The 244173-nt window shown below is 40.3% G+C and overlaps 5 protein-coding genes and 2 long non-coding RNA genes across 14 annotated transcripts; 3 read left to right on the top strand and 4 right to left on the bottom strand.

Moving 5' to 3' along the window:
• Window positions 1-18438: 18438 nt before the first annotated feature.
• On the bottom strand, window positions 18439-33056 carry LBR (lamin B receptor). Its single transcript, XM_065742492.1, has 14 exons — window positions 32924-33056; window positions 30022-30201; window positions 28751-28939; window positions 28138-28221; window positions 27537-27714; window positions 27012-27208; window positions 26376-26430; window positions 24778-24972; window positions 23432-23535; window positions 22951-23076; window positions 22675-22843; window positions 22134-22214; window positions 21910-22032; window positions 18439-20860 (listed from the first exon to the last, which is right to left on the bottom strand). The coding sequence occupies exons 2-14, from the start codon at window positions 30184-30186 to the stop codon at window positions 20700-20702; spliced, it is 1827 nt and encodes a 608-aa protein (XP_065598564.1). The 5' UTR covers window positions 30187-30201; window positions 32924-33056; the 3' UTR covers window positions 18439-20699.
• Window positions 33057-53992: 20936 nt separating this feature from the next.
• On the bottom strand, window positions 53993-148295 carry ENAH (ENAH actin regulator). Of its 7 annotated transcripts, none has more exons than XM_065735578.1 (15): window positions 148228-148295; window positions 97490-97655; window positions 96140-96317; window positions 87079-87163; window positions 75277-75596; window positions 73276-74076; window positions 71212-71519; window positions 70839-70972; window positions 70385-70439; window positions 70042-70090; window positions 66412-66478; window positions 64577-64636; window positions 60664-60742; window positions 58348-58405; window positions 53993-57001 (listed from the first exon to the last, which is right to left on the bottom strand). In XM_065735578.1, the coding sequence occupies exons 1-15, from the start codon at window positions 148278-148280 to the stop codon at window positions 56964-56966; spliced, it is 2451 nt and encodes an 816-aa protein (XP_065591650.1). In that variant the 5' UTR covers window positions 148281-148295; the 3' UTR covers window positions 53993-56963. The 7 variants fall into 7 exon arrangements, with proteins under 7 accessions (XP_065591650.1, XP_065591874.1, XP_065591721.1 ...); XM_065735802.1 differs by having other exon boundaries at window positions 73276-73386; XM_065735649.1 differs by lacking the exon at window positions 148228-148295 and adding an exon at window positions 146710-146925.
• LOC136049579 (uncharacterized) lies at window positions 145561-162447 on the top strand. Its single transcript, XR_010622314.1, has 3 exons — window positions 145561-145841; window positions 150798-150872; window positions 161797-162447. It is a non-coding gene; the product is annotated as an uncharacterized LOC136049579 (long non-coding RNA).
• A 14852-nt stretch (window positions 162448-177299) lies between these two features.
• Window positions 177300-180814, top strand: SRP9 (signal recognition particle 9). Its single transcript, XM_065736126.1, has 3 exons — window positions 177300-177420; window positions 179280-179348; window positions 180652-180814. The coding sequence occupies exons 1-3, from the start codon at window positions 177349-177351 to the stop codon at window positions 180769-180771; spliced, it is 261 nt and encodes an 86-aa protein (XP_065592198.1). The 5' UTR covers window positions 177300-177348; the 3' UTR covers window positions 180772-180814.
• Window positions 180815-190855: 10041 nt separating this feature from the next.
• Window positions 190856-208630, bottom strand: LOC136049536 (uncharacterized). Its single transcript, XR_010622312.1, has 5 exons — window positions 208197-208630; window positions 205068-205166; window positions 201537-201687; window positions 192633-192784; window positions 190856-192116 (listed from the first exon to the last, which is right to left on the bottom strand). It is a non-coding gene; the product is annotated as an uncharacterized LOC136049536 (long non-coding RNA).
• EPHX1 (epoxide hydrolase 1) lies at window positions 195912-206471 on the top strand. Its single transcript, XM_065737256.1, is given in 11 exon segments — window positions 195912-196011; window positions 196013-196109; window positions 197886-198024; window positions 198027-198065; window positions 199729-199911; window positions 199914-199955; window positions 200586-200712; window positions 201482-201693; window positions 204066-204174; window positions 205076-205201; window positions 206246-206471. Coding segments are annotated over 11 exon segments (1374 nt in total). The 5' UTR covers window positions 195912-195937.
• Window positions 208631-215832: 7202 nt separating the features above from the next.
• TMEM63A (transmembrane protein 63A) lies at window positions 215833-243136 on the bottom strand. Of its 2 annotated transcripts, none has more exons than XM_065736160.1 (22): window positions 242936-243136; window positions 240709-240788; window positions 239129-239192; window positions 238071-238108; window positions 236896-237038; window positions 235719-235770; window positions 234494-234602; window positions 234044-234114; window positions 233542-233622; window positions 232763-232886; window positions 232279-232412; window positions 230072-230209; window positions 228619-228772; window positions 227713-227819; window positions 226069-226155; window positions 225415-225477; window positions 224242-224404; window positions 223033-223138; window positions 221053-221220; window positions 217951-218066; window positions 217491-217550; window positions 215833-216926 (listed from the first exon to the last, which is right to left on the bottom strand). In XM_065736160.1, the coding sequence occupies exons 1-22, from the start codon at window positions 243119-243121 to the stop codon at window positions 216762-216764; spliced, it is 2409 nt and encodes an 802-aa protein (XP_065592232.1). In that variant the 5' UTR covers window positions 243122-243136; the 3' UTR covers window positions 215833-216761. The 2 variants fall into 2 exon arrangements, with proteins under 2 accessions (XP_065592232.1, XP_065592304.1); XM_065736232.1 differs by lacking the exon at window positions 242936-243136 and adding an exon at window positions 241831-242098.
• Window positions 243137-244173: the final 1037 nt, after the last annotated feature.

Genomic DNA, 244173 nt, shown 5'->3' with positions numbered 1-244173 from the left:
TTTGTGGTGCTTTATTTATTTCATGGATTTGCCACATCTGCATTCTTCATCTGTAATATTTCACTTTTCCCTCTTCCTTTTTCTTGTCTCCATTAATTTACAGTCCAACCATGGCTTGACCTTCTTCCCTATTGGGAAGTTCAAGGAAGTCATTGAAAATCTTATGAAAAATAATAATATCTCTCACATCTATATAAATACACAAGTTTACGTCTATGTAAGCACACAGGTTTACAACTGCTAGCTTAAATCAGTTGACAGCTTGAATGTTGATACTGGGGCTGGACAAGCCAATGAGCAGCCAAACTCTAGCCAGCCAGGGACAGCCGTTGGCACTCCAGGCCCCAACGGTCCTCCAACAGCTGGAGAAGGAACAGCAGAGGGGTGAGGACTGCCACCACCACTTGCAGCCCTGCAGACTCTTCCCATCCCACCCAGGTGCCCTCAGTCAAACATCACAGCCATGGAGATGGTAAGCAGGGCTAGGGATCCCAATGACTGTGCACTTTCTTTGAGTTTCTGTTGGTAGAACTGACCAGCCTGACCCAGTCTGGGTAGCCTGCTTCACTCAGTCTTTGCTATGCTAAAATATGCTCATGATCCACTGCCATGCTGTACTTCATTAAGGTACAGTAACTGCTTTACGTGTATGGATCTTTAAGGCTTCAGCTTCCTGACACAAGATTTCTTTTGCACTTCTCTTATACTAGACTTCCTTTTGCTTCTGCAAAGAGGCAAGTGTATCACGTGTGGGCTGGCTGACAGCAGGAGGAAGGACAGCAGCAAACTGGTGAGAATGGGCATATTTGCAATAATATTAATATTGAATTATTGTTTACACAACCAACTTTTTTTTTTTCTGATCCACTTTGAGGGCATATGGGGGTGTTTGTTAGAGAAAAAAGTGAAATCTTCTTGATTTGTTCGTAATTTGCTACCCTCTGTCTTTGCAAAGCAGAGTTAGTGGATAGCTTCACATTACTAAATTACTCTTACCAAACATGCTACAGAATTAATCATTCAGTCACCTTCTCACAGCAGTAAACTGTAGCTGTCAAATCAGAAGCAGAGGCATTGCATGATGTCTTATTTTATCCTTGATTTGTTTTAATACAATCCAAAGTGTTTATTCAAGTTTATTCTTATAACGAAGCAAAGTTCCATTGCACAAGGGTGAAGTCAATATGCAAACAGAAGTCAGTCCTCTATTGGACTGACTATAGTTGGAATCCTACTCCATCTGTAATGCCATGTAAATTAATCTAATTCCCATGATTAATGGAAATCTGTTCACTGAGTGTTTGGCACAAGTTTCCTGCAAAACTATGGTTTCTTGTTCTAAATTCAGATTTTTTTTCCCAAAGATTTGTAACTTTTTCAGGCTTAGGTTGATGGAAAAAGAAGTATTGAAGTGTCACTATGCATAAAAATACTAGACACTAATTTTAGTGCTTTGCACACAGTTATTTTTAAGTCATTTTTCTGGATTCTTTTTTATAAGTAACTTTTATGCACATAAAATGCTGTACATTTTGAGTTAGAAGAATTCTTTAATGAAAGCTGAGGTAAGGTATCTGTTAACTGTTGCAAATGTTGTCCATAATTTTTAGATACATTTATTCTTTGGTATTTTTGGGAGTGTAACATATGATCACTCACTCAATAGTTAGTACATTAATGTTCTTTGTTCCCAGCCATCTTCAGTAGAGAAGTACTCCATTCTTCATACAGCGGTTTATAGAGCAAGAACAGATACTAAGCACAAAGCAGAAATAAACCAAGAAGGCGATGTGTGTTTTAGTAAAGTGTATGTAAACTCATATTTCTTTATGATGTTTATGTTCTCCACTAGTTAAAACTTTAAACAGCAATGGACTGACTTATGTGACTGATTCCCTATGAATTCTGTGAAGGCTGGATTAACACTCCTGCATAACTGCTCTAATTTTGATTGATTGTAATAGAGACCTATTTTGTTTATGCCCATGAAAATCTGGAGAAGAGAAGGCAAAACGTTACAAAAGATACAGAGCTTAGTTGCATTGTATTTTTGATTCTGGGAAAATGGGGAAATGATATAGTATATAAGAATAGTTTTTGTAGTATGTTACTTTCACCTGTCTATGTAAAAGAACACAGAGGGGTATACATCAGATTTAATGCTAGCGTCCATGAATATTGGATTCAGGATGTTTGGGGCTGCAGCTCTGCTGTGTATGAGTTAAGCTGATGGAGAGCAGGTTCGATGTTTCCACCCTTTGTGAACTTCCTAGTGCTGTCCTCCCCAACAGCTACACGTAGCAGAAAGCTCTAGAAGCCTGTAATTCCCTGTCCTCTGGCACGGATTGTCTTTTAGTCTCCTTTTCCTTTTTGTACAGGTAGTAAGAAAGGAAAGTAGTTTTCCATGGTGGAAGAAACAAGAATGCCTTCTTACATGCAAACCTCCATTCCTGAATTTTGTGGATCGGATTAAAGCCACACTTGGGTTATTTTCATCCTTGGGTAATTTTATTTGTATTGGTTTCTTCATAGTGGATTTGGAACAAATTGATCTCTTCCCTCTAATCTCTCATGGGAGATGTAGAGATCTGGAGAACTTCTTTAATTTGGATGTCTCTCCCCACCCCTACTGTATATTTTGTAACAATAAATGTGTAAATATATGTACCAAAGGACAGCTGCACTTCAATCATAAATGTACAAATAACAGTTTAATTGATTTTTCTATTTTACTATATGACCAGACCTTCAGGTTTTTTCTTTCTTACATTTGTTTGAATTTTAGACTCTCAAAAAAACCACAAAGGTGAAGAAGAGTCTGTTTGTCAGCAAACAGGAGGGTATGACCATGAGGCAATGGAGCTGAAAAGGAGCGCAACAGAATTGGCACCCACAACCTCAGAGGACAATAACGGCACATCACCTTCTCCAACTCTGTACAGTAAAGTACCTAAAATGACAGAAATGTGGAGTAATAGAAAACGTGACTTTATTTTCTTGTCACTGTGAACACGAAAAAACACTCTTGCAAAAGTTGGAATCTTTAAAAAAAAAAAAAGGAAGAAGGGGGTAGTGAAGGAGGAACACTGACTTCACCTCAGTATGCCAACTGCAAAGTGCATGAGTGTGTGTTATTGTGTTTTTAAACAATTACAGTTATCCGTGCTTCTTTTCTGTCTATATCAACGTATTCCAAGTTTATTTAAGTGAGAAAACCATGTAACGGATCTTGAATGTTTTTTTTCCCCTGGATGATCTGTTTCTCCTTTCTTCCTGCAATCACACCAGGTTTTCTTGAATCATTATGAGAAGTAGATTGTGTTTTTGCCATGAAAATTTCTAGTATTTCTGTATGTAGAATAGAATAAATTGCCGAACAGAGTAAAGTTGAGACTGGGGCATTCCGACCTAGGTAAAATTGGCATGGACTAGGTAAGGTAATTATGTAGGTAGTTCTTGACTTAGAGCATTTCTAACAGTCATGAAGTGAGATCAACTCTCTAAAACACAAAATCATAATTGATGGAAGTTGTGTGTATGGGGAAATGGAACTATATGCAAAGACTTGCTCTTCAAATGTCATTGCAAGTTTCAAACTGACTGCAGCTGACCAAAGGGATCATTGGAGGCTGTCTGGTCCTGCCCCTGCTCATGCAAGAACTCCAGATGGATTTATATGGATACAGTTTCAGAATGGATAAAAAGGTTTTGTAATAATAAACAGAGCCAAAACTCTTCCCATCTAGCATGTGATGAAAGTGAATGTTATTATCTCACCTCATGGAATACAGTTAATTCCTCTGTGTTACATTTCTTATCCAACCATACTGAAGTACTTGATGCCAATTTATGATATTTTGTATAATTTTTAATGTATTTTCAACAAGAAAAAAAAACAGTATCTTTCATGTGTTTGTGTGTGTATGTCCCTGTAAAATAATGTTAAGTCCTTCTTGTATTTTGAGAAGAAGAAACTACAGAAATGTAAATTTGTAGCAAGCATAACTTGAATTAAAAAATGATTGTGCAAAGCTTTCAGTGCTTAACGTTTCTTTTTTAATGTGTTCATTGCAGATAGTAGGACTGAAATACAGAAGTCTGTTTTGGAACCAAGTTGCCTTAAAAAGGTCTGTGCGCAGCCAAATGTTGAAAGTTCTCTGAAGAAGCCTGTGAGGGCAAAAGTTTATTCATATGATGAAACAGGTACACAGGTCATAGCTGGATGGGGAAGACTGTGCTCATAGTTATGCATCTATTTTTGTCAGATTTCCATAAAGAATGTAATCAACTGCTACTCTATTTCCTCATCCTTCTCCTGCCCTTAGAGTAAGCATACATGTTCCATATTCACATTTTTCATACCTGATGTCACACTGAAAGCTGTATCCATACAGTATTTTAATACTAATTTTAAAGTAGTTTATGATTGATAGTTATCTACTTATTATTATTAAATAAAAGATTCTCAAAGAGTAGTAGGTGTGTTTTCTTGCTTATCTTCCAAGATTGTTGTGGGGAGAAAACAGATTCTGATCATTACTTCTCTGTTAATAATCTTTGTTGCTGATTCTGAGAACTGGAAGGACTGATACCACTACTGGATTCTAATTTTTTTCTTCTTTTTTCACTAACGTTCTTTTTCCGTAAACTTGAGTAAAACCTTTGGGCTATAAGTCAGATTTTTTTTTCTAGTGAGTACTTTGAATTTTGAGGTGTAAAATACACCAAATGTTAGTGTAAAATCACTGGAAAATGAAATTACTTTGAAGTCAATTGAACCACCGTTCTTCTATTACTGCAAAATACATTTGGAATATATAATGTCTTGTTATTTTTTTGAGATAGACTTTCTGAGATGTGTTTTCAGCATCTTTCAACTTAGTTTGAATGTCATTACACCAATCCTCCATACATCTTATATGCAATGAATCAAAAGGGTTTATATTTAAGGGAAAAAAAAATACTGTTTTTCTTTGCTTTTCTTGATGTACCAGAGCCAACCGATGCCAACGTTCTAATGCACATTTTGAGACTTAGAGGCAAACTTGGCTGGCAAACAAAGTTACCATCCTGTGAGCATTTAGCTAGAGAGGTTGATGGTTACAGGCTTCAGAAGTTCGCACTTACAGTGAGTTTAACTTTCCCCTTTCCACATCCTATGCAATTGCACATTCCAGAAATGACATTGGTTATATATCTAAAATACTCCTGGAAGTTTTTACAGAAAAGCTTCATTGAGTTTAGATTTAAAAAGTTATATAGGGTAATAGGGTCACATGAGACTGTTTTCTCAACAAGAAAAAGTAATATTTAACTTGCTTTTGGAAGGACTGAGAAACAATTACTTTAAGTAGAAATAATAGAATTCACAAAGTGATAGTAGAACAGATTTCTGGTCAGTTCTGTGTTGTTACTTATTAAGTTTATTATTTCAAGAATTTAGTACTTTTTATCTTTCTTCTCATGGTATGATCTAGAGACATACATCTTGTAATCATAAAAAATAAATTGTATATTGCTTATAAATATTTTCATCTTTTGACAGAGACCTTTATTGACAAGAGATAGTGGTGAATATACATATTGTCTTCAGAAATACAGAAACAACCTTAAGGTTCCCAACAACCCATAAAGTTTACAGCCTGTCTCTACAAATACAGCTATGCACAGCAAAGAATATTGGACTATTACAGCATCATTTGTGTCTAAGGTAGTGTACTGTACAAAAAACACAGCTGGAGATTTCCATAGAAATAATGTTTTGCTTTTCATATATTACCACATCCCAATTATTTTGCCTTCTTCACTGAATAGCTTACTGGTCCCTCCTAAAGATGACTCTTCTGCTGTCTTTGGGCTTAACACTGCTCATCCTTTTGCTTGTCCTTTTGTTTTTTGTGTTGTAAATAGTCAAGTTCTCTGTGACTTACTGATTAGCCTTTCTTTAGTCTTGTCAACATTTCCAAAAGTAACCAACTAACCATAACCACCAAAACAAAGAAACAAAATACTGATGTATATTGTCAGCACAGAATGAGCTGTCATGGCTGGTTTAAACCCATGTAAGCCTTCAGATGTCCTGGTTTTAAGCTACCCTCCCCATTGCACTGACATTGTTGATTTCTTGGTGACTGCATTGGATAATCTCAAATTGCTTAGATGAAAATGAAGTAAAATACTTCTTGTGTATTTATTTTGTTTACCATATGAATTTTCAGTCAGATCAGAGAGCTAATTCATCTCAGCAGGAGCACAGGCTACTGATATGCATAAAAGAAATGCTAGAAATAATACCCTTTAAGAATATGAGCACTACATTGCATGAGGATACATCAGATTTGAAACATCTTTGCAAAGAGGCAAACTGGATTTCTTCCTCTGTTTTCAATCCCTTGTTCTGCTTAGCATGAGTAAAGTTTAGAATGAGTATGACACCAACCTTGCATGGAATAAGTGATAATAACATCATTAGCATAATGTACATAATTGGATTGTTGCTGGCTGCTAAAGTTAAACTTTTAGATGATACATTATTTGAATGTCAGAAAACTACAGGCATAGCTTAGAAACTGATCCAATTAATGGAGTCAAAGTGGGGAAGATGTATTTGCTACCAATGGAGGTACTGAGCTTTTGTAAAACTGATTTGGAAGAAGGGCGTAAATGTTGGCAACTGTCTGGGAAAACAAACTTCTTTCTTTGCCTGCAGTATTACATAAATTTGAAATATGATGTTGATTTAAATGCAAAGTGACTTGTTCCAGAAAGTCTTGTAATAAAAGATCTATTGCTTGCTTGGCTAAACCAGAGAATGATTTATTCAAAACAATTATTTAGTGCTTAGTAGCCAATTTTCCCTTTCTTATCCTCCTAAAATGAAGATATATACTCAATAATGATGATAATGAAAATTCCTATATAAGGGCATCTGTCTATTGCCAGTATACTTCATTTGTGCCAACCAGATTCCAGTCCAAAATGGAAAAAAAATAAGCTAATTTACAAATTTGAAATTTTATATCCCTTCATACAGGAGTGAACATTCTCTCTGGGGAATGAAAATTTGATTGCTTAGTGTGTTATTACTTTAAGATGCTGTTTTCCTTCCGGAAAGATATGGAAAAGGTTAAAGAAATTTTTGGGGGTGGTGTATGGTGCCAAATGGTGACATGTTGAGCATCCTTCAGGTGAATGCAGCTGCCCACACTGTATTGGAAATATTTCCAAAGGACTTTTATTTTCTTTTTGTCTTATTCAGTATTATTTTGCCACTGCCAAGGCCATCAGTACTTCTGTCATATGTACTTGATAACAAAGATTCAGAAAACATGAAATTATTTTACCAAGCAGCTGTGTAATGTTACTTTTTCTCTTTCCATGCTAGCCACATGTAAACCAGAAATTAGGAGAAATGGAAACCACACCCACACCACAATGGCTGTGTGAAAGACATCTGTATTACAGGTTACTCAACTTGAATTTGTTTTCCAATTTCTGCTAAGAGAATAAGGAAAGAATAATTGACATTAACTAGTTACGTTAATAATGTTATTTATTAAGCTGGTGCTTTATCATGCAAAGGTAATGTGTTAAGTTCTGAACTGGCATTTTCCATAATTAAAAGAGTACTCAAAATATGGAATGAACCAAAAATTCTCTTACTTTTTGTTATTTTTTGTTCCTTTTTCTTACTTATTTAACCTTTGAAAAAGTAAGAATATCTCTCATATTATCTATATATGTGCTAAATTTTAGGAGGCAGGTTAATTCTTTCATTCCCTACTTTTTGTGTTACATAGAATATATGAGATAGCAGGACCATTCACCTTGTATAGAATGTATTCAGGCAGAGCATATAGTGTAATTAATAGTTTATAGTTTATTTATAGTGTCTTAATTGTTCATTTCAATTGTTCAATTGTTTCCCTGTCCATACAGGGAAGCCGAAACCATAGTGAACACGTTCTTCCTCTTCTGCCACCACCATATCAGACACAGTTAACTTAAATGTTCTGTCTCACTACTGGCAATGGTAGAATTATATTATGGTGTACAAAATTACCTTTGCAGTTATGGCGTATTAATACTCAGGTTAATATGAGCTAACAGTAATGTCTACTTAGTGCACTTTGCCTTTTGCAGAGACAACAGGCTTTAGCTACACATTTCATGTCTCCTTCAAGGTATTTGGAGAGGTGAGGAGATAATCTTTAGAAGGCAGAAATTGTCTGCCTATGTTTGCATCTGTCTTCCAACAGTGTTAAGTGCCATTAATTAGCTGTTGTGGCAGCAGTTGTGACGGTCTGCAAACTTTGCATGCATAAATAATTATTTCCGTTGCTTCTAGAATGAAGAAATTCCTTCTGCACTGGAAAATCAATGTTGGAAGAAGCAAGGCAAACAAGAGCAAATCAGTCTGAATGTAGGTGGATGTGCATGTGAAAGGAATTAAAGAATCCTCTGATGCACACTTTATCAGTGTATATCTTCTTCTCCTTAAATGCCTGTTGAAGCAGAAAAGAAGAACATAAACACGCTAGAGTACCTGCTGATAAGAGCATTGAAGACTTGCTCTAGTACTTTTTTTAATTAAATTTTTATGCTGTGGAGGAGCATGGCATTTTAATCTAGAGAAAAATGAGCTTTAACGTGATGTTTTTCTAGTACCTTGTAGCATTCTGAACCATGATTTTCAGCTATAGATGGGGTGAAAATAATTACTGGGTTACTCTCTTGTAAAATGAGAGTGGTTGCACCAAATCTATGCTGAATATGGAGTGAATGATGGAATTCAGTCCATATATTAAAGTGAGTAAACAAAATCCTGTCGTGCTACACCTTTTCTCCACTACTGGTATGTAAATATTTGTATTGTGTCTGATGATGAAAAAGACATTATCAATTCTTCACAAGATATTTCTTTTCTCCACTTCTCATGAAAATATATCCTCTTGTTAGGATTATTCTCGTAGCTTTTTAAGTAGTCTTTGTCTTGTGAAGAGACTTTTTTCTGGAGTTATATCAGTGTGGTAAACTTTGTGCTGAGTGCACGTGGATTCAGTCTTTCACTCATACCCCAAGCAGGGACCTGGGAAGAGCTGATCTTTTCTCTTCCATTAGAATTGCCAAGTGGGAAAGACATAGACCATCAAGTAGTACTTTGACTAATTTTTTCAGTTATTGAGATGGGAAAGGTACTGGAATAAATAGGGGATATAAAGACGTAGTACCTGAAAGCTGCTGTTTATAGAATGAATCATTAAAAACAACATATGATGAGTTGGCTTCTGAAAAAAGTCATGTTTTCTCTTTGCTTTGCATTAGTCAGAGACTTGTTTGTTAATTCATACATTAATACGGAAAAGTAGCACATTCTCTGAAAGCAGAGTATTTTTAGGTGGAAATTCGTCAACGTTCAACTGGTGCACTTTAAATGACTTAACTGTGGAATATTCTTAGTATGTTTTGTCAATATCAGTTTTGTCCAATTCAAAGGAGATATCTTTTGAAATGTTTTTATACTGTGAGATCATACAACCTTAAACAATGACCTTTTGGAAACCCAGAAAGTGGTCAAAGCTCTCCAAATTTCAGTATTTGAATAAATTTGTGAGCTAAATGTTTCCATAAATAAAAGATGGTGAAAGAGAATGCAGTCCCTACAGAGCCCATAAATCTGTTGTGTTGAGTTTTTAATTTTGTTTGCATTCCTTGGTATGGTGCTGCTTATACGAAGGTGTTCATTGATCCTCATGCAGGTAGCCTTGAGCAGAAGACTTTTTCAAAAGGAAATCACAGCGCAATTTCTATCTTGGTTTCTCAGCTTGTTTATACACTGGGTTGTTCCTCTTCAAGGGTTCTGTTGGTTTAGATCCCTACATGTTAAGAAAAGCAATTTAAAAGTTATTCTGATGGATTTGTTCTGATTCTTAGTATTTCTTAAATGTAATGTCAAGGCAAAGCTCGTTGAAGACTGCTCAATAAGTAACTTTGGTTATGTTATTCAGTATATCAGAGTCATTAGAAGTTGAGCTCCAAATGAGGATGTTGAAACACAAATTCACTTGAGCCACACATTGGCTGTTGGCTCTCCTTTCTGATTTCTACAGAAAGGTGTAAACATTACTTCATACATTAAAAAAATTCTGTTTTGAGACTATATAATGGCTTTATTATCAAAAATAAGAGGCTTTGGTCGTAGGCCAATCATATAGGAATTCTACCCATTACAGTACTCCTTTTTGGGTGCATATTCCCCCACAGACCTTGAGCGTAAAATCTTATTCTTAGGGGCATTTATTGGAGACACTCTGCCTTGGAATACCTCAATGCTTTCATCCAAAAGCACAGAAATCACTGGTCCTTCCTGGGACTCAGTGCAAAGTACTTTAACGGTGTCACTATGAAGCAGTTATCCATTAATTTAAGGCACATTTTGTATCATTCTGTTGTGTCTATATCCTCAGGTTTTGGATTACTCAGTGTGTCTTTGGAGGTGTTCAAAACCATATGGATGTGGCACTGAGGGCCATGGTTTAGTGGACAGTACTGGTGGGGATGGGTTAGGGTTGGACAGGATGGTCTTGGAGCTGTTTTCTATCTTTATTGATTCTATGATTCATGCAATTTGTTTTGTTTGTTTATCTATATATTTAAATATGTACGCTCATCTTCAAAGTTTTTAGTAATTCTTTTCCAGGTTAGATTACTGACTGATGTCAATATTGCTGAAATGGTATATCTCCTTATCCTTGACACAAAGTAGCATAGTATTCTGGAAGAGATGATGAGCTAGAAGAAAAACTGTCTAAAATCACAATCCTCCATTGGGAAATACTTCTGGGAATAGACTGTGCGTGTGTCGCAAGACTAAGAGATGTGACTTAAGTGGCAGCTCTAGAAGAACAATTTCAGCAAGTCTATATTTAAGCCCCAGAGGTATGTGCACAGTTAGCTATATAAAACAAAGCAGTGTCTGTCCTGATAAGTTAACGCTGAAATAACAGAACACTGATGGGGAACTTGAGGGGTAAAGTAACACTGAATATGTTTTGTTTAAGCGGGCTTTAAAATATTTTTAAATGATTGTGCAGTATAACATGTTGAACTTACTTATGTAAGAAAATACAATTTTGTGCTCTTTGCAGCAGTGTCTTTTTGATAATGCTGTTTTTCAGAGCTGCAGCAATTTAGAGCATTTAAGTAATTGCCTGAAATTGAGCTGCTTGTTCCATCTCATCTTACGTATGACTGAGCATGCTTCAAGAACACTGCAATTGCCAAGTGTGTTAAGGTAATCTTTATCCCATCAAAATCCTAACGTCTTTTAGTTGGCATTTGGTTGCTGTTATAATTTAGGCGTTTTCATTGTTCAGAATAGAAGTTGCAGTTTTTGCTCTTGCAATGTTGAATCTGCAGATGGTGAGTCTTCTGTCTCTTAGTAGCTCAATGTCCCAAGTGTAATCCTGCAGCAGACAGTTTGTATTATTATTTTAGAATGACTGATAATATTTAAGTTGCAAACATAAAAATCAACAGTAAAAAAAAGAAACCTCTTTGTAAGATTTCAAGACCATTCTAGGGAAATATGCAAATGAAATGAAATAAGTTGTAGGCACAACTACTACGAAATACACCATATGATCAAAGATATAAACTTGAACTATTAGGAAGATTGCCTTCTGTGTTTTGAAGACTTGATTAATATGACACATTGTCTATGAATAATGAAGATGATAATGCACATATATTAGAATTCAGCACATTTGTGGCTGGTAAGACATAAACACTGATGGAGGTAAATGAGAATATCCCACATGATTGTATTCCGTGTTTAAAGTTGTGGTACTTTGGAATCACACGCTTCTTTTTGATAATGATGCCAATATTTATAATCAAATGTTTTGCATGAGCCCAGGTGGATGACATAACTAGCTCTTCCTTTATACACTAATGCAATAATTTTGTCATAGAAGGCCACCAAATTTGTCAGGAACAATTTGTCCTTAGTGAATTCATGCTGGCTGTCACCAATCACCTCTCAGTCTTCCATGTACCTTAGATTAGTTAGCTCCATGATCTTGGCACCGAGATGAGACTGACTGACCTGTAGTTCTCCAGGTCTTCCTGTTTTCCCTTTACAGAAATGGGAATAATATATTCCCTTTTCCAGTCGGAGGAACTTCACTAAACTGTCACAACTGCTCAGACATGATGGATAGTGCTTTACCAAGCTTGATCCACTGGTTCCCTCAGGACCTTCAGATTCATCTCATCAGATCTCATGGACTTGAGCACCTTCAGGTTCCTCTGATGCTGACTGTGAGTAGTTCTTCATTCCCCCAGACCCTGCCTTTGCCTTCTGAGACTTGGGCAGTGTGGATGGAGCACACACTGCTGGAGGCTGAGGCAAAAAAAAAAGTCACTGACTACTTCAGCCTCCTTCATGCCTTGGGTAAACAGGTCTCCCATTTCTTTCTGGAGAGGACCTGCATTTTCCCTAGTCTCCCTTCTATCCCTTTTATCACTGATAGCTTTCCTAACTGATACCTGACTGCTCAGACATCTCTCTATTTCTCCCAGGATACCCATCCTTATTTCCACCCTCTGTAGGATTCTTTTTTGTGTCCAAAAAGGACACAAAAGGACGTGGTGGGACAGCTTGCATGACTGGAATGTTGTCATGAAGGGCTATGTGCTTTTTAGGAAAGATTGGCTGGCAAGGCGAGGTGGTGGAGTTGCTCTTCATGTGAGAGAGCAGCTATTGAACTCCATTTGGGGGAGAGTTTCATAGCAGTGGAGAGCTTGTGGGTGAGAATCAAGGGGCAGGCTGGTAAGGGTGACACTGTTGTGGGTGCGTACTACAGGCCAGATAAATGAAAGCGTTTATAACCAGACAATATAAATTTCTCATTGCAAAGGCATTAAAACTTCTAAAATATATGGTGAGAAACAATCAGACACTAGCTATTATTCTCACTGCAAAACTCAGCTTTACAATAAATGCTATAAAGGGATAATATAATAGCCTGCTGCAGTGAAGAAAGAACAAGGTCGTCAAAGTTATTAGTGCTGCTTTTCAAATCTGCTGTTTGAAATGGCTGTCACTTCATGTAGAATTTTTAATGAAATGCAAGCAAAACATCATGTGTTACTCGACATTTTTAGGTATGTTTTGAAATATCCTTATGGTATTAACCACATCTATCTTGTTGATATGCAGGACAGCAAAGAGAGCAGCTATTGCTGCTGGTAGTTGACCATGCAGGAGGCAAGGTAAGCAAGTTTCACAATCAAATGTCATGTTGTCCATGTCAGCTCAATAACTTGTTATATTCTTAGCTGTGCTTCCTTGGAAGTACAACCTGGGGTTAGTGAAGAGCTATGGGTAGTCTCAGATTTCAGCAGCAGTCCAACAGAATTCAACACACCTTAACAAGAAGACTTATAGAAGCACAGCTTATTTCTGGAATCATTATTTTCTCCTTATATTTTGGCCAGTGTTATGACAATAATAATAACAACCAAGTCAAAGGAGGTGGCAGCTGTATTTTGTCAGTTTGGGCACCAGAGGCACCTCTTGAGCTACTGCTACAACCCACAGCTCTTTTTCAGGCATATAAGAAACCTTACTTACAGAGAATATTTATCAGACATTAAGATATTTTTGCAATCCCAGGTAGAAACACTTCTACCTGTAGATACTAAGGTATCTTAATGCCCCTTCTACCTATGCAAGTTTTGAGAATGGCTGCTTCCTTTCTGACAGTAAAGATAGAGTCAAAATCAGACTTAACTGGTTTGGTGGTTCAACAGCTCTGTTTCATCCTTTTCTTCCAGATTCACTGAGACACTGTGTCCAAAATTTAAAAAGTTTGCCAAAAAATGTGTTGTAAAACTTACACTTCTGCTACTAGTAAAAATAATAAGGTTAGAATGAAGCATCTATAGAAGCAAACATGGCCATAGGCCTTGTCTGAATCCAGTAAGAAAGCTTTTACTGACAAGAGGGGACACGTGTGTCACACAATGTGGATTCTCTTCTCAAGCAGGAAACCCAGCAGAAGGGTTTTGTTTGCTTTTTAAAAGCTTTTTTTTCCTGATAAGTTTATTTGTAAATCAAAATCCTTAAACTGTTGGAATGCTGGTTGTTTTTTTTTCATGGAGACAAATAGAGCATTATCTTTGTTTTCTGACACATCTCTCAGGGTAATTATTAATTTTCAATTAGAAACAGCATGGCAAAAACATGCTTTTCTGTGAAGGCAGGTTCTTTACAAGCAGTATTATCGATGCATGTTTTTCTGTATATTTTTCAGCTATTAAATAGGTGGTTGTTGTAATAGAAATGTTTAGTGACTGACAGGGAATCTGAAACTTGCAGTACCTAAAGGAGTGCTTCCAGATTCTGCTGCTCGAATTCTTTGTGTCTATCATGTACGTATGTGATATATGTATGCATGTTGTGTATGCATGTGTATGTGCATGCGTGCACACATCTGCACACAGTATGGCAGTAGGTCACTGCAGGGAACTGGTAGGTTGGCTGCAGAAATGGCTGTAAATTCAAAGTGAATAGCCCACATGCATTGGGCAGTGGATTGCCTTCAGTGAGATATTTGGAAGCTTAGTTTCAAGTGGAACAAATCCTGACTGACTGTGGCTAATCTTGTTCCAGTTGATGCAACACACGGAGAAGACTTAAGAGCTGTAGTAGACGATGCCCATGGCCAGCGATAGAGGGTAATCTCCATCAGGGGTCAGAACGGTGACTGAAGTGCATGGTCTTCTCACAGCAGCCATCTCACTGCCAGTGGGTGTGCAGTCAGTTTTCTGGTAAGAATTTAAGCTTTTCTTGTTTTATTTAGTATTTTGAAGGGAAATATCTAAAGCAGAGAGACAGTAAATGATAATTTCAGGTAAATTTCTGACTTAATGCAATGTTCAGGTTGTTTGTGCTTTGTCTGCTAATACGTATGTGTACTATTCTACTCTGACCTACTCGTGAGTGTAGCACCTGTTTAATTTAATCCTCTCCTTTGCCACCACAACTGTGCACTCAGTGTTAACTTTGCTGGGTTGGGCACAACTATCACCAAAGTCACAACCATGAGTGGTGAATGGAATCAACTCAGAAATGCCACTGGGCAGTGCACTGATTGAAATACATTGTGCTGTGTTGCATATCCTGCCCAACTTTTCGTTTACTGTGTTGCAGTGCAGTTATTTCACTTCTTTTACCCATACAAAAAAATCAATCTACTGTGCCCTAAGGGACAGTTAAATGTCGTAGCAAAGGGGTGCCATGATTAAAGCTAGCTATCTGCCAATTTCTTCTTCCAATTACTCTTTGAAAATAAGGTGTAAATATTAATGCAGTGACTTTAAATAACTAAAGTTTAAACGCTTACTTGTGTTTGTTCATGGTCCTTTTGGAATCTCCAATGAGAAACATTAACTTCAAAGGGAACTAAGACTAGAGTTGATTAATACATACACATACACACACACACACACACACACATATATACATGTACATATAGATATAGATGGATATATGTATATATAGGTATAGATATTGACTGAAAATGTTTTTGAAGTAGTCATAAAAAATAAATGGTTGTCTTCCCTAACAGAACAAAAAATAAAGGAGGATGGCAGTGTTACATAAAGACATGTCCAGAATAATTACATAGAAAGATGTTATATCTTTGAGAGACTGTTTCAAAGAAGTTTGGTGAAGGACTCATTTTTGTAGAAATGCAAAAGAGTCAGTCCTGAATGTATCTTCTCATTAATTAAATCTTCATGGGGGAGGACACAGTCTCACCTATATTTCAAATGTGAGTAGCTGTGCTGCAGATTTACTCTCTTCCTCTTAATAGCGATGCAATGTTTTAGATGTATTACAAAGCTATCACGTGTGTCAATTTATGGCAGACAAATATCTGAAATAGTTAACAGCCTGCTTAAGCTGTTGATCTGTTTTCTTCTGTTTTGTTCATTTCAGAGAAAAGAAAAAATTAAACAAGAATTTCTGGAAAAGTATCCTGACTAGTTGCAGTTGCTAGTAGGAGCTCACTATTTATTTGTGTTTGCCTGGGCAACTGGAGGTGTTTTGAGAGATGAGGAAGGTTTGCTGACTGGCACCAGCAGGCTCTGTGAGACTGGTAAAAACCTGAGTAACATCTAGTTTCAATAGCATCGTGTATGATTCATTTGCAGGAGAACCACCCCTTGCTAATTCCATATTTGAAATATGTGACATGTCATTCATCAGTACTCTTTGGTTTCTGCTATGTCATTTCATTGTTTTTTCAAGACCCAAACCCTTAATTAATATGCATGACTGGTTTTTAAAAGCCTTCTATTTGAGTGTGATCCTGTACGGTTCAGAAGGAAATCCAATGAGTAATTCTTTTTTCTGATCTTGGAAAAAGTGCCAGATCATCCCGTGTCTGTCATTGTGAGGATTACACACAGTCATGATGTTCAAATTAATAGGATGTTAAAGAAAAGGTAGAGCATTAGGATAGATCAGCCTTCGTTTCTGCTTGGGATGATATTTTCAGTGCCCTGATGAAGAACCCTCATAAGGCAGTGTGGGTCAGCATGTGGGACAGCACCAGGGCTTGGCACTCAGCTGCCAGCATGAGGAAACTGCTAAGAAAACCTTATTCCATGGAAGTGGTGGTTTCAGTTACACCCAGGTTGTATTCAGTACCTGTGGCACCCCCTCCTGACAGCACCAGGTCCCTGGCAGGTTGCTAAGGGTCATCGTGCCCGTTCTGCTTCCCCTGTGGCAGATTTCTGAGCCACTTTGATCCTGTTAACCCCATCCACCAGTGGCACCAGTTTTATGGGAATTCCTATTTACTCCTTAGTAGGACCGGTGCTTAATTCTGTGGGAAGGCTCTCCCATCTTCATTTGTTTTTCTGGTAGAAAATTTGCTGGAGCAGCCCTCTGCTGCTCACTGTTAGGAAGTAAGAAGTATTAGGGAAATGCAGTTACTTGCACAGGCGAGCACAGGAATTCTTGCTCTATACAATAAATAGACACAGTGTGATTATTAGTGTGCACTCTAATAGGAGAATATCTGTCCTAATGCTATTCATGCACTTAAGTCTCAATCTAACAGTGATGTCTTGAGCACTGCTCTCTTAGATTGCCCATTCTACAGTGCCTTAAAATGGCAACTTCAGTTACACGGATGGATTCAGATGATGTATATACCTGTAAATATCAGAAGAGGGAACAGAGAGAATGGGACCAGGCTCTTTTCAGTGTCCCAGGCAGGCCAAGAGGCAGCAGGTGCAACCTGGAACACAGGTGGGTCTGTGTAAGCACTCACACATGCTGCCCAGAGGCTCTGGGATCCCCTTGCATTACTTCAAAGCCACCTCTGGATGTAGAGAGAATAGGATATTGAATTCCTTGACATTCTCTCTGTACCACAGAGTCTAACTCAGGCTCTGAACTTCTCTTCCCAGTCTCTGTTCTGTAGTACGTTTTAAAAGGTAAGAACTGTTAATATCTGAGCAGAGCAGATTTCCTATTGTGTGTGCAATATTAACCCAATATTAAATGAGGAATGTCCTTAGCAGAACTCAGTTCTCACCAGAAATGTAATGTTCAACAACAGATCTCCATTCTGTGGTACATCACAGAGCAAGCCATGTTTTCTGAAGCTGACTGTGAAGGTTTTCTCATACATAGAACTGAGTTTTTTTAATTCTGGACTAACGAAAAAAAAAACCAACTCAGAATCATGGGTACTATTTATCTACTTTGGTATTATCTGTGCCTAGAATACATTTATTATATTTCTTAGTAGGTAAGTAACAGCTTCAAATCTGTCACCTGCTATCTTGCTTACTTTCCAAGATGGAACTAGAACAAAATCTAGAGGCAGGTATTTCTTTTATAAGTGAGAAAGCAAAGCTGATATATTTTCTTTCTACAGAAAGTAGGTTCCGGTACTACTTCACTTGCAGCCATTGTCTGCACCTGCTGTCACTGTGGAGGAGCTCAGGTCACACACCTGCTCACATTTCCAGTGGCCATTTCAGAGTGATGTGAGGTGTACACACAGAGGTACAGACTGCACTGTGAGAATCCTACTGCCAAATGAAATTCAAATCTGATGATGACAACACACTGTGTTAAGCTTTACTACAGCTGAAAGGATTCCCTGTTCTTATATACATAGACTTAGCTACAGTATTTATAAATCATGCAATGCTGCTTAGTTGCACTACATGATGAGTACATCCACCACACTTTCATGGTAAGCTCTGAACTAATTTAAGAAAGATCTGATCAAGCAACTCTGGCAAACTTAATAAAGTGAATCAATTTTTTTACTTAATAAAGTGAATCAATGTGAAAACTTACCAGACAACACCTTAAACCAGCAAAAAAAAAAAACACTACGTAAACTTTAAGCAAGAGCTTTATTTTAGCTTATATGCTTGTTCATATTAAAAACAATTACTTCAAAATCAAATTCACATCAAATTCAGGATGTATGTAAAACTGAAGTTATCAGTCGAGACCCATTTCTGAAAGGAAAGGGTCGGAGTTACTGTTTAATAATCTTGTGTGGGAAACAGATAAAACTGGGATGGCAGTAGCAACTCAGAGCTTAAGGGCTGAGGAGTTAAACTATCCTCAGTTTCAGTACATTTTAAAACACCAGCTGCAAGCCAGTGCAATTGAATGACTGTTATTTCTACTAATCCAATGAGCAATCATTTAAAAAAACAAAAACATATTAAAAAAGCCCAGTTTAATCTGCTGCTTCACACAAGTGAATGCTCTTCAGTGTTGTTACAGGCACTGCTATTTGTCCCAGAAATCAGAATACTTGTCCTAACACATGTTCCTTACAAGACCAAAATACATTTTCTGAGGACACTCACAATCAAGCTCAGCAAGCTACATTATATACACTTTACATGTACAATTATCATTAAAAATGCATGTGTACAAAATAGAGGGTTTTTTAATTAAAAACAAAAACCCCACCACATGCAGATTGCAATTACATCGATATTTAGAAAGAACTGAAGATAGTTAACCAATGGCAACGCTCTCATTTGTTAGTAATCTTCCTGCAAGCAACTGCAGACGTACTTGCAATTCCCCCCCTGCTACATTTAAGACTCTAATAAGCTTTAGGGAGAATTTGTGCTATAAACCTCACACAGGAAGTATGTGAAAAGTTAACCCTTGTGAAGATGGAATTAAAATGCTAGCTCTAGTTAGTTAATGCAAAATTATTTCAGTAAAATATAGAATCACTCTACTTACGAAGCAAAATACTTAAGGGCATCTGATTTACAGCCTGTTAGACAAAGAATACAACTAACTCCTACAACACATTTGTTAGTTAGAAATTCATATATATACAAAAATATATTAGAACGTGGCTGAGTTTCACCACAGGCTCATGTAAAAAATGTTGGTTTAAATAGCAGTAGCAAAAAAATAGCCATTATCTCTATCTTCTGCAACAGTACAAAAGGCAAAACCTACATATGAGGTAGCAATGCCAAATTGGAAAAAAAAAAAAAACAACACTAAAAAAACCCACTTTGGACAGAGGAGCACTTACCACATTTTCACAGCATATCTTTCAGTACAAATATTTAAATGAACACTTCAATTGTTTTGAGAATTAATACATTAATTTACAAAACTCTTTATTAAACGAACATTTTAAAAAAAATTACTGGAAATGGATTTAGTTAAAAATTTCTCCTTGTTCCTAAAAAAGTTAGCGCGTTTTCAAATCCAAACACTGTACAGCAAAAAAACTTGGAAGCTTTATTATACACACTCAGGAAACGCTATGGTACATTAAGACATATTTTACAATGATCACAATAAGCCAACTGTGGTCATTTTATTCTTTCCTGTCCAATATGCACACACTGCACCTTTTGCTATCCCTGTGCTCACTGTTAAAATGCCTGCAGCTGTGAGAAGCCTTTGTATCACCTACCTTCAGGGGTCTGAGCCCTGCAGAGGGTCTGGGGCACTGTCAAGGCAGCTCGAGCATCCCTCTTGCCTCAGGAATTGGAAGGTAGGATGGAAGGGATGTTTGTGCCCTCCTTATCACCCCCATTCATCCATCCCTCCAACAGGCACAGGTCAGGAGGGTCCACTCAGAGCCCTCCTGACCAAAAATCCCACTGTCCAGAGTCAGGGGCCACAAGGCAACAGCACAAAGAGCGTGTGCCCTCCTGGGGGCTGAATCCTCTGCTCGCAGCTCTGCTGCCCGCAGCCTCTGCTCTCTGCATTCAGACAGGTCAGTCAGATGTCTGAAGTTAGGTGGTACAAGTAACACCGCAAAAATTAACTGGATGGAACATCTGCGTTTACTGTATTAAGAAAATAATATACTTTACATCACAGTGCTTAATTAATGTGATTAAAATAAAAATGTAAACTCAGAATTCTAGATAAAATTTAACTTGAAAAATTAGGGCTCCGAGACTTATATAAAAAAAAAATTGAATTTTAATAATTAAGTCATAAACAGTCAGTTCACATAACTCATAAGTATTACTTGTAAATACTTGCTGAAGCACTCCGTCGTTTGGTCACATTTAATTTTTAAAGCCTGGCTAACAAGTAGACCAAGTGCAAAGGTAAGAGGTATATTTCAATTTGCAAATGGAGTATCTGGAGTGCTCTAGTAGATGTAAGGAAATATGCGGTACGGTACACGTTGACAATACCTTTCCCATGCCAAACCATACTTTTTCTTACAATGATGTTCATCACGAGCTTCTCGATGAACAAGCAAGCAGATGAAATAAATCACATAGAAATATGGCAAAACGTGATTAAAACCTGTAAAATAAAGTGTGAAAAATCAATTCTAATACATGAAAAAATCCCGAAAATTTTAGCAGTTAACATGTGGTGACAAACTTGGTCAGAGACTGAAGCCCCTTTTGCTCCTAATAAAGCATCAAATATTCAACAGGACTGTGTGCGTATTACATGACATGTTTATGTGTCAATGGGAACACCCCTTTATCCTCCCCAAAAGGGCCCTATATTCAGTCTCAAAACCCACCAGCTTCACCCTCTGTATACAAACCTGGCACTTGTTTAAGCTCTTTGGCTATCAAACTACAGAAATAGTCTCCACAGCTCTGAGCTGCCCCACAAACTACACAGGCATTTCTGTTTCGGCTGTGGATAGCAATTACCTTTGCTTGAATCCTTCAGAGAATTCAAGTTCCTCATTTTTATGCAGAAATCATCATCCAAGATAGTGTCTTATAAGTGTTTTTGCTAACCCGTACTGTCTACTTAGTTTTAATTTAAAATCCAAAATCCTTGGATATATGCTTCAATTCCTTGTCTCTGCTGATACTCAGAGCCTCAAGCGCTTGGTCAAAGACCTGCTCTGCCACAATTCCCTATGTGCCACAGCCTGCAGAAGCCAAACTGTACCATGGGGTTGAGTAGCTCTGCCTCAGAACATTTGTCATGTTCATTTGCGTGCCTGTATCAAAGGGAAACTCCTTCTGGCAAGAGAGGAACCTAAAGCCATTTTTCTAAAATTGCATGAATTCTCCAACTTTATAGGAACAGCCTCTGAAAACACTACAGCACCAGCAGTGGCCTTAAAATGAAAAAGGAAGGAAGAACTTGTTAGCAAACAAGTCCCATTATTGAATGATAAAGCATTAGAAGTAAATACCGTCTGTATTAAGATACAAAGGATAAGATTTAAGAGAAAATACGTGTCACATCAAGCTTGCAAATCAGAAATCTGCCATTAATTTAACGGAACCTTTTATCACTTATCACTTCACATTTCAAACTCAGTCAGATGCCCAAATGTACAACCGTTTCAGACAGAACCTCCTCTTGGTTCAGGAACTTACCGCAGGGTAAAGACCAGGCAAGTGCCATGATGATATCACCAAGGTAATTGGGGTGACGAACAAATCCCCACCAACCTGTGACAAGAAGCCCTTTTCCAGTTGCAGTAGGTATAACTTTCAGATCTGTGAATGGAGCATTGCAGTCAGTACAACAGAAATGTGCATGCTACAAGTCCAAGAGACACAGCAAAGCAATTATTAAATAAATTTAAAAATGCACTCACAGGACAATTTGGGATCTGCTGGATTCCTTCGGAAATTATTTTTCTGAGAATTTGCACTACGGAATATGTAATATCCAATACCTGAAAATAAATCATATTTATTCAGCATTTTCAGTATTTTCAACTGCTTTGCGTCTTTCCACAAAAGCTCTCACACGCTCCTTGTCACTCTTATCACACTGAAACCAGTTGTTTCCAAGGAAAAGACATTCTCCAGTTCCCAGAGCTCTAACAAGCCAGAGATGCTACTAGAGAAGCTGTACTTTCACATCTAACTTTACATCTGTAACTGACATAGCTTATTTACGTAGCACTGAGTTTGAAATCCAAGTTAAGCTATGGGTTAACAGCTGATAGCTCTACCAGCAGCCCTGTACTTCCAGGTGCCTGTTCTACAGACCCAGCGCCCACTGCATAAACAGACTGACTCAGTGCAAGGACACAACATTAAATGGACCCATCTGTTTGTAGAATTCCCAGAACTCAAATTAACAAAGAGACGACTATACAGTTGCTATCAGTAACATTTACAGTAACTTACAGTTCAGTATAGTAATTGCAGCTGCAACAGGCCAAGAAATTGCAATAGGGTGTCCAACTAAGTAGTAGGCCTGCAGACTGTAGACAAATGGAACCCACACCAGATCTCCAAATGCTAGCATGAATCCAAATCCATCGTGGGTAATATCCATTGTAGTCAAAACAGCTTCCTAGAAACAGGGAAGGAATTCAAAATTTACAACGTTTCATTATTTAAACCCAATCAGAATAGTTGGAATAGTTTCAGGTTAATACAGGACTGAAGACTGTATTGTACCTCATTCCAAAGAGCATCCACCACATATAGAAGCTGAAAGCTGTTCACGAGTATCATTGACAGTGATGGCATACTTTGATTATGTATCTTCATCTCAGCCAAGAGCATTGCCAAGTTTATAACAACCTAGTTAAAAAAAATGTTGAAAAAGAAATTTTCCTTGAACAAGTATTTATTTTCTATTATGCTACAGAATGTTTGAACACAGATGGTTCTGACTGATATCCGAGTTAAAAAAAAATTAATAAATCCTTTTTCATAAATAAGTTTGTACTAACTACTTTTCCAAAGCTTTCAGAGGGGTTTTCATTCCCCACAAAGCAAACAACCTACAATGCAGTTGTCCTAAGGTATATAAAAAAATGATCATTAAAAAATTATCAGCATACAACTGTATTTTCTTCTCTGTTTTTAAATACTTACTGTATCCTTAGCACCAATCACGGAAGAAAAGGTAAAGTAGCTCAGCTCATTGACTCACCCAGCCCATTAATCCTGGACGTAACTCACAGAAGTATTTGAGGTCAAAACTTCCAATACGAGGGTTTAATTCGTGTCCAGTAAAGAAGTCATAAACAAGATATCCTGCACGATGAGACATGTTCCTTGTCAGTACTATTATTCCTTTCATCCATCACTACATTCCCTATAAGGCACTCGCTACTCCCTGTTAAAGTTCTCTCATTACAAATGAGAAAGAATTAAGTTTGGGGGTGGGAGGGGTAGCAAAAACATATGCAGAATATGAAGCAAAAGCTAAATGGTTTCTATTTTAAGAGGTCCAGATATGTAAGCTACTATAAGGACTAAATACTGCAGAAGTTACTGTAGTTTTATCTTTTACTTTGTTCCTTGTTTTCAGCTCTATCCCAAAGCTCTCATCGTGGCTTCCCTGAACACAATGGTCTCATACTAAGTAATTCCACTTCTCCTCCTACTCCTTTACTCTTCTCAGTAAGAATTCCTTTAGCAATGATAACAACCCAACTACCAAAGGAGATTGACAAAAACGAAACAACTTGATATTTAGATAGCCTGTGCTGAGTTAGCAAATAAAAAACACTGTGCAGAACAGCTGCAGAATGTTACTGTGCCACTTTAAGACTAGAACTGCATTAAAAAAAGAAATATTTATCATCACTATATTATTTCTCTTCACGTGCATACATGTTGCACTGACAAAAGAACTACGGCCATCTGAACACCTCATTTCAACACACTAAATGTTCTGTCTGTAAACTCCCTAAGTTACTCTATGACCCTTTTATAAGCACACTGTTCAGTGTTCAGTGCTAACTGACTTCTTGTCAGTATTCATTGTCCTACAAAGACATATGCATATAACTGACAATTTCCAGATTTGCAGTTCGACGACTGAATCAAAACTGCCTTTTAAAAACTCAACTAACCAGATATACAAGCGTGCAGTAAAAGAAAAGCTACCTCTGAAATTCTGGTTTCTCTTTTATTTTATCTTGTTTTTCTTTTCCTCTTAAAAGTTAACTGCCTTTATCTCAACCCATGAGTTTTCTTCCAATTTTCTCTCCCATCCTACTGGAGGAATACAACCCTACTGGCCATGTGGCACTTAGCTGCCTACTGGGGTTTAACCTATGCAAGATAACCCAAAGAGAACGTTAAGCATTTTTACAGTATCTCTGTGTTAACAAAAAAAATGCCATCCAACTTGCAACATTACTTTTACATTTGGAGAAAGTAAAAGTCAAGGTATTTTAACAAACTGCCTTAAATCTAACCTAATTCATAAACATGGAACTGTAGCAAACAGCCATAAATAAACTGATATCAAAAATAATTAGAACTCACCAGAATTTCCACCTGGTGCCAGGTCTTCTTCAGGTGCCTTCAAGGACCGAATGTACAAATAAATGCTCAATGCCATAGAGAAAGCTGCAGCTGACACTGCAAACTGCACAAAGTGATCATACAAATACTGAAGTTCAAACTGAAAATACAGTAAGGTTCCAATAGCTGCAGCAGTCAAAACAAAAGCATAAAACCCTAAAAGACGTAGAAGAAAAATATATTAGCTAAAACAAGAATTATCTTAGAACCTACAAAATCACAGGCAGTAGAGAGATGCACAAATAAAAGGAGGCAGCTGCATACAGATATTCCACAAGCGTTTTCTATGAACACTTTCAGAGAACTGCAGACTGGGTGAGGATAGCAGGGACCTCTAGAGGACAACTTGTGTAGCCCACCTGCTCAGCAGGACCACAGAGATGTTGCCCAGGAGCACAGCCAGATAGTTAACTTTTGAAGATTTCTGAAGGTGGAAACTCCTCCAACCCTCTGGCAACATGTGTCATTGCTCAGTCATTCCCACAATAAAGAAGTGTTTCCTGATATTCAGACAAAACCTCCTGTCTTTCAGTGCCCTCTGTGTGTTGCCCTGTAACTAGTCATCTTCCTTTTCTCCAAGAGGTTTTGAAAGTTGCTTTGAGGATTACCCTTCAAAGCATCAAGAAAAAGGCTTTTTGGAGCCATCCAAATCATGTGGCTCCTTTCCTTCCTTTTCAGAAGACAGAAAAATAAATGCAGGACTATGCCACTACTACAGACAAATTTTCAGGCAGCATAAATATGATCCACTGCTTCTGCAGCACATAATTCATTCTGCTTCTGTGGTTTGCAGCTCTATTCCATCTTAAAATGTGACTCAAAATGGTGCATCTTCCAAGACTATGACAAATCTCCCCCTCGTTCTGTCCACATAATATCTGAATTCATTTTTCACCAGGCAGTGTCTAATCAATCACATAGGTAGTCCGGAATACTCGTGAGGCATCAAACTACACTTGTCTAAGCCTGGTAAAATAGGACTGCTGAAGTGTGTTAAGCCATATTCTAAAGTTAGATGAGAAAACTGCCATACTCACTGGAAGTGAAATGAGATCTGAATAGAAACTCAGAAATGCTCTTTGACAGGTGAAAAAAACAAATTAACTACTACAACACACTTTCTAGTGTTCTGTGAATCGGAGGCACACAAAAAGGTGACCTAGACTCATTAGACAGCATCTCTTCAGATTGATCCTGAACATCTCCTTTGGAGGAACAGACCTTGTTACGTGAGCATGACTAACGATTCTGATAGGCAACTGTCTATTTAGCAATTATTCAATGAATATCACAGGTGCCACCAATCACAAACGGATGACAGTCAAGGTGCCATATACTATTCTATTGTCTTCCTCTTAGGGCAGTTAGTTCCTGATAATTTTAAACCTTCTTGCTCCAAGAAAAAGAGCATCATGCTTTATGATAAATTTACAACAGACACCCAGTTTAACGAGAGTGCATCCATCCTTCTTCATTTGTTATCTTTAATTTGTGGTTCTGAGCACCACAAATCTGGTAGGTGTACTGAACTTCTGAATGAGCAACTGCAACACACTTACCATTGATCCGGTACTGCAGCTTCCTTCCATTTGAAAGAGGCAGGCCTTCCACTACCTAGGAAGGAGAAAGTACTAATGTTTCAGTGAAATACTCTTTAAGAGCACTAAAAGGGAAAGGAAAATCTGGTATGTCTCCAGCACAAAGTCATTCAACCAAGCTAACCAGCTGGACACATTGAAATCTGGACTCAAAAGCACACCTTGCGTAACAAAAGGAAAAGTCTAACAGTTTAAAACAAAAAACATTTTTAAAAGCCCTTCATTTCCTAACCAGCATCAATAAAACAAAATAGAAGCATCACTAATGTTAAACATGTAGGAATAGAACAGATTGATTAATTCTACTATTCTTTCAGAACCTGGCAGTATCCCCTAGGGCACAAAAAGAGTGTAACAGACCATTTACCTGATCAACATGGCTAGAATGAATAGCAGCAGCTTTTCCACTGACCGACTATGAAATGCACTGCCATTAAATTCTCAACAAATTGTGTTATTTTAAGCTTACAAAAATCAGCAATAACCAAAGGAATTCATTTTGAAAGTAAATAAAATCACTGTACTACATACTCCACCTTCCAGTCTAACCCACAAATCAATTGTCCACAAAGACCCAATTGCTACTAAGCAGCTTACCTTTCCAATTGGCAGTAAGTAAAACAGAGCTTGAAAGAAAAACCACAGAAGAAAGACACCAAACACTTTAGCTTCCCAAAGACTTTCAAGTGCTGGGAGAGGAGGAGGGAAGTTCATAAGGCTGGGGTCATCTTGTTTGCACATCAGCAGTAGGTACATTACAGTAGCAGGCAGGAAAAATATCAGCAGGAAAGTCCCTGTAAACAGTCATCATGAGGTATTACAAGAGAGATACAGAAAATAAAAAATTAATTTCACTATCACTAAAAATCTTTATCAGTAGGAAATAAGAGGTCATTATCTATCCCTGCAGCAAAACAGTGGCAGTCTCCCAGTCACATCATAGGATACAGAGACATTCCTCTCACTTCTATGGGGAGAATGAAGCAAACTGAAGGACTACATCTACTAAATCCCTTTAAAACTGACAAAAAAAAATGTGGAAAGAATACTTTAGTTTTGGTCAATAATTGAAATAGAAGTGAACTACTCATTTTCAACCATTACCAAAAGGTGCACACATACCAAATCTTCCACCAAATTCTAGCTCCTTTGTTTTTGGTGATAGTTTCTCAGTAGTTTTTATTGTCTCAAAAATCTTTTTCTCTGAATAGATCTCTTCCTTTTTCTTTTCTTCTCTTCTTGAACGCAAGCTGTACTGATCAAGCACACGCTCCACTTCCAGGTCTGGTTTCAATTTTTGCTGATAATGAAGAAAAAGCATTTAGGAAGAAAATACAAAATTCTAGTTTATTTTATTTTATTTTACTCTGACAGTTCGGGACATTATTCATGGTAAAAAAAAAATCAACAATATATGTGGTCTACTTCTACACAGCTCTTAGACACTTAAAGGGTCTCCAAAAGCCAGTAGAACACAAGTAATAAGTGAAGGTCTGATAGGAAAACAAACCAGAAAAATCTATGTCACACAGCTCTAGTCAGTTCTGTACCTTCTGACAACTTCCTCTCCTCTGAACTCAAGTCTGAACAGTAAATTAATCTTCTATGCTGCATTCTACCTTCTCCTTGATTAACGTATTGCCTGTTTCTAGTGATTTCAATGAAAGCTAAGGTAGAACACAACACAAACTAAGACATACAGCAGCGTCCTCTGTTGTCATACCTCCAAGAATTTGCTAGATGTGTCATTGCTGTCTGTACTGTCAGGCTCACCATTGTACCTTCTGGTGTTGTTCTCACTCAGCTTCTGGTTAAAAGAAACAGTCTTTCTTGAGAACAGTATCTCCATTAAGTGTAAGCATATAATGAATAACTAAAACTGCTAACAATCTATTTTATTGCAACTGCAGCTGCTCTGGCCTTCTCTGCATGAGAACATGTGGGTTGAAAAGCCAAAGAATGGAGAGCTTCAGCTTACAGAGAAGGGTGGAAAACACATTCTAAATAGGAAAAAGCAACTTCTTTTTAAACAGTGAACTTAAGAGCTAACATGGAAACTATTCTGTTTTTAACTCATCAGTAGGAAGTGCCAAGTACAAAGTACGTGCACGTTTAGTAATTCTATTTGTGAAAGCAGAAGAAATTTCGATGTCCTGTATATGACACTGCTCTGCAGGACTGTGATACGTTTTTTGCAGCTAATTACGCTGCTCAGGGAATAGCATAATTACACTTGGTTCTTCCAATAATAATCCCAGTATACATTACAAAAACAAACAAAACTTCTCCCAGAAACAGAACAAAAAGATGCAACCAAGAACGAACAAAATTAGTACCTGTAGAGCTGAAGTGGTTTCCTGAATAATTTTCTTCTTGTCATCTTTATGCTCCCTGCTATGGGAAGAAGAGCGACGTCTGCCTTTTGCTGGCCGTCCAGGAGATCTAGATCGAGATCTGCTTGTACTTCTTCTGGATGGAGAACTTGAAGAAGACTGGCTTTTCCTCTGCTTGAATGATGACTGTGACTAACAGACAAAGAAGAAAAAAACCCACCAACATCTTAGCTTCAACATTCAAAACAGCTTTAGAAAGTATGTTTCTTTGTCAGTGTCTCTTACACACAGTTTTATACAACTGCCCCCTATTTCTTTACTGATGCTGTACATTTGTTAACAAAGAGCAATTATAGAATACTCATTTTGCAAGTAACACCCAAATAATCCTGCCCCAGGTTCAAATGAAGACAATTCCTGCAAAGCTAAAGAAATCAGGAAGCTACCAGAGTGAGCACCAAGCTCATAAGCCTAACATCCTCTTTAAGCCGCTGCATAAGGCTTAAAAGAAAGCCTACCATTTCATTTACTTGGCTTTATCTGTACATCTGGCATGTCAAGGTGCAGTGGTCTGCACAAGGCAATACAGCTCATATCAACAACAACAAAAATGTCAGCTAAATCATTAAATTAGATGTGTAAACGGGCATCATAAAATTTCCCTGGAAGCATACGTGTTAATTTCTCTGTGAAGATTGCAATTCTAATCTTCCCATTCAAAATTTATACAACACAGCTTTTATAAGGCACAAATGCTTCACTGCAAAGGAAGGTAATTTTTCAGCTCGAGTTTGCTGACCTGCAGGCACAAAGTAAACAAGCCAGACTTAAAGCAATAAACAAATGTCTGTAGTTCAAGGTAGAAACATTTTGTCCCAAAAGAAAAAGCCAGTCGTGCACCACCATTAAAAAGTCAAGTACAGCTCCTAAAAATTAATATCAAACTTTCAATTACTAGTTTTATATGCTGCCCAAAAACAATTTTGTATGTACAATCATGCTGTAGAGCTTCTGAAACACTTTTTTTCCCTAAGCATACTGCTGCTTTTTCAACATGAAGAACACAATGAGGCAGGGCCTCTATACAGTCAGCGTGCTGAATGTTTTAGGAGATGTCACACAAGAAAGAGCTATTATTTAGCAAGACTCTTCAAAGAAAGATAATGAAAACTTGCAAAATGACTATCTATTTGTAAGATGCATCCCTACCTACATGACCAAATAAATATGGTCTCCTGCTAGAAATACGGATAATCACATGAAAGCATACTCACCCTTATATCACTTTCCTTCAAAGCAAGTTCAGTACCATCTTTGTACTTCACAGTATAAAGATGAGTAGCATCATCATAGCTAGTCACTTGCACTTCATAGTACAGCACACTTCCAGGCCAGCGACCCATCACCACCTCGCCATCAGCATACTTCCGGTTCGGCATTTTTCAAAGCAACACCTAGAAAATAAATTGATTAATAGATATGACAGCTAAACATTAGGCTCAGATTTTCCCTCCTCTCTTTCCATATCATTAAAGCCTCCCTGTTCCAGCGCCTGTCTGATCATTCACTCACATTCCCAGGCTGATCATTCACTCACCTCCTTCTGTTTTAGCACAGGGCACACAGTGCCTTTTGCAGAGTGGTGCAGGAGAAGCAATAGTCGAAGGTTTAATTTACTTGATATTTGTAGAGTATGGTTTAAGTGACTACCACCCTTGATCCAGGATACCGAGGCACTGAGAAAGTCCCAACTGCACCTTAAAGTTATGCTTTTAAATGTAAAGCCCCGCACAGCACTTTCAAAAGAGTCCAATATTAAGCCACTGCCATCTGAAAATAGGTAAGCATAGTATTATATATAACCATGTATATTCACATCACCTGAAGTTCTGACTCAAATCTCAACATATAGAGGAAGGGTATTTTAAAAGCCTAAGGTTAAATGCACATAAACTTATGAATATTGAAACTTGGAATAGGAAAAACAGGCAACTTTTGTTTCAAAGCATTTTAACTTGTTTGCTGTAAAGTGAAGCCACAATAAGGAGATTTAAACAAATATTTAACTAGGTACTTACACGTTACACATTAACTAATCTGCAGCAAAAATTGAGGATCTTTGGCAAAAAGAAAAAAACTACTGTTAATATGCAATCAGACTGCCTATCACAGTGAGGGACAGAGCCAGATCAGACTGTTCCACCAGCTTTAACTGGCATTTCCTAACACTGCTGCTGCTGTTGTTACATTTTACATGTGTAGTTCTCCAAGACAGAAAGAAAACAAAAATCTCAGCCAAACTGTCCTGTGTGGATTTTATTGCTAGTGTTGCAGCTTGCTTCAGATCAGAAGGATCTGGCCATTTCCTCTGCTGTATAATGTTTGAATGAGTGAAAAGCTTAATCATTCAATTTCACTGACACTTGCTAATTAGGAAAATGACCCCCTACACAATCTTAAGATCCACTCTTCCAGTTCATACAGCTTTTATCTACATTTTCCTGCCCCACACTCTTGCTACTTTTTATTCCTTATGAATTCCAACTCATTCAAGCCTATGTCCTTCTAGTTCAACCCCTCTCAAATTCACACTCCTGTTTCTTGTGACTCCATGAAATACTATTTCCACATGTTCATCCCAAATTCTTCTTCATTCTCCTTGCCCCCTACAATTCCCTAGGGACTTTCTGCCTGTTCTGCCCTTCCTCACTGAACTACTTCCAGTTCCTTCTTGCCACCTTTGGGCTTCAGGTCCAATCTCAGTGCCACATCAATCTCCTTGTTCAGCTTGCTCATCCAGAAATCAGCACAGTAAGAGATCCGTGTCAACTGTCCCCCAGACTCTTTCAGTTCCAGCTTCCTTCTCTTTGTCCAAACACAAAGCCCTAGACCTCAATTCCAAGCCCTGCCTCAGCTTTCTGCACAAGTCCTAACCTGATCTACGCCTTCTTTGCTTCTGTGACTCCTACACCTCAGCCTATTTTTCTTCTCTCCATCTGGAACATCTCAGGCATAATCTGTAAACTCAGAGCCTGATCAGGACACAGGTGCCAAAACCTAGAGCAAAGTTACAAAGAATGGAACCTTCAGTGCTTAGCTCCTTTATAAAAAAAGAGAAACACATTTTCACAGTACTCTTACCAAAGTCATGCAATTAATTTTCAAAAATGCAAACTAGTTCATACAAGGATATGATATCCGTACTGCACTGTACAGATACACAGGTATAAGCATCCTCAAATACTCCCGATGTGAAATTCATGGGATTTTGGAATTACGTATTTCTTTAACGAACTTGAGATTTAAGGAAATGTCTGAAAAGGACTCTTGTCTCCTACGCTAATGAAGAACTCCCCCAAATCTTAATGTTGGTGAAAGTGTCACCTTGACTGCAAACTAAACAATCTGAGAAATGCTGCAGACAAAGATATCATGGAATCACAGAACATCTTGTGTTGGAAGGGACCCACAGGGATCACCAAGTCCAACTCCGGGCTCCACACAGCACCACCCAAACACCACTCTCAAATGCAAGGGAATGATGTCCAAATGCTCCCTGAACTCACGCTGGGGCTGTGCCTACCGCCCTGGGCAGCCATATATCCATTTCTGCTCTTTCTTACTGACAATCTCACTAGGTATACGGAAAGATAACAAGCTCGAAAATAAGAAATGGTGTACAAAGTCGTACAAAAAAAAAAAAAAAAGCACAGGGGTAACGGGTCGCTTCCCTTGAGGAAGCGCATCACCGGAAAGAGCAAGACCTCAACGCGAGTACCCCGTGGGCGGCGGCAGAGCGGTTGACAGGAAGGGATCCGCTCGAGGGGCGGGGAGCCCGCACGCCCCGCCCTGCCGCTCTCCGGGCCCGCGCCTGGCGCGGTGCCCCCGCCGCAGGGGAAGGGAGGGGCCGCGGCGGAGGCGGGCCGCACCTCCAGGCGGCTCAGCCCCGGGGCACCGGACGGCCACGGCCTGAGCGCGGTGCTGGCCCAGCAGCAAAGCGAGCAGCGAAGCTTCCCAGGCCCAGCCGCGGCCTCCCGCCCAATGCTCAGCTACCATAACGAGGCCTCGGCGGGGCCGCGGCCCGCCGGCGGCGATTGGCCGGAGCGCTCCTCTCCGGGAAGGCGCGGAGGGGGTGTGTCCCGCTCGGTGCCGGCCCCAGGGCCGCCGATTCCTTACCTGGAGCCCACTCCCACCGGGCCGGGCAGGAGGCGCCTCCGCGGAGCGGCGGGTCCCGGCCCCAAGCGCAGTGCGCCTCAGCCGCTGCAACAACCGCCCTGAGCGACGGTTAGGGCCGCGCAACGGTCCGGCCTCCGGCCCCGCCCCTTCCCGGCGCCAAGCGCGCCGATTGGTCGGGAAGGGCGGTTTGAATCGCTGCTGGCCCCACCCCATTGGCTGGGGGGCGATGGCGCGGTCCTCGGGCCCGGCGCCGTGCCGCTGACGGGAAGCCCGCCCCCTGACGGCGGCCGATAACGGGCAGGAAGAGCGGCGATTGAGGGCGGTGTCCGCCATGGCAGCGCCGGGCCGCGTCAGTCCATCTGCGCCAAACGCGGCGGGAGCGCCTCGCTGAGGCGGGGATAGCGGCAGTGCTGCGGGCGTGGGCCTGAGGCGTGCCGAAATACACGCGGGATCCCTTTAAAAACGAAAATAAATAAAAAAGAAGCGAGCCGTGCGCGATTCCGCTGACCATTTGAGGCAGTCTTCCCTCAGAGGCCGTTCACGTCGGCGGCGTGTTTTGAAATAAGGAAACAGAAGCAATAGTTCAGAACACGGAACAAAAGGATTGTGAAAAAGTTGAAAAAGAGGAGGCGTGTGCCAAGTGTGAAATAACTGCCCTGCGCCCAGCGTTTGGGTCTGTGGAAAATAGCACGTCCTGTGTTCTTGAAGTGCAGGCTGTGTACTGACTTCAAAGGACGCTGTGTTGTGACACAGGCTGACATGACCTGTTCTGGCCTGAAAAAAAAAAAAAAAGGCAAAAATCCCCGCAAGACAAGACCACCATTTTGCTACATAGAGAGGTGGCAGCCCCACGCACGCACTGTGACAATCTCAGATTTAAAAGCATAAAATATTTCTTTTAAAACCTACACACTAATAAATAGGGCCTCTAGTAACCATGAATTGGTCTTAAATTGATATTTATTCTGCTTAATTTGGCCTCAACCTTTTCAATTTTTTTCAGCTTTTTTTTTTTTTAAATCCCTATTCAAAACAAAATAAAGTTGTGTCTTCTTACAAATACACAGAACCCAAAGTTCCTGAACAGAATCAAATTCATGTCATTTTTCATTGTAGAGGGAAACGAGAGGCATCTCAGTGAGGTTGAAGTCTCAGTAAGAACAAGCCAGGTTAAAGCACAGATCTAATGCAGTGCAGAAGTCAGAATATCTAATTTGCTCCTTAGCTGTGTGAAGGCAATCAGCTTTTATCTGGCAGATAAGTAAGAATTTGCCATAGGAAAGAATACAACTGAAGCTACATTTCTGGCTGCAAATAATGAATGGCTTTAGCTCCAGCTAACTTTTTGTTTGTTTACTATTGCTGAGTTTACAGTTACAACATTAAGAACTGTAAACATCTTAACTGCAGCAGCTAATACTTGGAGCGAGTCTGTTTCATTCCATTGAGAGAGGCCTACAATTAATATGCTTAAATATGGAGGTTTTCAGATGTGATCTCGTTTAGAGAACAAACATTCTCTCTGATTAATGTTTTCCTTTTGGAATTGTTTATTGAACCTGGATGAGAGAGCTGTTGGGACATTAAGAACTGTTTATTATCAACAGGTATGCTGGCAGAGCTTAAATATTATTTTGGATATATGGATTGGACCATCTCAGATCAACTGCTAAATGAAACAGATATGAAAGCAGTTGGACCATCGTCATCAAAATAATTTTTTTTTTATGATTTTTCTTTATTTGTACAAAGAACTCATAAGCAGATGAATTTGCCCATCAGCACAAATAGTCTTGATCTCACAACGTAGAACTGACTAAAGGGTTCTCCAGCTTTTCATCTTAACAATAAACATTAAGCACTGCGATATCACATCGACCTGAAAACACCAAGACAGCTCTGTTCCCCTCAGATTTTATTCTAACAAAATTCAACCTTTTTATTTCGCTAAGAAACACAGGAGGGACCTGAGAGGTTGTTGCTGCAGCTGGAGCGGATCCCTATGGAGGGTATCTGTCACCTTTCCTTCCCCTGAGTGTCATCCCTGAAATGCTTCTCACCTGGAGATGGGAAGAGGAATGGGGAATTTGAGATTATTTGCAGGAGTGAAATCTAAAATAACTGTGACTATCAGCCACAAAGGCCTCCATATACTATGCTTACTCACATGATTTTACTTACATCTGAAGTCCTGGAAAGTTAAGTCATGCTGACTGGTTTTGGTCAAAAAGGTTGACTCTAAAGGGCACCTCAATCCAAATAATGACTCTAAGACTAGAGACACTGAATGTAGGGTCTCAGCTATTGCTGCCTGTGATATTACAAATTGCTGATATTCCTGCATGTGCTAATAATTAAACTCAATACCTCTGGAAGCTCCTAAGTGTATCTATTCTACATGCCATATGAAAACTCAGGTCCCACAGTAGAGGCCCTCAACGAAGTCTGTGGAACTAATTTCAGGTAGTATCCAAACCTGTCTGCTTTAAGTAATGATCTGTAAACAAAGTTTTACTACAAATCCTTTGATCTTTATTTTTCATTGCTACATAGCAGTGTTTACATGAGCAACGCCTACCTTGCATTTTTTCATCTCACACCAAAAAAAGCGTGTGGCTTACAAAATAAATCCTACCTCCTGAGCATTCTTATCCAGGTTATAAGAGCAAAGAGTTGACAAAACTTTTAAAATATAGGTTCCAAAATACAGACCTTCTATCTTGTTGCCAGCCTGAGGAGGTTGAGAAACGTTATGATAAATGCCATCAGCAGAGGCTTCAGAAGTGGGTGGGGTAATTCACTTCTATTTCCTCTCTTGATTAGCTCGTTGCTTCTGTGGAAGAAAACACTCATAAGGCTCCTTGTATTATTAAAGAACCCACCTTACTATAAAAGCACACTTTATATAAATATATGTGCTACATGCGTATTTATGGTCATATATATACATACACACTATATATGTGCATATAGCAAGTATATGACTTCTATAGTCTATATAATATGTTTTCTCTCCTTCTCTAGTACTGTATATGAACAAAGCATCCTGGCTTGTCTTTTGGAAAGATCTCCACTGTTTGCAATAGAGGAAGAAATCTCCCAGATGGCTGCTGCCCTTACGATGTACATCTGAGTGTATGTATAAAAAAAGCCAGACTCCTTTCTGTGCATTGCCAAAAAAATAAACATATCTGCTCCTCAAACTGCTGTTGGCAAACTAAGGATGATCAATTTTTTAAAGCTTTTGTGAAGATTAAGGAATATGTATGCTCACAGGCTCTTTGGGATTTGTTTTGATCTGTTTATGTTGATTGCAGAAGTTTCTCATTATATATTAATTTATAGTATATCAAATTTGAACTTAAAGCCATACAAAGGAACTGCACACTAGCAAACAGTGTGGATTGGGATAAATTAAGCCGAGCATTTGCATCCTGGCAAGTTTTGCAAAATGTTTATCTTCAGAAACAGCTTTTAAAAAATGTATAAAACTATCAACAAGTGCTGTGCTCAGCAGTGAGGAGGGGGATACACATGCAAACCAACACCAGTTCTCGAAACAGGAGAAGCAGAGGAAAGTACATTGAAACTTTGATCTCACAAACTTCCTTTTGGTACTGGGTGAGTTTATAAATAAGGTTCGTTATTGAAGTTGACACAATTCTCAAAGCATAGAAGTTAAAATACTCTAGCAGAAGGACCTTGAAATGGTCCATATCTGAGGGATTAAAACAAATGAAAAACACATACTGCTGTATTTCCCAGTATTTGTAAGGCATGTCAGAGCTACGAGCACTGAAGTGTTGTAAATGTTTCAGCAGAACGCGGTTTCAATTCTAGGATAAGGAAGAAAACTTAGTTACTGAATAATATCATGTTCCAAGTCTCACAAGCAGATTCACAGAAGGCTTCTGTTTTTTTAATCCACACTCTGTAGTTTTCAGTAAAGCATCACTACTTGCAGAGAGCAACTAGGGTGTGAGCTAGTGGCCTCAAGCTGCATCAGGGGAGGTTCAGGTTGGATATTAGGAAAAATTTCTCCTCAGAAAGAGTGGTGAGGCAGTGGCACAAGCTGCCTGGGGAGGTGGTGGAGTCACTGTCCCTGGAGGCATTTAAGAACTGTGGATGTCGCACTGAGGAACATGGCTACTGGGCATGGGTTGGACTCAATGATCTTAGTGGTCTTTTCCAACCTTGATTATTTTGAGTTCAGCAGATGCTGAAGTGACAGAAATGACTTTCCTCTGGTTCTTGTGGGACAAGCTGCCCCAGAGGAAGGGAGAAATTTGGCTTCAGTCCCCAGTTAGAGATCTTAATCACGTTTCATCCCAAAATCATTAAGGCCCTGCTGGTACCAAGGTAACAAGTAATGTGAGTCTGCAAAGCCGCTTGTGCTGAGCCACGCAGGGATGGACACAGGGCTGCAGCCTGGGTCAGGCCAGGCAACAGGGACATTACACCCAATTACAATTCTCAGAGTCATGTCAAAAATAGGATTTTATGTTTTTAATTGAATTTAAAAAGAGAAAACCGCCTACATTAAACAACTGGTTCTATTAAACGTGGCGCTGATATTTGGTCTCTTTTCTGTGGTGCTCCTACTTTCCTCATGCCTCTCATCTTCTTATGCTAGAAGAACGGACAAACAAAATCCAATCACTGCAACACACAGGCCAAGCCAGAGGCAATAAACAAAGAAGTCAGCCTGGCATATCTCACAGAAGGTGAGCTCACACACCTTTTCTTTATGAGCTGCTATTGCTGCATATCTGCTCTCAATTACATTGACTTCTTTGATTTAAACCTGTTCAACTAGTCCTGTGTGTTACTTTTTAAAATACAGTAATTTAATCTTAATTAACTTTAAACTTCAACAGCTACGTTTCTACTAACATGTTAGCATATATACATGTATATAGGCTTTCCACTCTGTGTTTCATCAAGATGAAGTGTTTAAAGAGAAATGCTGGCAAGGAGCAAACAGAAGAAAATATATGGGAGACTCATTCAAACGTGGCCACCCAAACTGTTAACCCCACACATGACATCTGGGCTCAGTTCACATTGTTCTCGTGTTTGCCACTGACACTGCCCTATCAAGCTGGACAAAAACTGTTTGTACAAACCAAGCTAACACAGCATGCATAACATCACACAGCTGTAAGAAGCTATATTTCATAAATATTAGAGCAGAGCTCAACGCGTGTAGGTCATCCTTCCCGTACTCTTTCAGTGCTCAACTTCTCAGATTATTATGAAAATAACCACAGAAAGTTAGTTTCGTTAGGAACAACTTCAGTAAATGACTCAGAACCCCTCAGGGCTTGCCTACCCCTCCCTTCTTTCCATAAATCTTACATTCCTTCCCCACACTTTAAAGGCTGTATATCTGTCCTACCACCATCACTTTCTATGGGGACATTTATAACATAGAATTTGGATTTCCAAATTCTGGCTAAGTGAGTGGTGATTAGCTAACCCCTGGGACAGAAGTGATGAAATAACATGATAAGTTTCAGTGAAACTTGGAAATAGGTTTGAGATGATGATACTTGCAGACTTCACGGTCTTCTCTTTTTTCCTGTTTTCTTTTTTCTCCCTCCCCCTCCCCGTTCCTCCCCAGTTCTGCCACTTGCAAGGCAGCCTGAGCCAAGCCCAAATCCTGACCTACGGAGGCAGAGCTGCTGCCACACTTCTCATTTAAACAAAGGAGAAAGGGGAGTTAGGCTTCTCTCCAACCTGAACTGTGCTAAGCAGTGAATTCACAATTAACTCTGGCATTTTAGTCTGCTACTTTTCAGACACTTCTTTATGCTAAACGTTAAAAGCGGAACCATCCCTGGCTGTGAGTGCAGCACCCAGCACGGATGCGTATGTAACGTTCTTGTTTCCAAGAGCAGCCCCGGGCATTTCCAAGCCCTCCACCAGCCGAGATTCTGGAAGTGATTCAGGCATTAGAAAACAAAAAAAACAACAAAACAAAAAACAGAACAAGATTTCTGTTACTACCAAAACCCACACAGTGTTTACTTGTTTTGGGCTGCTTAACCGCATGCGCACAAAGGGAAACTACACTTTGTTCTCAAAGATAGCGCTGGCTCGGCGTCCTGGGGGCGGTTCAGCCCACAGATACTTCGCCCAGCCCTCACTGAACAGCAGTCCCGGAGAGCTTCGGTGAGGATAGAAAGGCCAGAAAGAAAAGCAAACAAATAGACGACAACAACATGGAGTTGAGCTGCGTGAAATACAGGCTCCTTTGCAGAAAGGACAGCCTCAGTGGTGGAGCATGGGCAGGAGCGAGCCAGCATAATTCTGGTCGCAAAGAGCACAGACCTGACCTGAAAGCACCCCCCTCTGCACGCACACAAAGCCGCTTCCTGCTCGGACATGCTTTGCATTGTTGCCAGCAGTCGATACGACTCCATTGGGTTTGATTTTCCTGTGGAAAAGGGAACCTGGCTAACCTGTCCTGCACAAGCACTGCCCATCCAGCACCTGCCTGGGCTGGAGGACCCACAGACATTTACAAGAACATTGCCTGGAGCACCTGTCCCCGAGTTACGACCCACATTGGATCATCCTCTCGGTGAAGTTGCATAACGGCAGCTTGGACTCTCCAAGCTCCCAGATGGAGTAGCAGAGCAGCAGCCCATGGGCAAAAAAAAAAAGCTATATAGTTGTCAGACCAGGCTGAGCAGACACCAAGGGATTATTACTGCATCCTTCAGCTTTGCTTCAGAGCCGGGGTTTTAAAGCATTTCTGTGTTTGAAGTCAGTGCCCTGACACAATAACACATCTTTAAACTAGCCGTGGTCACTTCACAGGAGCTTGGGGCAAGGGGTAGGATGCAGCTGCAGAAACTTTCCCCCTCAGGGTTTCCAGAAGCACAACATTCAGGGCACTGAAGCCAGTATTGAACCACCCTCATAGCAGTCTCACGTTTGTTCACCCTGCAGCCCTCATCTCACAAACATCTATTTTGTGTACGCACAGCACGTGGAGAGGCTTCTTGTATCACTTCACAAAGTAAACCTCCAAGAAACATCTCCCTCTCAGTGCTTTTTCTACATACCAACTTTTAAATAAGCAAACTGCATCAGTCACAAGCTGTAAGCTTGGCCAATCCACTGCTGATTTTGTTCTCATTTGAAATCAAGTTTTGCTTTCAAGTTCAAGACGAGTTGAATTTCTCTTCCTGCACACAGCTGCCAGCAACTTCATGACCTTTCTCAAGCGCTGCAAGTTTCCTGTGAGAATTTCCTCTTCTCAAACTACTGAGAGCCTCCCAGCATGCCTGACTTATCCCCCAGGTTTTCTATGTAGACTTTCAGAAGTTTAAGACAAAAAAAGAAAGCAAAATCATCATCTGTTTGGCCTCATTGTATGATGGGGAGCAGGAGTCCTGTTTCGGGTTTGCTTTCCTCATCAGTCCCAGTGCTGGGATGGGAATAAGCACAGACGATTTCCACTGACCGTGCTCTGCAAAATGAGAGCCCTCCTTGTCTCTGTGGATTTCAGCATACTTACCCTATTTCTTTTATGTGTTTTTAATATTAGCAGACATGTAAACCTGAGAGAGAAGAGCAGTAGCAAGGTGCATGAAAACAGAGAAGATAGCAACAGCTCTCAAAGGTCCAGAGGAATTGAGTCATAAATCATAGCAAAGTCCTATCTGGCTTGGTAGTTGCCAAATGATGCCAAGCAAATTAGTGATTTTGGCAGTAATTACTTATAAACATCTTGTGTTTCTAGACATGAAGACGTTGTGTACACAAGTACCCGAGTCATGTATAAATATAGATTTATATGTGCCACATATTGCACATCATTTGAATATATAGTTAGTATAGAATTTGTAAATGCATACAGGCATGCACAATTATCATATATTTACTCTATACTTAATGTATTTGTAATACATAAATACATTATATATGTAAGGTAAAGAAACAAATTTTAGAGTTAAATTGTACTTGGTAAAACTGGCTGAGCTTTCCCAGGATCTTTGAAAAGCAGCTTTTGCTTGCAATCTGCTCTCAGTAAACATATTATTTCCAGAGCTGGTCTCAAGGAAGCCTCTGACACCAACACTGTGCTGAGCTGCCTCTGGCCATCACTTCATTGTCTCAGGCACTGGGTTGCTGCAGGGTAACTAGGAAAAAAATGGGAGGAGGCAGACAGCAGAAGTCCTGCAGTGAATTATACATCTTTTAGACAACATTCAGCTTGTTTATTCTCAGCTGTAGTATCTTTACAGGCTGGCCCACACAACCACATCTAGGATGCATTTGCTTTCTGGTATATACAATATACCAGTTATATATTGCAGGGTGGTTAGGAACACAGCCCAGTGACTGCTGAATTAACCTGTTAGCTGAACCAGAATGAGATGACTGCATGATACAGTCCCTTTTTGAGCCCAGCGTCCAGCACTTTCCCAATACATCTATTTCCTTTTCGTGATCCTCGAGGGAGCCGTTTGGAAGTGATCTCAAGCACAACACACGTTTCACATAAGGACAGACACACGAGAGATGATGTTTAGCAAACCTATTCTTCCACAGTCTATGTGGAAATAAGGATTTGTCATGCACATCTGAGACGATGCCTACAGCAGTGGCTCGAGTTGGAAAGGATGCCCTGGGTCAGTGCTACTTTGGGATTATGTCCTAAAAGGCATTCCTCCATGTTAAAGGGGCCACACAGTTTGGACTTGAAAAACCCAAAGCACCACTCCTCCACAGCAACTTCAGACACAGAAACAAAGAGAACAACAGGCTCAGAACAAAAGGGACTATTTAGAGGTACCACTTTGTGCTGTGTATTTCTTCTGGTTTGAGGCCCCACCAGAGAAAAGCAACGCAATCAGTGTTAGGCTCTGCAGAACTGGGATGCATTTACTCATCACAGTCACACTGAAGGAGTTCAGGAGTTCTCAATCTACATGCAATGCACAAACCAAAAGCTACCAAGAAGATGCTCACTGTGCAAACACAGGAGACTCAGAGATCCCTCCTGGAGCACATGATTGGGATCACGATGCAAAACCCCCTACTCCATCAGTGCCTCCACGAAGGAAATGCTGAGAACACACTGACCCACATTGCTCCTGCCATCCGTGTGCTACCTTTAATTATGCTCTGTGGAAGTCAACACGCAGCCGTCGGCTCTCGCAGCAGCGGCAGTTGATGCAGCATCATTAGCAGTTCTGGCAGCCCACCCAGAAATAATTATGCACATAGTGGGGCAGCAACGGCAGTGACAGGCTCAGCACACAGCCGTGTAATCAAGTGAACGTATAGATAAGAACAATACCAGCATGCAGTAACTCAGAGGGAAATAACAAGTGCATTACTGACAGAGACTTCAAGGAGTAGGAAGATAAGTGGGATGAGAGGGGAACAAACTTCTGATTCAAGTTTGACATCAACTATAATCTATGCATATAGGGTTGGGTCCAAATCAAATCCCAGTGGACCTCCCACCCACCTGCACACACTTCATTTGCAGAACTGATTTAGTTCAGTTCAGACCTCAACTTCAGGAGAAATACTTTAAAATATAACATTCCATAACACTCAGAAAGCACTCTAAAGGGAATCTTTCTGGGACTGCTTGTGCACTGCAAAGCAAAACATGAGAGTGGTTCTGACTGAGGCTTATCCTCAAGTGCCAGGATGGTAATTCAAATCTTGTTCCCTCCCTCATGCCCCTAGTTGCCATGAGTCACTAAAACTGTATGAATTATGGAGCACTGAAATTTATGTTTTGTTGGAGGCTTCAGAAGTATTCACGTTCTTTGGAAAATGAAAGTTTCGAACACATCAGAAGTTCTGTATGAACAAACCAGTGTTGTCTCTTTAATTTTACACCTATTGCCTCATCGGCTGTGCTTGGTAGCACCATGTGCAAGTTTTGGTTTTATGCTAAAACCTGACAGTTCCCGTTTCATCCCATTTACAGTGGTCACTTGTAGATGAATGGCAAAACAGCATCAACTCTTGCAGCATTTTCCTTCCTTAGAGAAAAGGAATGGAAAATAGTTCTGACTTTTTGGGTCCAGGTACACCTGTAGTCCTCTGTAGAAAGATCCTGATTTACTGCTGCCTTTCCAACCCCCCTGCCTCCTCCCACCCAGAAAAGCAGCACTTCATTGTCACGTATCTGAATTTCTAAACATCTAACTTATGCAAAACAAATACCTCTGTCACCTTTGGAGACAGTCCTTGACAGAATTCTTCAGCTTCTTCATTATGCCTCTGTTGCCATACAGTGTTTTAGGAAAAGCCAGTTAGGTTCAATTTGCCTCTGGGAACGGCAAGATTCCAGTTCAGCAGGTCAGGTGAAATGCAGATCTTTCACTGTTGGCATATCTGGAAGCAGGAAGGTGTGCACAGGACACTTGGCACATCCCAGCCTGGCACACCCATCTCTGCACGTGGGCTTCAAGTCAGACTTGTGTCAGAGCTCTGTGCAGAGGTGTTTGTCTACTACTGAAAGCAGTGGGATGGTAACAAGGAGAACCATGACTTGGGTTCAACAAAAGTTCATAATAGAGCACAATTAGAATTTTCAGGTGGAGCCAGATGCAGTCCATGGTCAAGTCCTTCATAAGGCAATGGGTCTGTCTGGGTTCAAGCAGATGCACATGCTTATGACACGGTGTGAAGGTTTGCAGCAGTACTTCAACCCCATTCCATTCTTGCCATCAGAATGAGCCAAGTGCCTTCTGAAAGGTGGAGAGGAAGCGGCAGGGGGTTGCTCTGTTTTTCGTCTTTCTTTTGTTTTCCACTGTGACAAATGAAAGCCTGCAGCAGCACCCACAAATAGCTGTCCTAGCAGAGTGGTTTCTGTGCTTCAGATCATTTCCTGCTCTCCGCCTGAGCCTGTTAATTTCTCTGTGCTGTTGCTGAAGGGCTCACAACAAAGTGATGATTTGAATGGAAACCAAACGGAGCTCCTGTGAGCTGTCAGGAATTGAACACCCAGACAGTACAGCAAAACTTGTTTTCCAGTAATATACTGGACCATTCAGATCAGCATTAAGCTACATCAGGCCTTTTGTTGTTCTGTTCAAAAACAGATAACGCTGTATTATCCCTGGAGTGGAATACACTCTTATCACAGCATCAGTCCTATTGCGTTTCCCCCAAAACCTCAAACACCACTTAGGATCACATTACACTCAATTAAAATCGTCGCAGTTTTTCTGAGTCTGTGTTGTTGTAGCTCTGAAACGTAATACAGCCCTTCAGAAAGCAGCTTCATTTACGTGGCACCTAGACTAAGCACAGCAGCCTTCCAAAAGCTTTAACAGATCTTTGCTGTACCTAGTTTACTCATCGTTTCCTACTGTAGAGAGTAAGCTAGTCGTACATGTGGCTCCTGCAAATCTGCAGAAAAGAGTTAAACAGTACTTTCTACAGTTCTTATTTCACGACCCACCTGGACACCTACCTGTGCAACCTGGGCTAGGGAGCTGCTTTGGCAGGGGGCTGGACTCGATCTCTGGAGGTCCCTTCCAACCCCTACAGTTCTGTGATTCTTTCGATATGCCTTTGATCTATACACCAACAATATGCTTTCTTGACAAGTTACCACGTAGTGCAGGGGGAGGCCCACGTAGCTCGTTGAGTCTCTCACCACTATATCATCTGCATGTATAGGTGTGTATATAATGCCATCATAGATAAAAATATGTTTTAACTGAACATATCTTTTTGCGTTACCTTCAGAAGGCTTTTGAAAAAAAAAAAAACACAACATGTTGTGCACTTTCAGAAGAGTAAAACTGAGGAGATCTTTTCTGGTAGAGAGTCTTAGGAGGAAGAAATGACAGAACCAATTGCTTGTTTTCTTTATATCACTGAATGTTTGACTAAGAAGTAACTTTTTTAGCATTAAATTTAGATGAGACCCTCAGATCTGCTGAACCACTGCTGAACTGAAAATCAATTTTTGCATGAAATATAATTCCCCAACCTTGCATGATGCTTCACAGGTCTTCACAGCAACGTCAATTCGAAAGTATCTTGCACTGTGTCTGTTCTCTCCTCTCCACATCTGTATCAATGACATATGCTGATGTACAGGCTGCACACGTTGCATTGACGAGCCCCAGGGTGCTGCTTACAAACAGCCCACTGGCTGTTGTGGCTGATGTGCCATACCTCAGCAGGCCTCAGCTCCTTTCACTCCTCCCCACTTCCCGAGGCTCTTCCTCCTGCTTGCATTTCCCATCTGAGGACAAAATACGGTCTTTGATGGCATTAGTATGTAACACAAATATTACCCAGCCTAGGTAGGAAAGCACGTACACACAGGCACATTTTCCATCTGTGCTGAACTTTGAAAAATGATGATTTCAACAGGTCTGAGAGGTTATAGCCCAGACACCAACTCAGGGAAAGCAAATCCCCCAAATAAATAAATAAAGCGTAGCAAGCACGTCATATTGCATGATTTTTAAAGCAGGGGTTTGAACATATGTGTCACAGGATAATTCCAGCTGAGCAGAGCTGGGGAGCCCAGCCCAAGCAGCAGCTGACAGCACTGTGAGCTGTAAGGCCAGGCCTGCTCACTCCGAGCTTTAGATGTCCTTGCTATGGCATTTGAAATAGCTCAAAAAACCATTCCAGAATGCCTGTGCTAACACATGGATATCCCATCTGTTACCGCTGCAAACGCTGCAGTTGTGGGCCTTGCCAGCAGGTGCCACTGCCGTCGTTATAAAATACACAGCAGAGTCATTAATGAAGACCTCTTATTAATTAGCACATCTCACACCTGCAAAACTACCTGAATTGCCAATTGGTCATGGGAATAAAATCCCCCAAATCCTGCAGTACTGCCATTCCTCCCAGAGGGTGGAGTGTCCTCAAGGTCAGCACAGAAACAACAGCCCGGCACTGCGAAGAGCAAAAGGTATCACATGCCGCCAGCAGAAGGGCTGTGTGTGGCAGCTGCCCGGCACTTCCTCTCATCCGCCCTGGAGGATGCTCAGTAGACAGCACAGGGCACTGTAGAGCATCGGGAAGCAGGGACACTGACGGCATCCCATCACTTGTACTCTGTGGGTCATGGGCAGCCTACTGGCGCTGAGGCAGCCTGATGTGTCGCAGCATCTTCCCCTGCGGGGAAAGGGTGGAAGAACTGATCTCAGTGCCTTAGCCTATACTAGAGGCAGTTAGTGAGCGATAGAGGAAGCCCTGCTGCAACAATATGTTTGCCCACTGCCAGCTGAGCTCCTGAGGACTCTGATAAGGCCCAAAGCGTCTTGCTGAGGCCTGGCAGCTGTGGGCTGTGACTTATCCGAGGAGCAGCTCACCACAGCAGGGAGCCAGGCTTCACCACGCCCTGACCTCCTGCAGTAGCAGAGAGCCTCTACTTCGCTTTTTAGAAGAAAAACATTGTTTCAGAGGACGTGTAAAGACACCATGAGAGATGAGCTGCACATCCAGTGCTATAACGAGACAAATGATATGGAATTAGACCTCCAAGTCATAGAACACATCACCACTTCTGAACACAGTTCCACAGAGAAACATTTAAGGAGACTGCAGACTGCATCTGTGCCAAAAAGGGCTGATGCTGGTGCAGCAGATGCCTAGCACACACTGCTACTTAAGCAACTGGTGCATTAGGCCCAGTGTTCAGCTGTACAAATAGCACTGCTATAGGCTCCACTATGCTACAACCACCATTACTAACCCACAAAGCTTTTTGCCTTACCAGCACCCACTGGACTTGACCCAAGATGATGACACTTAACATCCTGACTCTAAATTGTATCTAAAATGCATTAGCAGCCTGGCACAATGCATTTTTTCTGTGCACTTAGAGTAAAAGTAGGTATACAGCAAAGGAACATGTTGCCTCATATCAGGAAATAATGTAAGCCACAGAACCAAGACATCCTTCTCTTTTTCTTTTTTTTTTCTCTTGCAGTTTTAGTAGCAGTTTTTTGGGTTCAGCTCTTAGGAATACAACATCAGGGTCAGGTTTCCAATTTTTTATAAACAGCTTATTGCATCTCATTTATTTCTTTTAGTAAAAGATACTGCTACCACAAGTAATGCTCTTGCTTTCCCTCTCAGCTCCTACTACACAGCACCCAAGGCTGATGAGGAGATGCATTAAAGACTTGCCTAGATCAGCACCAAGCATCCCCCTGGAGGATGTTATTCTTGCTTGAACACGATCAAAGGCTGAGATCAAAGAAAGAGCCATTAAGTCACTGGAGAAAAAGGAATTATTTTAAAAAGTCACAGAAGAATGAATGGAACCTGAGTAAAAATACAACTGAATTGTATGAAAAAACTCCTTTTAAAAAGTCTAAGGTGCAGACCTCATGCAGGTAAAGCTTCAGTTTTGGATGAGAACTGAGAGATTAGATCCTCTAATCAAAACCTCTTTATTGCCACAGGCTACTTTGTGATCCTGCATGGAATTTCTACAAGCAGAGTCTCCGTAAATGTAACAGAAACGTGGGTATGCACTGGAGCTCCAGGCATCATCCAGTCAAACCCCTCAGTGAGGCACCAACGTTGAGCCTCAGCCGACATCACTGAGATCCCTTAATAAAACCCTTCTGTGAAGAACACAAGAATTTTGTGAACCATTTCACTTGTAAACTGTAAAATCGTGTTCTTCTTTGCATTTCCCAAACCGGTTTGAGCCATTACTGTAACAGCAGTGAGCCCAAGACATCACTTGCCACTCCTGTGTGGTCTTGTGGGACGCTCTCAGAGCATCGTTAGAGCTGAGATGGAATCCTGATGCCTTCATCCTTATCAGCTGAGCAGATGACCTCATCCAAGGAGATGGTTTGGACAGGTTTGCTCCCTTCAAGTCTGTTTTAGCAATTGGTTCTGTTTTGAGCCAAATTACCTTATGGATGCTTATAATCACATTTTAATCATGTCAAGACCACAGGTCATAGAATATCCCGAGCTGGAAAAGACCCACAAGGATCCTCCAGCTCCTGGCTCCATTTGGCACCACTACAAATCAGCCCTGAGAGCATTGTCTAGACACTCCCTGAACTCTGGTACATCAGCTCAGGGGACAGAGCAGGCCTTGCCAATCCCTCTGCCCATCCCTGGGTCGCTGCAGCCATTTCTTTACTCTCTGAAGTTGCTGTCATTGTTGCCTCGTTCCTGTTCTGATTTCTCTCTCCACAGAGAGAGAACCTTCCTTGGTCTCTCTTTGCCAGTTACTTTTATCTTCTATATCCCACAGATCATCATCTCATGAATTCCATTACTGCCCACTGGAAATATCTTCCCTCCGCCCCATTTGAAACAAATTTTTACATACTTAAGAACAGGGAATCATACACATCTTCCCCCGATAGCCCCATTGTAGCTAGCAGAGTGCAACCCCTGCATTGTAAGCAATACCTCTGTTCCCACAGACCGCATTTTTCCTCTTCGTTGGCTCCAGCTACTTCACATGCTTCCCATGACACAGCACAATATTGGGCATTGTGTGTGCAGTGGAGCTGCCCCACCACTTGCTCGGGCTGCTGCCTTTTCTGGGTCACTGCACAGCAAACGGTTACTTGCTCATTTACACACAGCCCCACGGCTGAGGCTCCAGGCTGAGCCGAGCACTCTCTGGGGCAGTTTGTATGTTGGCATTTTTCAATACTGTTCTCCATATTGCAGTTAATGCTTGAGTATTTGTACCACTGCACCTTGAGGCTTGGCAGGCATCTTTTACTTGTTTAAAGCAAAGAGCATGATGTCACATTATGTTACACCAGCTCCCTTTTCCCCACATTCTCTACAACTGCAGAGAGACCATTCTTCCTTTAATTACAACACCGCTTTTGGTTGTTGTTAAGATATAACTGCAGGAATCTTGATATGGGGGAACTAAGCTACAGACACACCACACAAAGGAAATACTGTGCTACTAAAGAGCAATTAAGGCATTGGCAGGAAAGCACGGAACTCCATACGAAGTACAGAGGCACTGAATATCATTGGCAATTAGGCACCTAGGCACCACTGTGAACCTGGCTGTAAGCTCATTTACTATCTTTTCTTCTTTCTGAAAGCTCATAAAGCATCTTCAACATCCATGAAACCTACAGCCATCAGCCACCCGAGAGAAACCTCTTCACTAAACCTATTTCATCTCTTTTGTAACCACAACTTCACAAACCATGATTTGCAAAGCATAGATCTCCTGCAACACTCTTCCATAGTGCCATTCCAAAAGGTTTCTTAGATTACTTACCTTCGTGTCAATCATTTGAGCTCGGTCAAGTCATACTTCCTTTTGTCTCTCTCACGTTTCACCTTCAGGGTTGGTTATATTCCACAGAGCATTTCAATCATTCCCTTGGAAACCCTTAAAGCAATACTGATGCCCAATCAGAAACAAACCCAATAATCTCCCGGACCTTCCTCCTCACACTTCCCACCCAAAAAAGAATTCTACTGAAGCACTCTGTCACTCTTTGAAAGACCAAACATCAACCAGCAGATCCAGCAATCAAAAAAACCTGAAAACCTTAAAACGGTCAGCCACGTCTCTATTCTAAATCCATCCCTTAGTTTTGTAAAGCTGATTCTTGTCATCATTGAAGGCAGCAGGTACAGAAACCCACTGCAGGCGTGACGAAGCAGTCTGACCAGCGAAGGTGCTGCCTGCAGCACGTGGGACTGCCAGACAGCAATTGGGGAACACTCACCTGGCAGTAGAGGGAACTCCATAAAGGATTGTCCCGCTGGGACGGGAGCTGAGACACACATTTCACATCACTGTACTCAGCCTGAGAACCTCTGAAGTACGCAAACACCAATTAACTGAAATTGCCATCAAATGGCATCCTGCTGATGGAAAAAAATTATGCTTTTAGAAGCAATCCGTTATTGACTGGGGTGCAGCGGCACAAAGAGGAATCTCAGGGTTTTCTCCCTTGGCTCTGGTGCTGCTCAGTAATTTCGTTCATTCTTTAGAAGATTTATGTCTCTTTTCCTAAGATATGATCCGAAGCTATGGGGATGGTTTCCAGATCCAAAAGGAAAAGTTTGTAAAATCACTGCTCTTAAAGGATTTTCTGAGGGTGTTAAGGACAGTGACACAGCGAGAGCACTGAACAAAGGCACAGCAGCACTGGGATGAATGGCGTACACTGGATGGGGGGATGACCTCTGCCTGTCTCAAAAGCTGGCCCTGGAGAACACAAACCCTTGTTTTGGGTAAAGCTGAGCTGAAAGGGATGCTCCAGAAGCACGTCAGCCCCGACAGCACTAACACTCAGAAACGGGCCCACAATCAGTGCAAACACAGCCACGTTGCCATGAACAGAGGAGTTGCACATAGCGAAGAACAGGAAGCAATAACCAACTGAAACGTTCCTCAGGGCCTAAATTCCACAGTGCTGAGGAGCACTGCGCTGAGATCTTTAAGTTTTTGCATCTCAGTATTGAGTGCTGGGCTGGAAAGCTGGAGTTAGATCTCAGCTCTGCCTCCTCCATCGTCCTCCCCACCTGGCAATAAGCATTTGGAAAGCACACACATTCAGCACTACACACAAATGGAAACACGTTCCAATACTCCCATTTCAGGAGCACGGGCTTCATAAAAGCAAACAACAACAGCACAACCACCATGAAAAACGCTCCAAGTAATCCCAAACATCTTACCATGAACTACCTGCAAAAAGTACAGCGATAAAATAGGAAGCTCTAAGGGCACGGCAGTGGAATAAATTTGAGTAGGGCAGCGAATGGGACTCCCAGGCAAAACCCAATTGGGAAAGGGAACTTCAGCACTGCTTAGCTCGGCAGCCTGGAGACAGCGGAATTGTTTGCTGTTGGGTTCATAGAGCTAAGGAGTACTCCCAGGCAAGATCCAATAAAAATGAAACTTCAGCAGCTGCTTAGATCAGCAGCCTGGACTTCATTTAATTAATGACATTTCTGCAAACTTGAACAGCATTGACTTTGTTTTTTCTGCATCTCCAAAGATCAACAAAACCAGCAGCATCTTGACCTTACAAGGAACTCCAAAAAGTCCTCTGGGAACGTTCTGATGGCTGAGTAATGAAGCTGCATCACTTAGGGCAATTTCTGAGGTAATTTTACTGTTTTGCATAGAGACCTGACTTGAAAATTGCCAGCAAAATTGTATCCTCACAACATTAATGTCGCAAGGCAAAGAAATTAAAGGTCTCAAGTGGCAGATGACAGAACACATCTTGGTCACTGCAAGGCCAAGCCACTGCTGTCCCCATCAATCCATGTGTGTGCAGGTTATGTGGGATGGAAACACGGCTCCTTAGCCACAAAGGGAGAGACACTTCTCTCCAGGGAGCAGCAGGCTGTCAGTCTGTTTTTTAAGCTAAACATAGGTCTTAAAACAAAAACAGAGATTGCTAAACAGCCATCCTCTGCCTTTTCTGAAGCTATTTAAGACTAGAAACATCCACCAGGGAATGTGCCAGTGACACGTGGAACATACCTCATCTGAAGCTACGATGACTTCAGGCAAAGTTCTCAGCTTCCCTCACTGCATCTAAAACCTTTTAGTGAAAGGAAACCACCACACAGGAGACACTCTCCTGGTGTCTGCCCTGCCAGTTGTGGGGTGGGGGTGTGCGACGTGAACAGCCTTGCAATAGCACACACAAGAAACCAGCACAAGAGGGAAAAAAACCCATGTTCCCCCCGTGAGCATCACTGCACAATGACAGCACGTGGGATAAGGTGACAGACCTGCACACCTGGAGCATTCTCCCTCTCATTCGCTCTGAAGCAAACACTGCTTTCTCTGAATTATTAGTGAGGGACTTATCCATACAAAGTTTTATCTTCCTTACCACTGCCAAACTCTGTACTACTGAAACTCAGCAGCAGACAGAGCCCAAGGACTCGCAGCAGACGTGGAACCGCTGCCTTGTCCTGTAGCTCCTGCTCCAAGCTGCACCAGTCACAAACATTACCAAGCTCCTTATTCAAAAAGCATCTACTGCTTGTGAGGAATTGCTACGTATTTATTCAGTATCTGCATCTGAGTTCAATAGCAAATCAATTTTAGTTTAAGAAGTGCTGTCAAATAGCTTTTATTGGTTACTCACAGCTTACTACAGGTGCTACGTAGTGGTCGTATTAATAGCTTTTGAAGATATGGAATATCCATAACATGCAACACTGTACAGATGAGGCATGCAAGTCCAGAGCATAGAGACTTGAAGTAAGCAGTTGAAAATGACATGAACTGTTCTGTTGCCTGCTCTGGGTGTGAGGAGCAGGACTCCTACCCTCCAGTATAAAGAAAAAAGCTCCATCTCCTGCAATTCACATTGTGTTTTATTGCTTGCATTGTTTGGGGTTTTTTATGGATGCATAAAGAGGATGGACAGCATTTACCCGGCTGTGCAAATACAGGGCCACCAATATTCAAAGACAGAATTACATCTGATGCCTGGAAACATTTGAGACTCAAAACCAAACTGTGTTGTACAATGCACATCTACTTCAGAGAAGCTGAGGAGACTCAGGGCTTGAACACGCAGCATTTTATCTGGAAGCAACAGAATCAAGGTAGTTTAAAAAGGAAGATTAAAAAGAAAAAGGCAACGACTATTTCTTTCCTACTGATGGAATAAGATAATTGTATAATCGCAATGTATATTATACAATTATAAATTATATTTATATTATACAATTATAATTTGATAATTATCCAGCCTCATCCCTTTGCCTCCTACACCTCAGATAAATATCTGAGATAGAGATGTGGACAGATCCCTCAGTCTTTTTTCAAGGCTCATTTCAACATTCTTAGGTGATCATCCCTCAAAACTGAACAGTCAACTCAAAATCAGCCCATGTGAATGTGACAAAAGAAATGGTCTTTCAAATGTGTAAAAGCAGTAACACATGTTGTGGTGGCTGATTTAACAGACTTCTCTCCCTCCATTACGACCTTCTTAGTCAGCAGCTGATCTAGATTACTTAATCCTCAGCATCTCCATATGGCAAAGACACTCCTCAAGACACACAGTTTAAGTGTTTTAACCTGTTCAAGCAATATGCTCTGAGCCCAGTTTCACGGAAATCGCTGACTCCTTTTTCATCTGTTCATTATAAAAAACCCAACAGTGAGAATGTATGAGGACAGGAGAATACAGTCATCATCCCCCCAGAAATAGTTGAGCTGAGGTACAGAGACAGCTTTAGAAGCCTTTTCCTTGACCCTCAGCAGCTAATAGAAAAAGAGGGCACCTTCTCATCATTCTGCAAACTTGATATACAAGATTGTTGTTGAGATATCCTGGTACTGCCACTGAGGCAATATTCTCTTCTAAAAATGTTATAGCATCACAATCACCAGTATAAAATGTCATAATCAGTTTGATTCAGTGATCTTCAGACCACTTTTCTACTTCTGCAATGTGCAACTTTAAAGAACAGATATCACGCATCTCCAGTCACTGATGGACAGATTTCATCATTGCATTCAGAGATTTTTTTTTTTTTACAAAAACAACATAGAAAAAAACGACCAGCAAAAAACACCCCAACCCTTTTATGACTGTTACAGTCTGGCACTGGTACCAATGTTTGCCAAAGTTGAATTACCTCATTTCTTTATTAACTATCTTATCTTTCCTTATCTTATCTATCCTTGCTGCAACCAAAAACACTTATGTGCTCCACGACTTGTTTTACCAGTACTGCACTGACACGGCGTTTGACTCCAGCTCCTGGTGAACGAGGCCGACCTACAGCTAAGCTGAAGAACAGAATAATGAATAAAACAACCACAATGCATTTGTGAACACTCTGTGGATACAGAGACCAAACGGTGTGCCATGTTAGAACGTAAATAACATCCCATGGAAAATTTAAGTGCATCATTCGTGAACGTTACAGCCCCTGCAATGACACCCTTTGTAAGGTGTTTAGTTTTCTTTACCAAAGGACAACCAAAAATGAGCAGCAGAACCAAGGACTGCTGAATGAGCAACCATTAAGGTTTCCAAGAATTTGAGTAGTAAACGAAGGAGATTCTTCTACCAAGTTCCATAAATAAATGGTGGCAACACGTATATATTGCAATTTTATTTCATTCGCTCAAACAAAACATTAGCATGTAAGAAATTTAAAATGACACAACATGGTAAAAATAGCAGAGAATGAACTGAGAAACTAAAAAGAAGGTAAACCTAAATGCATGAAAATTCAACATTCATTAGTGATCGTCTTCAGGTTTTGATTGACACTCGATGCTTGATAACTTTTTAAAACAATGAACTGGAAATTATGACTGTCTGAAGAGATTTCAGCACCAGCACTAAGATTTTTACATTCAGTTTGTTTGTGGTTGACTTGTTAGCCACTTGTATATAGTACAGGTTTATCACAGATTAGATCACAGTGTTGAGGAAAGCAACGCTTTCCTGGAATCAGAAAGGATCCCCTAAACTGTCCTCAGTTTAAGACACCCATTATACAAAAGCACAGAACCACCACAATATGGTTATCAAAGAACTCAGTTACCAGTAGGCAAAATAATCTTAGCTTCTGTAGCTCATTTTCAATACTGAAATCTCTGGAAATGGTGCAACTGTCAGTATGACAGGAAATGTTTACAGTAATCTTTAATTCAATCAGGTTTTCTGGAAAGAACCAATTGGACAATTTGGGATTATAGAAAGTACGTATGTAGAAGCAGCACGAAAGAAGACATCTGTTCCTTTTTTCTTTTGAACAGAAATCATGTTAATTTTAGACCAAGGCACAAAACGTTTAGTGCATAAGCCAGTTCCTTGCACAACCTAGTCGCTTCTCGTTTAATTTTGGACCACTGATATCCATTCACACTATTCCACTATGCTACTCCTCAGCTCTCCTAAAAACAAATCCAACATGATTTCTGACAAGGGTAAACTTCCTTAATGCTGAAAACGTCCGTGTGAAACAAAGTTACAAGAACAAAGATGAAAATGCCTCCTCTTATTTTGAGAAAAACAGTACTTTACAAGGTTACTACGGATTTCTGTTAATGCCTCCAAGAAATGCATGCAGAAAAACAAGTTCTTTATCTTTAAAGAAATGATCTCACAAATTGAATTAGGCAGTACTTCCACTGTAGTCTTATCTTGGAATTCGAATCTCTAGAAACAAGAAACGTTTGGAGAAAAACATCCAACTTAAGCCTTTCTACACCAGTCAGTGCTGCTCGGCTTCGGTGTTCAGCACTTAGGACAGTACGTTATTTGTCCCCAGGATGGAGCTGCACGTACTTTTAAGCTGAAACATTATTCTCTCCAAAAGTTGCAAGTAAACCTTCGTTTCAGATCAGCACAGATCACAAAGCAAACATGGCACTGTACGGCTCGGAGAAACTGACAGTGCAAAGCAAAGGGGAAGATTTTGATCCACCTCATTTTTCCAACGCGCTACAGGTCCGATTCACAGGATTTCTACTCCACCATATTGCACCAAATCGAAACAATTTACAAACAAAATCTGAAAACCTGGGGAAACTGAAGGGTGGCATCTTCCCTGAAAAAGATTCTCAAATTATTGACTGAAACCAATGGCTCAGCACTGCTGTCTTTCAGTTCAGATTGCGTGGAGCAGCTACTTTTGGTGGTGGTGGTTTTAGAAAGGTTATTCTTCTTCTCTTTTGGAAGGAAGGTGGCAGGTAAATCAGAAGGGGAGATTTACTGTGACCTGATGCTCCATTGTTCTAACGTAACTTACTGCTGGCTCGTTTCATTAACCAAGCAAAAAAGGAGTCTCAGAAAACAGTGAAGCAGAGGGTCACGGTAAAAAGGTACAGAATATTGCACTTGTATGGGTGCATCCTCAGAAATTCAGATGTCTAAATGTTTGTTCTCTCATCAAAAAATGAGTTAGATTCTCATGGGAGTTTCAGAACCATTATGGAAGTGTTACTGAATTTCAAATATAAAACTGGCAAAAAAAAATACAAAAAAAAGGATTAAGTACCTGGTTCCACTAACATGGTTACTGATAAAGTCACATTTTCCTCATTACTACACATGCATGTAAGATGAAGAAAAGTGTAGAAAGTAATAAAAAAAAAAGTGTCACCTTCCCCCGCCCTCATCCCACATTTTTCTGGGCATAAATTAAGCCTTAAAAATGAAAAGGCTACTTAATATCTGTGACATGCAAATTTTTCTTTTAATTAAAAAGCTGTGTTGTGTTACATTACAAAAATGTCCACATGCATAAATCTAAAAAAAGCCCAAAAATCTACTGTAAATCTACAACATACTAATGATTTACATTTGACTGCTGATTCGCATTATGTAGAAGTCTTAGATTTGGTAAAGCATTGTAACAATGTAGGAAGGCATCTACATCTTTAAACTCTGGACTGCAATTGCTTTTTTTTTTTTCCTATAAAATTGCATGAAGGCTAACTAGAGAGGCTTCCTATCATAAAACTCCAAAATCTTGACATGTGATCACTGTCTAGGTCATTCACATACAAATATTGCCCTTTAAAAGTCCGTATTTCTAATTGTTCCATATTTTGTGAACTGAACTGAACACACATCCGATCTCTTAAATTATTCATGGAAACATCAGATATGATAGGAAGACAAACCTGAGATACATCTGAAGTACAACAGTATAACTTGCTAAATCCTTCATTAATAAAGAAAACCTCTCTGAAAAGCCTTCCCAAGCTTCTCCCTGTTCGCTTGTTTGTTTTTAACAACAAATTCTGAAACATGTGCAATTTTATTTTGACATGAGTATATTTCAAAGCACTGTGATCTTGTCTGAAAGGTGTAGGAATTTCTGCACAATCGTTACAGTAACCTTAAGACTCCTTTCCACCCTGCTGTAAAGGTCAGAAAAAAGCTGCAAACCAGGAGGGAAATAGCATATCACCAGAGTGATGAGTCTGAAGCTTTTCAGAATAAGTTGTTTCTCCCTCCTTCCAAGTCTCTGTTTCCATTTTCTTCTAACAGCTCACAAACGTAGTCAGTTTTATACCAAGTTAAAGAGTCACATCGGCTTAGTACTAGTCTTTCTATGCAGTATTCGACTTGCTCAGTTCCTGCCTGATAGCTGCAGAGAAAGAGAACAACAAACAAATCATACATTTTAAAAGAAGGAAGAAAGCCAGAATACGTAACTAGCCTCTTAAAGAAAGCTCAGCCTTCTAAAGCAGTCACAGAAAGTGAATGGTCATGTTATGTAGCTCCATGTGGTTAAAGACATGTCTGATTCTCAGCTAGGCTTTCCCCCCTCTGTAGTCTTCATTAACAATTTCTTTTTTGTTTTCTTTTTCTTCAGAGGCACGCTTGCTGGAGATCACAGAATCCTAGAATGGCCCGAGTTGAAAAGGACATCCAAGATGGTCTAGTTCCAACCCCCTGCTGTGAGCAGGGTTGCCAACAACTAGACCAGGCTGCCCAGAGCCACATCCAGCCTTGGAGCCATTCTTGTTGAGATGCTGAGAAACACACGTGTGGGCTTATTTGGTTTTAGTTTAAGAAGGGCCTCTGGGCTGCACATTATGTACATCCCATTGTCTGTTAGGCTGGAGTACGCAGCAGCCAAAATATTAACAGAGAAAAGAATCTTTTATTAAACAGTGACTGAAACATATGGGAAGGCACTGCATTACCTATACCCCCACATCAGTCAGCTCTGTCTACCACATCAGCTGATGACATTTGCTATTTTGTCACTTGCAAATGACCTTCTTCATCCTTAGTTTGGGTACATTCCACAAGGAAAAAGACATCTACGCTGAAGTGTTAAAAAACAAACACCACCATCACTCGCATACATTTCTTCTACTTCTTGATCCATGGATATGTGGAATATTCTAAGTTTCCCCATGACTACAGAAGACTACTTAATATCTTCTTTTCAAAATAAAGAAATGCAGAAATTCTTTTACTTGAATCTTATGTTAAAGACTGAGCATGAGAAGTGTAGAAGGTGGAAACACAGCCATTGCCTGCAAATAATCAGTTTTGAAATATGTACTCCAGCAGCTCTGGAGCATTTTAATTATTAACTTAGCAAATCTGTAACCACATTATATTAATGATAACTGCAAACGATTCAAAAACAGCACATATTCAAAAGACAACATCTGCTGTCAGCGTACTCTTTGCTTCTGCACAGCCTTTTCTTTTTTTTTTCCTTCTCTTTTAGTAAATAGCCTTATCTAAAACTGAGCTTCTTTCTTCCCATCATATTTCCTTTCCCTGTTTCTTTGAGATGGTGGAGCGAGAGCAGTGCTGTGGAGTTCAACTGACCTTCAGCATGAAAGCACCACAGGCACAACTGAAAGAATGCCAGCAGGTAACAACAAACCTACATTCATCAATACTTCATTCTCAGAATAGAAACAAATTAAGATTACATTTCTACTTGCTCTGAGACTCAATGATACTTACCATCAATGAGCTCTTCCTTTAATTTCGTTAACTCCTTTCTCATTTCATCTAAAATATCCTGTGACAGAAGAGTAATAGATTAACTTTATAACATTTAGTTTTCTACGAAGAGAAATCCAAATTCCAGCTCTCAGTAAGCCATTAAGCACTGTGAAACTTGTATTCCACAACCTTAAAAATTCATTTCCCAAACCTGAAACACGCCTACAACTTTCTTGCAGCAGGTACAATAAAAAAGTAGATATATGTGTAGAACTCCTATAAACTGATTCCAGTAGTGCTCACTAAAAAAGAGAAATTAGAATATTGCACTAGCATAACTTCTAAATAAAATCTTAAAAAAATGGAAAGAAAATATTCAAAGAAAAACAGGCAACTCAGTCCCAGTTGCAAAGTGCTATTTGACGTAATCAAAATGACTGCTAAATGACAACTATCATTCATTTTTCTACAGCCTTCTCTATAACTGATTTGGGAAATTCTTTTCTGAAGCTGCTTTAGAAACCAGAGTGGGAAGCACTGGCTGCTTCTGAGGAATACTTGAACACATCCTGGCCAAATCAGGAATCATCAGTTAACTCATCCAGAAGATTTCAGTCTCAATACTCAACAATCTTTTCAGCCTTCCACTGTGATTAGAACATGAATGTCCAATACTAGAGAGTCTCGAGGTATTCCTCAAACACACAGGCATGAACTCAGTCTCCAATTAACAGCAACAAGCGAAGCTTAGGAGGTACTCCCCCAATTTATGGAGTCCTAAACAAGGTGGGAACATCTGTAACCTTCCCACTGGAGAACAGACGTGCCAGCACGCTACCACAAAACACAGCAAACATGGAGGGGCAACGTGGCAACTAATTCACAGCATCTGACCATTTTGTCTCAGGAAAAAACAATCAAGCAGCTAGACTCAGACAGCTGGAAACCTGGTACATCTGAGGGCTTTATGAGATCTGTATAGACTTCAATTAAAAAAAAACAACACATACAATAATCAAATCATCCATCTGCAAGCTGCAGCGTGTGTCAAAAATCCTCCTGAGTACCTGTTGTACCTCTAGAACAGACACCACAATCCTAAATCTGTATGCAGCCAAAAAGCATTGTAAGATAAAAATGTCTCCTTTTAGGACAACAGCAAAGAAAATCAGATTTGCACGGAGACTGCACAGATCTTTTTTACTTTTTGCATGGAAGAATTATTAATAAAAAAAACAACTGCATTTCCTTACAAAAGGCTCAACAAAAATCTCAGGGGATTTTTTTGGTGCTAACATCAGCAATATATATATATTTTTTAACCTGGAAAGAATGAACTGAACACTCTAAATATCAGTAGAGGCTGTAGGAAGCAGGGCAGGAAAAAAAACAACAAAACAGCAGTTTTAACTTAAATGGAGAACAAAAAAATACATTATAGAAACGTTCTGGAACAACGTCATCCTAATGTCCCAGGTGTCAAATACTCTCAAAAGAGAACCTTGACTTAATCACCCAGAATTAGCAATGATGATCATATTAACTCAATGGCAATCTTAGTAGCTTAAAGACCAAAGATAAATAATATCCCGATGCTCACATGGAGGATTCTATTGGAGCTTCCTTGCTCTATCAAGGTATGTCTCAGTCAAAGTACCAGCAATGCTGTTAACTTGTACCTCCTTCCCTGACACAAGTGACACATTTGTTGATGCTTTTGTTGCACACAGTGTACTATACTCACAGAATATTAGTCATGTACAGGTAACTGTTACCAGAAGCTTTCCAAACCATCCTGTAGCATTTCAATAATGTTAGAAGAGGCCTCTTCTTCAAAAAAAGCTCTTCTTTACTGATAGACAATGTGTCTCCAGAAAAGGTGGCACCAGTGGATGCTGCTTTGCTGTCAAGCACCGGACAAGTGCTCAATTCCTTGAATTTAAGCTTAATTTGAATGAATTTGACTTTTTGAATTTAATGTGATTAAAAAAAAAAATTGGTGATACTTCTCCTGGAACCATCCAGTTGGCTTTGGTTTGTTTGAGAGAGAGAAGAAAAGATTTTCCAACCAAACTGTTTTTCCTGTGACCATTCATGGTTATCAACATCATTTTGTGCACTGCGAAATGCAAAAGCTGGAACAAGCATCTGGGAGAAAGTATTGGGGCTGCACAAGGAGACATTACAGAACTGCATCTCTTAAGAGTACTGAAATAATCTTGAGGTAAAGTAACTGCTACGTAATCACAGACACTTGAAAGTAGTTAGCAAGGCAGCACAGAACTGGTATTTGAGAAGTACAAGTCCTGACACCCAAGCTGTCTTTATGCATACCTGCTTCAATCTGTCATAATCTAGACCTTCTGACTGTACTCCATTGGCATTGGGTTGCCCCGTTGTTGTAGATTTTGGTCTGCAGTACAAAAAGAAATCAATGAATTACTTGGTCATTTATTATTAAGGCATATATAGTTCTTCATCGCTCACATATCAAAGCAATATTAGATAACCAGAATGAAAAAAGTGGGGAAAAAAAATCAGTTAGACCCAAAATACCACACAGAATGTGAATCAACAACTAGGAACATCTTCCACACACTGGAAATATTATTTGCCATAGAAATAGATTATTAGTTTAAAACAAGAACTATTCAAATAGCAGACATATTTCACTGTCAGTGGTTTCTGATTTCTTATGTGTATGAAAAACATATACCTCCTTATCAAATACTCATACTTTTCCCCTTTTAAACTACTTATTTCAGAAGAGGTTCTCTCAAAGAAGCATTCCATCTAACCACTACACACTGATGCTGCAAACTAAAAGCATGCTGTGTCCTGGAAGGACAAGACTAACCTCATCTAATCCCTTCTTGGAACAGGAGCCTGGCTTCCAAAGGTTCCTTCCAACCTACATGAGTACATGAATCATTTTCTAAAGATTATGAGAACAAGTATTTTACAGCAGCAGGTTTAATCATATAGTATTTGAAATGAAGTTCTCATTTTTTGGTCTATGGAATGTTTAGGTTATGTAACACTCTAAGACTTCTCAAATTTGCTTACAGAAACTTTCTGCATTGTTAAAACACAGAATTCCAGAATAAGATAATTCTCAGTCCTGTCATTTCTGTTTTCCTGATCTCTTCCATTTGCACAGCAGCTCTCAAACTCACGTACTTAATACTCAAAGGGCCCTGCATGTGCACAGCTAGGAGCAGAGGTGGAATCTAGATGCTAACTGCAGGAATACAGAAATAGTTGTCTAAAGCAGGGTTGAATCGATGGTGTGGCCAAGAGGGGGAAGAACGTTTTGCCATCCTGAATTACTTCTAACAACCTGCCTAGCTTTCTTTGTTAGCCTATATAGTGCTGAACGTAAAAGATGTTTAGAAAAACTGCTGGCAGTTAATTTCAAGATGCTTCCCCAACACTAGAATTCCAATACTATGTTATCTTTAAGGAAGGTTAAGGCATTAGTAGAATAAACTGGGTCCACTGCCCACGCGCATGGCGTCACTGAACAAAAAAGCCTGGTCTAAGCTCATTTTCTCATTTAGAAATTCTTATAAAGGAGGAATTCACCAAACACTGCCTTTTTCAAGAGTTGCTGCTTGGAGATGCAACCTTATTTGTTCAGGTGGAAGTTGATCAGGCACAGCAAAAAGATAAACCAGCAGTAAAGGTACTGTTCTGCAGCTTATTCTTTCACACACTTGAGGAACAGAAACAGCATATCCACTGCTTCAAAAATACCTAATCAAATGGAAACAATAATTTAACTAGCAGACAAGCCATGCTCTCAAGAAGAACAAGAACCTCTATATAGTTGTTTAAACAAAACCAATACTTTCAGGTGTCACTTGTCTTCCCCTACAACACAGCAGCTTACCCCTGATGAAAGTGCTAGAAAAAATGTGATTAAGACTAGCGGAATGTCTTGATGATGAAGCCTGACAGACTGTGTTCTTATTTACTAACTGGAGGAAAGCAATTCAGGCGTGACTCTCAGCTGTCGCACTAAACGACAGTAAATTGTCATTCTGATAATTGTAAAAACTTCCCCAGGTTTCTACTGTCCAACTTTTACCTCTTATTGGAAGACAGAGAGAAACAACATGGCACACAAAGGTTCCAAGATCTGGCACCATCCTAAAACAAATTCGTAACTATCGACTAATTCTGGAACCAAGATATTTCACATTTGTACATCTGAACACATTTACACTGTCTAAAAAAAAGGTAAGAACTCCAGTGCAGAACAGTGTTAGATACCTCTAAGTTTCTTCTGTGCCCTGAGAAGTTACTTATGTGCAGTATAGCAGCACCAATCCTTGTAAAAACTGCCAACAGTTAGCCAAACAAAACAGAGTCAGCAGAAGGAATGCTTAACTGTTCCTCCACTGCTGGACTTTGCATCAAAGCAGGCAGATGCAGGAACATCCCATGTTATTATATGAGTTCTTGTTCCTCAGATGGGATCAGATCAGAATAAACTTAAGTTGTATAATAGACACTGCTAATATAATTCGACTTGAAACACACTGAAATGAAATATATGATCCACTGATTATGATAGAAAATGAAATATTACATAATCGTACAGTAGAAGCAGCTGGAAAATAGATTTCACCTTGTAGCCACCAGAAGATCTAGTGTGTGCCAATGCTATGAAACCAAACCACAGATCGAAATCTTTTACAAAAGTATCTAGATGGTGACAGTGCTAAATTCCTTACAAAAGAATTCCTTGCTAAAAAAAAGATATACATATCTCTTTCTCAAGGTGGGAACTCTGTCAACTGATGCTTCCCATATCTGACTTTTGGAATGCTACTTTTGCAGTTAATACCTGACAGTCCAAACACCATCTGACTTGAAGCAGAACGGCATAAGCTTCTCAGATTCTTCATATGTTGTTTCTGATGATTAACTACCATGTTGTTCCCATATACCACAGTATTATACCATTTACTGACCTAGATTAAAAAGCCCATCACAATAAGAAAACAACAAAAAAAACCACCCAGCAATTCATTTCCTCCCAAATGCAACTCCTGACAAGCAATCAAGTAGCAAGGATCTACTATTCTGCTCCAGATCTCTACAATAAAAAGAAAGATCTACCAATTGTATGCTATCCACTCCTACAAGTGTCTGTCAAGAGGCTCAAAAGGCAAACACCTTTATAAACTCTGCTGTTCAGTTGTAGGAATGTATTCAACCTTTTCTGAGAAGTCTTGCAAGAAATTCCTCATCCAACCAACCAAAGACCGTAATTTGTAAACTGGTAATTACTTGTCAGTCAAATGCGCCTTCCCACTGCCCAAATTATCCTTTTTTTCCTTCTTCTGTTTGCTCAGGAGAGATAACTGCCATTAAGACAGACGGTAGCTATGAATATCAGCAAATAGAACATCGCAACCATTAGTTCTGAGATGGCTACAGAGCTCTCCCATGTGGTTTTTCATAGCATCGCCTAGCAGGACAGTGAAGCAATCTTCAAAGTCCCTAAAGCATCTTAAACCAAACATGCAAGATAAAGATTACATTCCGTGCCAACATGCAGAATATACCACCCAAGAGAAGTAGCTAGAAGTCAAACTTTTTGTACAAAAGATGAAGTAATCACCACACTGAGTGGTTTGATGAAAAACAAAGTTGGAATAAACTCCATAAGAAGTTTAACTGTGGGAAGCTCTTAAAACCCAAAGACTTTCAATGTCAATTACTGCTACAGAAACCAAAATTTACGGCTTAAAAATATACGATTTTTTAAAATGAGTGAATATTCTCCTGAAAGAAACTGTATTTTATATTTAATGAGTCCTTTATTCATTCATATGCTTAGGTCAGGTAATAATCTATTTGTTACTTTTACTTAAACCATGGCAAGCAGAAATGAAAAGTCACTGGAAAATTAACCTATGTTTTTTGCAAAGCTGCTTCTCAGAATACTGTAGAAGGTTCACCAAATCATGGCCTACCCAACAGAAATTCGTAACTTCATAGGTGATTACCAGAAATTCAGCATTTACTATGAATTCCAATTGGTTCTTAAATCACCTCAGTTTTCCTTTGGAACCATTTGCTTTTAATCATTCCAAAAGAGGGCTCAACTAGACAATCAAAATGTGAACAGGAACCTAATAATGTGGGTGGTGATTACCAATCGATGTAGAAAAAGTCCAACCCTGAATTGGTCAAAACAGTTATTACAAAGTCTCAAGTCCCAACAGGATGATACCTGTTTAATGAATCATAGAACCTGTTTTCAGAAACGAGGTTTTTCCATGGAGATTCCCGTCTATGAGGGGGGAGAAACACTACCTTAACAAGCTATAATAGAACTTAATTACATTCAGTTTTAAAACCTTGAATACAACGGAGTCTCGTTAATTATGTTCCAAGAGTTTTATTGTGAATATACCAAGAACTGTGGAAAGCACGTAGTTCAAGTCCTAAAAGTCTGCTCTAGAAAAAAAAGCACCTGCTTTTAAATAGGATAGTATCTATTTCAAAATATTTAGAACATTCTTTCTGAACCACAAATCCTTTATTGTCTTTTTGTTTGGAAGCTCTCAAAAGAAAACTCTGATTACTTGCCAGTAATCCCTGGCAAAGACCACATTCTCTCTGTTTAGTTCAGAAATAGGTCTCCTAGGCTAACAGGTGAAAGATATCCCCTTTCTGGGGAACACTGTATTCGTGTTTAAAGTAGCACCATCCTTCCACCAACTCAAGGAATTTTTAACAACCTGTCTCAAGTTAGATGTATAAACTGTAGAAAAAAAATGTAAAGATAATTCAGAGAGACTTCTATTAATACCTTTTCTTTCACAATCCATGAAGGAGCCGTCAGCTCGGCACGGTAAACTAAACACTGCCTAGAAAACTTTATCAGCAATTTTAAAATGTGTGCTATAGCACCTACTAGTAGTAACAGTGCTGGAAAGTAATAAGAATATTTGATAAACAAGGAATTCTTAGTTTTAAGCACTTATGGAGAATATATTTTCTAATTAGGCTGCATTCTATCAATATTTTCCATTGGGTGATAAAGACTAAAGCTTGGAGACATTTTCTTAATGTATCTGAAGAAGCCTCAAAATATCTGTAATGTTTCCTAGGTCAGAAAACCTTTTAAAATAGACTACAGCAACCTCTGCATTTAACCAACTAGAATAAAAAAATCAGAGAAATAGGTTGGATGCCATAGTTTAGAAGGAACTGTCGGTGTAAGGACAGGCCAAATAAAGAGAGGAAGACACTCTGGACTTCCCCAGAGCAATGTGATAAGGAAAGCAGCCCTATTTATTAATCACACTGCTTTCCCTTCAATTGTTTATACACAATGTACATCCAGAGGGTGAGACAGTCTCAAATAATATGTGAAATCTAAAACACTCTAGGATCCTTACACAAGTTTGTTTTGTTGCTTCCCCCCCCCACCCCGTGGTAAGTTTCTCCTCCACACAATGCATTTATACCTTTATGTCCTTGAAAAAAAGAGACCTCTGTTAAAGCATGCAAAAATCTACCAGGGTGGGGAGCAGCTAGAAGAAATCAAGTCAAGGCTTGTAAAGCAGTATAGCAGAGTGGACATCACCAAAGTTATCAGCTTCAAGCTCAGAGATACCGTAAGTTACTGGACTATAATATGCAGAGAAATAGAAAGGAGGAAAGCTATTCAGTAGACTTATTACTGAACATACAAATGACAGCACTGAACTTGGTTTCCATTGCAGAAAATTCCAGACTTAATTTAAAGAAATAGAAAGAATTAAAACATTTGTGAAGGCAAAGATAGACCACAACTACTGAAGTTACAACAGCAGCTGTTAAGTAATCTTTGGCCTTTTCACTTTTACTACCAAAATTTTACTTCCTCAAAAGCAGCCTTTTGTATTTAGTTAACATGGCCATCAGCAGTTTCATAGCAGCACTCTTAAACTCATAAATCTTGCTTTAATACCATGAAGATGATTTTTTTTCTTGCTACTTTAGCACAAGATCTTTAGCAGCATGAACAAGAACAGCAAATGTATCTTTCTAGGTAGCTACTGGTATGAAAAGAAGTACCTGGAAATAACAGGTGACTTGCTTCCATTTACTGTATTCGTTCTTTCCCAAGGCTTTCTTGTTAATTCTATTAAAAAGAAAAGATTAAACACCATTATCTTCCATTTATAGTATAAATATGTGAGGAAACTTAAGTACCAGGCAAAATGTCAATCTTCTGTTTAAAATTAACAATGCTTTAGTGCCTTCATGCTAAGCTACCTCATCTTAATTTAAACCTACTATCATTTATGTTGTGGTAGCACCTTTACTTCTCACTTCAGCTCTAGACACTGTAAATCCCATTTGAATCTTAAACCAGCTGGAAGACAGCCTGCCTTCCTTTATGTATTTTATTGCTTTAGATGTAAAACATGGAATTCTGGAACCATTACCAGTGAGCTCCAGACACTGGCTGAGTATGTTTTCCAACTAAGAGTTTTCCTAGCATGTTAACAAATTACATAAAATTCAGTGTCAGTTTCAATAAAGCAACACAACTTCACACAACTAGAATTTCTTCCAGCAGCAAGGTATTTATTTACCAGTCTTTTCCTAAAAAAGATGAATCATGAGTTCCAATGCATAAATTCCTCACTCAAAACAAGACAAAATTAACTCAACTTTAACTCCAAAAAAAAAAAACCACACAACCCCACATCTTATACTTGGATCCAGAAAGGTATTTGCTGACTTACCATAACTTGATACTGGACAAAGTTTCACTGAGCATCTCTGCTATTGCCTGGGCAGCTTATACAATGAAGGTCAAGTGTTCTGTTACACATTGCAAGTGAGGGCTTCTGGGCCTAGCCCACACATGGAATAATCTGTATTCAAGTTTAAAACGAACTCTCCATCTTTATATGAACTATGGATGGAGCCTGTTTTTAGTTTTGTACAGAATCCTCTCCAAGAAGCTTCGACCCACTCAGTGCTTTTATTACAGTGGTCTAAAGTAATGCATGAAAGTTTGCCTAACTGTGCAGCTTTGTTTGTTAACCCCGGACAGAAATAACAGCAGATAAAGGGCAAACAGTTCAGTTAAGTACTACTTATTGTGCATTACTGCTTGGTGAATGAGATTTTTGCCCTTCCACATGACAAAACTTGGTTTAATTTCTTATGGGTCAGGTTTTATTCCTTGTATTGTTCAACTCTATTTAAGATGGGCAAGTTGAAAGGCATAAATTTCTGTTCTGTATCTCATATAAACCAGTAAGATCTTTCTCCTCTCAGTATTTTGAGGAATGCAGATGAACTGCAGAATTCTACCTGAATAGTCTGTGGTCAGCCAATTACACGCTGCAAATGCTACTAGTAGGACTCAGGCATTATTGATTTGCTATCTCAGGCTTCAGGATACATCCAGCCTTGGGGCTGCTTCTGCTGTATTCACAAAAATATTTGAGGAAACTTTCACCATGGCCACAACCTGTTTAATTGTGAGAATGATTATCCAGCTGAAATAGCAGAACTATTTCAGTTTCACGTGTCTGTAGCCCACTGTATGGTTCTGAGCTTGTTTTTTTTTCCTATTTCTTAACATTTCTTTAACTTACAGTTGCATAAATAGAATTAAAATGTGCTTATTCTCCTGAAAGAAATATACCATTTGCAGAGATGAACTAACAAGTCTAATCATGCCATAAGTCTCCCTGTAAGCAACAGAGGAGAGAGAGTGTAAGTCCTTAACAGGGCTAAGATATACAAAAATAAAGCCAGAGATACAAGCTCAAGACAGCAGAAATCTCTCCCCTTTAAACATCACACTCCTGACAACAAATGTGGAACACTGGTAGCTCTACAGCACAACACATAGGAAAGGTAAGCCCAACATCTGAGTAAATATTAATAAGTCTGTACACAACAATTTAAACCACATTGTTCATGGTTAATTAGACATAATTACACAACTAGTCGGACAAGTACTGAACAGAGTAATTGCTTAATATTTTAGCATCCTGATCAAAATAACACTAGAAGCACTATCATGACAGATCCACTGTTCAGGCTGCTCAGGCAAATATCAGAAGCCTATCCATAAAGAAACACTATGTAGAGCCTCTAAAAATCCCCACAGTTCATAACTAGTCTTTCCTCATTCAAAGACACAATTCAAACATGAGCACCACTCTATAGCTCTACCAAACAGGGCTGGGAAAGGATTCATCTTCAAATTGGTACTTTTTTTATACATCAGTTTCACTCCACTTGGCAGCCCTGACATTTCCATCTCTGCTTCTCAAGCCTCTGGAAAGCCAAACAAACAAGGAGAACACTTTTCTTCCTTACACATATTAGTCTTAAATACACTTCTACCTGTTGGCAACAACGTGACTAGGTTCTTCCTTTCCTGCAATATCATCACTTCAGACAATTGGCTCCTCTGAAAGGTTAACTTAAACCGTCGTGCTAGCCACTGTGACATCCTCATTCCCTCACCAATCCCCACTACTGTAGGCTCAACCCTTTCTCCAAAGGCTCCTCTCTCAAGACTAGACTACTTTGGTGTCAAAACAAATTCCATGATGTGAGACAATGGGGACAGAGATGGCAATATCCCTGCATTTAAATTCATGACAGTAGCAATGAACCTATTGTTCTAAAAGGCAGATCTACTTCTTCCTAAAAATGTAGGATTCTCATTTCTAAGTATCCCACTGGAAGCTTCTGCATTTCATTCTTGTCTACTAACAGAACTTTCTTCAAACATGATTTGTACTACACTACACTGTTGCAATTATGTTTTTAAATTTCTGACCTCTGTTTAATACTTCAAATAATCCTCTTAAACCTTTAAAAAGCACATTCCAGTGATGATGCACGGAATTATCGGAACGTCTTATATCACCAGGAAATGAAGTGGAATCTGTCCTCTGGAATCAAAGAGTCATATGCCTGGATGCATTTGATATTTTAATAAAGTTTGGAGTGGCTTTTGATCACAACAACCAAACAAAGGAGCCACTTCACTTCCACTGTTCTTGATTTCCCTCTTTTTGCCCTATGTTATTAGAAATAGTGCCTGCAAGCTTTGTATGCACAGAGTGGGAGGTGGCCAGGGAAGCTAACGTTTAAGAAGGTACAACTGATGGACAGGAAAAAAAAATCTTAATTACAAAGTCTTGAGCGACATCCAAGTATTTACAGTATTCCTGCTGATAACACATACTGACATACAAGTTTTCCTTATAGACTGCAGTAGAAATAGGTAGACTACTCAGTTCCTAACTGCCACAGAACCGTGCTTAAAGAATTTCTGTACCAGGCTTCTAAACCTACAACAGACTTACCAGACTGAATCTTTACTGAACTGCTTACAAGTAGTAACTGTTACATCTGATCCTAAGAGTTTTCTATGTCTGACCTGAAAGAAACAAACTAGCGTCCCAGCCTGTGCTCTGCCATGACTGAAAGACAGCCTGCTTTCACATTCACTGCTAACTGTTCCCATGAAGCAGCCTCACAGGTTAGACACATGAGACAACTGTATTAAACACAGTGCTTCAGTAATGTCATTCTAGGGTAAAATGGCAGTTTGTGACTGTGAGGTTAAGTGTCAGACTCCAAAAAGGCAACATATTTGATTGAGATTCAACTTTAAATTAGTATTAAGAGTCACAGAGTTCACAAATCTATGTCACTTACCAGGTGTACTTGTGGAAGAAGCCTTAGAGGTTGAAGACTCTGATTCTTCCTGGTTAAATGGGAAAAGGATGAAGAAGGGAGGAAGGAATAAATGCCAGAGGAAAAAAAACAAACTTCTGACTTGCGAATTTAGCAAATGAATCTCAACTGTTCAAATACTTAAGTCCACTTTTATAGAGATTTAATGGTGCTGCTCAGTAATGTTATGTAGAAAATGAGCACGCAATATACAAGTCATGAAGCAGACAATGTATATTAATACAGCAAAATATAGATTATCTCATGTGCATTAGGACCTTTTTCAAATATCAAGAAACGAAGTAGATAAAATCTCTTAACTCACAGTTTTATCTTCTTTCTGCTCTGGTTCTGTTGATCCCTTTTCAGCAATTCTTCTCCTGTAAGTAGAGAAAAACATTACCAAGATCATCATGGCTTCAAGATGAAAGGCTGTTGTTCATTGTAATTAAATATATATACAGTTTGATATCCAGATAATATTAACGTTAAACAACTTTCAAAATGTTCTCAGGGACAAAGCCCTCTTGCCAAAGTGATTTTGCAATTCCTTATCCTTCTGAAGTTTGTAACCCCTACTACTGGACAAAGGCTTACAGAGAAGAAAAGCACTCACTCGTACTTGAGTAAAAACAGCTATTCACAAAACGTTCTCAACTTCACAACACAACCACATGAGCATGCAGATGTTTGTCTGATCTTTAGCCAGCTGAAAATAGACACCAAAAATCCTACCTTTCAGATGACTATGCAGCTCCAGCACAGAAACTGTTACTTACCTCCTGGCCAGCAGGGCACTCATCTCTTCCATCAAGCCACTACCTCCCAAGGGAAGAGGTCCATTTCCACGGCCACTGTCTGTTTTAGATGGAGCAGAGCTTCCTCCTCCACTTGAATTGGAGGAGTCTTCGCCCTTTGTAAAAGAAAATATGTGAAACTGGATTTGCAGCAGACATCGATATCAACTCAAATAAGCAAAGCTGGCATACTAGAAACAAACAGGTGCATAAGGAATACGTAGGGTGAGTTTTTAATAATGAATTAAGCCTATCCACAATGTATTTTATATCACTATTGATCTGATACGGCCAATTCAGCAACACAGAACTTAGGAATACAAGCCAGAAAAAGAAAAAAAATGGTTGCCTTTACCCGTGATACTTTCCTCAGCTTGGCTCCAGCAAGTGCGGCTGCTAGTCCAGTTAGAGGGCGATTCTCTTCAGACACAAATCCAGCTGAAAACCCCGAAGCAGGAAGGGGGGGAGCAGGAGGTGGGAGGGGAACACTGGGAGCTTGGCTGGGAAGCGGAGGAGGTGGTGGAGGTGGTGGTGGCCCTGATGGAGGGAGAGGTGGCGGTGGTGGCGGTGGGCCGGGAGGTGGCGGGGCTGCTACTGAGGCCTGGGCTGGGCCGGGGGGCAGCGGGGGTGGGGGAGGAGGTGCAGGTGGTCCTTGGACAACACCTAGGGTCAAAGAGAAAAAAAAACAGCCTACAGTAAGGACACTGAAAAGAATTCATTTGCCATACAGGTTCTCTGCATAAGCTAAGTTAATACCAGTAAGAATCTTTTTTTTATGAGCAAGAAAACACTAGAAGATTCAGCAGGGAAGGACATTCTTACCAACGCACTGGAATATACTATTACATAGTATGCTGTAAGAGACAAGACAGTTTCAGAGCCATTCAAAAACAATAACCCTGCGGTCAGGTTTTGTGCTGCAACCAAGAATCATCTAAAGGAAAACAGGCAAAGCTCTTATAAATAGCCTAGTGAAGCAAGAATACAATACCTCAGAAGAAACACAGTACTTTTCAGAATAGTGCTAAGCAGAAAATGACTTCTTATTTTATCAACATCATTTAACACACCACCCAAACATCTGAACCCTGGAAATGCACGAGTTCCAACATCAGTTTCTGAGCCTGGATAAGTCTTTTCTCTAAAAAGTACCTCAGGAATCAACTTTAAACACAAAAACTAATTAGTGAGTTAGAAGACTGACATATTTTAAGCTGACGAGGACAAACGCCTCCATTTTTTATTTATGATTCCTTTATTTATTTATGATTCCTTTAAATCTTTTGAATTCACATTGATACACAATACAAAATGTGTTTCTAAGAAAGGATATTCTGATTACTGCAATTACTGAAGCCTTTATACTATAGGAACAATTTCACAATCAGTGATTAAGAAAACAGCCCCACATATTCTTTCTGCTCCCTTGCCCAACAACAGAACCACAATCTCTAAAGGCAGAGATTTCACAAGCCAGACTCCCTGGCTTCCTAATAAGCCAACTCCTGTATAAATTTAAATGCGTTTTAAACTCTTTAGCAGTCACTCACCATCCAAGAACCTGCTTTTATCTCATAAAAAAACCAAAGCCACTCATCCCACTGCCAACTCAATCACAGAGCAGCTCACAACTTAATGCAAGACAATAGTGCATCAAGAGGATCTACTCTGCATGGTCTTTGTGTGCTGAAGTTACTTATTCCCCTGGATCCCCTCTGTCCAAACCCTCAGCTGATCTACTGCAAATTTCTGTCTATAAGACCTAAGTCTGTTAAATTAATACAAAACAGGATTCAAATTAACACAGACGTTTACTCCCTGTAAATTACATATATTGGTAGAGTGTCTTTGAACATTGTCATCTGCTTAATTTTTATTTTTTTTTAATAAAATCCCATCTTAGCTAAGCTGGCAGAACACCACAGGAAGACCTTAAGTGTGCACACAGCACAGTCAAAACAGAAGAAAAAGAAATACTGCAGTTGTTACACAGCACTTTCAAAAACATAAGCTATATTACAAGTATCAAAGTGGTTTAAATTATTCCCCACTTAAGGTCATTCACATGTCCAAAAAACACAAACGTTCTGCTTCGACTGCCATTAGGAAACCAACGATGCTGCCTACTAATACAATGCTTCCTATAATGTAAGAGTGCAAGATTTACCAAGCAAGCATTCAACAAGATCTGCTCTCAACAGATGAGAGCTTAAGAAACCCAAATTTTACTTATGACAGATCGCAGTACGCCGGCTCTTCTCCCTTACCAGTTTCCAAATGGTATTTCGTCGTGGTATTAAGATCACTGCAACTTTTGAAGCATTTCATTAATTCTTCGGGGCAGTTAAGGGCTTTGATACAAATCGGTTTGGACTGCAATCCTCATTAGTGAATTAGTAGCAATAACAGAAAGCCTTACCCTGCTGGGTCGTAGGTTCAATCGGCTGAGAGGCTGCCTGCAAGACTGGCTCAGAAGCAGAGGAGTCTCCCAGCACAGAGTTTAGAGAGTTCTCAACAGAGGCAGGGGTAGCTGCAGAGGGAGAAGGGAGAACACTAGGCTTGGATGAGGGAGTCGAGGCATTAGGGGAGTTTGGAGAAGGAGAAGCTTGAGGTCCAGACAGTGACAGAGGCGGAAAGGAAGGCAGTGGTGGGGGAGGAGGCGGCGGAGGTGGAGTTGGACCTGAGGTAGAAGGTGAAGGAACCGCATAAGTCACGTTTTCAGAAAGCCCATTAGGAGCTGTGGGAGATGCAGGCATTTGAGCCACTGGATTAGAAGCCGACACTGGGAGGACTGGTCGCGGACCGGTGGCTTTGCCTGGCGGACTGCTTATCATTACTGGAGGTGATGGGGGAAGTGGGGCAAAACTGGGCGCAGACCAGGCAACTGGCTTTGGGTTTGGAGGTAACGTCGCTGGGGCATTCACAGGAGAAGGGGGCCGAGAACTTTTGTTCAGCGGACGAGGAACCGTAGCATAATGGGGAAGAACTGGGTGGAAAGCTGAGCCTAAAGATGTAGCAAAACGTGATGCAGAGTGCCTTAGAGGCGGTGTAGGGGGAGTGGAAGTCGGTGGTGCAGAAGTCACTACAGCATACTCCGGTGTGGCCTCTGACATTGGTGCTGAGACTGCTTTTGCATATGATGGAGGAGGTGCTGAAGGAGGCTGGCAACTGGAGTATTCAGGAAGTGGAGTGCTATACGGGGAGTTGTCGAAAGATGGAGCTGGACAGAAGATGGAAAGCAGCAGCAAAGGCAGGATAAAAAAAAGGAGAAAGAGAAAAAGGGAGCTAATGAAGCAACAAAACCAGCATTCAAACAAAATGTATAAATGTAGTCTACAGTTAGTACCAGAGGATTAGGCACAAGTGAAAATACTGTTAGGAAAGTTTTACGTATCACAAACAGCTCCCTTTGAATTTTACCAAATATTTTTGTGCCAACAACTGAATTTACAAGTATGTTCTAGGATAAGTTTTCTCAAATCCCACCTGTGAGAAGGATTAGATACAGGGTTGAATAATCAAGTCTTAACGGCTTTCATCTTCTTGTTTTGTTGCAAATTGCAAGCAAGTGTAGTGATCTTAACTTTTTTCTTTTTTAAACAATTTCACTAATAAAAACTCATAGCATAGACTGCATGTAAACATTGCTTTTCTCTTCCCTTCAAAACACTCCATCACAAACTGCGAAGTACTTGAAATAAAGCTACCAATAAAATCCCTTTTCTAAAATGGCTAGCTTTTTGTATAATATATGGATTTTTACCATGCCCTGATCTCTTACGTAAAACTGAGTTTGCTGCTGAAGAACAACCAAGAAGCGCTTTACTAATGTTCCATTATATTACCAAAGTGAGAAAGCTTCCAATTATCACTTGATGCATTTCCACAGGCAGTGTATTATCTACAAATTCATATACTACTTTGCACTGAAATTTATATAATCATAATAAAGCAAGACTTCACACCCAAAGACATTTCTCACTCTATAACTTCACCTTTACCTAGGTACGCACTCTCTGCATTAACACACTCAACCTAATCCTCCCCTGCAAATTATGCGATGAGAATACATCTTGTTTAATAGAGCAAGCAACAAAATACTGAGAAATCTTAACTTATTGTACTTCAACCAATGCTGAAGATACCCAATACGACTGAAGTTCATCAGGCAATCAAGAAGTAAAGCAATGGAGTGAACGAACAATTGAAATAATTTATTTCAGGGTTAATGGAGAATTATGACAGGAAAGTCAAAGATCTCGGACTACTTCCCATAGGAAATGAAGCAATTCCAGCAATTCCAAGTCAAGCACTGGCTACTCATGAACAACTATACTCACTGCCCTTTGTTGTCTCTCACTCCAGCACCAAAAACATAACAAATGCAGTATTTGAACACACCCGGTTTTGAATTTCTTACCAGCATTTGAAATTCTTCTCTCTCTTTCCCATTCCAATTGTTCCCTTTCCAACTGTTCTTGCCGTTCTCTCTCTTGCCTTTCCCGTTCAAGTCGTTCAAGCCTTTCGCGGTCCTGCCTCTCCTTCTCCTGTCTCTCCCTTTCTAGGCGCTCTTGCCGCTCCCTTTCTTGCCGTTCTCTCTCCAGTTGTTCCTGCTCTAGGCGCTCTCTTTCAAGTCTTTCCCTTTCTAGCCTCTCTCTCTCCAGCCTCTCCCGTTCCATCCGTTCACGATCCAGCCTCTCCCGTTCCAGCTCCTTCTGCCTTTGTTGCTCTTGCAACTGCCTACAATCGTGAAAAAAAGGAAAAAGACTGAGCTACAAAATGAAAACCAGAAATACCAAGTAACTTTAGAGGGGAAAAAAAATGAAATAGCAAACAGTCTTTGCAACAGTGAGAACAAAACTGCAACATTTGCACCTATATAGAATTCTGAACTTCACATGCTGTTTTTCAAAGCTGAGTAGTAACAGGTGTTCTATGTTTACTGAAAAAAAAATAACCCTATAGCCAGTTTCTTCCTAACCAGTTTAGCATTCTGAGACAGCTTCCAAGAGGCAAGAACAGAAAACTACTGGTGATAATTTACTCGTTGTTAGAATCTTATGAGCTGAGGATATGGAGTTACATTTATTCTTTACATGGCATTTTATACTTGAAGTAGTGAATAAAGAACAGTGAAATAGCGACATCATAAAACCTTCAAAAAAAAACCAAACAAACAAACAATAGACTTCCATATAAACTAGTCACCTAGTACTTATCCAAATGTTACAGATGTGTCAAAGTGCATACTTCATGTGTCCTCCATTTGTATAATACACATATTTACAATGAATTACATCATCCAAACAAAAACACCTTTCAGGGGAAAATTGGACACAGTCCTAAGAAATCTATGGTGTAGGCACCAGGGAAGCTTAGAGCCATGTAAAACTAGCCTGAAAATGAAGAGAACTTTAGCTATTTCACTTCTATTCATGCTCAGAGTATACTTGTAGAAATGGAAAGCCCTGCCCATGTGCTGTAACTATTCAAGTCCATCTTATCTAAGAAGAATACTTCTCCTTAAAAAATATACATTAAAAAGCCACTAACACACTGACAGTTTGTTTATTGCAAGCAATTAAGTCCCAGTTGTGTACAGGAATAAAAAGAGACTTAATTACTGAACTTGTTACCCAACACTCTCAGAAGTTGCAAAACAGTTCTGCTCCTGCACTTCCATGCAAAAAAATTGTAATGGCAGTTAAAACAAAATTAAGGCTGCATGTCACCTTGTTAAATGCTTGGTTTTTAACCTCTCAAGTATACCAAAAACTATGTTAATTGACTAATATGTTTTTGGTACCAGCAGCAGGTTTCTATACAACGTCAAGAGAATACAATGCAGACCACAGAAATGCCATGCTTTGAAAATATTTTTGGCACTACATTCCTACCTGCTATGTTTTATACAAAACTAGTTTTCCTCTGTACTCTCCTTTGCCTGGATAAAATTCTATTATTAGAGGAAAATGGGATTTTCATCTTGGCTATCTTCAGCTCAGGCTTTTCTTATGCAAATGACAAGTAGACACATTATCCTATCTAAAAGGCAATCTAGAGCACGAATAAGTATTTACACACTAAAGCAGCTTCATTCATTTTGTTAACTCATTTCACCCTACATTAGCATAGTCTAAGAAGCTACACACTGTTGATCCCAAAACTGTAACACAGATAAGGTACTAAGTTAAACATGTCATATTATATTTAGTTTATGAAACTAGAAGGTATCATCAATTGATCAAGCTTAGTAACCTACCAGGCAACTGCAAGATATTTTAAGGGCTTTTATTTATTTATTTATTTTTACAAAAATAACCTTGATATAGGTCACTTCTCATATCAAAGCAATGTCACCAAGGCAGTTCTGTGCTAAGCCATACCAGTAGCTGTGCCATTTCATATTTCCATAAGTAACCTGAAAAAGATACAGTGAGGTGCTCCTGACCGAACTCTTTGATATCACGGTTCTTAGGATAGCAAGGACGATTGCTCGTGAAGAAATACAGATGTATCTTTTAATTCCAAGTAATCATGAAATAACACTAGCGAACAACTGTGACACAGCTGATGTAATGCAGGAGAGAAATCTGCTAAATTCACATAAAATGTCTGACTATGATTCAAGAGCTGTGAAAAAATTCTGTGCACTCATCCATTTGAGTGGTCTTCAAGATCATTAAGTACACTCTATGCATTCAGTAATGGCTATCTAACAGTACAGAAAAAGTTTAATCTGCATCTGTGTTCCTAATTCAGACGGTGGGAAAATCAGTAGAACTGTAAAGGTTCCAAGTGCTGCAATGTGATCATTAAATGTACCAGACAGTTTCTACACAACCAGTAACTAGATAAGCTGGAATTCCGCATTCTGGAGAAGAGAACTATAGGTATATAGAATCTTGAATAATGAGGACACCCTAATATAACATCTTAGATGAAAGATTCAACGCAACTAACAATAACAAGAAAAAAAAGGAGTATCACTGCACATCAGGCAGTTTATACATTGAACTCCTCAGAGCAATACAAGAAAGAATACCCAGAAGAAAAAAAAAATTAGCTATCTATGGAAAGGCTCATAGAAATTGAGTCAAGTAGAAGCTGTAGAACCAAAATTCCCAGCAAATGGTAGAGCAGCAGGGGGAAGTATTCTTGACATCTGCCCTGTCTGAGTCATTAAGTTAGACGGCCACTTGCTCTGGCCCAGTAGAGAGAACTTTGTAAACTTTATTTAAATTCATTTATTTTCTTTCTGACTATTAGAGAGGGGTGTGTGCATGTATGGAGGTATTTACACACAGACAAATAGAAAGAGACAAACAGTACAAACTACATAAATGTCTCCATACAGCAGATATTTGTAAATAATTTTAGCTTAAATGTAAGATGCCATTTCTAAATTAAAGTGTGTTAAGAGATTGATTTGTTCTCCTAATACATGTGAACATGTTCCTAAGCCTACCTGGGCTTTTGTCGTCTTCAGAGAGCTATAAATACACAGTGTTCACATGTAATAACAAAATGTACTTAAGCCTTTGAATGCTTTAACATTTATCTGATGCAAAAAAAAACAACTTAAGTCAGCAATAATCACATACCAAACCATACCACCTGCCAACCATGATCTAGAGGAAGGACAAAAAAAGGCCTACAAGATAACCGTTTTTATCTACCTACAACCTGAATAAAACAACTATCATCATTAAGCAGCAAGTGATTCAGCATTTAACATTTTACTTTTGTACAACAGTTTTCATTTTCCATTTACTCAGCAAACACAGGAATTAGATCAGAACCTTTCTAACTATGCCAATAAAATCTATGAACAAGTCACTAAATTTGCTTACAATCCAGATGTTCTACTGAGAGGGCAGCAAAATACTTGGCAAATATTTCCTACATTATCCAAAATTCCCATACAATAATATACGAAACCTTCCCTGACATTAATTTAAACTTATTCTATTTATCTCTGAAACCTCCCTTCCTCAACAAGGTGGAAGGAGAAAGAAAATAACCCGGGACTTAATTTCTACAGCCTTTTTCACAGCCTCAGTAAACCATTCAGATCTGAAGCCAAAAGTGGCACAGGACAAAAGAAAAGCATGGCAATAACACAATCATATTGCTTCAACACATTAACAACCAAGGATGAGTTCAGTAAAATAAAAAAGAACTGCAACATAATTTTAGAAGATTAAAAACTCATTTTGCTTATTAAAACAAGGATAAATGAAACATTTCTTTTATAGTTCATTTTGTTTAGATATCACTTCATAATTTAATTCTAAAATTCTCTTAAGGTAGCAAAACATGCAAAAGCACTAGGAGGTTAACACAAATCTTTATACATCAATTAAAGCATTTCTGAGATGTCAAGAATTTGGTAGATCTAAAACACAGGAACATTCATGATAATACGTGACAATTCCTCAGTCACAGAAAGCACACTACCTACCAACCAGGACAGCTTTTAATGGAGCTGAAGAGGCACTGAGAATGTCCCAGCATGCTTTCTGATAGTGAAATGATAAAGAAAATTGACTAATTATTTAAAAAAGGTAAATTACTATGTACTGACGTACATTGAACAACTGACACTGTGCTTTTGATGTTAGACAAAATGAGTCAAAAGCTCCATAGAAAGCATCTACTTTCTAGTGTACTTGGTTTTTTTCAAACCACACAGTAGAAAACAAGGAGCCAACACAAAGACTGCAGAAAAAAAGAATATACTGAGGACAGACTGAAGAGATGGCTGCCCTAAGAGAAGAGGTCAGCTGCACACAGCTAAAGCCTAGTTTTTGTCATCTTCATGAGCACATCAATTTCACACTGTTATTTTTTTTGCTGAGTAACTTTGAGTCAAAGGAGAGCATCAAGTCACTGAGGAAATATGAAGAGGAAAACCAACCCTGTTTTGTCTGCTTCAAACAGTGACAGTCACAGCAACCAAAATAAGAATAGGGCACAATCACTTTAAGAGAAGTATATTGAACAAAGACACCAAAAACACTTGACCCACTAAAACTTCAAATTAAACTTCATGGCCATTAAGTCAAAGCATATTTAACAATTCAAGAAGTTGTACTGCCATGACTAGCACTGTGAGAACAAAGGTCAGCAGCATTCCAGCCTGGCAGTCTGGGCATGCACACGTTTTTATGGCTCTGAGCTCTTATACTAGTTTCTTTAACCCTGCCTCAGTATATGGAGCAATGTACAAAAGACTGCAACATCTGGAGTTTTATTGTAAAGTGCTGAAAGCCCAAGCATGTGGACAAAGATACCGTTATCTCATCCAGCAGTCACTGCCTACCAGAATGCACCGTACATATCCTCGCCTCCTCTCACCACTGAGTCACTGAAACAAATAGAGCAGCTGGCTGCAAGCAGGCAATATGAGGCTTAGCTCCAGATGCAGGAGTGACTTCAGCTTTTCAATGATGCCTTTTGGAGTTTAACAAAGAGTGGCAAGCCAGTGTCTGGACATCAGTTTAACTAGGTACAGACAATCCAATTTTATCACCATTAAACTGTTTACAGAAAAACTGAACAGTGTTTTTAAAATGTTGATTATTTGGAATAGTTCACTAATTTAATCCTCTAATCTTCTCTTGCCCAGGTTCAGAAAGGGAAAAGGTGTGCCTTCTATGGCCCTTCAAATTTGCACAAACTTTTCTGAATAATAAAACCTGAACACCAACATTTAGACTGCTCTTTCATCTTCCATATGGAATATTCATCGTTCCATAATCTAGCGTTTGCCAGAGCTCACTCTCTCATGGGAAGACAAAATGAGCAGGAAACACACTTCAGAGACCTTCAATATCTGACTGTTCAACAAAGGTAGAGGTCTAAGGAGTTTAAGCATATGCTCTACCTTTAATTTCTAACAGTGGTGGACCACTAGTTCTTTAAACAGCAAAGAAAGCTGAGACTACTCGATGATTTTTATTTTTTTTTCCAAGTTCACAAAGAACACCTTACACTTTAACACCATTTAATGCAAAATTACACAGGAATTTTAATTGCATACCTTTAACATGATTACCTTTAACAAATCAAGTCTATCTGTCATCACAGTTATTTCCAATATTTAAGCAGCTTTCCCTTGATCACCACTAACTAAGATATCTGAAACACTAATATTTAATGTACAGGTGGTTTTTCCCTCCCTCTAAGTGTCCAAGAACAGGGCATCAGCTATGTATTATTTCTCATTCCACTTTGATCACCATCTGCAACATCATCCATTTCCTGCTTCTCTTCTTTGTATTCAAGTCCTCAACTCCCATCAGCAGCAGGATTTGTTTCCTCAGGAAAGCTAAATAAAATATGACTGGTCTCAATTTGATGCAGGAGGAACTGCTATTTCTCACACTTCCATTGCAGTCCACCCTTCCACATTAACTAGGAACTTCCCTTTCAGTGTCTGTCAAATGCTTTACACAAAAGAACACTGCATCAACTGCCTTTTGTCTTTCACAAAAAACAAACAAAAAAACCCCACCACTATTTGGCCATAGTTTACTGTTTTATCTGCTTATTCTTTCCTTAGAAGCAGTTTAAAGGCTTTTCACATTATCGTAGTCAAACTAATCAGCTTTCGTTTCCTTGATCAAAAGATATTTAAGGTCTAACAACGAGCTTTTATGTCATAAGCATTTCAAAACACATCAGATAAAAAAAGAGAAAGTAACTACTGTTGTAACTAGCCACCATAATAAAGACATGGAAGCGACTGCAAACCAAAGAATTATTAGGTACACGATTTCCAGCAGAGAAAGGAGTCCATTGCTGTACTTTGATCAGGCCTCAAACACAATTCTCTTCATTTTGGCCTTTTACGTTATCAAACAGAACAATTGAACATACCTGGCAGAAACAAGATTGAAAGAAGTCCTGTGTGTGCAACAAATCTTAATTGAGAATCTCAATAGTAAAAAAACCCACTTCCACGTGCAAACTTTCAATGGTATCCCCACGAGTATGACAAGGAGAGAACAAGTTTCATAAAATGGAAACACAGTAATTACAGTTCTGGAAAAAAATGTGAACTACTTTCTCACCCTGATTTCATATATTGCATTCAACAAAAATAAAACACATAGAACTGAAGATTTTGTGAAAAGAGTAAGATTTCAGAGACGTAGTCAAAAATTGTTAACTAACATGCTTTTCAGAACCATCCTTCAAGCAACATACATAGTCAATTACAGCAATTAAGGCAGTAATTTTGCCAATGTAGTCATAAGACTGCTTAATGGAAGAGAGCTTTTCTCAGTCTGCTGAATATGTCAGTGTTGCCTGACACCCATAGCTATTCACAGCTGGAACCAGCGGGCATCCATTACCTCTACATAAAATCAGTTATGTCTCTGTAAGTCAGACTTGACAGACCTAAGGAAAATTTTACTGTGAATGGAAATAAAATGAGGCACTGAAAAAAAAAGCGCCACTATCATAACAGAACGCTTTCCTTTCCAGAAACTTTGAGGACAAGAATTAATGGAACCTTCAGGGTGTGATAAACAATGCTGATCAGTCTTTATTTCTGACTTTCCTCTTTTCCTGCTATGCATTGCAGAGGTTGTTAGGATCCAAATTGCCTCGGGTTGTCCCAGGAAACTACCTCAACAAGCTCAACTTGAGAACTAAGCTATACTGCTACTTCATCTCCCTGGAACCCTTAGCATGTATGCTGCAAAAGTAAGAAAACAACACAAAACAAATTACAAGGACAACAGAAAAACATCTACCCTTTGACTCCATTTAGATAATGATTTTAGAAAGCAAACTTCATGCAGACTTTGTGAGACACACGGTAGTATTCCAGTGAACATTTGGAAACTTAAACCAGGAAGATAACTACTATATTTAATACACATGCTTATTTCAATTACAACTGTTTGCTTAGGTAAACAAACACCAATTTGTATGCCTTTAAAGAAATACTACTTCCCCAAAATAAGTTGTATATGTGGCTACTAACTAGGGAAAAATCATCGATTATGAGGGAAAAAAAAACAAACAAGCCAAGCAGAAATCAGACTATTAGGAGAGTAAGCAAAGGAATTTTTATCCATTCTTTACATTGTAAATACTAGATTTCTGCTTAATTGTAGGATGCAAGTGTACTTTTCTTTCAGTATTTCTGTGCCTTTTCTTAAAAATAGCTGAGGAATTTTATTCAAAATTATGAATTTACCAAAAATGCAAATTCTTTTATAAGGTGGCTATAAATTAAGATCACCAAAGCTTGCAAAAAAAAAACATTTAATCTGTAAAACAAAATGTATTCTTTTAAGCCTTTGAAAAAAAAACAACAACAAAAAAAAAAAACCCTGCTACTGCTGTCAGCCTGAATGTCTGCCATCTACTGCCACTTCCCCCAAAAGATGTTATGAAAACCACACCACATCAATACTCCCTTCCTAGCAGTCAGACACCAAGTTCTCTTAGCAGCAAGGCAATCCAAGATACAAATAAAAGCTGTAAGCAAACTTCACGTATTTAACAACTAACAAAAAAAACCCAAAAACACTAATATTCTGCCATCACATTTTGAGAACTTTTAATATTTCTTATTACTTACGACAAAAGTCTGTCAACTTTTGGTCCATTACGTCCCTGAAAGACAACAGGTGGCTTGTATACCTTCATTATCCTTTACAATCTATACACTTCCTCTGTTTCTGATGCTGTTGGTCTCTTTATTTATGAAGCAGTGATGATTTTCAAGTTATTTATAAACATTAACTCAATAAATTCCTCAGTGTCATTACCAGATACCAACTCAGTGAAATCATATTCCTGACAATATATTTAACATGGCTGGAAGAGAAGGTAAATTTATACTCACGAGTAGCACAGAGAGGCATGTCATGAACTCAACTTGTATTTTAAAATGTTAAGCAACTCTGAAGTTATTAGCAAGTACCTATGTCAACTGAGGTTGCTCATTACCAAATAACCAGTGGAATTTGTATATACTGCCTCTGACAAAATGACAAATAATGCTTAGGTCAAAAGAAAGCCTTCACTTTTGAGGATCAAACAGAAGCTTAAGTGTTTTAAAGCTTATTGTTGTTGTATTTAAATTAGTGCAAGTTCAGGAAGGTTAAAAGTTATCCTGAAATACTCCCTAGTTACTTTGACATGTAAAGCACATACCTGTGCTAAGGTTTCTCTTAAGAAAATAACAATTTAAAAACTTAGCAGGTGAAACTATTTCATTGATCACTTGATCTATAATCTTGGCCTTATAAAAACCTAGGTTATAAAATATGTGGTCCTAGTGACTTCATGGACTGTCATTCAACGCATAGTAACTAATGCATATATTCATTTAAAAGGCTCTTTAACAAAGTAAAATTATATTTTGAATAAAAGTACTAAAATAAGACAACTGAATGATTTCTAAGACAAAAAATCTTTGAACAAAAAGTAGACACCTGTGTTGACAAAGATTAAATTCAATTCTTCAGTTCCCAGTTTCATTAAGATTGGTGAACAACAGTTATGAAAGCAAAAGATAACATCGGATGAGTTGAAGATCTTCCTTTAATACGCCATTCTTCATTGGCTACTCCTGTGGCAAAGTATTTGTGAGGCAATACTTGTGTCTATTTGTGCCTAGGGAAATCCTGGAGTTACAAGTCACTGAAATTAGCCCTGCTTCAAGCAAGAGAATGGACTAGATGACCTTTACAAGGTCCTTTTCCAACTCTGATTTTTACAAAAGCAGATCTTTATCTGCTTTACCTAGAATCACCTAAAATGCATTTTCCTAAGCTTCTTTAATATGGAAGTTGTTCAAACACTACTGGATTGAGGTATTATTAAGGGAAGGGATATGAAAACAGCACTTAGAGGAGAATTATTATCAAGCCACACCTTAAACAGAAACTCTCATCCCAAGAGACATTTCACAAGCAACAGAGTCTGCAAAGATTGCATTGATGCATCTTAACTCCATATTCCTTCCCACACAGTGACATTCATTCCCTTCTCCTGCGCTCTTATGTCTTTCTGCTCTCAGCAGTACTCAATTCTGCCTACTGAGGCTAGAAATGTCATTCACAGACCTGTCAAAAGTAATACATACACAGGTGTCTTTCTTCCCAACTATTTACTATTCTCTACATTATCATAGTAAGGTTGTTGTTATTACAGTCTGAAAGTTGAAAGACACTTAGTGCATAAGATGTAGCTCAGAGTTGATTGGACTGTATTATGACTATACGCTTACAAGGACAAAAAACAAGAGACAGCAGAATAGCTGTGATATGTTTTGATAAAACTGTGTTTCTCTTACGCTTGATGACACAAAAGCAGTATTTTTCCACAAACAACTTGGCTATGGACATGAGTAAGTACTCATTCTTGATCCCTATCCTTTTTCACGAACAGAAAAAGGAAAATCAAGAACAGGACCAGACTTCAAAGAGGACACTATATAAGATGAAAACAAGTAGAGCACACAGACCAAATGAGAAGTGAAGCCATAGGAAAGCCACCTAACAATACAGCCTTTATGCATAAGAATTTTCAAGAGACTTTCAGAGCTCTTCATATGGGGCAGTACTTCATTTTGGTGACATCCATCTACAATACTTCTCTGCTAAGTATTTCAGAGAAATTTCAATTAAAAAAGCCTTCTAAAGGGACAGAAAGGGAAATAACAAAAAAACATTACAGTGGAACAAAAAAGATCTAAAGAGGACAGCTGTTTAAAAATAAAAAGGACAGCGACATAAAAAGAGATCTTTATCATGACAGCAGGTTTACACGTAAACACGTTAGATTTGTAATGAGCTTCTTGATATTCATTTTCAAACAAGGGAACTGTCAGGTAAAGCAATTCCTCCTCAGATTTAGAAGGAGTCATACACTGCTGGAAAGTATACCACTGTTGATGTTAATACTTTGTTCCACACGTGTAGTGAATTCATAATGTACTATATGGATTGTTTGCATATAAGCCATCTGTTTTTGCTAACCTCTACAAAAACAAACTAAGCAAGAAGTGTAAAAATAGAAAAATCTTCAGTACCAATGAGACCCCAGCACGTTAGCATTTTTCCAGTTAACACTGAAAACTATTATGTGCATTACACTGTCGATCTGGGCCATTTTTCTTTCATTCAAGGACCTCATTCGCTGCATCTGTACTCTATGTAACACAAATCACTCCCAGCATCCCTTCTGGAAGGGAACAGCTAATCTGCTGGGAGTGGTTTGATGGTAAAGTAATCCAGGACTGCTTCACAGGCAGTGAAGACAGCCCAAGGCCTTTGTTTTTCACTCTCAACCCAGTCTGATACCACTACCCTAGAAGACCCTGCCATTTCATATATCATTATCCTAGACACTCTACAAACAGCATTAGTCCATACTGACAGGAGATAAAAGCAGAACTATGACAGTTTGGAAGTTTGTTCCCAGAACATGGCCAGATTATTGTTTTAATGTTAGTATGTATCAAACTGGAAAATAGATCTCACATATTAAAAATTTTACAAGTCTGAAAAAGTGGACACGGGACAAAGCTCAGATGCTTCTCACTGAACAGAAAACTGCTTAGAGGATTTGCCACCTGGCCAGAGGAACAGAGACTTCTTCCAGTATTACTACAGCTGAAAGTTAAGCTACTAATGGTTCTCTGAATTCATACACTGGAAGCTGAAAATGAAGGTTGAAGGGTGTTTTGTTACTGTCTTTTGCTAACTAGGACAGTATAAGGGGAATGAGTTTTCTAGCTTTCCCGTGTAATATTTTGTTCTACTGCATCCATATCCAGTAGAAAAAAGCCATTCTCCTTGACAATTTAATTATCTGCTTCCAAAGGTTAAAGCTACTTTCTTTTTGCTTTCTTCTTTATAAGCATGTGTCAAAACCTGAAGCTACAACAGTCACTGGAAGAATCAGTCTTGCTGAAAATAATCTCTTTTAAGGTTTCCAACCTGAACATCAGCTCTTTCACAACAGGCCAATAGCACCAAGCTCTGCAACATCTGAATGGGTGGAGAACAAGAACAAGCGATCTAGCTATGAGGTTTCTACAAAGGAAAGCTGTGCTAGTGAAAATCACAAGCATATGCTGCTGTAGTGGAAGAGATTAATTGTAAGTCCTCGTCATTTAATTTCACGTTAGCAGCGAAGAGCTACTACAATCTTCAATTCAACAGCTTGTTCACTTACGGTACCATACCTTCTCTGGATGTCCAATTCTTCTTGTGATGGACCATTCTGTATTTGAGAGGGAAGCTGTGAATTCTGACGTGGCAATGTAGGACCTAAAAGTGAAGACAGATCATAAATCAACGGTTCGGACTTGTACTTTGTGGGGAAGGGCGGCGGGGAGGGGAGGGAGTGCAACAATCAAGGAACATGGACAGCCATCACATGACATAGAAGCTGCCTACTCCTGCTTTGTAAGCCAAACAAGCTCAACAACGTAATACAGCAAATAAAAGCTGCAACAAATGTTACCTGATCTGCAGAATGGATTTGTTTCACATGGATGAAAATTTCACAGAAATGCAAAACAAATTTTTATAGATGATGGGACTTAACAAAAGCTTTGGAAAGCACCCAAGTCTGTTGTTTTCTTAAAACAGTAAACATATTCTTGGAGGAATAGAAAAGGCTCAAAAACTATAGCACTCACCTAAATAGAACACTGGAAGTTAAAAAAGGAAAAAGTAAAAAAAGAAAAAAAAAAGAAAGAAGAGGAGAAAAAACATCAGAAGCTTATTACAATACTGAAAGAAGGAGAATAAACGATGTTTCTACAAATCACACCGAAATTCACTCAGATTTTAGCTTCTCAGATCAAAAACCTCCATTTTGGGGTAGGCAAGAACTGCGTCAGAAGAAAAAGGCACGTAACCATTGCAAGAGCTGCATGTTCTACTAAATACAAGAGATGTAAACAAGATGGTCATCACTCATCTGTGACTCTTCACTGATGGGAAATTCTAAAAGCAAAGAGGCTTTTCTACTTCGCTTGCGAATATTCGTACAATACAGAACTATTTAAAAATTAACAGAACTGAAGGACAGAAAATTGGAATTGTATACAGTACACAGTAAACATTTTTTTTCCTGCAAAAATGGTCAGTAAAACAGGAAGTCAATTAGATGACGGCTACATCTAAGATTACAGAACTTAGAATCAAAGAGAACTAGGACTAATAAAAATTGATCCATTTCCGAGGAGGTCCCAAAGCAAATCAGGAATTTCTTGCCAAGATTCCACCAAAGAAGTTGGGGGGGGGGGGGGGGGGGAGGGGTGTTGTAATGAGATCTCATCCATCTCAAATGTCAAAACGTAGAAGTTATTTGCCATCTGAACTTGTGAAAGTCATCCAAAACATGAAGAGACCCTGTTCAACACAATGAGACATCAAGGACAGTTAATCTGCCTCAGATTCAGCATACAAGTGCCCTGTTCAAAGGCAACAAACAAGGTTTGCATACTCAAAACGGCACTGTATTGTTTCCACTGTGGTCTTACAGACAATGAATCCTGAATATGATAAAATCTTTATCCTACAGTTAAAGTGTGATGTATATACTCATTTATAAAAGACAGAAGCAGAAAGCGTTTTACAGATGTTATCTTTCCTCTTTTCAGCAAGCATCAGGTCTTCATGTCTAAGTGCACAACAATGCCCTGGTGCACTACTTTAGCTTGGAGCACCGTTAAGAGCTATCAACAATATGCAAATCTACATCATTTTTAATGTGCAAGATCTATCTATAATGATAATTAATAATAAAGCTGTCAGTAAGCAAAAATATACTGCTCATCTGGAAAGTTTTTTCTGCTTTAAAACTTCTGAAATTACAGGTTTCTTCTCTCATCTCCCCTGCATGACAGATGCCAGGCTTTTATGCCCATTAAGCTGTGACTGAAGCTCCCAGGCAGCCCAGGAAGCAGCCTGGCTGTCTGCACCACACTGCAGCCTTTCATGGCCTTTTAGAATTAGACACTACCCAGGAGCAGCTGTATGGCTGCACAAAGGTGCTAGATGCCACTAAATGCCCGCTGTGTCTCATATACTCCTTTCCCTCAGATCTAAACCTACACCCATTTAAAGTGCTCATCGAAGACAGAAGGGAAAGGATGGAAATGAAGTAACAGACCATTTGCTTTGTCTTGCTTTTGTTACTCTACAAATAGAATTGATTCTTGAAATGATTATGCTCTACCATGGATCATAGCTTCATGTTAAACCTCATCGCCTCGAACTTCTTACTAGAATACTTGGTGCCAAAAGCTTGCAGAACCTAACCAACCCACCCCAGAAAGTTCTGGTACTTCTTTTGCATCTATACACACAAGAAGGCCAAACACAGACACCTGCTAACAATTAACACGGTTGGGTTTAGTACCTCATATTTTTGCCATGAGAAAATGCAATCTGAGAATAACAAAGGCTTTCAAGAAAGAAATGGTGAGCTGCAGAGCCATCTGGCCTGTCCGCCAACAAGTTTCTCTCTGCAAACACACTCAAAAAAACCCACAAAACCACCATTCTGATGGATGTAGGCAAGTTAAAAGGTGCATGCCAAGTAGCAAAGTGTATGTTTGATGCTATAAATTCATTTAATAAATGAATTTACTTAAAAGTCAAACCCACCATTTCCTTGCAACTGGGGACAAGATGCTATTAAAAAAAAATAAAAGAAAACATATAAGCAGGAGCTGGGTAATAAAAATTTTTATCAGAGGTTTCAGGATACATCAGCAGTGTCAAGCCCCCAGAGAAGCACAGACCCTGACTGGAAGAAGCCTGAAGCAGCTACAAGACTGCTCTAATCTTGAAACATCAGTATAAGCCAAGTACAACATGAGGCTGAACAGTCTATACATTTTGAGTTTCAAGGAAAATCTAGCATCCTTCCTTCTCTCAGGAATGTGCAGACAGCGCACTCTGGCATATTTTAAATGAGCAAATGATTTCATATTCATTTGTTGGCAGCTATCTCCATTTAAAGGCTTTCTGCTTTTCAGCCTGTTCTCACCTTTGCATACCCCTTCCTCTACAACAGTTTGGACAACAGGCTAATGAGACACGAACTGGAAATCCAGTGCGTTAGGAATCCCAAGGGGACAAGCCTGCCAAAGTTGCTTCCCCCAGCTAGGTCAGGATCTGTCCTGGTTCTTTCCACAGATGACTCTGTTGGCACTACTCAAACAAGGACATCAGGCTGCAGGCGGCTGCATGGGCCAAATTAAGCATCTGCAATATCACCTTTCTAAAATTGACTTCTTACCTCCATATGACCGTTCAAGAGCTGTATTTAATAATTCCAGTTGCACAACACTATGAAGGTACATTTAGCACAATTTTCTCAATGCCTTTCAGTCAGTTTTCCCCCACCCCCATCTCTGTAATTATGCTGCCTGCTTTGAAGTTCTACTTTCAACTCTCCACCCTGCTTCTTTTAACATCCCTTGTCTTACGTTACTAGCATTGACAAAGCACCTAAAGACACTGCAATCTTATAAGGCAGTAACCCTAAAAAAAAAAAACAGGGTATCTGTTATTCAGTATAGGAACAATCCATGAACTACATGCTATACAATGACCTATACTGCCCCTCTTCATTTTGGACAGGCTTGCTTCAGAGCTGGTCAATCAGGGTAGATCAAGTCGACAAGCATGCACAAAAATATGAGTGCAATAACAGAACTGTTCATAGTACAGCAGTAAAAGGCAGTCTTATGTTTTCAAATATCTAGTAACTTTAGAAAAATAGGACCAACTGTATCAAAGGAATTTTATTTTGAGGTGAAGATTTACAGAGAAACTGCTATAAAAACAACCAAGTAATTAAGAATTCCCATCGCTTAATTTCTCAGTGTATCAGTGCCAAAACTATGTAACATAACCATTATGTAGTCTGATACTCCAATCCAAGTAGGAATTACTTTTCAAGGACAAGGAATGAAAGCAGACAGCAAGTTAATTCGTACAGGCATACGCTATAAAGGTAAGTGTATTAAGAATAGTAATGAAAGCCTTTTCCAAAAGGTTATAAAGGACAACTTGAACAGATCTACTAGGCAAAGAACACACCTCAGACAAGAGTTCAAAATCAGAACAAAAACATACAGTTCTGCTGCAGAATGTAAGAATTTCTAGAATATGATAATAAAATAATGTACTTCAAAATAAATGCTTAACCTTTTTAAATGAACGTAAAGCTGACTTCTACTTTCTACTACCCATCCCTAACATAGGAAAAGTAACGACGGTGAAGTAACCTCATATTTGTCTCTACTTTTCCAGTTCAGAACCTGTCCTACTATAGCGCATCACAGAATAAAGCCTGGGGAGGGCTGTTATCTACTCCTCAGCAAAAGCAAAGTGGCACCACTCACTTAGACCTGGATTTGTATTGGGGATTTATAAATAAGACTACAATAGTGAAAAACCAGGGCATTTAACGAGTGAAAAAAAAACTACTCAAGCACTTCTGTTCAAGCTAATCGTCTTCCAGTTAAGACTTCTCAATCCTTCCAATATCTACTTTCTCATATGTGGCTCCCATTTTCTAAGTGCCTTAGGTTGAATTAATTGACTCATTTTGATTTATTTTAGCAGAAGGGTAATCAGGTTACTTTTCTTTTTTCCCCCTTTTTATATAGAAAGCCAATATTCATTTCACTTCACAGGTAATTTTAGTTGATCAAGGTAGTAAAAAGGGGCCCAATAATAACAAAGACCTTCAAAAATACATAAAAATACATTTGAATTCAAATAGAGATAAGCCTTCTATCGAAGCTAGCACAGCCTTCTTATCAGTGCCAGCAGAGCCCTGAAAATAAAACCGCTGGGTGTTACACTTGGCTTGGGAACAAGCTTGTTTCACGACCTTAAGCTTGTGGCTTCCCTTTCTACCACCAGACAAAAGCTTCTAGAATATAGTACTAAAGTCACTTCACGATATTTACAAAGTTCATCTTTAAAAAGAAGCAAAGTCAAAAGATAAATATACCCAATCTACTGCAAGGTATTTATTTACATTTTTCCCTATTTCTGCCAATTTCTTTAAATAGCTACCTTACAGACAAATAAGTGTTCATTTCTGTATAATGCTAAAGAAACTAACCTTTATAACAAAGCTGTAATTCCACAATTATGTTCATGATTGAATGACAATGCTATTTACATAAGGCTTCTGACTTAGTATAGCTACAACTTCTACTGGGAACATTTTCAAGACATACAACTCTCAAGAGAAAAATGGATCATCACCCAATGGTTATTAAACAGAATGTTATCCATAAATTAATATACTTCTACCTATGGTTGCTATGCAGTTAAGACCAACCATGAAACATTCATGAAATTCTTTGAGTTGCCAACCCAAATCTCAACATTTTCATTTGATACAACTCTTATCCTGAAGAGCCACATATTTCAGAAATATACTCATCTTTAAGTATTGCCTGTGTGATATCTCTGAAAACTAAGCAACTCCTCCTCCTCAATACCATGACAGAAGTTAATTTGGTTTTGATAATCTTACATGCAACTCAAATGGAAATATTTTGCAGTTAAACTTATTTTGTATCAATATTTTGGCATATAAATCAGAATTGGTTATTACAGAACCAAGTAGCTTAAAAAAAATCTCTCTTGAATCAATCCCACATATAAAACAAGAGGAAAAGCTTACTACCAAAAATAGAGATATTAGCTTGCTCTTGACAACACAGGTAATACCACATCACATTCCTATCGTTCTGACAGGGTGTGCTGACAGCCTGCTCCAGAGGGTTGCCAAGAGGACAGGTACAGAATAATTACCTTCACTGCAGCAGTCCTTTTCCTCTTGAAACAAGTTTTAGCACGATGAGAAACACAACAGTGTGAAGAGAAGCTCTCCTTCCCCCTACTTCCCATGTGTTTGTCATTTCAGCCTCCCATAACCTCTATATGTAATATCATGAGGCAACTCCAGCTTCCATCCCAGTTTGTATTTCCCAAACATACTAAATTATTCAGTCCATGATATGAGTAAGTGCATTCAAGGGTTCTATATTTGCCAAAAGAGAAAGGACCATGTGTAGGTGTAATTCCAAAGCTGTTGATAAAGCATGCATTTTTTCCCCTTTAAAGGTTTAATTATTTAATAACTAAACAATCTAACTCCCAGGGTTATTAATCATTTTAAAGAAACATGGCTTCCAGTCTGTTTTCACTGTTGGATCAGCAAAATAATTTTTTCTTCCTGATTTTCATATGAATTAACACTTCATGTAAGGCAAAAAAACCACTGGATCTTACATGTATATTATTATCCTAGAAAAAAACAGTATAGGCTTATTTACAGTTGTACAGTATTTTTCAATTATCCCTTTGCAGCTTTCATCTGCAAACTGTAGTTTGCTTCTTAAAGTTGTTAATACAAATCTCAGACTTGTTTGCTTCTTAGTGAGGTTTTCCTGGGACTAAAGACAAAGGTCCCACAAAATAAAACTACTTCCAAATACACCGCAAGGTAAATTTAGCAGTGAAACTGAATGATACCTGTCCCTTCTTCCTATCTCCCAACCTTCGATTCCCTTTTTTCACTCATCTGTTTCACTTCATTGCCACTCTTCTCTCGTTCCAGAGTCACTTAGTAATGCAATAGAAAACCTACAGAGCAAGCACTCATCTTTATTCAAGACAATTAAAACCAATTACTGAGTACCTGGAACACACAGCATGCAACCTGAAAGCCAGAAATCCTCTTCAAATGACCTCTTAAACTGATGACATATGCATCATTTGGATAAGGTGTAGTACCTCTCGACTGCCTGCAACAATTACTTAATGAAATTAAGTCTTTTGAAATTTTCCCCAAGTGAGAGCCAGAAACAAAGTTTGGTTTACTTTTAATACATCTCCTGAGCAACACAGGGCAGGAGTTCATAGCCTCAGTAGGCTACGGGCAAATCTCAGGATAAGGATCCATCCTGCATGCTGTCCTGTTCCGCTGCACAGGAGGCCCATGGTCTGCTCAGATGTAGAAACACAGGGGCTGCTCACACAGATAGCTACTGCAGCCATGCAAAGTTGAGTGAGAACAAGCTGAGTTTAGTATTTATTCCAATAACCAACATTCAAATGTAAGAGAAACTGCAATAATTACACGATCAGCACTCGAGATCAGAGAGAGAAAAACTAGCCATGCAGCATATTTCAGTTTCATTGACAAGGCAGCTTTAAGAATAAAACCAGTGTTTTTACTTTTAAATAAGAAAATAGTCAGCTGCAATCATGTTTCTCTTCAACTTCCAACGCTTTCACTCCACGTTCTAAGCTCATTCAAACAACAAAAAGCCTGTTCTGTTTTCAGTGCTGCATGCACCCTGTCCACTCCTGCAGATCCACTAGAGGGAGAGAGATGCTAAACTAAACTTCTAACGAGGCCACTAGGAACAGAAGATCAATGACATTTTTCAAACACATGCAAGAGAATGAGACTACATAATCTCAAAAAGAGAGACTGAGCTCTAACAGCTCCCTTGCAAACCAAAAGCACATCAACAAAATAATCTTTAATATTCCCCTGAAGTCATTTAGATTTCTGTGAACCTTAGCACAAAGTTTAAAACTCAGCTACAGCTTTATGAATTTCTTAACAGTGCACTAAGCTAGCATTAAAACTGATTTCCTACTACGAATAAAAATAACCAAACTAATGTAAGGAATTGCCAAAATGAGAAAACACAGCAGGAAACAAGAATACTGTAAGAATCAAACTTCAATCGTGAGCAATTTTGCAGAAGTGAGGTTATCCACACTGGATTTTACAATACAGATTTCAAATGCTGTTTTTAGATACACCGAGAAACACAGCAGTTTACTTTGTTTTACTTTAGATAAGAGAAATTCTTCTCTTTAGGAACAGATTTTTGAAGCAATGTCACTACAACAGCAAAGGCATGTAATACAAATTTTTACAAGTCCAGCAGGTAAATAAGAAGAAATAAAACCAACCAATATACAGTCTACTGACCTTCATGTACTAAAACAAACTATATGCATGCATGTGAATGTTTTTCAACCAGCTCTGCAAAACTAGGTGGTTTGATAATAAACACCTGCAGCACATGGAACATTTACAATCAAATAGTCTTCAGGGAAAAAACTCTAAGAGGAGAAAGCATCCTGCTGGGAGGCAGAACAGGATGCAGAACTGGATTACTTTAGGTGGCAAAAGACATCTTATAATTCTAGCTACCCTTTATTTTTTAGCCTAATATACAAGTAGTACTGAGTGCTCTCTCTTGGTGTAGACAGCTTAGATTCTAAAGGCAAGTTCTTGAAACAACTACCAGAATGAAAAGGAACTTAAAAGTCACTTTTTTTCTTTTTGCAGTAGTTGAGATAGTTGTAGTAAGGTTACCCACAGCATCTCTTCTACAAGAGAAAGAAACCTGGCACAGAAGTACTTTCTCTTGTTACAAGGGCAAACTTTAAAATTTAATGAGGACAAAAGAATTCTATTTGATTACATGAACACAGGTCCCTAGAAAGTCTTGTAAAACGAAAACTCCCTCTGTGTGCATCCCAGTGCTATACTGATCAATCCGCTGCAATGTCTATCTAGAATATATTATGGATACCACATGAAGACTGAAAGCCTCTAAATTCCCCACTACAAGTTTAAGTCTTCAACATAACCTATTCTCCTACTGAAAGACAGCAAATGAAATAACAGCTTTGTTGTCTAAATTGTACATGCACATCTTAATGTTACTCTTAGGATTCAAAGTCTTGAAGCTAAAAAACCGTATGGTAAGGACATTATCCCACATTTAAAGAGGACAATATCAAATGCAAACCTCAGTCAAAAAAAGCCTAAAATTTTCACAATAAGCTGTTACTCCTCAAGAAGGAAAAATACTAATACGTTTTAGAAACACTGAATAGTTCTAGAAATCCTGAAAAGCATCCTGATTACACATTTCTTGATCAAGTGTTTTTCTTTTCCCCAAAAAAGCAAAGTCATTAAGTTTCTACATATAGGAGAGAACACAAAAATAGATTCAGTTTTTACGAACTGCATCTACATGGACAGCATCAGGCTGAGAAACTGCTGCTGATTAGCAGTGATAAGTACACAAAACACCCAAATAATTAAATGGACTAGAGGCTTAATCACAGTTCGAAACAAGACCTACAGACTTTTCTGCATAAACATTTGAATGTTCTCATCCCTATTTGATCTATCTTCCAAAAAGAAGTAAAAAGACTTACCAGCTTCCTGTGAATTTAATACTTCTAAGGCATGCATCATGGCACTTGCAAAGACATTGGCATCTTCTTTGCTGCCAAAATTCAGACCATACACTTGTCTAGCATCACGCCACTGATGGAAGGTCTGCGTAGCCTGATTGTACTTGAGCCCTTTTGGGATGGCACAGTTTATTACCACCTGTAACAGTTAATAAATGAAATAAATAAAATCACTGTTCTGTTGCAAGTTGCATCCAGATTTTATGCAGCGATATAAACAGTTCTGACTTTTAGTAGCAGAGTAGTTGTAATGCAATCCAGATTTCAGAAACTGCCTTGCTTTTCCATTCACCTCAGAGTACTTGTTAGAGTACATATTTGTAAGGAAATTATCACCTTCCTCCCATGGATGCTGCATCCCTCAGCTTGCAGAGCTTCCAGCAGCAGTTTGCAGGGACTTCTACTATGCATCATAAGGCATAATTCTGCAAGACTGTCACAGCTCACACAAAAGGTGTGAAAATCTAGCCAGTACAACAACCATTTATTACCAGCCATTCACTAAGAAGATCTCATTGCGCTTGGATAGCTATATCCTCTCAGCTTTTTCCACTAACGAAAAAATACTGTCCTCAAATGAATATACAGGTATTATTTATTACTTGCAGTAAGTTTTTACTGACAAATCACACGAGGTATTTTCAGTCTATGCCTCAGGTACATGACAGAAGATCAACAGAAGAGAATCATTTCATGAAAAGCTGGGAAAAAGATGATATATAGAAATTTTCCTCAAACAAAAAAGATTACAACTCCACTCCAAGTTATCACAAAGCAGAGCAAACTTTACAACAGAGTGCCAGTCTGTTGTAATTTAATCTGCTATTTAATCAAGATTTATTATTATTATTAGATCGTCATCAAGGGATTACAATATAATCACTACTGCTTCCTTCTCAAGCTCTCAGGATAGTAGACTTTTTTTGAATAAATTGATCTGAGGAAATGAGTAACTATGAAGCTAACTGCACAGAACAGGGAAGAACATAAGTTCTCTTTAAGCCAAAGTTTGAGTCTAAGAATCAAATCCTACACTACTACTAATCTACACTACCATTCTTCCTCCCTACACTTCACATCTGCCTGCATGAAGGAGCGGTGAAGGGCACACGAGGAGAATCACTCGAAAGGCATAAAAGTGTTTAGCTTTATGAGGAAAAAGTCATAATAAAGTTTCATTATTTGAGTTAAAAATGAAAGTAAATTTATTATCTGTAGTTCCCAAATTACAGAAGATGTATTTCTTAGTGCTTAAAAGTATCAAAAAAATAGCTTGAAGTTCTTATTCTGAATGTTCAAAGATCCACTTACCTGATGATCTTGAATCTTCCTGCCCACGACTCTGAACGTGTTGTTGCCTGTGTGATGATATATGTGAACTCTGCTGAAACCAGTTGATCCACCAGCTGGTACCCATTTCTTATTGGCATCATCATAGACCATTACAGCAGCTCGTGCTTGGCAGATACTCTGTTCACTGTTAAAATAAAAGTATTTCAGATCAGAACAGAAAAATTACTTCAGGCAAATTCTTTTTACTGAGAAAGTTGAAGTATCACTCCTTGCAGCTTACTGAAACATTCAACTCCCATAAATTCAAAACTGCGAACACTTTGACATTTTGCTAACAGACGTTCATTCTGAACATGTGTAGCCAAGAAAAATACAGCATAACTACTAATGAAAAAAAGCATTTACTTCATTTGCACCTTTTCTTAGCAGTTTTCTTCACGTTTTCTTTTGTCCTCTTCATCAACTATGAGTTTTCTAATTAAACACTAAAGCTACACGCAACATTTTGGATCAACAGTGAAGAACAAAGAATATGGACCTGTACTAGGTTTCATTCAAGTTGTATTTTCCAAGGAGCAATTGCTTCGACAAGAAATTAAGATTGGAAGGCCCTGGCTCCTGTTAAGATGCGTGAGGAAGCAAACAAATACACATACGCACAAACAAGTACACGTACGCAGGGATAATGTGCAACACACAGAATTTTATCTACTTGTAAATGAAACACTTTTCAGTTTTGACATATTTTACATCAGTTAACACCTAGAATTTACACTTCCTCCCTAAGGAAAGGTTCTGTTGATTACTGAAAACTGCAATTTCCACATCTGGAGACTTTGATGTCCACGGCTAATCCTTATGACAGCAGTCATCGGGAAGCTAGGGTAAAGCCTAAAGTTAAAAGGAAAATATTGGGAATGGCATCACAGTAGAAATGAAATGAAGGAAAGCAGAACACACTGTAAACACATGATTTATTAGGAAGGGTGAGGACAGTACTACGAAAGTTGTCTTTGTAGGAAATGTCCAGATGCAGACGGGACATAAAAATAGAAAGGAATGATTTCTTATCAGTATGCCAAATTCTCTGAACATTGCAGTGGAGCAAACCCAGCATTACAGAAAACACATGAGATGCCTGGCTTGCAAGGAATGCTGTGTGCCATTTGGAGGATGGAAAAGAAGGCTGAGGAGACGTGCAATTTTTTTTATTATTTTTTCCATAAATAACAAAAGGATGGTAATGAAATATTTGCTCATAAAATATAAAGGTGGAGAAGACAACTCACTCTACCTCCCCTACTAAAAAAAAAAATAGAAGAATCAAGATAATTTCCCAATATCCCATCTCCACCTCCTGACACAAGAAAACACAGCAACATATCAGCTGTTTTGCTAGCTTTCAATAACAATGGTTTTGACAAAACACTGTACCAACTTCCATCACATTTCCCCCATGGCTCTCCAGCCAACAGAGTAGTGCTCAACACCAGAATGGTGAAGAGAGAATACAGAGATCATGCTTCAACAAGAGATTCAAGATCAGACAAAAAAAACACTCTCAATCCTAAAATGACATGTATTCTAGTCTCACAATCTAAGATCATAACAGAAGAACAATCTCTCATAGGGCCACCCTTTTTCCAGACAGAAATTCAGTAACTATAGGTGAAATTATAATGTATGAACTATACTGGGAAAGTAAGTGCCGTATATACATTTTGAAATGTACCACTTAGACCTAAAGGACCACATCTGATCCAAGGAGAAATGTTAGCTGCAAAGACTCTTGTACTCCGTAAATTAAATCAGCAGCAAATTTCAGGTGATTCACAAGTTGTATTAAAAAGCACAGCACAGGTAGATAAAGTTCCCTCATCTGAGAGAAGCACAATTCAAAAACACATTATATTTCCCTATTTTAATAGTTGCCAGTATGCTGACAACTATTTTACCAATGTTCAGATCCAGAAATACTCCACACTGATCACAAAGTACAAAATAAACATCAGTGGTTTTCTACAATACATAGTATTTTTTACAGAAAACTTAGACAATTGCTGAACCTAAAACAGTTTTGCTACATCTGAGTTTGAGTTCACCATACGCATGATAAGCCATAAGTGACAGGACCTAGATACTGATTTGGAAACAGAGACACGTGGTCTGCAGAGTTCCCATCAAAAAATAACTTCATCTCAAATTCACAATCACGTGGCACACAAAAAGAAGTCATTTTAGATCAATTAAAAATTGAGAAAATAAGCTAATACATTTTAATTCCAGCAGAGGTAGTACCAGAGATCGGTTCAGCAATGGTACAATGATCAGAAGACTTAATTAGTAGGACAGACCACCAAATTCAGACTCTCTTTTTCAGTCTTCTTATTCTCTGCCCTCACAGTCCTTCATGGGACTAAGCTTTGAAAAAAGATCTGTTTTTACAAGATTTTTTTTTTAAACATAAGAAAAAACACTACTTATTTTACAACTATTCAGAATTTAAATGGCACAATTTTAAGCACAAAGTGATTCTGAGTACTGCTTCCATCTTTTCTTTAACAACTGTTTTAACTATTTTTAGTTGCACTTTTCAGGCCATGCCTTATAACTGGAAATACCATACAAAAGTCTCGATCACTAATATTTCATGCTCCATTTAAAATAAAATAATTTTCTTAATAGCAGTAGGTTATTCTTACCCATATGAAGATACAGGATGATTCACATCCTTTAAAAAAGGCAAATACCAACAATTTCCAGTTGACCTACTTGATTATTACAAAATAAGCACTCTGCCTTCATTTCACACAAATCCTAAAACTAAAATTTTCACTTTCTACATCTATAATTTTCCTATCCAGGTACCAATTTGAAGGCAGCAAACTCCCCTCCTGCTAACAGCTCCCACCATCCATCACTTTGTTTACCAGGCTGCAGCATTTAAGATAGACAAATGAAACCATTGGTATCAGAAACAAATTAAACCATCACAGCGTGCTAGCCTTTTTCTGGCATTCAATGATTGTACTTTACTATACGTAGGGAAATCAATTTCTTTCTCTTAGTAAAAGTTCTACAATCTAAAATGACTGCTACTTATTTTGAAGAACAGTAGGAAGGCACAATCTAGCAAGTAAGGATTCTCAGGCCTTCTCTTTGATGATTATTTGACTACAGCAGCCAATGGACACCATAAACTAAATATTTAAGGCTTCCTTCCAAAGTTCCCATTTTTAAAACAAGAGCCATACCTGAGCTCCAAATAAACAGCCATGTGTGTACCTCATGACCTCTTCGTTGACAAGTCTAATAAAAAACAAGGCTTCATTTTCTTTCCTTGATTTACCTTCTCCTGGGAAGGCACAAAGTTTCACACGTGGACCATTACCAGCACCTCATCCATACTCTTTATATTCCTCTACTATTCACAAACTTCAGTTCAAAGGGGCAGCCAACTGAAACAGAAGAGTGCCTTTTATTCTACTCCTTGCTCATCAAGTTTATTCCAGTTCCCTGCTGTATTTCCAACAGGAGGTAAGTCTTTGCTCATCTCAGTATTTATACATGACTTCCTTATAGCCCACAGCAGCAACATGAATGCTTGTATTCCTTGGACTACAGGAATGGACCATGAGATGTCAGAGGATGACTTCCTTCACCATGTAAGAGCCACCTAGGTGTGATTACAGCGTGCATTATCAGACAGACTGGGAATGAGCACATACTCCACAGTAATGTTGCAGAGCAAAAGGAAAAGGGTCATCAGCTCTGTCATCCTTTGTTGACCCACATCTCTACAGTTTTTCCTTCTTCTAGTGTATTTACTGGTGTAACCATCCCTGGAGCCATTACATTCTGACTAGCCTGTACCTTCCCAACACAAGCCCTTGCAGGGGTATGCAGGAGGACAAGCAAGACTTCTCCCTCCAGCTCCAAAGGCTGCTGCCAAAACATGCATCTGTCTCCAGGAGCTGACTGCCAGCTCACTGGGACAGTGGGCTGCGGAACTAAAGTGACAATCTAAAACTTCACTCAATTAAATGAACCAATTATCTATTTCCAAGTAAACTCCCTGAACTAAGCACGTGAACCTATATCCACAGAAGGGAAGATTCAAGCAAAACAGCGCTTCCAACCCTAGGAAACAAAGCATTTGAGCCCCCTTCCCAAAATCCTAAGCTGGACAAATAGCTGGATAAATATACGTTAGCAACAGTTGTTCTATAGACAAAGATGTAAAGCTCTGATTGTTGAAGCCAACTATTTGGATAAATCCACCTACAGCAATATTATATAAAGCTGAAGACAGGGAGGTTGTTTTTTGGTGGGGGGGTGGGGGGGAAGTAAGGGGAGGTCTGGCACTCAAAAAGCTCACGCAGAAAAATATAGTAGTAATGAATCATAAGATTGTTCTTAAGGGAGAATATACTTTCCTCCTCCAGCGATGAGATCATATGGAAAGTTCAAAAACCACAGCAAACTGACCCCTAACAGACATGATTCCTTTGCCCAAATGGAATGTGCTCCTTCTTTCACATTCCAAGTTCTTAAGCTCAATGCACAGTGTCACCAGCAGTCTGCTGAGCTAAGCCTCCCCCAGCAAAGGGGATGCTTATTTTCCCTCCATTAAGGAACAAAGAAGGATGAAGTGTCGTCAGTGATCAAATGCATGCAGAAAACTGCAGGACTGCAGCAACCGAAATGATAATTCAAATTACCAACAAAAGCAAGGAGAAGTTAAGACTGCTCAGGTTCTCTTTAGTATCTTAGCAATACAACAACTAGGGTTGTCTTTGCTTTTTTTTTTCTTTCTTCTGAAGTCATATCCACTACTGCTTATTTTGGTGATTCAGTGGTTTTCAGCTGGTATGTTCCCAATTCATAGAAACAACATTCTCAAATGTGCAGTCTTTGTAGGTCAGAAAGGAATGGAAAGATGCTGATTCATCAAGTGCCTACTTAGGATTTTTCAAACTGCAACATGCAGCTAGAAAACCACAAACATTTATAATACTGGTGTCTTAAAAGAGTCCCACAAGCAGCACAATACAGTTTTGTATCTTGGTGGAGTGTTGTATGATGATTTTTCCTGGTTGTTCCTGAACCCCTACTGGTACAATACAATGAGAATGTGCGTTCTCCACTATGCTATTAAAAGAAATTACACCTGGTACTGCACCAGTACTTTCTATTCAACTCAAACAGATACTCCACAAACTTGGCATGCATTCTAAGTTGCTCACTTGGCTTAATTCAATACTTATTTGTTAGCATTTTAAAGTTAATCAGATGTTTCTAATGCCCTCAAGTAAGTTACTTTTCTCCCTAACTTACTAACTGAAAGGTAAGAACCTCCGTTTTTGTCCAGCACTGCAAAAACCTGGCTGAATATGCTGCACCGTGGAAGCACTAGGTACCTGGTACAGCAAAACAAGCCACATCAACTAGTTGCTTGCATCCAACTTCAAATAACATGGTTTAATACCCCAGAACTTCAGACAGTACAACACTTAACTCACTTTCTAAGCTTTAGAACAGCAGTTTGAGACCAGCTGATGTACTTAATGCCCATTTTTCATTCAGAATCTTTTCCTGACATTATGATCACCCTGAGGATGAGAGTGGCTATTGATCTCTTAGAGCAGGTCAAACTCACACACATTACCATTCAACTGGGAGGTGATAGCAACGGGAGCAGCTCCAGACTGCTTCACTAACAGCTCCTTTCTAACATGTTAGTTCTTGCGTTTGCTGAGAAAACCTTTTGATTGATAACAGAAAGACTCATTCATCTCTCCCACTTTTTCTTCTCATGAATTACTCAGAACACAGACTTCAGTATCAGAAACTAGACAGAAATCTGCTCTACTAGAAATAAAACCTACTACTGCTGAGGAGTAAAGGAAGCTGAACCTAACTGCTAGGATTGAAAGCTTGTAAAGGAACAAAGCTTCACTTTCGGCACGGTATTCTGCAATGCTATATTCCAAAATTTTATTGTTGTACAGCTTTCTTCTCCCAATAAATACCTTCAACAACGAAAATTGCTTTTCAATTTGTGTAGAAAATCATTTCACATTAAGAGCAGCCTGCTTTTATAGTAACTAATGACTTGTAATACATTTCTCATTTTGTTAAAGATCTGCTCTTTCACAGTTCTGCTGTTTTAGCAACAGACCATTCCCTGGCAACAGGTGGCTGCTGCAGAGGTTAAGAAAATCACTGCAGGAAGAAAGCATCATTTAAAACAACAGCTTCACCCCAAATGAAATTATTTTTCACATACAATTACTTACGTATAAGCCTATGAATCTTAAATTTTTAAATATTGTTGCTTATTACCATGTTAAAAATGAAAGAGTGGTCATGCAAGTCATTGAGTTGGCAACTGAGGACCATGTCTAGGTTTGTCATATGCTGATTCACGTAAAAATACAGCAAATATTTTCATTAGAAACCATTATAAGTTTGAAAACGCATGCTTGAGTCAGATAAATGCTCACAGTACAAAGTAATACTTCAGAAATATCAGTCTCAGGAAGATTTCTGTACAAATATTTTGGGGTTTTTTTGACTGATATAACAGAGAAAGTACATGCAAAAACAGTCTGGAATGAGCAGCTGAGAAACTGCTAACATGAATGTGATTCCAATGCAGACAGTACAGGGAGCGAAAAACATCAAGGAAACTGCATGAAGAAATAACATACACTGTAACTGTGCTGTACACAAAAGTAGCTTCTTGTCGCTTTTTTAAGCCAACAAATTATACAGCAAACAAAAGGAATGACAATTTGATGTCGTTTTTTAAAAAGAAGGAAAAAAATCCTTCATTTTGATCGTCAGTAGTACACATTGCATCCTCTAAAACTGGAGATGCTCAGAAGTATCAGCTAAAAATCAGGGCCCAACTCAACACACCGCCTCCATCGCTCTGCACAAGTTATCTGCTTCCCTCATTTTTTCATTTAGGTTAAAATACAATCCACATTTATCTGCTTTGGGGCTGTAAAGGAGAAACAGTTTTGCCACTAACTGCACTTCAGATTCAGTCTTCCTTATAAATAACTTGGATTGGAAAAAATGCAGCACTAGAATGTTACGCATTCAAAATGCACAGTCTTGATACAGACAATGCTTTCAAGAGGTGAAGTTTTAAATCTCAATGAAAAATTTGAACAATTAAACACCGTATGTTTGTCCAAGCCCATGACCAAAAGAAATAGCAGGCTTGTTTGGAATTGCAAGTTAGGAGATGAAGAAATAAGAGTTTATCCAAACTGGAACTTCATACACAAAATACGGTCTTCACCTCATATACAACTTTAGTGATAACTTCAAGGAAATATTTTATTAATAGCTCTTACTATTTAGCTTTGAGATTACATTTTTCAGTGAAGTACCCTCTAAGGAACAAAAGCAATCTTTTTCCCCCTTATTTTCCACATTCTTCATCCTATCAAGAATCATTAAAATGTTTTCATTAAGTATTCCCAACAGAAATTGCAAAAAATATCTGAACTATGCACTAGCTAGCTGTTTGACTACAAGGTATTTGTAGGAGGAACAAAATCTTTGTAGACACCCTTCTCATACTAGTAAAATCAAATCTTATGTTTAGACTCCAGAGAACCACAAATAGGCTAATTCAATTTACACTTCTGCCATGAGCTCATCCATATTATTGCTTTCTTTTATCTTCTTACATACGGTGCTCTCTTAAGTACATCATTTTTGGTAATTTATCCAGACTTTTTTCCTGAAAATATTCCACTCTTACAAGCAAATCTATTTTTCCCCACACTTCCTTCACACATTTCATGAGTTTACTGACACTAAAAGGTTATGCAGAATCTAAGTGGTAATTTAAATAGATTAAAATTCCTCAGTGTAGATTTGATGCAATGGCACTGCAAGCCAAAAGCTCTACCACAGCCTGGCAAGCATTATTTGGATGGCAGTCTCAGTGGTGGAACAGAAGCACAAGGTTGCTACCAATGATCTTCCATACAACTTGAGCCTTCTTTTTTTAAATCAAAAATATCTCTTATGTCATAACACTCTGAAAAATCAGATTCTCATAGCTTGTACACTTTTGGAGAATGAAAACAGATAACAAACTTCATGACACAATCTAGGGATGAACCAATTTGCAAGCACCAGACCCTGCTGTGACTGAGCAAAATTAACAGCTGTAAAATCAATACAGCCACTGAAAAGTAAGTATCATAGCTTTAAAATTTCAAGTCTCTTAACTTATGACCAGTGCCAATAGCTAGCCAGATGCATTACTTCCTTCCTATAAACAATCTTTTTTTGATAGTTTGTCATTTTCAGTGCTCCATGATTCTGAGCCCAGTTGTACTACAGGAAGCTTTTAAGAGGGCATGAAGAGTAACACCATCTTTAGCAAATAGATTGACAGTTGTTCATGATTTCCTGTGAAAAAACACTTAACACTCATTTCCCATCTTCTATACATATTTTAACAAAAATGACCTCATGCAATTTCTTAAAACTTTCAATCACAGCTTCCAGAGTCCAGGCTCCCAGTGCAATCAGAGTTCTTGAATGCACTCTGCAACACAATCCATCATTACATTACCACCACTGTGGATCATGTAACTCACTTTACTTCCAGATAAAGTATACTCTGTTCCTCCTGGAATAGTACGATAGTAGCATTTTTACATTACTTATTTAATATAATGGATGCTTCTGATGCAGAGAGCTGTGTAAAGGGGATGTGGCTGATCTTTGACTGAGCCATTACAGCCCTTGTGTTAATACACAGATCCACAATTCACAGCTCATTGCAAGGATTCTTGTAGGAAGTGCCTTTTTAAAACTTACTTCTACCTAAAAATATAGAACTGAAAAGCATACTTTGTGCTCTTGCTTTTAAATACTGTGTCGATATTAATATGAATTAGGGAGAATATGGATCCACTGCAGAAACGAGGAGGATCTGGCAGCAGACAGCACAGAAAAGGCTACAGACTGTTGGCCCCAATCCCTACCAACAAGTTGCCTTCCCAGGTCCACAAGATGGCAGTCTGAAGAAATGGAATATTCACTGCCTGTGTAAAGGGACATAAGTTGGGGCTTAATTTCAGCATAACGGATACAGAATTGTATTGAACTGAAGAGCATGCACTCAACAAGGGCAGAGGTTGAGAGGTGCGACATCATGAGGTCATGAACATGGTGATGAAGAGATCAAAAGAAATTCTGGGCAGCTGGAATTAGGCACATGTTGTGCCCTTCATAAAAAGTGGAAGCACAGAGACCCAGCGAGCCACAAATCAGCCTGGAATAGCCTGAGCTGGTGCAGGGCAGCCCTGCCCACAGCTGGGGTTTGGAGCTAGGTAGGTTTCAAGGTACCTTCCAACCCAAACCGTTTTATGATTCTATGATAGGGCAAATACCTAGAGGTCTTGGTGCAACAGACTGGATGCCAAGAAGGTGGCTGGTCACAGACAGCAAGGATACTCAATAGCAAATTGTACCCAATCCAGCCAACTGCCTTCTGTTGCGATTTGATGACAAAAGTCACATAACTTGACTTCAGCAAGGCCTTTGGCACCGTGTTCTGCAGTACCTGAAGTCCAACTAAACAGACAGGGACTGAATGCGTGGGCTACAAAGCAGATAAGAAAAGTTAGCTAGATGATTAGGCTCAAAGGGTTACAGTGAGCAGATTGAAATCTAACTGGTAAGCTGTTACTGACAAATGACTCAGGTCAAAAGCTGATACTGTTAAATGTCTTCATTGAAGACCAGGAAACAGCCTCAGCAAGACTGCAGATTTCTGTCTCAACCTGAGATGATACTCCGGACAGCAAAGAAATGCTAAAGGAGTCTGCACACTGCAGAAACCAGCTGAGAGAAACCCCAGGAGATTCAAAAGAGTGAAAAACTACACCTGGGATAAAGTAACTACCTGTCTGTAAGAAAGTGATTATTCCCCTCTTTTCAGAACTTGAGATCATATCTGGAGCATCCTGTCCTGTTTCGAGCTACTGAGTACAAGAAAGACTGACAAACTGGAGCAAGACAGAGAGAAAACCATTAAGGGGATTAGAGAAAAAGATGCACAAGGAGAGGCTGAGACAGCTGTGTGTGTTTAGACTCAGAAGAAGCTAAAAGGCAGGCAGCAATTGATATTCTCAACTACTCGGCAGCTCATTATAGAGAATACAGCCAGCTTCTTCTCAGAAGTGCACAGGGATGAGAGGTAACAGCCAAAGGTTACAGAAAAGGAGCTTTCAACCAGGTAAGAAAAAGTTGCACCAGGAGAGCAGTTAACGACTGGAACAAGCTGCTGGAGAAACTAGCAGAGGAATCCCCACCCTCAAAGACTTCAGAATTCATCCGGACAAGGCCATGAGCAACCCAACCAAAATTCAAGGACAGCCTGTACTGATCCCAGGACCACAGCTGATGAACTCCCAGGACTCCCATCATGACTAAATATGCTACAGTTCTAGAAGGAAAAAATACCCTTTGAGGAGGTCCTACTGATTGGCAGACACATCATCAGAAGTACCTTATTTATGACAATTACTGCCTTAACACCTCATTTTGCTGGAATGTTCTTCCCAAAAATAACACTGTGTATTTCATACTTGCAGTTCCAACCAACCTCTCCTGTAGCACACAAAAAAGACCTTAAACACTGGTAGCCCTGCTGCTCAGTGTCTAAAGCTAAGAGTTTAAATGAACTGTGCATTTGTATTACTGATCTGTTCTACAAAATAGATGTCTGTATATTTAAAACAGCATTTGACCAAGCTATTTTAGAATGTTATGATTAGCAGAGTAACTCACTGAGTCTGAAAGGGAAACAACATACTACAGTTTTCAACTATGGAAAAAACAAGCAAGAGCACACCAAAAAACCTGCAACTGAAGGACCTGGGAAGATCCAAGGGAAAGTAAACATCTCAATGCTTTTCTTTTTTAGATCAAACAAGCTAAGTTTTCAGTGTTCACCAATTTCTAGATCTTCCTGAACTTTCTGTAATTCTATTATTAAATACATATGAACTATAAGAGGTATAATGAAGTGAGACTGAAATGAGGGCATGTTGTTTCAAATGAAACACTTCTAATCAGGAATAAAGTGGAAGTGTTACACCAAATATCTTACATGCAATATTTACATCCTAAAGTGCTTCCTCTCCCCCGCTTTACTTTCTTTTTGGCAGTAGTACCCAGCAAACACACAGGGAACCAAATTGGTACTTCTACTCAAATAAGGAAGGAAAATTGAAATGTGGTTTTTAAAAGGCAGGTGAGCCACGGTACTGCAAATTCTGAAAAAGGAAGAAAGAAAAATTAGTTTTAGGAAGTTATAAAAAAAGAAGTTTAGTCAAGTATTAAAAGAAACCAGTAACAGCTGCAGTTATGCACCAGGACAGTTAACAAAGGAGTTGCTAGAATTCCCTTTCACATGAGATTCTTTTTTCGAAAAGATTAGAAAAATACCTGTCAAGGCTGATCACAGCAGTCTTCAACTCACTGCTCCAAGGAAAGTGATTACATCAGTCCTACCTTTCTGTATGCCAAAGCTCTTTGCAACCATTTTCTCTTACTCTTGTCCTCATCCAAACTTTCCCTATTTCATTTCCGCTGTGCTACACCTGCCACAACCAGCCCACTCTTTTACCTCCTCTCTCCCTCTAAATTGCATTTCATTGCTCCAGCAATTGCTCATACCTCATTCCCTCCACAAACATTAGTTAACATGACCTATTCCTACAACTTCCTATTCACAGACAGGTGCTATTCTTAGGTTTCCAGATGAGATACCTCTCCCTAGAACAAGTCCACAACTAATTCCTCTTCCTCACCAGTCACTGCTTCCACTTCTTGCTCATCTCATCGCACGTTATCCCTGGTATCAATTAACAGTAAGACACCACATCCTCTACTGCTATTCTGAACTGGCCTCAGGTCAAACCAAACAGATACAGCAGATTGCAACAGTAGAGACCACAAGAAAATGTACAGCTCATTCCTATGGAAAAATTGGCTCTCTAGAGAAATGCCTCTCCCCAGCTAACAAACAACAGACAAAGAAAGCCCCATTTCAAAATATGCTATTCTTTTCCCATAATGCTTCAAGCACACACCTGTCACATGCATTGCCAGAAACAAAACAAAAAAATCTGGCAATGAGCAGTCTGCATTTTCACACTGATACAGCTCAGAGGGCACAGTTTGTCTGTAAGTTCACAATAAACTCATGGAGAATTCAAATGAGAACATTCTTACAGCATAAGAATGGTAGTTTTGTTAGCACAGCAATCAGTATTTAGTGAACACTGCAGAATACGTGGCAGAATCTATGACACTGAGAAGTCCATTTTTTTTTAACAAAAAACCATGGCTTCCAGTTACTAACTGGAACATGTACTATTTACATTTTTATAGACAACTGCAAAAGTATGTAAGTATATCCACCGTGTTAGTAATCCTAATGTTCTGAAAAGGTATACCCTACACAGCACAATGGTATAGCACAGCAGTAACAAAGCAGCAAAGACAAAACAACACACCAGTTTTCTGAAGTCAATCTTGAAATACCCTCCCTTTCCTAAAACACAGGAACTGCTAGGAACTTGGCTTTGTTGTGTTCTAAAGGCAAGAAAAATCAGGTAGATTAAATATAGCATAAGAGTGTATGCTGAAGTGCACGTAACAGATAACTTTCTCTACTTCAAAAGCACAACATAAAGAACTTTCCTAACCTATGGTAACAGCAGGGTGAATTGCTGGAGCATTCAGCCGATTCATTCTTTCCCTGCCCCTCTCAAACACTTCTCAATACGTTCTTCATTGATTCAAATTATTTTCTGGCAAGTCCAATTCAACCTTACTTTGAGCAACTCCTATTTCTTCCCCACCCCTTTTTATCTGTCATCATCACTTTTTAAAAAGTTGATCGTTTCTCGCTTTTATTACTGATGTCCTCCTGGAAGTGGTTAATTCACGGCCATTTTTGAAGCACTTCAGTCAAGATTTCAGCCCCTAATTTCTAAGTCCTGCTTCAACTCCTTCCCAATTCCTCACTTCTTCCAGCAAACTTTTACCAATATACTTCAAAGTACTGAGTTTTGTCTTTTTGAAATCCAATCTTTTATATATAAATGGTTTTTTATACCCTATAGACATGCAACTTTAATCTCTTTTTTTTTCCTCTGAACTTCCTTCACATGGTGCTATTTAACAAATAGCCAAAATTTCAGCATCTCCTAAAATCTGACACCTGGCTTCAACAGTCAATGGTTTTGAAGACAAGGTAGAAAAGGTGATTTGATTTAAAAATTCTGCCACTGCTTTATGGTATTGGTGCTCAATTTAAAGAGTGACTCCTTTGTCATGAGCCATCCAAGGGACTCAGTTCTCTCCCCTGCAATACAGGTGCTACTGTAACTCCATCACAATAAGACAGGTTACCTCTACTAGGCAAAGAGCAGCATGAGCAGAAATATGGAAATCGATGCCACAACTCATTGTAAAAGTATTTTGAGTCTCTGTGACCCACTTTCAGCTTTGAACACCAAGAGACAATTGCAGTAACTAATTCAATTTAGTTAATAATTAACACTAACATTTGTGCATTCAATACATGTAATGTCTGTCCTAGAAATAGGTTTGAGCTAGCTGAAGCATGAGCCATTAAGGAGAAGCTGTTTGATTTTCTCAATGTCAGCTATTACACGTGTCCCTCAGAAGGAAGATGAAGTAGCTAGAGGGAAGCAGCAGGAGCTCTACAGCCCCCTCAACTAAAGCATGCCAGCGCTCTCAACACTTGTTTGAAGGATTTTTTTAATCTACACTGAGAACCCCATATAAACTGACATTGGAATTATCATCTGAGTAAGACAGGCTATTTTTCAATGCGTCTTGCCTCAAATAGGTCTATTATCAAAACTCAACAAAAGTCGGTTACCCTGTAGAAGAAAGAACAATTTTATCAGAGCATAGAGCATACATATGGAGCAGCTGAAATATGACACGTGCGCACTTTAGTTAAAAATGATCAACAGAATTTCTATAACTCGTCAACACCTTTGTGACATCAGTCCTTGTGATCAACTGCTTGTCCTCGCGATCAACTGCTTTGAAGTCGGCACAGCCGGAGCTGCAGTGGCTGATTGAGGTACAGGGTGGGTTTTCGGGAGGTTCCAGTCTCTCGGGAACCGAGTGAGAGCAGCTAGTCCCGGCAGACCCCGGCAGCTCTCTCTCGCGAGAGGCTGATGTGGCGTAGGCGTTGCCAGGGAAACGGCGGGGGATTTAAAACGATCAGAACCCGGAAGTACCGCTCAGTCCTCGTGATCAACTGCTTTGAAGTCGGCACAGCCGGAGCTGCAGTGGCTGATTGCGGTACAGGGTGGGTTTTCGGGAGGTTCCAGTCTCTCGGGAACCGAGTGAGAGCAGGCAGTCCCAACGGCTGTTCTCGCGAGAGGTTAACGAAGCGTTAACGAGGCATAGGCGTTAACGAGGCATAGGCGTTGCCAGGGTTTCAGCGCCCTCGCCCACACCCCTCAGCTGAATAGGGCTGAAGGGGTATATCCCTGAAGGGCTCAGGGAGGGCAGCGAAGTATCACATTACAATTCATATCTATATATATATTATTATAAACTATTATTTATTTATTTACTTCCAATTTTTTCATTTCTTTGTTTTTATTTTTTTTGTGCCATGGTCTCTACAAGACAGAGGGCTTGCCTTAAGAAGGCTGTGGCGACCCAGACAGAAGGTCTGCCTAGAAGTGTTGCTACACAGGTCTCTGGTTGCAAGGAGTGCCAGAGCCTGCTACTACTAGATGAGGGTGCTAAGCAGTTCTCCTGTGCAAGGTGTGAGCAGGTGGAAGATCTGCTTAACATGGTGGTTGAATTGAAGGAGGAGGTTGAGAGACTGAGGGCCATCAGGGACTGTGAGCGGGAGACTGACTGGTGGAGTAACTCCCTAAAGTGCCAGAGAGAAAGGCACCAGGGAGATCCCCCGCAGTTGGTGGTGGACTCCCTGACCTGTCCCCGTAGGGCAGAAGGGGGATATCTGAGGGATAGGGAGGGCTGGCAGAGAGTCCCTGCTCGGTACCGTGGGCAATCTCCCCCTCTGCCTCCCCAGTGTCCCCAGATACCCCTAAGCAATAGATTTGCAGCATTGGAAGTTGAAGAGGTGATAAGGGGTGAAGTGCAGGAAGATTCCCGCAGGAGGTCACCAATGGCAAGGCAGTCACCTCCGTGCATTGAGACTGCTGCTACTAAGAAAGAAAGGAAGGTGATCGTAGTGGGTGGCTCCCTTCTAAAGGGAATTGAGGGCCCCATTTGCAGACCAGACCCAAACCGCAGGGAAGTGTGCTGTCTCCCTGGGGCTCAGATCAGGGACATTACTAGAAGACTCCCGGACTTGATACGCCCCACCGACTACTACCCATTACTCGTAGTTCAGGCAGACTGCAATGAAATATCTCAGAGAAGTCTGCGAACTATGAAAAGAGATTTCAGGGGATTAGGGCGATTAGTTCAAGGGATGGGAGCATAAGTGGTGTTTGCTTCCATACCTTCTGGGGCGGTGAAGGACACAGAATGGGCTAGGAAAACACAGGTGATGAATAACTGGCTGAGAGGTTGGTGTAGAGATAGACACTTTGGGTTTTTTGACCATGGGACAGTTTACTCGGCTCCTGGCCTGTTATCTGTTGATGGGACGCACCTATCCCAAAGGGGGAAACGAATCCTAGCACAGGAGCTAGCTGGACTCATTGAGAGAGCTTTAAACTAGCTGTGACGGGGGAAGGGGATAAAACAGGGCTCACCAGTAAAGAGCCTAAGGAGGCTGTGCTGGAGAAAGGGGTAAGGCAGATATCTCAGCTAAAGTGCATCTATACCAATGCACGCAGCATGGGCAATAAACAAGAAGAGCTTGAAGCCATTGTGAGGCAGGCTAACTATGACCTTGTGGCTATTACAGAAACACGGTGGGACCTCTCCCATGACTGGAATACTGGGATTGATGGCTACAAGCTCTTCAGAAGGGATAGACAGGGAAGAAAGGGTGGTGGCATAGCTCTCTATATCAGAGAGTGTTTTGATGTTGAAGAGCTAGTGGTTGGAAATGACAAAGTAGAGTGTCTATGGATAAGGATCAGGGGGATAGTCTTTAGGAGTGACATCGTGGTGGGGGTCTGTTATAGACCACCTAGTCAGGATGAAGAAATAGACAAGGTGTTCTATAAACAACTTGTAGATGTTGTACGATGGCCAGCACTCGTTCTCATGGGGGACTTCAACTTCCCTGATATATGCTGGAAATATAATACTGCGCAGAGGAAGCAGTCCTTGAGATTTCTAGAATGTGTGGATGATTGCTTCCTGACACAGCTGGTGCAAGAGCCTACCAGGGGAGATGCCTTGCTAGACCTACTTTTCACTAACAGGGAAGGACTAGTAGGAGATGTGAAGGTTGGAGATTGTCTTGGCCAGAGTGACCATGAAATGGTGGAGTTTGCTATTCTGGGTGATGTCAAGAGGGTGACTAGCAAAACTATTACCTTGGACTTCCAGAGGGCAGACTTTGACCTGTTCAGGACACTTGTTGCAAGGGTCCCTTGGGACTTGCTCCTGAGGGGTAAAGGGGTCCAGGAAGCCTGGATGCTCCTCAAGATGGAAATCTTAAAGGCACAGGAGCAGGCAGTCCCGGAGTCCCGTAAGTCGAGCCGGAGGAGAAAAAGACCAGTGTGGATGAACTGGGATCTTTTGTTGAGACTCCGAGAGAAAAAGAGAGTCTATGTCCTCTGGAAGATGGGTCAGGCTACTTGGGGTGACTACAAAGAACTGGCCAAGATCTGCAGGCAGAAAATTAGAAATGCTAAAGCCCAGCTTGAACTTAGACTGGCTACTGCTGTAAAGGAGAACAGGAAACCCTTTTACAAATATATTAACAGCAGGAGAAAAACTAAGGAAAATTTCCCTCCTTTACTCAACGAGGCAGGCAATGTAACCACAGATGATAAGGAAAAGGCTGAGGTTCTCAATGCCTTCTTCACATCTGTCTTTAATAGACAGAGCAGTTGTCCACAGGGCCCTGACCTGGAAGTCCGGGACGGGGCGCATAATGCACCCCCTGTGATCCAAGCACAGTCGGTCAGAGATCTTCTCCTCCATCTGAACTGCCACAAGTCCATGTGGCCAGATGGGATCCACCCAAGGGTGCTGAGGGAGCTGGCAGAGGTGATTGCCAAGCCGCTTTCTGCCATCTATCAGCATTCCTGGTTATCTGGAGAGGTCCCACAAGATTGGAGGCTTGCCAATGTGACTCCCATCTACAAGAAAGGCCGTAAGGAAGACCCGGGGAACTACAGGCCTGTCAGCCTGACCTCGGTATCAGGGAAAGTTATGGAGCAGATGATCTTGAGGGAGATCACACGACACGTGCATGGCAATAAAGGGATCAGACCCAGCCAGCACGGGTTCACCAGGGGCAGGTCATGCTTGTCCAACCTCATCTCCTTCTATGACTGGGTGACCAGACAGGTAGATGAGGGAAAGGCTGTTGATGTAGTCTACCTGGACTTCAGCAAGGCCTTTGACACGGTCTCCCACAGTATTCTCCTAAGGAAACTGGCAGCCCGTGGTGTGGACAGGTTCACTCTTCTCTGGGTGGAGAACTGGCTGGAGGGCCATGCCCAGAGGGTAGTGGTTAATGGAGTTAAGTCCAGCTGGCGTTCTGTTATGAGTGGTGTCCCCCAAGGGTCAGTTTTGGGGCCCATCTTGTTTAATATCTTTATTGATGGCCTAGATGAGGGGATTGAGTGTACCCTCAGTAAGTCTGCAGATGACACCAAGTTGGGAGGATGTGTCAAACTGCCTGAGGGTAGGGAGGCCCTTCAGAGGGATTTGGATAGGCTGAACAGCTGGGCTGAGCTCAATGGGATGAGGTTCAATAAGACCAAGTGCTGGGTCCTGCACTTTGGCCACAATAACCCCATGCAATGCTATAGACTTGGGGCAGAATGGCTTGAAGAATGTAGAGAGGAAAAGGACCTGGGGGTGTTGGTTGATGCTCGGCTTAACATGAGCCGGCAGTGTGCCCAGGTGGCCAAGAAGGCCAACAGCATCCTGGCCTGTATTAGAAATAGTGTAGCTAGCAGGAGCAGGGAGGTGATCATCCCCCTGTACTCAGCTCTGGTGCGGCCGCACCTTGAGTACTGTGTTCAGTTTTGGGCCCCTCACTACAAGAAGGACATTGAGGCCCTGGAGCGTGTTCAGAGAAGGGCAACAAAACTGGTGAGGGGTCTGGAGCACAAGTCTTATGAGGAGCGGCTGAGGGAGCTGGGATTGTTTAGTCTGGAGAAGAGGAGGCTCAGAGGAGACCTTATTGCACTCTACCACTTCCTGAAGGGGGGTTGTGGTGAGGAGGAGGTGGGCCTCTTCTCCCTGATAAATAATGACAGGACGAGAGGGAATGGCCACAAGTTGCGCCGGGGAAGATTTAGATTAGACCTGAGGAAACTTTTTTTCTCTGAAAGAGTGGTCCGGCACTGGAATGGCCTGCCTAGGGAGGTGGTTGAGGCACCGTCCCTAGCGCTGTTCAAGAAGCGTTTAGATGAGGTGCTAAGGGATTTGATTTAGTAGTTGGGTAGGGATAGTGATACGAGGATGGTTGGACTAGATGATCTTATAGGTCCTTTCCAGCCTTATGAACTTATCACCCACAGCTTTTCCAGAAGTGGCTCTTCTACTATTTCAAACCACTTGACAATGTAATTATTTTCTAAGATAGCAATATTTCATTTTAGGAGGCTGGCTGTCTCCCTAGCAGGTCTCTCAGATTTGCCTTCAGACCAGAAAGGGCACTACCAAGTTAAACAATGAGAACCTGTTTGCTGCAGTCTCCTGCTCCCAGCTTGTAGGTGCTCAGCTGCCTCCCTGGCTGTCCTCTCTGCTTTTCACATTCATGTTTTGAGATGAAATCTGAACTTTAAGACCAGAAAGTTACATCCATTTCACAATGACATTAACCCTGCACAATGTTACCTGTTAAACAGCAAGACCTACAGCAATACAGAGGCATACTCCTGTTCACTTAAACATCACATCTACTGGTGATGTGATAGCAGCAAGAGCATAATATACTTCCTAACACCCCTTCCAATTCAAAACTTTCAGTCAGGCCAATTCATATCTTTGTTGAGTACATCTATATGCAGAAGCACAGATGATAATTCAGCAAATCCAGTTCTCTGCATGTAAGTTTCCAGGTGCATCTGGGCTTGAGATTCAGCTCCAGAATGGGTTATACATGCAGATAATATTACTCAAAAGACAAAACATTTTTATATTTTATATTATGTGCGTAACAATCTCAGAATCACAGAACTGTAGGGGTTGGAAGGGACTTCTGGAAATCACCTAGTCCAACCCCCTGCCAAAGCAGCTCCCTAGCCCAGGTTGCACAGGTAGGTATCCAGGTGGGTCTGGAATGTCTCCAGAGAAGGAGACCCCACCACCTCTCTGTGCAGCTGTGCCACTGCTCCGTCACTGCACTGTGAGCAAGTTCCCACACACATTTGTTCAGAACTTCCTATGCCTCAGTTTGTGGCCATTTTCCCTCATCCTATCACCACACACTGCAGATAGAAGTCCAGCCTCATCCTTTTGCCTCCTGCACCTTAGATATTTGTAGACGTGGATCAGATCCCCTCCAAGTCTTCTTTTTTCAAGGCTGAACAGACAGGTCTCTCAGCCTTTTTTCATAGGGGAGATGCTCCAGGCCCTCTATCGTCTTTGTAGGCCTCTGCTGGACTCCTTCCAGGAGATCCCTGTCTTTTTTGTACCAGGGAGCCCAGAACAGGACACAATACTCCAGGTGAGGCCTTACCAGAGCAGAGCAGAGCGGGAAGATCCCCTCCCTTGACCTGCTGACCATGCTCTTTTTAATGCACCCCAGGATCCCATTGGCCTTCTTTGCTACCAGGGCACACTGCTGGCTCATGGCCAGCCTGTCATCAACAAGGAGACCCAGGTCCCTTCCCTCAGAGCTCCTCTCCAGCAGGTCATCCCCCAACCTGTACCGGTGCATGTGTGTGGTTATTCCTCCCTACATGCAATACTCTACACTTGCTCTTGTTAAACCCCATCTGGTTCCTCTCTGCCCAGCTCTCCAGCCTGCCCAGGTCTCGCTGAATGGCGGCACAGCCTTTTTAAAATCTATTGTGCACAATGGTATTACTCATACTGCACAGGAAGTCCCCTAAAGTTCTGACAAAAGTATTTTTCCCTGTTAGGGCATGAAGAAAAGTAGTTGCCAGCTTCCTTCAGTAAAAAACAGGAAAATAAGGTTCTCAAAAACAGCAACGAGATCAAAAACAGGCCCAGAGAGGGGGTGATGTCATTATGCTACTGTCAGAACTAGAAGAGGTGTTAGACATTTTTTCTAATATTAAAGTTACAATCGAACACCAGTTATCTCCTCATATTTCGGGAGTGGAATTCACTATAACTTAAATCCTTAAATCCCATTGAGAGCAGCATGCCAACTCAAAGTACTGCACAGGGTAATAGTACTTCGCAATTTTACTTTTCCTGCAAACCTTTTCTTACTCTCATAAATTATTAAAAATAATACTTTTCATTAAATGTAAAGTATAAATTAAACCCGGAAAACATGACACAAACAGGTTGGCTAGTAGCAGGTTAAGGCTTTTATTCTGAGGTTATAATACTGAAAAAGCATTAAAAATACAGAAATACAAAAGCTGTAGGCCTGTGCTATTCACTACTCTCCAGCAACAAAATTAAACAGAACTCATTTATCAACTACAACTGCAAAAAGCATGTGTAAAGCCATAGTTACGTATTTACTCATTATTTGTGCTAATAAGGTATTCCGTGTTATAACTACAAAACAAAGGCAAGCTGAGGAACGAGTCTGCCAGAAAATTAAGGCTCCTTATCAATCCTTCATTGTTCAGGGTCATGCCAACTAAAGGGCCAAAAAGCTTCATCTGCATGGGGATTGCCACTGGTTCAGCTAATACAGCAGTAATTATTGGAAAGCACTGTCTTGCAATAAAAAGCAGCACAACCCAGCACGCATCCCACATGCCTTTTTCATCATACAAGATGGTTGTTATGGAGCAAGAAATTTCATGTGGTTTTCCTGATTGCAGATCAGACAAGCCACTGTATTACCTTTCCTCTGCAGCTCTAACCTCATTTTAGAAACCACCTTTTCCAGGCAGTCTTGCGTTGTTAATTTAAGATGTTCCTCTCTATAGTCATTTAAGTGCTAAGATATTTTAGATGCCATGCCACAGGACAAAGTTCTGACCTTTACAGCCTTTATTACTGGGCTGGGTTTTTCCAGTTATACCCTTCTAACTAAGTACAGTCAGAAGTTTAATCTTTAAACCACACAGGGAGTGTCTTGTATCTTCCCTCCTTAAAAAGCTTTGGGTCTCCTACCCTCCCCCCAGGGTGGCTCTAAAAGAGCTGCTGTGGTTCACACTGGCAATACCACTGGCATTGGCAGGTTCTACTTGCCTACTAAGTGCTGGGGGGTTTAGGGCTTTTTTGCTTGTTAGCTCTTTTTAAAACTCAGACTACAGTTACATACTGCTATGCTTGCTGAGAGAGGTAAGCAAGGTAGTAAAGCATTTATGTTCTGTTAGAAGAGTATCCCACCCTGAGATGGAAGGGACCCACAAAGATCACAAAGTCCAACTCCTGGCTCTACACAGGACCAGCCCTGAGGAGCCTGTTCCATGCCCACCACTCTCTGTTGAAGAACCTTTCCCTGATATCCTCCTACCTGACCATTCCCAGCCACAGCTTCGTGCTGATCCCCTAGGGTTCTATCACTGGCAATCAGATTATGTTTATATTATTTCATCAACTGCTACACTTAAGGTAAGCAAACAAAAGCAGGTGGACTCTCCCTCAGCACCAACCACATGAGCAGATACAGATACAACAAAGAACTCTACCAGTTTTATGCCATATGTAGGCATACACTACAAGCACAGCTCATTCAGCTGGTCCCCGATAGATTAAAATCCATCTTCCACGGATGTGTAAACCACTGTCTAAACACACTTTCTAAAAATCATGTGATGAAATGTAACAGTAAGATCTGGTTAATGTAGCATTAACCAAAGTTAACAAAATGGAGTTACGTGTCTGAATGCATAACACGAAACAGTAATGTTCCATAAAATGCTAGAAAAATTTATTATGCATTTTAGCAAATTATTTCCTTTAAACATTTTGCCCCCATTACGGTCCTCTCCAACATATACACATCAGCATATCAGTTTTTTTGTTTGGCTTTCTCTTGATGAAGTTTATCAGCATCTTTAAAAGAAGGTAAACCGATCACTCTCCCTATGCACAAAGAAAAGCATTCAATGCCTTTATGAAGAGAGTCATTTGTTTTGGAAAAAAGCTCCCAAAGACCATCTAGCAAGACTAGTGTGAGAAAGCCTTTCAAGACTTGAATCAGGGCTTCTCATCTGCATCTCAACTTGTCTCACCATACAGTGGCTAATCACATACGTCAGACTGCACACTTAAGAACCCATCCACCATAAGGCCAGTCAGGGGAACACAATCCAAGTTCTGAGCAGCACATGCTACATTAAAGCATCTCTTCAACTTCTCAAAGGTGCTCAAGTGCTATGTGACTTTCAACAAGAACTGAAATTTGGATACATTCATACATGAACAAGTGAGCTGGTGGAACTGAATGTTCTTCTTACCAGAAGGGAACCCACAAAGCAGAAACACAGCAAGGCTGGTTCACAGAGCAAAAAGAAGCCCCAGCTAACCAGCTAGCCATGTTGTCAGCAGAATCCACCGAATACTTCAGAGGAAAACTTCTGGTTTGGTTTAGGAACCAGTTACTTCAGTTTTCATTCCTGCCATCAAAGGCTGCCAGTGACCTACGCAGACTAATCCAATCCAGGCCTCATCAAAAACAGTAGCTTAAATGTCAGTAGCTGCTCTCCTTATGGCAGGCTCAGCAGCATCTGTGCTAAGAGAAGGGCACTGCGTGCACTGAAATCTAGATGTGGCAATGCAGCTCCATCTGAGAGTAGAGACATCAGACATACCAGAGTTCGGGTATGAAGATGAGTGTTTCCTTTAACACAACTTGTAAAGAACAGTCAAAGAAGCCCTCCCAGAGATGAAGCAACAGCTTGAACTGAACAGAAGAACTGGTGCACCGGGTAAAGGTGGTTAGTTAACGCAGCAGGCTGGTGAAAGCAACACAGCAGCACAAACCAACCGTAATACCCTCATACAAAATAAAAGAATTCAAACAGTACTTTAAAAAAACAAAACAAACAAACAAAAGAAAGAGATACATGATAGGAGTTTCTTCAACTCCTTTAAATAATCAGCATTTACATTGTAACGTCTAAAGATGTTACCACTGGCCTAGCCAAACCCATTCAAATAATATCATTGCTACCTAGTGACCAAGTATTTATTCATTACTCAGTGGCAAACCAACCCCAAAGTATGAAGGACACCCTTTTAAAAACCTCCAATCCACAAGTAACTGGGAATCTAAGATTTAGCACGGCCCATTTTCCATGACAAGCCAACTAATGAGTAGCTCGTCATGACAGAGTCACGTGGGAACTGTAATAATATAGCACACAGGAGAATATACACAAACAAATACCTTGCTTTAAGGACAGACAAGAGATCACATAGAGTAGATAAGGACAATCTTTTATCATTACCCAACTCGTACTGACAAAAGAAAACCATTAACTGTATGTTTGTGGCATCCAAAACAGTACCGTGGAAATAAATAGTAGAAGGGAGGAAGATAAAGGAAAAGGAAAAACTATCTGCCATTACCCTTCTAGAGAGTAGCTCTAGAGATTTCCTCTAGACAGAGGAATGATGTGCTGACAACAACTGTGAATACAGAAGTCCTTCAAGAAAAGGCATATATATAGTAACAAAAGAAAAAAGCAAACCATGTAATGCAGAGAAAAAACATACCATCATCCACAAACAAGAATGAGCAATAGGAAAATTCCCCTGCCAGTAACAGCAATGAAACATTAGAAAATACTATTTAGAAATTACTATTTAGAAATATTGTGAAATCCTCACAGAAGATCCTGAGAAAGTTAGGCATGTCAAGATAAATCTGACTCTTGCTCCTCAACTCTGTGGTTCAGGAGCGTCTCTGCACGTAGGCAGCCCTGGAGCAAACATCAAGAGTATTTTTGGTCAGGAGTTGCACGTACCCCTTTTTATCACATCTGCAGGAACAGGCAGAGCCCTTCCACGTGGAACATCATCCCTCCAGCCATTGATGCAAGTTAGCAACTTGAATCATTTACATACAACAACTTCAGTTATGTCACATCCAGGTAACAACCATATAGAACATAAATACGATAACTGCATCAGGGGGAATCGGGTGGGGATTAGGGAAAGGCTCAATAATAACTCAAATGAGTTTTGTGAAGTTGGCCCAGGTATTCCAAGACCAGGGCTCCACTCCAATGTCTGAACACCAAAGCTGGTGACCCCAAACAGCACACTGTGCCAGCTGAGCCTCCAAATCACATTCTTTGCCACAGCACCCCAATACTTACAGCAGTAAAACAAACAAACAACAAAAAACACACACCTCAACCACCACACCTCCATGACCAGAATATCCCAACATCCTTTAAGCAGCTGAGACACAGTGATAGAATGTAAGAAATCAACTGAGACAAGACCTAAACACTCACAGTAAACATTTTAGAATTGGAAAAAGAGTGTTTGCAAAATAATAATAACAAAAAAAACCCAACAAACAACCCCGCATCGAATTCAGAATATCTTGTCAACACAAGACAGCTTTATAACCTTAGAAGACTCTTTCTGTCACACTTCTCCAACTGATTTGATATTTGGTGTACCTACCCAGGATAAACAGTCCCTCAAACTCAATCATGCCTAGAAATGTATCTGGTAAATTACAAGTTGGCAACTGATTAATGCTGAGTCCCAGGATAATAAGTTATAAAATGAACTCTTTATGGTTAAGAAAGCAGAATGTGCTGCCTCCTTAGATATGTCTGCCAGAAAATACACTGAAGACTTTCAAGCATGCTGGCAAATCAAGCAGAAAAAAAAAAGGGGGGAAGGGGTATTATTTACAACCTAATGCTCCAGAGTATTTCCCATATGCTGACAAGGAGACTAAAACATGTATTTTGAAGGTCAAAAAAGTAGCAAGAAGCCCAAAAGACTTCAAACAAGCTATCAGAGGTAACTATTCTCATTTCAAGTTTCAAATACTACATGGTGTAATGCATGTAGAGGGGAGCTCCACTGTGGAAGAAGCAAATAAAAATCCCCTACCTTCAGAGGAGGCATCTGCATGACTAAGAACCTCACAATATTGTATTGCTATGGATGGCCCCCACAAATGAGGAAAGACTGGGAAAGGAGAAGAATGACAGGGAATCACCAGCATCAAGCCTTTGTTTCTAGAGCCCACCACCATTCAGGTAGAACTTGCCTTAAAATGAAACCACTGATCCATGGATGGTTTGAGAATGCATGCTTTGTTGCAGCTCCCAACATTCTTCAGTATAGTACTACGGGGAAATTTTTGCTTTCATTATTACTCTATTTACGTTTCAGTTGCTTCAGATTACAAAGATCTCCAGCAAAACTCATTCCTCTGTGGTCACTCAAATGATATTTGATTCAACGGATAAGAAAAATCAGGTTTTGCCTCAAAACTGTTTGGATTTTTATCTGCTTCTTTCAGAGCTTGGGAGTACAAAGAGTTCCAAAACTACTCAGCACACACAGCTTCTCTTCGCATTGAGTGCACTGGCAACAAGGCTACTAAAAATCTTCACAACACACTGTTGTATTTGAGTTGCCATACGAAACCAAAGACCTCAGATAGAATCAATATCCACAGGTGCATGGCAACTATGGCAATTCAGTATCTGTGCATCACACCAGCATAGCTGAAACATGGATTAACTACGGAGATACTGCAGTTCACACTGAAGTTACACTTGGAGTTATCACTAACTTCTGCTGATTGTCCTCAAGCTACTCCTATTGCCACAGCTATTACAATCAACAACAAATGGCTGAGCAATCAATGTGACCACATTCTCCATAAAATGGACATCAGTTATCTACTGAAATGCCACAGTACCTGGATAAATTGTGAACACCTTGTGTTGTTTAAATCTAATTATCAGGGTCATCACATCACTGGAGTTGAGTAACTATTAACTCGCTCTTCCCAGAAATTAAAAAAAAAAAAACACACAAGTCCCAGCAGGTTTTGTGTGTGGGATTTGGTGTTGATTCTGAAGTCTGCTTTCTGCTCTCAAAGGTTCCAGCCACCAAGAATTATGTGTTCCTAACATGCATCAAAGATGAAAAGGGAATGCAGCATCTCCTTGTGTAACAGGTTGGTCTGAATCTGTCTGCAAGAGAAGAAAACTGTGTAGGAAAGTTCACAAAGAAGCTCTTTGTCTCAGAATCTAGCAAGTACCATCCATGCTCTCCTTTTATATAAGACAATGTGATTAGAATATGTGATCTAAATGTGGACAAACTTGTAACCTGCATACGCATCAGCAATACTCCCTGACAGCAAGATATGTGAGGAAAAGTTAAGGCTTTGGACGTTTTGACTACAGCAAACACAGAGGGGTTACATTTTCAACAAATGGAATTTCTAAAAACCATCAGAAGGCACACAGAGCCTGGCTGCCTGCAGAATGCCTGCTCAAGATACCATTCTATGTTCCTGGAGTCAGATGATGTGCAATCTGAAAGGCAACAGGTCCTTGCTGTTAGCATACTGACTTCTACTTAGCGCTGGTACGTACACTGTCTGAGTTTGCATCACCACACCTGCCAAGAGAACTTTTAAAAGTACTTCAAATACTTTCTGGTACTGTGACTTTGCTTGCTATGCTGAAACAGTCTGCTGTGTTAAAAATTCTTAGAGCCTGGCAGAGGAAAGCCACACCACAAAGCCTTGAGGTGTTGATTTTGAGGTTATCTGGAATAACTTTGCAAAAAGTTAAACCTTTATAACTTTACCTCATGTACCTTCATGACTTGCACTCAGTTTCTAATGTCTCTGAATCATCTTCCATGTTTAGAACTCAGTAAGTCTGGACTTCGACCCTTTTACAATGCTTTCTACAGAGCTAAGAAGAGCCTTATTTAAGAAGTCTTACTTAAATCGTGCATTACCGAGGAATCCACTGAAACAGTTTTCAGCAGCCTGGCTGAGCAGCCAGGGTGTGGCAGGGCTGAAAGCTCCCTCCAGAGCCATTCTCCAGCTGATAACACATCTGCTAACAGCTAAGAACTCTTCCAAGGAAGAATTTCAATGCATCAGCACTTTCTCTGAAGAGAAAGCCATAGCATGAAGTTGCTATGTATGAATAGCACTGCTGTCTAGACTTAAGTTTACCTAAAGTCTCTAAGCTTACATCTATCTTACAACCTCACCAGTCTGATTTTTATTGGAAAAACAATTCCTCTTGGCTTTTAACAGTTTTGGTTCTATTTTTTTTTCTCTGTATCAACGTACAATTGCAACAGCCAAGACTGGAGCTCTCTGCAAGAATTATGAGGCACTGACAGCCACAATCACATCCAACCTCCTCCAATGCCCAATCTGGGGCACTCCAGTGATGACACACAGACCAAATGATTCAATTACGATAACAGGATTTCATTTCTTGTTTACAGTCACCACCATGTAAGTAGGATTTTTGACTTACTGCAATATTTCTATATTCTAATCTAGATGATGGCATTATGTATGCTGATGAAAACAATCAGAATATTTACAGCCTGTTCACTTCTAAAAAAAACCTAACAAAGAACACTTCAAGTCAAAAGTTGGACTCCCCAAGGCAAAAAATAAAAAATAAAAAACAACAACAAAAGAACATATAAATTAAATGTATAACTCCCAGTATAGTCTGACTTTTACAGCTAGCTGATTGAAAAAAAAACTGCAGAGGAAAATAATACCTAAATTTAAGTATCTTAAGTGGATCAGAGATAGTTCATTATTTCTATTATTTGCAACATATTTCAAATGAATAAAAAGTGGATATTTTTAAATGCATTAAATTCATCCTCCTTAAAATGGAGTTCCACTCAAATTCCTTATAAAGACAACCCATGGTGCTGAGCATATATTCCCATTATGCGCTACTTCCTCCTAATTCTAACATACAAGACAAGCAAAGCCTTTTCTGCATCATTCACTGCTCCACACCATCTAAAAGAACAGTGTTTGGCCTAAATTTAAATTATATAACCTCCGTTCCTTTCTATGGGAGCTTTACAAATGTAAATAAAGACAGCTTTTGGTCCTGACATGGAAACCTAATTTAATTTTGAATGAACTAGAACACAGCTACATTTTCTTACACACAACTACATTCACTTTTTACAGCTACCAACTGCCAGACAAAAATGAGAAATTTGTTGCAAGTTAGTACACCTTCTGTGTGCCCACAAGATATGAACTTCTTAAAACAACATTTATGATTCCCTAGAACAAAGCAGGAAGGGTTACTCATCACTTCCTTGCCTTCTGTGTTAGGCTGTTAACCTCTGTAATACTCACATTCCCACCTTCTATCACTGAAGTACTACTTTCACTCATGGTAAAGGAAGACACAGGAGATAAATTAATGAAGCTTTCAGGCTTGATGTCTCATTAAGACTTAAAACATACAGAAATTAATGATAAAATTCCCCAAAGTAATTCTTACATTGATACACAAACTATGCCAGCCCACAAATGCTGCAGTAAAAAAACAAGTAACAGCCACCAGACAACTTGCAAGAGGGGTGATCTCAAGCATTTCATTAGGTTTTGACTATGATACTATAAACCACATTTTAGTGTGTTCCCCCCCGACTCCAGGCAATAACACTTGCACTGAAAACCTCAAGTAAAACAATTATTCTACCAAAATCACAGCATCTTTAGTGCTGCCACTGTAACCATTTTCTGAGGTCACTGTTTTTTCCTCCAGGTTGGTTTTATAACCCTCATAAGGAGAGATAGAGGCAAGGTAGAAGAGTCAACTGACGCTACTACACCATAAAAACCTGTTTGTTTTTTTCCTGACAGGCAAGGAATCTGAATTTAAAGTTTAGAGAAGACTTTGTAATGTCCTCTCTGAATTACAGGTACTAACCTTGCGAATCCAACATTCCTCTATATCACAGGATTCCCACTTTTAGTTTTCTGTGTCTTGTTCTAAACACAGCTACCTAGTTACAGTTTAGAAAGAGGAAGAAAAAAAGCAAAGCTGTGTTGACCTATGAGACGAGTAAGGAATGTAATGTGGTACAGCAGCAGAACAGGGACCTGGAATAACAGCTACAAGGAAGCTCTGCTCTTGCACAGCATAAATCACACACAGGGCTGCACAAATTTGAACACTCAGGCTTTCCCTCCAGCCATACAAACTATGCAATACACAGTACCTCTGCTGCATACACAAAGAATACTTCCATATAAATGGTTTCAAGAAAACACTGCTAACTCCTCGAGCAATCACCTGTCAAAAAATTGTCAAAATGTTTAGAAAGATCTTCCTACTGCAGACCTGCATTTGCTCATAGGAATAAATGGGAAGGTGCTATCTGGATAGTCTCAACTCCTTAATCTGCATATCCACTTAATCTATGCTGAGGGAAGTTAATGCTCTTTTGGCCTTGAGGTATGACGAGCAACGGGATCGCTCTCCCTTTTCATTTCCGTAACAAAGAAATAGACGTGCTATTTTGTGCTACGTACCATGAAATAGAGTAAGAATGCATGAGGGGAAAAACAGAAGCTCATTACCAACTGGGAATTTTTGATTCGACTCAACATCAGTTCCTATTGTACTCAGTGAATTTGTAGCATCTGTTGTTACACAAAGTTTTGAAGGCAGATAGTATCAGCCTAACAAGATTCTGAAGAGGATGTGCAATCACAAAGGGCTGAAGCCTTTCCATTGCCTGGCCTGGTACGCCTGGCAACAGTCCTGTCTCCTCTGTGATGTTACTATGCTGCTGCAATCTCTGCTGCTTCACACAGAACCCCACTGTACACAGGCAGGGAATCCTAGAGCACTGACATTTGCATTGTTTGCATTATACATCCTGCTTGCTGTGCTTTGTTATCAAGGGAGCTGCATCTAAGATAGGAAGCAAAGTCCTTCAGATTAACAGTTGTTTTCTACTGCTTAAAATAGTCAGAAGGAAGTCACAGTTTAAACAAACAGTCACTGTATCGAGATCAACACTGGGCAAATCTTAGCAAGCTTTTTATTTTTCCTTCTACTACTAATTTCAGATATAACAGCTTTCAAGCCTATACGCATGATTTTAAAGGTAATACAGTGCTCCACTGCTTTTGGTATATTATTCTCTAACGTTTCATACCAAACCAATTAACCTAAACCAAGTCCCTAAAAGCACTGGTCTCTGTCAGGCAACATCAGAAAACCACCGCTTCATGCCCCTCTAATAGAACGTTATCTGATAGAATAAATTAAAAAAACAATGCAGAATGAGACTATTTTAGACAACTACCAGATCTGCACGCTCCACAATTAAATTCTGAGCTCAGTACTTCAACTGTAAATTCAGAAAGAAAAGAGAAGGTGATTTATTTCTGTTTCAGGCAACAGCAGTGAAACATTAATATCTGGTTTAACAACTGTTGTATTTACAGGCTGGATGGCAGCAATCTTGCCCTCAATCCTATGGCACACACACACATGCAGACAGTGTTTAATCTCAGCAGTGGGAATTAGCCAGGAAGAGCACTCAGACTTCCAAGAGATGCTACAATGAAGGAAGCTGAACACTGAACTTTACAGGCTTCTAACGATACACAGCCTGCAGTCCTCTTAAGAATTTAAAAGCCGAAACCAAATCTGTAAGTTATGGTCCCCACATCCCAGCTGCCCCGCAGCTACTGAAGCTGGGGCAGCACCTTCACCTACTCAAGCACTGCACAGCAGTGCAGCAGGCCTGGCTAGCTGATGTCAAAAGAGAAAAACAATCCTGCTCTCGCTTCAGCTGGAGAGCTAACAATAGATGCGGTGCATTCCACATCTCAAATAGAGCTGCAAATAATCCCAGCATTTTTCACCACAGTCACATGCAGTGCACAGGCCACGTCACTCAAGTCTTCCCAAAACTGCAGGAATATTCTTGTAGGGGCTTTCTGAAGATGAGTTCAAGCAAACAGATTCTGAAGTGTTGGCTGACAGATCCTTACTGTAGATATAAAACTAGAAAACAAAAGCACCCATTTTAGGACCTATTTTGCAAACAGGGCATATCAAGAAATTTTAAAATGCCAACTAACTTTAGGATTGATAGTTCAGCTGGCAATCATCCAGTCAATCACCCAAAACATCTTTGTGAAAACAGAACAGTATCTTTACAGTTGTAACTGCATTCCAAAATAATAATATTCAGTTGATCAAAAATGAGATTCAATTAACTCCAAAATTCAAGACAGTAACAGTAGAAAAATCAGATATGCAGCTTTAGACATAAATATTGATTCTGCTTCTAATCTCCAAAGACTGTAATAAGCACAGCTTTAGCAAGTGCTAGACATCCCTTATCATTACTTTCTGAAATTTACACAGCACGCATCAGATAATAAGATCAGAAAACAACATTTCTTTTGACTGAACGAACATAATGAAGTTCCAAACCCTAAAAGCTAAAATACAGAAGACAAGGAGAATGGCTGCACGCGCTAACAGATGTTTAGAATCCAGTAACAACAAAGCCCTCTTGATCCCACTGCATCTTTTGGTAGTACCTTCACGATGTCTGGACTACAAACCCTACCTATAGAGATTGACTGGCATGGACTGGAGGCCATCTACGATGAGAGGGAATGGCCTTACATTGCTCCAGAAGAAGTTCAGGTTGGATATTAGGAAACGTTCTTCTCACAGCCATGAGGCGCTGACACAGGCCATGCAGAGAGGGTGGTGGTGGAGTCACCGTCCCTGGAGGGGCTCAAGAACTGCGGAGATGTGGTTTAAAATCCAAGTGTCTTTCATATTTCCACATGTCTCCCTTTGCTGGCCCTAACGCAGGTGACAGCGAAAAAGCAACACGTGCCTGAATGGGAAGTCATGCTACTGGAAAAGACACACCACCACCACCACTACCTAGCTCACATCTCTGAATTTTACTCAGCACAGTCAGGCAAATTCTGTATAATTTTCACTACAGCTTGATGAAAAGAATGGACATCCATCCCACTCCCATTCTCTTTCTGATAGGTTCTTTGTTATCTATGAAGTTTTACGTTTAACATCTGATAGAAAGATAAGCAGAATTAAGTCACTCAAATACAGAGGTACTCAGCAGCGTAGGGCAGATTAAAGAAAGCCCAAGAAAAAAAAATACTACTACCATATTGCAGCAACACAAAATATAAGCAAAACTAAAAGGTTTCCATATTTTTCGACCATTCTGCAGCAAGTAGCTGCTACGCTGACAATTTTTAGTAAGAATTCAGCAAGTTTCAAGTAGCAGGTAATCCATGATAATCAGTTTCAGGTTTATCCTCCAAGTCTACCAACTAGCTATGCAGAACATTAAAGTTTGCTAACACAGTAGCAGTGTTTCCAACAGTTTCAACCTGCAATGAAATGCAAATAAGCCAGGTACAAAGAAGACAAGCTGCTCCTATCTTTTCAGGCAGTATTTCTGCTAGACACAGAAGCCGTGACTACTGCTAATTACAACTCAGTGAAATTAATTCTCGTGGTACAAAACAAAAGAGCTTCAATCAGAAAATTATTTTCAAGTAAAATATTTTGCTCTAAGAATAATTAGCTTAAACTATATGAGGAGAACATACTGACTGCAAGTCATACAATACTCTTCAATAAGCTAGGCTCCCTAGAAGGTTTTTAAGCCACATAGATTGCTACAAATTTACATCTCTTTCTAAGGAAACTTGAAGTTTCTCCTGAAATGATGTATTAGCTGCAGTACCCAACTCAACTGCAGTCCACCACAGCAAGTAACCCAGTACCATTCCCACTCATCTTTTCTCTGCAATGCCATCAATGGTGCTCACACGTTGCTCCACATGGTTTTTATAAAAAGTCACATTTTTCAAATATGTAAGAACTGACAAACTTCAAAACTACATCAGTGACAGATGACAATTTTGTTATGCTTCACATCTGAATATATATGATATTGTCTCCAATGAGAAAACCCCAAACGTGATAGCTGTGAGCAGATTATACTTGTCCAGTTCATGCTGAACAGATTATATTCCAACCAGAGTAGAGACTCAGCAAAACTTTACCCAAGTTTACACTACCACTGCGTTTTTAGCTGGTATTCAGAACCTCACTCAGACCATGGAGAAATGTCAGCAAGACTTGCAGATGTGTTAGATCCACCAGTGGTTACCTCTCTTGAGGTCATGGAGTATGTGAAGCACTGAACGGGGAAGTGGATTCAGCTGTAAAGTTTGGAAGGTTCCTGAATTTAACTAGAATCCCAAGAAAAACAGAAGCACAAACTACTGGTAAAAACCTGTTAACGTAACAAATAAATCTTCGAAGTTGCTTAAGAACTAATAATATCAAAGAAGCAATTTCCTCTTCTGGAGTCCTCCACTAATTACTGTAGAGAAGAAGCAGATGCCATAGTATGACTTGGTTCTTAATAGAATTTACATCTATATTTTATTTCTCATGAAAACATCCTGTGTGCAGAAATAACTGTAAGGAAAGCAGTTTTAGAATAAATTCAGATAGCAGTTACTGACAATACTTGGAAAAAATATATCAAGTGCCATTTTGTGAAGTCTGTGCTGCATCAGAACCACACAGAAATGGAACAGTATGCCTTCCTACCTTCGAAGAAGAGAGAAGCCAAGAAAAATACGTGAGCTTAAAGGAGGATGAAGTAAGAACTCTGAATGACACCAACATACTGAAAAATAACTCAGAGGAAAAAAGATCAGTTCTACACTCATCTATACCCCAGGGTACAGATGCAAGATAGCAATAGGACAAACCACGTGACAACGAGACTTGGCTTCAGAGGAGATGCAGACCCAGAAGAGAGTAGCAGAAGTGGCAGGAGGTCTTGGGGAAAAACAGCCCGCAGGGAAAGATAAATGAGACCAGCTATCTTCATCTTGAAAGGACTTAAGGAAAAACAATCCCTCATGTACGCTAGAGGTAGCTTCAAAGAGAATAAGCTGTTGTCTATGTCCACATTTAGCAAGTACAAAAAGAAGGTTTAATTTTACAGAAAGTGATTTAAGCCACACAGAAAAACTCCAAAAAATTCAGAGCAGGAGTAAGTTTCCTGATAAAGGTGATAGCATGTATTTAACTAAGGTGCCCAAACTACAGTCTACGTGCCAGACCAATTTTTCATGCGGACTCAGTCTGCATCATTTTTCCCCAGTCTCCCAAAATAAGGCCAAAGTTGTTTTGAAAACCCGTTCCTTCTTGCACTGAGACTACCACAACATCTCCCTTCCCTTAATAACCAGGTTTGCATCTGTCAGATAGCCAAAACACATGCAAAGCGACCCATTCCATCATTAATTATAGAGCAGTTGCAGCTCTAATTATCTAGGAGTCAGAGTGGACTGTTCCATTATATAAGACACACAAATGTTACATCTGTCTTTCAGTTACACAGCAAAGGAGTGATCAAGATAGCCAAATTCAAAGCCTCACCAGATAAAGCCACGTGGGCCTGACCCACACAAGCACTGGGAACAAGTGCCAAGGTTCTTCCCAGCCCTCTCATAAACACTGACAAGTAAATATTGATGTGTTTTATTTCAGTTTGAGTCAGTGGCTCCGATTATGCACAGCATGAACACAACACAGACTCCTTGTGTTTCAGTACTCCTCTCTGCTATTCGCGAACTGCTGCAATCACAATTTTCAACTTCCTACAAGCACATCATCTGAAAACGGAACAAGAACTATTAAGTGTTATACTGATTTCAGGTAGCACACAGGGGCATATATCAAGCCATTCCAAATCTCCTGCCAACCCACATGCTGCATGCTGGTTATTAACTCTATTTTTCAAGAGCCCAAGAAATCACACTAAGACAGTTTTTTGAAAAGTTGCTTCCAAAGTTAAAAAATTACAAGAAACAAGAACTACTGAAATTGAGGTTGCTTACATGTAAGAGGAAAGAGCGATTTACAGCTGTAAAATCACATACAGCCTTAGTTACATACTTATTCCTCTCGCCCTTCCCACCTCTTTTCACAGACTACCCCTCACTAAGGAGAAATGGACTGCTGAGTGAATGAACAGCAATGATTCTTCTCTTCATTTCTTCAATACATAGTGACTTTTTCTACATTAGTCAAACCTCTTTCTGAATACTAAATTCAGAATTTGTGGTTTATAAGCAGTGTCATCAAATATTGCATTCGAGGAACTCAAACTTGAAACCAGATATTTTACAAACGCTAGCAAAGGTTGGGAGACAAAGCTGTTTCCTGCACTGAAGAGTCTAAGGATGGTAAGTGGTGCACCAAATCTTCTGATCTCAATCAAGGATGCTCTTGGGCTCTGTCCCTTCAGCAGCTGTATAATGCTTTCTGTGCCATATCACGTTTTCTGTGCTTTGAAGGACTAAGGAATATGCTAAATTATTTAACATTTTGAAAGATTAGGCCCCACAGCCTCAAGTTAGTCGATAAGTAAAGAAGTCAGGACAGAACTAATGAGCATCCTGACAACTCTGAACAACTCAACCAACACCAAAGGACAGAATCTCTTTAATGCAGAAGCAGCAGTTGGTTCTCCCAGAAAATGCTGAGCAGAGGGCATGAAATCATCCTCTCTTCCAGCGTGCCCCTTTCATTACAGACCTTCCAACCTCTGCAACATAAAAAGGCAACCTTAAAAAAAAAAAGAAGGCAAAAAAAAGCAGCCTTCAAACCACAGCCTTTCTTTCTGCAAGAATCCAGTCCCTGTTGTGGAGAGGGCAGGGGGGAAATATTCATGTGCTTCAGCACTATTTTTACAGTTTTGTACATGCATACAGGTACTAATGAACAAGAGCTGGTAGGCTAATGTGACAGACCACAAATACGTAAAGAAACCATCTTTTTTTCAACAGCTGAACAAAATTTCAGATTATCTGTACCAAGTCTATCGACTTGTCTCAAGGTAATTTCACTTTTCAGAGAGAAGATGGATACAAAGGCAGACTGTTTTATAAGAGCCCTACTTAGAGCAGCACAGCACCTGAGCTGCAAGAAAATATCAAAATAGTATTCACCACCCATACACTGTTTTCATCTAGCAACCATTAGAACAAATAAATGTCTGAGTTGCATTACTGCCACATCTTCTTGTTCATTCAGATCCGATACTCCATTATACTATCAGGCATGACAAAACCCCTCAATGTAGAAAACAGAGGAAAAAAACTTTGGAGGGAACAGAAGGAAAAAAAATGATTTTAAACATTTGTTCCTGGCTGTTAATTTTTGCTCTTAATTGTTTGTCTCCCTTTCCCAAAGTTATCCTTGGAAAATTCATGTGGAATTTTTCTTTAGTGCTTGGGTCAGCAAAATCACAGATGTTACCAGACTTAGAGGAAAAAGGAGAGGGGTGCTACACAATGACAGGAATTTGAAGATCATTCACCCAGAGTAGTCTTAAAAGACCCATTTTCCACTTGGAGTTCCTCTAAGAGTTATCTAAATAACCTACCTTGTAACTCACATTTCCCAACCTCCCGCACATACAAGACCTTCTCCATCCTACACACTGAGATAATTTCATTAAAGTTACAGATCAAGTAGATCACAACTAAACTACTCCCCCCCACACACAAACACACTTGCATCCTCAAGAGGCAATTTTCACAGGTCCCTACAGTTTCTCACACCACTAAAAAAAGCCTGTATGATGATAAAAATCACAGGTAGTAATCCAACTTGTGTCAAATAGCTCTGGAACAGAAGCAAGGGTTTATCTTCATAAAAAAGGCCAACAAAAGTAAAAAAAAAGAATTAAGAGTCTCCCCTCACATCCTATCATTTCTTTATGAAAGGGCTGTTTTAACCTCACCAAATATAGATAGCCATGAGAGAGTTTTAGGTTGCATCATGTTCTCTTTTGCACACATAAGAAATGGTTTGGCCTGGGAACATGCATTAAGCATGAATTAAGCAGCAGTCTACAAGGAAGAAAATGGTATTATTAGAAGCATCTCCTCAGCAAAACGAGACAGAAAACAGCACTGCAATATACTTCTGATCTTTCCTAACTTCATTTTGACTCCTGCACTTATCAAGAAGCCACATACATAAGTTTGCAATAACTACATTAAAAAACAAGCATTGGCAAACCTGCTTCAGACTGACAGTTTGAACAGATGTTAGGTAATGGCATATTTCAATTCTAAGAGCAGAAAGGATACAATTATGACCAGCTTATTTTAATATTTAACAATTTCAACTGAGATTTTTATAAGCTGACTTTCAATATCTACAACAAAATTCACAGAACTGCTTGAAAGTAAGTCTTACTACTGTATAGGATAAATAAATGTCTTACCGTGTAATTTCATCTCTAAAAATCACAGTACTAAAAATTCTGCAGCTTTCAAATTCTGTATTTCTGTCATTTATACTGCACGTCATCCTCAGAAGCACAGGTAAAATTAACATCCTTCTAGCTCTCAAATATTATTTCTGACTTCTTTTCCAGTACAAAAGTCTTAATTTCATTATGAGACAGCTTACCAGCTGTTGTCATTTGTCCATTACTTAATTACTGCTTTCAGTCACAGAACATAATTTTCCCAAGCACATCTTAAACATTTATTCCAGAATCCATCTCGAGTGAATGCAGAGGCCGGATGCTGGGACTGGCTGGCCTTCAGTGCTGCAGATGGAACGGGGAGGGGAGAAGAAAGATGTGGCAGGGAAGGGAGGTATCAACATATTTAAATATCAAAGTTAATTCTAAGAAAAAAAAACAGTTAATTTTTAATGAAGAGTCATGTAGTGCCACCTGCATTAACTTTCTCTGTATCACATTTAAAGGTTTTTAGAATTCATAGCCTGAGGTTTTTCCATAGCAGAAATTTCTCCCTTTTGAAGTCTTAGCATGTTGCTTGGCAATATCATCCCACCCCCGGGAACATAACCATCACCCTTTTTGTCTGACTGCGTTGCACAGGTGCCCCATGCATCTAAAAACAAAGGCAGGCTATGCAAGCACGCTGACGTATCCACAGTTACAGCAAGCACCAGAATAGAAGCTCAAATATATGCCTCATACTACAGTCCTACAGGAAGTCAGAAACGTACCCTCCTGTTAAAGTATAAAAATGAGCGTTCGGAGATATGTGCAGGGAATACAAATTTAATATATCCTGCACTAAGTGACATTCTGTTTGTTGCATAGCAACAGGAATTCACTGCAGAAAAACAATATGGAACTTTTTTTTTTTCACTTGCCAAGCTACAATTAACCCCTGTCATTCTGAGAAACAGAAAATCCACAGCATAAACATAGCCCTTGCCACCAAGCTAACCAAGGAGACGAGGCTCAATATCGAGTCTCTCTTACATCAAAACAATTCAGTGTATTCAAACGCTTGCAATATACAGTGTTGCTGAAAGAAAACAGAGCGTGTGAAGCAAAGCAATATTTTAATTCTATAGTCGTGGCCACACAAAAGTTCTTCTACTTACATAAAACTTGTGAAAGCGTGGAACATCAGAACTTTGTCATATTTTTGCACTACTATATACAAACATAAAAGCTCTCAAGTTCTAGAAGAAAAGCCTATGGCTTCATTTACAAATAGTTTTGCATCAATGTGATCATGGGGCTTTTCTTTGTTGGGGGAGCAGTTATAAAAAAGAAGAAAATGAGCTCAAGACTAAGGCCTTTTTAAGGTATGCTATGAATTTTGAAGCAAAACTGTGTGCAGACCTCTGTAAACCATGCTCATCTTTCAAGTTTTGGATAAGATAGGAATTGCATAAAAATCTCTTCCCCCTCCCCTAAAAGTGGGAAAATCGTGATCACTGACCTGGCTGGGAAATAGATACCTCATAAGGAATATAAAAATACGGAAAATTATGGAATTATAGAATCGCTCAGGTTGAAAAAGAACTTCAAGTTCAGCAAGTCCAACCCCGACCTAACCATACTGCCCTAACTCTAACAACCCACTGCTAAATCACATCCCTGAGAAGGGAACCAATTTCCTCCAGTACTTTTTGGTGGTGGTTGGTTCTGTTTTCTTTAAAAAACCTTCCTCATTCCCAGGAAAGGTTGTGGTGTTCCCCTGAGTTACAAACTAAACTGCAGACATATGTGGAGCTCAGCTCAATGCTGAAGGAAAAAAAAATGCAAGATTTCAAATATACAGATGCTGACAAGATATAAATACATCATCCAAACTGAAAGGATTCCTAGAAGTTACGCTAACAGCACAGCCTTCATCCTACCATCACTAACAAAGTGCCTAGAAGTTCAGGAGAAATAAGACATCCAGACCTGGATAGCATAAAACATACCATTAACATGCAAGCTTGCACATCTTCCCCAGTTCGGAACATCTAAGGACCTCCCATACAGTGCTATCAACAAGGTAAAAATAAAATCCTACAATTGATCCACTTTTTACCTGCAACTTACAGATTTACCTACGTGCAGTCATACCAGTGGCCACCTTGCCATAGAAATAACAAAGATGGGCTCCTCAAACACAGCATGCTGAGCATCTCTTCTGGGACTTCCAGCAGTCAGACACTTCAGAGGAAAAAACACTCTAAAGAGGAACAGTCCTTTGTGACACATTTTCACTCTTCCATTTTTTGACATTTTACTCTGTATCTATCCATTTCCCTTATGCAGACATTATTTTGCAGAAAAACAGGAAAAAAATGACAGTTCAAATAGGGTCCTACAGATGTTTACTTGCTTTTTACATTCTCTAGCTAAGAACTCTACTAAATATCATTATTGGGTCTTACTTCAAAATTATGAGCTATTCATTAAACAGAAAAAAAAAAAAACAACAACCAAAGACCACTATAGTATCTACCTATATTTGCAATGTTCCTGCAACAACCCCTACAATACAAGATCTCTGCATGATGCCTCCAAAGAATTGAGCAACCTCCCCAAGAACTGAGTGCTAGAATGCCTGTGTCCCACTGCCTACCAACGTGGCAGTTGATCTAATAAAAGATACTGCCTCTCCTTATAAAACCTTTTGTCTTCTTTATATACTTAGAGCAACACAGCTACAGCAACAGTACTCAACCTGCAAAACAATCTTTGTGTTTATCTTACTGCCATCCATTTGTGAATGATCTATTGCTGGAAACAGTGGCAGCAGCAGAACTGTTTTTATCACTGAAAAACTGTTTACAGAGTACAAAATGTACAGGAATATCCAGCATTTTCAAAGCTGCCCTTAGAGAGCAACAAACCAAGAAGCCCAAGACACGCTTTTCTTCCAAGTTCAATAAAAGGAACAGTCTAAGATATTGGTAAAATAAGTAATGAAACCCCAAAACACGAGGAGAAATTTCCTCAACTTATAGCCCAGTTGTAACGTCAGATGTAAAGTCCAGCAGTAACAACTCTGCAAGTTATTCATATAGGAAGCAGTTAACTGAGTTGGTCACTAAACTAAAGGCTACTAGATTCATCACACTGCACTGTGGAAACCAGAAGGAACAACTGCACTGTCACAATCCCTCACAACATACCACAGGATCTTAAAATAGCAGAATGTAATATCCTTCTTTTATGTACTACGTGATTTTTCTTCTTCCTAAATCTTACATCAAAAGATCAAAATCTTCAGCTAAAACTCAACACTTTCCAGTCAGTAGGGAAAAATCCAACAAGGCCATTTAACGTGTCCTAAGACCTTCATCTCAAGTATTCTCCAAAATATATAACAATGAAGAAGCAGGTGAAATGCTGGATTCAACTTCTGCTTCATTTTATTAGCAACAACTTACACACGCTCTAGTCGTTCATCTGTTCTTCCTTCTACTCCTGCTTACACGTAGGTTCCCAGATATCCTTTCAAGGTTAACCTCCTAATATACTTCCTTGGCCTTCCATTGGCCAAAAGAGCAGTGAACTGGACAGGACTTTCATGTCCTCAGCAGTCCCTCAAGCAGGCTGCAGCCAACAGAAGAGCAGCGACTGCCTTACACAGTGCCTACTGCATTCATTCCTTCTTCATTTCAGACCAAATGGTTCATATCTGAGTAGTAAGGCAGGCCTGTCTTCAGAACACATTTCTTACACACACACACCAAATAGAAATGCAAAGTATCATCTGCTTCCCATTCCATTCTCACGTTCAGCTCACTTCAATGATTTGACTGAACGCATCAGTGCGCAACGCTAAATTAAAATGCGATGTAATAATCATTTCTAAAGATCTGACTATTATTCTGAATTTTCTATGTAAGCAGGAATATTCTGGGAGAAAAAAAAACCTCCAAACTTGATCGCCAATAACAAATCAGTATTTATACTAGAGAAGTAGACAGCCACAACCAAACTATTAATGTCCCAGGCTAAGTTTACTGATTGGAGCTGCAGGGGTCAGCAGTGATCACTTTCCTACTAGTGCTGCCATTCACTACTTTATTCTCTCTGCCATAACAAGGTTCACTTGGTTTCACTGTCTGTAAGTCCAGCCAGACCACTTACTTCAGACAATGGATAACAGTGTTTATTCTGAAATTGTAAAATTCATTTGTACTTAATCCACAGTAGTCAGTGCAGTTCCCTAAAAAAAAAAAAGCGCTTTGCAAATGCAATCTACAAGTTTCCTAGAAAGATGGAACACAGTGAAACTTTAAGTTCAAACTCAAGATGTTTAAAAGAAAAACAAACTGCCCCACTAACTTCAGCTGAGCATTTTTACAGAAGAGTCAGCACTGTTTAATGGGACTCTAGTCTGCCAAAGGATTGTATACTTACCTGCAGATATTTCAGGAGTTCAACACAGAAAACAAAAGATGTACACGTCACTTGCTCTGTTTATAAAGGATTCAGCTTTTAAGAGAACACAAAAAGGGGAAAGGCTTTTACAGAATAAGAAAATACACTATGAAAAGAAGTTTTCAGAACAAGCAACTGCATATTCTTTGTCATAACGTATCCCTGACATGAACATCACCAGTAGCTAGAGCAGAAATCCTTTCTAGCCTAGAGTTGGAAGCTCAGTGCCGTCAAAAGGCCTGCTCTTTCAAAACAGTCACTTCAAGAGTGAGTCATTTAAAGAAGCAACGCCACTACGTTGAAGGCCCTAATTCACTCCAAGCTCACACTGATTTGGATTTGCAAAGAGTCACCCAAAAAACTGAATGTAACCCAAAAATACCAAGCACCTCTTCCACCAACACCAGTAAAAAATACCACTCAAACACTACTGAAAGTTTGGTTGGAAATGCACAAAATACAACAGAAACTTCAACACTTTCCTGTGTAGTAATTGCATATTCACGGGCATACAATAAGAACCAGGAAACTTAAATGGAAGTCTCTACAAAATCCACAATACAAGCAGACAGAACCATATACAAAGGCATGCTGGTCTACAGAACTGAAATACAGAAGCATTTACCAGTAGCTTAAGTGTGATGAGAACACAATAAAACAATCCCATAACTACATCACCTTCAAAGCATTTGTTATAAACCTGCTGTCAGTGTACAGTAACCTGCAATAAAGTGACGACAGCAGTGCATGGTCTAAAGAAACCTAAGTATTAAACTATAGTTCAGGATATTGCTTGAAGAACAACATATACACAAAAATTGATTTTTTTAGAAAGAAAATAACTTAGCAGCTATAAAACCATAATTAAGGTATAAGAAAAGCTTTCTAGATAGTGATTATTCTTGTATTTACAGTATTCTATTAAATTCCAAGTTTTAAAACTACTACTTTTTCAAGTAGGTGGCTAGTACACTGAGAACACAGAGCTCACCTTTATGTAATTTGCAGTAAGTATAGACTACTTTGCAATCTGATTCCAGAAACTGAAAAGAGGTTCCTATTTGTGAAGACAGGAATGAGAGAATGTTTGCAACAAAATCCCTCCAATCTTGTTTGTGCTGCAAACTAGGAAGTGAGAGTTATTTCTGGCAGTACATCAGTCCAACAAAATAACATTTTTGTATCACGCTCCAGAGGACAATCAGTTTCCACTTCCCTCCCCCGTACTTCAATGGGTATCAGCACCTTTCTTTACCATCATTTGAAAAACAAAAACATGAACAAACAAAGCAAGATAACCAAAGCTGCAGCACCAATCCGCAAACTTAGCAGAGAAGCCTCCTAGTTTGGGACTGGACTGCGACAGTAAGCTTTGCCTGGACAATGCTCAGTACATGACACTGAGGGCAGACTTTTTTGGCTTGAATATTGATCGTACAGTTGGTTTGTTGTTGCTGTTGTTGGGTTATTTCGTTTGTTTGTTTCCCTAAAGTTAACCATGGCTGAAGATTACTCACGAAGGGCAACAGGACCTTACTTCAGCTCCTTGTGCTACCTCATGCGCTGATTCCCAAGACATACTTAAAACTAGCATCACAAGTCTGTGATTCTAGCAGTTCCACCAATTATCAGAATGATTAATTTCAAGTATCTGAAATAAAATAAGCATTTTCATCTAAAGCATGCACTGGCATAAAGCGTTTTAAAACGAGACAAAAACTGAGTCTGTTACTTAGATATACATTTTTATTCATTAAATTAGAAAATGTGATAGTTAAAATAAGGTGCTGCAGTCATTTCTATGAGGGGAAAAATAGATTCTCTACGCTATTGAACAAAGGCAGAGCTATACACAAAACTAGTGCTTTTCCAGATTGGTGAGAACACATGGGAAACGAAGGCAAGGAGAGACACCGGGGACCCAGCACCAGCTCTCATTCAGCAGCTCTAAGCACTGCCAGACAGAAAAGTGGCTGTGCTCCTGTGTTAGTCCCACAGGAGATGCCAACAGCCCAAGAACTCAACAGTGCTGTGCAATTCACACGGACTGGCAAGGAAAAGGAGGGGTGAGTGCATAAGCAAGGTAGGCATCACCAAAAATTACTTAAATACATCGAGGCTGCTCAACGAGGCTTGCATGACTTCTGCCTCTGCTACATTTAGTTTTAGTTACTGTGAAAAAAAATTTTTTCCTTCAACCCAATATAAAAAGATTGCATCTTTTGCATTCTCTCAGCACTAAAGCACTCTTAAAACCTAAACCTGTCTGGCTGCTCAGGGAGCTGGCACTCATATTTCTACCCCGCTGAGTGGAAGCAGGCACGAACTGTCAAGAGCGATTCCTGAAGAAAGGTCACAGTAAAGAAGAGAATAATATCTGTTTCAGAAAATACATTTGCTCTCTAATAATGAAAGCAAATGACTCTATCCAGCGGTTCAATAACCTGCTTCTACAATAGTTCCGCATGAATTGCGCTGGCATGGCAAGCACTCCTCATTACTAAGCATTTCCAATCACATGCCTAACGCAGGGCACAGATACGTCACTCCAGGCATAAGTGTGTTAGGAAGGCATTCACTGAAACAGGTGCTGAAACAGTAATAATTCTTCATATGGAAACATAAAAGAAAGGCTCCCATGCAACAGCAGCCTGAAGTAGGACACCAAGCGACCTGGTCTGCACTAAGATCCAAGATGAAGACCTGAACCAGTCGAGACAAGACTTGTGTCTGTTCCCTTCCAGAGAGCATTTCCTAGCTCTACGTACTGCCAAGACCATTCCTAATTTTCACAGGCTCACAACGTAATTGGTACGATGGTCATAAATAGCCTTTTTTGAAGGAAAAAAACCAACAAAAAACTGTATTCTGATTCATGCATCCTCCATTCATAAAGTAATCTTTTAAAGACTTACTCTTTTACTATTGAAGTAATTCAGTGAACTCAATTCATAGACCCTGAGGGCAAAACAACTGTCAGATCCCGCATCAGGTGGGCAGAAACAACCAGTCCAAAAATGACTTTCTATTGTCACCAATAAAGTGCTAGCTAACATCTGCACTTCTATCAGACAGATGACTCACTCCATCTGGTAGTTTACTTAAGAACAAGGAAAGGAATCTGAATTCTTGTACCCACCTGAAACAAACTGCCTACACCTCCAATTTTGCTCTTGAGACACGAGCAATTTTAGGACCTGTATCAGTTGCAGTTACACATACCCGCCTAAACAAACTGCCTGCTTGCACTTCCAACATTTCACCAAATATTTCTTAAGAAAATTAAGCTTTCTACTTCAAATATGCTATTTGTGCAAGTACAAAAACTAAAATAAAGGTAAACTTCCAAAGTATAACCCCACACTGTGATGTGTATGTTAACATTCAAGTTGATGGCTTCTTCTACTCTGTTATTTTAACTTAAGTAAGCAACAGCAGTTGCTGCAGAAGACTGAGCAACATACTAGTGTCACTACCAATGCTGTATTCCTGCATACTCACTTTTCTAGAAACCCTAAAAAACATGCATGGGATTCTTCAAGAATTCCCAGCTCTAATGGAGGTCCATGTTGTTACTTCCAGCACGTGCTCTCACTCACACATTAAAGATGCACAAAAACACTGAGTATGGCCTCAGACATCTCAGCACAACACTTAAAGCATAATGAAGGTTTACTAACCCAGGCACTAAATACACTGACTCTTAAATAACATTAATTATATCCTAGAGCAACATACTTGAGCAGAAAAGCTACTCGATGCAAGGAGAAATTTTAATATGAAAGCCCACAAATTTAACTTCTTATTTTGAAAACACAAGTGAGGATATGACACAATTTTCTAGAAAGAAAAAACAACTGCAGTAATTTAGCTGCTTGCCCGATCCAAACATAGAGTGAAGATTCACACATACAATACGAATAATACCCCATCGTAAACACAAATGAATATACTGAGGTCTGGAAATCCTCAAATTTAAAATTCTAAACAAAAATACTGTTTCTTTCCCAGTTCCTGAAACTTGGGTAACGAAACCAGATTAAGCAGTCTGTTTTCTGACTAGCACACTAATGAAAAACAATTCTTTCCCACACAAAGAAATGGATGTAGAAACCCCAAGAGAAAGCTGTACAGTTTGATTAAAAAAAGTCAGCATCTTGGAAAGCTCATTTATTTTTATTGGAGTTAGCATACAAAATGAGCTAGATACCAAACAACAAGAGAGCATTTTTAAAGCATTCAAGTTAACCTCCACTGCAGAATCCCAATTCTACACCATTTTGTTCATCAGCCTCCATAATACAGATTTCAACACATCTCTCAATGTCATCTTGTTTACAGATGAGCTTCTTGTATAAATATGATGGGAAGATATGCTATTATTAGAACCAGGGCACAAAATTCTGCTGTTATTTCTATTTTAACTACTTTTTTCCCCCCCACCACAACCCTGCTGGATAAAAAAATTGAAACCTCACCAAACATACCTATTCCTGGATATCTATTACAAGTGCATTCAGGAAACTATATTTAGGGCAGTACTCAGGCAGCTAACTACAATACAATAAGAGGAACAAGTGTTCATGAAAACCAACTCTTTACCCAAAGCTGGGGGGGGGCTGCTAGTCAAGCTGTGTCCTGAAGCAAGTCACTTCATACTAAGTTCTTCATCTGCTCACTGGAATGCTGATATTAAAAGTTTGTCAGCAACCAACAGCCCCAACAGATACTACCCAAAGAGCATTTAATTTTAAATCAGATATGGAACAGGCTCTCTCAGGAATTCCTCGGGTCAACTTGTGCTGATGATGTTTGCATCCTGCTGAATTGCTGGTTACTTTATCCTATGAAGATGCCCTCTGCAACCACATTTAGTTTTACCTAACACAAGGAAAACTAGTTTGCTCTTTGGTAACTGACCATCTGAGCAGCTCAGACAAGACGTGAGATCTGAATGTGAAATCATCATAATTATTTCAGGCTCAAGATGACTGAAGATTAGGCTCTCGTACATATAAGTGCCAAAGAATATAACATAAACAAAGGTTAATGGGGGAGGCTGCAGCTCCCCTCAGGATCACTTCTGGTATTCCTTTCTTTCTGTATCAACTGCATACTTACCTACAATGGTAGAACACAATTCATGCGTTTCAGGAAACCATCAACGTCATGCAAAAGTCTATTTTCAGCAATACCTACAAATATAGAAACTATATCTGAAGCACTCAGCGCTTTTCCTATTCACTTTCTCATTCTTCCCCATCAGGACTTACCTTGACCAGCAAATACCCATTGAAACACATTGCCCAAGCAGAGCAGGGTGTGCAGATATTGGTTTGAACATGTTTCAGAAATACAGCGTCAATCCTAGTCTAAACAAGTCCAAGAGGAGAGCATGCAGTGAAAGCCTGCCATTGTACTGGAGCTGGAGCAATTAAACAAAACCAAGACAATTTAATAGTGCCTCTATAGAGAGAAAACGCTGCTTTAACCACATCATTTTCTTAACTTGTGCAGTTTAATTGGTACAGCTCACTTCTTTTTTTTTCCAAAAGCCCTGCAATCGAGCCTTTGAAGTCGGATTTTTCCAAAATATCCACCGACAGCTCAGCGCACCCATTCAACTCCCAACCTTGTATTCCCTCTCACCAGCTTCACCTTCTGCACTCAGGAGCAGGCAGAAAGGATCAGGAACAAGAACGTCATTTGTCGACATTTACTAACTGCTTGAAGTCAACTGCTCAGACATCTAAATAAGCAACCTAAGGGTAGGTTCAACCTAGGCACTTCCCCGTTATGCCGGTTAGGAGAAATATTTGTGCTGCCTCTGAGCTGGCAGAGGTCCTGGGGCAGAGACACCAGCAGCAGCACAGCACTGGGGCAGCTTCCTTCAATCTGCACCAACCACAATTCACCAGTGTAGAAGCCAGACTTATATGGGGCCTTTCCAAAGGTTTAGGCCAACCTTGGTGGGACTCTGAGTTAAGGGCTGCCCCAGGAAGTTAGGAACACCCCCTGTTTGAAGGGTCTGGGTGTGAGCTCAAGTTGTAACTTCGTACTAGCAGGGCATCCCACTTCTACAGAGCGATGCAGATGGGAGAATATAAACCAGCACAGTGCAAAACAAGGGGTGAAAAGAGCACATAAATGCTTACAGCTAACAAAGAGAGCTAGAGGGAAACACAGGAATGCATTTTCCACGAGAACAGCAGGGACAAACCACGTCCCCCTGCCTCCAGCCGCAGGGCTACCGTCTGCACAGAAGGTAAAAGGGAAAAAAATAAAGAGGGGGGGGGGGGGGGAGGGGGGAAAAGCCCTACACAAACCTTATAGTTCATAACCCTAATTAGGATTTTACTCGAACGATAAAGAGCCGCAGCAGAGGCGTCGGCCCGTTCTCACCCTGCGGACCTCTCCGCACCCGGAGGGGCCCCCGGCCTCAGCAGCACAAAGCGGGTGGAAGCCCCTGGGGGCCGCGGGGCAGGGGCCTGCGCTGCACGCCGGCTGCTCCTCACACCGGTGCCGCCCCGATCCGGCGAGAGGACGATGGAAACGGGAGGAGGAACGGGGCGGGGGTGCGGCGGGGACAAATGAATGGGGCCGCACGAAGCCGGGTCCCGAGCGGGAGCGGGCAGCCTCCGCCCGCCGCTGTTTACATCGCGGATCCCCCGAGGGGGGATTCCCCCTCCCCGGCAGCCCGCACCGTATCGATCTCACAGGGAGCAGCCCAGCTGCTGCAATGCAACACGCGCCGGGAAGGGGGGCAGAGAAAAGAGGGTGGGGGGGGGGGGGGGGGGGGAAGAGAGGGGGAAGGAAAGAAGAAAAAAAAAAGAAAGAAAGAAAGAAAAAAGGAACGGAGAAAGAAAGGCGTGGGGCCGCCCCGCCGGGGCCGTGCGGGCACACCTCCGCCGCAGGAAGGGGCTCCCCAGCCCCGCCGCCGCCCCCGGGCCCCTCAACTTCGCCGCCGCGGGGGCCGGGGCCGCCCCTCCCCCCGCCGCTGCCGCCGCCGCTCTAACAATGGGCCCCTCCCCCGCGGGGCTCCCCTCGGCCCGCCGCCCTCCCCTCCGCCGCAGCACCGCGCCGGTCGCAGGGGAGGGGGCCCCGCCGCCCCCCGTCCGGCCCCGGCCCCTCACCTCATGGTGTCGCCCGGCGCCGGGAGCCGCTCCCGCTGCCTCGCTCGCTCCGCGCTCTTCCCCGCCCCTCCGCGCTCTGTCCGCTCCGCTCCGCTCGCCGCAGCTCCGCGGGTGCCGGCGCCTCAACGGACAGCGAGAGCTCCGGCTGCCGGCGCCTCGCGCCCGCCCGTCTCCGCCGCTCCCTCCGCCGCCGGGCCGGGCCAGACCACCGCGGGGCGCCGGGGGGTGGGAGGGGACGGAGAGGTGGGGGAAAGGGGCGGAGAGGAGCGAACCAACGCGCGGGAAGGGCGGGGGGAGGAGGGGAGGAGGGCGGGAGCGCGGGGGAGGCCGGAGACACCGGCGGGGCCGCGGGAGGGCGGGGCGAGGGCGGGCACGCCCACCCCGTGAGGGGCGCCGGCACTGGGGGCCGTGCGCCGCCTATCGCCGGGGAGCGCGCCCAGGTGAGGCGGTGGCGCCGGTGAGGGACGGCTGTCGTCCCGGGGCTGTCCGTGTGTCGCCCCGCGCCCGCTGCACGGAGGGGCCCAGCGGTGGCGCCGCGGCCTCACCTCCTGCCCTGGGTGCCACAGCTAAGGTACACGTCATTGTGTCCAGAAGAGGGCAACGAAGATGGGGAACGCGAAGCAGAGGAGCTGAGGGGAGGCCTCGCGGCGGCTGCAGCTCTCACAGGGAGCGGAGGGCAGCGCCGAGTTCTGCTCTCTGGGGACGGCGACAGGGCCCGAGGGGACGGCATGGTGTTGGGGGGTTAGAGATCGTTTCTTTACCAGAGGACAGTGGGCACGGCCCCAGGCTGCCGGAGTTCAAGTGTTGTCTCGACAATGCGCTCAGACATTGGGTTTGGATTTGGGGTGCTTCTCTATGGAGCCCGGGGTTGGTCTGTGAGCTCCCGGTGTACTGAGCACGTGGCACAGCCATTTCAAACCGGCTCTCCTGCAGCCCAGTTCTGTCCAGCATCAACTGACTGCTCTCTTTGATCTTAGTCAAAGGAAATGAGGAGCAAGGAACTCTCCAATTTCCAATGGCATAAAAGCAATTTAGTGCATTTGCATCACTGATTTCATCTTTCCTTCACAACTACCATTGTTTTCTAGGATTTAGTTATTAGAAATATACAGAATATAAGAAAGAAACATACATATACCTTCTTCATAAATTTCTAGATTGTTAGCAGTGAAAAGGTACAGAATTTTAGAAATTATACGAAATCATAGAATATACAGAGTTGGAAGGGACCCATAAAGATTACTGTGTCCAACCCCGAGCTCCACACAGCACCACCCAAAATCTCAACCCAAACTCTGAGAGCATTTTTCAAATGCTCCTTGAACTCCAGCACTGGGGCTGTGCCCGCCGCCCTCTGGGACAGACCCTATCCCTAACCCACACTGCCCTTCCCCTGATGCAGCTCCGTGCTGTCCCCTCGGGCCCTGTCGCCGTCACCAGAGAGAGCAGATCAGCACCTGCCTCTCCGCTCCCCTCCGAGGAAGCCGCTGCTGTAGGATCCACTGATTTGTTTCTTACCTCGAGTCTCGTTTATGTGGCAGCCTGCACACAACCTCTTTCTCGTTCGACATGGTAGCCAAAGCAGGGCCATCCACGGTCAAGAAGGGATTTCAGTAACACAGCAGCAGCAGTGCTAGTCAACTTAGGAGAAAAAAAAAAAAAAGTCAATCGTTAGAAATACTAACTCAGAAAAAAAGGGTGGGCTCTGAAATTCAAGCTGATGAATAGCAATTTTGTGAGGAAATTAACATGTTTTTACTGGCATACGGATGATGTCAATGAAAATGTATCTGTAGAGGTGAATCACAAAATGCTGATGAGTAATCATAAGAAAAGCAGCATCATACTCTTAAAAATTAAGTGGGTACTTTTGACAGTGTGTATGCAGTCTGAAATAGGGGCCTCAAACAAATCCTGCTAAATGCATTTCTACTAGTTGTTTCCATTAAATACTCGGGACACTCTTGAGTGGCTGAGGATCTTCAGAATCCTGAAGAGACAGGACTTTTCTAAGGTCTGTGGTTACTCTATCGCCAGAATGTCCTCCAAATAAAATGTTTCAAAAGTAAGCCATTCTGGAAGTGAACCATGACTTGAAGCAGGCAAATATAAATGTGAAGGTCTATATCCAACTGATATATCTAAGCATCTGTATAGATATATAACAGAGCTATATCCAGCTGGCTGTAGGAGATATATCAGTAGAAAGAACGGCAGAGATGTTGAGGAAAAAAAAAGAGGAGACTATTCTGAGATCCCAATTGTTCTACGCTAGAAGATATCAGGATGCTGATGCAGCTGTTCTGATGTGACTGTTTGGTCACAGTAGTCACATCTAGAGGAACTTTGGCTGTGTATAAAAAACACCAAAAGTGTGCCTCAGCAACAAGTCTGCCTGAGAGGGAATGAAAACAGCCAGAAGCTGTTACTCGTGGAAAAAATAAAAAAGACAGAAAACAACTATTAGCATTATTGCATTATCTGTGTTATATTGCTTGGTGTTCTTAGCCAAATCTGATATGGTCATAGCTTGATTTCTCAAGGCATGCGGTGTAGTACAACAGAATTTGTAAAAATGCCAGAAGAAACATTTTGTGTGCTGGTATCATGGATGTCACCAAGTGCAAAGTCATGCTGCATGCTAGCTTAGTCAAAAATCCCATTGAATTAATCTGTAACAAAGTATTAAATCTGCAGAAGCTCCTATTAGCAGTTATATGAGAATACTTATGGTTCTGAATTATGCATTGAGAGATCTGTAGTCTCTTGTAACTGGCCTGCATGTTCCCAAGCTGCCGTCGTTTGACGTGTCCAAGTCAATCTGGGCAATCCTTCCAGTCATCTTTCTCGCTAGTGGGATCCTCCAGTGGCAGAACATGGGTGTTTGTGCCCTTGACAGCACCTCCCACCTCCCTCCCTTATTGCAGTGACAAAAAGGATGTGGTAGAAAGCCTCAGTAGCTGGTGGTGTCATTACTAATAACGTAGGGCCACTGACGGCTTAAGAGGCAGTGGCATGTAATGGCTCTTAGGATTTGTGTCAGAGCAGTGTTTATACCTTCCTTCCTTGGGATCCAAGCAGATCAGAATACCCACACGCCACTTTTTGTCCTTCTCTCTTGCATTTTCTGCTGCTCAGCTGCAGGAATGGACTGGAATTCAGATGTGTCTGCTCAGGTTGGGCAGTATGGTGTGCCTCTGCTCCCAGCAGCTCAGCGGAGGCTTTCTGAATTTTGGAGAGGTGGCTCACCCAGGCATTAACCAGAAGAGAATGTGTTTCTGCTTAGCATCAGCCAGATGCAAGAGGTTTGGCAGGCTTCTCACGAGCAAACCCAGCTGAGGCTGGTCTCGTATAGTCAGCACGGATCACCCTCAATACAGCATGAGGAGGATGCGTGACTAATGTTCTGGAGACACTGGGGGAATTAAAAAGCTTCAAAGAGCAGAATAATCCATCCTCTTACTGTGAGGTTTCCCCATCATCTCTGAAACAGTCTTCCATTTTGCAGCCTTTGTTTCTCTGGAAAGTCTGTATTTAAGACAAAAAATGAGCTGAGATCTTCACATTTCACGACAGTCAGTATCCTAGGGCAGCAGAGATTACGCAAGATCACTTTGGTGTTCCTTAATGCTCTGAGAATAGCATAATGCAGGATGTACATCAGAGAGGTTTCTGGAGTGGGGGGAAGTGGGTTCCTTGGTGGCTTAGGGTTTTTTGAAGGTCATTGTTCCTTTTACTTAATGTGTCTATAGAGTTTGGGTTTTGAATATGTAGGAAAAGATTTTTTACTATGGTTGCTGGAATTATTTTCTGTAGAACTAATATAGAAAGAAAATGCAATTTACTGCATAATGGAAGTGAGAGAACTACAGAAACAAAGCACTTTCAGAGAAAAAGCCAATGCCTTCTCTGGTGGTAGTGACAGGATTTCCAAAAATAAATGGTGGGCTAAAAGAAAATGGCTGACAACGTGCTCCTGTTAACAATCCTGTTAAAATTATCAAAACAGAAGTGAACTAAATAATTTAACATATTATTCTCATCACTGATTATGTTAATCTAATTCAGAAATACATGTTTTACTCTAGACCAGACACAGAGCTGACGTCTGTACCAACTCCATGGGATCGAACAAGACGAGGACCAGATGGTTAGAAGGACAGGTAAAATATATTGACTGGTATAATTATCCCCATTCTCTTCTTTCTTCCCCTTAGCCCCAAGTCCTTTTCAGTCTCAGGTTGCCACAAGTCAGCTGGCTGCTGAAGTCTTGTTTAGTGCACCATTAAAGAAAAGCCTTTCAACTGAAAACTCTCTTCAGCTTTATTTTATTTATGAAATTGTGCAGTATTTCTCAGCCATCTTCTGGGGAAAGGGGAATAAACTATCTCTAAAATTCTTTGAGAATGCTAAAATAAACAATTACAGTTACTGGGATGACTCAGCAGATAAATGCAGCAGTAGTCAGCAAGGACTTTCCCTAATGGAATCATATTCTTGTTTTGTTGTTAAAAAAAAAAAAAAAAGGCAAAATAACATAATCAGAAAGGGAATAAAATCCTTCATTATCAGGCACAGTCCTCTGAATCCTGAATGTGAATTGCAGTCTTCCTGCCAACATACCCTGTTCCTTATTATACAAGTAAACAATTTATAGATCTTCCATCAAGCAGATCTGAAGAGGAACAAAAACAACAGCTGAAGCTTTCCACAGTGCCTTTCCACCACGGTTCCTAATAGTGTCCCTCATACTGTCAAAAAGCATCATCAAATCCAACCACAAACCTCTTTAGACATGAATCTGGAGTATGGTATGTGTCTTTCAGTCTGTTCCCAGTACACTCAGATATTTAAACCAAAATCCCTTGAATAAAAAGGGATTGCTTTTTCCCCCTAGTATTATCATTAAAAGATTTTATGTTGTGATGCAGGATATTCAGTGAGGGCTGAAGAGTTCTTTTGTGTAAGTACTATCAAATGTAAATCAATATGTTGTGTACTAAGCGTAAAAATGCTTTTCTGGCATTCAGATGATTTATGATTGTTGTTTTGACCCCTGTCTATCATTTGCCTCCACTCCACCATTGCCTTCTGTGGTTTGTGAGGTGACATGTTGATTTAGGACCACTGTGCTAGACCAATCTCATCTCTTACTTTCTGTCTAATTTTATACTTTTATCCCCTAATCGTCTTATTTCCTACCAGTCTGCATTCTTCTTATGCATTACCAATAAAATTTATTCATTATGTTCTCTGTTCTCCCTTGCTAATATCTTAGAACAAATTGTACTCTGCCACTTTATCTTATGCTGGAGGAAAGTCCAAAGCACAAAGCTGGCCCAGGGTTTGGTTAAGATGGTTTTGAGCCATCTTTTCTTACAACTCCGTATGAATTATGTTTTAAGTTCCTTAATTACAGCCAAGGATTTGAGCCATTATCAATTAGCTTTAATTAGCCATTATTAATTATTAACAATTGCTAGGTGCCTATAGTCCATTTGTAGCATGAAGAAAACAAAGATATGTCTCTTGCCTAAAAGAGCTGTTAAAAGTTGTGTCTACACTGCAGCCCCCATATCCATATAACATATAGTTCTAAAATACTTATGTCAGATAGCTGCTTATGTCAGATAGCTGTCAGTTACCTGCTACCTTCTAACTGAAACAGCACTGAGGTGTGCAAACAGCTGCTTACCTTGCTTCTTGGCCCCAGTGCTGGCCAGGATTTGACTTAGCAGGGCATTTTTGGCTCCACCATACCCCTTCCTTCCGTCAGTGTTTAAGTAGACAGATGCTAAAGGAGTGGGAAGCCTGTAACAAATTTCACCAGTTTTAAGCTACTTTGTAGTTTATCTGGACAGACAAACAAACAAAAGGAACATAAATACAATACACACTGTGACACAAGGGGAACATCCAACTCTGACTTCATTGTAAATGTGTTCCGTCGTTCAATTATCTTTCTCCTCTCTCCTCCCTTCTATTTTAGATGACTGACAACACACTTACTATTGCTGGTGAGTTTCCATTCACTGCAAAGTTGGAATAACTTACAGTAAAAGAACTGTCCCAGTTATAGATGAATGACAACACTTTTACTATAGCTTGCTAGTTTCCACTGACTGCAGAGTTGGAATAACTTGCTACAAAAATAATGTCCTGATTATAGTTAAATGACAACACTTTTGCTATTGTGAGTTAGCATCTGTCGACTACGAGGTTGGAAAAAGTTACATTAGAAATATTGTTCCAATAAAGGTAGACATTTAGTAAGATGATGATAACCTCTTTACTCCTTTCCAGCACTGCAGATTATGCTTTCTGGCAATAGCTAAAGCCAACTCCATAATTTGGAGTTCAAATTTAGTAAGTGATAAATCATGCATGAGACCCAAAATATACAAAGCAGCAGTTGCAAAGATATTCTTCTTCAGTATTTTAGAAAGAACATCACAAAAATGTTTGCCAAATGAATTAACATTTCTATAAAAAGACATGAAGAAATGAGCTCTTAAGAGATTACAACACTTAACACATGCCGTTATTATTACTATAACTAGTTAGTGATTTCAAAACTAAGATACGCTCTTATCTTAAAAACAGTGAGAAGGAATTCCTTACAACTGGCCCTAAGTCACCCTGTCAGGACTATGCACCAGTAACAGCAGCATTCACTGTCTCTGCTGTGTGTTTGTTCTCCACTTCCTCTGTTAGTTTAGCTCCCATGTTTCATAAGTACAATCACATAAACAGTGATGGATGTTTTCCTGCGTCCTCCAGCCCCAGACAGAACAGAACCATCTTATTCCCTATTTCCTAGTGTTTTTCTAAGCCGCTCATACTGATTATTTGCAGCCAACTGGCATGGCACAGTCAGGAATTTGGGTACTCACTGCTTTCTGAGCATACCAGTCACTAGAAAGTACTGGTGGACAGTCTAGATTCAAGAAACAATGGTTTTCATGGGCCACGGTCTTTGTCAAATACTTTCTGAATACTGGGGTTTCTAACTGACTATAAGAAAGCATTACTCTTCTTCTGGAGAACATCTAAGTAAATAAATAGTGGTAGGAGAAGACCAGTAAAGAAACCTTTCCCAACAGATTATTTCAAGAGTTTTGCTTAAAAACCAACCTTGCAGCATCTGTAGTGCATTCCACTGTCAGAAAGTTCTTCCTGGTCTAACTTTCTTCATTTCTCCCTTTCTGTTACACTTGGGTAAACGCAACCTTCCCTGTACTTCCATCCTCTTAATAGTTGTCAGCTTTTTGCTGGGCTTCTTCAGGCATCACCTGTTCCTAAAACATCAACCACTCCGTGTCACTAAATAAGATTTGTCAATGTTCCCATAGCTCAGCTTCTCAAAGGCCTCCACTATTATTTTGCAGCAATATTCAAAGCTCCCTCCCATGTTCCTGGTCCTGGGTGCAAAAACCCAGTCTCTTCATTCAGCATGCAGCCAGCTTCTCTTTGCTTCTGAATATGAAATCACATCTCTCTTGACCATTTCTATTAAGGTTGTTGCTATTCTGAAAAAATTCTGTGGATATATAATGAAAAGCAGGTAGCACCGACTGCGTGAGATGAAGAAAGGCTGATTTATACTGAAGCCCAAAGGGAGGCTCAGACAATCATTTTATTTAATTGTTATGATTGGCTGAACATTTCTAACCCTTTAATTGTGAATAGAGGTTGCCTTGTGCAGTGAAATGATTCTTATAACAATGAGCCATTCATTCTGCTGTGACTACACCAGTGGGTGGAGGGGAAGTGCCAGCTTCGTAATGTTTGAAATTATTATTATTAAAACAACACAGCAGCTAGGATATTGGCATACTTGCAAAGAGAGGACAAGCCTTCCCTCTCTTACCTGTTTGTGCTTTAGAACCACCCTGAGCTGGAAGCAACCATAACCATTAGCATGTAACGGCGATGACGTACTTATAAAATCATCAGTACTATGAGCTGATGTGATGTTGAAAGAACAAGCTCAAACAAAAGAAGAAAAAAAAAAAGAGAAGCTTCTCCTTTTCTCCTTTTTCACAAGAGGTGATTGATAGGGTAAGACGTGTTAAGAAATGAGACAAACTGATGCCTTGGATTCGTTACCTGTAACTTTTACAGAGGAGGAAGACATTTTACCCTAGTAAACATATTATTGGATGCATTCACGTGTTAACTAAGTAAGAGGTGCTCTTCCGTCCACTTACATATGGATCCCTGAGAAAAGCCCAAAGCAGCTGGTTTTTTTTTTCAGGAAGACCAAGCTGCTACATACTGCAGGAAGGTCTCAGATGTGAAAATTCTGCCTGAGTATCTGTACAATCCTATTCCATAAAGCTTCTCATATGTTGTACTTTCAGGTAAATTTTTGAATGGATCTGTGAAGGAAATTCTCCTCATTATCTGTACATGAGTTTTCTGAATGAGCCAGATCTTTAGCACACATAAATGAGACAGAGCTGACCCATATAAACACCCACCTTCCAGAGGGACATTTCTTTCTCCCTTTGGCTTCAAACATAGCAGAGTATATTTCCATTTACATGAAGATCTTTTACATCAATTACATCTGATTCTTATGCTATAATTAAGATCCCTTTGCACAGAAAAAGGTGGTTTGAAAATGCATTAATTAATTAAATTAAATAAGCACACAAGAGACTGCCTTGAAGTTTCTGTGCCTCCTCTAAAAAATTTGTGAAGTTAGCTGCAATTCACAAAATCGCTGAGCTTCATAAACATTTCTCCTTCACATTCTCTCACTTTCACCTTTTGCACGTCTTACTGGTTTCTGTGAGGGCTCACAAATAGCCATAAGTGTGTTTCTGTTCCCATATCCTACTATATATGTTTATTACCTCCTTTATGAGAGGTTTTCCTCAAAAGCTAAGAACTTTCTCTGACCTTGTTTTCACCTACCAAGTTCTGTGGGCATGCTCTCCTGAGATTCTGACCTCACTTGTTCAGTGATTTCTATCCAGCTACTGCATTCTCTTTACAGCAGCTATATGAATAACCAGTAAGAACCAAGAAGAGGCTGATGTCTGTGTTTTTAAAGGTCTTGAATGTAAGCACAGTTTTCTGGCATCTTTAGCACCCTGGAAATAAATGAAGAAGAGTCTCAAACATAGATCATTTGAGAAACTGACTGGGAATCTTTGTATCAGGAGGGGGAAGAGTTAGAAGCTGTGATTGCATGATATATCAGTAATAATCCATGTTTCGAATGCATGGCGACTGAGCTCACACAAAAGGTTGGAGGGATAGGTCTGATGATACTGTATGCTGTGTTCTCTCCCTGCACTGCCTGCTAGGCTGCTTGAGGCAGCAGGACAGATCTTGGCACTCGTCGGTTTCATGCCTGTCATTACCATGACACTACCATACGTTCCCTTCAGCAATGTATATGTCTTCCTTTACCTCTCAGCAGCAGCAACATCAGTTACTCAACAGGAAATATCTTGAAATAAGCCTTTCATCTGAGGAGTCTGCCAAAATTAAAACACTTTTAGAAAGAGACAACTGATCTCCTGAACAGAAATAAACCTAAAATTAACCGAAACCAAAATCACATGGCTCCCCTCTACGCCCCCACCCAGGTCTCTCAGCTTGGGGAATTTTAAGCTGCACTCCACTCTGAAACGAAATCAGACCAGCAGTCTGCAAAGGAACATCAGAGTGGAAGTTTGGTTGTGCGGGCTGAAATGGTACGTTCTATACTTAGATAGGAGCACAAAACTCCAGACTCATCTGTACTCAGAAGATGTTTCCTAGAAACAAAATCTTATGATTTCAGTTCAATTAGATTGTGTATTTTAATTAATTCTCTACTCTTTCTCTGGAAGCAACTCGTCAAATAGAAGGGGCATCTGCACTGCTCTAATTGACTTTAATGGAAATAATGAATGCACAACCTTCGGGTTGATCGGACACCTGGATTATTTCTCACTGAAAAAAATAATACATCTGTCCACAAACAAATTTTTGGAGGAGAGGAAGTGGTAATTTCATCAGCAGAACATTAGAAAAAATGTGGACTACAATTACACACATTTATTAGGTAGAGCCTCTACTCAATCCGTTGTTAGGGCTTCAGTTCAAAGTCTGAAATGAAAAAGCAACAGGTTGTTATTTTCAGGCATTTCTGTAATAACGGAGAAGATGATAGGATCTGTATCCAGCTGTAGACTTATCACTTCAGAAAAATAAAAGAAGATATAGAAGAAAAAACAGGAAGAACGGGGTTCACTTACTTTTTTCCTTCTGACTGAAACAATCCACCCCCCCCCAAAAAAAAATATATATATATATTATTGTTTTTCCCCTGAGAGAATGGGTTTATCTTTTCTTAAAAGGATAATACTATTGTTACATCTAGCAAGCAACAAGCCTTCCCAAAAAAAGTACCTTGAGCTAATTCTTACAGAATATAGACCATTTACTTTGCCAGATTTATCCCTTACACATGGAATTTCATGCACAAAACACAAACCTCATGAATGATTCCCATAAGGATCCATTTAATGGGCTTCATTATGTGGAAAGGGTATAAAGCAGCAGAAGACCTAAAATGGCTGCTCGGCTTTGCATTGTTCTGTGGCTGCTGGCGTGATTTACAACTATGCATTTTCCACTCTTGTTTTTTTAGCGTAGTGCTGAATTATAAATGAATGACTGGATCCTGGGATTCTTCTTCTAGTTAGATAATAAAATTTACCTGATCGTGGGACAGTTTTCTAATGCAGTAAGTTGATGAATTCTTTATAAGGAAATACGTTATTTGGGGAAAAGAGCCTAAGCCCTCAGAGCTTTCTGTTTTGCTCTTCAGCAAACAGTGAAGAATACAAGGTGCAAAAACAGTCCACACCCCTACAGAGAGGCTAGCTGGATACCGTGCTGGTAGTTGTATGGATACACAATTCACAGTGTGTTGCATGAACAAATATTTAAGCAACAAAAAAGCCGTCGAGTATGCTTTGGCTTGATTTCAGCAAACATGTGCAGTATGCTTGCCAACTGACACACGTATGGAACAGCACATGCAAGATGAGACATCACCTTCAGCCCTCCTCACTATATAGGTCTTTTTGTCTGCTTAACAACTGTAGTCCATGTCTGAGATTAAATAATGTACATGAACGCTGCAATCTCATCCCGGGAACAAATCATAAATAATTACTGAGCATTTTGTTTAACAGATGATGCAAGCTCTGTCTCAGGGGCTTGCAGTCTACTCAATAATGGGCTAAATTGATTGAAAATGTTACACGAGGCAGAAATTAGAAGGGATCTGGCACTGTTCAATAGTAAAGGCTTGAGAGAAGACATCTGTACAAAGAGAAATGGGAGACACGGTGTTGAAGTTCAAAGTCAAGAGGACACAAACATGAAAAAGCCGTCTCAGTTTTGCTTTCATACAGCACACAGCCCCAAGACCTACTGGAGGGAGAATGACCTCTGTGTGCATGACTGGAGGCACCTGGATTTTAGATCTGAACTGAGGCCCCACTTACCTAAGGAAATCCATTGTGCTTTGTGGTTGTAGGGAAGCATGGAGATGTACTGTGTTAAAGCAAATTTGCAGCCATGTGAGATGGAAGGGCCAGGCCTCAGAAGGCTGCATGGATCACCCCTTGCATTGTGTGATCTCCTGCACTTGTCCATGCTCATCTCTGCAACCAGTCCCATGGGTTAGGGCGGACAGAGTGTTTGTGCTGGCCCTGTTCCTCCTGTTTTACATCTCCATGCCTGCAGACCACAGCAACCAAAATAGCTCTCGGCCTTCAACCAAGGTCCTGCGCAATGGGGACAGTTCTTCAGCTCCTTCCTTGTATTATAGGCACGGGTTAGGTTGATTCAGCTTTTTTTTCTTTCATTTTTTAGGGTAAATAAGGCACCAGTATTTGCCAGAAACATTCCTCTCATTTTATCTGATCTCATAAGAATTATTTTTAGTAAGAACTAGTTTGCCCTGAGAAAAAGCTATTCTCTAAAAAAAGCTTTGTATACTTACGACATATGGGACAGAAGGAAGACTGCATCTTGCATTACATTTTTTTTCCAGTCACCAGAAAAACCCTGAAATTGCCCTTTTTACCAAACACAAAAGATAAATGGACTGGTTCTAAATCGAAAATAATAGATGTACCTTGTGCATTCTGATGTGCCTTGTGCCATTCTTGACGACCTTTTCTCATTAGCTCACAGAACAGGAGCACAGATCTTACCTTTTTTATAACAAAGTGACGCAGGTACAGCTCCACTGAAGTAACAGCTGCATAGCTGCAGTTGGAGGGGAGCTATTTCTACCACTTCTGTTATAAAAACTAATTGGAATGGTTTACAGCAGCAGCAACAGCAGCCATTCTCTTGTCTGACAAGCTTGCAGGCACTACAGATACTGCCTAGGGTCATCATACCCTGTATTTTAGTACACAGACTCAGTGAATGGAATGCATGATATGCTTACTAAGCTACTTTGGATAAACATGGAAAAAATCTAGTGGTGTTGTTGTCACAGACCAGAATGGTTGCATGTGCTGTGCAGTCTGAAAGGAGATTCCTATCCACTGTGTCACTTACCTTTTAGATGTTGCTGTTGCCTGGTATTTCACAACCCTTAATTCTTTAGATGCTCCACTGAGATTGTTACATACATATATGCATAAAAAAATGAGAGCTGTGCATTCTTGCATGACATCATATTGTAGCCCACAAACAGCGCTATTGGTCCTTACCATGTTTGGGAACAAAGGGCAAGGGATGCTGAGAACCGTTTCCTTTTCACACTTGGAAAACAGAGCTCCTCTCCTTTACATACGCTTTATGTACACATTCACAGCCTTGGGATGTCACAACAGTTGGAAAAAAAACCAAAACCACTCTTCTGTTTTGGACATAAATCAAAGACAGGCACAGTCCTGTGCTAAATGATAAGTCAGTTAGTGAGGTGAATCCAGCAAAAACTGCCATGAGTTAATTTTTAACTTAATCTTTTAAGCCACGATCCTCCAAGTCCTAAGGATCTCTGAGTAGGTTGGGCTCTGTCATGCATGAATTAATTGCTGGCATAAGTGATACAACAGTAAATGGAGTCCCGAGTCGTGAAAGCCTTTGGGAAAATAATTGTGTGCGTCTGCGCAATGTATATCACAGGGAGACCTTGCTGATGGCAGCATTCCCTGGCACAACTGGAATGTACACACTATACTTCAGTTCCTGCTAATTCATTAAACCAGCAGGGAGAGAATGATGGCATTAAGCATGAAACTGGCATCCAAGATACCACAGGGTCTGCTGCTCCCTCCCGCTTCCCATGTGGCATTCTGAATGCCTCCACCCACATCCCAAGCACTGCTGCTGTGTGCCTTGTGCTAACCTCGCTCTCCCAGGGAGGCTGAGAGAGGGCAAACGTGTTTAAGGTGAACTGTGGTCTTTGGCTGGAATTTACAAAGTAAGCGTACATTGTGACATTATGGATCACAAACATTAGGTATCCTGTAGCTGAGGTTTTTAGTTTTCCACATTTGCAACTGTTTTCAGCTACTTAAACACTGGCAGGTAATAATTGCAATACTACTGTAGTTTGGGATATCAGCCTCGTTTCAGTATTTTTGGAAAATTCTAGCCAAAGTAACCCACTCAAGAGAAAAAGGTACCATTTTGCCTTGAGAAAGTTAACATATATATAATATATGTATTAGAAATACTAGCATTTCCTTAATCTAAAGTATGAAGGGATCACAAATGCTGACATCAAGGAGGTACCTTTTGCTGTCCATGCAATGAGCCTCTCCATTTGGCCAAGCCTCTGGAAATCATTTTGCATTTGTTCAGTCAAGAATGGACAGGCTCAGATTAAACTTGTGTTATGTGACAAAGAGCTGGGCAGGATTTGATGTTGACCTTACAACCATTGCTCATCTGCTTCGACCACTTGCATTTCAATACAGTCTTTATTCCTGCCACTTCATGCAGAGGTTCCTCCAAGTCATCTAGTGCATAGGAATTACTTCAACCTTTTATTCTTAGCATCAGTAAGCATTCATGTGGTGGTAGTCCCGAAGCCAGGGGGTGTTGTGCAAGCACAGAAGAGAGCCAGTCTTTTCACTTACAACTCTGCAATCTAAAGAATCTAGACCGTCATTCAGTAGCTGGAACTTTTCTCTGCAGTGCTGGAATTGAATTCAGCCCCAGTCTCCAGCTTATCTCACTTGTCTTCCTTCTTTGTTGTTTTATTTTTCTTCAATCTTTAGGCTTTCATTTCTTTTCTTTCATTCAGCTTCACACTTTTCAGTAAAAAGGAAAGCATTCTGTACTTCCCACCCTTCTCCATGCCTGTTTTCCTTTCCACTTCTGTGCTTTTTCCCCCACAATTAGCTTCTTTTTTTTTTCCATTTTCATTTTTATTTTCTTCTTCTGTCAAGAGGAATGATTCTTGGATCTCACATTATCTTTGGAATTATTTGAACCTGCATCACGTACTCAGACCACCTCACAAGGTGGTTCAAACTTGATTATTTTTTTTTTTAAAGAAATTTTGATAAGAACTGTTTTGTGGGCAGTCTTCCAACTATGACATCAGTCTTATGACATTTACCTGAGTTTGCCGACATCCTCAAAACAATGATCTCAAGAACTGAACTCTCCTGCCTGAGAGAGCCAGCGTTGATACAATGCAGAATTAGAGAGTGGGCAGTTGATTATGTGGGGGTTGGAATGGTGGAGGGGGAGAGGATGAAGCCCACCAAGAAGGAAGATCTGGAAATGGCCGAAAGAAGGATGTGAATAAGAGGATGATGGAAAAGCTGAGGAAAAATGGAGGAGGAAGAAGAGGAACCCAAGAGCTCAGAGGCAGGAGTAGAAGTAGCCTAGAGGGATTTTCTTTGTGTGATGGAGAAGAAAAAAAGTACTATTAAATATTAGCCACAACGTAATTTTAATCTAAGAACAAAGCTCCTGGTGATATCAGTATGAAATCCAGTGATAACTGCAGAGATTACAATGAAACATGATTGCCTGCCTTCTTTTCCCATCAGCGCTGCTCTATCGTCTTCCTGATCCATTCCTATTTTCTCTGCCTAGGCCTGCCCAGCTCCTGCTGAAACAAATGGGAGCTTTGCCATCAGGAGGAGCACAGTTGGGCCACACTGGTGGATTACCACAAATTGAGGCCAGCCTGGGCAACGTGCTTACTCTGAAGGGCTGGGTCCACTGCAGGAGGCAGGGGACATTCTCCTGACAGCGTTAATGCGCTGTGGAGCAATAAAACTACTGGGTTCTGCCCTGTTATGGAGCAACATGGCACAAAACTGCAGAACCCACAATATTGCCTTACCAGCAGTTTTTCCATTGACCCTAATTATAGTTTTGTTGCTAAACCTATGTAATTTGATTTTCAGCAGCACAACAAAAAGACAGGAGCTCAGCAGTTCCTGGAGCAATTGCATGCAGTTTGCTGGACAAATGTATTTTGCTCGTGCCAGGAATAAGCTGAACAACGAACTGTGAAAATACATGTATAAACATGGGGTCTCCAGCTGGTCTAAAGAGCAAGAAGGAACACCAGTTAGTCAGAGCTGCCCTGCCCAGAGCTCTTCGGGCCCCAGATGTTTAATGCTGATGACTGCTTGTTACAGTAGCAGCAGGTGGTAGATTCAGCCTAGGCCACAGTGCCCTTGCACTTTTATTCCAAGTACAGTTGTCCTGTCTCCAGAAATAACAAAAGGCTGAAGCACCACTGATGCAGCACTTGGACCTTGCATATACTACAATAAAAGCACAAGCCTTTTTCTGCATATCTTGGTTATTCATCTCATTATCTGTTGCCATTTTAAAAGTGATTTTATAGCTCAGTCCCCATCCTTGCATCACCAATATCCTACCAGGACCTGTTCTGAAATCAGTAAGCCACTTCACAGCTCTTGAGTTGTAGCTCTCCAATCAGTTATTGTTTTATTCACCACATGAATTTTTCTTTGGATCCTAAAGCGTTCTGTTATTCCCACACATACATATCCTCATCAGCTTTGCTGCTGGAGGCCCTACCTTACTGTTGCCACGCAGGTGTCACCCCCAGCCCTGATGGATGAGCATCAGTGTGGGAGCACCAAGTCCCCCTGGCTGCTCCATCCCTATCACAGAGGCTCTCAGCAGGCAGCAGGGTACCTGGCAGGAAGGCCACACTTTCACCTCAAAGCAGTGCAAATGCAGTCATGAACCCAGTCGAGGTGAGGGTAAACAGGCAAGCAGGCTTTCCACAAAGGAACTGAGGTGTGGCTGAGGTCCTTCCTGCCAGCTCATTCCTCACCACCAAGTCACGCTCTTCATGTTTGAGGGAATTGGGCATTCTTTGCTACAGTGAGAAGAAGCAAGGGACGTGATTTCGGATTGTTAATGATTTTGTTTTGTCATCTAAGGCAGAGTGGTTGGAACCTGGATTCTAATTATCTTTCTCTTTTTTTTTAAGTAGTGATAATGAACCAATTCCCATCAGTGCTTTTCCTAAAAGCAGAAGCAAAGCTGCTTTTAAAATGGATTTTTCAGATTCCAAGCTTGTTATATTAGAACAGCAAACCAAGACAAATTCATTCCATGGCGCTCTCATTCTGTGTTCGATAATAAACAGGGAAAAAAAAATACTATTGAAATGCCAAATCCTGCAAGGTGCTGAGAAATGCAGACTATTGTCTGAGCTTGCACTCTGACCCTGGCTCACATTAGTCGGCTAAAGCAGAGTAAGCACACACGGTACTCGGAAAGCAAATCAAACACAATTTAAAAAATACATTCGGGCAGATAAAAATAATGGAAGGTTTACTACTTTGCAAAAATAATACACTCAGTAGAACACAACCTCTTGAAGCCTGGTGTGCGTCAACATAACACCTTTCCATGCTTAAGCTTTCTAACCTGCATAATACAGACATTTATAGGTATGTGCTTCAAATTTAAAATAGTCTCTTCCAAAGAAGCAGACGATTTCTTTTTCTGACACATTGACAGGGAATAATATTCCTTGTTTATGCATTTGCCCAGTACTGGAATATCACATGGCTAAACATTACTTCATCAGGTATATATCAGTTTAAATTAGCTCAAAATCCATCCTAATTTTCATTTTTAGATCTCAGTCTTCGGAGGAGCTCATTTATCGGGGCAGTTAAATGCAGATGCACCACCAATAAGCCAGGAAAGACAAATAAGCCTCTTGGCATAAAACAAATGAGCTGAGGGGAAAAAACAAGAGCTCAGAAAAAGTAGGAAAAGAAAAAAACCTGCCAGTGAGAAGAATGCAGAGTTTCAAATCCCTTATGCCGTCCTGCTTGGATTTCTTCATGCCCCACTTTCCCTTCAGCCCCTCATTTCTTTTTATTTCCTTTTATTTCACATTGCCTTCCAAACCGCCTTCCCTGCTCCTGTCCACCAGCTCTTCACATTTCCATTTGCATTCCTTTTAAGTCATTTTATTATTATTTTTATAAAACTCACAAACCATTTTGGATGCCTGAAAGAGCAAGTTCAGAAGCACTGAAAAGCTATGTGGATGGTCAAATCAAAGGCAGCCACCTGAGAATACTTCTAGCTCCCAGCAAATACAAAGAAAAGCACAGGAGGGCCTTAAAATGAAGTGCAGCTGGCAGTAAACCCCTTATCATCCTTCTGTTACTTGTTATCAGTTTTCCGATTAGTGAAGGCTTTGTTTGAGTGAAAGAGAAATTAAAAGCTTGGTTGGTGAAGGTGCTGCATAGAGTTTGTGGCCAGGTGGTAGAATAACCAACCTTTAAGGACTGTGGAGTTAAAGGTAGCATCCTTCTAAGTAAGACCAGGTCTCCTCAGTCAGGGAGTGCCCCAGCAGGGAGAAATCCTTCCTCCTGCACAAGCTGTCCTTTTATGATAGCTAATTAACCTGGTGTTACGTTAAAGATGTACCACAATTTTCAGCTCTGACTCAGTTCTTATTCATTGCAATTTAAGAACACAGGAGAGATAACTTGTTTTCATCTGTGTTCATGTCATTTGGCTTAGTAGAGGGTTAAATGAACTCCAAGAATTTAGTTCTTATAGATGCTTACAGTGTTAGCAGATAGCACTGCCTGTGTATGAAGCAGTCAGTGCCACGTATACTGCCATTATACTCCTCCATTCTTGATCTTGCTGCTTTGTTTCCTATGACACTCCCAGGAGGTCATAGCTGGGGTTCATTCACTCTCTCAAACACCTTCCCAGATACTCAAATCCCACTTGTGTTGTTGCAGTTTCTTTCAAATCTGCCTGGATCCCTTGTGCAGAGTCAGGACTTTCCTGTTCCTTAGATCAGCACTCAGCTGGCTGAGCTCCAGCTCAGGTAATCATACCCAGCTCTCCTTAACACTTCACTTTAGCTGCATTTGGAGAAGCTATTCTGCACTTTCTTCTCCAGACTACTTCACAACATTGTGGGTGCCGAGGATGAATGAGATGGCTATTTCAGAGGGGCTGCACATTTCATATTAAGGATGAACCCGTCGCCTTCCAAAGGTTGGCTGAGAGTACTATCCTGAAAGACATCTTCCTTTTTTTTTCCTCCTTTTCCCACTGAAATGCTATTTTAAGTGAATAACTGTCATACAAGCTAGAAACTGAAGGACAAACACTCAGTCCAGATGAACCTGCAGTTGCTATTTGAATGTGGAGACTTCTCGCTCTACATTATTATTCTGAGCCTCGCCTAGATGATTTTGGTGGCTTGTGTCACTTGAGCTGGTTGTCACAAGATGCTCACAAAAATAGATGTCTCACTTATTGTTAGCAATATCAATAGGGAGGCTAAGGGCAGGATGAGCACTGCTAGAGGTAATGCTGTTATTTCAACCACGAGGCAAATCACAAAGCAAGACAAATAAAAAACTTAATTTTGCAATACCCATGGTTCAACCTGCTTGCTAACACCTTCATTCAGCCCCATGATAAACCATAGGCAGCTCAGAGTTTACTTCCAATGAAAGAGGATTCAAACAGGCATATTTAAGACAGGGAAATTTATTTTTTTTTCTTTTTTAATTAAGTATAAACCATACACTCACGTCAATCACAGAAAGGATATGGAGTACAGAAAGAAGAGAGTGAAAACTCTGCTTACTAGGTGATGCCTATTCCCTCCAGGCTGTGGCCATGAGCACTGGCTGTAAGCACTTATGCAAGATCATCTAGCTGCTCACTGCAGTGCAGTTCTTCCAAGGCAAGAAATGGAGATTCACACTGCAAGCAAGCAAATTGCTGTCAATTCCAACTCCCTCACCTTGGAGGAATCTGAGCTGTTGCTGTCAGTTAAAGGTGTTTAGCCATTCCCTAGCTCACAAACAAATGCTTGCACTCAGGAGGACAAATGATTCAGGAGATGTTTACGCTCACAAGAAGTTTAAGCAATGATTTTCTAATGTAAGCTCAAAGGCTTTATTTTCTCCACGGGCCACCTATCTGAGATGGATTATCAGAGAGCAGTCTCATCTAATTGGTGCTGGTTGGAGTGGAGTTTGGAGCAAATTATCTCCGGAGGTCTCCTTGATCCTGAGTTAATCTACAGTTTTTCCCCAGCCTCTATGCTACAATGACAGCCCATACCTGGAAAGAAGCCAGCCATGCCCCTCAGCATTCACAAGGAAATCTTTCACTCCAGAGAAGTTCCTACCAGGAAAAAAAATGGAAAAACAAACACCTACCCGATGCAAGATTAACAAACTGTATTCAGCATGTGTTGCTTTTCTCTTTCTCCAAAATCTTCCACGTTTTAAAAGCTACCAGGTCCATCTCAGCTTCCACATCAAAAAGAAAATCCAGCTACGCTGTGACTGAATTTGGATCTGGAGCCGAATTGAGTTCTGCAGAACAGCCACAGAGTGACCATCACAGACTTCACCTGACGGTGCCCACCTGGCAGAGATGGCTTCTGCCCTTGGCCCAGAAGGGGCTGAGGGGAGGGGAGGAGAGAAAGGGGTAGGAAAGAGAAGGACCAGAGGTGTGTGGGAGCATACATCTGCAATCTTAAGCTGATTTTACCCTACTGCAGAGTTAAGGTAGCACAGTTCCTGTGCAGTTTTGATTACAGGACTTGGCTAGTGCAAAAATAGCTGGCGCCAGACTCAGTTTCTTCCCCTTCTGCTAAAAAGAGCTTTCATGCAAAAAGAAATTGACCCCACTGTTCTCAGTGACATTTTCCTCCCTTGCAGTTCATTGGTACACAAGAAGTAATAAATCCATATTTAAAGTACTGTGGATTGCTTTAGAACTTAACAGTAAAAGAAATAAAGTAAGCACACAAGCACGTGCCCTTACATAGTTAAACAGGGTACTCCATACTGGGAAGAACTAAAAGCACGGTTGACTAAGGAACTAAATAAAACTGTAAGGCACTACTGTAAGCTTTATGTCACATGGATTTTCTTTGTGTTTGTGATCTTTGTAAGCGGAAACAGGAGTGAGTGTGCACGTTTGCACATGACAAACTACAAGAACAAACTTATTTTAGGATTCTTACTGGAATCAAAACACTGGGGTCAAGGAGTTAAAGTACAGAAACATGACTGAGAGTTCAAGTGTTTATGAAGAAAAATTTGCTTTGCAATGACGTCCAAGTAGAATGGATGCAGTTAGCTTACATTACACCAAGAGAGACGAGTCTAGTGGTGATGATTCTACCACGTGAGTAACTAATAAGAAATGTAATCAGTATTATTTCACGCTCGTGTATTTTCAAGAGGGGTGATACCAGAGTGGAGCCAATTCCACAGCTTCATGAAGTTCAGAGTGTTTCTTTTCTTTGTTTGAAAACTTTGAGCATCAAATAGGTTTTGTAAAAATTGCCCCATTTTGGGGCAACCAAAAAATGCCCTGAGTGGCCAACTCAGGATGTTCTCATTGATTATTATGGAGACATCTAACATAAGAACAGCAAAAGTCTAAATTTCTATAGTACCCATCATCCAAATATTTCAAGTATTGTAAGAGTATTACTTGGTTGACTGATTTGCATCAGACAATTAAATCCATATTATCAAAGAGAAGAAAAGGCACTGCAATCATGGGTCCAACTTTCAGCAGTTCTGCCACTCTTCCTCTTTACAGGGTCCTTATACACTGAGTAAGCTCATTGTGATACAATACTTATGACACCTTGCTTAGTCACTTGTGGAAGAGACTCAGACAGACAATGCACACTTTGCAAATGCTGTAACAATGCCCTGTTCTCTGAATTCCCTGAGATAGTTGTGCACTTTCTCTTACAAAAATGTTGCTAAAGAAACAAAGTGAATGCCTGAACTGCTGCTTTATGTGGAAGTCCTTTTTGGCTGCATGGTTGTTAATATTTCCAGATGAGTGAAAACGTCTTGAGTCAAGCTTTAACAAAAACCAAACATGGAAATAACCATTAGTGAGCCAGAAGTGCCTGTAAAGATCACAGATGATATAGAGAGGGATACAGAGAAAGAGAGTTGTGATTCAGCTGAGGAAAATCAAACAGAGCCAGCTAGCAGCCAGGGGACATCAGAGAACCATAAAAGTTGGGGAGGATGTAGGCAATGGCTGTGTAGTGCTGAGGGACATCAGGGATGTAGAAAAAGGGGTGCATGTCAAGAAAGGTCTCATGGTGATATGGCAAACCACGTTACCATGACAGGGCTGTCTGAGAAAGCCTCACAGTGTTACAAAATGCAAGCACTGGGCCTCAGGATGATGATAAAAAACAGAGAAGGCTGAAAATTACTGGGGACACAAGGCAGTCAGCTGTCTGGGGAATTCAGTAACAAGGGAGTGTTACTGAATGCAGTCTGACGAAGACAGGCTGCAACTGCAGGGTATGGCTTACAAGAATGTTTGAAATAATAACATCGTGGAGTGTCCATATTTAATGGGGAGTAACGCATTCTGCTGGAGATCATGGAATGTTAAAGGAAAATGCTTTAAAACTTAAAAACATGCCAAGGGAAAATCATATTACATCATGAAGCAGGACAAAAAGAAAAACCTGAGCTACTGACATCCATTGCTAGAGTGCATGGGGGAGAATCTCAAAAGCTCCCCAGCCTTAGGAACCTTCTGGGAGCAGCTGCTGAGCCTGAGGAAGGTTAAGCATGTTAGAGAATGAGAGAGCAACCGTAAGATGCCAGAAACAGTGAAACAGATTGTGAGTTGAATGACAAATGTGTAAACTGCTGGATGTTATAAAGGGCCACAGTGTCCAGAAATATCAGAGACTACTGTTTCTGGAGGCACCCAGGAGGAATGCAAGTTGAAAGGACGTTGGGTATGCTGAATAGCATCAAGAAACATTGGAGAAGGCCACGAATACCTTTAAGTTGGGGGGTCCAGAGAAAGGCAGTGAATTACTGAAGCAGTTAGCTATGCAGTCACATAGGAACCAAGGCAAGGTTGTGATCTCCCCCAGGCCTAAGATACTAGGAAAAGCTCAGGAAGGAATGCAGATTGCCAGAGGGACTGAAAAATCCTGCATATAAACTAGAGACAACAGAAAAGCTGTGATATCTGTCAGGAAGCACAGGCTAAGGTCACAGATTGAAACAACTCAGACGTCTGGTTTCACCATTTGACTAATATAAGAAGGATGTGACCCAAGATAATCCTGCCTGCCTCTCTTTTAGAGCGTAGAAGAGAATCCCTTCCAGTACTGCCTTAAAGCAGTGAATGATTCCTGCTGAACAACCAATGCCATGTATGGAAAATAGCTATCTACACTATGTCATTGTATGCATTTAAACTGGGCCTTGGAAACCACAAGGACAGCAGGAGAGGAAAACAACCTCTTTGGGACAATGGAAATTTTACAGGCTAGGATGTGCCTACCTCTGCTTACTTGCATAAGGGAGCCCTTCTGCCCCTCACAGCACAGCTGTGCAGCAGGTAGACAGCACTGGTCTCTCATCATACATCTGTAAAATACTGATAGGGAAAAACAGAGTTTGACATGTGCTTTATTCATGGAACCTCTAGCTTCACAGCTCTAGTCCTAAACAGAGTTGCGTGGCTAATGTATTTATAATTCACAGTGCAGACTGGCCATGCCTCGCTCCAGAACATGGACAGGACTGGGGACTCAGCCCCCACATGGCAGCCCAACTTTGCTGAAGAAACAGACACTTACTCCATGAGGAACCTGCTCCTTCCTGCACGGCTTCCTAAGGGAACAATGCAGCACATCTCCCTCCCTCCAGCGCAGCTCAGCCTCGGGAGAGGCATTCTGCAGTCTGCATTTGGGTGGGGAGGGAAGGGGGAAAGGAGACAATGAGTTATTTTTCACAAGATCTGCTACAGAAGGCAGCAAACAGCAAGGTTTCCAACCTCTTTCCTTTGTTTGTCTTAGGTCTCTTGATTTCTATATCAGGCTCTGGTTCAGCTTCCATTAGCGCTTCCTCATCAACATCGTTAACAATGGTTTCCTCACAGAGGGTATCACTAGGATTATACTTACTGCCAGAATCCTCTGGCACAAAATCACTGTCTGAGTCAGAGCAGAGAAATAATTAACCCTCATGATACCTCTCTGAGGAATGAATGGAATACATAATAAGATTTATGGGGCATTTAATTGATCTTGCTCCTAAGGAGAAGAGCTTCTACACACTGAAGTTAGCACTGCCACCAAAGAGTGAAGAGGCCACTGTGCCAACATTGGAAGTCAGTGGACTACACTACCTTGATTGCCTTAGCTACCCTACACATCTAAACAGCAAACCACCTGTTTACCACTGCTCATGGTTTTGTTACCAAAAAAACAACAACCAAAGCTATCAGTGTCAACAGATTCTCAGCTACGTGAGGATGGATTCAGGCAGGGTAAGATTATCTGACCTGAGATTATCAACACCTGATCTGAAAACAGGCTTCAAACACTCCTGAGCATATTCTCAATCTTTAAGACTAGATTTATCATTCAACCTGCAACTGCTGCAGAACTGCTGGAAAATCTGCCCTGCCTGTGAGAAGGCATCAAGATTTGCACAAATTTGCATGTTTTCGCTGTTTTCAACCCTAAAGATAAGAATTTTCCTCCCCTCAAGAAAATAATCAGTTACTTCAGTAGAAGGCATTCCCAAGCAAAGCTAATTAACTTTCTTGGTCCAGAAGCATCCCCTCCCATAAGCCGATAATACGTCTCAGTGGGATTGGAGCAGGATAGTACAGTCCTAGCTGGCAGGGAGGGATCTCTAGAGAAGTACATATCATACAGATTTCTGTCTGCAAAGAACAGCAGCCTGCTAAGATCTGGAAGCCTCCAAATCCTTTCACTTCTGCCGGGAATTCAGTTCAAAGCAGCTGCATGTAAATTTTGCATGGCAAATGCTATGCTGGCAAATCCTCCTCGTGATTCTTGTTTTTAAGTCAACAAGAGTAAACTGTATAGAAGAGTAGTTAGCTTTAGGGCACTGCGATTTACTCTGTTTCAAAAGAAAAATGAAAACAACCCCATGAAAAAAAATAAAAAGAATAAAGGATTTGAAATATGTATGAGCAGATGCACTGCCTTGCATCTCTTTGTGCCACATAAAGGGGACACAGATTGGCTGAATCCTTCTAAATAGAGATCTGGTATAGAGGTTCCTCAGAAAACACGCAGCTACCATTCCCAGCTCGTGACCCTCCCATCCAGCAGGAGGTAACAGGCAGGGAGAAGGGGAAGGAGTGTCAGCACCAGGCTGTGAATTTCCTGAAGGCCTCTCATCTTCCTCCACGCCCTAAAACAAAGAGGGCAGTAAATATTTCCTCATTCACTACAATCCTTTCATACATGCTTCTGTGCAAGCCCTAAAATTCTGCCTCATTAAAGACGTGGACACTTTCTAATTCATTCCTAAAAAGGATCACTTGAATTTTGACTTATTTGATTTGTGTAATAACAATAATAATAATAATAATAAAATAACAGAAAGTTCATAGTAGAGAGGAAGACAATTTGGTAAGAATGCACTTGTCAGGACACACTTCTAATCTTGTTAATAATTAGCCCTTTGGTATAAAGTCACAGCCCTGACGTGTCATTTACACAATATTCTCCCTGCTCCCAATCCTATACCCTATCTAGCTCCCCTTTCCTATTTTTAACATAATCCAAATGTTAGGCAAATCCTAAACTTACAGATTTGAAGTTAAAATTTCTCTGCAGACTAAAGCCAGTCGAAGGGCCAGGTAAATACTTGCTATTCCTTGACAGGGATCCTAACAGCAACACCATATGTTGGAAGCATGGAAGCACTACAGCACAGATCCCAGCTCTTGCATATGCTCTATGTGGGCCTGCAAGCCTGACAGCTACAGAAGCTCCTTATCAGATATATTTTATAGAAAGCTGCCATACTGTAGGCATCAGAGGAGCAATGCGCACGTCTGTGGTTGTTTTAGGAATTGGCAATGCCAGTACTGAGCATCCACTTTGACACTTTGTCAGACTCAGTTGTAAGCTCCACCTGCACCAACTCTTGACCAACACTGAGTGGAAGCACAGGAGGAGCTTGCAGAGGCTTTACTCTGAGCTCTAGGCAACAGCTCCATCCTCTTCCTCCACAGCTGAGGAGATAGAAGAAGCTGCTGATTCAGATCCACTTCCTCTGCTCAGCCCCCCATCCTATTTCTTCCTGTGGAAATCACCACCTCTTCAGCTCTCCCTGCCGAGGCTCGTGTGGGCACCCCCTAACCTACTTTTGGTCAACCAGAGCCAGACTTAGCTTAAATGGATTAAGTGGGAGGTTTTTGCTAACCCAGTTTGACTGAAGTGGGTTAAGGGGCACTCACACAAGCATCTCTGCAAACAGATCTGGGGAGGGCATTAATTCCTGGGAAAAGGCAGCGACAGGTGGCTGGGCTACCAACCCCTTTTATTACCAACACAGCTAACTCGCAAGGGTGCTCAAACAAGGCCGTGAGGGACAAGCTTGAGCATACCTTGCAAACAGAAGAGAAGGTTGCTGATTCCCACCAGCTGCACGTCACTGCCCTCAGAGCTGCAGAATGAGAAGAGTAGCACTCTGTCACTTCAGTCCTGCCAGGAGAATTCAAGCATATTACAGCAGACTAGGAAATACCTGTGTTGCCTTTTTTGCTGGAGGAGATACTTTCCATCTTAAGGGCTGAGAAATAGCTTAGAAATCAATGGAGTTAAAAGTACCTATAGTGCTTTCACCACCTATGCAGTTATTCTGGTCCAGGTGACTTCAGAAGGTATCACCATAAGCATCAGATATGGCCTGTCCATTCCACTGGCTGTACCATTCAGTTCTATCAGTCATGGCAGCATCAACATCACAAGTAAATCAGCCTTAAGGCATGTCTATCAGATAAAAAACTTTTCTATTTAAAGATGAATGTAAGAAGTCAGTCAGTGCACCTCCAGTCTGTGGATACTGATGACTGAACCCAGCCCTAAGCATGTGCAGAAATCCATGTAACGATGACACGAAATCTGAGTAGTTAGCACTGAGCTCCTGTCTGCTTCCTGTTTGACATACTGGTCCATGAGCTGTCTACCAGATGTGCTCTTCTTTACCCTGAAGGCCATCACGAGGACTGCTATTTCACCCTCAAATCTCAACAGTCAACGTTATGACAAGATACAGTCTGCCCTCCAACATATGTCTCTTGTATGGCAAGACATTGATTTAAATGTGTTATTATGCTGAGGGCACTAAGCCAACCACTTAAGAGGAAGGGATATATCTTTCTAGCTATCAAAGAACTTAACAAGAAGTACATCAGAACAAAAATGAAGCAGCAGTTTCTACTAAGGCCAGGATGGCAACATGGCCGTACGTAGGGACAGCCCTTAGGTTCGTGCAACAGCTACTGACATGTATGTATTTAAACACCCTAAGATACAGCAAGATTAGATTAAACCATATGAAATGTCAGGTGTCTTTTTTCAAGTGGTTAAAGCAAACTAGAAGATAATGCTGCCTCGAGGAAGGCTATGGCTAAAATGTATGGCAAATGCAGACGACGGTATGGCCAAGGCTTCAGACTCCCCAGTGACCCAGAGATTGTTTGGAGTGTGTTTCCTTTCCCAGGAATAAAGACACCGGGGAAAAAAGGAAGGGAATTAATGGGCATTCAGGTCTCATCCTGGCTAGTTGCTGTGACTTGGCTGGGACAGGCACATGGATTTGTGAACAGCGGCCCAGAATCCTGTCATGCCCATACAGCCACCATTACCATAAGCCATACTTTTGCTCAGTAACACCAATATTTAATTATGCTGTTGTTAGGACAAGACGAGTCTGAATCACTTGATTAAATGCTTATGTACAAGAAAGGCAGGAAATCAGCATTGAGGTAATTAATCATATGCTGTTCAGCCTGGCAAAACCATTAACCAAGCTGTTTAAAGCATAAAACCCATAGAAAGCAGCAGTGTGTTTTGTGCTCCTTCAAGAGCTGCAGAATGAAAGAAACCTGCAGCTTGGTCTGGCATGTTATAACCCATCCGGGAGCATCAGCTGCTTCTGACTGCACCATTGGTTCTCATGGGTACTGAGGCTCAGAAACCACTGAGATGTCAAAGACCGCTGAGCTTCCTGTCCTCAAGATCTATCTGCATCCTTACACACATAAATAAGCCTGAATAATTAAAGTTTGCATCAGTACAAATCCCAAGCTGTTTTAGGACATACACACACAAGAATGGAATGTATAATAACCACCATGCCCATGCTTTTCCTTTAATTTCACTGAGACAAGATGTTTTGAAAGAATTTATCTCCTTATAGCATTAAGTATTCCTGGCAGAAATAATTGCCTTGTAACTAACTCCTTCTTAGAAATTTTTAGATTGGTGTAACCCCATTGACTTTATGTTGCTCTTGTTCCAAGAACTGCATCATCAGCTCAGCACCAGCTTTTGTACTTAATTAAACTGTTACAGATGTGAAAAAACAAAACAAATAACCCAAACCACCTGAGATCAGTTTGTCATCATGACAGTGCACAGCTGTCTATACAAAGCTACTTTCAACTGTAAGGGCCCACCTATGTTACTCACCAGCAGTACTCTGTGCTGATAACTATTTTAATGAATTCAGTGCTGAAAAAAAACTTGAACACCTGAAAAACACCTGGAAAAAAAAAAAAAACACTTGCAAATAGTAATATGGCACCTGCTTTAGACTAAATAAAAGCATTAACCAAGGAACAGAAACAAAATATCAAACCTGAATTTGATGCTGAGCAGCTACAGTTTCCATGAACTTTACCTAAACTCAAGATCTCAGTGGATGATACCTTAAGATATAGTGCAAGATCTTTTTCTTCTGCTTTCTTTCAGGTTTTTTGTATATTTTTTCCCCATTTATGCAAAGGAAAACATTACACACACACACAAAAAAAAAGGACATTTCCATGTGGATTCCAGACACCTGAACATAGCTATACAGAGCAGGACTTGCAGTAGCAATACGTGTAGGAGCATGATGAAAGAGAGATCATGAATCATGTATATACACGTTGGATGAGGGGGAAAGGCCCAAGGGAAAACCACATGAAAAACCTTCATCACACAAGTACTTAGATTATTGCTCCATAGTTCTTTATGGCCTCAAATCCAAGCTAAAGATGCATTATCTAAGGCAGTCTACATATATAGCAAAGATATAAAAGGAGACTGAGCAAAGAACCTCAACGAGGTTCTGCAGTGTTCCAAATTTCAGTTACTTACTGACAGAATAGCCACTAAACTGCTGGAATGATTTCCTGCATGGAAGAAAGCAGGAGCTCAAGAAAAGTAAGCAAGATAAGTATGTGTGTTTTAGCAGAATTCTTTCTAACTGCTAAATTATTGTTGGCTAAATATCAAATATTTCGCACAGTGATAAACAACCGTTCTTTTTGTCTCACCAAACAAAAAGGCCATTGAAAGATTTCTGCTATTACTGCATTCACCCTTACTTGAAAAATACAGTTTTGGACACACACAAAATACAACTCACAGATGAATAACTGCAACGGTGTAAGTTACTTTTTAAACATGTCAAGAAAACGCTCTGTTCTTCAGGCAACATGAGAACACAGTGAAGCAGCACGCCAGCTCTAGATGTCAGACACTCACTGAGTTGCAGAAATAGCCTATCTTTTTAATTGTTGAGATTTCAGCAGCTTCTCCTACAGGAGAGTTTTCACATACAACCCCCTGGTTTTGGTGCCAAGCCAGCAAAAACAGTAGGAATTCCCACATCCTATCTTGCCACCAAACAAGGTGTATTTTCAACAGCTGTGTCAGCACAACAGTCCATACAGCCACAGAGTAAACTGGAAAAATGAACCAATCTTGGTTAAAAAATGTGTTACTAAAAATGGAGCTGCTTTTAATCCACTTCAGGTCGTTGGTTTGATCCTCAGCTCAGAGTCACAAACAGCTGTGGCAGCACAAGTGTGGGGCCATGGGTGGTGGTGGCAGAGAACAGGAAATCCTTAAAATCTGCAGCCAAGAACACGGTATGTCGAACTGTACATCACGCTGTATGCAACTGTCAGAGGGACACACCACATTTTCTTCAGAGATGAAGCAATGAAGGAATCCCTCTGTTTCCTGTCCTGGTCGCTGCAGTTTGCCATCTCTAAAGTGGTGCACATAGAAGAATTCGAGAAGCTACATCCTAAACTGAATCTCAGAAATCAGAGTGGTTAAGAAAATAGAGATACTATAATGTGTTGCTGTTTTTCCTAACCATTCTCTGTTACACTGGCTTAACTGAGTCAGTTATGAACAGCGAGGCTCATAACTGAGCACTGAGAAGCTCTTAAGCCAGCTCTTGTGTTGAAGAGCATATAAAGGATCTTGAACATTTGAGTTACAACGAAAATCCTCTAAAAATCTACCCCGAGTTGCTCCTGACTACACCGCCCAACCTGGGATTCCTCCTTCAGAAAGGAGGAACTTGATTTCATCTGATTTGAAAACCAGGATCCAGACTCGTGGCTCTGTGAAATGCTGGGTTGTGTTACAGGGTTTGCACTTCCCACACCTTTCACTTGCACATATTTACAGCTCCTCATCGATGAAACTACCAAAAGCAATTCCTACCCTGCTGTTACCACAGGGCTGCCCAAAAACAAGGTGCTGGAGTGTTCCCCCCAGGTTAGGCCCTGTGCTTGGGACAGCTGCTTCGGACTCTGCCAATACATCTATCGCCCGCGATTAGAGCTGCTGATCTGGAGGGCATTTCTGAACGTGGGTTCTCAGGCGGCAAAACTGCCAGCAAGAATGGAATGTATAACCACCATGCCATGTTTTTGCTTTTATTGCCGCGCTGCTCACTCGCTGGGCCGGGTCTGGCGCGCAGATCTCACGCTCCCCTATGGGATAGCCGTGACTGAGCCACACACGCACACTCTCAGCGGCGGAACGAGGGAACGTCCCCCACGGGGCGCCGGGCTGCCGCGGGACTCGAACCCGCGAAGCCGCCGCCATCGCGAGCCTTTCCTTCCGCAGCCCTCCGCTCCTGGCGGGGTCGCTGTGTCAGCGGCGCCACAATCTCTGAGTCACGCACTTCGTGATTGGACAGCCGCTTCTCGCCGGCCAATGGGATGCGTCCTCTCTCGGTGACGCAGCGCCCGCCTTCGACGCCATCTTGCCGGCGCCGGGAGGAGCGGGACGGAGCCATGCCGCACTACCAGGCCTGGGAGGAGTTCACTCGCGCCGCGGAGAAGCTCTACCTCGCCGATCCCATGAAGGTGGGTGGCGGCACGGCCGGGCCCGGCGGGCGGGACGGGGCTGCGGCTCCCGAGGACGGCCTCGAGTAAACGCGGCGCAGCCGGCGCTCCCGCTGCGGTGTCCTGCGGCCGCTCACCCCGTACACCTAATTCCCCCCTCTTTAAAACTGTCCCGCCTTATTCTCTTATTATCTGCCTGTGTAGAAATTTAACTCCCATCCTGATTATAAACTCCCTTTCAGTACTGGAGGGCCGCAGTGAGGTCTCCCTCCCAGAGCCTTCTCTATGTAAAACAGCAGTTCCCATTCTTGTGCTGGGGGCTCAGACCTGGATGTGTCTGCTGTTAGCATCAGTAACCACTTCTTGTGCAATTGCCTCCTGCCTACTGATAAGAAGCTAAACAGAATAATTCATTTCATTATGCCTCGCAGTATCCAGTTAAATTAAGAGTTTAGGATGTAGGATGGCTGTCAGTGCAGCCAGGAGCTGCTTTCCTCCTTGGAGTGACCTCCAAGGACACTCTACCTTCACTCTCAACTGTGGCTGTGAACTTGCTTATTTACAAATAACCATGCACCAGAGTCACAGATGGAGTACTCGAGATAGAGAACTAGCCTGAGGAGCTCCTGCGTGTAATCACACTTGTCAAGAAACTAAGAACTGTGGGAAACAGGTCTGTGCTCTCTGGGAGCTGATGAGGCTGGATAGTGCATGGTTTTGCCTTAGTAGGAGCAAGTTACCTAATCCATACCTGTAACAGCCTCTGTTGTGCTTCTGGACCTGCCTGACTGGGAAGATTAGTTACACAGTTCTTGTGGTCAGAAGGCTTTCCTGAACAAGAAAGAGAAAATTATGAAGAGATCTCTCACAGAGACAGAACCTCAAAACATATTTTGTAGTCACGGTGAATGTTGACCATCTCATAGGTCAACAAAGACCTGTTTGTAGTATGAGTTGTCTTAGTTCAGAACATTCTCAAAAGCACAGGTTGCTTTGTTTATAGACACTAATACCAGCTGAGATCAGAAACAATAGAAGTCCCCTTGATCAGCTGTGCACTCTGCAGGAAGCATTCAGTGCTCAATCAGTTGCTGAGAGAGTTGATCCTTATCACAGTGGTTTTGAGAACTCCTGTAATGGAGAATGCAAAAGGGCTGTGGATAGGTTGAATCTCAGGGCAGGTTACTGTGGCTGCTTTTAGCAAGGAGTGGAATGCTTGCTTTCTGACTTCAAATCTGGCCTTGTTGAGTCTTGAAAGCAATCTGAAAGAACCCTCTTCAGTCTCCTGATTTTGTTTGTTATTGGTTTCTTTAATTACTCTGGAAGTGTTACGTCTCCTCTCTCCACTTGAAAAAGCATTAGAACAATTCAAGTCTGCCTGTAAGGCTTTAATGTAGCTACTGAATTAACTGCAGTGACTGGAAGTAGAACATCTACATAATACTCACATACATAATTAGATAGTGTTACTTTTCTTATACAGTGAGTTCACTCTGTTCAGTCAAAGCCTTTTCAAGTTTCCACACAGACAAGAAACACTTAAGAAAAATAGTTCTACAAACAAGTTTGCTTTCCTGAAATGTGCTATACAGGGAGGGAATATCACACAGTGACAGAACTTTTGTCACCTGTTCATCTGTCACTGAAGGCACTGCTGTATTTAGTGTGGTTCTGAACATGCCTGATGCTACTGAAGTACCCATTTAGCATGTATCTTATCTGTAATGTTAATGGGCAGTGGAGCTGAGGTCCGCTGGGAGGCAGTGAGACTGAAGCAGTGCAGAATTCTAATAAGAGGCAGGCTGAACTTGGGCCCTCTTCCCTCAGAGATGCTCCATAGCAAACAGCTCTCATTAATTCTTAAAATCTTGTCATTTCAGGTGCGAGTTGTTCTCAAATACCGACACTGTGATGGGAACCTCTGTATCAAAGTAACAGATGATGTAGCTGTAAGTACAGAACATACTCTCAGGGCTTACCCTCTTCAGGTATTTGCATTCTGCCAAGTATGAGCTCTCAGCCATTGTCTCCAGTACCTGACAGCTTTCTAAAACCTTGTTTTGCTCAGGTTTCCCTAGGTTCTGTCAGTGACCAAATCTGACCTGTAATTCAGCTCTGCATAGTCCACAAGAAGTTCTAAGAAACACTTCAGTGTTCTTTACAGTTCTCCCCATAATTCTTTTAGGATTCCACAAAAAGAAAGACATTTACTGCTGAGCATGTCCCTTGAGCTTTGCTCAAAGCAGTGACAGGTTTAATCTGTAGGGTAAGCTGCTGCTGTGTGATGAGGAGACACTAGAGTGCTATCACTGTGAAATGCAACATTCAGTTGCAGTGCAGAAAATCTCTTCTGAAATATTATGGTACCACAGCTGTTTGTTATGCGTTCAGTAGAACCTGAACTGCATTTACTTACTACTCTTGTTCTAAAAAGCCTGACAGAGTGCTTAGAAAACTTCTCAGGGGTTAGAAGTTCTGTAAAGGGAGGAGAGATTAGGGCTTTTCTTGCTGCTAACTGCACAACTAAGAACAGCTGAAAGAAAAAAGCTTCTCTACTGCTTGTCTCTGAATTAATAGGATTCTATTGCTGGCAAAAGTTGCTGCATGCAGAATGCTACAAGATGGAGCATTGTTTTTTTAATTGTTGAATAGGTCTGAGCAGTCATACTCATGCTGTGCAAGTATAGGAAATTATATTGTGCAGTGAAAGCTAAGCAGCCATTTTATGATCAGTCACATATCACTCATTCCTTCTGCACTTACAGGCTAATCACATGAAGAGATTCTTAGTTCTAATTAAGGAAATATTAAGATAAATATATTGAAAACAGATTTTGCTTGGGGGGGATCCTATTCAGTGGGAAGTACTGATTTGATGTCACTGGCAGTGTATGTACTCAGACTGCTAAAAGCAGAATACGCTTTGAGAATATAGAGGATATTAATCTGCTATTTCTAGATAAAATTAAAGAAGTGTGCCCTTAAAGACAGCTTCAAAGCCCAAGTTTCCTTTGAGAGAGAAGATAATGGAATAAATGATGGGCTTCCATTCTTCAGAATGGAAGGCAAGGCCCCTTGAAAGAAAATATTCATGTAGAGGGGAGACGTGTATTGCTGAGCCACGTGGTAACAGCATACCACAAACATTCATTTCAGTACTCATTTCATTTGTTCAAGCACAAATTAGTTGCAACCAAGTGGGGGTAAAAACAGCACAAGTGAAATCTGATCTTCAACAACTTCCTGTTGCAGTGCTTGCTGTACAGAACAGACCAGGCACAAGATGTGAAGAAGATAGAGAAATTCCACAGTCAGCTCATGCGACTCATGGTGGCGAAGGAGTCCCGCAGTGCTGCCTTGGAAACAGACTGAACTGCTGCAAGTCAGGAGTGCTCCAGTCCTGTTTCACTGGAGGAAAATCAGGATTTGAGCAGACAGCAGGACAGGAGGTGCTCTTACATTCCAGAGTGGACTGTTGACAAGTCTAGAGCATCTTCCTCCTCTGACTCCACTCCGGACAACTGGGAAAATAAATGCTTTCAATTGAAAGCTCGTATTTATTTTTGGGAATTGAACAAGAAACTATTCTTACACACTAAGTATGCTAAGGCAAGCCTTCACAGTACTTGTGTGTGAATTTGATGGGCCACAAGCATATTTCTGGAATGTTATAATAAAATCCCACATAGGTTTTGTTGTGTTCATATGCTATGCTGATGTATTCTCAGAGTGAGAACATTTAACGTAATACTGTAGTGCGATTAATGGATCTAATAAATGCTTACATAATACACTTCAGTGGGGCTCAGAAGAACAGATGTTTTCTGAACTGAAATGTTAGAGTTGCCAACAATATATTAATACTGCCACTAGCAAAATTTTAGCTTTTAGCATTGATTTTGGTCACACTGTGTAAGATTGTCAGTGATACATTTGTGGAACCATTTTATTGGGTAAATAATTAAGCTTCTCTTGGAAATGCTGAACACTTAACAGTTCTCAAGCAGAGTTTCTTTTCTGGTCAGGCAAATATTGATACAAAAAAAATAGCAGAACATTTTTTCAGTACTTGAACTATTGCATACTAGAAAGGGAGACCTTTCCCATCCCTGCCTCAGGCAAAGGAAGTATATCAGCAGCACAAGTTCTAGAAGCTGTTGCTTGTTATGTTACTAGAAGAATGCAGCCAAATACAATCATCATTTCTAGCTACTTTGTGAACTGTGTGTTTTCAAATGCTCCATGAGGCAGATGGATGTCAGCCAGCTGAATAGACAGATGAAAAGCAGCTTAAGAAATACCACTGTCAAAAATAGACCGATGCCCACATGGCCTAGACTTTTTTCTTATGGTTAACTCTGGTAGGGTGATGAAAACTTTATATTTTTATATGTAAATACACTAGTGGTGTACTATATGCCCAGACTAACATTTTGACTTAAAAAAAAAAATCAAGCCATGAAAACAAGCCAGAGCTGTAGAAAGACTCATCTGTACTAGTATTCAAATACAGCAAAGCAGTCCACTTCAGTAGCTACCTGTTGTCACTGACATGAAATAAACATGGCCTACTTAGAAGCAACAAAATCCCCACATTTGCTGAGGACTCTAATACAAAACACCAGCTTGGCTACTGCAGTAGAGTACCCAGTCAGCTGATGGTGCAGTGCTGCACACTGCTGGAGAGCCTTGGGTGCTAAATTGCCAGTGGCTACTCCACTACTCCAGCTCTAGACCGTAGGAGTGACCTACACATCATGTTTTTGGATTGGCTTTTGAAGTACACAAATCCAGAAGGAAGGCCAGACTTCATTCATAATTAAACTGTCATAAGATGCTGTGATGCTCCAAATTATTGTCTTAATTTTTGCAAGGTAGCACGTGAAGCAATTAAGGCATTTTTTAATCTAGAGCACTGTTCTGCAGTACGTACAGTTGCTGTAAAGAAGTCACACGAGCAAAGCTTTATATTAATGCTGCACTCTTTAAGGTGATGTTACGCTTGCTCTCCGTGTACTTGCTGGGAAATGAGGATGGTACTATGCAATTATAATCAAAGTACTGCTAAAGCTATTGCTTTAAAAGCAAAAAGCCTTCAGGAACTCATTTAGGGAAAAGGCAGACATGCTTCCCACTTCTTGACTTTGTCCTTCTCTACGCTCAAGAGATGGCAGAAACACTGAACTCAAAGCTCTGCTTTCTGCCGCTTATGCTCTTGTTGGGAATATAGCCTGCGCTCGTCACAGACGTACTGTAGTCACCACTTCCTAATAAACTTTGTCAGTGAGCTAGGCCATCAGATTGCCAACTGTCAAAGGTGTCTGTTGGACGTGATGAAGAAAGTCAGCTCAAGATGGCTGCTGCTGCATTAAAAGGTAACTGATTGGTGTAGAGTATCTGCATGGAAAAGCTGAATGCAGCAGCACAGCCCATCAGCAGGTGCTCCTGGGTTCCAGAAGCAATTACGTCAATTAAAGGCTATTTCCTTCAGGGTTTTTAATTCTAAGCCTCTGGATATGTAAGCATATTCTGGATTACAGGGAGATCCTTTAATTATCTGTAGAAGTGAGAACTGGTTACAAGTCACGGTTTCAGAGATGCTTATTAAAGAGGCTTTTGTTTTCATCAAAGTCCTGAGCTAATGCTTTCAAGAGCATCAGATTTATTCTGGAAAATTAGGTGCCTTCATGCCTGCGTCCATGAAAATGGGGAACTGAACTGAAGCCAAGCTCTTAGCAATGTTTTAACTTGTCAAAATAATTATATTTTATCTCCATAAGCTTCATCCTGCAGTGCAAAAAAAAAAAAAAAGGTACTGCTCAACATTCCCTGTGATAAAGGTGGAAGAACCTTGTTTCTGCCAGCCACAGCCAGTGAGCCTTTGATGACTGCTATTACCCTCGGTTGATTTTAAGGGATTACATCATCTGGAAAGTGCACTGCCCTCTTGCTATGGACAGAGCAGATCTGCTCGCTGAATTCATTTGAAGTAAGGATGGTAACACACTGCTGTCCCCCAACGTACCTCTGCTTCCTCCCCTTCTTTTCTACTTTAGGGCAAGGTGTTCCACAGATGTGATGCTGGGGCCATTTCCAAAAGGCATTTGAGATTGATCTGAAGCAGAAAAAGGACTACATAGTAAACAGCTATCACACATTTTGATTTCTCTGTCTTATTCTCACCTTGGGACCAGATTCTGCAGCAGTTCCAATTCTTTCAAGCAGGTGTGAGCATTGGCACGTGAGCTTACAAAACTGCATCTTGAACTGAAAGCATGATTACTCTGCACAGCACACCGTGCTGAGGTAACTTTTAAGTGCCAGTGACTGAAATGAAGTTGCTTCTGTCAACTCTGCCAAGCAGATCTAACACAAGAGGGCTTCTTAAGAATGATATCCACTTACATTTTCCTTATTTTAAATCTAGCCTATGATCCACATCTACTTTTCCTTAAGTTAACAGTGATTTCATTTCCAAGACATGTATTCTGAAAACCTGATGCCATGTTAAAGGTAGGTGCTTCATGACTCAAGATAAAATCTTTATAAACAATTGCATTTCTTTTACACGTGCCTCAAAAGGTATTTAAATACAAGCGTTAAATCATCATTGTTGCTGGAGATGACATAAAAATGCCCTTCATCTGTTGTTACTTTCACAGTAAGTAGGCTCTTCAGACTGACTTCCAGATAAGCATTCTACAGGGAGGAATTACCATGTGCTGGAGGCAGATGTGGCCACTTCAGTCTGCAGAAGTGGTGCAGTTGATATGAGAACATCACCACAGTACTTCAGGAAGAGAACAGTTACCCAGCAGAACACAAAGCATGGTAGTCCACTAAAGGCTGACACTGTGCCAACAGAAACAGACACAGTGTGATAGCAGAGTCAGTTACCTTCGCAGCTGCTATTTTTGTACATAGTCTTTGTTTCTGGTGAATGCTTCCCCCCCACATGCTGCTTAAGTTAGTCATAAGTGTTTGTTCTTGGAGTTCCCCGACAGGAACAAAGACACTGCTATTCTAAAAACATCTGAAGTCATTAGTGCCATCTCCAGGGCTCTTGGTTCAAGAAGCAGCCAGGCCCCCAGCCAGAGCCAGCGTGCTCAGCCCAGCAGTGCTCCCATAAAGATGTTCCTGCTGTAGGGATCTCGGGTATTATAAAGCTAAGAACACATTTTTGCCCTCTTACACTGTAAGTGATGGCATTTATTAAATACTGTTTTCCACAAAAATCAAGACCAACTTTGAAGCTGGCAGTGTGCCCAGGTGGCCAAGAAGGCCAACAGCATCCTGGCCTGTATTAGAAATAGTGTAGCCAGCAGGAGCAGGGAGGTGATCATCCCCCTGTACTCAGCTCTGGTGCGGCCGCACCTCGAGTACTGTGTTCAGTTTCGGGCCCCTCACTACAAGAAGGACGTTGAGGCCCTGGAGCGTGTTCAGAGAAGGGCAACAAAACTGGTGAGGGGTCTGGAGCACAAGTCTTATGAGGAGCGGCTGAGGGAGCTGGGATTGTTCAGTCTGGAGAAGAGGAGGCTCAAAGGAGACCTTATTGCACTCTACCACTTCCTGAAGGGAGGTTGTGGTGAGGAGGGGGTGGGCCTCTTCTCCCTGATAAATAACGACAGGACGAGAGGGAATGGCCACAAGTTGCGCCGGGGAAGATTTAGATTAGACCTGAGGAAACATTTTTTCTCTGAAAGAGTGGTCAGGCACTGGAATGGCCTGCCTAGGGAGGTGGTTGAGGCACCGTCCCAAGCGCCGTTCAAGAAGCGTTTAGATGAGGTGCTAAGGGATTTGATTTAGTAGTTGGGTAGGGATAGTGATAGGAGGATGGTTGGACTAGATGATCTTGTAGGTCCTTTCCAATGGAACCTAGGGGGAGCCCCAGGGGAACCTAGTATCAACGGTTTGCGGGACAGTTTGACCCGGTACCGTGACAATTGAGGCAGGGGACCCACGGGCCCACACCCTGGGGAAGTGGAAGGGGGAAAAGGGAAAAAGGAGAAGGGAGATGGGCCTAGGAACAAAACAGCGGCAACGATCTGAGGAGGAAAGCTAGTTTACTAAATAAGATATCAGAAAGGAAAATAACAATATAATTGGAATTGAGGCAAATGAATCAAATAAAATGAGCAAGAGAGAGAGTGTCCGATAAACCGAAGGCCTTACGCTAACGGCGGACGGCTGCAACAAACACCCACTGCCGAGCTCGGTCCCAAAGCGAAGAGGGAGTCCCGAGACCACAGACAGTTTTTATCTTTCCCTCTGGGCGGAAATATGTAAAAATGCAAAGCATCGCACAGTCCTCTGGGGAATGTAGTTCTTCTCTTCTGAGACAGGTACACCCAGAACTATCAACGATCCACAGAGCTGGAGCATTAACTCCTTAACTCCCAATACACCACGTGATGTTATGATGTGGAATATCAACAATACAACAAAAAAAAAAAATCACAAAACCCTGAGGGAACCCATTTCTGATTTTGCACTCATTCTTCGGTCTGTCACATGTTTACAGCTAGGTTTCAAACACACCAGTTTCTTAGAGGAGTTGAGCTTTCTGGAAACCTACTGAAACACTTTGCTGGCTGGTAGTGAGCAAGAAGTTGCTGCTCACATTGACTAGTAAAATATGTATTTTCAGTGGGCTGCTGAAGCATGTAAATAGAACCATCTAAAATACAGTTCTCTTATCACTATGTGGCTAAAAGATGAAAGGCTTGCCTCAAGGCACTGACAAATGAGCTCTGGCAAGTTTTGTGCGAGCCTTACAGAAGTTACCTCCCAAAGATATCTTTTCCTTTAAGGAGTCAGCAGACAGGAGAATGAACTAATGCTTCAGGCATGCCAGTGTGAAAGTTGATGTCTTACTTGGAATTGCTATAACGTATACCTTTTAAAATCAGGGGGAGCTGACCTTCTATGAACCAGCTGTCAAAATCTCCCAAGAATGGTTTGGGCTGGAAGGGACCTTTAAGATGACCTAGCTCCAACCCCCTGCTACAGGCAGGGACACCTCCCTCTAGGCCAGGTTGCTCGCAGCCCCATCCAGCCTGGCCTTGAATGCTTCTCTTTGTTTTGTGATAGTTTTTCCATAACTGGCTACTGCCCTCAGCTATTGGGTAGCACTAAGAAATACAAAGAAATGAATGAGATTCATACAGGCTTGCATGCAGGGGAAAACCTGTGTGCTTCTTACACAGCAGAACCACATAACAGGTGACTGCACTTCAATGCATAACTAGCCACATTTTTGGTGTGAGAGCATGAGGGCAAACAGCTGCTTTTGAAACAGCTTGCTAACCACTACAGCAATATCCCATATCATCTGATCAACACAACTAGACTGGGATTCCACACCAGCCTGGGTCAACACAACAGCTAGCTGCTGACTTCCACCACTTGTATCACACCACCTCTAGCACACCTCAGAGCCTCAGCTGAACCCTTTCCATTTATCAAGGCATCCAAAAGCCCCTTCATCTGGAGACCTGCTGCTGGGGTGCTCAGCCTCATTTCTGCACTGATGCTGCATCATTAAAGGTCAGATGAGTACTAGTGGAAGGGAAAGTCAGGGTTTGGGGGCTCTCAGGAGGGCTGAGAATGATTGGAGTACAAAACTCAGCAGTTAGAGTGGCTTAGACCACCATGGAACCTCAATAACTTGGAGTTCATAGTCTCCCTAACGTGACTGTAAAAACTTCACATTCACCCATTAAATGTTCTACAATGTCAATGTTACACAACATTTAACTGGAAAACTAAAGTATTTCAGCACTGTTCTAGTTCATATGGACAATACCTAGGAGTATAGAACCAAAGACAGTTTTCTCCCTCACGGCCTCTGGAAGCCTCTCAAACAGAACACATGCAACAAAGCAAAGGGGTATCTCACAGATTCACAGAACTGTGTGATAATTAAGTTAAAGTGCTGGGTGCTGGCATTTGGAGTGTTCAGCATATAGAAAGGCATACACAGCTTCAATAGCAGCTGCCCAATGCACAGCTGTTCCAAACCAGAACATTTTAAGATGCCTCCAAACTGTATCCAAGTAGCCCTTCACAGTAACCCATTCAAACGTGGCAACATCTACAGGGTAGAATTTCACTGCTAGAACCATAAAGGCTGAGAAAGACCACTAAGATCACCACACCAAACCAACAACTCACGCCCTCCACAACTAACTTAGCACTACCAGGCCAAGTATTTGCAGGTAGACCAAGAGTCACAAACAGGAACTCACCCAGCAGTGAAGGAGCTCTCTGTCCACACAGCCCTCCTCAGAAAGCAGCCCAGGTCCAAGAGATGCTTTCCCTTCTGTTTCTGGCCCTTATATGAACCAGGGTGGAGCCACCCTGGGAGCAACCCTTCTGGTTATGTAGGGAGCACAGGTGCAAACACTTTGCCTGTGCTTCCAACCACAGCCCTTCCCCAGGTGCTCAGTCACCAGTTCAAGCCATGACCTATCAGTTCCCCTACTGACCTATGTCCCTTAGCACCATATCTCCACATTTCTTGAACACCTCCAGGGACGGTGACTCCACCATCTCAATATCTGCCTTTTTTACATGGTTTGAAAGCGCAGAGTCCTGCACACGGGGAGGAATAAGTTCCATATGAACAAACTCCTTTACTGTGAGAGTGACAGAGCACAGGAACAGGCTGCCCACAGAGGCTGTGGAGAATCTTCTCTGGAGGCACTCAAGACCCAGGACCTGAGTGACCTGCTGTGGGGAGCTGCTGTAGCACAGGGCTGGACCCCTTGTTTACATGACCCTTCCTCAGGCCTCTCTGCAGTTTCACTCACACTTCTAGTGCTCTAAGTTTCTACCACAGCCACTCCCCTCCCCTGATTTTTGTTTGCTGTGAACAAACACCAGCTCTTAGAAAAAAAAGTGAGATCAGGCTAAAGTGGTAGCTGAAAACTGACATGGAATGGCATGACCTCTTAAGAGTCAAAAACGAGGGTAAGCTGCTTGCTCTGCTCTTAACTGTTGGCATCACAGGCTGCAATTTGCTCTGCTGAGGCTTACTCTGATCTCTGCAACCAAGTTCAGGTGACACAGCATCAGAGAACCTTTGGAGCTGGAAGGGAACCCTTGAAGGCCACCTAGACCAACTAAGTGAACTAGACTGAACACGACTGGGGAAGAAGCACGCGTTCTCCGTGCTCTCCTTCCACTAGATGCAGCTGCTTCACAGTGTGAAGCACAGCAGCTGGGAAGGTGGTGTCTGAACACGTATAAGCTGAACCCGGCAGCCCAAGGGCAGTATGGGTTTCTGCACTTCTTTCCTGCAAAGCAAGCTATTCTCCATCAGTCCCCCACCACTGGTTTGAACCATCTGCTGGAGATGATTAGTTGCAGTCCACAAGGAAAGGCTAAAAAGACTTGTAAAAGATTCTTTCTTCAACTCAAGCTATGCTTCCCCTGTTTCTCACACTCAGCAGTAGGTGGTTTATCTTTATTTCTGCCTTGAAGACCTGTAGTTATTGCTGTCAGCTTGTTCTGTAGGTCCTAGCTGCCCACCACATCTATACCCGAAACATACCCTGCTGCCTCATAGACAGTTGTGTGATCTTTCTGTCAGGTGACGTGGCTGTATGTTAAGAATCCAAACTAAAGCTTGATTGCAGGATCTGCTCCTCTTGGCTACTTCACTTTCAGTGCTAAGCACTCTAATGTGGTGGGTACAAGGAGTGCACTTCTGAATGAAGCCCTTGAATACAAAGAAAATGTAAGTATTTTATTAAGAGAGAGATGAAGAAGGAAGAATTGTTCTCGTTGCATATTTACACTGGCACATGCTTTCAGTGCTGCAGTTTTTGACAGAAAATGATGACTACCATCTGTTCCTCTCCTCTCATCCTATCTAAAGTTCCTTTCCTCTTTGAGAATGAAGTCTTCATAGAGAAATTACAAGTTGTTGTCTCTTCCTGTTCCCATAGCCACAATTATTTAAGAAAAATACTCTTTTTAAAGCTCCGATAGGCATTTTCATCCGTTAGGCGTGCCGATAGGCATTTTTCTTTTGTGCTATCCCCCTTCTGCTCAGAGTTGTGATCCTCATTTAATTTGTAATGTGCACCTCTTTTCACTGCCTTGCAGATTGCAAGAAACGTCTCCTGATGGTCTTTATATTTGTCAATTCCATCTCTAAACCTTCTTTTAACTGAAAGATCATCACGTCCTTGGTTCTCACTTACTTTGGAGATCAAGATTTCTAACTGCTGGCACTCTCTCCTCTGAAAGGCACCACCACGTATGTGTCAGTTCTGCACGTGTTAGCAATTAAAGGTTTTAGTAACAGTTTCCTAACAGTGCTAGTAGAGAAAGCTTGTAAAGCTGCTAGTTAGTGAAGATCTCTCTGATTTAATGGAAGAGTCTTTAAGAGAATTACACTGTAAAATCCCACTGTATGCAGCAGGACATGTGCTATGCCGTAGCAGCAGCCATATGGGATGAACCTAACCACTGCAAGGAAGAGAGGGGCCTTCTCCTGTTTAGTGCTGGTGAATTTGGTGAAGCTAAAAACAGAGCCTGAACTCACCTTAAGGTCGAAGGACCAGTTACCTCAACCTCATTTCCTTATCAGTTACATCAAACCTTTTTGGTTAATATACACATTTTTCCATTCCCATCCACAAAACGCAGATGTTGGCATACAAAGAGGAGGTTAAGCTCATTATTGCTGGAAGGCAAAATAGAACAATGTGCTATTCATCACTTCTTTTTACACATTAGAAATTAAACGTTGAAGTAAAGCTCGAGGTGTTCGTTGGAGCTGATTTTATTGAACGGTGTCATTTAACTGGCTGGATGGTGGCTATGAATGGCATGAAAAACCTTTTATTGGTATGATATCCTTCACTTCTTTAGCTTGATTTGAGAGATGCCTATCTGGGAGACCTGGCTTTCAGCTGTGTTCACCCCTAAGCTGCGTGCCAGCCTGCTGTCACTTCTTTGCATGTGTGCAAATAGTATTTTTCCTGTTTGCCTTTCCTGTTGGAATGCACTAGATAGGACAGATTGGATAGAATCTCTGTGTTTGCCAACCTTAACGCTGTAGCTGTCAAACGCTATTATGGAAGTTTAAACAGTCCTTTTGGCCTTCATTTCTGTAACAGAACCGTCCCGATTTAAGAGTCCTTTAGCAGCTTTCCCATCTGGAGTGTCCTGAGCAAAAAATACTGCAGATGCAGAGCAACAGATCTGCTTTCCCCCAGCTCATGCCCACCATTCAGCCATTTGGTTTCAGTAACTTGCAGCACAGACAGCCTGGGGCAGATTCTGCCACTGTGTGTTTATGCAACCTGTAACTGATGTTTCATTTGGGGCTTTTTGACTCTTTGGAGCAAATGGGTTTATTCAAACATTATAGAAGCAACATAAGAAAAATGAGATAAATGTGTTCTTATGTATTCATATGTTCATAGGAATATGTTGTGTTCATAGGAATATGTTGGATTTGAAAGAGCAAGTAATGCTGCTTCAATATGTGCTCTTGTAAAGTGAATTTCTTCCCCTTAAAATACTGGATGCTAAATTCTTAAATTATGAGATGAGCTTTGACCAGGTAGCAGTTACATAAATATACTTCCTTTGTGTGAGGCAAATCGGGTAACAGTGAACTTAGTCCCATAATACTTCTACTTTATCTAGGATCGAGTCTCCGTGCCTATCAGATTTCAGTGCAGTGCAGAAAAGTTCATGTTCCTTGACTATCATAGGATGGTAGAATAGGTGGGAATGTGTTACAAAGGCACTCAAACGCTCTTCCAGAATGAAGTACAGCAAGCTAACTCGCAAGCAAAAGCTCTGAGTGGTGCCTTCAGAACCTTAAACCAGCCTTCCGTTGATGGTTGCTGCTGCCCAAGGGACAAGGCAGGTAGGTAGCTGTTAGGGAACAGTGCCTCAGGTGCTGTGTTCCTCTGCACAGCTCTCAGTGGTGCTGGAGGCATATCCCCAGCCCTGTGGTCAGCAGCATTCCAGCTCTTGTGTGGTGCCCAGCTGCCCCGTCCTGTGGGGACAGCAGGGCTCCCATCCCTGGGGAGGTGACCTCCTTCCAGGCCTTAGATTCCCGCTGGACTGCATAACTCCTTGTAGTGAATGATCTAGAAAAAGACTGGAACAGGATGATATCACCCCTTCCTGTTGTTTTGGAGGTATCGTTGTGTGCCACCTCCCTGTGGCAATAAAAATGTAAATGTTAAATTTCTTATCAAGACAAGCCAGAAACTCCTGGATTTGTATTTCCTGTCTTTGATTTGCTTTCCTGCGTGGGACGCTTTATTTCACCCGCTGCCTGCTGCTCTTCTTTTCCTACAATGTTAATGTATCGTTCTGCACTCACCCCGGAGATGTTATCAGTTATATGCAAAGCAGTTCCTGCACTGCTTGGCTATTTTGAAGTTTGTCATCATGCCCCATAAACTACATAAATAAGAAGCTTTTCTTATACAAATGCCCTCATTTTTCTGCTTGCTGTTACGAAATGCCAAAATGGGATGCTCAGATATGATAGGGCAGCAGGTTGAAGGTGAAACTTATGGACTGTGCCATGGCTTTGCCCCTTTTAGGCTGTCAGTGCAAAGGGACTCTGCTAGAGGTGCTGTGAGTTCATGAAATCCTTCCGTGGTTCTTCCTTTCACATCTGCTGGGATATGTCACCTGTAATTGCTTCTCCCCGGTAAATGGATCTGTAAACAGAGATGCTGTGGCAGAGGGGAACATGTTCAGTAAAACCTAACCGGGGGGTTATGTAACAGAACAAAAATAAACTGAAACATCATCTCTAAATGGAGCCATTATTTCTCCTGCAGAGTAATTATTAATCAATAAACCCTGTATCTGACAGTGTTATAGTGCGCTAAGTGCTCTGAGCCACCTCACAATCTGCTAGTAAACCAACCTTGGAGCAAAAATGTTATTAACACTGATCATAATAATCTCTGTTGTATGTCTGAAAGCAGTGTGGTCTTAGAGCTCTTGCTTCACCCATGCCCTTGCTGCTTTGTACTGATAAGGTTTAATAGCACCGTTCGGAGGTGTAAGAACTGGGAATCATTCAAGCTATGGAAGCTGAGTTGCACAGTGCTTGAGTGCAAGACATTTCCAAATGACTTGAAAGTCTTTCACTTCCTTATTTCTCCAGTAACATATTTCAGCTGGATACTACTGCTGCAAGGCAAAGGTAAGCAAGTTCTAGTAGGATAAGACAGGAATCTTACCAGTAGGGTATTTTATGGATGGCTGCTCTAAAAAATAAATGTTCTCTGCCCTGTTCTCTGGAGCGTGTTACTGGACACTGATGAAGACAAGCATGAGACAGGACAAGGCTTTGATGTTAATTAAGTTGATGTTCCTGTGCAGACTGTTCGGACTGCTGGTGATGCATGGAAAAAAAAGAAAGTGCAAATAAAAAATAAAAAAACCCTGAAAAAAAGTGTTTCAATACAGAGCAGTCACATCCAGTAGGGAAGTGCTGAAGCTTTCTTGTAAATAGCATGTTTCTTGAAATGTGCCTGGCCTGCTTCACATGTAGTTAATTTGGGGGCAATTTATTGTTGAAATGTGATGTTTTTAAAGCTGCAAAACAAAAGCATCCTTAGGCTTTTTAAGAAAAAGGAGTGTTTACAAACTGTACTGTCTACAAACAATATTCACCCCGTGGAAAAGCAGACTTGGAGCCTAAGTACTTGACCATGGGATAAAAGGAGGTATTTCCTTTTGAGGCCTTCCCTTTGGTCACTACAAAGGCCAAAAAAAGCCCCAACAAACCAAAAGCAAACCATTAACTCGTTTTTGAAGTTGTGATTTTTAAAGGCAACAACACGGCCTTATTGAGGTGTATGTATTCAAGAGAGTAACTTGGGATCTCTGACAGCACAAGTAGACCCGCTGGTGTCAGAGGTGGCTTCTTCCAAAACCAAACAGCATCTCGTGCAAATTGATTCATCACTGGCCCCAGTCCTCTGCAACAGGAGACAAAAGTTTTGTGCAACCTAAAGCTGATTTTGGCACGTACTGCTGAGCTGTAAACAAAACCATTCCTCGGTGCATTTAGGATTAGTCACAGAAATGGATATATTTTCATGCACTGAGTTGCTGGGAGGCACACACCTGCCTGAATGCAGAATACACGTTTGTGCACAATCCTTCCCATGTGCTCTGCTGCAGAACTCCTGATTTCTCAGGTCTCATTGAGATGGATGGTAGAAAAAGAAACATATTTGTAGTTGAGGTATTCCAGTGACTTTGTATGTACCAGTTCCCAATGGGATGGGATTCTGTTCCTAGGTGAGAGCACTTCTGTATTAGATGTAGTACCTCCATCATCTGTTGGTAGGGGCTGTGATGTTGATGCAGCAAAAGAAAGCAGTTGCTGATAAACCATGAGAAAGAGCCCACTGTTTTTCTGGGAACTGTGGCTGTCCTGCCTGAACATTGGGGTGGGCACTGACAAGAAGCTCACTTTTGTCTTGGCACAGCTGTCTGTAGTGGGGCTTTGTGAAGGTACTGCAGTTGTCCAAGAGTTTGTTTTTTTATTGATTTCATTGGTTGTTTTGGGTTTTTTTCCTTCATATGTGGTGTTTGCATAGCTTTGCCAGCAAACCTTTGTAGTCCAGACATAGCAGTTGTGTCATCATCTGGGGGAAATTGCTGTTCTCTGTGAATAGAAGAAATCCTATCTATTAAATACTGTGGTAGTTATTATTTCTGAGTAAAGCGCTTTGAAGTTTCTAAAAGCCCCTCGAGTTCTGTTTTGCAGTAAAATGTAATTGTGCTCTTTAATTCTGGGATAATCCGTGGTTCAGGCATGGTGGAATCGTGAAGAGACTTGCCTTGTACTCCAGTGAACGTGGCAGAGGAAAAGTAGCACGTTCTCAAATGACAGATAGCATGGAAGGACCCACAGAACAAATAGAAAGATCAAGTTCTTCCAGTGCCAATCACTCTCATTTCCTCTGGCTCCTGAGGATTTGGGAACATCAGGTCACTTCCAAGGCTGTAGCTGTTGTATGTGTAAGTGATACATTTCTGTGGCTTGCTGTCCTTCCTGCATAGCACCTGACTTCTTCACAAATGTTTTATTGGGTGCTTCTTTCAAAGCTTTTATCCATTTAATTGCCTTATTTATTATATGCCAACCTTCAGTAAATTCAACTGAAGAGAATGAGTCATGTCCTATAAAGGCACAAGATAAAGTCACTCTTACCCCTGTTACATGTGAACTTGATTAACTTTTGCTACAGTTCCAGACCCCCCTGGACACCTACCTGTGCAACCTGGGCTAGGGAGCTGCTTTGGCAGGGGACTGGAATAGGTGATCTCCAGAGCTCCTTGCCAACCCCCCTACAGTTCTATGACTCTGTGAATATGGTTGGTCTGTTCTGTTTACTGTTTGAGCAATTTCAGAGCATCACGTTACAGCAGCAGCAAAACCAACAGAACCTCCCAGGTCTGGAGAGAGCGTGCACTGCTCAGTGCCCTCCATAAATAGTGCCTGCTCTATGGAAGTTTGGAAGTACTTAACATTTTATCAGTTCCTCAGAGTATGAGTGTTTGAATCATGACATTCTTTAAAATTGTGCATTAAGAAGACAACAGCACCATTCCCCAGCAAACATTCCTCGTACTTAAAGGGATGCTTGAAAACATTAATTGTTGAAGAGAATGAGTAGCCATTTTTGTTCTGCTTGCAGCATGAAGCAGTTCAAATATATTCAAAATGAATTTTTTTTGAACAATATTCTGTTTGACCAAGACACAGCAGCTCTGCAGGCAGGTTATGCAGCTGTGCCATGAGATCAGGTTGTTTTTCACCTCAAGAGAACTTTACTGCCTGTGGAGGGCCGTTTTGGAGCCTGTAGGGAACTGCCTGGGATCTTTTGTTTTCTTTTGAAAAACATTCAGAGGGAGAAAGAAAGGGAAGGCCCTTCCACCCTTTGCTCTTGGCCCTTCAAGGGTTATGCAAATACCCCTTCTCCAGGCTGATGGGAGATAGAGGATGGCTGCCCTCATGTTTTTGCTTCCCATTCTGTATACACCTTTTTTGTTTGTTTGTTTTTTCTTTTCAATATGTGACTTTACTGAAGAGATGCTCTACACTGGAATTGGTGAAAAGTCTAGAGCTTCAGAGGAAGAGAAAGCACTGGACTTCGATTACAGCCACAGTCACTCCCTTTGCTTCTGATATTAAGCAGCAATTAATAGCCAATGAGGAAGTGTGTTTAATCTGCTTAATTCTCAAGCCATATAGTCTCTTGGCCTGCTTTGACTCCTGTTTTTACTAAGATTCATTTATGTAAAATGCTTACTTCTTCCCAGTTGAGTTGTACAGGTTAAAACATCCTATTTCTGAAGCCTTACGGAAGCGTTGATATCCTGAGACTGACAGAACACCTGGTAAACACGTAGATCAAATCCTATCTTAAAAAGTGAGAAAACCATTATAGTCCTAAGCAAGAACATCACACGTCCTTTAGCTACCTGACTGGGCTCATCACAGTTCTGTTCTTCTCTTGCAGGCACTATGCTGCTGGAGATATTCCTGATTCTGGGGGCAGTCCTCATCTACTTTTTACTTTCCAAGAAAAAAGAAGAGACTCCCATTCAAAGAGAGATGGTGGGGCAAGGGACAGAAGCTTGAAGAAGATACGACAATTCATCCATTCAAGGTGGAAACTACTGAAGAAGAGCTGAGCGTAAGCAAATCTCTGTACTGGGGAAAAAGAAGTCAGAAACGGCCAAATAAATGCAGGCCTTGCTGGAAGTAATTTTTACATTGAACCAGTGTGAAATATTTGTGAAAATGACTGACTAGTGTAGAGGACTTGAGGGAAGGGACTTCCCAGACTTCCTAGTCTTCTGAAAGATAGGAATGGATAGACAGATTTCACATTCTGCTACATTATCCTGTTTTCAGCTGGCTCTCTCAAGATTGCTAGTAAATAAGCTTACCCTGTAAGGCCTAATAAACATGAAAATCATATTCCAGATTACTCAGCTGTGTTCCCCTTTGTGCACCTTCCTCAGCTTGATTGCATAGACCAGAACACAAAGAATGGCTTTGGTTTTAAAAGGAAAAAAAAAATTATGAATATCTCATTTTCTTGAGTGCCTTATGTTTGCAGCTGCCTTGGATGCTAATTCTGTAATTTATGATATACTTGGGTCAACAGTAATACAATGTTAATTACAGTAAACACATGCACTGCAGAATTTGCTAGATAACAAGACCTTGATTGTGAGTGCTTGTCAGGGATTGCACAATATCATAGATCTCTATGGAGTAATCATTCAAATGATCCTCCTGGGACTGCTCATATTGTTCATTTATAATGGATCTCTATTTTCTCAGTTAGGCCTGGATTTTTTAGGATCCTGTTTGTCCCCCTTAGTAATAGCAGCAGATGCTGATCTCCAATATGTTTTCCCCTTACATTGCAGACATAAAGCTACATAATATCTAACTTCAGGATTTTAGTGAAATGCACAATTTGGTTTTGTATCAGCTGTTGCAACATAATCCATCAGTAACAAACTGCTTTTAGATAAATTCTTACATAAGCTAGGAGTTATAGTAAGTTATATTACAAATTCTTTTTTGCTATATGTTGAGCATGGACAAAAAGCTTGTACATCAAGGTTAAAGGCTTCATTTAAAAATCCATGTTTTCTGCATATGCATTAATTGCCCCCAAAAAATCTTATGTACAAATATCTGCCTGTTCAGCGTGAGGCATGAGCAAGCACATACACTTATCTTATTAAGTGTCAGTTGTCTTCATCATTGCTGTATTGAAAAGTGCTGCTCAATTTTAAGCCCCACAGAGGCCTGAGCAAAGCTGGAATTCCAGATCTCAACTATTCTGTGGTTCTGATTGCAGGAGGAAGGGGCTCTTGGCTGTCCTTCCCTGCTGGATGATTTTAGACTGAATTTAAAGTATTGGCAGCATCCTCCATGGTCATGAAGTACAGCAGTGACCTCACATGATTTGGAAGTGTTCGCTCCAGTCTGGTTTCACCATCCCTGCGAGCATGTGAAATCCCTCAGTGATTCAGAGTGAAGATGGCCAGCAGCTTGGACTTGGAAGGAGAGCAATGAGCCAGATCTGTGCATTCACTGTGAGACTGGGCTCAAAGGTAGCCCAGGAGGAGGTGAACAGCATAAGCAAGCTTCTTCATAGTTCACTATTGCTTTTTGGGTTCCATCCTCTGTGTCTATCAGCCTGGCAAACGGATAAGCCAGTGCTGCTAAAGAAAGTGAGAAGTGTTAAGAACAGCTATAGCTGGAAGCGGAACAGAGGGCACCTGGAGGAGAACAAGGACTGAAAAACGTGTGAAAGGCACAGTTATCACTGGAGACATTATTTTCATCGATCTTTTTCCATCTATGAATAATTAGAAGCCATACACAGTAGAGCATAAGACAGAAGACACAAGTGCTTGTAACATTTCTCCTTTTCTTCTCCCTAGAGGACTTATTTAGAAGACTCAACCAGGCTAGATTCACTGAGCCACTGGAGGACAGTCGCTTCCATTGTGGGCTTAACTCAGCATATCTCAGGAAGGTCATCTCCTACTGGAAAAACCAGTTCAACTGGAAGAAACAAGTTGAAGTCTCAACAAGTACCCACACTTCAAAACTAAGATTCAAGGTATCTCACTTTTTTCCCTTAAAAATAAACAGCAATACATAATCTCATTTACAGAGATCTCAATGAAAGAATGCTCCTGGCCACGTTGCATGAGCCTTCCCTGAGTAACTGCCATAATGTGGATCCTTGCCACTGACAGAGAAGTGAGAAACTACCTTGTAACTGAAACCTTTAGGACAAATAGAATTCACTTGTGCATGGGTGGGTTGTCAGTTGGTGTTAAGAGAGCCAAGCACAGGCATTCAGAAATGGATTTGCATCTTGAGATGTAGCAGTGACTTGCATGCAATCACAAAGACATACCCATAGATGCCACCTTTTGTTCCATGCAACTCCCCAGCTGCTGCTGCCATGGTGATGCTGTTGGACTGGCAAGATCAGCTGAGCGTGCTGGCTGCTGAGGTTTATCCCTGCCTAGTAGGGCCAATGTGCCCTGCAGCACCATTTCAAGCTCTCATAGGCCTAGGAAGGCAGAAAGCCTTTTCCTGAGGGTTGATGTGCTGCCAGGTCCAAGTGACTGCTTTTGTCTTTTCATTCAAAACAGACACATTTTGAAAGACACCATTCAGTTAAGGTCTGTTATTACTGGAGCTTGGTCAAACTGAATGTTTTAAATACTTCAATTAGGGGGAAGTACTTGGGTGATTTGGTGATGCAGCTGGGGATTTAGGCAAAGCAGACAATTATTTTACAGGACTGTAAAATTCACACTTGAGATTACGCAATATTATTTTTACTTGCCCCCATGAATGTACATTATTTGAAACAGGGCAGCTGACCATGATACTTAAAATATATTTGTGACCAAAAAAAGGAGGAAAAAACAAAGTACCACCTGAGACAAAACAGGGAAAAGAAGTTAAGGACAATGCCACATGTATAGCAACAAGAAGAGAGACTCAGACATTAAGAGTGATTGCCATGAAAAGTCAAGATGGGATGTAGAATAGTGGATTCTTAACTTCTGACATCAATTGAATGTGTTTTCAGAGAATGCAGAAATCCACAGAATTGTAAAGGATGGAGATGCTCAGCCAGTGAGAGAGGCTGGGATGAAGTGGAGTTGATGTGAGTGAAATGTGCTTGAACACATTACGAAATGAAGCACTCAGGCTCCCCTAAGTGCAAATTCCTGTTTCCTGGAAAGCAGAGCCCTGAATGGGTTTATGAAAAGCAGTTAACCTGGGGTCCTAATGCAAAGCCTAATAGTATATCGTAAGGATCACAAAAAAACTGCAATTTTTACCTTCTTGCTTAACAATGACCAGACTGGTACGAGAACATAATTGTCTACTTTGATTTCTCAAGAAGATAGTAAAAGCCTTGGATAACAGGTAGAACAGAATCTAGAAGTTGAACTCTTCAACTCTCTTTTAGCAACATGTTTTTCAAATCCTTGATTCAGCTTAGTTAGTTCATCAAAAGTTAACAAGTGTGACTTGATCACAGACCTCCACAGACAGAGAATGCATACTGATGGCTTTTAAAATTCCTTTTGCTCTAACATTAAGATAAATGTCTGGAGAAAAGCTAGACATGTTGAAATGGGAAATCAGGCACACATAAAATAAGGAAAGTGATTAATGCCACCAAACAATTAGTTTCAGTGAAATAGTAAATTTAGGCATGTTATATATATATTTTTTTTTTTTTTTAAATACAGGCATTGATATCCATTTTGTTCATGTGAAGCCTCCTCATGTGCCTGAAGGCCAGTCTGCAAAGCCATTATTAATAGTTCATGGTTGGCCTGGCTCATTTTATGAATTTTATAAAATTATCCCTCTCCTGATGGATCATGTCAGCCACAGCCTCAGCAATGAATATGTATTTGAATTCATTTGCCCTCTACCCCTAGATATGGCTTCTCAGAATCACCTCACAAAAAAGGTAAGATGAAGAAGAAGAAACTGAACTAACAAAAGTCCAGTCTTGTAGTGAGACAGCTTCTACTGACAGATGGTAAATTCTGGCTCTCCTTGTTTTTTCAGCGTAGAAGCAAGGATTTGATGTTGCACAGAGGGAGAGAGAGAGGGGGGAAACTTCAGGTGTCACCATTAAAAAGTTACAGGAATAACGTATAGATCATTTAGAAAGGACTATAACAAGTTATGAAGTGAAAACTCATGAATAAGACCATTTCTAGCTATCATTAAGATAAGATTGTACTCAAAAAGAAAAATGGAAACACATTCCCTGGGCAACACCAAGTGCCTCTGACAGAGCTCAGCTGGAGTATGACTACAGTTTAGAAGGAGTCCACCATCCCCTTAGTAGGCCAAATACATGAGGAATGGGTGAGGTTAAGGGAAGCTGTAGTGCAGGCTGGGCTTCTTCCTCTGGACCTTACCTACACAATGTGGCAAGGACTTGTAATGGCATGTAATGTCAGACAAGTGAGGAAAAATGGCCTTGTAGCTTTTTAGGAATTTGACTGTTGTCATGATGGGAAGAATAAACGCTGTATGTTCAGAAGTGCAGCTGAAATTAATACAATAATATGTATTTTTTTTATTGCAGGCTTTGATTCTGTAAGTGCTGCTTCTGTATTTTATGAACTGATGCTCAGACTGGGATTCCACGAGTTCTATGTGCAAGGTGGTGACTGTGGTTGGCTCATCTGCACCAATCTGGTTCAAATGGCACCCATTTGATAAACTGCTGCACAACTACTGTATAAAGCTATTTTATTCTTTAAGTAGCTATTGCTCCTGGACTTTACATTGTGAATGACAGATCACAAGAACAGGCTGCCCAGACATGTTGTGGAGTCTCCTTCCCTGGAGATATTCAAGACCTATCTCAACACTCACCTGTGTGACCTACTGCGGGAGAACCTGCTTTATCTGGGAGGAGGTTGGACTTGATTTCCAGAGGTCCCTTCCAACCCCTACAATACTGTGATTCAGTATGAACTGACCGATCCAAGTCCTTAAATAACCAAGTACTGTGTTGTTTTCCTCCTCAGTGCTCTATGCAAAGCAGTGATCCAGAACTGTATACCTGCACAAACAGTTGTGCAGTAGCTTTGTGATGGCCCCAGAGAGGACTGGAATGGTATAAGTACTTATATCAATAGGAGGATTTGAGGCTTAGTGACTGGGTTTGTGTGTGGACCACTGGCAATTGCCCCTTTTGACTTGTTTTGTGTGAAAAGCAACACTACAAAGTACAACCAGGGTCATGAGCAATTATGTAATTGACAGACTGGAATTTAAGGATGTCCATTCCTGTATATTTTAGGTGCAACTTTGTTATATTACTAATTGATATTATATATATTATAGATTAGTAATCTAACACCTAACAACATTTTCACGTATCAAAATGTCACAAAATGTAATATTTCACATTTAACTACTTTGAATCATATCTTATTTCAGTACTCTGTGGAGGCTTTTCCTGTTTTTTATTTTTAGCCATCTGAAAGGTCTTCATTTAAATCTAGCCTTAAACATGGGGTTCACCCACCTGCTCTCCATTCTGCTGGGCCGCTACCTTCCAGGGCTCTTTGGTTTCCATGCGGAAGATGTCAGGTAGATGTTTCTCTTCTTGAAAAAAGTGCTCTACAAGATCTTGGCGGAGTCTGGCTACACTCACATACAGGCTACAGCACCTGATACTGTTGGTAAAGAAACAAAAGTACTGATTTTAACTGTACTGTTATACCAACAAAGCACATTGCTTAAACATGCAAAAGATGAGCATTTTTTTTCCACAAAAATGGAAGTAGGAAGGTTACAGGTTTTCAACAGCAGGTTCTTCTGCTTGTAAGTTGTAAAGGACTGGGAGAGGGGTTGGAAGGAACAGCTCTCAACTCAAACCATTCTATGATAGATGGGTATTTAGTATTAAACTCCCTTTTGCATACAGAAGGGATCCATCTGTACATCAAAAGCAAGCACCCTCTAAGTACCAATGACCTCATTTTCAGTTTTCATAAATAAAAACAGCTTAATACTTTTATACGTCTGCTGTCACTGGGGACTGTAATTCTATTGCAACTGTAGCTATGCTGAGAACAAAAGGCAATTTCTTCTCAGAGAATCGATCACAGTCAAATGATGTCGACTCCAAAACGCTTTTAGCTGTTTCAGCACGCAAGCTAGTTTATTTATAGGAATAAGTAATACCTGAAAGGTAAAATCAAATTTGGTTCTTACTCACTGTTATGAATCACTTGCAGATTTTCAAGAAAACAGAGTGTGGATGTCTCTGAACGTTCTGCTAATCGCTCAGATTGCTTAACCATTTTAACTATTAAGTGTTCCTATTTTAAAAACATATTTTGCAGCTGAATTGAAAAACTGAGTCAAGAATACTAATCGTATTTTATTTTAGCGCAGCAGGACTCACTCACTGTAGGTTTTACTAAAAACAGAGCTGTAGAAACTATTTCTTAATGTCCTTCCATAAACTTAGCTACAGATGAGGATGTTTTCTAAACAACGTTGGGAAAATAACAGTTCTATGGATTTCAAATAATTTGGCTTGCTTTGGGTTGTGATTTCCCAAAGTTGCCAGTCTCTAATTCCCTGTTTGCTTGAAGAGAAGATGAGGAAGCTGGCAGGTACCTAGTCACAGGTGGGCTCTCTCTTGTGGTTTTCTGGCTGATTCTGGTCCCTAGCTGTGATCTGTGGTCTGTCACAGCAGACTGTTGACTGCACAGATTGGGAACCAGCAGCAAGTTCATGTTCTCAGAGCTGGAGCAGGAATCCCTGCAATTCTGAGGACAATGAAAAGAGGAGAAGAGCAGAAGGGAAGACTTCTGGGGAAAATGACACCTAGGAGCAGGAAGCTGAAAGCAGCTGGGAGAAGCCCAGCTAGGGAGGCTGCCAAGGTCTTCCCAAGTGTTCTGGTAGTACACGGTATGACATGGAGCTGTCCTAAGCAGGGAAGTCATTTCTGACTTTTGGCTGATACTAGCATGTTGGCTGTTTCAGAGCTGGCTTTTGATCAGACTGGCTTGCATTAATCTAGTTTTACACTTAACTTGAATGGAGCATAAATTCATTTTCAGATGACTGAAAAGGCAGCGCCTGTATTCACAGTACTGTAAGGATCAATGTAAATTCTCTCTACATGTAAACTGATGCACTCTTCTTTGCTCCCATCAAAGTGAAGTATATTGCTTGTCCCATTCTGCATGTTAAATTAGTTTTTTTGGATCACTTAGTATCTATCTGTTAGAAATGTTACTTGTTTGTTAACTGAAACTCAACTAACACATTTAAATAGCAGCTGTGGGTAAAGTTGCAATAGCTGTAGTGTTGTCTTACAGCACAGTTGGGTAGCACAGGTGAAACTTAAAATATATTGCTGTATCTCAGGAAAACCTTTTTCTAAGGCTTTTCTGAGCAGCTTGAACAGTTTATAGTCCCTCTTTGGTGGCACTAGGATGTACTAAAGTTCCAATTACATGTGTGTTTTTCTCTATCCAAACAAAACAACCATAAAGGTTATATTAAGACTTGTTCTACATTAAGGCAGTTGTTTTTTTTTTTTTTTTGCTAACGTGGTAGGTGGACATTCTAACAAAGCTTTGCTCTTCTTTAATTACCTTCTAATAATCCTTAAATTTTTTTTGCTGTTAGACAACGGTGTAAATTCTTCTGGTTGTGTGTAGGCATGTAGGATTTGGCCCTGTAATAAGCGTTAGATACACACCAACTTCCAGATTAATGGAAGCAAACCCTACTTGGCACATATTACTTAATCTTATTAACTTACAAAGAAAAGAACCAGCAGAAATCCAATACTGTTACATCAATTTAAAAACATACAGTATGAGCTAATCTGGAGTCTGCTGACTTGCAGATACTATGTGAATGATTCAACAATAAATGGCTCTGACTTGTTCTATTATCTATTTAGGAACACAGGTGCTAGAATAACTTTGTAAAGTTATTTCCCCCATACTACAGTGGGCAGCTTCTAAAACAGTCTGAGAACAGCAGTAGAACATCACAAATTTAGTTAAATCTCCCTCCTCCTTTTCAGGCTGTGGTTTGAATGACTCTCCTGTAGGACTGGCAGCATACATCTTAGAGAAATTTTAGGTGTGGACTGATCCAGAATTCCATAACTTAGAAGATGGAGGACTAGAAAGGTAAGTGCTGTTTTGGGTGAGGTGATTAAGCCTCAAGTCAAAGCTAAATGAGTGTCTATCTGAACTGATGGTCTCACGTCTCAAAAGGAGCCTGTAATGACTACAAAGATGCAGTGCTGTACTTCCCACTTTGATCTCCTACAAAAGAGATACACCCCCCAGCTTCTGGGGAATGAAAACTGGATTACGTGGAAGTATGATATTAGAACAGACAATTGAAAACTTAACTTGTGCTAAGATGTGGGAAACAGAACTCACATTTCACTTTAATGCTTAAATATTCTGTGAACTTGCTTTAAATTAATCAGCATTGCTTCATCTAAACGCAGTTGGATAGTAAGAGATCACTCTTACTCTGAGGTAAAAATCTGAGATGGTTGAAGTTCCCCTTGAAAATTGCTGAGGTACTTAGCAGGAGTTGAACAAAGCAGCATTCTACAAAAGTCCAATGAAAATTTGAATACAATAGAATGTTTTCACTGCATACAGATCACAACTTGATATTTAATGTACACTAATTACTGCATATGTTGGAGTACCTGCAATTGCTGTACTGAAAGCTTACGGTAGCATTTTGAATTATGAATAAGTAGCACAATCTGCTTTATAGGCTTTCCTTTATAGGCAAGTTCTGTTCTCCCAGACTTGGACAGTATAGACAGTGACGCTGGAGTCTGTATTCCAAGCAAAAATTAAAATGCCACTTCCCAGTTTATGTTTGAATGCCTTTACTGGTTTATTTGGCCACTGACAGGAAGGGGGGAGTTAACACACTTCCTCTCTCCATTTTTTTCTTAATGAGTTAAACAGTTCTTTCAACAAAGCCACAGTGAAGTTCTTATAACTAAGTACTATTTTGCACTATTTAATAACTAAACAATATCTGGGCTCACCTGTTCAGGAAGTTTAACCTGGATGACCTTCTCACCAACATCATGATCTACTGGGTGTCAGGCTGCACCGTCTCCTCAATGTATTTCTACAAAGAAAATCTGCAGAAAGGGATAGGCACACAGAAACGTGAAAAGTAAGTGGTTTTTTTCTTTAAATATTTTGTTTAGAATTTCATTCTATGTTTGCAGATATGTTGCTTGTGTCTTGTGGCTGATGCAAGTTCATGAATGCAGAGGTAAACCTGCCCTGAGCCATGTGCAACCACCGCTCACTGCTATGGTATTTATTTGGCTGTGAAATGATTCTCCCAGGAAGCTGACTCAGTTCTTGAAGCTCTTTATGGCTACACTGTGGGCAGTATCCTGCTCCAGTTCTGCCTACATGAGATGAGCTATACAAACTTCTACATGTGTGAAGGAAGGTTTTTGAGACTCCTATGTAAGAGCAGGCATCCTGTTCTACCTAAATCTTAAAATCTTTGTCACTTCTGGCAAAGCAGCTCACACATATGGGATATTTAGGCCCTCAGTATATTACTGTTTATAACAAGAATGGATATTTCCACTTTAAGGTACTTTTCCCTTCAAATGCAGTTGCTTTTACTTCCCTTTACTTGCTCCTGTAGAAAATATTCTGCAGAGAACATTCATGCTGGTTAAAAGCGAGAGCTGTCTATGAGAGGACACTCTTACAGGACAAAGACTCATGGTAAGAAATGTTTCATAAGCTAGTCCAGATTTACTGTTATTGCTCCCCTTCTTCCCACCTTCACCTCACAGCTATTCAAGATGAGCTCTTCATACCCTCCTGCTGTCCTGATGGGCTCAACATGTTCTAGTTGTAATTTGCACTGTAAATTTCTCTTCAGCCCTTGTCAATTTGCTTTCCCCTTGATACTCACTGCCTCCTAGAGGTCTCAGTTTCTATGCTTCTAACTGTTGTGCCATGGATCCCTTTCAAAATTGCCTTATCTATCAGGTTATGCAAAAAATGTTACAGCCTTTTGGCATTTCCTCTCCTCAGAAACAAGAGTGTTGTCTAATATTCAAATTCAGGGTCAGCTTTTAATTGCCCAATAGGTCTGCCTGACTTTTGAAGAACAACACTTGCAAGGGACTTTCAAACACTTAACTGAGCAAAAATTGAAAAGACAAAATTATTCTTTCTTCTCCTTCAGACTCATAGCACAAGTACCTACTGGCATTGCCTCCTTCCCTAATGAAATCATGCACACACCCCAGGCTCGGGCCCAGAAGAAATACACCAACATAGTTTCCTTCTATTTCATGCCTCGAGGTGGGCACTTTGCAGCACTAGAGGAACCTGAACTTCTTGCTGAAGATATTCTGCAGTTTGTTGAGAAAGTAGAGAAAGGGCAACTCTGGGTAAAGAAAAGAGAGTAATACCCATTAGGAAAAGGAGGGTAATTGCTTATAGCTTAGCACATGTACAGGCCACAGTAAGTCTACTGTAATCAGTGTAATTAGATCTTATTCTTGACCATATGTGAAAAGACAACAAGAAAAATGCAGGATAGCTAGATAACATACAGCTTTGGAAACGTAAACCTTATTTTTAAATGCGCAGCTAGGCCAAGAACATGAAGGTTGCTTGGTTATTTTTCCCCTTCAAAACCAGCTTCTAAAATCTGTTCTGTAATACTACTGCCTCATACACAGAAATTGAAACACAGTTCTTCCCACTAATTATGCTCAGTTTAATTGTTACTAACAGCTTTTCTCCATGACAGCAGTAAAAAATTGAGTTGGTGTATGTGAGAGATTCCTCACATAAACAATTGGGAACAGCCTAACAAGACCTAACTTGAATGACTGCATCCATTAATCAGCATTGATCTACAGTGCCCAGTAAGCCAGCCAGCTGGCTGCCTTTCTCTTACAGCCTGTGCTGTTAAGCAGCTTTCTGGCTGCGAGAAAGCTCTGCTCTCCTGCACCAGGCTCCCAAGAAAACAATGTGTGAGGAGCAGCTGAAGCATCAGCTGAGTGCCTGAGCCACGTCAGCTCCCATAGCTTGAACCAGAAGGAGGGACAGGGATAGGAAGGAGTAATTACAGGCCAAGCTACCTCAGCATTGATTCCTGCTCTTAACTAAATATAAAAGCCCTGGAAAGGCTCAAGACACAGAAGCTTTGCACTGCTTCTGCAGGCTATTGTAAACACCTTATATTAAAGAATAAAACATTGATTATCTTGAAATTAAAAGGAACTTGTTTATGTGCAAGTGTTATTCAAAGTTTAACACATCTGTTTTACATTTTTGAACAGGTGAGATTTTGCTTGGTGACAGCAAAAGTAAATATCAGTTCAGAAACTACTGATTCTGTATTGCATATGTTACAGAGATCAGGTCCAAGGCAAATACTACAAGAAAACTGAATTTGAAAGGGCTGGGTATTTTTACCTAAAACCATCCCCGGTGAGTACAGCTGAGCTTCAAAGACTCTTAAGCAGATGACTGATTTCAGAATGGTTGTGTTCTCCCATCATTTCTGATACACTTCCTTTCTTATGCTTGCAGGGTAAACATGATCCATTAATAACACTTGTGTAGATGAGTACTATTTTACAGAATTAATTGGAATGAAAGCTGTTAAGTAACAGTTACTGCTCCTTCCCACAGTTGGATTTGTGGAAAGCAACAGTGTTGTTGGGCATATTTGAATCTGAGGGCTCAAAGCCAGCTATCTGGCATGACAGACTACTTGCAGACCAACTCTGGCCATTTTTCCAAGCAGAGAGGGGAGCTCTCAATACCTGCACTACATACTTCTGTGTTTCTGCAGAGAAATACACAGGAGTTCTCAGGTCTCCCTGCAAAATTTTACTGCAGCGTTGCCTTTGACCTTCAGGATGCACATGAACTCTTTAACACAGCTGACTGCTTCCAGATAAGTAGCAAGCATTAATTCTACATATAACTGATTTCATTGGACAAAACTCGTGTTCTCATCTGCTAAATATTGAGGTTTAGGCTGGTGTGAATAGGCAGGAAAGAAAATACAGAATTGTTCACTCCATCCAAATCAAGCTCTCCTCGAAGACCATCCCTGAGATAGTTTCAGGTTCAGTATTAACAAAACATTGCTTATTCAGAAGGAATGGGCTTACCTCTGACAATGACAGCTGGTCACAGGTCCCGAGCTCCCTCCTGCACCAATCCTTGATCTCTGGCCATTTGTTTTTGTCTTACTTCTCACTTCTGTGTGGCCTTGTATTTCAGAGCTGAAGATCATCCTCTCTCATCTTTAACACACACACAGACATATGCTGTGGTACTAGGGAACACTGCCATACACTGATATAACTGAATACTTCCCTAGAGGCTGCTCAGTTTCAGTGCAGATAAAGTAAGTGGGAAGGAAGTTGGCTACATGATACCTGCCAAACCGTTTTTCAGATGCGAGTAGAAGGCACAAAGCATTTTCTGCTCCAGAAAGGGAAAAAGAAGACAGATCTCCTTGAAGGGGACCAGCTTCAGTGAAAAGAGGCACATCATGGCTCTGCTTAGCAACCTTATGTTACAGCACCCATCCAGGCTCAGACACCAGTCACAGCTTGACCGGAAAAAAAAAAAAAAAAAACCCACAAGAAAAACCACTACTATACTGGAGTATACTTGTTTCTATTATAGATAAACATTTAAATTCATCACCATTTAAAATCATCACCAACATTTAAAATCTGGTACAGAAAAACATTTAAAATTATCACCTTCTCATACACTCCAGCAGAATTAACTCCCACTACACAAAATTGTCCTGAAAATCCACCAAATGCTGTCTGTATACCTAATACCATTAAGCAAGACTTTGTTCACATAGAACAACAACAAAAAAAACAGGCGTTACTCAATGTGAGTTAAAAACAGTATGAAAAGACCCCACACTGTTTACATCAAAAAGGAATTGAAACCACCATTTAGTGAAAAATAAAATCTGTTATGTCCAGCATCACAGACTATAATGGGCCCCATTCATCACCACTGGATCAGCAAAGGGGAAGGATTTGTCTGCTCAAGGCAGTCAATCAAATGCACACTTTTGAAGCAAGTACAATATAATACATAACATGCATTAAATGAAGATACATTCTTGTCTGAAAGAGGAGTAGAAACATCTCTCTGGCTGCTGTAGGAAGTGACAAAAAAATAAATTCATATTGATTTCAGGCTTGCTTATTTGAAAACACTGAGAAATGATGCAATCTGTGTGCCTTGCTGCAATAGCACTTGAAGGAACATAAGTCACACCCAAACCATCTTGCTTAGGATTTGTTCTCTTCTGTGAAATGAGTATCCTGTGCAGTGCCAGACAGCCCTGGAGGTGTTATGCCCACGTTACCAGAAAATGTAGTCCCATTATGATTGGTTTGCACACAACCACTGCCAATCTGGACTGCGACAGCTCGTTCCCCTTGCTAGACACAGTCCGAGTTTAAGCCTTCAGAATCCCCTCCTGACTGGATTTTAAGATGTTCAGAAGGATGCTCATGCTCCCTGTGTTTAATAACTTAGTAACAGTAGTTTTGAGGATAGGAGGAGCAATGAGATTTTCTATTTAAATAATGAATTTCCATCTCAAGGATAATCCTCATTTGGTAGACTCACACCACCATTGCATTCAAATGGTACAAACAACTGCACATGATCACTGCAAAGAGAACAAAGCACAAAGTAAAGGTGAATAGAAACACGGGAAGACAAAACCACCCACAACAATTCAGCTACTGAGCTGGACGTCAACATGACAATCTCAACTATACATGAAGATCCACTTGTGACTGTTTCAACATCACTTAAGTGCAAGGAAGAAAAATTGCTTCACCTTGTCTATTCTGCCCCAGGGCTGAGGGGAGATCCTGCTTTGTACTGGGACCTAGCTGTCTGCCTTGCTCAGCAGATGCTGGTCTGGGGGAGGGATGGGCCCTAGGAACAGGAATAGTGGAGGCGGCAGGTAAAAGCAGCACACCCAGCACCCCAAAATTCCTTCCAGTCCCTGATCTGGCACTGGCATCCAACCCGCACGCAATACAAAGTAAACTTCTGCCCATCCTGCTGATGCTGGCTACAGAAAAACACCCTTTCCTTCATTCTCAAGTTGTTTCACTCCTAGATCCCTTTCTGCCAAAGGATACAGAAATGTGTTCTGCCCAGAGGTATTCAGATAAACGAAGTCAATCTCTTCCTCTCCAAAGGGATCTGAAAGGCCAGGCCCAGCTTCCACCTCTGCTTTCTGGACAGCAGCCCTCCCTCAGCACAGTTTAGGGAGTAAGACACTTGGGCTGCAGCTCTGCTCATGCTGGACCTAAAAAGTCCCATTTATTCTGGGGCTATATGGCCATCGCTGCCTTCTCACCTCTGAGCAGAATGCAGAGGTTAACGTTTCAGAATCTAGCCTAAGAACGTCATTTTCCAGCAGTTAGTAAGCTCATTTTCAACCAAGTCTGCATTGTTGGAGTGGTTTTCTATGAAAATATATTTGCAGCTCCTGAATTCTAGGAATTCTCATGCAGCATATAGGGAGCTAAGGTCCACCCCTACATTTTTGTCTCACTGTTCATTTATATCACCCACAGGTGTTTGAGTTTTTTTTTGTCTGTTTAAGCTTTTTATAGTAATCAGAAAGAACTCTTCATGTTCCAGAGAAACAAGAGACACAGAAGGATGAATAATATCTCATGCAAAACTGAACAGCAGAACCCACTGCAGAACACAGACAGTGATTCTCTTAACCTCACCATTGCATCTTTTTCTTTTTTAGGCTAAGTAACAGCAATTATTGCTCAAATGAATCCTCTTAGAGTTACACAACAACTAGTTCTCAATTTTTGTGCTTCCCAAGGAATAAGCAGGTTCTAATTTCTGGTCTCAGAGTAGATTTAATTCTTCCTATTTTAGGAATAATTTTGAAACAACAGATGTAAAAACATGAAAGAATAAGAAAAAATAAGAAAAGCCTACTTCATTCTTTAAAGCAAGACTTTTGTCATAAAAAAAAAAAAAAGACTCTTATGCCTCCAACCAAATTACAGTTCTTAGCAATTCTCTAAACCAATTGCTTTTCAATTTTGGAAATAGCTGCTGGTTTAATTTCTCTATAGGTAGAGAAGAAAAAAAAAAATCAAAATACAGCTGATCTGCCTTGGGTAAAAAAGAAGTAAAATTCTAAGTCTTGACATGAAACACCTTCACTTGAAGCAAGTTGGTGCTTTTCATTTCAGCAGAGCTGACTGTAATAAAGGCAATTGATCTGAAAAAGCAAATATAAATCAATAGTAAACGCACAGAGGATTTTCATATAGAAAGAAGAGCTGTATATTAAAAGAAAACTTCCTTCTGCTCTCAGTCTTCCTCTACTGCATCTTGTTTGGTTTTTTTTGTTTTGCTTTGTTGGTTTTTTTTTGTTGTTTTTTTTTTTACACATCTGAGAAGCATAACAAATAGATACCTTTTTAAAACAGCCACTAACTTCTATCACAAACCTTCACCCCTTTGCCTCACTACATATGAATTGCAGGTTCACAACCACACAGCAGTAATAGTTTGAGGTGGGAACCTATTCTGGCTCTACCTGCAGGAGTAGCTTATAACATACTACATTATTATAACATACTACATTAGATTTCTGGAACTTCATTTTAAAGATTGGTTTTGTCATTTTCATTATCTATTAACCAGCACTTATTTAGCCACTAAGTCTAGAAAAAGATGTTAACACTTCCATCACTCCTTGTCCATTTACTGTTCCACACATTCCTACTTGAATATCATGAAGAGATCTAGGACAGAAAGGTGAAGGATCACACCTTGCAATTATTGTCCTGTGACTTCTCAGAAAAGCTATTCTACTTCAAAACCTAATCTTCAGTTTGTAGTCAAAGATAACAGTGTTTTAAGGCCCTAAATGATGCTTCTCACATCTATGCTATATGATAGGCTGTGGTAGTTACATGCTCAAGCAGAGTCCCCTAAAACACATTACTCAGGAGTGTGTCCAGGTGGGTTTTGAAAATCTCCAGGGAAGGAAACCCCACAGCCTCTTTGGGCAGCCTGTTCCAGCACTCTGTCACCCTCACAACAAAGATTTTCCTCATGTTTGTATGGAACTGCCTGTGTTCCAGTTTGTGCCCGTTGCCTCTCATCCTACTGCTGGGCATCACTGGGAAGAATCCAGCCTCATCCTCTTGACACCTGCCCTCTGAAGGAAGGAAACTGAAGCTGGAAGTATAGCTAGCTTGCAGCATTAGTGAAATCCTTATTTAACAACAAGAGTACTGCACTTCACTGGCCATAAATTTGGTCTTCAGGTAGCAATTTCAATCCATTCAAACCCAGGAAGATCAGTTACACCAGAACTTCCCTAAGGTATCAGGAACTAAGCTGCTACAGAAAGAAAACAAATCCTCTCCTACAAAAACAACATTTGCTGTCAACCAGGAATCCCGAGTCACCACACCACAGTGCAGGTTTCTGGTTGAAAGATCAGGCACATTGAACGGGCAGAAGTAGTCTCATATACCCCAGCAGTTACATCAGGGAACCATATTAATCCTTTCATCAATTGAATTAAGGGCTAATTAGAGTATATGCAATAGAAAGACAGCTGATCTTTCTATACATTCTCTCCAAACAACAAATTCTCACCAATTGTGCTGACAAGTCAAGGGAACTCAGGAGCTCTGTATCTGAGCACAGACATTTGGGAAGCTGCACTTGCTGCATACCCAATGGGATGTCAGATATGCAGCAAGAGTTAGGAGATAATCCACAAACTGAGAAATTAGAGGGAATAATGTTCTATTATGATGAACCAAATTTCAGTGCCTTCATCTTCAGCCACTTCCTTTCCAGTTTGATCTGGCTGACAGCTGCCCTCAGAGAAAGAACTTCAGCAACTCTGAAATATCTGAAACAGGCATTTGCAGCTGTTGCAGACAAGTGACAAACAGAATGCTTCCAAAAAGTCTCGTACACATTAGACAGAAAAAGAATTTGCAGGGCCACTTAAAGAAGATGGGCACCTGTCCTCTTAGAAAGCTATGGCCTCGGCCACCACATGGAATTAAAATGTATTTCCTTGCATTGTTGAAGTTCAGAGACAAAAAAAAAAGTATTTTCTCTGAACTCAATGGAATTGTATTCATACAGTGACAGAAAAAAAAAAAAAAACAACTATCTTCTCCCCATATCTTCCTGCACTTCTCACATTACTTTTGGTAGGAGCCAGGGGAACAGTTATCAGTGATCCTCTGCGAGCCTTAAGACAAGCCCAGCTTCCTGAAAACTGTTTATTTAAAAGGCATGGAACAATTTTTAGCACGCTGTTAGTTATCTGCAGGTACACAAAGCTTCAAGGAATGGATTTCCGTGAAGAGACAGAAAGAACACAGCCTACTGCTGCACTGAAGCACATAGAAACTCAGCCAAGAGTTTCTCTCCTGAGCTCTTGGCTCAGGGCACAGGAAAAGCCCAAAAGAAGACAAGATATGAACACATGAAAATTAGGAATCACAACCTCCATTTATGTCTTGAGGACGTGTTGTAAGAGGGCAGGGAAACCAGATATTTATTCTGTAAATATACCCAAACTTGCACAGAGCTAGGTAGCATCTAAAGAAACCAAGCTAAGAGTAGTTTTTTGTTCTCTCTACTATGGAAGGAACTTAGTCTCTGCAGAACTCCACTGAATTGCATAAATATCACAAATGGGATCAGTTCTTGAGCTTTACAGATCTCGTGTCCTCAGCTGTGTCACAAAGAATCCCATCACAGTCCACTCTGCAGGACTTATTCACACTGACCATCAGACTGCCAAGGATTCACATTCCAAAGAAGCTCTGCTAGAACGTAAGCAAGGGCTCTGCAGGAGATGAGGCATGGGGCAGCAGCCACTCCAACCAAGCAAGGCAAGCCAAACAGCAGGCACTGGATCTCAGCAAATATGGCTTCTGGGAGTTGCAATCAGTAACTCCAGCTGGGCCATTTGCTTAGGCTTTCTGCCAAAGGGATTTATAAAAAGCACAGTAAAGAATGTGCAGAGGCTTTAAATATGAATTTTAAATACAGTGCAGCCAATATCCACATTTGTCAAGACTTCTATCCCTTGCTTTTCTCCGAAGCTCTAGTAGGAGAAACTCCATGCATTCCCTGCAATCTAATTTTATCCCCTCAGAGATATCCACCAGCATGAAGGAGCATACTCAGATCAGTGCTGTTTCTTTATTACTTTCTGATCTCAGAGACAGAGACCCAAAAGACAACAGATGAGCAAGGGCAGCCTGATGAATCCAATAGACCAGCCCTTAATTTGTGTGCTGCTATGCAAGGATGAAAAGTGCTGATTTACTAGAGGACTATCCCAGTCTTTACTCAGGTAAGAGCATGTCCTAACATCACAGATACTTCCATGAGCTTAACTGCAGCAAACTCCAGTGGTGAATAAGAGTGGCTGCTGCAAGACAGGTGAAACACACAGGTGCTTTCCCCATCAGATACATTAGGTGGTTTCTTAAAGGCCAGCAACAACTAGTTAGCAACACAGGACTGCTCACTGCATGATAGGCTTTCCATTTTCTATGACCTGAAGCATGTTGATGTGACAGGAATTGAATTTATTCAAGTTCACAGGAGAGCAGACCCTATACCTCTCCTGCCTATACTGAATTTATGCCAGCCATAAGCAGCTCAACCACCAAGGCTAAGCAGTCTCTGAACACTAGAAGGAAATCCAATAGTCAAGGAGATTTTGTCCTTTATATGACATACGTAACTTTACAGTGAATATAGAAGGCCATTTGTTCAAAAAATGTTCTACCACAGAGCATAAAAATCCCCCAGTGCCAGCACTGCAGATGGGTCAAGTGGATTATTTATTTGCTTTCACAATTTGTATACTTCTAAGTGTTTACTGCTTCTGTAGACTTGCTACAGTACTCCATCCTATGCAGGAGTGCATTTGAATAATCAGACTCCAGTCAAATTAATACAACAGACTCTGCCTCCACCTTCTGTCCTCACAGCTGTATCAAACACTTGGAGACAAGAAAATGTAGAGTCTGAATTCCAGCCTTACATGCCAGTATGTATTCAGGGTACACTAAAACCACAACTGCTAAACAGACACCCTTAGAAACAAACAGACCACATACCCCCAAAGTCCCCCCCTTACTAAATTACAATACTAAAGTGACAGTATAAAGAAAACTGACACAAATCTGTGCCATTGCTAGACAAGGCTCCTTACTTACCTCTCACAAAGCAGGAGTTATGCCCATGTCTAACTACCAGGATAGGATTGTGACTGGTTTTATCAGAGCTCTGCAGGGTCCCTTCGGCAGCATGGCAGGCCTCCTACTCTGCATTTGTCCAGACCACTGGCCTCAGGAAACTAGAGGCCATCCTGCAAGACACTAAGCATCTGCACACGTTTATCTGTGGCACAAATTCTTCTCCAGTCTTACAGTGTTGCTGCTTCATAGATAATACTAATAAAAGACACATTCAAGAAATAACAGCTTAGCAATGAGCAGCGCTTTGGAATGTCAAAATCATCTTCCTACCAACAGACCACAAAGATTCATCACCTCAAGAAACAAAGGTATTCAAATCTCTCATGGAACACATCATCATGAGCCTTGTGACAGCGCTCCTACGAATAGCGCATGGCGCTGCTCATGTTGCAAGAGAGAAGAAAAATAACTGTTCCAATATGCAAAGATAGGAAAAAAATGAGTCTGAAATGTCTCTGAACCCAGTGTTTTATTGCTTTGTGATTACTAGTTACACCTTGATGCAATTTACTCTCAAATAAATTGGCACCTACTGTATAATTTAAAACCGTAGTATCTTACGCATTACATTGGCATCAGAAAAAAACCTAGAGAATTGTTCTTTTGGCCCAAGATTAAAAGAAAGGTAAAATGCTTCCATCCTTTATTGTTGGCAGGTGAGCATTCATTGTGGAAGGTCCTTAAAAATAGTGGGGGGGGAAAAAAAAAAAAAAAAGGAACACCACAAGTGCCCTCCAAAAATATATAAAAGCGGTTATCAGAGTAAGTGGCTCCCTTTACACCAGACCTATGCTTTGGCACTTTTTGTATCCAAGTGCACAGTAACTCCCTCATCTCATATGAGGAAAATAAAAGTAATGTGCTCAAGTGCATACCGACTACTTCGGGTGCCAAGAGGAGAGATTCCCACACACCATCTTCAGCTCCCACACAAACAGTACTTTCATCAAAAGTGACACTGCTTTCAGGATTTAGCACGCACCAAGGAGTTTATAAATACTAAAGCTTAAAAAAATTAGAATCACTTTGAATAAATAAATGATGTTTGGTAATAGAGTTGCATTTGCTTTGATGATCAGTTATCTATATGCAGCATAAGTTATCTCTGTAAGGCAAGCAATGAAATAGCAGATGAAGTCCCTGAGGATCAGCAGCTCCATGTTCAACACGTTTCTTTTACAATGCTTGCAGACAGCAGGGCAAACAATCAGTCCCAAGGCATCTGCTTTTTAATCTCCAAGCACAGCTGCAGAACACACAATGAATCATTTCTGTATCTCTTCCGTAGGCAGGAATCCGTGAATCAGAATACTTAGTAGAGGGTGGTGGGGACTCAGTTCTTCTAACGCTGGATCAAGTGCTCCACCTTGTGTTACTCTTCGGCATTCAAAAGGATCCTTCTGCTGCCCGTTCAATTGCTGACTGGGCAGAGTAGGTAGTGACTTCTGCCCTTAAACTATCATTGCCCATGGTACCATATGTAGGCTGCTCCTTATGGGCAAACACTGTCCTTTCTGTAGAATGAGGCTGCAAAACTCGAGGGATGTACATCTGAAATCACAAGCGTTAAGGATTTTACTAGTCTCTCAGAGTATACTGGGAGAATTTACTCAGGATAATTTTTCCCCTTGCCATTCTTCTTTTCATCCATTTCCCATTCTTCACCTTAACAACTGAGGCCTTTTGCATCCTACAGGATGCTTCCTGGTGCAACACTCATCTGTACGTACATAACGTGTAGACTGTGGCACAAAGACCTCTATTTCTACCTCAGTCTCTCAGCCCTTTAAGCATCAAGGCAAAGACTTGCCGGTCATGTCACAACTTCAAAGTCACAAAGCAGTGGCAATTGACTACACCTGAATGCTGTCCAGAGGTTAGGTACTGGCCAATGTAAAGCCCAATGTAGCATGTCTCAACTACTCCTAAAACTTCAGCCGAAGGTACTTCTGGAACAGTCAAGGAGCCCAGCTGCAGAACTTGCTGGTCCCACGAACACATAGGAAGTCCTACGGTCCATTCAAACTAACGCATCCTATGCAAGCTCTTTGCAGGGTGAGAAATTAAGCTTTTCTAGGAAATGTAAGAGAATGTTAGTAACTTTTAACTTCTTACAGAAGATGCTGGAGTGGTTCGTACATCTACGTTTCCATTTTCACCTTGCATGTCTTCTATCTGTAACCAGTAACGTGAGGGAAAAGGAGAGAGAATACCAAACTGTTAAGTCAAAACAACATTAAGAAATGGTAAGCATTTAAAAATCTGCAGAAGGATATCACTGGGCAGTGCTGGTTCTCTACTGAAGAGTCATACTGAACTCGCCTCTAGCTTTCTTTCATACACTCCCATAACTGCTCTTTCCTCTCAAATCCAGCTATTGCTAACACGGCCACACTTTCCCAATGTGTCAAATAGCCCGCCTCTATTGATCAGCTCTTGTTGGTCATCCCACTGTATTGCACCTCTGTTGTCAGGCACTGCTACTGACAGGGCAAGAAACAATCCCATACAAACAGCTGGCACTACATTAAGCACATATTTCAGAGCCAAAAGCTGTTACTGTACCATCACTTACCTTATAGTTCAGTGGGCTCAGGTGCTTGAAACACGCAAAACAAGTATAAGCCACGCAAACAGCAATTGTGATGCTGACAACTAGCAATGTAAACATTGTTGTAGGTGCTTTAAAGCCTAGAAAAATATACAGAGAATACAATATAAAAACATAGAGCACGAAAAATTCATTCTGTTTCCCACTCTCAGAAGCTGTGTGCTTTTTTCCTTAGAGGACCAGACAATCCACTTCCAGCCTCAGCTTGGTGAGCCTGGTTAAGCACAAATCTTGTTGGCTGGTAAAACTGCTGAATAAACTATTTCTGTAGCTTTTTTTTTCTCCAGAAGTCAAGAAAGGAAGCTGTAAAACTTGAGCAACTAGCAAAGCTTACAGATCCTTCTCATTCCTCAGTCATCTATTCTGGATCTACTTATAAAATGCTTCTAGTTAATGATCTGTGAAATGTCATAGCTAGAGTCTATTTATTAGGTGTGATGATGGCCCCAAACTGAACAGTTTGCAAACAACCCAAAGGAGAAAAGTGAGCTTCACAGATTACAGATGAGTAACAAGACAGTAGCTCCACTGAATACAACGGATGATTACAAACTGGAAAGCAGTCAATCATGCCAACCCTATTACCAAAAAAGCTAGTCTCAGATACCTATACCAAACAATAAAGCTCTTCAGTACTACTGGCCTTACAAAAATCAAACTATGGGGTGCTACAATAAAAGTATGAACAGAACTAGGAGGGATCCAAGGGAAAGAAAAAAGACAAAAAGCAGAGAAAACGCGAACTATCCTGAAAGGTAAGATTCCTTGGGGTGGTGTGGTAGGAGCATGGAAATGAACACTAAGAAAGGAGCTAAAAGGTAACTGGTAAGAGAACAAATACAATGATCACAGCAATTATTTTTCAGATAAACTCCAGAAGTATTCTGAAGAAATTGATCATATTTTGCAAAAAATATTATTTGAGTAAGTATAAGGGGGAAAAATGTTAACTCACCTGTTCCTAAATTTCTTTGGTCAATAAATAAATAAATAAATAAACACCAATCCTGTTGTTTTTTTTGTAGTAACACAGCACAGGTAACGACACAGAACAAACAAGTCTTTAGTAGGTTATATGAACAGATCTGTACAGACCTATTTGTGACATAAAAAAAAGAGAATAAAATAGATATCTCTGTTCAAACATTAAAGGGAAGTGGAAAAAAACCTCCCTTTGGGTATTCTGGAATGTCCTTTGAAAGGAGCTGGTTGTATAACTGTATGTTACAACAGTATTTACCAGCTGTAAACTGTCCCTGTCAACAGATCTAGGGAATCACAGTACTTAAATGAACATTCTAGGAGACAGAAGTTGAACTGCAGATAGCATTGTCGTGCCCTCTACCGTGAGGGACACGGCAGCACTTTACATGTCTGAAGGACAGACAGCATGAGAAAATAGTAGATGGGGAGAAGACAGATGACACTAGTGAAGCCTATCTGCATGCAGTATTCAATCCTGACTCAGAACTGGGATAGAAGTCTTTCCAGCCTTACACTTTCATGAGTGAGAAAAGAGTATTATATTATCACTGTACTCTGCAACTACACTGAATTCATACTGTATCCACAGCATTCATCATGCACCATGCAAACTATACAAGTAACTGATTAAGCAATCGAGCTTTACACATAATGTACTGATGTATCTTGCAGATAAGAAAGCTGAGCACTCTTCCCACTCTTTCCTTCCCCTTGGCACAAGCAGCGGCAGTGAAATCAAAACTTCCAGATCCCACCTCTCAGATTTGCATCACTTGGCTAGCCTGCCTTGTGTACTGACAAAGCATTAAAGAATATCCTGCGAACAGTAGTTCTATACTAACCTAAAACAAACATAAGAACTCAGTCTTTGTTTTCCATCACTAAGTTCCATGATGAATGACAGTCTTACCACAGATAGAGAACCAGGAAACACCGCTAAAAAGATTCATTTTTTCCAAGTCAGGTTTTCCTTCATAACAATTCCAGATGCATCAATTGCTGTATCACTGAATCACAGAATTGCAGGGTTTGGAAGGGACCTTTAGAGATCACCGAGTCCAATGGTTGTAGCTGATTTTTTTCTAAAGCATGCTCTAGAAATTCTGCTGTTATTTGAGGGGACATGAATTTGTTGGTGCTCCTGCTTGCAAAAGCAGTTCTTGAAACATGGGAAAAAACATGCTTTCAAGCATACAACTACTGCAGCAACAGTTGCTCAAACTCAACAATAGCCAGAAGCAATAGTTCTGAGTGCCTCTTAGCTCCCAGTGGATTTATCTCTGAAGTTAAATGTCAGTCTGCCAACAGTATTATTTAACTACTGGTATGCTAGAAAAACATTATGAAGCATATCGATTTGCCACCAGTGCTGTGAGAGCAGAGAAGGTAAAACACAGATTACAAGGGCTCCCTTCCCAAGAAGAGAAACTCAGCTCCTTCAAGTGTTACCCTCATCCCTCTGTTTCTCGCCATATGTCTCTTCCTAGGGGTAAAGAGCCATCACGTACCTCTTCTGATGCCAAAGCTGTTAGTGTATCACAGCCAATGCTATTAGTACCAAGTATTTGCAAAATAAAGAACATCTGTATATTTAAAATAAATTAAGTAAAACCATGAGTTTTCAAATCACAGTACAGGGAGGAGAGTCACTATCTCACTGCAGTTATTCATGTGAAGTTTCACAGACAATGTACAACACAGGTCTTAGTAGCATCATTAACTAACATTCTAACATGTTTTTTTTTCCCCAAACAAAAGAAGCAGTAGCCAATTCACCCAGGCACATTCAACTTACACTAATCATACAACTGCATATAGTAAAGCCAGGAGCCATTTTACTAGTAAGAAAAAGTTCTGAACAGATTGTTTTATTTTGTGCTTTTCTTTAACTTGCTGTAGTAAGCCTGTCACTCCACAGCCCAGTAGGCCAACTCAAACTCAGTGCAACACATAACCACCATAACTTCATGTTTATGGAAGCAACAAGAGAAGCCCATAATGCCTTTGAAGCTTCACACGTGATTTCAGTAAGTTGGCAAGAGAGGTAGGAGTATCTTCTCAGGGAAAATAGATTGTACTTACCCAACCTCAAAAAGGAGAAAAAATAGAGCCAGAAAAGGCAGAGAATTGGAGCCGCAAGAGCCTGATTCACTGCTGCAAAGTGCATCTTCTTCTCCAGCTTAGCAGGGAGATATGCATAGTAAAGGTTGTAACGGTCAACCATGTGCTTCAGGAGCATATATATTAATCCTGGAAGGAAAAAAAAAAGAGAGCCAAGGAGAACGGAGTTGAAAACATGATAAAAGCAGTAATTCCATGAGGAAACCTGTACTAACCAAGTGATTCAAAATTCAGATACTAACAACGGATGCAGCCCAAATATGAATGAGGTACAGTTGCATGACAGCAGCCTGCTCCTAAAGTTGCTCATGAGGCAGTGTCAAGACCCCCAAGGTCTCACCATCCCTCCCCTCCCTCTCTCCCCAGACTTCTGTCACCCACTCATGCTCCCAGGGTGCACCCAGAGCTCCTTCCTAGTGCTGGCATGTGGGGTCACAGTAGTCAGGTAGTTGGGAACTCCCTCACATAAATACTGGTAATGAAGAAAGGTCTAAAAATGGCTTTGTATTTTCATCTCAGCCTTCAACAAATTCATGACTAGATTTCAAATCAGCTGTGTTTTATCCCCAACAGAATTCTTGCAGATGTGACAGCTACAAATTACAACAGCTTGAGTACACAGTAGTACATTCAGATATTTACAATTGCACTCAAAAGCGTAAATAAATTCTATTGTTTAAAAAGTGGCCATGCTCTCCCAATAATAAGATTGTTGATTAACAAATAGTTCTGAAAAATAACTAATTTAGCTAATTACATTGCATCTAGCTTTCTAAAGCTTTAGATTAAAAAAGATTATACCAATACTATCAAATGACTTAGTACAACATGCTTGAGAGTAGATAACTGTAGCTGCTGAAATAATTCTTTATACATAAAAAAATGACAGTACAACATCTTTATGAATAAGAGATGCAATAAAATGAAGCAGTTCAGATCACAGTGAAAATGGGCAATTGTCTGTGAGTTCCAGAGCATTGTTTTCTGCACGCTCCTACTGAATTTAAAGACTGGTACAGGAAAGCAAAGAAATACTCAAAGTAATTTAAGGCATAGATTTTAATTTAGTTTGTAATACAGTAGAAAGAAAACTTCCTAGAAAAAGGTAGCCTGTGACTTGGAGATTTGAATACCTTCTGAAGACCCTGCACTCCTCATTAGCTGGTAGTCTAGGCCAACAGGGCTATCAGAGTATACGGTACTCCCTTTCTTGTCCAAGGGCAAGACATGCCAAACAAAGCAGCCAGCACATCAATAAGTCACATCCTTGAGGTCAGGACAGTGGAACACACCGCTGCCAATAGGACAGTGATGACCACAGCCCCTTTCCTCATTCAGGATGCATAGTTTAAATAAATGGTTTGCAACGCATAAGAGCTGCAGCAGTGGAAAAGAACAGGTAGCTTTCCAGTCTTAACTACTGTCTCAACAAACTATTTCTTATGCTTTTTTTAAATACTTCAGTCAAACTTTAAGAAAATTGTTATTTAAAATGTACATAAGGATTAAGGGATCAGAATGTTACAAGTCAAGTTTGGCTGCTTTAACTGGACCTTCAAGCTAGACACATTATGCAGCTTGCTTCTCCAAGACCTCAAGAACCCACAGACAAAAATAAATCCCTCACCTCCAAACCTATCTATCAGTTATCCTACGCTTAACTGTTAACAAAACACCACCAGAGCTAACCGAAGCTGGCACTCAAAACAGACATCTAATATTCACCAAATGTAATTTCAGTTTCCCAAAGCAGTACAGGAAATAAGTAATTTGCCACCTCCTGTCTTTCTTTTCCCCTCAAGAAAGGATGGAAATGTGGATCAGAGTCCTAAGGGTGATTAACGTCTGGAGAGTACACTAAGAATCCAGAACTAGGCTTTTCATAATTCCCACTTGACTTAGTCTCAACTCTACAGGGCACACAGTTCATTGGAAACTTACCAAACGGGACAATGATGGGGCATGTAATGCTATAGGCCATGATGACAGTGAACACACACAGCATCCAGGCATACATTGCTCCAAATTCATATTCAAAAGCCTGTTGCTAGGAAGGAGAAACAAAACACTAGTATCTCTCAGGTCATCTATCAGCACATCCAGAGTTAAGGTAGATTGACTAAAGCAACAGCTAACCTTCTCTTATAAATCCTCCCTAAGAGAGAGCACGTATTTCCTCGAGAGGTATGAAAAGCAATTATGCACTTATATTACACGTTTTAAACAGCTGTAGTTACAGAAAATACATTACTACTCTCATAGCCTTAGAGGAATTCCTCAAGGAATGTGTTTTCAATTACAAGAAGCAACTACATAAAACCACAAGGTGAAAAGTAACCCTGCCAAACACAAAACCTTCATCTCACCGTATATCCCACTGAATCTGCACTGATCCTTGTGATGCCTATAGCAGTAGAGAAAGCTTAAGATGTCACAGCTTTTGGTCAATATTCCCATTTTTTCTTATATGTAGCTGAACCTCTTTGATGGGAAAGAGGTAACAAACCATTTCAATCACAGCAGGTTATATACAGCAGTTAACAAGAGGGGATATTTAACCTGATTATTTTAAAATGGAACCCACCCACTGCAAAAAATGAAAGAACAGAGAAGAAAAATGGTGGCAGCTGTACACAAGCTTAACTGGTACGCCCATTTCAACACCTTGAATATCAAGCTGCAAGAAGACACATCATCTGGGAGTTACTGTTCCACACTTAAAAATCAGACATTAAGCATTTCTTTTTTAAACAGATGTACAATCAGATTAAAATAAATTGTGCATGCTGACTGACGATAGAAACTAGCAGCGGACAGGTTTAAATCTTAAAAACCTCAAGTTTAGGAGTATAAGACAGTATTAGAATTATACTATTAAATCCAAGTCATAGAATTCTGACGTGGAGCTATGAAGAGAATAACATCTGAAGTTCAGAGCCTGAGTTTTGATTTGTGACCATCTCTGGCTTGAATAAATACTTCAGAGTTAGCTATGCTGCAAAGAGGGGCAGTATGAACCTGCTACAGATGAGTGAAATAAAGGCAAAAAAATGCCAGGAGATGACTATGTTCTGAAAGGTGGGGTGCTCCCACTGTTTCTGATAAAGGCCAGTCATTTGATTGCTTCTTGCTAAGGAAAGGCTCAAATACCTGTTTAATATTTTTCCTTTCTGCTCTGGACTTGGCCATTATCATCCGTATGGTGTACAGGATAAGGCCAGGCAGGCGCAGCAGCTCCATCCCATTGCCAATAAAGGCAGAGGCTATCACATAGTTCACAAAGAATGCCCCCTGGTCAGGCAAAAAGACGCATCTACAAAGAAAGACACGAGACAGTGATTGGAAAGCAGACAAGCAAGTAGAAAGAACACATATACACTTTTAGAAGTCTCTCTCCATGAGGAGTACAGAACACCATAAGAAGCAGCTAAATTTTCTAATAACCTGTCTAAGAAGGAGTGCAACATAGCTATAGAGGCAGGAATTGCAGCATACTGTAAAAGTGTACTATTATAGTGCCATTGCAAATTAGCATGCAAGACAACTTGCTGAGTCACACAGTTTGATAAGGAGGATAGGAATAAACTCCTTAAAAAATGAAATAGTGCAGTCTGATGGGTGACTGATAGCAGAAGGGAGCATCATTTGATGTCTATTAACAGCAACTTGAGACAAGACAAGACTGACATAGAATAATTTTATCTCCCAGCTTAGAAACTCCTAATTGTCTTCTTATTACTGATTTTGAAATGGTGGTTGGTTTGTTTGTTTTTTCCCACCATCTCTTACTGTGCCCTATTCCTTCCCTACAGTCATCTCACAAACCAGCCACTGTGTCCAGCCCATAGTCACAGGAGTATCTAATAACCAATACACGCAACTTTGCAGTACTGGCATAAAAACATTTGTATTTCTTAAAATCAAAAGCAAGTCAATGAGTTACAATAACTGCTGCAGCTATTTTGTCCCACTGTAATCCCTGGGGGGGGGGGGGGGAAATCATCCCATCAATGATATGCAACAACCCTCACTACATTGACTACTGTCACTGTCATTTCATCCCATCCTGTGTTTTTGCACCTTCTACAGAAATTAAGGATGTGGAAAAATAACTCTCTTTATTGAAAGTTTGCACATACTACCTAGCAAGAAGAAGCATGGGCTTCTTCCCAACAATGGCATTTGCATTATCTCCTACTCTTGATTGGAAGTTCAACATCATTCCAGAAGTATCATCCCAGCGCTAAGTTAATAAACAGTAACCAAAATCAGTCACATACAGTGTTTTAAATAATCTCACAACAAGGAATTGCTAATACTTACTCCAGCCTAATGGCAGAATCAGATGATTCTCTGTCAAACAGCCAACGGAAGAAGAAATCAAGGCTGAAAAAAAAAGATGACTAATTCAGCATCCAGGAGCTTATTGTGTAAAACTGCTTCTCTTTCAGTAGTTCAGAATATTATTTTATCAGAATATTATTTTAGCTTTACAGTTACTAATAGTCATAAGAAGGAAGGGGAAAAAAAAAAGACAGTTTTAATGATCTATTTTCAGCAGCCATCATACAGATAAGGCAAATACATGCTACCCTATTAGCTGGGGAAACAGTTAACCACTGAACAGGTGCAAAAAAAAAAAAAAAGCAAAACTGAAACTGAAAAGTCAGGAAATTTAGCTCTCAGCTGCATGAGTAGGGGCAACTTTCAACTAGAAACTGATCTTTCAGTGTACAGAGCCCTTTGCTACAGAAAAATCAAACTCCAGAGATATTAAGGGGTAAGAGATCTTCAGATAAAAGGTGAATATTGAAATATTGTAACATTAAAATCTAATGTGTAATGACAAGATCACCAAATGCACAGGAAAAGGATGAGGATATACTATTTATACCTCAACTAGCAAATAAAGGATTATTACAAAGTATTATAGGAATATTATCAAAATACTCAAACATTATCAAATTATGACTTTACCTGGTGAGACCAAGGGAAGGCAGAATCAACACCATGAAGATCAAAAATATGTAGACTTTATGCATCATTATTCTGTTCTCTGCAGATCTACCAACAGAAGAAAATTAATAAGAAATTCACATTAAAACCTTCCTTACATGAAAAATTTTGCCCAAAGAACATCACCACGCAGAAGAATTCCAGCTTCTCCTGCCATATCACAGTGCTACAAGATATTTGTATAGAAATGCCTTTGGGATACTCACCTGGCCAAGCAGGCCCTCAGCATCTTCTAGGGCATAGAAAAGATTTCAGAACTTTAATCCAGATATTGGACTAACAAGACTACAGTCCTGTACCACAAGGAAGGGGATGTGTGCCAATCACAGCTGGTTTCTCATCCAGTGATACTTATCTCTCCACAGCTTGTAAACAAACTCCTCCAAAACCTTATGCCAGGAGGGATTAGGGCACCACCTCCAAGAAACCAGACACTCAAACTACTTTACATGCCAAGTATCAACACCTTCAGAACATAATGCTACTAATACTTTACCATTCCTAAAGCAGCAGGAACGTCTAACTAGTAACAAATAGTCACCAGAAAAATTATAGAGATGCCCATAAACTTTCTTAAAGGTGGCATCAAATTAGGCATTAAAACCACAGTGGTTTTATAGGATCACGTAGCCCTTGGGAACTGTGGGATATTATCAGTTAGTAGAACTATAGTAGGGCTTGAAATCAGATCTGTGATTACTAGCAACTCTTGAAAACTTGCAATCAGTTTAAAATGGCTTATGAACTTCAAGACAAGTATGACTACCAATAAAAAACACTGATGAAAAGCAAGCAACTTTGAAAAATCAACAGAAAATTCTGGACACGGTGTCTTAGAAGGGAATGGTACAAAAAATAAAAAGGATTTGACTCTAGAATACAAATACAATCAGTGGCTATAGGCAAAAGATGAAAAGCACAACTGGGATTCGGTGTGCAGTATCATAGGTAAATTGAGCATGAAACCCACTACACTAAGCAGGGCTGTGCGGAGCTCCCTCAGGTTAGCAGCACATCACTTGACACCTCTGACTAACTGGCTGTATCTGAAAAATCTTGTGTCATCAGACCTGACAGGCCATGGTCCTCTAGGCCTTCTCAGATCACCTCTAGCAATTATCCAATAGTATCAATTTGTGCACTGTTATATCCAGGTCACTTTTCATACAGAATAACAAGAAAGATGCCCTTCTTATATGGAGCATGCTAGTCGTTGGAGCCCTTTAAATAGCATTTGGGACTCTAATGTTCCCAGCTTGTAGGGGATCAAACCTCCCACTTCTTAACTTCCCAAAGAATTATCTCAGAGGGAGACTGGAGGTACTACCCACGCTCCTGTTGAAGGCACATTTATTTCTAATTAAGCTTTAAACACAGTGTGTGTGAGGGGGGAGCACAAATTAATCATCTGGTTGGTTTTGTACTTGCTGTTTTAAGTGGAATAACTCCAAAATATTGGTTACAATATTAGAAAGGGATGAAAACATGGTATTCCCTGCCACAAAAGGCCTGCAGATTAAAAAAAAGCATCATAAACAGTTGAGTGTTTCTCTTTTTTGGGGGGGGAATTCAGTTAATAAGGTCAAAACAGAAGATCTTGCTTACTTTGTCCAGTGGGATTCCAGCAACGTTGAATAATAGACAATTGTTGGCAACAAAGCTGAGAAGGACCAGAGCAAGAGCGTTGGGAAGAACTGAGTGATGATAGGATTCTGATCAGAAGGGGAAAAAAAAAAAAGAGGGGGTAAATGTTGAATACATTTTAATGCAACTGTGCTAGAAGAACTGAGACTTTGATAATTAGCTCTTTGTAAATGGTATCAGGTCAGACTATGGAAATATTCAAGACTCAAATCTGAATCTGAATAAGATCAGAATGAGATCAAGCTCAGCACTGGTGTACAAGACAATAAACAAGAGCAGGACTGGGGATTGAATTCCATGAAAGTGAAGTCTCACAAGCAGTTCTTAGGTAGAAAACACAAGCTTTGGGAAATATCTAAAATGAACAACTTTCTTGCAAGAGAGTTCAGATGTATATGGTACCCTGGTTTTCAGTATAGGGAGCAAAATAAACTACGGTATTTTACAACAGGGTTTAAAATTTAAATTCCCATTTTCTCACCCTAAAAATCAAAACACAAGTTGGACACAAAACTGGCAAAAGCTTTAGATTTTAAGCATTTTAAATGTAGTAAAAACTACATTCCAAAGATACAAGTAAAGGTAGGATTCATAATAATATGAAGTTTCAGATGAACATCACCTATCAAGGAACAAACAAGGAACCAGGACATAATTCTGGACATACATACACACACTGTTTTTTTTGTTTGTTGGTATTTTTTTTTCAGTCAGCAGATACACAAAACAATTCTGAAAACTTCAACACATTTATCTTATGGACATTTATTTATTTATTTTAAAACTATACATTTATCCCTTCATTATTATTATGTTATTCATTTTGGTCCTATATACAGCTATATCCAAACATATGGTGATACTCACATTAAGATAACGAATAGGTTTAGTGACATTGAACTTGTCCATGGTTGATATGATTATGGATGGAGTAGTAAGAAAAAACAGCAAAATAAGAAGAGATAAATTAATGCACCACCATCTAACCCACCAATTCAGCCCACACACCGAAAGATTATTCCTGGGGAAAAAAAAAAAGAAAGAAAAAAAGCAGTAAGCATTCTTTGCTGTAAGTAGGTTTTATCTTTCAAGTAACAGGTAGCACTGCTTTTTCATATTCTCAAAGTTATACAAACAAAGCACTACAGAAGTTCCAGTTGTTACTATAAATAATGAAACCAGTGCAACTTCTAAGTGATAACGTAACTTATGCTTGAAGGAGAATTTCTTAATCTTTTTTAACACTTAAACACAATGTACAAAGTAGTTAAGATCTGGGATGAAACAACTTCTGTTTTGTACCTACGTATCAAACTGAGAAAGTTAGAACAAGAAGAGACTGAAACTACAGAGAACAGTTATCAGAGGTGGAATCTATCAAGAAGCTGTGATTTAAAAAATAAGGAAAAAAACCATCCAACTGAATCCACAGCAAAATCTGGTCTTAAATGGGTGATGTTCTTAACGTTGTCTGAAAGAATTCCCAGAAGGACCAGAACAATCTGAGCCTCAGCTGAAGCCAAACATCTATAAATCAACAAAACAAAGAAAGGGAGGCTCACGATTACCCCCAGCAATGATAACTGTCATGGTGAACCCACTTGGCAAACTGCTGTTTCTCCTTTTTCAAGGAAAAACAACACATTAGTTTGTGCCTCATTTGCAACAGAGATACCACAAGTCATTTACTATCATATGAACTGGGGATTATATTGATCAAACCCTAAATTATGAAGCAACTTGAAACCATTTAGCCACTTTTAGACTGTAAGCACAACAGAACAGTACAGGAACAGCAGGATTCAAAATCGTTTATGTATTTTCACAGTCTCCTAAGTGATGCGTAGTTATTGGGTCACCAAAAAGATGTTGGAAAACAAACCACAGTTCCCAGAGTGGATCAAACTATATTTGTCCTGTAGCATCTCAAAATATATATATATATATATGCACATACACCCCTATGCAAACCTGGAGAAAGAATTTTCTGTTCTAACATCAAGTTCCTCACCTCAGACCTCAGCAACAGATAAGATACACACAAACCTCAAGAGCAGAAATGAGGATGTACAGACTGATGAAGCTTTCCCTATATATTTATTTCAAGTTAACAGAAGAAGCAGATACCAGAACTTTGTGGTAGCAAAAATCCAAAACCCTGAGAGGCATCCCCAAGGTCAAAGAAGAACACCATTAATAGAAATAAAAATACACATCAGTCTCATTTTAAGGTTAGAGGAAAAAAAAATGCACAGATACTTTCTCCTGTCCATAATCTAAACCTAAACTACCATAAATGCATGGAAGACAGGAATCTTACCAACAAATATTCTCAGGATACGTAGCATATGTAACCTCCCAATTTGTTATGCGCAATTCCTTGCTGTAGGATGATGGCTGGGGTTCTCCTTTACACTTAACACTCCGACATTTGCAGGCATTGAAGTCCTTAAGGATACTGTAAGAATTAAAACCAAGAGCATTATTCCAAATTACTACACCTGAAAATGCTGGAGGAAGACTGCCAATAGCAGTGAAAGGTATGGCTTTTTTCCTTTTAATAACAGAAAATGAAGACAGCATTTAGATAACATTGTAACATTATCTCATGCATGCAGTGACTGAGAAATACACAGTTACTAACACAGGCCTTTGATATCTAACAACGTTGGAAAAACAAAGAAGTAATCATAACTCAAATTGTTCAGGGCTTCTACCAACACAGCAGCAGTGGCTCATATTAAAAATCCAAGTCTGAGAGCACTGGAAAAAAATAGAAATAAAGACAGCCAGTACTTCAAACATCTAATGTAATTACAGCTGTTTTCAAGTCAAAGCATGTGAATCCTTTAATCTGCACTCAAATTTCACTATGCCAACATCAAATTGAACTAATTTTGATTTTCATATAATTTTTATAATGCAAGTATTTGAAATCAATTTGAAATCACATCCTCTTTCACACACTCCAAGAATAGTCACAATATTTATCTTCTGAGTTGATTATTAATGTATGCAAACCAAGTTTAAACACTGTCAGAGTAAATTCTTCCAAAGAATTCTCAAAACACACTAACAGAAATTCTAAGAATGCAACTGTGTGTGTGCTATGATGCAAAAGACGTTCTACTCCTGATGAGTTTTAGTGCACTAGCATAGAGACAATATATCATATTTGAATGAGTGGATTAATTCAATTTCTGGTTATTCTTGTTTCTCAGTTGTGCTCATAACATGAAGAAAACAGCACCACACAAACACCAAACAAAACAAAAATGACAAAGCAGATCTTTATCTTACCAGAATTCAAGCAGGAACATCAGCATCTTGCAGCAGCAAGCATTTAAGAAAGTTAATTATAATTCAGTAGCTTGTTTTTAGAGAGTAAAAAAGGAGTGATCTTTAGCACTTCCAGGCACGCTACAGGAACACGAGCGCCAACATTAATCAAGCTTCTTCTACAGCTATCTGATTCCATGAACTTCAGCTCTGCCTTTCTGCTACTGCCAGCCTATTTCAGGGCTCTGTAGAGCAGAGACCACTAGTGGCACCACATAACTTGCTAATCTGATGGCTCCAACATCAAACATAATTTAACCTTCCAGAGAATAGAGTTCACAGCAATAAAAACCTTTTCAGTTCTCCATGGTTCAACTCAGAGATGCCTGTAATGCAACTCTGACATGTCCACCAAGAAATTATCCCATCCAAATTATAAACAAGAAGCTAACGATCACAGAAGAAACCTCAGTGCTTGTTTCTGCTTTCAGTTAGCCATAAAACAGGCTGTGCCACGTACTCGAGATTTTGGTAATAGTTACTATTTTTCAAGACAGTGGATCATATTCTTGTATAACTTCTACAACACAAATTTTATTTTACAGGGCTTTTGAATCTTCTTATCACAGGTTATCTAACAACCTGCATATTCAACACACTTAAGGGTTTTGTGTTTGTTTGTTTTTAAATACACACATTTATATGCACATATACAACATAAAAAGTAGACTGTGCGCACATACTCCACAGTAAGTGATTAAGCCTTCTTTCTATATATTTAAAGACAACACTGCGAAGTTTCTCCTCTTTACTCCACCCAATACTTTGCCAAAGCCAAACATCCAGAATCTACATTCAGAACAAGCCCACTACATTGTTGAGATTACTCAGTAGCACCCAATGTGACAGCAACAACATTTGTATGTTAGAAAAATGGAGAAATCAGTAACTCACTTCCAAGATCCAACTAGTCTGGCCTACTACTAACCTAGACTAATGGATCCCATAAAGAAGGGTTTGTTATCCCAGTAATTGTCCAAAGCCACTTAGTCCCTTAGGTAATGAATTCTTCATTTGAAGTATAAAGGCTAAACACATACTTGCAGAAAAACTTACCAGTAAGCAGAGCAGAACAAATCCACAAGACAGTGAAGAAGGAAGGAAGAAGAAGCAACATAAGCAGATAAGAAGTAACATCAATCACACAACTGAAGTTAAAAGAGAACAAAGACAGCAGACAAAACTTACTAGGTTGCCATGGATTTCTCTTGAAATGTTACAAATGCCATTCCTAGTGGTTTGTTTTGAACTGCTTTTTCCTCTTTGGAGAATTCTTCAATCAGTTCATTCATAACTCTAGTATAATAATCTACAGCATCTTCCTGTTGAGAAATTGATGACTGTGATATCCAAGTATCAGATGGCTAACACCTTCATTAAAATACAGTCTACACAAACCATAGTCCTTCTTCCTCACGCTAATTCCACAAGTTGCAAAGCATGTCACCATATGAAGACAAACCAACTGAAGTTTCTCTCATACTTAGTTTTTTGCACTAAGATTACATTTCAAAAGTTTTGGGGAAACCCTTTTCTCTACTGTACAAGAACTAGAAAGATAAGCTCCCAGCAAGCAACAAATAGATCAATTTTTTAAGCTCACAAGATATTACATAAAAACTACTCTATATGATCTACCAAGCCACGAGTGAAAATGAACACAATCTCTCACCCTTTCACATCCTCTCATTTCACAGCAGCAGAACTGACCACACGGCTTAGGGTTGATTTCAACATGCTTGCCATGCTTCTCATGCAGATGTTTATAGTAAGTCAGGCTTTTTTCTGCCTCATTTCTAGGTGGAAAAATACATCCAAAACATTTTTGCAAGAAAATAATAACAACAAGCTTATGAAGAGCATAAACCCCAAGAGAAAACATTGTGTTCAAGACTCACAGCAAAATAGTCATCAAAGGCATTCGTATACCTTATTCTAGCTACTTTGTACAAAGTATTTTCAAGCCTGTAATAACATTAATGACTCCATACTGGTGTGGTTCCAGAAAAAAAAAAAAAGTTGCTATTGCATAGTCCAGAAGAAAACCCCTTTCCATCTTGTGACCAACATCTCTGACCAAAGCAGCAGAGTCTGCTACAATTGCTGATTAGAATTACTAATCCAACAGCTGTATTTTCCACTTTGCACTGCCTGACCAAGCAAACAATGATACCAGCCAAGCCTCTAGAAATACATACTTTAAAATACAGGTGAATCTGACTGAAACACAGACCATAACTTTAAAAGCAAAATTCATTTCTAGTATGTGCAAGCTTAGTACTACTGATCAATGACAAAATCACTGATCAATTCACAGAATGGCTTGGGTTACAAGGAATCTCAAAGATCATCTACTTCTAACTCCCATGCTGTGAGAGGAAATGTTGATTAAGGACCAGCAAGATATCTACAAAATTATGCTAAATTCAGATAGACTGCAAAAACCAGTACCTTTTTTTAAATAGATGAATAAGCCTGGCTACATCATAACATAGCTGGACCTCCACCACAGTGCAAGTTGGGTAGGCAGCACTGAAAATGAAGAAATGCAAGAGAAGAAAGTACACTGAATGAACTGTTTCAAAGACCATCACTGGTGTCTAAATGGCATCTCAGTCACTTCTGAATGGCATAACACACAGTGGAGTCTTCCACAGAGACTGGCATACAAAGTTACTTTAGTATGACATGCACAGCATTATTCCCAAGTAAAAGACATGTGGGAATATTAACGGGAAGTGTGGAAACACAGCCACATTTTAGGTTCTAATTTTAAGACTAGCTAACTAGTTTTATTGAAATATAGCATTTTCCATTCTATTCTCTATTCCTCATAAGGATAGAGACTTGAAACAGTGCAAGAGTCAAACACATTTCTGCTTGGAAAGTTAAGACTACTGGGGTAATTTAAAATCCCCTGTTGCTAATGATGCTCATTAAGCTTGGAACTTACGTGAAATGGCTTTGAATGGCTTCCTGTTTTGCATTTTTTGGAAGACCAGTTATAAACAACGTGCACTTAACCTGTAAAGAACAACAGCAAAAAATCCTATTTTGAAAAACGATGTCTGCAAAGAGAAAAGAATATACAGCATCATCAATTTACTCATAAGTAGCTAAGTTTTAGAAGGGGAAAAAAAAAGGATACTTCGATGGGAGCTGTACCTATTCAAGACAGCAAAACACCTGCACCAGTTAAAGGTACAAGAATTTCACAAGGTCCTATTACCACCCCACTCTTCAGACTCTTTGCACATTTCACTCAGTGGAGATTCATTTGCAGTGAATTCTTTCAGCTATGTTACATCCTAGCAAGTTGCTTTTTTAGCATTGTTTGCTTTCACATGCCCCCTCACTCCCCCACTTGTTTGTTTGCTTTTCAAAACCCAACAGAGGAACTTACTATGTTTTCTTCCTTATATGTAACCGTTTTCATGTGATGACTCATGAAGATAACAGTCAGAATCAGGTAAACAACAGCAAAAAATGTGTGCAGCCAAAGAAGATTGTTACTGTTGGACAAAATGTTATGAATATGAGAAATAGAAAGAACTATCTATCTTACTGATACACAGTCATCAAAATGCAAAGCAGACTGAAATCTTTCTCTAAAAAAAAAAAACCAAAAAAAGTAGTAACTGATAAATACTCATGCACATACAGATCCTTGGACAGCCATTAGTTATCCATTAAATTTACAATAAACAGTTAGTGAGAGTGCAAGAAAAACAGCTAATTTTAAACAACACTGGGCTTATGCCTTTGCATTCAGATGACTAACAGGATACTCAATAATATTTGCCAAAATATTTTTTATTGGTCAGTGATTACTGTGTTGAATGCATAACCGAACTCCCCTTGAATACAATCCTTATCCAAGCCAGAAGCACCCTAATACAGACACTAAATACCACTTTTTGTGGTAGCTCCTTCCCCTAAGCTTAAGAAAAGAAAAAAAAGTGTTGTGTGCAGCTCTCCAGATTTGTAAAGAGAACTAATAATAAAAGTTAACATAAAATACAGGAATTTATTTTGCAGAAAAAAACCCAACCAAACAATAAAATCCTCACTAGCTACTAGGAATCATATCATGGTTAGAGAAAATCACAGTGCAACACCACATACTCTAACAGACATTACAGCATGGATAGATAAGTTTTGATTAATGACATAACAGGAAAGTTGTACAGATCAGTATTGCAAGTATTTTTACAGATTTTTAAAATAAACCAGATTTGTGAATGAATTGCTTCAAGAGAATTTAAGTTATCTGAGTTGCATGTTATAGTCAGCTGTCAGCAATGTTTTTCTTTTCACAGTAGGGTTTCTTTTAGCATAGGTATTTCTGAAAATAATACTGCTAGATAGGCAGTCATTAGCCAAGACAAACAGGTAGTATAAAAACAAAATAAAACCTAAGAGCTGAGAGCGCAGAAGCCAAGTTTCTAGGTTTCTTATCAGAGCCATAACATATAGCCTGAAGAAGAACACATCCCAATTTCAGTTGACAAAGCACGATTAAGTAACTCCTAACCCCATGAGCTATGTTGCAAGCATCAACACATGTATTTAGAAACTACAGCAGGAAACAGACAAGAGCATAGAAATACCTTCCAAGATTTACTCACCCAGTTTCTAAATTTTGTATAGTTGTCCTTCCAAAACTGTAGGGATCTTTAACTAATCAGAAAAACACAAACACATAGCATCATTAACTGGTACAAAATTCACCTGCAGATTGAGAACGGCATCTTTTCTCTTTTTTTTTTTTTTTGGATGTTGACCTACTTCAACATTAAAACAATTTAGAATCATAATCAATACCTGTTTGCAGTATTACACTTTAAAAATCACAAAAAAGTGCCCCAGTATCATACCACTCTCAGCTCAACTAAAGAAATAATAAGTTTAAAAAATGGAATGCTAGATTTTTGTAGCATGTTTTCCCTCTTCCTGTAGTCTCTTTCCATATCCAATTAGCAACATTGGAAAAGAGACAATATCAAAGGCACAGCGACAACATATCAAATTACAAAAGCGGGCAAAGTCACAAGGTTCTTTAAAGCATGGGTAGTAGCAAATTGAAAACAAAAACTAGGTCACATTAAGGGTGGTAGAAGAGAGCAAGGTTTGGGGCCAAAAATCAGCAAGTCACTACATAAAATAAGATGCAAACAACGTTACATAAGAGAAACCAGACAAAACAAAGAAGCACTCTGAGAGCTCCTGGGAAAACCAAATGAACTGGTTAATAGCAGCATAAACAAAGACCATAGAGTCATAGAATGGTTTGGGCTGCAGGAACCTGTAAGATCATCTAGTTTCAACCCCCTGCTATAGGCAGGGACACCTCCCTTTAGATCAAGATGCTCACAGCCCCATCCAGCCCAGCCTTGAGTGATCAACTGTGAAATCCGTACAAGCCTGTAAAAGTGATCTTAGCAAGACTGATAGGAAGCCAGCTCATAAGCACATTTTATAGCCTAATAAGGACTTGTTATCAAAAATGGAAACTTGTTTAAACAAGATCTGTCACAGTTCTGTTCACTATACATTCTGTTGGATAGGTGGTAGACTAGAGGACATATCACATATGTTGAGTATCAGTTAATCAAGACTAAGACTGCAGGAAAAATGAAATAATTCTTTCAGCCCAGTTAGTACTGACAAAGCTTCAGCAAGATGATTTACTACTCAAGACAAAACCAGAGCAGAAGGGAGCAAACAAACAAAAAGCTCCTGAAGGCTTTTACAACGACAATAAAGCCAATTCCTTTCAGAATTAAAAAAAAAAAAAAATCTTACCAAGGAGATCACCTGATAAGTTGACAGGCAATATGACACCCACAGACAAAATGCTGACAGCAACCAACAAGCAGATGATGTGACGCTGGAACGTAAGGTAATGTATGGCATCTTCACCACATCTGTCATGAATCTCATCATCACTACATCATTGACAAAAAAAGCACATAATCAGTCTACTTAAAACTCTTGGGCTTGTTTATTTTGGGCTTCTTGGGTTTTCTCTGAACACACGCTATTTTCTCAGTGCCACCCAATGACTTCTCCATCAATCCCCATCAGTTTTCAACACCATTGTGTTCTCTCATCAGTAAGTTCAAACTGCTTTAAGTTTCAGAAGTGTCTTCTCCTTGCACAGTGTCAATATACAAAAATGAACATAACAGAATTTAAGATGGAAACAAGTAATGTGAAAATATGCATGCAAGTCCTTTTATCAAGCTGGAAGAAGGCAAAGGCATCTGTCACAACTTCCTGCTTTAAGTCAGCCAGAGTAGAAAGCTTAGAGCTCAAATTTTAGGATCATACTGTGACAGTGTTCACACATCTCACAAAAATGCTTCCTATGAGGAAAATGGTAACAGAACCACCTTCACCTTAGGAGAACTCTTATCTACTAATTTTTAGCAAGACATCTGACTAAAATATGAGTTCTTGGGAGAGGAAAGTACTAGAAAAAGGGGAGAATGCCTCAACTGCACTCCATTCTTGTTTCAGCGTATCCAAGTTAGAAATGCATTTCTAAAAATGGTAATTTACTAAGGCCCAAGAGACATAAACAACCAAAAATCACATGTCTAATACTCACTTTCTGGGAAACAACAGGATGGACTTTTCCAGCCCCAACTAACTAAGTCACCAGTTCTGCACAGAATTTCTTGAATGGAAACCACGTTTCCTGCTCAAGCACCTACTGGCTCCAAACAGTGCAAACAAATGGCCCAGATTCACTTCAGTTCACACACTGTTCCTACATCAGGAAGTAGCCAGTCAACAGAGAGGTAAGTGTATCCTGTAGAAGTATTCCTATACAGTCACTTTATTTTCATATTCTTTTTCCAACCCACTACTTGAGCCACAAATTTTGTCTACTCAAAGTGGGGGGAAAAAAAAGCACAAGAAGTTTTTTCAATTAAAAACAAAAAAGGGATTTACTGGTTATTTTTTGTACTTACTGCATCCGAAAAGCAGCTGCCATCCAAGAACAAAAGCCCTATAAAGAAAAAAGATTTAGGAGTTAACACAAACACTTCTCTTCATTGAAGTGGTTAGATACTACGGGCTTTTTCTATTAAGCTGATGTCTTAGCTAAAAAGCTGGCAGCCAGTTACTCTGAAATCATTGTTTAGAAACAGAAAAATATAGAAAATACATACAGAAAAATACCTACAGCTCTACACTCTTTCTAAAAGGTATTTTGTATGGCTGCCTTCAGAGAGTATTTAAGATTTGAGGGGGATTATTTGTATATTTACTGCTCAGGCTGCTTAAACTTACAGCTGTGTCCAGATCCCATCTTCACTGAAGAAAAGCCAAAACTTAATCTATGAAAATTGGTATTCAATGCATTACTTTAGAACAGTGAATTTTCCCCCACCCCCCCCCCAAAAAAAAAACATTTTCAGAGACTTTAATTTCAAAGAGAAGCTGCATGAGAGTCATATATAAGTTAACATCTTAAGCCTTAGTTATAAATAACACTGTATTGAATTTAACTTAAAAGCTTCTCATCTAGATTTAAAAACCCTCTTATGAAACTGGACAGAAGAGATTGCATCCCACTGAATGTTCTAATATGGTTAAAAAAAACAAAAAACAAAAAACCCACATCTCTCTTGAAAGGCCTATTCTTTCACATTAATACTCAATTAAGAAACATTTTTATTCAACATTTTCAAAGATAGAGTTGCTAAGTTTAATTAAAAAAAATTATTCCACTACTAACTAGCTTTAATATTACAATGTATCATCCCTCTCCTAATTTAAGAGAGTTATTTAACAACACTGATGTGAGATATCTGTTCTTGATGATACAACAATAATTTGTAAGGGAACAGATATTATTAATAGTTCTATAAAAATGCAGTGCACAGTTGTTACTAATTTTTACAGTATAAGACCACCTATACAGAAGTATAGAGTAGTACACTGAGCTATGTGGAATGGCAAATTGTAACAGACTGCATTAGGTAGTTGATATCAAAATAATGCATAGAAACCTTAAAATGCTTACACTGTCGTATTCAAGAACTTCAGGTGCTGATGAAGATGCTGATGATTGGGTGCATCTCACTCCACTGAAATAAATGAAATGATACGTTCAAGTACTTTCATTAACAGAAGCTGGAGTCCCACATAATTATTTCAACGTTAACAATTCTGAAGTAACTAAGTGAAATAATATTAAAACAATTTTTCCACTTACAAAGGCTGTGGTTTTCACCTTGTAGCATATGCCTAACTATGGAAGCTTGTACTGTACCTCATTTCAGGAGCTCACTTTTGAAAATAAGAGTGTGCAACTGAATTAGAAATAAAAGTGAGTGTTCTATTGAGGTATTAAACTGCACTCCTATAAAAGGATGCAAAACAGGTTTGTAAGTCTAGGCAAGATCAATTCTGCAAGGTACTTCAGATACTCCTCAGCACAAAAGATCACCATGCTTCCCTCTACCTCTCTTTCTTCAACGTACCATCACGACTTAGAATTTCTCTTTACCTGCAAGGTGCCCTCCTCATTCAAATTCAGTCCTCTAGCAAGGCTAAATACTGCCAGAGAGTACACAGCTCTCAATAAAAATAGCAAAGTGTCTGTTTTCATTTTGTTGCTAAAAAGAAATGTTGCAATGGTGATGTGCACATAATTATGGGATTTGTAAATGTATTAACAATAATTTTGGCCTAGGCCACAATGCAGTAGGGACAATAACAGACTCCAATGCATCTGACTGCCCAAGGACCTGCTTGTCCCATGCAGATCTCAGCAGCCCACAAGGAAGCCTGTACTAGAGCATCTTCATTCTTGCTGCCTGAGCTGGCTAGATTAAAGCTGCCACAGTTATTGTACTTCCCCCCCCCCCCCCAAACATGAGTACATGGATTGGATCTAGAAACACACTTCGAGTCATTTCTTTTTACTTAATTGTGTACTTAAATGCAACTTAGCTATACCATTAAAACCAGCAAGAGTCTCACTTGCAAAGCTTACCAACTTCATGAAGAGATCACTAGCTTTTGAACATCAAGACATCACCTTGCAGAAATAATATGAAAAATAGTAACAAATAACTAAATCAAAAGCTCAGTTGCAGTCATCACTAAAAATCTGTGGGGAATTTCAGAAGCCAGTAACAATACATTTTATTTTAAATTATTTTTAAACCCTTCATGACACAGTCCGCATAGGGGAGCTCTAGGAAGATACTGGGCTTGAACTGAGATATGCACAACAGTCAATACCCTTCTGTCACAGAAGCACTGTAAACATTAATATGTAACCATGTGACTTGTTAGCAGACAAGCAACCTATTATCTCTCTTTTTTTTCACATCCTCTTCCTTAAACCACTGCTGGAGAAGGGAATTTACAATGACAATGGCAAACATGCAGTTTTAATATTGACACTGCAAAGAGGAACTTGCAGCAGAATGTATTTCAAACAAAGTAGCAGCATTACTTTTTAACAAGTATACATATGTGATTACCAACATCTATCCGATACAAATTAACTTAAATTAAGCCCTGCTTAACTCCACTGCTTCCACGTTCCCCAGTTAAGTTTCAGCAAATCAATCTGATTGCATATCTTTTTACCATTCAGCTTCTGACACGAGAGCAACACGTCCGTAGTCCCAGAATCTCTTCCTTATAATGGAAAACACCAGTATTAAGATCTAGAAAATAAAACCAGAGATTTTTATATTCCATTTCATAATCATCTTTCTTAGGTGCATAAGTACTGCCAGAAAGAGTGCTGTGCAAGATCTTAAACCAGCTATCACATGTTAACTGCCCCAGTGGTGACTGGGCTACAAACCAGCCTACTGAAACCAAAGGACCAGAACAGCTACCTTCCTGTCCTAATTTATGAAGGAATTCTGAACATCATATTTCTGAACTGAATACACATTAAGATTTGTGACAGACAGGAATTCAAAACTTTCACATACACGTCTTCACTGTTTTCCTTTACTTGCACCCAGAACTACGATGAAAGACTTCAATGTCATGTTTTAATTATTTTGTATTTAACAGCAATGTAACTGGCTGTAGGGAGTTTAACTGCTTTCTCCAGAATTATTTTGTATCCTACTCAGAAACAAGTAATACATTACTACAACTCATAAAACCCAGGAGAAAAAAAAAAATCAAAACCAGGTTTGATCTCTCCAATTATTATTTTTTTTTTTACTTCCTCCCAATATTTTCACGTTCTGAAAGAGGCTATGGAAAAAACAAAACAAACAAACAAACAAAAAAAACCACCAAGCAAAGTATTTCACAGATGAACTGCCTTTTTTTTTTTTCTTTTTTTAAAAACAATTTGCTCTGTAAGAGGCAGAACTAACAAGGCCTGTTTTCCATGCATATGTCAACACATACAACCCCACCTTCCAGCCCCTCCTACATCCTATACCTGTTTGGCTAGAAAGTAGTGCCAGGGATGTAACTTATCTCATACTATGAAAGTACTGAAGGGTCAGCCAGAATATATGTCAAGATTACTCTGCTAACTTCCACATCTCACAATAAATAAAGCATTTTACAATAACTTTCTGCCCAACAGGGAATAAAAGTTTAGATCCTTTTCCTTTACTTGTCCATTAAACTTCAAGCCAATCACAAATTTCAGCAATGTCAAGTACTCTGTAGTCTAAAAGGACTCTGGTTGAAATTGGTTAGTATGTTCTCCAGCCATTAGGAGGAAGAACTTACATGCAAAAATGGGTGGACAGTGCAATGCATAAGCCTCACTTCCTCAGGAAACCAGGCTAGAAATAATATTCAGAAACCCATCAACTGGCAGTTATTAAAGGGATTTGCAATAAACATGTCATAAACATAGGAGGAGTATAGGAATTGTTAAATAAATTGCAGTACTCATTAGCTTAACAAGAAATAGTCTTCTGCATTGCAGCTAGTTCTTCCTGTTTGAAGTGAGGGTGCAAAGCAGAGTCTCGGTATCTTTACATTCAACCATATCTTGGAAAAAGAAAAGAAATACCTTCTAACAATTTCACAAAATCTTATTGAACACCACTAAATAATTTTTAGGCACACCTAGTTCTTACAGAAATACCAGCTCAGACCACACACAGGTATTTTTAAGTTTCCTCACATAGCTTTCTAGAATTTAGGAACTGTGATCCCTTCAGGCTTATTATCAGAAATCTCATTTATCATGCCAGTTATGCTCTTCCCACCCACCCCCCCCCCCCCAGTGGCTTAAGAACACTGAGACCAAACCCATCAAGATAACCAAATTTTTTATTGGAATCCCAGCCCTGCCTCAGCAAACTAATCCATTTCTTCCTTTCAACTGGACTGAGCTCATTAGTACACCACTACTTTGACCATTTCATTAAATCTAATTCAAGCTCTTCTGAAGTGACATATTCTCCATATTGCAACTCCTCTTGCAAAACAATCAGGACATTTTCCTGTGGACAAGGAAGTTAGCAACGATGTTCCCTTCCCCAAGTTATACACAGAGTAAGGGGAAAATAATACTGACATTAAGACAAAACATAGAAAATTGAGCTATCACTGCAAAGCCCACTGTGACTCTAAATAAGGACCCAATCATACTGCATTCTTCCTACATTTACACATCCAACACACAGTTCACCTACAAGTGGGATGACAGCGTCACTGTCATCAGTGACTTGAAAAGTGCCTTGAAATTCCCAGGATGTCCTTGGAATATTTATTATTTTTGAAGATTCTTAGAAACAAATCACTACCCAATAAACACAGACTCCAGCACAACTTTTGAGAAGACCCTAGTATTTTCAATATAATAAACAGAAACTAGGCTTACAAAGAAGCAGGTGACATCAAGAAGCAAGACAGTTGGGATTCCACCAAAAGTTACTCCCTGGAGCACCGTGCTGCCCTGGGCAGTGCTGTAGCAGTATGTCTCATTTGTCGAGTTGAAAGGTCCACTTCTATTCCAGGAATAGGCCAGATGAGAACGTCCAATACCCGGAAAGAACACAGGGCTCATCTTGTTCTTCCCTTAATAAAAAGAAAAGCAGCAACCACGTGAAAAGCCTGCTTGGTATTTGTGAGATGTACTGTGTTACAAGCACAGAAAGCACAGGAAGAATCAACAAGGAAACTACTTTAGAAAAAAATAGTCATATTTGACAATCACTCCTCTTTATCTGTGAAACACTTGTGCAGTAATTGATAGACTCAGTTATTTGCAGTGCCCAAGTGAGAATGCTTCATATCTAGCTAATCACAGCCTCTACAGACACCTGAGGAAAGCTACTGAAGAACACACAAACTTTACCATCATCTAACCTACAACATTAATACTTATTTCAGGTTAGATTCTGACTGTAGGAATAACACAGGACACTAGACATTCTAACGCATGATAGAAGTTCAAAGACTTCATTCCTAGTTGATGAGCAGATGTGACCATACTAGCTTGTAAATTACAAAAATCAAATGTCAAGGCCTTGAAATCATTAATAAAATTGTCACTAATTCTCCTGAAAAGAATTACAACACAAACACAGTGTGTTCTCTGTTCTTTGGATACTGCATGTTTTCCTTTTCAACAGGAGAATTTGTCTAAGAGAACAGCACAGTAACTACAGCACGTTAACACAAAAGAATATTTTCAATTTTCTAAGAGAACAGCCATCCATCTCATTTTATTCAACCATTTGGCTCAGATTATTAAGTAGAGTACAAGACCACACAAGACTTTGCTACTGATACAAGTGCCTTTTTTTAAATCAGTGCATACAACTGCCAACTTTGAGATTTTCAGCTACATGCATGTCTTTCCTTGGATCTTATAAATGTGATGGATCTTAGCTACTTTGAATAAAAACAAGCTCCATATAGAACATGCTTCTGTCTGATAAGTTCATGAAGAAAGCATACCCAAAAAACTCTAGCCTTTGAAATCAAAGAACATAGGTTTTCATTGCAGGCCTAGGCACACTACTTCAGGGATATTACGCCTCTATAAGAAGACTGCATGTGCCAGCTCTATTCTGGAGGATGAAAACGAAGGATTATGATCAAACACAAGGTCTC

The sequence above is a fragment of the Cyrtonyx montezumae genome, unplaced genomic scaffold (genome assembly GCF_038088225.1).
Source record: "Cyrtonyx montezumae isolate F1298 unplaced genomic scaffold, pur_monq_1.0 scaffold_0, whole genome shotgun sequence".
NCBI classification, from domain to species: Eukaryota; Metazoa; Chordata; class Aves; order Galliformes; family Odontophoridae; genus Cyrtonyx; species Cyrtonyx montezumae.
Note: the sequence above shows the minus strand (reverse complement) of the source record. Positions and strands in the feature narration are given on the sequence as shown.

Bases quoted from the DNA above. Each gene is read 5' to 3' on its own strand.
- TMEM63A (XM_065736160.1), bottom strand. From the start codon at position 243,121: ATGAGCCCTGTGTTCTTTCCGGGTATTGGACGTTCTCATCTGGCCTAT. The intron at 228,773-230,071 runs GTAAGATTCCTG...TTTTTTCCCCAG, and splicing joins TATCCTGAGAATATTTGTTG to GAATAATCTTTCGGTGTGTG. The intron at 224,405-225,414 runs GTAAGTATTAGC...CTTTCTTTGTAG, and splicing joins GATTCTGCCATTAGGCTGGA to ATGCGTCTTTTTGCCTGACC.
- ENAH (XM_065735578.1), bottom strand. From the start codon at position 148,280: ATGTCGAACGAGAAAGAGGTTGTGTGCAGGCTGCCACATAAACGAGAC. The intron at 71,520-73,275 runs GTAAGGCTTTCT...CTTTGACCCTAG, and splicing joins TGAACCTACGACCCAGCAGG to GTGTTGTCCAAGGACCACCT. The intron at 57,002-58,347 runs GTAAGTATCATT...CTTTCTCTGCAG, and splicing joins AAAGGAAGAGCTCATTGATG to CTATCAGGCAGGAACTGAGC.
- LBR (XM_065742492.1), bottom strand. From the start codon at position 30,186: ATGCCGAACCGGAAGTATGCTGATGGCGAGGTGGTGATGGGTCGCTGG. The intron at 28,222-28,750 runs GTACTAATTTTG...TCTTTTAACCAG, and splicing joins AAACCACTTCAGCTCTACAG to AAGCTGAGTGAGAACAACAC. The intron at 22,033-22,133 runs GTGAGTGCATTT...CTCCATTCACAG, and splicing joins AGCAGATCCCAAATTGTCCT to ATCTGAAAGTTATACCTACT.
- SRP9 (XM_065736126.1), top strand. From the start codon at position 177,349: ATGCCGCACTACCAGGCCTGGGAGGAGTTCACTCGCGCCGCGGAGAAG. The intron at 177,421-179,279 runs GTGGGTGGCGGC...TTGTCATTTCAG, and splicing joins ACCTCGCCGATCCCATGAAG to GTGCGAGTTGTTCTCAAATA. The intron at 179,349-180,651 runs GTAAGTACAGAA...TTCCTGTTGCAG, and splicing joins AAGTAACAGATGATGTAGCT to TGCTTGCTGTACAGAACAGA.